At 39.5% G+C, this 230129-nt stretch overlaps 9 protein-coding genes across 19 annotated transcripts; 4 read left to right on the top strand and 5 right to left on the bottom strand.

Annotated features, from left to right (window-relative positions):
* Positions 1 to 1359: 1359 nt before the first annotated feature.
* LOC136686880 (striatin-like) lies at positions 1360 to 36448 on the bottom strand. 2 transcript variants are annotated; one of them, XM_066660939.1, is made up of 18 exons: positions 36098 to 36448; positions 20318 to 20421; positions 17505 to 17578; positions 15063 to 15135; positions 12282 to 12443; positions 11898 to 12033; positions 11050 to 11206; positions 9748 to 9843; positions 7175 to 7318; positions 6477 to 6616; positions 5687 to 5862; positions 5432 to 5479; positions 5151 to 5272; positions 4699 to 4866; positions 4062 to 4202; positions 3541 to 3642; positions 3186 to 3272; positions 1360 to 2871 (listed from the first exon to the last, which is right to left on the bottom strand). In XM_066660939.1, the coding sequence occupies exons 1-18, from the start codon at positions 36320 to 36322 to the stop codon at positions 2702 to 2704; spliced, it is 2325 nt and encodes a 774-aa protein (XP_066517036.1). In that variant the 5' UTR covers positions 36323 to 36448; the 3' UTR covers positions 1360 to 2701. The 2 variants fall into 2 exon arrangements, with proteins under 2 accessions (XP_066517036.1, XP_066517037.1); XM_066660940.1 differs by lacking the exon at positions 9748 to 9843.
* Positions 36449 to 36871: 423 nt separating this feature from the next.
* Positions 36872 to 60837, bottom strand: heatr5b (HEAT repeat containing 5B). Of its 2 annotated transcripts, none has more exons than XM_066660937.1 (36): positions 60757 to 60837; positions 59734 to 59907; positions 59228 to 59439; positions 58645 to 58753; positions 57982 to 58131; positions 57589 to 57760; positions 57315 to 57472; positions 56889 to 57186; positions 55906 to 56061; positions 55495 to 55745; positions 54683 to 54794; positions 54093 to 54245; positions 53305 to 53404; positions 52947 to 53060; positions 52029 to 52188; positions 51388 to 51563; positions 51153 to 51258; positions 50830 to 51020; positions 49823 to 49982; positions 49378 to 49567; positions 48627 to 48796; positions 48007 to 48154; positions 47315 to 47494; positions 46813 to 47067; positions 46177 to 46358; positions 45878 to 45946; positions 44949 to 45128; positions 44194 to 44434; positions 43365 to 43613; positions 42906 to 43033; positions 42516 to 42660; positions 41855 to 42127; positions 40928 to 41152; positions 39534 to 39685; positions 38770 to 38983; positions 36872 to 38636 (listed from the first exon to the last, which is right to left on the bottom strand). In XM_066660937.1, exons 2-36 carry the CDS (start codon positions 59857 to 59859, stop codon positions 38329 to 38331), a joined length of 6213 nt encoding a protein of 2070 aa, XP_066517034.1. In that variant the 5' UTR covers positions 59860 to 59907; positions 60757 to 60837; the 3' UTR covers positions 36872 to 38328. The 2 variants fall into 2 exon arrangements, with proteins under 2 accessions (XP_066517034.1, XP_066517035.1); XM_066660938.1 differs by having other exon boundaries at positions 56937 to 57186.
* A 2755-nt stretch (positions 60838 to 63592) lies between these two features.
* Positions 63593 to 113688, top strand: LOC136679203 (serine/threonine-protein kinase MARK1-like). Of its 3 annotated transcripts, none has more exons than XM_066657598.1 (18): positions 63676 to 64025; positions 75871 to 76074; positions 81861 to 81914; positions 95306 to 95354; positions 95726 to 95791; positions 96080 to 96150; positions 97805 to 97861; positions 98068 to 98304; positions 99063 to 99182; positions 99295 to 99394; positions 100035 to 100147; positions 103329 to 103506; positions 104764 to 104945; positions 105410 to 105498; positions 106471 to 106626; positions 107550 to 107801; positions 109341 to 109385; positions 110353 to 113688. In XM_066657598.1, the coding sequence occupies exons 1-18, from the start codon at positions 63975 to 63977 to the stop codon at positions 110693 to 110695; spliced, it is 2367 nt and encodes a 788-aa protein (XP_066513695.1). In that variant the 5' UTR covers positions 63676 to 63974; the 3' UTR covers positions 110696 to 113688. The 3 variants fall into 3 exon arrangements, 2 of the variants coding, with proteins under 2 accessions (XP_066513695.1, XP_066513705.1); XM_066657608.1 differs by having other exon boundaries at positions 63693 to 64025; positions 103329 to 103485; XR_010796534.1 differs by lacking the exons at positions 104764 to 104945; positions 105410 to 105498; positions 106471 to 106626; ... (1 more) ...; positions 109341 to 109385; positions 110353 to 113688 and adding an exon at positions 100725 to 100821 and having other exon boundaries at positions 63593 to 64025; positions 103329 to 103442.
* Positions 113689 to 116490: 2802 nt separating this feature from the next.
* lgi1a (leucine-rich, glioma inactivated 1a) lies at positions 116491 to 127038 on the bottom strand. Its single transcript, XM_066658997.1, has 8 exons — positions 126679 to 127038; positions 125895 to 125966; positions 124904 to 124975; positions 123826 to 123897; positions 120418 to 120489; positions 120157 to 120326; positions 119891 to 120055; positions 116491 to 118318 (listed from the first exon to the last, which is right to left on the bottom strand). The coding sequence occupies exons 1-8, from the start codon at positions 126870 to 126872 to the stop codon at positions 117501 to 117503; spliced, it is 1635 nt and encodes a 544-aa protein (XP_066515094.1). The 5' UTR covers positions 126873 to 127038; the 3' UTR covers positions 116491 to 117500.
* Positions 127039 to 132288: 5250 nt separating this feature from the next.
* On the bottom strand, positions 132289 to 139007 carry LOC136674323 (free fatty acid receptor 4-like). Its single transcript, XM_066650262.1, has 4 exons — positions 138408 to 139007; positions 137171 to 137302; positions 136413 to 136740; positions 132289 to 132293 (listed from the first exon to the last, which is right to left on the bottom strand). Exons 1-4 carry the CDS (start codon positions 139005 to 139007, stop codon positions 132289 to 132291), a joined length of 1065 nt encoding a protein of 354 aa, XP_066506359.1.
* Positions 139008 to 140023: 1016 nt separating this feature from the next.
* On the bottom strand, positions 140024 to 147352 carry LOC136687063 (centrosomal protein of 55 kDa-like). 6 transcript variants are annotated; one of them, XM_066661266.1, is made up of 9 exons: positions 147221 to 147352; positions 145929 to 146112; positions 145289 to 145549; positions 144062 to 144127; positions 143707 to 143857; positions 142799 to 143082; positions 142338 to 142409; positions 140516 to 140641; positions 140024 to 140430 (listed from the first exon to the last, which is right to left on the bottom strand). In XM_066661266.1, exons 2-9 carry the CDS (start codon positions 146097 to 146099, stop codon positions 140233 to 140235), a joined length of 1329 nt encoding a protein of 442 aa, XP_066517363.1. In that variant the 5' UTR covers positions 146100 to 146112; positions 147221 to 147352; the 3' UTR covers positions 140024 to 140232. The 6 variants fall into 6 exon arrangements, with proteins under 6 accessions (XP_066517363.1, XP_066517368.1, XP_066517367.1 ...); XM_066661271.1 differs by having other exon boundaries at positions 147292 to 147324; XM_066661270.1 differs by lacking the exon at positions 147221 to 147352 and adding an exon at positions 146991 to 147097.
* Positions 147353 to 147359: 7 nt separating this feature from the next.
* LOC136687062 (serine/threonine-protein kinase ICK-like) lies at positions 147360 to 159521 on the top strand. Its single transcript, XM_066661265.1, has 14 exons — positions 147360 to 147506; positions 148557 to 148774; positions 150185 to 150239; positions 152234 to 152355; positions 152462 to 152541; positions 153337 to 153469; positions 153667 to 153838; positions 154364 to 154531; positions 155126 to 155473; positions 156500 to 156705; positions 156786 to 156922; positions 157220 to 157336; positions 157600 to 157698; positions 158646 to 159521. Exons 2-14 carry the CDS (start codon positions 148674 to 148676, stop codon positions 158795 to 158797), a joined length of 1890 nt encoding a protein of 629 aa, XP_066517362.1. The 5' UTR covers positions 147360 to 147506; positions 148557 to 148673; the 3' UTR covers positions 158798 to 159521.
* Positions 159522 to 181826: 22305 nt separating this feature from the next.
* LOC136674316 (visual pigment-like receptor peropsin) lies at positions 181827 to 192003 on the top strand. The gene is made up of 6 exons (XM_066650249.1): positions 181827 to 181962; positions 182663 to 182868; positions 187626 to 187725; positions 189192 to 189296; positions 189698 to 189921; positions 191545 to 192003. Exons 1-6 carry the CDS (start codon positions 181827 to 181829, stop codon positions 192001 to 192003), a joined length of 1230 nt encoding a protein of 409 aa, XP_066506346.1.
* A 1517-nt stretch (positions 192004 to 193520) lies between these two features.
* vit (vitrin) lies at positions 193521 to 220879 on the top strand. 2 transcript variants are annotated; one of them, XM_066662226.1, is made up of 23 exons: positions 193521 to 193658; positions 203098 to 203195; positions 204321 to 204383; positions 204484 to 204640; positions 204947 to 205080; positions 205208 to 205285; positions 205754 to 205948; positions 206940 to 206987; positions 207871 to 207909; positions 207997 to 208050; positions 209150 to 209212; positions 210036 to 210098; positions 212851 to 212925; positions 213158 to 213223; positions 213672 to 213734; positions 214870 to 214932; positions 215510 to 215557; positions 215702 to 215767; positions 216041 to 216188; positions 216314 to 216417; positions 217937 to 218163; positions 218380 to 218893; positions 219674 to 220879. In XM_066662226.1, exons 2-23 carry the CDS (start codon positions 203162 to 203164, stop codon positions 219850 to 219852), a joined length of 2481 nt encoding a protein of 826 aa, XP_066518323.1. In that variant the 5' UTR covers positions 193521 to 193658; positions 203098 to 203161; the 3' UTR covers positions 219853 to 220879. The 2 variants fall into 2 exon arrangements, with proteins under 2 accessions (XP_066518323.1, XP_066518324.1); XM_066662227.1 differs by lacking the exon at positions 215510 to 215557.
* The last annotated feature ends 9250 nt before the right edge of the window (positions 220880 to 230129 follow it).

Below are 230129 nucleotides of genomic sequence, written 5' to 3'. Positions count from 1 at the left end.
CCACTTCTCGCCCCATTCATTATCTTTCAGTTACGTATTCCCCAAAAATATTTTTTAAGAGCAGCTCTGTGACCTTTGATGAAGACACTAACATTACCACAGATGAACTGGAGTGTAACTGTGATACTGTTAGACCTGGCAGTGTATGGTACAGTTCAAGTTAATGTTTAAAGCGATATTTCTCAGGAGATTAAATCTAGGATTGCTCAAAGTAGAAGAAAACCAAAGGAAAAAAGAATAAAGAATTCAGTGTATACTGAGAAGTAAAAAATGCAACCATTGTCTACAAATTCTTGCCTGTGAGGGACATATCCCTCCTAATTTCTTTGAAAAACACTTTTTAGAAGTGTTTCCTGACCGAAATAGAACTGTATTAAAGACAAACGACTGCCAAAGCTCCTGTTTAACTTCCTCCAAAACATCATTCTGCTTTATGGCAGATCAGTAAATGTTAGATCAAAAAAATGCTATGCTCTAAATGATAAATACATACAAATACATATCTATAAGTTTATTCATAATCAAACAGTGAAGCACTCACCTCCATCTCTGCTTCTCGTGTGTGCATCCGAAAGACATGAAGGTTTTTAAACTGAAGCTTCACGAGTCACTTGTTTGAAGCAAATGAATCTAACGAACACTGTCCCATATCTGCACCTCTGTCCTCACCCTGAATTAATGAAGGTTAATAGGCAGAGCACTGCAGTCTGGCTTTAAAAAGGCTTTAGGGCTTTGTGCTCACTGTAACGGAACCAGAGGTTAGAGTTGTTTTTTTTTTAAGAGTTTAACCAGTCAGCTGATTTGCAAGGTTCTCATAATTGTGTGGATTGTAATCTTCTTTAAGCACGACTAGTGTGGGGAGAATGACTACACTTCTCTGTGATTTTATTCCTTTACTATATAATCAGAAGTTTTACCTCTGTGGTACTTTCCTCTGCAGACCCCTGAGGTTTGGAACGGCAGTGCTGCAGTACCTTCAGAGTCTCTGCGGCTTTATTATGAAAAAGGGAATTAAGAAAAAATAAATCCATAAACTCAGATGCTTTAATTAAGAGAATTCCTGGTGGGAAGCCATCCAAGAGTAAAGCGATAGGATGAATAAATGTCATGGTCCATGCCTGCATCCATCACTGGATTAAAAGTAGAGGCCAAGAAGAAACAAAGAGCAAAGTTTAGAATTCTGCCTGAACATTGCATCTTCGTGGATGGATGGAGGAGCTAGATTCGTTTTGTACTTCAGGTTGTTATGTTTACGTTTAATCGTATGCAAATTTGTGATGCCTCTAGTCAAAAAACAATGTTATGAATCCACTGTTTGTACAAAAGCCTTCCAATTTATTTTTTTTACTCTAAATACTAACGCAATTATCAACCCAACTTATAACGTTTGCAAATTACTCCAATCCAAGTCATTTCAACGAAGGTCAGTTAAAAACTATTACTGCATTTTGTCCATTTTTCACATCCTTCATGTCTCTGGCTTCTTTACTATAACACAAGAAAACCATCCATCCATGAATAAACCCACAGTATCCCCTCAATATGTGCCAGGAAACACTACAAAAAACATTTATAGTTTACAACCCTTGGTTTATTTGGAGATATGAGATATTCTATGCTTTCATCTTTAACCTGTATCCAACAATTATGGACAACAAGAGAGGGTCACTTAGTAGGGTTTCTAAAACTGCCAGCATCGCAATTCACAGCATACCACACGCACGTCAACAAGTATCAAAAAAAGAGGACTCCAAATTCCCATTGAATGTTAAGATTTAAGAGTGAATATATATATTTATATATATATAATATATTTGTTTATTAATACGCATTTGTAATTATACATCCAATGTACTATATGGTTAAAATGGACAATATTGTCCTACCCAGCCCGAATTGTTTGCCTATCATCCTTTTCCCAACCTCTCACAAAAAAAAAAATGGAAGAAAGAGAGGAGAGAGAGAGAGAAAAAAAAAAACAAGAGAGAAAAGCTTGGTAAAAGAACATTTCAAGACCTTTCTGAAGCAAAGGCACATTTGTCAATAAACATTTAAAAAGGAAACAAAAGAAAAAGGAAGGCAGAAGGTCGTCTGTCTTGGAAGCAGCAAGTGGACGTAAGAATTCTCCACAATGGCCCCAAACTAGCCTTTCTTTCTGTGCCTTCCCAGAATTCCTCGGTCCCGAGCAGTAGAGGAAACTGAGGAGGAGTTGAGGATTAGCAAGTAGCTAACCAGCACTTGGAGGAGCTGGGGAGCACGCAGCACTTTGGGCTGAAAGTGTCAGGGAAGGAGGGAAGACTGGGAAAAACACAACTGATGCTAGCTCTACACAACATCCATAAATAGTCAAAACCATCGTGGCCCAAAATACGTTTGAGCCCCTGATATTAATCTTTTTGTATATATCCTATGGTTCCTGGTTGTGGAAGTGTCTATTGTCCACTCGATTTGACACCCAGGCCTGCCTGGATTGTTGTAGATGAACCGAATCTCTCTGGACAGCGCCCTCTTCTGTCCGACTGGCCCATGGTCCATCCAATCTCATCAGCCTCAATTAACATCTTAGCTTAACCATTCTAAAACAGGAGAGGAGTGGAGATTAAGGAGCTGGGCATTCACATGCCCCGGCCTCACGGCAGCTCTCTGAATTTTGTCAGTCCTTGCCTGTGGGTGGGGCCAGCGGGAGGCAGGCCGTTGAGGCTCATACAAATACTTTAGCAAGGGAATCGGCTCCAGCACTGGCAATGTAGCACTTGGACGGATGAAACGCCACATCGTGGATGGACTCATCGAACTTCTTGCGGTGAGCTGTGAACTCCTGGATGCACGTTTTATTCTCCAGGTTCCACAGCCTGATGGAGCAGTCATGACCTGAGAGAAAGGAAAAATCACAATTAATTAATTATTAGGATAATATTATTGGTTAGATCAATCATTTTTGTAATTGTATTATAACATGTCAAATACCAAAAGTTAAAATGCAGCAAAGACTATGAGGATACTAATGTAATTTTTGATAACATTCAGATTTTATTTCCTTCTTTTCAGGTGAAAAGAAAAGCCTAAAAAATATAAGCAGCAGCCATTTTGTTAGTCAGGCCTGGTAATGATGCACACAGTCAAATTCCCTCTTTCTATCCTGCTTAAAATTCCATAAATCCGAGGAGCTGTTTCCTGGCACTTACTTCCAGACATCAAATACAGTCCATTTGGATCCACAGCAAGGCTTGTAACAGCATCCAAATGGGCCACCATAGAGTGGATCAATTTTCCTGTTAATACAAGGAAAACAGAATCAAACATGTCCGCCCTTATTTAATATGATCCTCACCAGGAATGTGACTAAACCCAAAATATCTCTGTGTGTCACTTAGCTTCAATAAGAAGATAAATCAGTAAGAGCATGTGATATCACAAACATGACAAAGGAGTTTATTTACTGCTAGTTGCAGATGCATTTCTGAAAATCAATTTTGGGTACTAGCAATACAGCAGGTTTTGAATAATTGCTTTCCTTGGCTGACAGGAGAAAAGCTGTACCTGTGTTGTTATCATAGAATTTGATGTGGCGGTCCTCCTGAGCAGTGATTGTAATGGGAAGAGTAGGGTGACTAAGGACTTTATTAATCTGACAAGACGCACCTAGAGAGAGAATAAAAAGTTAAAAATGAGTTTACACACGGAACAACTTTTCTTCTTGAAGACACATTTTCATTACTGCAACCAACTTGATGTGTCTTATAATTATCTATTTTTTACTTTTGTTATTTCCAATCAAACCACATTCAGACAGATTACTATAGCCTTCAGTATGGTACTGGCAAACCAGAAATGCTGAAATGGAGTAGTTTGAAAGCTCCTTCTTGAAGGATGTGCTTTTTAAATCTATTATACTACATTTTTAGGGCAGAGTAGTTCCTGTTGTCTACTTTGATTAAAGTATTTTTTGTCATTGTGAACAGTGAAAGTACTTGACTGCATTACACCAAGTGATCTTGAGGATATTTAATGATATAAGAACATATAATATATTTGTAATATATTCATAAATAAGGTTTTACCAGGCTCAGTGGTGGACTCTAGATTGAGAACAAGCTGGCGTGTCTCCATGTTAAACAAGCCTATTCGTCCACTGCTGAAAGATGTCACCATGTGGGCGGGATCACTACACACCAGATCTACCGAAGATGGCAAGCCCAACTCTGGATACACATACAAACACAAACGGGTTCATTAAGTATGATAAGAATAACGTGCAGATACTTTGTAAAGCTCCACAAGCAAAAAACACTCAAAACTGCCTTCTAAAAGATGTTATATTCAACAAACGTGTCTTTCGTTGTTCTTTGCTTTGCCTAAACACAACAGAAGAAAAGGCATTGGATTTACATTATGTCTCTAGCAAAAAAAACTTCTTCATGGCCCAGCTCTGGCATACCTTTCTGATCTGTTAAATGGTCAACTGACTGCCAATCTCGTGTTTACAGATCCTCTCAGGTTTAGTGCAGATTCCCAGTACCACTTACACTAATTCAATTGGTGGAAGACAGTTTTCCCATTTAGCTATTAAACCGCAATAACTGGAACAACTGGGTTTTAGTGGTGACTGATTCCCTGTCAGTGTCATTAGCGTGTTCGGCTGAACTATATTTTCAAACACATTATATTAGTGAAATACTGCATTAACTGCTTGTTTACCCTTGTTCTCATTAAAGATGGCGAGGGCTGTCTGAGGGTTGGATGCGTTCCATAGCCGCACGGTGCCATCAGCGGAGCAGGACAGGAGTCGCTGGTGAGCGCTGCTATGAACCAGCCCCCACACTGCATCTGTGTGTCCACACAGTGCCCCTCGCAGGACCAAGGGCTCTAAAACACATAGGTTAAACAGTTACATTATGTAATAAGCAATATACTATATACATAAGTTTAATTTAACCTACAATAATAATTCTAACATCAATTAACTCAGAGTTAAACTAAATGTTTCTATTCTGTATTTTAGTAGGGCTTTTCAAAAGTACAAGACAAAGGGATTTCTTATTCCAGCTGCACTGAAATGTAACAGGCACAGAGCTCATAGACATAGACAGGACCTAAAAAGAGATGAATATTAAAGATTGAGATAAGAGGAAAAAAAAAACAAGAGTTACGGTAAGAGTCATAGGGGTCAATGTTGGGGCTGGGTGTGTTCCAGCACTGTATGGTGCCATCCACTCCACCGCTGTAGCATTGCTCTCCTGTGTTACTCATGACCACACACAGCACGGCTCCCCTACAACACACACACACAAGGAAACTTCCAGATCAACACGTCTCTGTTTGTTCTCCATGAAAATCCATTTTGCTTATTAAATTTACATTAAAATATTGTTATTGAAGAAAAATTTAATTTTGCTTTCTATGGCTGCTGTGGAAAATAAGAGTATCTTACCTATGAGCCCTGAATGTATAAATAGGTTCCACATCCAATGACGCATTCCTGTTCAGAGAAGAGCGAGTGAGGCTTTACATCACTTTAACATTTTAACAGACACATTTTCACATAAGCACATGATAGAAACCAAATGTTGTTCTGTTAATTATATTTAAAATTAAAATGATTTTTTGTCCAAATATCAGTGTTATGAATATTTTTATGATCTGTGTAAAACTAGATTTGGATCAAAAAGCTAAACAGTGCTTGTACTTTTTGGCAGGGGTTGTTTTCTGCAGGTTCCACATCTTTAGTGTGTGGTCTTCTGAGGCGGTGATGAGGACAGGTTCTGAAGGGTGGAAGGCCAGGCCACGGATGCTGTCAAAATGACTGCGCAACGTAAACTTTGGGTTCCAGGTCTTCCTCAGTGCGTCTTTGTTATTGGTTATCTGAAGGGAATAAATGTGGTGTTACACATGTGCGAGTGTTGTATGTTGGCTAGACCTCCATTGTTACATTTCCCAAAAAAAAAAAAAAAATCCAATCATCTCCAATAATTTCTGATCTTCATTTATCCACGTCAAAATAATCATGATAATACAGTATATACAGGGCATATTTTACCCCTTTAACACAGTTTTCTGGGGCCTCTGTTTACTCCAGAAGTGAGTAGAAGCAGAAGCAGAAACGCTGGTTATTAATTATTTTCACTGATACATTTTAAATTGAACATAATTTGCAGAGAGTTTTGGTTCAATGCCATTTGTTGTTTAATTCTTTGTTCTTAAAACATTAAGGACATTTTCCCTTCACCAAACATGACTTTATACACAAAGCCATATTCGAAAGCTGTCCAAGACAAGAGTGAAGATAAATTTCTGACAGAGCACTAAGCTGTTGAGAGCCATTACCGCTTTAATTAAAGTGATGATGCTATTAATTATATACAGTAATTGTTTTATGCTTAAGCTGCTAGGTCAGCCACCAACATCGTCCTCTGTGTTAACTTCACCCTCCACAGAAATCTTTCCTCCCTCCAACTTTATTCGACCCTTAAACTCACATCATATGCGAGGCTGTCGGCCTCGTTGGCAACCGTCAGTCCAGCCAGCTCGCCCAGACCTAGCTCCCCGGTCTCCATTACCTCATCTGTCCCCATGATAAAGGCTTTGCCTGAGGAAGGGGGGAAGGTGATGGCCTCCACTAAGACAAAAACACACATTTTATTACATACTTTATCCCCTTCTTTTCACATTTATCTTTGTCATTACCCTACAGTGGGTGATGTCAGTTCTGGAGATAAGTGAGTTTGAAAAACATTGAACCCACAGTTCAGGGTCCACATCATAAACTCGGATCCCTACTTATAAAGCAAAATTAGTTTTCTGGACAACAGCAACATGACTGCTATCATCGTCTTCCCCAATGTTAGCAAACACTAACCTCAGGTTTATGATACAGTAATTAAACATAAACTTGTACAGTAAATTAAATATATTTAAGGGTGGGTTTTTACGTGTTTAAGGGATTAAAATATACCTAATCTAGCCTCTTTTAAAATAACGAAGCATTACAATTGGAAGCAAGTCAAATACTACTAAATCAAAGTGCTCAGCCTTAAACACGTGATGATTGTTTTCAGCTATGACGGTTCTGCTTATGACATTTGATCATGTTTGCTACAACAACTCTTTTTAATTCCAATTTTAAATGTGGAATTACATTCTAAAATGTTTTGTTTATAAGCTGGAAGTAGAGTACCTTCATCAGTGTGGCTACTCTCGTGCTCAATGAAGCGATTGGCATTAGGTCGAGGTGGAGGAGTGATGGATGGCTGCAGAGATGGCGGCTCCTCGGTGTCCCGCAGATTAGCCAACATATCCTGCAATTTAGTACGATTCGGCCCTGAGACAGAGAGGCAGGGGAGAGAGAGACAGGAGTGATAGAGAGTGATGTGATAGATAAATAGATAGAGGCAAAGTAAGACATAGAGGAAAAAAGGACAGAGAGAAGTTGGTAAATTATTGAATGGGCAAACATCAAAGGAGTGATGTCTAAAATGAAGGCATAGACATATTGGAATAATATATGCGTGATATGTTTTATTTATTTGTTTTTTTAATCTTTCCTCTTGCTTATGTAAAAGGACAATTGCAAAATAAACTAAAGAGTGAAAGAAAGAAAAAAGATCTTGTGCCCAGAGGAGCAGGGAGAGCGTAGCTTACAACAGGCAGAACGTCACAATTATCCTTTTTTTTAAAACTACTACACAATCTGCAGGTAGCAGAAGCAAATCCTTTAATAGTAACACTTCAGAGAAGAGAAAGAGTGAGGTTAACAGAGGCTGAGTGCTAGTTATTATAGCCACTTGTTAGCTTCAAATAGCGATGCTAAAGCTAGTTCTCAATAAAGGCTAGCAAACTACAAAACACTGAAGAAAACCCAAATAAACATAGCAATACAATTGGGTATGAAATGGGAACTACATTTATGGAAGTCTGACTGGAGTTAAAAAGAGGAAAAATGGGCCAGTGTACATCTGTGGGGAGGTAAACAATGAACACTCCCCAAAAGAAACAATTTAAACTGTCTGGGGAAAAAAAAAAAAAAAAAAACATACTCTGGATCTTAAAGTCCTTCAGGGCAAAGATCTTTACTGTAAAGGATTTTCACATTTTATTGGTTGCAATTTGAATATGCGGAGCATAAATACAGAATCCAAAAGACAGACAAGTCTATAAAAGAGCTTTAAATATAAAACTGTAATTCAACTGCACTGCACAGTTTTATAGATTTCCTGATTAATAGACACTTCTGAGCTCAGAAACCCTGAACCAAACGACAATTTATTTAGACTCGTACAAAAAAGTAACAGAGGATGACTATGAATTTATGAATTGATGCTTGGCTCTTACACAAAGAAAAAAAAAAAAATATATATATATATATATATATATATATATATGATGTGGTGCCTCCTCTTAAACATTAACTGCATCACTGTGCACAAGTCTGTGGATTGGCCACTTTAACCACACCTACCTATCATCAAAAGAAAATGCTTGGTTAGTTCAGAATCTCTCCAAGACCCTATTTTACCTTAAGTTTGTCAAACAACAAAAAATAATGTGCAGGATTTCCTATTCATGTTGAATTTAAAGTTTCTTTTTACTTCTCTCTTATACTAATTTACCACATCATTTTTACTGAATGCTATACACGCTTCGGGTTCTTGAAACATGATCTATAAATAAATAATTCTTCTTCTTCTTATTATTACCATCATCATCATCCTATTTATGCTATACAGTACCTTCCAAAATATAAATACAAATTTTACAGGTATTAATGTAGGTGAGAAAAAGTACTGCTCAATTAAACAACTTAAATAAATACTAGTAAAGGAGCACGTGAATGTTAATGTCATGATTGACAGGATGAAAACTAAACTGACAAATACTTCGGCTATGTTTATATAAGTGGGGACATCATAAACTGTGCAATACAGGGGGATATTCAGACCTGCAGTTCTGGGGGAAAGTGGCATAGGTTCCAACATCACAATCAACTGAATTCACTAATAGACTCCTCTCGTTTCAAAAGAAGAAAAATCAGCTGCTGCAGAGAACATAGCTGTAGTCAGGGCAGCCGCTGAGAGGGAGACAGCAGTTTAAATATGAGCTTCAGCCTCAGTCAACCTCAGGGCAAAGTGAATGAGTGGAAACAGCAGTCAAGGTAAATGTCACAAGAGTCTGTATAAGCCATTTCATCTTAAAATAATCAGTAGAGAGGGAGAGAGAGAAAGTGAGAGAGACAAGCCCCAGCAGAAGGTAGGGAGAAAGAGAATTTTAAATTCACCAGTATTACAAGTAAATGAGGCTTTAAATAGTACCTTACAGCAAGAGCAAAATTGATTTATCAGGAAAGAGAACAATGTACAGAACAAGCAAAGGCAAGTGGCAATACACAAAGCTGATAAGAGAAAAGACAGGAATAAATAACATGGGGTAAAGAAAATGGCCGTTTGAGACCCATGTTTTGAGACGAACAGGGCACAAATAAAAATCATAGAAAAAAAGATGGATGAGGAAATAAACCTGGGTTTAAAGAGGCATGGACAGATAGAAACAGAGACAAAAGACAAACACACACTGATTTTCCTCACACATACAAAGCTAACTCAAGAAAAAGAAGCGTCAGCAAAGAAATCCAGGCGAAAGCAAGAAAGTGCTGAAAAAGATTTCGACTTCAAAGTAGCGCTCTCGTTGTTTTTCTCAGACTCAGAGAGAGAAAAGAAGAGAAAGGAGAGGACAGAGGTGGCCAGATCCACTTACTCTTCACCCCCTTTTTGCCTTTCCGCTCCTTTCTGTATTGCTCCTTAAGCTTGGTTATCAGGCCCTGGTCCACGTCCCAGGCCTGCCTGTCCTTCTCTACACGGGGAGGAGACACATCACAGCAGGCCATTCAGCCAATCACGGCTCACCGTGCACATACATCAGTAAACACAAGCCTCCAACAAAAAACAAAAAACAAAAAAAAAAACAAAAAAAAAACCCTCTGCTGTCCACACTTACACAGCGTGATGGGAACTTCAAATTAGGGCCGGGCGATAAGATCGAATTTCATATCGTAATTATGATATAAATGGAATGTATGCGGTTTGCTGTAACGGTATATTTACAAAAAAATTTTGCCGCTTTTATAAAAATGATACTTATTTCAGTCAGCCATTGGAACATTAGTCATCATTTTAAAAGCATTTTATGCATTTGTTCTATAACTTAATAAACATTTCCTAATATTCTGAAGAGTTTTCATTTTATCAAGTTCTACCCTTAATACACATTACAGATATTAAAAAAATATTTTATCAATAATTTTATCGCCCAGGTATGTTTCTGACTCCTGCTTTTACAGCTTTTTAAGCCCTGTTCAAAACTGAACAAAGAGAATGTGGCATAGTCCTGCAGTCCACTTTAGACCAGTTTAGACGAGTATTTCAGGCACTGTGCTCCACCTTTGACAGATTTACAATAAATATAAAGTAAATATTAACACACGAGTGTCAGTGGAAGGTGCACAGCTACCACAGAGACACAGGACAAGTCAATGAGAACAACCATGGACACAAATCAAACATGTAACACATAAAAAAAAAAATAAATAAATAAAAAAAAGACAGGTGATTGATACTTCAGTTTGAATGTCTGTACAATCTTGTGGATGATGGGTGGAGATAAGTCGAAAATTATATACACAATTATGAAGTATAGCTAGTATTGCAGTGGTTTCCTGGGCAATCTAGCTCATGAAGGACAATTTATATATGTCTAGAATGTTAGAGGAAGTACAGCAAAGCTAGAGCACAGTAGGTAACTAAGATTGCTGTACACATATACAGAGTGACTTCTTGAATCAGAAGTGATGAGCAACACTGATATTAAAGTCATTTTGTGTAGATAAATTGGGGGTATGAACTAGTGTAATATGCATTGTCCGTGTGTTTCAGAGCCTACTTTAAATGACAATACAGTTCATAAAATTAAAATCCATTTAATAAAAGCACATCCTTGTATGCAATTGCTGAGCCTATGCTTACGTCAAATCAGACAATAAGATGAAATATTATATCTCACCCCAGTCTGTGCCATCCCCTGCACTCCTGGACTCAGGAGATGTGTCCATGTCCTCAGTGCCGGACAGGAAGTCAAAGCCCTTCAGAGCTTCCTCTGTATCTGGGTCATCATTGGCTTGTGTGGGAGAAAAGTTTGATGAAGGCTTCTTCCTCACAATCTGCAAAAGAAACGGTATTTCACTCAATACACATACGTGGACCGACACACAGACACACTGTGATTCACAATGTAAAATATTGTTGGTATCTATTATAGATTTAAGCTTTAACCATGTAAAAACATCAAAGGTGTGTATGAAAGACTGAATAAGTGTGTGATGCCCTGCAATGAACTGGCGCCCTGTCATTGGTGTGTTCCCTGTCTTGCACAGTTGACACTTTAGCAAACTGCTGATGTGTTTTAGAGGCAAACTAAACAACCTGAATTACAAACGAGTTTCTGTGATAATTCAAACAGTGAATAAAAACTTGCAGAGAAGTTAAATGTCTGCACGATGTACAAACAACAGCTGTTTTTTTCCCTCCAAGACATACCATTCAACCTTAAAAGACACAGAGCTTCTGAACATATACAAACCAAAGGGAACAGTGTTTCCCCATTATCATAGATGTCCCCTTTACCTGTACTGTCACAGACTGGCTGCCATCCAGGTGGCAACTTCAGGTGTCTAAGAAATCACTATGCATGTGTATGTATGTAACAAAGTAAATATCATACACTGTGTTAAATATTTATGCTACACACAATGTGGTGCACAAGCAATATATCATATAGCAATTTAATGTCCCGACAACAAAACATCTTCTACAATCATGCATAAACCATCTATGCACCTGCAGTTTGCTCACCGTTCTAGAGTCTATGATGGTCTTGTCCTTCCCTTCACTGTCCTCTTCATCTTCCTCATCACTGAACTCTGCTGCAGCACTCTCGATGAACTTAAACACCTCTAGCACTGTGCTTGAGTCAGACAGGTCCACTTTCCTATACAAAACACACACAAACAAAACTCAATCCAATATATATTCAAACCTCTACTAGATTACAACTGTTGTTTACTATTGATCAAACGTATTTATTTTTTATTACAGTTATGCTTTGGTATTTATCCATCATTATAAAACTAGAACACTAAGTGCTATGGATGAATTTGCAGCTGTTGAATCTGCACCCTTCACACCTACACTGTCACAGTCTTTAAATTCAGTTGTAGCTGACTGCTCCTGACTCACCCTGCTGTGCTGGCTCCCTTGGGAGCAGTGTCTGTCCCGTTAAGCAGTGGTTCCTGACCGGACCGGTCCCCAGGTCCGTCACCTGCCAAGCCCAGCAGGGCTTTCACCCTCTGAGATTTCACATCCAGAATAGTGTCCGTGTAGCCCACCTCCTGCAGGTATCTAATCACACAGAAAGAGATTACTGTGAGGGAGAGCCATAGAGAGATTATGAAGAAAGATTCATCTTTGAACCAATTTTGAGAAAAACAAAAGAGAAACCTTGACCCTTATGCTTTAAGTCAGTAAATAAATGAAATCACCAATAATCAAAATACTGTGGAAAACTGTATTCTGAAATTTGGACTGGGAGCAAAAATTTCCCTGAGAATAATTACTGTAATCATTTCAACTATGCCTTACAATGCAACAGTACATTTTACACCACTAGCAGGGACATGGGACGATGTTTAAGGTATCAGTTCTGAATTTGAAGAAATGTTAATGCCTCAATGAAAGTACAATTACAAATATGAGCTCTGAAAAAAATAGCTATATATTTTTTCACAAATACAAAAGCTTACTAAAAAACAAAAAGAGAAATACACAAGTCATTATTTTACTTTTCACCTTATATATATATATGTTACAATGTTATACTCTGTCATGCATAATGTGGACAAAAAGAGAACCACAACCTTTTCACCCCATCCATGAATCTCAAGCAACATCTGTGACCCCTGTTATTAAGATATTAACTACAAACACTTATTTGCATGAATCCACCAAATCTTTAATTCCCAGACACCCTGTAAATATAAAGAGAACATTTTCCAGTTGTCCACACACACACATACACAGACACACACACACAGATCAATAAGCCTCCCACTGGCCGAGATTCCCACTCAGCTCATAACTGCAGTGCTGGACAAGAGCAAAGCCCTATGTGGCTGTAGGGAAAGGTAGAGTGGTCAGGGTTTCCACACACTTGTGAACGAGAGGTTAGGAGTGTGTTTTACAGACAAGAAGAGCAGAAGAAGAGTCAGTATCTTTTCACTTTCCTGTACACTGTGGTGTGTTTGTGTTTTTCAGGAACATGCAAGAAATGCTACCAGAAGAATGAACTGAATAATGAAAATGTCCAGAAGAGGGCACTGCTGAACTATCTACTCACATGACAGAAACAATTCTCAGAGAGAGATGTTTTTAAATGACAGCAAATATTAGTAATCTTGTGGTTAGCATAAAATAAAGGATGAAATAAGACTGTTAAAAATGTGAATTAGCGTTTTATTAACTTAACAGGTGTTTACTAACATTCAATAACATTAAAAATAATAAATGTGTTGGTTTCTTTTATTCCATTTGTAGGACTTGATTAAACATTTGCTAAAAAAACAGTCAAAAAAAAAACAAATGTACTGAATTGTAACATTCTAAAGTGTCACATGTTTCACTTTCACAATATCAAAGGATATAATAAAATGACAATTAAATTACTGGCATTAAAACAACTGACATTTTGTTGTACTGAAATATGTTCTAACCCTACCAAACTGTATTGAAACCTACTTGTTCAATACACCTCTGATCATCGGCATGAGGTGGGCTGGAACAGGACTATACAGTGCAGAGGCTATTTATTTCCGATGTTACGATTGCCAGACACGAACACTGCTGATTAACACTGGATAAAATTAGGCACTTACAATTTCTAAACAAGTAAACCTACCTTAGGAGTGCTGTAGGTAACACCGGTGTGTGTGGGTGTGGGGCGCAGGTATAACCTACCGTATGTGTATCAATGTGGGGGTGTTATTTTTGACGGTCATGTTTTACCTCCTCCTGTCTGGCCACCGCCTTCCTTTTACACAACAGTCAATGGCCAGGAAGCTGTTTCCTGTCAAGATGACCTAACCGTACTACAGACAAAGCAGCAACAGCAACGTGTGACTCCAGCTTACTGAAAAAAGGAGTGGACTCTGGTGAATTGTGTCAGACGGACCATTTGGACAGTCGTCAGAGCAAACGTAATTACTCAACATTTTATTGGAACTAAACGATGTTTTTGACTGGAAGACAGTGGGTTAACAGAAGGTTAGGGAGTAGGTCAATCATAAATCTTGACCTTTTTGAGCTGACCGTCATAATATTCCAGCCATTATATTTAACAATAATATGCTTCCTTAGAAACCAAGAGAATTGGACTCTAGCTTATTTACCTTTGCATCAGAGCCTCAAAACTAATCTAGCTAACAAGTCATACTGAACCAAATAGTATTAGGAAAAGAAGCATTTGGAGAAACAAATTTGTTTATATAGTTCCTTACACTGTGTCCTTATACTGATATCTGTACAAATGGATCAAAGTATGGGTGAAAGTTTTGACTTCTTCTGTTTTAAGATATGCTGCATCATGTCGGCTGTATCATTTCAGTGAGAAATTGTTTTTCTATCATAATTATCATTTACATTGATCAGTCACAATATTAAAACTACGCACAGGTGAACAACTACAAAATAACCTGTCAAGGATGGGGCTGGAGCAGGGTATATTAGGCACCAAATGAACAGTAAGTTCTTGAATGTGATGTGTTGGAAGCTCATGCTCCTGTAGCCCTTCAGTGGGATCGGACCAGAACCGATAGGCTTCACGCCCTTTGTGTAATAACAAGCCTTGGGCACACGACCACATCCCTGGTTCAAAGAAAAAGCTGAACTGCTAACTGCAATTGTCTGTATGACAACAGAGAGTAAATTCTCCACAAGTGCAAGGCCTGGTGGGACACTGGCACTCACTGTCTCAGCAGTAGACGACCTTGTTTCCAAGACAGCTGATTATTCAAGGAAGTCTCCTTCTCGTTCCCCTCATCTGGAAACAAGAGAAGGACAGGTGAGAGGCAGGGAAATTGTCAGCGTATTAACAAACTTCTGAGAACAGACAGGTATATTAAACGTATTTAGAAAATGTATATATAAAAAGTGTGATATTCTGTGGGTGAATGTGTTGGTTTAACTTTTTCCAAATCTCTCCCCGTGGCAGTCCGTATTATTTGATGTTATCATCCATTAAGTAGTTTTACTGGTTAATAAATAATGATTTTAAATAATGTTTGCTGTTAATTTAACAAATTTGTGCGATCAAGGAGAATCTGAACAAAACATTGTTCTTCAAACTTATTCACACCCACTACTTTATAGAAAAAAAATTTTTTGTATTTACTGTGATCATATATAACTTTATACAAGCACCACGCTGACTGAGAAGGCAATAGTTTAAACATATGTAATTATCTTAGGTGTCTAAGCCACACACAGTACTGTATACAATTTCTCAGAGAAGCTCATAAGCAAATCTAGGTCCCATGTTTGAAGTTTTATTCACTAACGCAAGACCATATTTCAGGAAGTATTTCTGAATACAGGTCAAGAGACAAAAGTCGCAGGACACCCTTTTATCCAAATACCCCAGCAAGTAATTGGTGAGAAGGCCTATCTTTTGGGCTATGTCGGAAACATGGCCGCCATCTTGAAAGTCACCATATTGGATCAAGGGCAAGTTTTTCCCAATGAGAATGTGGTCATGTAACATATCAAAGAAATAAAAGGGTGTCCTGCGAATTTTGAATCACCCTGTAGATTGGATTAAGATTTGCATATAATAATGGAAATGTCAAAGGCAAGTTTCTAAATCTGGTTTTAAAGAGACACAGAAGAATGAACTCCTAATAACCACATAAGAGCTGGGGTCGCAACTGAACTTTTCCCAGCATATACACAACACAAAGAGTTCATATTTAAGAGATGAAAGTCAAGCTCCATTGTCACTTCAGTTAATAAAGAAAAAAAAAATAAAGAAGAAGGAAAAATAAACCCTGTAAGTGCTTCTCCTTATATGTCACTCTGAGAAAAACAGTCAGTATGACAGGCCTGAGAGGAGGAGTAGGTGTTTTGACTGGAAATAACTTGGGTGGTCCTCATATTTCAGAACTGCATTCTCCAACCACTGAGGAGAAATATTGTTTTTACCTGCTGAGTTATGGTTGAGTTTTGTTTATATGTTGTGCTTTGACAATAACAAATCACATGAGCTGTAAATAACATAGACCACTGCTGTCAAACAGCTGAGGAAATATAGCCTTCTGTTCTCAACCTGTGCACTTGGAAAATATAAAATGATGAGAAATACCCCCTACCCCTGCATACACACACACACACTTCGGCTTTGATATCTCAATTAACGAGCTGAGCTCTGTGTGAGGCTGACGGTTCTCTAAAGGCCTCTGTTGTTTTATGGGGGGGGGGGGGAGCAGAGCTGTGGTGATCACTGATCACATGCAGATGTGATTTGTCAAGGAGTGTGTGTGTGTGTGTGTGTAAGCATTGACCCCATCGTGTCACAGTCCCACCCACATGGACACTCAATGCCGCCTGATTTAAGGAGGTAGAGTGAGGTGTGTCCTTCCCATTCACCTCCTCATCAACATTTCAACCGCTCTGACAACAATATCTCTGATGGCAAGTGGAAATCTGATAATATAACCTTCATTATAAAGGACATTTTAACCATAACATTATAAGTGGTTTGAGTAATCGATCATGTCTACGTTTTGTTTAATACAGTCCATTATTTCCTTTTTTAATTTGGGTATCTTGCAATCATGTCTACATTCATTTAACTAAACTCAGCTCTGCCTTAGCCTGATCACTAAGAATCTGTTGGCTTTATGCCTTTTAAAACTGGGTCCCCAAGCCCCAACCTCAGGAGCAGGTGAGTTCAATCCCTGCTTAAAGTCAACTGAGGTCAGAGGTCCTAGAAGGCACAACTGGACTCGCTCTCTGAATGATTAAGATGGCTCTTTCTTCTGTGCTTATTGTGCTAGCTAGCATGAGAAACTGTTCTTTTCCACTGATTGTTTGGCGATATTGATTAGCTGCATTTTCGAAAAAAGGCATGGGCTAGCCTCATCGAGAAAGCCCATGTCATCTGTGTGCATACACGTCAGTTTAAAACAATTAATGAAAAAGAGAAAGCTTCTAACCTACTTGGCGAATATCATTCATGGCGGACTGCTAAGAACAGGGTTTGTATTTAATTCGATGGAAGATGTTTATGGGTGAAAACAATACACAGAAAGCACAATAGAAGTCAGCCTATCTATCTAACCAGGACAACACGTTGTGCCACTTCATAAAGGCCTGGAAAACAACATCAAACAAATGCAACAAACTGAGACTTACCTGAGTCGTAACTCGGTGGCTTCATTTCACCTTGATTCAATTCTGTTCCATATTTTAACTTGTGGTATTTTGCCCTGGAATGGGAAAAAAACAGCACCAATGAATTAACCAAACACGCCACAGTTGAGGATCTATTTTGTTTATAAAATTACTTACTAAAAAAAGCAAAAAAGCCTAAGGGCTCCAGCATCAAATATTTATTTCACCCACTTTCTGTTACTGCAAAATTCAGGTCATGAGATGCACACTTTTAGCACGTTTTCCTAAAAAAATTCAGAGTAAGAGATCGGGCACAACTTCAGGAACCGATCCAGTGCCCTGCTGTCATTAAATGAGGATATATCACACATTCCAGAGCCAGGTTTTGAGTACTTTTCAAAGGTTTTCTGAAGAAAGAGCATGTTGCTAAGCAACCCGACAGCTCCCTCCTCATCTTTTGGGTCGGGTATTAACAAGGTCACAAATAAAAAAAAAACCCGAATGCCTGCCCCCCTCAGATAGCTGGCTCAATGAAAGAGGGGGAGGGGAAGAAGGGGAGAATGCCAGATATAGTCAGGTTCTCATTGTTATAATGAGAATTCACACTATTCTGAGGTGCCACACTGACGTCAGCAGCATCACTGCCCCTAGTGTTTTCAGTGTTTCTGAAGAGGATGCTCTCCTGAGGAAACATGACAGCTAAAAAAATAAAAAAGACCTGATTAAAGAACATATGGACATTTCTATAAAAGAGAGACCTGTTGATGTGTGTTTAGTAGAACAGGCAATGAATAAACAAGTCTTATCTACTGGAATTCATGAGTCTACACTCTCCCATATGTTTAATTTATATTTTAAAAGTATATAATTTGTTACTTAGTGTTAAATTATTTACTTATTTATTTATTATTATTTTTAAAATGAAAATGTAGTTATGCACACTATAGAAGGATGGCAACACTAGGAATTTGGACAGGTCTTGACTAGCCTAAAACCATCCAAATGTAGGATCGTACCACTGCCTTATCAGATGATGTTCAGAGTAAAGCTCAGACAGATACATGCCTCAAAACACAGATACTGGCCATTGTTTGCTGTCTCATGCAGTTAAAGAGAGGAAGCTGTAAAGTTTGCCTTTTTTGTAGATCTGACTCATGGCTAAGGATGAGGAATCTGATGTCACCAGACTCGGAGACACCATGTGTTTCCATGGCAATCAGTAGGATCAAGGTCATAACCGAACCCCTTTAAGACTGAGAATGGACTTGTATTGGAGACACACACAAAAAAATAAAAATAAAGAAAGGGGGCAGAATGTTGTGGATTCACTGCTGGGTTGTGAAACGTCATGCAGTATAACAGGCCTAGTCAAGTCAAAACATGCCACAAAAGTCTTGTTATGGAGAAATGGAAGCTTTTTTCACGAATGACAGATAAAGCCTTCAAGGTGACGTAACTATTGCTGTCCATGATCTCCATCTTTGGTGATGTTTAGTTTACTACATTATTTGAACACAATAGCTTAAGTTTAATATATAATACTTGTCGAAACAGTGGTCGTGAAAGGACTGTCTGAAGTGTTTAATGTGCTGAAAAGCTACAATACAGTAACACAGTCTAAAATTATTCTCTTTATTCTAGCAATTAGATATAAAATTGAATCATTACAGGGTCAAAGCTGCCTTCACTGAACTACACTCCGAAGCTCAGGCCTGTGCAAATCTGAGGTCAATCTCTGTCTATATACATTGTTAAAATATCTACGAAATTCCCATAAGCCATTTCCAGCAAGCAATGGGGTAACACCACGGAACAACAGTTTTACAGCCTTTAAATTACTTATAGCCAAGATAATATAACAAACAAAGCGTAATGTGGACAGGAAAGTGCTGGAAAACACACAAATACTACTTAGAACCACAGATTTTAAAAGCAATAATTAATCCACAAACATTGCCCAAAGCATGATTTCTTTTGGGGGGTGGGGGATTTGTCAGGATTTTGGTTTTAGTATAAAATGTAACAAATTTTAATTTTGTAATTTTAATTTTATATATATTTACTTAAAAGCTGCATTCATACACAACACTTCATATGTTTCTCACATTACAACAAGATTTACTGGACCACCATAGGCTGCAAAACATCTGCCACACGAGCTCTTGTCTAAACTGTTAACTCAGTCTTTCAGGCAAAAACTCTCCTCTAGGTGCCAAATCAGAACAAAATCCAGGATGTTATTGACTAACAATGAGAATATAAACTACACTTTTATAACGTGATCAGCACAAACAGCATATCAATGACTCAAATAACCCCCACAAAAAAAAAAAGAATCCAGACTGCCCAAGCACTATGATTATACCTTTAAATCCATCTTAACTTTTGCACCTGTGGCTTAAAAATCCCTGTCGATAATCCACTGGACAAAGGGGATTGTAAACGAATGAGACAGAGGAGCTATTCCAACCCTCCAAGCGCATGGAGAGATCACAGAGAGGTGTGACACTGCAAACAAACTTGCCTTTCCCACTCGTTCAGTCAGAAATACTGAATTACGTGGAAATTACAGCACATTAAGTACTGCATAGCATAAGCAGACAATTATTACGAGGTGTGCGAAAATGATTTTTTTATGACTCACACACACTTTTAAAAATGAACACTCCACATGTCCACGTTTCCAAGACTTTTCAAAGACCTAACTCGACTTTAAAACCTTTACAAAAGAAGAGTTTATTTTTAAGTGCAAGGTGAAAGTTTGTAGTGTTAGTTTTGTTTACATTTTGTGAATTTTGTAAAAGGGAGAAGAGGAAAAGAACTCAGGTTGATACCTCTCCTGCTTCAGAGCGTATTCCAGCATCTTTATCCTCCTGACCAGATCCTTCTTCAGGTTCTCTTGGCCCTTCCTCTCGCCATGCAGAAAAGCAACCTGAGCCTGTGGACACACAACAAACAACTGTGAACCTCCAGCATAGCAGTTTAAACCATTTTTCAAAACCATTTCTCAATATAAATCATTATAAAAGCATGTCGAGTATATGTTGGTTCTTATGATACATTCTCCATCTCTGCAGGTGGTGCTTCAACAACACCTGATTCATCTAATAAAAGTGTTAGTGATAAGCAAGTTCCAGGTGTGCAGCATAACTGATGATCATATTATAGCTCAGGATTATGGATTATAACTCGGCAACAACCCAGTTATTTTAATCACAGTACATCCTAAATATCTTCCACTGTGTGCTTCCTTCATTACTGTATGTCTTCTCCTCTGTCAGTGCTGTTCTCTCAGTGTGGAGAGGCTGAATGTGACGCACAGAGACTGAGTCACAAACTTCACACAAACCCACACACCCCACTCTGCTTTCACCAACAACATAATAGAGCCAAATCTCTGTCAGGAGAACATGAGTACAAATAGAGGAAAGCTCAGGGCTGCATTTTGGAGCAGGTAATCGTCCACTGCTTTCATTTCTTGAAGTCCAATACAGTGCTGATGGCACAGGCCTGGTAACTTCACCTTCTGCTGTTTATCGGTGATCTGTTCCAGTAATTACAAAGAGGTGAGGCTAGGACACAGTTTGAGAAAAATAAAAATACAACATTGGTGCTGAGAAAACAGAAGAGTAGCATTTGGCTGATATTCAGCATGTGTTTATGTTCATAGTTCAATTCCAAAGCTCCATTTTAATCCTGGTTTGTGTTGTGCTCACATTCAATGGTTTTACAGAGTGTATAATACAGCAACGTAAACAGATTATCGAAAGTCTTAAATTCAGAAGGTAGATTGTTATATATTTGTTAAAATACGTATTAAACCTCAATTACACACAGCTGCTGTGGGTGCTATTTTTTTTTTTTTTGGTGGTGGGGGGGGGGGCGGTGGCGGCCTTCATTTTCTTCATTAAAGCTTCTGTGTCCAAGATTTTTTTTTAATTAGTTTTTTTAATGCTAAAGCTCTCCCTAAAACTTTTATTCAGCAAATTAAGAGATTCAAATTCAAAAACCATCAAATCTACACGGAGTCTTCGTACTGGTACGAAACAATACATAACAGAGATTGTTTAGAAATGAACTGAGACCCACCTACTCAGGTGGTCTTGGTCCATTTGTTTGATGCACCAGGAATATCTGACAAGTATGAGCACACCCTTTTTTTCCAAGGTTTCATTGGTGTTCATGAATATCTCACTAAATTTAGTTTTTTTTTTTCTGCTAGAGAATAAAGTTGTTGTTTTTGTATTATCAAGTTTGAATTACTATTTGTTTTTCTTTTAATTGTATCGCCGTACATAACTGTAGGAAAAACAGAAACGTAAATTACACCAAGATCTCCCCTCTCCCCTTCACCCCTCGTTTGAAACCCCTGCACAAATATGTTCCCAAGTATGCAACATGACCAGCAAAACGAAGAAGACGGTGCAAACCAAAACAGCTTTTCCCTTAAGTTCACTTACAGCAATGAGGACATTCTACAGCAGAACAGTGACCTCAAAATGACTCACAACCTACCTTTAATGTCCTTCATTTAAATAACACAGGCTTTATTCCTCCCACTCTCCTCCCAGCTAACCCACCATCCTTTCTGCAGCCTAAACACGGACGTAGCCGCCACATGGGACATTGTGAACCATCTTCCACTCTTATAATCTCTACATCCCAAAGAACAAATGAATCAGTGGTGTACATCTGCCATGATCTTCCTCAGAGACCGCTCCTAAAATTAAGCTTTCATGTTTAAGCTTAACGCTCTTGAGGAATCTCAATCAAGCAGTAAAACTTTAGCTAATCAAATCCTATATTGTGCCACAGCCAAAATTGAAAGAGAATTAACAGCATGTCCATGGAGTAGCAGCTTCCAGAGGCCTGAGCTATTTGTTTAGTGAGCTGGTTGAGTTGTTGACAGGAGAATAAGCTCCTAATAAAGCTTCCAGCAAAGCTAAGCCTTTAATAATGTCCCACCAAAAGCCAACATCATGACACATGCAGTTTTCATATGCATTTTAGGCTAAAATATACTAGATACTACACATACTAGACCACTCAGGCATTTAAATATGATGCAATATGCAACACCTCTATTTGAGAAACAAGCCATTTGGAAAATTCTGATAATTCATTGTGCAGCAATGAGCTCAATAGCTGTTAAAGGTTCAGTAGTGCGTGCACTAAAGCTCTGGCTGTAAACAGAGCACTCTCAGTTATCTTCATCCGCTAACAGTCACGTATTAACCAGAGCAAAGAATGTCTCCACATGAGGCAAGGACAGGACATGTTCTATTCCAGGAAGACACTTACTGCATTATTGAAAGAGAGTGCATAAGGGACTCTCAGTCTCTCTCTCTCTCTCTCTTTCTCCACTTGGGAACTGACTGCCTATTAACAGCAAATTAGGCTGGCTCGGCTGCAGCCAAAAGTTCAGAGACACCGGCAGGGGGTGGAAGCACTCAGCTGAAAAGCTCTTCTGTGACCTGCATGTGTGACCTCAAAACCACACTCCCAGATATCATTCATCAGAAAGATTGTGGACACTGAGCTCTGAGGAAGAAAGATCCTGAACCTTTTCCCACTCCGGATGAACATGAACACAAAATCAACAAAATAAAAGCTCATGAATTCCAGATCATATCTGGCCACTAACGTAAGCTGTTTTCACATACAACCTCCTTAAAAGCTCCTGTCCTGTCCGGACAATCAGGTCATTACCAGCTCTATTTACACACGGGTTGGATAAAATCGGGACATTCACGATCACATACAGCTCCTCGGGGAAAAGTCTAGAAAATTCTGGGTTATCATGCATGTGTGAAAGGGGCTAGAGAGTCATCTGAAACTATATCTGAGGCTACATCAGTCTCACATTCAACAATTTTCAAGTTTCAATATAAATAGGCCATGATTATGTTGTTGTATTTCAAATTGTGAGCTGTAAATTGACAAGCAAAGGTACAATCAGAGCATACCTAAACTGTAAAGGTGCATTCCGTTCATGTTAACATTTATTTAAAAATATTTAACATTATTTAGGAGCTCACAATGGCAGAACATAAGATCAGAGGTGATAAACTGTAAAATGTGTGTGTGTGTGTGTGTGTGTGTATATATGAGAGAGAGAGAGAGAGAGAGAGAGAGAGAGAGAGAGAGAGAGAGAGAAGGGTCTACACTGTCAATCAGTAAGAGCTAAGTATAATCCCCTATAATGCGCTATTTACAATGCAAATGAGCTGCCTGTTCCACAAACAAGGCTAGGTCTCTTAGTTAGAGCAAACACACAAGAGGACAGATGACTGGCTTTGATAAGCAGCCAAGAGGATTCCAGGCATTCCAGTGTCCAGGCCGGTACGCGGAGTGTCGAGTGGGCGTGTGGAAAAGCCACAGATAGAGGATCTCTGAGTGTGGCCTCTTACCCATAAATAGGGAAAAGAAGAAAACACTCCCATGGAAACTGGAGTTTAACTCTCAGATTTTATGCTGATGATCACAACAGGATACTCCACTCTCCTTGAAGATAAACTGGGACTGCTAGTCTGTCTAAAGAACAGGGCTAAAAACAGAGGCAGAGCTGGATAATATATAGTTTGTTAATCATTGCCACAAAAGATAATTATCATGCAAATGCGTGGGCTTTGGTTGTCCTCACCATCTTTTTGCTTTCTAGAAAAAAAAGAAAAAGTCTCTCTGAATCACTCTCTTTATTAAATTCATTAGACAAACATTTGATGGAATGCTATGATAAAAAGAGAAACAAATGAAACATCTAGAACTGTTCTTGACGTACTTTCAGGTACTCACTTAACACTTTGCCACAGTGGCCAGAGGAGCTGTGAGAAATCAGCCTTAGGAGAGTGAAAAACTGAAGCTGAGAGGAATGAACAGACAGTTCTCCACATTCCACTTCCACACAAACTCCCCAAATAACCTCAGACACAACCCAAATTCCCACCAATAACCATGACAAAAAAATAATTCACCATAATTCACTGAGCAACCTCTGCATTCCAGAAGCTAAGAAGCATGCCTGCACAGTTCTGAAATACAGTGGGCTGAGAAAAGTTCAACAGTTATAAAATGCTTAGCATGCACACATCTACTGGACTCTGTATTCATCCATTCCATCCCACCAGTTTAATTGACTTTGTAAAGCTCTAAAACAGCTGGTGATGTGTCCTCTACAGAATGGTAAACTATAATTTAAATAGTGTCTGTCTGGACTTCTGGGGGGTGGTGTGAATGGTCACCAAACTAGTCATTTACAGCTGAGACTAAATGCGAGACTGTAACTTCCCAATGGATGTGGAACAAGAGTTTAAAAACACATTCAAATGGAAGCAGAAACTGACTGTTTGCATGCCAGCACCCACACAGACAAAAAAAAATCAGTGCAAAATGTTCACAACTGTTACCAAATGCTGAATCTACAGCCCACCTGCCTTCTCATTGTTTAGACAGATGTTCCCAAAGTAGTCCTTAAAAAGTCTGCAGTTCCACCTGCTAAGAGTTCTAGTAGGGAAATTGGGATCTAAACCATGGACTAAGTATTGTTTTGTCTGACTCCACATGAAGGCTACACAAATTTTTTTAATTATTATTATGATAAAATTAAAATGATATTTTGGTTAAACTGCTTCTTACACTATATGGACAAAAGCACTGTTACACTTCCTAACCAGTTCAGTCCCATTGCTACAGTTGAATAAAATCAAGAACCTAGCCCTGCATTTTGCTTTTACAATCATTTGTGAATGAACTGGTCATTTCTAAAGAGCTCACTAAACTCAAATGTGGTACTGTGTTAGGACACCACTAGTCAGTTTGTAAAATTTCTTCCCTCCTATATCATGATCAACTGTAAGTGGTGGGCTATTATGTCAATGTGGAAGCATTTTGCAACCACAGCAACTCAGCCACGTGGAAGACCATGCAATGTTAGAGTGTGATCGGCGAGATCTGTGCTGCACAATGTGTAAAAGTTGCTAACACTCTGCTGACTCAATAAATGCAGAGATAAAAACCTACTCTGGCATTAGTATCTGTGCAACAACTGTGTACCAAGAGCTACATGGCATGGGTTTCCAAGGGCAAGCAGTTGAATAGAAGCTTTTCATCACCAAGCACGATGCAGAGCGTTGGATGGAGTGGTGTAAAGCCCACCTCCACTGGACTCTGAAGATATGGAAACTTCTTCTGTGGAGTGAGAAATCAAATGCCACTTGTCGATCTGGCAATCTAACAGACAGGTCTTGGTTTGGCAAATGCCCGGTGACTGTAACCTGCCCAACTGCACTGTGCCAAATGTACAGTTCTCTGAATTTCGGGAAAAACATGACAGGAAATTTATTCTACATGCTGATTAATTGACAGCAAAGTGCATCAGCCAACTGATTCCTACAATCTTCACCTCATCTCTGACACATAATTAGGTATTGGACATGGGCATTACAAACAATTAGGGACAGTTTAATAGGGGAAAACACCCTGGATCGTATCCAGCAGTTTTCCCAAAAAGTTTGGCATGGGGAAAAAGCTGCCAGACAACAAGTCAGCCATCCTGGGTTGAGGACAAATCAATCTTCACGCCACAGCAGGAAAGCTTTCAGCATCCCACTGGGTTTCTAACCAGTTGACAGAAGAAAGGGGATAGGAGAGGGAGAGAGAGTCAGAGAGATCCAGACAAAAATGAGGGACAGTTCAGTTTACAGCCATTAAAATCAGTTACACTATGAAAAATTATTCAGGGCCATGTGTTGTTTTTCCTGTGCAAACTCATCACATAGTCATCACAGAACAGCCTGAGCAAACACCAAACACATGGGGTTTCCCAGCATTAGCACAGGGTAAAATTTTACATCCACCAGGAGACATCTGATACAAAGATGATGCATCTATTTTGTAAATGTTAAAATCCCTGTTATTCTATCAGAACTTGTGCGGTTGTTAGAAAACCAGTTTTCCCTATATTTATATTTTTAGCTTTCACCCCATTCTTATGCAAGTGAATTATTTAATCTGAACTACTGTTTAATTCCATAACTGTTCTTGAAAAATAATAGACAGTTCTGAATAATAGACAGTAAATTCCTAATGAATGGTTACAAATTTAAATTGTGAGATCAGCGATGTACATCCATGTTTGATGTATCTGTCGAACAGATAGTCAGTGCAGAAGTCAGTGGAGACCACCTGGCAGTATGCGCGACTGTATATCTTGGGAAAGGCAACTTTTCTGCTGAGCTCAGCCTACTAGAAATGTCCCAGCTGTCGTCCTCTGACCTAAAATTGACCGATGAGTAACCACACTGTCTCCTGGTAGACCATCATCTGAAGAACATGACTTGGTAGTGTGTTAGATTAACCTTGTTCAAACAAATACTGCAGTCTAAATCCAGCACATATCCGCCAAACACTCACTGATTTAAAATTATTCCACCACTCCACAACTTCCCAAAGGTCAAATCACTGGACAGTCTTAACTCTGGTCTCTTAACAGGTAGATGCTATGAACTCCACAATGAGGAGTCATTAGAGATTGGACTCTAGCCTGTTTCAATAAGCCATTATCTCCTAATTAAATGTAATACAATTAAAGAATACAAAGTAAAATATGAATACTGAAAACATAAAAGCACTTTTTTTAATTTAACTATTTCTTTTTTGCAGCATTTGGAAAAGAATGGCCCTTAAAAACACAAACTAAAAAGACTTTAAATCCAATGTAAATCTCCAATCCCCCTCTTTATGCCTAGCGGGTTCAGAGTGACCAGCGCAGGAAAGTCTGACTGTGTGGTCAGGGTTACGGCCAGTCAAACTGGGTAACCCACTTACTGACCAGTCACATCCACTTTATCATCCTGGCAGGGGGCTGCTTTATCTGGATCTTTAATGAAGCCTGGAGTTTAGAGTCCTACTATAACTGTCTGTCCATCTGGCAGAGGGGGAGAGTGAGAGAGGGGGCACAAAGAGTGACAGAGATAGAGAAAGGGAGAGCGTGAAAGAGCCAGAGTGTGTTCATGACAAATACTAGGGGCAGCAGGAACAATGCATTTGCGTCCAGTGTTCAACAGTAAATTAAACAGTTAGTACTGATAGCAGCTGATGCTCAAGGTTTTGGTGTCAGCATATAAAGTAATGATATACTTATAGTTATAACCCTAATAGTATAAAAGAATGCGATGTTCTGCTGTATTTATTACTTACACACTGCACTCTGCACTCAGCAACACAATGAACATGCCCTCAACATTCACATAATGACTCACTTCCCTTTTTTAGGCATCAATCTCCAATGTAAGAGCAGCCACGTCTCATGTCTCAAAGGTCCAGCATTTGATGACAAGCCAAACCGCTGGTCAGTCATGCTTAAGGAGGTCACTGGGGATTCATTTGTGGGTCCAGACAGTCAGACATATACAGGGTAATGACAAAATAATTGGTCTGCTTTGCAGTGTCTCATAAGTATGCTCAAATGTTGCTAAAAAAAATGAAGAATTATCTTAAATTTTACTGGTTAAAAAAAGAGAGAAAAAAAATTGTGAAAAAAAAAACAAAAACATTTGAACAAAAAAAAAATAATTGGGTGGGAGTTTTAACTGTATCTGAAAATGCTTGGGTCTCCTAGGATAATTTATAGCTCAGTTGGTGAATCATATTTGATGACTAGGCTCAATACGCAAATACTATCATCAAATCTGAGTTAGTTGGTAACAGCAATGTGTGAATTTAGACAAAGGCTTGTATATTGGTATCACAATCTGCCAAGACATTCCACATCAGTCACCAATTTACTTTGAAGACAGAAGATTAAAGGTGAACATAGAAGCTGAGCTGTACATGACAGAGCGCTAAAAATCACAGCCACACTGGCCGGGAAAGGAGATCCTCGCTAATTAGCCCTTGTTGGCCTTTGATAGCTGAAAGGTTCTGACTGTGTCTCATCTTTGACACTTTCCACAAGTCCGGCCTAGTTCACACTTCACCCACACTGCCTCTCACTACACTCATACGGCAGCAGTCCAAAGATAAAGCCCTGAATAATACAAGCAAATATAACACGATGCGAACATTATGTGAATTGTACAGAAATTCAGAAAGCACTTTGTTGAAACAAAAATGATTAGTAGGGCTTTATACACCTCAAGACAATGGTTGTGAATGAGCATGCTGAAGGTAAAGCCTAATCTAATTTTATTTCACACTTTTCTATGGAGATTATACAAGAAATCTGTGCACAGCTGAATGTCAGAGTTCACAATGGGTACAATATAAGGTAGGTGAGTTCACTAGTAATGTCTACACACATTGAGATACAGTGGAACCTCTACTAACGAACGCCTATACTAATGAACTTTCCAAGATACGAACCGGGCGTTTGAATATTTTTTGCCTCCACCAACGAACCATGACTCTAGAAATGAACCCGAGCCTCCGCCGAGCCGGCGGCTGGAAATGGCCACTGACCCCAATAGGCGAGTCTCCCAGCGCGCCCAGACTTGAGTGAGCATTTAAGATTAGCAAATTGTAGCTTTAGCAATTTAGCATTAGTGTAAATAGCAGACATCAAAACGCATTCATTGCTTTTCCATTATTTTAAAAGGGGTAATTTGACTCGAGAAATGAACTTTTCCACTTACGAACCGGGTCACGGAACAGATCAAGTTCATAGGTAGAGGTTCCACTGTATTATATTTTTTACAATGATCCTGATTACAACAGACTTGCTTAACCTGATGTTCTCAATGAATCTGAAATGATATGTCACAGTTTAGACAGTAAAAAATGTTTCCAATTATTAAATTAAAGTCCAATTTTCCAATTTTGACATGACATGTATCTTCAAATCTCTTTTAATGCTAAAAATATATATTATCCTTTATTAAAACCAGTTATTGATTACTTGATGAACTACTACAATACATTATTTGCTTACTACTATGATCGATAATTACAACACTACACATTTATATCAAGCTTATGGTATTCCGACTCGAGGAAGGAAGTCAGTTTTAAAATGTGAGAGTGATGCAGTGTGTGCGCATGTGTGTGAGTGTGTGTGTGTGTGAAAGCCTTTGATGAGCCTGTCACAGCCTTTGTTCACGTTTTGAGCGTTTCATAATAGGTCGGCGCGCTAACCGAGCTCATTTCCGGTACACTAAACTCTGCCTGTATACTCAGGGCACAATCACCACTCCTGTCTTACGTAACCACCTTGTTATTTTCGGCACCTGCTGCTACATGCACACAAGCCCACATTCCTCCGGCAGGTTGTACTCTGAGGATTTGACACCTCGGGAAGTTTAAACCTAGCTTCCTGAGTCTGGGGTTACGCGAGACTGGGGTGGGGTGGGACTGTATCGATCACATGACCTTCAGCCTTCTCTGCTTTCAGCTTGTGTGGCTAGTTTTGTGCTGTACAGTGGGGGGTTTAGAGCTAACTGGCAGAAGTAGTAGAGTTACAGTTACTTACAATGATTTATTTATTATTAATTTTTCAATATTTTCACTGTGATACGACAGCTTAAATGTTTTTTTTAATTTAGAACATTTTAAAACATACACGAACCTAAGACGACTAAGTTCAATACCAAGTGTTGGCTACAGAAATATAAACCTCCCCAACACTCAGTGTACAGTGGAACTGCATTCTCTGTTTCACCCAACACCTTTTTGTGATTTAAAACTCAGTCAATATCAGCCTCTGTCTCCCCAAAGCCCTCAAGGCTGAATGCAGGCAAATCCTCACAGCAATATCTCAGCAGCTATTTTAAACCACTGGCAGAAGATTAGAGGCTGTAACTGCAGCAAAAAAAAGTCTCCACATCTCCATTTCTAACACTTGATTTAAAGCTCTCCAAAAGGAGAGCTTTAGAGCTGTGATTATATCAATGGGCTTCTTAGGAAATCCCATATCTCAAAAAGCTGACCACTCAACCACTGTTTCCTTTGTTGCAGCCACTCCCGAACGAGTGACATCATCACCTCGGCAAGAATGGAGTGCGGGAAACACACCCGGCCCGTGACAGAGGAGGAGGAGGAGGAAGCAGGAAGTGTGTCACTTAAAGGGTCCTTCAGATGTTAAAGGGAAGGAGTGAGGGCCGGACAGGATGAGGAGAGCCAGACTGAGTTCAGGAAATCCAGAGCACTGGAGAGCTGGCTGAGCTCTACATTTAGATTAAATACAGACAAAAAAAAAAAAGTACATGATTGGTGGTGTATGATGTGTCGGGTGAGGTTTTAAACTTGATTAAAGATTCTCCAGGTCAACCGCACTTATATATACTTACATTACCACCTGAGATGCATTAGGGGCTTGTCATCAGCATCACATTTCAAGCGTGTAGTACAATTAAGGTGGACTGAAACCAAACACTGCGTGTGTGTGTATATGAAAGAGTGAGTTGAGTGTGTGTGTGTGTGTGTCAGAGAGAGAGAGAGACAGAGAGAGAAAGAGAGAGAGAAAATGAACAAGGAAAAAGAAAAAACACACCATACAAAAGCGGAGTGATAAAGACAACAAAGACATGAAGAAAGAATGAAAGAAAATGAGAAAAAAGAACACAGATTACAGAAATAAAAGATGGATAAAAGAGTACTAGAGAGACAAACAGACAAAGGGAAAGTGAGAAGCTTTCTCAGTGTTGTGGTTTACTATGAGAGGAAGTGTTCAAACGGAGTTGTGCTTAGTTTTGGCGCCACAAATTTATCAGCCAATCAGAAGTGAGCATTTAGTAATGGTATTTTTTTGTATTTTGGTTGAGGCAGATTCAGAACTGCAAATACACACCAGTGTTTCCTCTAGACATTTTGCTTTTCCTTTCTCCTCAGGTCAGCTGTTTGACCCTCTACAGGACCAATATCACCAAAATTCACTTTCCTATACACTCATTCACTTTCACACAAAAGTGCAACTGTCACATTTGTTACAGATTAATTTATATTAAAAACTGGTGTGATTTTAAAATGTTTTACATTTCATTTGCATGTATTTCAATAGAAATGTATGAGGCCAGTGATAATTGTTCATTAAATCTAACTACAATTTCTGTGCACTCTCAAGTCTATAACAATTCCAAACAGACTGTTTGTGAAGTAGCAAGCCTACTGTGATAAAACAGCAATGAAAACGCAAGTATAACCCAAAAAATACAACCCTAAATTAAATTTTAAGTGAGCAGCAGAACTATACATTACTTTAAAGATCCAAAAAAATAAAAAATAAGTAACTGAAACCTGCTTTGAGATGCCAGAAGACTAGAGATAGACACCGCACCTCCAGCACAAGCCAACTCAGATTTCATACTATGACCAGGTCTTTCCTGGCTTAGAATCTGAATATATACATCTAAAGATAGACTAAGAATTCTACACGAGCTAAAATAAATGATCGTGTATCACAAAAAGCTGAACACTAAGAAATAATGTTATCCTTTCACTCCCATCCTCTGATCTAAGCTGGGTGGCACGAGAGTAAGATAAGGGAAACACTGAAAACAGAGATACGGAGAAGTAGACTTATCAGACACACACACATACGTCTTTTAAAGTATTGCAGCACGGCTTAGAACATTGTTCAAATACTGTGCCAATATATTTTACCACCAGTTCAAACACAACAACTGCAAATCACTTAAGTGTAAATAAGCCAGAATGTCAGCATTATCTACACCGAATGCAATTAAAATCGTGGCAGCACAGTATTTTAATATGAGTGCATCCCTTCTGTAAGAGAGAAGTGGCTGAAAAATGCAATCGCTGATGCAACAGTGATTTGATGAAACATTTGGGCTGTACGTGCCGTCCTCTAAACACATCAACGGGCCTCGTTCACACACAACTGGACGTGACATCACTGAGTGAGATTCAAAATGCAGATGCTTATTTTTAAAATGCAAATACGTAGCTTCAACTAAATAGTTGCTACCAATGTTTGTAACTATGCTACAGACTTTTGCATATAGATAACATATAGATCAGCAGTGATAACATACAATGTCATAAACCACATAGGCAAATCTATGATACCTTAACAACACAACAAGGTTTGGAAAGTCTGCTATAAATTTGAGATGCAGCTTACCATGAGGCAAATGGGTGGGGTATACATTAACTACATTTGCCTCATAACTTCAGTGCAAAAAAAAAAAAAATGAAAATTATATACCACATCTTATGTCTTGCTGATTATCTTTGGTGTATCTTTAGTTAGTAGTTAATTTTTGGTATCAATCAATTTGGGACCTGCTTCAAAACGTCTGTGGAGCTCTGGCTGACTCTCTCCTGCTAAGACAAGACTAGTCAGCCACCATAGGTGTTCGTCCTTTTCTATTTTTTCTAGCTAACAACTCCCACTCGCAGGTATTTTTACCCTGTCTCAAAGGAAAGCAGCACTTTCATCCAGTTTTTCTGCCTCACAGAATTAGGGGACACACCAACGGAAAGGGATCCTGAGCTCCATTCTCTTAAAGGAGACACTTGGCAATGTTACTATCTAATGTGAGGTTAAGATTTGCAGAGTGGACACTTCTAAAATGTGCACATACAGCTTTTACACCACTGTTAGTCAAGGATGAAATTCAAGACAAAAATCAATACCCTGGGACAACACTGGATGTAGCAAATTTAAAAAGAAACATACCCATTAGAACCTAGACTAACATTATCTCTGATAGTGCGCCCCCCTAACTCTGATAGGCCCCCTCTAGCTAGAAGGCCAAAAGGCCTTGGTTAAACCATATGGCAAGCTCAGCAGAGAGGTGTCTCCCCCCTTCACAGTATGCTACAAGCTGGTACAAGTTGGTACAAGCTTCTTCTGAGACATGTGAAGCTTCAAACTGGCACTGATTTAATATCCCTAGTCAGCTCAACACGCTTGAAGGAGAACCCTGAGTCCGTTTTCATGAACTCAATGATCTAATAACTTCAGAAAATCAGATTTATGAGTAGTCTGATCGATGTTTACATTCACTTCCAAAAATCAGATAATAGGAAAACCGAGGAGTCAAACAATAATCTGATTTCTGCTTTGAAACAACTAATAACGTCACAGAAAGACATGAAAAACTCCCTGCTGTGGCTTTCTGTAAACATGGACCCACTTTCCTGGCAAATATGGTTCTTCATTTTATGATTTATCATATTATGCAATGCTTCCCTTCTCACAGCTTTCTCTACACTGCTGCTGAGACAGAGACAAGGTTTTTTAAATGAGCGTCTGTTCTTGGACGCAGCGCTTGTTCCTCCATTACAGATGGAGACCTGAACTGCTGGACGTGCATTCACTGTAATGACTAGGGGGTAGCGAGTGTTAGTGAATTTCTCAGATACAGAACAATGAGAGAACTTTGAAATGTGTCAGAGACCACTCATCTTTGGTAACATTCGCGCATACGCAATCAGGGTGTGTATACATGCACTGAGGATTCAGATTACTGAGCTAAAATCCAAAACTGATTTCTTAATCTGAACTCTAGACCTTACTCTGATTTCAGATGTCAGCGTACGCTGTTTACATGACCATTTGAATAATCGGAAAACTGCAGAAATCTGATTAAGAACAGATTATTAAATGCATGTAAAACACACTCACTAACTGCCAGTTCTGTTAAGCCATCTAAGAGATCCTTTTTTGGCTAATGCTGAGTGATCGCTGAGAAAGCACCATTCTAGAAACCAAGAGTAAAAAAAGAGAGAGCACAACTGGAACCTCTAGGATGGCTGTGGAATTAATCAAACACAAAATCCCTAAAATAAGGATTTCATTACAAAATGTGGACACAGCTGTACAAACTTCAGATGCTCCTGTATTAAAATACTGTGTAACACGGTTTAATCTAAATCTAATATGAAATTTCCTGGTGTGAGTCACAAACACAGGGAACAGAATTGAAACAAAAAAGCAGTACAGAGAAAGTCAGTGGAATTAGCTCAAAGGTTGAGATACATTCGACTACTGAACTGAACGGCCAATAGGAAACCTCGCAGAAATTAGAAAGTGAAAGAATCTAATCTGCTGACCGTTACTTTTTATAAGAATGCATGGCTCAGAGAAAAATGTGGAAAAAAATGCATCGCAAGCTAGACTTTGATCTGTTCATGCCTATAAAGCCTAATAACTAACCTTATAACAAATAACCAAACTCACAATAAAGCTTAAGATCATTTCTAACCAAATTCTGTGCTCATAATAATTTAGACTTTTTAGGCTACTTTCACACAGGACACAGAAATATACCACTGCGCATTTTCCCTGCACTGAGAAGTATTTGCAAATTTTGCATGCCACATTGCAGGCAAAGCTATGCACAGCCAATAGGAAAGCAGTGGGTGTGTCTTAGTTTCCTCCAACATGGAAGAAAGGCTAGTGTTATCGATTTCTGGCCCCAAGCCCACTTTTAAGGCTGACTGGCGAGCACGGGCAGTACCGCGAGTGGGGTACAGAGCAGCTTGGGCCACTGTGAGCAGTGCAATGTATGCAGTTTTATCATTGGTTTGACTCATTTCCTATGTGTCCAACAGTCAATTAATTTGAATATGTAATAGCTTATGCCCTCATATCAGTCATAAAATAAAACTACTTTTCAATTTCCTTTTTTAAGAAGCTCCACTGACCATAGTTCACATAGGAGTTCTAAATGTACACACTTTCACACTGTTTTTCATATAGTCAGGCCATCCACAGGACCACCACTGGGCAGACGCTTGACGTTGGTGTGTTAGTGTGTGTTGCGCAGAGCAGGGGAGTTTTTAAACACTGTCACTCACTGTCCACTTCATTAGACACACCTACCTTGTTGGTTCACCTTGTAGATGTAAAGTCAGAGACAGTAGCTCATCCGTTGGTCGTCCTTTAGTCCTTCATCAATGGAGAGTGCCCACAGGACACTGCTGGCTGGATATTTGTGATTTGTGGACTTGTGTACGTGCAGCAGTGACACAAAGGTGTTTAAAAACTTAAGGAGCACTGCTTAGTCTGATCCAGCTGTACCAGCACAACACACAGTAGAACACCACCCAAATCATACCTGCTATGTGGTGGTCCTGTGGGTCTCCTCACCACAGAAGAGCAGAGTGAAAGAGGGCTAGAAAGTTTGCAGAACAACAAACGGATTACTGTCTGTAATGGTTGAAGTACAACGTGCAACGTGGTAAGTGAAGAAAATGAACAGCGTGGAAATTAGGAGTGGCTTTAATATTATAGCTGATTGATTTGTCTGCTGTAGTTTTCTGTAAAACTCCTGTTCCTCAAATAACTGCAATTTATTTTAAAGTCAAAACTCTGCATTAATTTCTAAACAGCTCTTAAGTCTTTTTCTAACGAACCGTATCTACTTTTACCTCTACAGCTGAAATAAAGGAGCTGTTCGTTCGTGTACAGAAGTTTGAGTGTCCCTGGTTAATTTAACTTGTTTAAGGTGTTTTGTTGAGCGTCTGAGTGAAAATAGACTAACACACCCTCGACAGGGAGCAAACTGCCCATTTTCCAGGCAACACGAACCATTTACTGAGTTTAACGTTTAGCTTCACTGTCAACAGCCATCTCCACATTCGAGCACGTTTAAAATACATTATAAAATACAACTCAGAGGTTTATAAGCAGTATATTTCTCTTTATTCCTGACCTGTAACTCGGCTCTCTCTAGCTCCCACTGGGATCTTTGCGCCTCGAATCGGGCCCACTCGTGCTGGAGGAAGTGCAGGATCCCCGGGACGCAGTATTGCGCCCTGCCCGCCTCCGAAGCGCCGCGCTCGGCTACAGCTCCGCCGCCGCCCGCATGCAGCAGTGGGTTGCTGGTACTGTTGTTGTTATTGTTGAAAAACACGCCGGGCCCCGCATGTTCGTCCATGGCCGGGCTCGGTCACGGGACAAACAGATCGCTCTAGCCGCTGTAGCGCTCTCTTAGCCGCAGGTTCTCTCCGTTACAGGCCAGTTTGTTCGCTCCGGGAGAAGCGCTCATCCGACCGCGCTCAACAACAAACTCATTTTCTGACAGCCAGCTGTCACTCAGAGCCGCGCGGCCGCCGTAGCCACGCCCACCAACACAGGGGTATGATGGGAATTGTAGTTCAACATGATTTTTTACACGGTTGAATTAGTTTTTAATTAATTTCTTTATGAGTTAATTATATTGCTTGTAAATAAAAAAATATTCTGTCTAAATGTGTTACCATCGAAGCTGTACTTTGCTGTTTTCTTGTTTTGCATTGTTCGAAAACTCAATAGCGTAAACAGAACCTATGGGAACAAAACATTGATTTAAGGGCTCTAAATGATACATACATACAATTACATATATATAGACACGTGTGTACACATACAAACACACACACACACACACACACACACACACAAATAAAACAAATAAATCCTAAAAATAATTTTGTTAAAACATAATTTATTGTTGTGATGAAGGTATGATTGCATTTTTGTCACTTTTTATATATCGTGTGATACAACACTTAACATAAAACAATGAAGCAACAAAAGAGCACATTCCTTTAAGTGCAATCCAACCATTTATAATGTAACAGTTATCAGCTTAATGCATCATCCAGGTTATTTTAAAAGTGAAGTGAATAAATAATTAGACATAACAGTTTGTTATTCACATGAACTGTTTAAATAAGAATGAGATAAAGGGAGACATTACATAGGCCATATTAAGAGCTGTGAGTGCATACAATACATAATCAGAGAGTGACAAACATTTAAAATCTAGAACTGTTGTCAACTTGCATTTGTATGTATTCATATGTGAAATGAAACAAAGTTAACAGAGAAAAAAAATACTGCACATACATGATAAGTTTAGCATTTCATATCTACGTCTTATTACAGCGTGAATGATGAAATACAAAATGATTCCTTTTTCTTTAAATTGGGCTCTATGTCCAAATTAAAACTTAGATAACCTATCTAAGATAAATGGCAGGTCAAAGAGGTATTGGTGCCTATAACATAGAACATATATCTCAACCAAAAGGAATGCACAGAAGGAAATAAACACAGGGACAAAAAAAGTGATGCAACAAAGACTGCACAGTTTTGCATGTTTTGATCTTTACAGAACTAAGCAAAGACAAAGATATTGAAAAAAAATGTTTTGTAAATTACTGAAGCTACACTAATGCATTGTGGCTTTACAAAAAGTGCTTCTATGACAAATTTTTCTGATTAAGGTGCGTTTTACAAGCTTCAGAGGAAAATGATGGAAAAATATAATTACAGCAACAATCACGTCCCTTTACCAACACCTAAAGCTTCTTTAAAATGAGTTTAGCTCAGACCAGCACACATGATTGACACAATGATATGTAAACCCTGGAATCCATATTTACATAAGCACACCTTTACCTGGAACATCAAAGCCCTAAAAATCCAAAGTCTAAAGAAAACAAAACTGAGATAATTTGATAAATAGCAGTCAATGATAATACAAACAACAATAAATCAACTAAACATTCCACAATTCACCCACACTGTGTTACATTTGTAGAAACTTCTGTAAAGGAGGATTATATTTACAGAACACCAGCAAATATCACATTTAGCCAAATGAGAAACTATAGCAAACAAAATTTTTCTCAAAAAGTGTAAATTAGTTGCACTGGACTCCTGCAGCAATTGCTTTCAAGATGTAAAGTACCATGAGCTGGACCTAATGTAGCTAAATGTCATTTGAAAGTAAAACACATTTTATATATTTTGATAAGTTTACAGAAAAAAAAGCTTGCTTCTCAAAAGGCTGATTAGGATTTTTGCCCATATTCCATACAGTTTCTTTAGCCTATTAACAGTGGCTGCATAATGCATTTGTAATAGGAGAAGAGACATGTCAAATGAGGAATGATTTTAGAAAAAGCTTGTTTTGAGTTTGATGGTGGGTGTGGCTTGCACAGTGGGCGTGGCCTGTCTAGCCATGGTCTTGGCCTTGCTGCTCGCCTGATTGGCTCGGATGGCCGTCTCCAAACGCGTCTTCAGCTCTGGAGCTGCTCCGATCACGGTTTTGAAGGCGGTGGGGTACAGGGGACCAATGCGCATCAGATTCTGTAGAGCAAAGTCATGTAGACCCTTTGAGGGTGGAGGAGCAGTGGAGAAGGCATTGTCATCCAGCAGGTAAGAGATCAGTGTGGGTACCAGAAGAGCCAGCAACTGGACACCTGAACGGAGAGAGCAAGAGGCACACGTACAAAAAACTGAATTAAGAAAGAGATGAATATAGATTCCAGATCAATAAATAGCTCTAAATCACAAATAGGAGAGGTTGAGAGGACAACGGTCAGTGCCACTCACGATTCTGCTCTTCCCCAAGAGCCACAAGGCCCTCCAGCACTTTTATTCCTTCCTGCACAGCCTGCAGCTCTGCAGGGGTCCCAGGACGTGCACGCTCTGCCCCCTTGAGCTTCTCCACAAGCAGAGGGGCTAGAGCATGGATGTAGGGAGTGGAGAGAGCTCGGCTTGGGTGCTGGAACACAGAGAGGAGCAGCTGATAACACCGGGCCTGGACCTGCCACATAAACGCAAACACAGAAAACTGGTTATATCACAGGCTGGAACTCACACAGCTTTAATTCCTTATGACTAAATCTTCAAGCATTCCAACATGTCTCCAAAGCCTAGAAGGACACCTACATGCTTTGACTTTATTTGTTGTGTTTACTCCTCTGAGGCTCTGACAAACACTGAGTCAAGAAGCCCCTTTAGGTCCCAGAATTTGAGTAGTTTAAAACGGGAGGTTTGAGAAAGTTTAAGCTGATGCTATGATGAAAAATATTCATCATATTGATGACCTCGCTATGATACTGTCACCATTTAGAACACTGTGCTACTTTGAACACCTGTGTAATGAGATGGTAAACTCGAAAGACTGGTTTCTTAGAAAGTTAATGCATTTGACTGAAAACTCTGTAAACATGCAACAGTGTTTATAATAATACTAAGATAATGCAAAAATATTTAAAAATATGATGAATGTAAACAATCTGCAAATATTTTTTGCAAGTTCAAAATGTAAATATTTGTTTATAGGTTTTGAGAACGTGTGTGGTGTTACCTACCCCTGGGTCGCTGGAGTTGAGGGCATTACGGAAGCGCTCCATACAGCCTTTCTGTAAAGAAGTGACTCCTACCAGCTCGGAACTGGCTGACACCAGAAACAGAGTGATGGCTGTGAGCATGCTCACTTCATCCATATTGGGTCTGGACTCGTCTGGAGGAGAGATGGAAAACAGTGTGAGAGAGAGACAGAGATGCAGTGCTGAGGTAACACTGACTCAACGCTAAAACCAGTTGTGAAATTTTGAGTGTAACATATGCAATAATGAATGATACATTTTACTTGCGATCTACTAAATCATTGTATATTCCAATTTTTGTTGTTTGGTCAAGGCTATGTAAACATTGTATCTATTCTTAACTTTTTAGTATATTTTAGTGGTTAACTTAGGGTGACCAGATCTGAGATGCAGAAAACAAGGACACGTCTCGGGGGCTGGGGGTGATGAGCTCTCGCCCCTCGCTGCCGTTGTACGCTTAGCTGAACCTGTGTGCACTTTACAACTTTATTTGCTACACAAAACATGGGAATTTCTTTTTTAATTCATGCAAGAACTTACATTTACGTTTTGGCATAGCTGCTCGAGATGAGGGTAGGTACATGAGCTTTGACGTAAACAAGGACTACTGACGTGCAGACTGGCCAATTAAATGTTTACAGAGAAGGTTATCGACCAATAACGGTAGCGCTCCAGTCAGACCGTCCAATCAGAAGATTTTAGGCTACTTCACCACGCCCCCTTCTCACTCAAGCAAACCAATCGGAGTAGGGGAGGGCGGGACTAGTTTGTGAACGAAACGCTTCTCCAAATTCTATGTAAACTCTAGAAAAACAAAATCCCAGACGTTTGTGAAATTCCGCCCGGACATTTTTTTTAAGTCTAAAAAAGAGGACATGTCCGGGTAAAAGAGGACGTCTAGTCACCATAGATTAACTGCTAATAGTGTTCATATGGAAGCAAATCTGTCTCATCAGACTTGAAATATTACCACCTTTGAATTTGTAGCACTGAGGTTTTTGCACTGAAATTATGCATCTGAATTTTGTTGCTTTTGAATTTAAATCTTCAGATTTCCACCTCTGAATATTTTTCTTCGTAATTATGCATCTGAATATAATTGAACTCGTGAATTTTCAAGAGCACGTTTTCACTGTTATTCAGCAAAATTTTTTCTTTTTAATATATTTTTTATACATTTAATAATTACACCACAATGAAAACAACACACTTGAATACAACGACAATCATGGGTTACACCCAAGACAATAAATTAAATATTTTTTTGAATCCTTTTTATTAATAGTGAATTGACTCCCAGTATGGAGGTCAGACTGCTTCCTGTTTGTGTGCGTGTGTGTGTGTGTATGTGTGTGTGTATATATGTAATATCTCACCAGGCTGGGAGTACTCCAACACAGAGGCCAGGCTGCTCCTGACCAGGGTTGTCCACTGCTGTTGTGTTTTCTCCACTCTGCCAAGAGGGGACGTGATAATGGTCTTAATGCCTTGAAGGGCAGCAGACACAGGCAGAGGAACAGAACCATCAGACGTCTTCAGTGCAGTCTCCTTCAGCACCCCACACATCAAGTACAGCACTGTAGGCAGGATGGTCATACTCCCTGTATAAAATTATTCAGAACAGTTACAAAGGGGGACAAGTTTAAAGAAGAAACAAAATTACCTGGTAGCCAAAATGTCAATGTTTACTTCTCATGTAAACTACACATTCAGTAAAATTCAGTTTTATCGTTGTATGCTTTACTGTTATGAGAACCCCAAAAGCTTCTTCTTTTGATTTGTATGTTTCCTTTTCTCAGTAAGGGCTACTTCACAGCTATATATCCCTTTCAGACCCACAGCACTGAGTTGGTCAAAAGGAAGGACATAAGTATGAACATTTATATGACATGGACAATTCTTTTGCTCTACTAAGTTTGCACAATCAATAGGAAACCCATATTTTCTTTATCTGTCAATTTATTTTGAAAACATCTCCCATTTCCATTTAATATTTTTCCACTCTTTATGCAAGTGAAATGAAATGTGCAGTATCTAATCTCCTCATAAATAGCTTCTAAAAATGAATAACGTACTAAATGCCTTATGGCAGAAATTAAATACACGAAGGATGGCCTTAGAGTTATATACAGTACTGTAAGTAGAAGTGAAGCTTTCTAAGGATTGGTCTACTTCTCTGATTAACAGAGTGTGAATGAGCGTGAGTGTTCTGTGGGTGTGTGAATGAAGGATGTGACAGGCCTGAGTGGGAATGTGTGAATCAGTATGTGCTGAAATGTGAGTGTGATAGTGTGTTTGTGTACCTGCTGGAGAACACAGTGCAGGCAGTTCAGCCAGGATGCTGACTGTGGCAGCCACTAGCCGGTTGCTGTGTTCTGGCAGCTGCTGGGGCTTGCTGGGCAGGTGGCTAGGAGAATCGGTAGCCTTGCTGTTGACCTGAGGTAGGTGACGCACCAGCAGGAACACTAGCAGCTCCATGGCAGCAAAAACCAGAGACTTCCCCGGCTGCAACTCCCCAGAGTCCCCTCCTTCTCCCAGCACAGACACAGACTCCTTCTCTCCACCATCCTCCATACCTGAAACAGGGTGAGAATTAGGAGTCAAAACAGTCTGTGGGAGGCAATGGATCAAGGTAATTGAGTGTATATCATACATATACATAAATATATATTTATAAGAATATAAATATACAAGGATTAAAAGCAGATCACTCAAAGAACAGTACTACACGATTCTGCTAATTTGTGAACTATATTATTTGTTAGAAGACATTGTATCAAGAGAATTCAACTGGATTAAATATGTTAAAAAAATCAGTTGCAATATATATGCTGCCAAGATCTAAGATGATGTCACATGTCAAGATTTTTGTGACTAATGAGGCCACTGTGCTGTGCTGAGGCTTCAGGAATTTCTTATTTCTAAAGCGTAGAGAAGTCATCTGCTAGTGTAATGTTTTCTCACTACTGGAGCTCCTGAGCTGGTCCAGATGGTCATGGGCTGAGCGGATGGTCTCCTGAACTACAGCGGTCACTTGCAACTGGACGCTGGGAGGGTCTCGCGTTAACAGCAGTCTGTGGAGCACATTCAGCAACTCCACTGCAAGCAACTACAATATAAGAGAAATAGTTTTTTTTTTTAGTTCTGTGTAAGAGCTATCAGGCTAATGTAGCCTTAACTCATGTACACTGCGTACACTACCAGCATAAAATATCACACATTCCTTAAAACCAACTTGAGTTGTCTAATAACTTCAATCAGGTGTGACCCTGTGTGGAACAGCGTTGTCTATACATTGGAGTTTTAGCAAAATTATTACTTTTAAGTTACTGTTATCAGTTTTTTTCTGGTCACCTGATCTTCTGCAATGTGTCTTCGAGCCCGCAGACACTCAAGCAGTGTGCAAAGCGCCTGCAGACAGGACATCACTCGCTCAATGGGCTCCTCTGGTCGAGGAAAACACAGGAACTCAATACTGATGCCTGGAAGAAAGCAGAAGTCAGATATTTACAATACATTGCTTATGGAAACTTAACACTCATCCAATGGTATGATCAAATCCACCATCTTAGAGACCATCAAGCAGATCCGGACATTTTACATAGTTCATGTCTTGTCTGAAGCATCCTTATCCACAACATTCTCCATTTAATGTAAGCAGAAAGTTCTAATGTGCTCTTTCAGGCAAAATTAATAATACACAATTCACACTATTCTTTCATTTATTCCAACATACATGTCCTTTAATAAGATGTCAGATCAAGTAAACAAATATTAAGTTGAGTTTAGATATCCATAAATGTAGGGACGTACCTAACAGCAGGTGCATTCTGTCTTTGACCAGCTCATCGTGGCTTTTGTTTGGAACTGGAGGCCCCTGGGTATACACAGTTCCTACATTCCCTGTGGTGTTGGTGGCAGTCTGGGGCTCCTCAGAGCCTTCAGGAGACCCAAAGTCAGTATTACTGAGCCAGAGGGCCACGGCATGAAGAATGGGCGCCCAGGAGTTGCGATAATGTAGACGTGCAGTGTCTATCGTCTCTGGAGTGTAAAAGGCACCACCTGTACAAAGACGCATTGTATTTTTCCATGTTTTTTTCCAATGTCAGAAACCACGTGACCATTATGTAATACGTAAATAAATCGATAACTTAATATTACCATCATAAATCAATTTTTCACCAAAAAGTAGCAAAAGATATTTCTGAAACTGACTGTTTATGAGTCTTATATTGTTTTCCCTGTGAAATGAAATAATAGCCATAATGTGAAGACATACTCTGAAGACCTCAGATGGGGAGGTGGGCCAAACCAGAAGTACCTGCACTCTTTAAAAGACCCAGGACATAATGTGAATGACTCGTTTTATCCCATGTTTTCAGATTCCCAAATTAATTTGCTAATACATTCAAAAAGCCCCCCCCCCTCATATGTCCCCTTTAAATGTGAATATTGACAAATGCTCACTGATGACTCTTTTTGAACAAAATTAGTCAGTTAAATTTCAGGCTTCAGACATGTCTAGGCTGAATAAATATTAATAGATATAACAAAATACTGTGTATATTTAATTATTTTAAAAAATTATAATATTTTAAAACAATATAAGTATATTGCAGCATGAAGAAGAGTGCAGCTTTACCTTCAGGGGGCAGCTGGCTAGCAAACTCCGCTGGCAGAGTGAGCAGAGCATAGTCTCTGAGAGCAGCGAGCCACAGGCGACTAAGGGAGGGCAGCTCTGGCTGCACCAGCGTGATCAAACTGTCTGGAGGCAGGATGTCGCCTTCATCATTCATGTCCTCATCATCGTCCTCACTGCTTCGAACAGGACGTGCCGGCCTGGACTCTGCCTCCTTCTTTATTTTCATAGCCACGACATAGACCTGAGGAGGGAAAGAAGGACTTATATGAGGTGGTTATAAAACAGCTTAAAAGCCTTGGTTTTTACTGTACAAAGTGGCTGTTTTTTTATAGCGTTCCTATAGAGATTAATTAAATGTAATCAAATTTAATTTTCAGTGGCTCGTCACCCACAGTTTTTATTACCTAATTTTCTCTGCTATGTGGTAACAGGAGACTTGTGAAGTGTAAATGAGACTGCTATGTGGTTACTGAACACTTTTCAATGTTGATATTGTGTAATACATCTAATTGACACTGTGTTCCGCTGAAATATCTATTGTCCTGTGGGAGATAGTTGTCCCTTCAAAAACACATTTCAGACACTATGTTTAACAATCTTTAACAATGCCCTACAATGCAAATACGGATCCTTTTTGCGACTTCAAATATGTGCTTTTATGGGATTTAGGCAAGACTTTTGGGCATATACATTTTTGTAACAGTGAACAACAAACATCACTCAGAAGAACCCAAGGTCTTCCCAAGTATTCCTACCTCTGCCCATGCTTTGAGCACTGCTAGTTTCTCCATGGTGGTGGCACTTTCACTGTACAGCTGACTGGACGAGCCTTTGCCAGCTTGTACTTTGTCCAGAGAGGACACCAGCAGGTTGTGCACGCGACGCAGATCATTAAGGTCACTCACAACTCCACTGCCTATCCACGCACTGCACACCTGGACAACAGAGAAAATGTTTAAAAAAATAAAAATAAAATAAAATAAAAAATAAATACTTCAATAAATTAAAAAAAATCAACTGGTGCTTGTTATGCACATCATTAGACACAGATTTTAAATCTTTTTTTATAGAGCAAACCCTAGCATCTCTTTTTTGTCTGCATATGGAACACCTACAAGGCATCTGTCTGTATTTGTATATTTGTACACTATGACTTTATTTCATTTAAGTCTTTTATATATGCTTACAAATATTTCAAGCTCTTTGTTACGCAGGATCACGCAAGTCAAAGACTTTCACTGGGACAAAACAATAAATCTACCATGGTAAGGGCAAGTAGTGACAAAGGCAATTATCTACGGAGAAACCTTTTTATTTTGTATGCAGACATGTCCTCACTTAGTTAAAGAGAAAACATTCTCTGGCTGCTTTACATGATCAAAACATTCCTAAATGAGGAAAGATTTATGGCTGTATACATAACAAAGAGCTATGTTTTGCTTTCAAATATTTATTCATGTAATATGTACTGATTGTGAACATAAATCAAAGTCCTGTAAATCACACTAGTGTCGGCACAGTTTTGTTCTACAAGAGGGACTTGTTTCCTGAAAATAACGGGGTAGCTTTAGTGTTTGGCACACAATGAATGTGTTAAGAAACACATAAAGTAAACAGGACCTGTTTGGATGTGAGAGGAATGAAGTGTGGAATGTGGAGTATGATCTTCTGGGTTTGGCTTTACCTGGCAAGCTTTGGCTGTGATGTCAGATGGTGTATCAGGGGAGAAAGCTGGTCGCAGTGCAGCTCCAACCTGAAAAAAGACCAAAAAACAAAACTTAAGTAAAGCTACAAATTATAAATATTTTTTTAACACTGAAAAACTGTGTAAATCAGATTATTAAAAACATTTCCAGAACTTACTTCGTCTTAAAACATCTAAAAGTGTTTTTCAAAAAGTTAAAACCTTTAATCAATGTGTACTTAGTTAACTATCTTATAATTATAATTAAAAACCTCCAGAAATATGGGAACTAGATTTACATTGGCCTGGTACTGCTCCAGGATCACATGCCCAGGAAATTCAGGCTCTGGCACTGAGGCAAACTTCTTAATGATATCCTCTAGAGCCTGCAGGCCAGCCATGCGCAGCTGATTACTGTGGTCAGTTGCTGCCATGAAAGCCATACGAATCAGATCTGAGAGATGCAACACCAGCAGATCACCTAAAACAAGAATAAACAGTTATTAACTATGAACATTTTATCTAGTTCTTTCAAGTGCAACACTTCTTTTGTAGTAACATGTTGCAAATAAAGCAGTATGTATATACAGCACGCCAGAAATGGAGATTCGGCAGAACACAGATGACAAGGATTGGCTTTCATATTAAATAATGTTCCTGGACAAAGATAAGAAGTGTCCAAGCTGTGAATAATAAAACAGCAGTAGAGGAAAATACCAATGCTTTTGGATTTGGTGTTGGTGAGCACTTGGGTGAGAGCCTCTTGGATGGAAAGCAAAGCATCTAAATGGATCTTTGACCAATTCAAGCCTCAGGTTTCCACTCAAAGCCCAGTTTTCCAAGTAGAATCTTATTTTGTTCAAATTAGATCAAAAGACTCAGATCCATTATTTTAAAAAATCATGTGCCATGACATCATTAAGAGTTTGATATACCTTTGGGGTTTTTGGCTTTAGCAGTGCGAGCTGCTGCCAGATCAAAGTGGGCCTTGTCATCGTTTTCACACAGATGAATGATACGACAGAGACAGTCGGCCGCAAACACTCGTGTCACCCAGCGGGGGGCAACTGAGGGCTTAGACTTATCATCCTCGCCCAGGCCTGTGAACATGATGTCATCATCCATCTCATCCTTCTTCTCGGAGTCTTCTTCCTCTTTCTCCACTTCAAATGCCATGGCGCCTCCAACCTCTACAGGAAAATGTAACAAAAATCCAAAACTTCATTCCAAATATCTCCAGAATTAATTCGTTGAGAAGCAAAAAATGTCTCTGAGAATCATTACACGAAACATGCTTTCAGAAACAGAAGCTAGGTGTACAACGGATCCTTCACAAGGATTTTAATTAAATGTAAATAATTTTACATGACAGCAATCAGGAAGATTACGCAGTGAAAAAAAAACAACAGATATTAAGTCTTGATACACAGTCTATACCTATGCTGGCAGCCAGTACATCTTTGCACAGTTTGAGCCAGTGAGAGAGTTTTTCCACAGCCAGAGAGGAGAGCATGTGGCCTAGTGTGTCATGGATGTCGGAGCACAGCTTCCTGTCCGTCTCTCGGTCCAGCATGCCGAAGAGCACACCCTCCAAACCTGTTTCAGTAATGTTTAGATCTACAGCAAAAAAAAAAGAAACCATAATGTAGTACTTTCACACCAGCATATTAAAGTACTTTGATTAATGGTCATTCACAGCGGGAAATTAAAGAAACCGAAGGTCACCAAGTCCAAATTGCAATTCAGTTTATACAGTTTTAATAATATATAAATAAAGAAAATAAAATTGTACCTTTGAAGATATAAAACAATCAATAAATAAAAGATTTCCACACACTATCCTGAAAACAGCTCTTCATAATGGTCTTATGCCAAAATCAAGCAGCATATTTGTATCAATCTCAACTTATGAAGCAACAATTTGTTCTGGTGCCTGATTCCAAACACCACCACGTTTTCCTTACACTGGAGCATTTCACATAAAAGCACTTTGAATGAACATACAATCATGTGGAAAAACCTGTGGTTGGAATTCTTCGTCAAAATGTTAGAATAATGTATGATGAGAGCAATTATAAAATGGGTACAGTGGTGAACTCTGCAGGGAATGTATGCGGTATGATACATACTGATAGTTGTGCTGTCTTTGCTATCTCCAGCCCTTTTGGCAAGGCTCATGGCATATTCACACACCTCTGCCGCCTCCCTCTGAGCCAGCTGACGTAAACAAGCCACTGCTGCCCGCCGCAGGAGCAGATGAGAACTGCATAGGTGCACCTGGGTCATATAAAAAACACACACACACAAAAATATATGATCTGTTTATATTCAGAAAAACAAAGAAACATTTAATATAGTTGTCTCACAAGCTCTAATCCGGTGTATCTTCTGTGGTGAACTAAACTGGTATCTGCATCAGTGCTGTTTTGCTTGTATCTGACACTTAGACCTTGATATCCTTCAGTTGTAATAACTTGTAATATCAATAAGTTTCATTAACAGAATTTATTACTTAAAATCTGTGCTTGAACAAGATTACAGTATCACAGAAACATAACCACATATAGCAGGGAAGCTGGGCTTCAACCTGGAACTACCGATAATGTGGGGACAAAATAAAACCACTCACATATGTATGATTACTTCTCCTAATACCATATGCCATCTTTATAAACCTAGTTTAATTATGAAACGGCAAAGTCTCAACATCAGCTCTCAAACAGACTGATATCCTTAACAGCAGTCTTACACAGAGGCAGGGCACTAGGCTGGACAAGTTGACATGTCGAGGGGCAAACATGTGCAGCTGCTGAAGACAGGAGATAGCAGCCGCCTGCACCAGAGAGTCCGAGTGGTCCTGCATGATGGCACAGCCCACCAGACATGATGAGCGAATGGTGGAGATGGTGGCACTGTTGCCTAGAAACCAGTAAACACAAAACAGCATCTGCAACTGACTGTTATTTTGGATAGAGTTGTTAAGATATTTTTTTTGCGATCTCAAGCAAACGGTCAGAACTTCAGAATAAACAACCATGTGCTTTTGAAATATTTGTGTTTTTATTGTATGATGGCTTCAATTGGAGGGAGCTAGTTAAACAACCATAGCTGTGGTTTCGACCCTTACCTGATAAATACATTTGCAGGTTTTTAACTAGGTTTTAACTTTACACTGACACTGATTACACTTTAGTCTTCAAAGATTGTTATATAATCGCTACGTTAGGGAAATGGCCACGACCCTGAACTAGATAAGTGTTTACAGATAATGAATGAATGAATAATTAAATGATTAGGGAAATGCAATTTTTCTAATACTAGCATTTTCATGTGAAAAAATTAACTGTTAAAGTAGAAAATAGCAGAAAACTTTAATCCATCATGTCTGCTCCAGGTCTGGTCTATTACAGGTATTAGATGTTATAAGCTAAATAATAAACAGAACAGTCATATTGTACAGCACTTAGTTTAGCGGCAGAGGAATGTAAAGTGAGTGTTACCCTGTAGCTCTGGGCCCACGGTGGTGATGAGTGCTCCCAGGCAGCGGCCCAGGCACTGGTGCACCTCTGTGTGGGAGGGCGGCACAGTCAGAAGGAGGGTCAGCACCAGAGATAGAGTGGGCTCCACATAACCTCGGTACATCGGGCCACTGGAATCAACAATGAGTGCCAGAGAGTGCAGTGCCCATGTCTGTAATAGCACAACAGAAGCTTATGAGGCCATATTATCACAATGGTTTATAGACGAATAATAAGTGTGAGCCATCTGTTATGCAACAGAACACATATCTGAGAGTTATTAAGAGTATGTACTTTGAAAACACTGTACAGCTGAATGCATCAGTCATTTTTTTTCCTTTAATCCTCTCCATTTTTAATAAGATTTTTGTTTTCTTCTAGCTACAATGGACCTTTTCTGATCTTTTTCTGATCTCTGAGACTTTACCTGAACCTCGTGGGACGTGCCATCCTGAGCGAGGGCCAACAGAATGCTCACGCTGGTCTTGAGGTGCTGACCCGAACCGATGCCTCCTACGTAGCGGTGCAGACAACCCAGAGCCAGAGAGTGACCTGTTCTGGACACCACGTCCCGGGCTGACTTCAGCCTAAACATTACAGCACAAAAAAAGCCACTCCATAAATAACACAATACCAAAAGCCCCTCTTCATTTACTATCTAAAACTACAGGAGACAAGCAGTTCAGAGATATACTCCACATACTGCACTGAGAACAGTAATCTTATAAAGTGGTGGTGCTGCAGTGCCATCTGCTGTCTCTTATTTTTTGAAGTGATGGATTGACTAATATGCTTCCAAGCATTAGTAGTAAAGTATTTTCATACTCTGACATTCTTTTTTTTCACACACTAATTTAACAACATTGATTTATTACATTTTTATAACAATAAACCATCCACATTTGGCATCATGGAGGCTGAACTGGGATTTGTTCATATGAGCAGCCAACTGGTGAAGCTCTTAGTGTTATGTGATTCTTTATGTTTTAAATTATTTTGATAGCCAGTTAATAATACACAATAAAATGTCTGGGCAAATGATATTTGACCTGATTTCGTTTTATACATTTTGTATATATTTGTGTATTGACAAGTTTGTTTAGTGTGTTGGGGGGCAATCACTCCACAAATCTGGCAAGGAGAAAAATATTGATTAAAGTATAACTTGTTCGCCTTCATAAATGAGAACATGTATTAACTTGATGTGGTTTGAGTTGATTAAGTTGAATGATTAATGATGTGGGACTTCTCTTACATTTTAGCTTCTAATTTAGCTAATTAAGATTTAATGAATAGAGCTTCTGATAAATTAATTCTGGTGAATGAATGTATATATAAATGTACTCCATGCAGCACAGACAGACATTTGTCCAGTGCAAATACCACATGACTTCATTTTTCTGACATTTCATGATCAGCGATTGATGCTCTTACTTGTCAAAGCTGTGCTGGGCCATGCTGGCAATGAAAGTGGCTTCCCCTACAACTTGTGCCATACGGCCCAGGGCTTCTCCAGCAGCACAGCGTAAGATAGGATTGGGATTATCCAGAGCACCCATCACCAGAGCCAGAGCAGACTTCCGCACCTCCTCTGGGCCCAGCGTGCTCTTATTCTCAGCTAGACCCTGGACACAGAGAGTTAAAGAACAGAGGTATTGTGAGTAGTGCCCAATGTAACTTTCAAATTGTTCTGTTTTCTATAAATGTATAGACTATAGCTCAAGTGTAGGAGAACTATTCATCCTTAAAAGACTCACCTTAAGAGCACTGAGTACAGCAGTGAAGATGTTGAGCTGAACAGCCTGCTGTCTGACTCCTTTAGCCTGCTTAATGCACTCTGCAAAGTGGTCAAGCATTTGGAGCCTGAAAAGTACAAAAAACAAGCATCATATAACCAGCATTTTCTAAATCTCCTATGACCTTGGGCAGGAATTTGACAGGAATTGAGTGTATTAAACTTTGGAAATGTTTGAAAATGTGTGGTGTTCTCACCTATGCTTGAAAGAGACATGGGGGAATACCACGCCAAAAAGTGCTACAGAGGCATCGATGACTGACACTCCCAAAGGCAGTGGTCCGGGGATGGCCTCCCCAACTGGAACCCGGAGGTAGATGGAGGAAGGGTCATGCTCGAGGGCACCACTGCCCGATGCACTGTTGGGCTGCAACTGTTTGAACACACACATCCATTCAACAGATCTAAACAGCACGCCAAATGTAACCAAACGAGATCAAATAGTCAATGTTTTCACTCCATTTCAACTAAGAACTCATTTAATGAAAATAGTTACATATAATTTATTGAACAAAATTACAGGATTTAAACCCTGTCAAAGTTTCAAATAAATACTGTTCCCCAGTGAAATACATAAATAACTTCACCTAATTACACTGAGGTATAATAAGTGTTTCAATCTGGACTACTTTTTGAATGAGATGCAATATTTAGAACAGAACAGAAATAAACAACATTTGTCAGTCTTAAAGGCACAGTAACAAAAACATTCAAGAGAAGAAGTGTAGAACAGTTACACAGCATGAGTTATATAAATCCTCTGTTTATATCCCATGCAAATATCATAAAAGGATTTTAAGAGACAAATACATAGTTAATGTAACGCTAGAAAATGCACCTGATCTTCAATGGACTTGTGATCTGTTTCTTGCAGCCAGGAGCCCATGAGGACGCTGTCGTCATAGTGACAGAGTGAACGCAGTAAGGAGGTGGTTGTGTTTGCTGAGTTATCTGTCAATGTGAATTCAGCAACCAGCTCCCTCAGCAGAGCACTGAAACTTCCTGAAATGGAGAATTTATCAATAACATTAATATAGGGATGCACAGATTTTGAAAATTTTTGGGCTGATACGATAATCAGTAATTAGCACATTTGAGTACCTGATCCTGGTAACCAATAATTTTATGTTTTTGTAAATAAAGCATTGGATTAAATATTGGATTAAAGCAAAAAAATAAAAAATCTTGTTGTCATAGGACAAGCCTTTTCTTCAGTATTTGTACATTTCTGTATTTTTTTATTTTATTCTTTAAATTTATTAGGTGTAGATAATTTATAGTTTTATCAAAGATTTACTGCAGGTTCCGCATGGATGGTCTCTAGAGGGGCTCTAATTAGTGTAGCACCGGGTTTGTTTTGGAGTGTGAGGGAGAGAGCGACATAAACTGACTGAGTGAGCGAGGGAGAGCAAGTGTTTGTAATCGGTTATCATCGTGTTCCAATAATAAATTCAGATTCTTAATGACTATCTAAAGGCGGCACAGTGGTGCAGCAGGTAGTGCCGCAGTCACACAGCTCCAGGGGCCTGGAGGTTGTGGGTTCGATTCCTGCTCCGGGTGACTGTCTGTGAGGAGTTGGTGTGTTCTCCCTGTGTCTGTGTGTTTTTTTGACATCCAGATCCTCTTATTACTACTGCTGAAATCTAATCTAAAGTCTAAGTTCCACTATGATATATCATTTTGATTTATGTTCATCTCTATGACTGCATTTTCCAAAAGACAGTTTGGGATCATTCAATACTCAAATTATTTATACTTGCCTTCATATGTCTTTGGTGGAAGGAGAGCCAGGATGTCATAGAGTCTCAGACGCACCATGGCAGCACTGGCCTTCAGGTGAGCTCCATGAACCTTTATAACTGCAGGAATACTGCAAACACAGCAACAATCACCTCCACTAGCCACTGAACTCAAACTGAAATCAGTTAAACAGTCTACTGTTTTAATATGCAGTACTACAAGTGTGTTCTTTTGATCCCATCTAAGCTGTCAGTTTAGATATACAGAGGCCTAAAGTGTGAAAAAGTCAGGTCAAAGCTGCTTTAAATCTGACTTGACAGTGTTTTAACCTACTAAATAGTTAAGCTTATGAGGGTAAGAGAACTGCCACTTACTGAGACATCATAGTCATGGCACATTCAATAGGGGTCATCAGTCTGCGAATCACGTCCTCGGTTAGCAGCTCAGGACAGTGAGCCACAAAGCTCCGCATAGCTGCCAATAGACAGGCCCAGAGGGTCAGTTTTAATGGGGAAAAGTTCTCTCTCAAAATGCTCCTGCAGCTAAGATTAAATAATAAATCAATCATTTTACCTCCAAAATGTAGCAAACTATATTTATTAAAATTATTTCTTATTTTTACACCAGAAAATCAATAGTCAATAATCAATCTCTCTGTAGTCCCTGAAAGAACCAGTTTATACACCACATAATGGGCACACAACATTGTGATGGTAATGTATAAAAAATGTGCGTTCATTAATTAATATTATTATCATTTTTAATATATATTAATTTGAGATTTACTAAAAATCATACATTAGCAAGTTCTCACTTTATCAGTGTGGGTAATTTAGGGCAGACTGATGGATAAAAATGGCAATGGGTTTGAGTACAGAATCAGACACATTCCAGCCACTGTGTAATGGCTGTTTCAAAACATGTTGCTTTAAAAAAATGTTCCTTTAAATAAAAGCCATTGAGGAGCCGTTAACAGAATCAGTCAAACAATGTAATAGCTCTCACTGGCTTTTATCCTCTATTAGCCATAGATCTGTGTCTTTAAGCCTTTTTATTGAAAGTCTAGTCCATCTGCCAAGTCACAACTACTTTTATAGACAACAGCAAATCTGAGCTTGATATCACTAAATTAAGTGTAATGAGTTGGACAGAGCAGAATTACCACAGAGTGCCCCAGCTCGGCCCTCCAGGGTGACCTGCCAGGTAAAGGAGTCTCCTCTAGCTTTCTCAGCCTCCAGTTCTTTCTGTGAGCGAGGGAACACATTTCTCCACAACAGCAGCATCTTGGGCAGGTGGTAACGCACCAGAGATGAGCCTATTCAGAGACAAGAGTGTTCATGTTGAACAATATGGATGAAAAACTGCTATTATACTACTGCTCTGCAAATGCAAAAGCCTTGCATTACATTATGTGGGAATTATAAAGATTGGTCCAGGACAGACTGCATAAGTATACCATTTTATGTGAACACCAGGTAATAAAATCAGGGTACCTGAGAACTAACAGAACCACCTTTCCTCACTAGTCTCTAAAATCCTTTACAAATTTCTTTTTCTAAGTCCTTTCCTTCAACCAGTTTTATTTTATATTAAACTTTAATCATGCAGTGTTTTATTGATGGGCTTTATTTTACTTTTTATTTTTTAATCACAGCTTCATATTTATATTTATCCCTTGTGCATGGGTACATTATAAACTTAAATCAATGCCGTTTGAATTGAACTTAATAAAGGCTGGTTGATCTCACTCACCTAAAGTCATGAGTGCTCCAAGAAGCAGCCAGCCAGCCTGTGTGCGATGCAGAGACAGACGACTGTTCTGTGCTGCAGATCGCAGCAGATCTTCTGCAATACTCACGACCATCTACAGCACGAACACAGAACAATTTAAACGGGTCAAATACCTGATGAGATTAAACAGTCATTAAGGACATAAGGACAAGTTTGATTTAAACTGTAGGAAATTTGAGTTTTACAATTGTGTGAAAAGGGTGAGAACATCTTTTTTAACCCTTTGTTGTTAAGTAGTTTCATAAATTAAATCTACACAAAGTTTAAAAATCTAATTAATACAAATAATAAATAAATAAATAAATAAATAAATAAATAAAAAGCATCTTTTTGGCAACACATGCAGCCTTGCACTGATTTATATCCACTAATAAAAGGTTTGTGTGGGTGTCAGTGAAATTACTAAATCCCTCCTCTTTTGTCTTATGTAAAGCCTGACAAAAAGAATATCTCAAATAAAAGACTCAGTTCGCAGATAACCAAAACACTGCAAACATTACAAAGAGGAATTTTCACAATAAACAATACACATCCCCATGTATTCACACAGATAAAAGGCACTTACTGTCTCTCATTTAAAAAACATTAAACCTGACGGTTGCTCTCTCAGTTAAATATTATTTTTAAGTATGAAATATTGTTTTATCACAATTGCTGCTATTGTATTAAGCTCTGTATTTTGCACATTCTGGACTAGAGGAAGCCTGCAGAAATCAGATTGTACATCACTTTTAGTGACAAAGAGAAACTGTGGTCAGTGAAGGACAGCGGACCTTGCCCTTGGAGTGTGGGATTCCCAGTGGGCACTGATGCACTCCTCCAAGCAGAGCGGCCATGGCGAAGCTATAACCACTGACAGCCTCGGGTGAGCTCTTTAGGCTGTTTATTCGCTCAGCGCAGCGGTCCAGCAACGGGGTCAGTTGATAAGGTAGAGCCACAGCAACACAGCGTAGACACCAGGCTGCCGCCAAACGAGCTGCCATGCTGGGGTGCAGAAGCACGGACGTCACTGTCTCCAGCAGACCTGAGAACATTTACACCAGTGATTCCCCATATTCAATGCATAATACATCATTTTCCACTACAACCTCTTTATAAACAGAGAATAACTGCCACTGATAAATTATTTCCTTAAGCACATATATGCATTTTGCTATATCAGTTTGAAGTAATGTATAGAGTACCAATTGAAGGTTCCTGTATGAGTGGAGAGGCTGTGGCACTGAGGCTTTGGACCAGACTGCCCAGTTCTTTCAGAGCACAAACCATCACATGCTGACTGGCCGAAACGTCTGCTGCTCCGCCCTTATTCTCCCCACTGCTGTCGCTCACCACCGCCTCTGTAAACATGGCAATGCGACACAGCAATATCACAAAGGGATTAAGAAATACTTACTTCAGATGAAGGATTTAAAAACCATCATTTTGACATAAAATGAATAATTCAAATAAATTCATTCAAACTGAAGTCAGAATCATATTTACATTGAGATTCATTGAGATTATCCTGGCATTCACTGTCTTTGTGTTTCTATCAGATCAATTTGCACTGATTATAGAAAAATGTTAAATAATTCCAGAGCAATTTTTCAAATTAGAATGAAATACTACTGTAAATTACAAGCCAATTATTATTGAGAATATCTTTAAATACAATGTGCATCCAAATTGCAAAGACAGTGAAAATCTGAATAATACCAAATCCCACAGATAAGAGAAAAAAGTGATAATCAGTGGTAAACATTTTAGGGTCAAAGCAAATTACAGAGTAAGAGTTTTAAAAAAAAGAATGGAAAAATGATGTCCTGTCACTTGTCGTGATAGTCAAAAATGGCTTTATTAGATCATTCCTGTACTATTATGGTTTACTCTGGTTTCCATATATGACATACGGTACAAGACTATGATACACAGACAAGGAATGCAATTAAACAGTTTAATGTCAGTAAGACCTCTGCTATTATTCAATTACTAAATACTAAACTTGGGAAGGAAAGAGTATTAGTGACAGCACAACACAAGCCATAGTTAAAGAAGCCCAGATCAGTAAATTCAATAAAGCAAAACAAGAGCGTCACCACACCACTTCAGCCCAGCTTAAATCAGAAGATGTAATTACTAAAAGAGAAACACACAAAATGAAAAATTTAAATAAAAACCTACTTACTCTGTAATGCTCTGAAACCGGATATTTCCCCCCTATTTTCCTCCTTACCCACTGCCCTCATCTGCTTGCTGATGGCCTGGCATATCTCCTTGGCTGCAGCGATTTGTGCCTTTTCTCCAAGTAGTCCCCCGAGAGTGGCTCTCAGGGCAAAGGACACACAGCGACGGGAGTACACTGCCTCCACGTGGGTCTGCGTGGCCCGAGGGTGAGCCACTAGCTCCAGCACGTGACTCAAGAAAGTGGCAAAGTTCCTCTCGAGCCACTGACCACCAAGAGTGGTCACAAACACCACATATGCCTGCAGGAAAAGAAAGGAGAGGCTTGAGGAGTGGATCCTTTACCTTTCCTGTTATCCATAACAACAAGCATGTTATAACTGTATATGGATTTTTAAATAATCCCAAGAAGTGCACCCTGCAGTCTCACCTGAGTGACCCCAACTCGGACCTCCCTGCTGACCGAGCCTCCTCCCTTCAACATCTCTCCTCCGCTCTTCAGGAAGCCTGAGCCCCCTCGCAGGAAACCTGTGGCCATCAGCTCCAGCACTTCTTCCAGCGTGGCTCGCTTCACATTCTGACGCATCACTGAGGCACAGCAAACACAACAGCACACTTAATGTCCACTAATAACTGGCTTAAACAATTAAATTAATTCACATGTTAGTATCACTTAGGCTGCAAAAAACAAGTTGTGTAATTACCTGCAGCCTGTTTTGGCATGAGTGCAGTGGCCATTACTGTCCCCAGCAGCTTGGACACAGCTACTCGCACACCATATGTAGAGCCTTCCAGAGCTTTGAAACACAGAGTGGCAACATTCTCCAGCTCTGTTGTCCACATGAACACGGCTTCATTCTGCAGCTCCAGCAAACACTGCGAGAGATAACTATCGTTCAGACCTGACCAATTCCAATAATCATCACAATCATATGTACACCGATCAACCATATAATGAATACAGAGATTAACAGTCCCTCTATTACAAAGCTGAAGGCTATAGGCTATAGCTAACTGTTTGCACCAAGAAAACATACTGTAATTATTAAAACCAGGAGAGGGCTAATGCTAATGATCATAACAGAACTGTCACTGACCTTAGCCACAGCACAGCGTACAGCCATTGAGCGGTCAGTGAGTAGAGAGCGGGCGTTCTTGTAGATATCCCTGTGGCAGGATGCTGCAGCTCCACCCAGGCCACTAAGAACTTTCTGTAGGCTGAGCAATATCTCACCACGACCCTGAGACTAAAACAACAACACACACACACACACACATACACATACACACACACACACACACACACAAAACAACAATAAAATCAAATCAAGATGAAAAGACTTTATTTCATCTATTTAACCCTGGCAAACCCTTGCCATTATGATCAACAGTAGCAAAATACTTCTTTTAGACATGCACATTTAAACTTGTTCATGCAAAATGTTAATCAAATGAGGTAATTAAGTACATATTTCATTATGGATTTATGTAATAAGACATAAACCATGTATTACACAAATCAAATATATGACAACGTCACTATTATTGCTCACATTTTCAGTTTTAAACAAATTGTCCTCATGAGAAAAGATGTTCTAAATTTCACAGACTGAACACATGATTCATGCCTCCTTAACACAGCACGAGCACATTACCAGATGTACACAACAAACTGAAACTCATCATCATACACATAAATGACTACAAACACAGATGGATTATATGAGGCACTGATGAGAAATAACGGCAGCGTGATTTACCTCAGCATTCTTCAGGGCTTTCAAAAGGTTGTTTATGGTTTCTGGAAAAGAGCTGCCGAGCATCCGGCCCATTCGCTCATAGAAGGCCCCAACACAAGCCACTGCAGCACTACAAAATAAATCAGATAAAACTGAATATAAGAGTTTGTCAACTGCTGATTATGATAGTACTTTTATATTTAAGTAAAACTAGAAACTTAACACCAAATTTTTCCATTTCATTTTAAATTTGATACATTCTGTCAATTTAAAGTAGACCTGGTAATTATTTAGTGCTTAAACAAACTAAGCAGAATGCATCCCTATCAGGCTCGAAAGGACATTAAACTGTGAAGGCCAATTTTTGGAAAGTAAAAATTCCAATAACCTACAATTTCAGTCCAGAAATATCGGTAAGGCCCTAAACGCTACAAGATCCCGAACTGATTACCGAACAAACTCTTAAATACTGAATTATTAAATAACCAACCACATCAACTACATCCCTTGGTAACAGTGTTGTTGTGAAATTAAGAAACAGCAGTGACTGGAAATTGCAGACACATTCTCTTGTGGCAACAGGAAACATGACTTGAGAACTCACAGCTTGGTCGGCAGATAAGCCGGTGTGTCGTCTTTGTTCTTGATGATGTCATTGCACTTGTCCAGTGTCTGGAAGACAGTGAAGGTGTCTCCGATGCTGTAGAGGGTAGCCAAGTTTTTAGCTAGCAGCTTTCGTGTTGGGGGTCCTGGGTTACTGCTGATGAGCCCTGTGAGCTGCTCCACCAGCTTTTTCTGCTTTTCCTTCACATCAACCTGTTACAGAAGACTCTTCTCTGTCACCGACACATTGTTTCAGATGTATACTAATATCCTATACAGATTGACTCAAACAAACACCAATTTTAAAATCAAATTTTAAAACAATGATGGTGTAGGAGCTTGTACAATGTATAAATCTCTCTAATTTTAAAATGTCTATACTATATGACAAAAGTATAATTATCATTCATGCCAAACACTCAGAATACCGAAAGGAGCATTTCTTATTACTGCAGTGAAATTGTTATATACCCAGTGGACAACAACATCATGAATGCATTACCCTACCTTGTTGGCTGCTATAAGAACTTTGTTGAGGAACCGAAGCCACTCAAAAATAAAGACTGGCCTCTTAGCCTCTGTGATCTGGGCCAAAGCATCTTCATTCAGCAGCAGACTGTGTGCCAGCTCCATTGGCAGGCAAGGGTAAATACTTTTAAGGGCAGAATTCTTATATTCCAACTGAAAAACGTGACAAATGACAAGTATCACTGTAGTGATTTCAACAGAATTTAAAGATCATTCTGGTGTGTTAGCTGGTAGTATCACATTTTCAGGTGAGCGATGAGGCAAATAAGTATGATTACACTTTAAACACCCCCTTCAGTAAAAATCATTAACGCTTTTATCAGGACAACACAAGCTATAGTTTTATTATGATAAATGTACGATGTCGTCATATTGACAGACTCCAGTGTCACGTACAGAGAACATCATAATTATACACTGAACATTACATTATCGAATTATTATCAACATTAAACTTTTTCATTCATTCATTCATTTTCTTTAACCGCAGCACAAACAAAATATACGGTAGATTCTAAAGCGTTTAAGGAGGGAAATATTATTAAGACATATTTCTTGAAGTTCAAGTTAACTTATTCGCCAACATCTTACTCCAATTTTCGGTTCCACCTTAAAGGATGGCCGAATGTAATGTAACTGATACAAGTGTTTAAGGTGGAACGGTTCATTCGAATAATAAGCGAATATCAGCATCTTGGGAAATAAGTCGTTAGGTGTTTAGAATTATCTGAACTATAACATATTTAATATTTAATATTATACAAGAAAAGATTATCCTTTGGATACTGACACAAACAACTCGAATGTGAGTCTCTATGACAGAGCCTAAGCTAAGCTAACGTTAACTCTGCCTGCAACAAAACAACTTAAATTATAGCCCTTATATTCTGCTTGGCAGCGCGGTTAATCTGTCACAAATATAGGCTTCTAGCGTAAAACACCATAATATGTCCTGAATAGTGTCGTGCATGGCTGATAAAGTACAGAATAATTATGTTTTACCTGTTGTTTCCTTCTAGCCTCGGAGCTAACTCAGCTGCCCATGAATGAAGCATTTGTTTTTGAAAACACTTCAAAGTAAAGGTTTCCCTAACTGTAAAGACATTGGAGAACATTCCTATATAGGTTTATTATTATTATTTTTTTTTTAAATGTACATCAAGTGTACATCAGAGAAGATTTTTTTTTATTATATTGTTATTATATAGAGATGTATTTCTTAATTGTTTATTGCCTAATTGTTTTGTGCAGTGTTTTTTTTATTTGCTGAAAATCTGATTTTTTTTTCTGCAGAAGCCTTATTGTATGTTTTATATTTTTTAAAACATTTAATTTCAGTGACTAGATAGTAAAGAATAACTGCAGTAAAAAAAAAATATTAAAATATTGTGTGTTTAATGTTTTCTTTTTTAAAAAAATCTAAAGTATTAACAGAAAAGAAAAGAAATTTAAAGACAATGCAGACATTCAGGGTGACATGGATATGCTTTTCAAGTATTTGACCTTTAAATACTGTAATTGTTTTGTTTGCTTCCTAGAAGTTAGCTAAAAAAAAGGTACACTACAAAATACAATATTAAAAGAGAAAACCTCATTAGTACCACGTTGCACACAATATTCATTAAAGTTTTTTTAATCATTTTATTTTTTTTATTTGTTATTATTATTAATAATATTTCTTTACATTTCATCCACAGTGCAAATAATAATAATAATAATAATACATTTTTAAAATAATTTAAAAAATGAAATTTAACAAGACCAGTCACATTTATATATAATACAATTTATTATTAACTTGAACACACTATAAAAAGATACTTCCTGCAATGAACTTTATTAATAGACGTTAATGGAATATAACTTAAGTACTTTTGCTTTTTTATGGTAGAATTTTTCCTAAATACTATTTTTAGTGCCAAATTAAATACACTCCTTAAAGAAATTCAAACTAAAATTATTATAAAATTACATAACTTTAAATAAATTCTGATGTAGCTCAGGTAATGTATAGTCAGATAATTACACTATGTTTTTTATTATACATCTAACAAACATGTCATATTTGACATGCGCCAGCAGATGGAGACATTACTGTAGGCATAGTGACATACTCCACTCAGTTTTAATATTAAAATTACCTTCTTGTTTCTACACTCATTAGACATTTTATCATCTGCACTTACACTGTGTAGTTCTTCAGTAGCACAAAGTAGTCCATATGTTGCATTGTATATTGTGTTAGCCCCCTTTAGCCCTGTCCTTCAATGACCATAACCACAGCAGAGCAGTTGTGAGTGGTGGATGAAGGGGTTGCAGAAGAGGAACATCAAGCCAGCAATCCACACAGTAGACCTGGCATATGTTTTTATGCTGGAAGTTTTTCCTGATGCGTCTTTCCCAATTCATCTGGCTTTGGGCCTGGCACCAACAGAAGTGCACATCCCAGTTGGCGAACATAGGGAGGACAATCTCCACACAGACATTGACCTGTGGTGAGACTCGAACCCAGACACTCTAAGGATCCAAAGCTGGGTGGTAGTAACATTGCTGCTTAAACTTCCGTGCCATTGTAATCGAAAACAAATGCAGGGTGTGAAAATGGATGAAGGGGTTGAAGCTCAAGACTGGGTATTGTACATTGTATTAATCATGCTAAGGCTGGATATGGTCATAAAGTTAACAGTTCAGTCTGAAGGTGAAGTTGCTGAAATGAAGAAGTTGAGATGCTGGTGGCTGAGTTGAGAGTCCAGAGGTGACAGACCAGTAGACAGAGGTGTTAGTGGCTTTGTAAAGGACTCTGTCACATCCTTTGCTTCCTGAATTTTGATTTTGAGGCCTTTTGCTTCGATTTTTGTGGATAAGTAGGGGAGAGTTTGGCTGGGGAAGTATGTTATAAATGTTATTTGGAGTCCTGTGTGAGTGCTGGAAAGGTAGATACAAATGGGAGTCATGGAACTGAGCATGCATAAAATACCCTTACAATATTAATCACCACAGAGGAATGAGTGAATCTGCCATGAGATGATGTGGTAAAATCCATATGAAACGGTCTGCATTGAAAATCCATAATGGTGTGAGCAGGGCTGGGTATGGGTGTGGGTAAAATCTTTATTGAACCAGACACACTGTGTATTCATTAACGCTGCCAGTGGGGCTAGGTATGGCCTTAGTAATTTGGGTGGCTAATGTGGATTTATGCTAATTGTTGCCTTGTGACTGTGTAGTGTATAAAGTTCTTGATGTAGTATGTAAAGTCCACATTAAACTGCAAGCACTGACTAGTAGGTTCAGCTTTAGTCAACAGAGAGGCCAATATTGATTTACAGTTGGAAAGATGTTTTAGCTATAGCTGTGTGGAGTGATCTTGGGAGGTGCTGGCCTTGGAGGCCAAACCTCAAAGCTGAACATTCTGAAGAGGCTTTGGGATTAATTCAGCAACACACAGACAGAGAGAGGTGTCTTATGACCCTTCTGAATAGCTTGTGAAGTAGTGAGTGTGTAGGGATGTTAGAATACAGTTAAAGGGTTGGGCCCTATGTGTAACTACAGTATTTATGTGCATGATATACGTCATCTCATTCTAACAACGTCCGTTGTGATATACACCAGACGTTACGTGCAAAAAAACATATAATAAATAGAAAACGCATCACGTATATTGCAATGGAGGCAGGATTTTAATGATTACGTATAAATTATTTTTCAAGAAAACATGTAAGTTCCTTTAAATTGGGTTGTTTTTAAAATCTCCACCTGTTTTCTGACAGGTTACATCCACTACGCTAGGATTGGCTAACGAACTCACAATGACCGTACTAGGATTGGCTATTAGGAAACCTGCGTATTTAGACGTATGAACTGAAAGCCAATCATATCGCAGGTGGGCGGGTATTGTCGGAATATAGGTGGGAAACAAAGAAAGAGCGGTTGATTCATTCCACCTCACTGTCGTTCACAAAACTGGGAGGAGAAGCCGCTTCTGCGCGGCAGCGTCCTGTATTAATTTCAATTCACTGGCACCTCTTCTACATTCTTTTACAGTCAGCTGGAGCCGGGTGTTATTCTTAAGGCTCCGGTTTTGATAACCTCATGCGGCGATGAACGGCTCCGGTCAACAGCCGTGTCCGTTAAAAATGCCGTTAGAGATGTAATGGGCTTTGAGAAGAGGAGGAGAGAGCCGCCGTCGTATACACAGCCCTACAGTCCCCAAACCTAAAATGTCGACCAGGACGCCTTTACCCACTGTCAACGAACGCGACACAGAAAACGTAAGTGTATTTATGATAGGAATACATGTCATGGTTTGACTCGTTTTCTTCAGTGTCACCGCTGCAGCTGTGCCACCGTTGGAAAAACACGAGCACGCGCGCCGCCTCTGTGGCTCGCAGCTGCTCAAAAAACAACGGTCAACATCTCGCCGAATATTGAAATATTATGGGTTATAACTGAAGTCCTCTCTTGATAGGTAACACCAAAAAAGAAAAAAACATCTCCTTCCTTGATGTTTGTAACAGCAATGACGTTATGTTCAATTTTAACACAGTACCTCGAAATAATAAGTCGTTATTTCGACATTGCATTGAGATAACAGGTCATTGGCTTAACATACTCAGTCAAAAGGGTAACACTTTAAATTACAGCCCGTTAATTACGGAGTAAGTACCTTTTAAGAAAGCCGTAAGATAAAATAAGTACCCGGTATGTAAAGGGTATGATACTAGAAATATGTGGTTATTACTGGTATCTTACAAAGATTTTACAAATAAGAGCAGAAGAGAAACACCCATTCGTCATTAGTCAGCTACAGTATGTACATATAATCCCTCAATACATATAGGCTAAACTGTGTAAAATATCTCTGAAGTATGTTATGATGATTATTGTGGTAAATCACATGTCCTGAACCTAATGAGTACAAAGCACCGTGAAGCTCTGCTAATGCTAGTTATGAAAGTAGCCGACCATGTCCTTCTCTGTAGGTGCACTGTAGATCTTTTTAAAGGCTCTATAATTACATTCAGAAATACAGTCAGTTCAAAATCGAACTGCATTTCTTATTTATTAAAAAAATGACTAATAGTCACTTGCATAAACTCTCATGCTTTTAATTCAATTTTATAATCTACAAATATTCAGGGAAGTAAATTGGATTCGGAACTTGGTTACATGCCGTATTTGTAAGGCATTTGTAAGATACCCAGTAATAGCTACGTTTCTAGTATTATATGCTTCCCTTTTCTTACTTAGTACTTTTTATCTTACACGTTATTTAACAGGTACTTTCTCTGTACTTACAGCGTGCCTTATTTGTAAAATGTTTCTAAGATACAAGTAATTACCACATATTTCTAGTATCATACCCTTTACTTACTCAGTACTTATTTTAGCTTACAGCTTACTTTATAGGTACTTTGTACTTACCCAGTAATTAGCTGGCTGTTAGTGTTACTGTAAATAGAAAGAAAGAAAGAAAAAGAGCTAAACAAACCAGTCTTCACATAATATGACATTAGGCTACATATTGAGTAAATAAATAATTAGTTTGAGAGTTAATAATTTTACCTAAATAAGACATTTGTTTCAGATACTAAGAACATGAAATTCAGCCATTTCAAGGTCAGATGGAATTATCTGCTGGCAGGTGTTTTGTAAATGCAGGGATTTTTTTTATTCTACTTACAAACCATTAACTCGTTATCCACTCATGTTGAAGTTATAAGGAGTAATTTGCTTTTCAAACAGAGAAGCCCACCAGAACAGATGACTTTTGCATCTCAGACTTAAAGCCACAATAACAAAAACTGGGATTATTTTATTTCAGTGGGATAAAAGAGTTTGGAAAATCTTCAGGTATTTTTTTTTTCATATAATAAAACCATACAGAAGTGAAAATACAAGAAATGTGAACCCTAATAAGTTACAGTCATAATCCAACACTGTTTATCTTCTGAGTTCACATCCTAGTTAAGTAAAAATCTTTGGTTTATATAATTTAAAATACAAAATTCTTCCTCTTCGTGGTCTTTAATCAAAGTATAGTGGCATTTACTTCTGTAAAAAAGCCTTATGACCTCTGGTTACATAGCTGAATATCTGTGGGCTTGGAAAACTGATATTAACTGTTAATACAACTATTCTGAAACACTCACTTCATCATCCAATCAAATAATGATGGATGAAATCATGTTTAGCCCATATTTCTTGCCACCAAAATAACCTTCAACTAGAAAAAGCCAAATGTATTCAGAGTAGTATTTCAAGGTGATTTTATCAATGTCAGTATGGGCCAATACACATTGTTGTAGAAAAACATGGGACAGCTGTGTGTTAGTTAATAAGTAGTGACACAGAATTCAGAAAGAACGCCAGAAAGTTAAGTTTCTTTATTTCTTTGTTTAAATAATGACTGTTCTTAAATCATTTTGGTCCCAGAAATCACAGAGGCAGAATACTTTTCCCAGTGGCCACATCTAGGACTGAATTATGCTGCAGTCTGTGAAGCAAGGTTAGCTAAACACTACACCTTAGTCTTGAATTGCATCAGTTGTCCAGTCATAGCTGAAGGGTCCTCAGCAGTCAAACTATGTTTATGTAATGAATTTCACTGTCATTTCCTCAACATGGTAACACAGCACACACCCCACTTATGCCACAAGAACCAGGTATTTTTGTCACTGAATGAGTACTTGGTGAAATGGTCAATTCACCTGGTTCTGTGTCAAAACAAGAGCAGGGAAATGATATCCAGGCTTATTTATTTACCATAATTTGATCCCCAACACACCGGGCCTACTCCCCTGGGAATAACTGAGGAAACACTGAGCTCATTTACTTTTTAAACTTGGTGTTTTATCCTTGCTGCAAGGCACAAAGCATCAAGGGCTTACGTCAGTCTGAGTGAATAAAGGAATCCTACTGAGCCTATGAAGCTCTTGACTTGTGAAGTCCTGATCACAGAGCAAAAGAGATAAAAGTCAGAAGCGCTCCCTTTTCCTCACTGTTTTGCTGAATATAATTCACTTTTTGTTTTTATGAGAGTTCACTGACCTTTGGTGCAGGTTTTTCAGCTGTCAGGAAGAACTGTAGTAAAAATAGATTTCGTTCCAACAAAAGCTATGTAAAAGTGGTTGCTCTGTCCCATACCAGAGGCTCTTTTCCTGCTAAGAAACTGAGGTTAGTCATATGAGCCAATTAACTTAATCAGTCTTCACTGATTCAGACCCATGTAATTGCTGTTGGAAGGGAGCTTGCTATTCACTGACCTCTTTGTGCACCACAGACCTTAATAAAGGTAATCATGGTCATGACAAAGCTGTTGTTTTGACACTGCTCGTAAGTTTTAGGCCAACATTTTGCTGATAACAGTGAACCAAGTGTTCACACACAAATGTAGGCCTCTAATTTCATTCCAGATAATTTCATCATATTCTTACCTGCCAAGATCATATTAGTAACTATTGCATTGTACACTAAAAGTTTTTAAAATGATGATCTCCAAAATAATTGTTTAAAATATGTTTTTTGTGTTATGTTAGAAAGGTTTTTCAATATATAGGACTATAAAGGACTGTTGCAGGCAGGCTGCATGTTTCACATTGCTACATATTACTACAGTGGATGGCTGTGGCATTACCAGAAATTGAACACAGTAAAAGGACCTACTGTGAATATACTGAAGTTATAGAATTTTAAATATTTGACGTGTGCTGTAGTTGGTTAGAGTAGTGGTTGCAAGCACTGATTTCAAATCACCAGATATGGGTTAAATTCTCCACCTGTGGCAGTACAGCACCAGTGCTCCACCAATTAGATTCCTTGGGCAATACTCCTAACACTACAACTGCCTACCTCTGCAACATGATGCGAATTGTAAGTTGTGCTGTGATGAGGATTTCCAGAGTACTTTGGCCTGCAGTATCACACACTGCAGTTTTAATGCAAGGTGATTTGCAAAGGGGATATCTTTTTTCTTACAGCAGAAGTGCTGAGCATGTGTAATGTTTCCTTTTAGCATATGTCTGCTTAGCCAGTTGTAAAAAAGGCCAAAGTATGAGTACCAGCATTAGAATCAGCAGATACCGACTCAGAAATATTGATTATTGGCAAGGGCCCAGTTTCCATATTGGTGCATTCCTTGCAGTTAAAAGCTATGCAGCAGCTAATACATCAAAGATTAGGGCAGACTGATATTGATTGTCATGCTTCTGTAAAGGAGTCCAATACATTTTAATATTTATGAAGTTTTCTTGTCACTTGTATAGACATTAACTCTGCTTTTTGTGATGTGTATATTGCTATGATTTATTTGAGCTTTACACAGAAAATATACTAAAGGACCATCAAAAATATCATAAAATGAACAGTATTAATAGATCATTATTGTTATGTAGTGTCAGCTTTTTCCTGTTTTTTAAGATAGCTTTTTTAGTAATATTGATGGAACTTTGTTGTCAGGATATAATTGCATTCAGACACAAGTCAGGTCAGGTAGTGATATCAGATGGTTTGTAATGATTTTCAAATGCCAGTCCAACTCATTCCAGATTAATAGAGGCAGACAAGAATGATGGATGAAGGTGTGAATACACAGGCCACACGTAAAATGAAACTAAAGACTCAACAAGGAAACATGCAGGTGGCTATGAAAATCACAGAAAATATGTCAGGGTTAAAGATGAACTTACAGTGCATGGCCACACCAATATGTAGACGAATTGTTTAATACAAAGGCAGGGAACAAAAAGCCTCTGAGAAAATGTGGTAACCATAGCAACCAATCAGTATAAGGGTGGAGCCAAGGAGGAGCAAGGACCAAAACAAAAGCACATGGACAGGTTTGAAACAAAACAAGACAGGGGCAGACCATTATACTAGAGATTCTGAATGGAACTTCATCATTCCAGAGAAAGAAGTTCCAGGGCTTCACGCCCAATTCTTGAGGGGTCTGAATTGCATTGCTGTGTACTTGCTGCATGTTCATCAATGAGTAGTAGTGATGCCCAATGATATTGGAATTATATCGGCATCGATTATCAGCATTGGACTGATGCTTTGATTTTGCTGATATTTTAAACCAATAATTGCTGAGACATTTATTTTATGCCAGATAAAAACTATGTGACATTAAACTAATGAATGTGTAGGAAAATAATTGCCTCAGATTCCTCACCTTCTGACGGTGTGGAAAATCACAAAGGCAGTGCTGAATCTCTTATTTCTTTGTTACTGTTTTGTGGAACAGTTGCATGGCTATAAGCCTACTGGTATTTAATCAGAAAGTAATTTCGTAAAATAAATAACAATCCATGACACAAAAACTATTTTTTATATGGATTGTAAATTTTATGCCTCACACAGCATGTATATTCTCCATGGAAAAACATGGGCAATCAATGGGAAACCACAGGAACAGCCTTAAATGACCCTAAGGTGACCATGGTGAATGGCAAGCTTTAGAGCAGTAAAAATGCCATAGCATTGGACTGTGGAACAATGGAACTGCTTTCTGATTGCGTTCTGCATTCAAATTTAGTGCAACGTCAACTTTGAGAATATGTAAAGAATAAGATATCAAAAATAAGACCTTCTCTTCTTGTCATTGAAGGGTTAAACACTACTTGCTTAAGATGTGCAGTGGCTATTCAGATCTGCAGGCACACTCTCGAGGATTTCATCCACTAGGAACAGATCATGGGCATGTTTGTTCATGAGTCATCCTGCCTCACGTCCAGCTGGCTCTGCTCCAGAGCAGCTACATCACTGACTGGACACCTAGGTGATATTCTTCCCTGACCTTGCCTGGCTATGAAAAATAATTTACCCCACTATTCTTATACCGACATATAATGAAATTTAAGAAATGCATCATAGTAAGTTATTGTAACTATAACTGAAATGTAATATGGTTTTTTTTTAACATATTTACTTTTTCAGATATGTTAAACACTACCCTGTCTCAGTCTAAAAATAATTTAGCATGTTTTAAATTCTTGTCCATTTATTTTATGCAAACCACAAAAAGACATTTGTACTTTCAAACAAAAACATAACTAAAGTACTACATCGACATTACATTTGTTGTCCTGATAGTACTTTTTGACTTACAAACAAGTATGTGATTTTTTTTTATCTTCTATGAAATCCTTGCTGTTCTTGCAGTAATTAAGAAATATGTTGAGCTGGTTGAGCACACAGATATGTCTGTACAAAAAACCACTGATATGATTATAGATTTTAGGATATTCTCAGAACACTGCTTTAGGTTTCATTTCTCAGACAAAACAGCTTCAGGTTTCTGGAACCGCACATGAGTGAAATCGAGTCTTCATACAATAGGCAAATTAGCTTCAGAAAAGAAGGTGCTGTGCTGATAGTGTTTGAATGATGTTCACTTTTATTTTAGGTTTTTTCTTGTTTGATTGTAGATTAATTACTGTCAGACGCTTTCAGGCCACTGAGGGTTGCACTGAATTTTTTTCGACATTTGTGCTATAGCTAAGCCATAGCTAAACTTTTTATTTGTTTATTTATTTATTTTTAGATAACCAAAAAGCCAATGGGGCGGCACAGTGGCGCAGCAGGTAGTGTCGAAGTCACAGAGCTCCAGGAACCTGGAGGTTGTGGGTTTGATTCCCACACAGTCCCAGTGGGTGACTGTGAGGAGTTGGTGTGTTCTCCCCGTGTCCGCGGGGGGTTCCTCCAGGTGCTCCGGTTTCCTCCCACAGTCCAAAAACACATGTTGGTAGGGGGATTGGCGACTCAAAAGTGTCCATAGGTGTGAGTGTGTAAGTGAATGTGTGAGTGTGTGTGTTGCCCTGTGAAGGACTGGCGCCCACTCCAGGGTGTATTCCCGCCTTGTGCCCAGTGATTCAATGTAGGCTCTGGACCCACCGCGACCCTGAACTGGATAAGGGTTACAGATAATGAATGAATGAAAAAATTAAGCCAAGAAAATAAACATGAAACAGGACTGAAACCAAGTTTTAGCAAACATTCATTCATTTTTTTGGATCCGCTTTATTTTGTTCAGAGTCGCAGTGGGTCCAGATCCTACCCAGAATCAATGAGCGCAAATCAGGAACACACCGCAAACTAAGTGACATTCCAGCACAGGCATTAGACACTCACCCACTCACTCACACACCAAGAGAGGAAACCGTAGTACCTGGAGGAAACCCATGCAGACACAGGGAGAAAACACTAAACCCCTACAGAGAGTAACTTGAGGTGGGGCATGAACCGACAAGCCCAGGACCCTGGAGTTATCTGACAGTGTGTCAAAAAAAAAATTACATCATCTTTTTGCAAATCCCTACTCGCAAAGACCTTGTGATGTATGAGTGAGTGTGTGTGACTGAATATTTGTACCAGAGATGAGACGTAATTGTGAACAGATTGAAAGTATCAGTCAATCTTGATTGGTGCTTGTTTCTCTTCTTCAGCTATGTCTGGGCAATAAGTGTAAACAAATTGATGTGTTTTGCTTATGGCTACACTGAGTATTAAACCATATCTATGACAGTCCAACTGTTTTTGTTGCCTTACTATCTCATCCAGAAAATGCAATTTTAAAGTCCCCGGGCAATACTTATGCCTGGCCCAGTATCATTAAGATATGGGTTTAAGGCCTAGTACCTCTGTTTGCCTGTCTCAGAGTGATTTATGTTTCTTTAGTGGAGAATGTAACAGCTCTGAAGGTGCCTGGTGTTATGTGTTAATGTCACTGACTTGCTTAGGGCCATTAGTGTTGGGATATTAGCATTAAGAACTGACTGTGCTGATTTATACTGATGCAGGGACTTTCCTGCATTAAATCTGATCTCTCTCTCTCTCTCTCTCTCTCTCTCTCTCTCTCTCTCTCTCTCTCTCTCTCTCTCTCTCTCTCTCTCTCTCTCTCTCTCGCTCTCTCTCTCTCTCTCTCTTTCTCTCTGTCTCTTTCTCTATTGTCAGAGGCTATTAATCCTCCCAAAGGAAGCTGTGCATTCTCATGTTTCACTGTCATCGCAGACACACTATGTCTCTCTCCTTCTCTTTCAGTCTTTCTTTTCCTCTCATACTTACCAGCGCACTTATGCATCTTACAATAGAGGGACAGAAATACACCTACGTAACTAGACACATACAACCCATGCCCACATATACACTGTATATTCAGAAGACACCTTCTCTTCAGTGACTTCAACTATTGTAAGATGGAAACATTTTTGATTCAGTCATTAAGGATTTCGTATTCAATTTATATGGAAAAGAATTTGCTATTAGGATGGCATGCTCTGGGCCAGCTGAACATTAAATTGAAATTCATGCTTTATTGTGCAATGAAATGTGACTTCAGCATTGAAACGGCATTGGGCGACACGGTGGCTTCACACACACACACGGGTGATTAGGGTCAGTGAAGACACACCTGGGGCAGCTGGTAGCTACCCTTGGTGCCCATTGAGCAGGCATGCTCAAGGGCAACTCAGCTGTGGATTAAAGGAGGAGACACTCCCCCCACCCCCCAGTTTTCTGCCAGTCAAGAGGATTGAACTGGTGACCTTCTGGTCCCAAGTCCAGTTCACCAACCTTTAGGCCATGCAAGAGTCAGGGCAACATGTCCAAGCTAGACATTTTTAAAGCCCCCAGCACTAGACGGTGGAGCAATGAAACTGGGTACCATGGAGTGGTGGAGTAACAGTTAGAAAAGAAGCAGTAGCATGTCTCAGATGAAGCCCGAGTTTGCCCTCCTACGTTGATGGTGTTGTGTGTGATTTGAGTAGTATGTGCTCTCATGAATATGCAAAAATTTATAGTGACTGATGATTAAGGAAAAGTTGGGATGAAATGAAACAAAACAAAACCCTTGATTTGAGGGGAAATTTTGGGCAAGTGGTTTTACAGATTTTAACATATACTTGGATAGCCATTATAGCAGATGTCAGTAGTACCTCACTCTGCATATTGCATTGATACTGAAATGCAGATATTTACAGAAGGCTGCTACCTATATCCTTACCATGCAACAGGATTGTGATCATGGTGGCGTAATTTGACATGGGTTTTGTCATGAGGGTGTGGCAGCTGAATGCTGTATGGGCAGACAGATGGCAGCAGCTGCCCTGGCTGACCATCTTTGCCTTGCTGCCTGCTGACAACTGCTTTTTTTTTTTTTTTTTTTTTGCTTAAGTCTCACACTTCTACTGAATAAAAGGCTATGATGCTATTTGATAGAATTATGCCCATGTCCATGTAAACTAAAGACAAGAACCCAACCAAATCATGTCAAAGAATAAGAATCTTTTCAGATTTGATGATGTAAGTCTCCTCACACATCATCAAGTTATTTTTGAGCAGTGAAATTTTCATCTGGTTGGAATCATCCATTCAAGCTTGTGCATTGTTATTGAACACGCCTGTGCAGCATAACATTCCTCCTCTCCGTATTTCAGTTCCTTTCCCCCCTCGGGTTACAGCAGTGAGGGCAAAACCGCTGATGAGGCTGAAATCAGGTTACAGCAATTGCATCCCTCAGCTAGGGCTAAGTTTCCAACTCTGAAGACTTTTATACACTTTGATGACTTTTATACACTTTTTCTCTAGGCCTCAACTCCTGCTTCGTTTCTGCTCCCTCTGCTCAGATGTGGTTAACCCCTATCCCTGTCCCCTCCAAGTTTTGTTGTATTTTTTTTTTCTTTTTGTCTCCCTGTAGCATTTTACACTTGAGCTCTCAGGCTGCCATTATTGGAGACTGGAGTCCCAGAGCACTTAGAAGCTTCCACTGCAGTATAGCATCTTGTATTCTGCTTGCAGACCGTCTCTTAGTAATGCAGTTTACCTCATTTGTGCTATTGTATCAGATAACATCATGGCTTTTCAGCCAGATTTTCAAATTGTTATTGGATTTTCTGCCTTGCTCCTAGAGTTGTCAGGCACTAGCCACTTCTGTAATGCTTTTTCAGGAGCGGAATGGTCAATAAGCATTCATTTTTTATTGCTTTTATCTGAAAAGGTTCAGCCCAGCCTTTAGTTTGCCCTCTATTTCACTTCACACAGGAAGAGAATAATTTCTATAAGGTAGGTGAAAAAACTTGCTTGTTAACAGAGAGGCTGATGTAGTCTTAGTACAGCAGTTGTTGCATTATGTAGAATAGCTGTCATATAGAGGGGCCCTTTATCAGTTATTTTTCTGAATGTAGTGAAATGTAGTACTGTACTTGGATTAAAAGCGATCATGTCCTTAATTTTTGGAACAGGGATGGACTATCCCTGTAGCTAAATAACGTCATGTGCTTTGTACAAAAGCATCAGCTAAATTTCCCTGTTGTCCCAATTTAGGAACAGGAGGCCCACTAATAATTTTGTGTTTTTCCTGTTGCAGTGCACTTTTCAGCCCATCAAGGATTTGATCACAGTTAATGATAACAGAGGGCAGCACTGTGACTGCAGGTAGTGTCACTGCCACACAGCTCTAGGATCTTGGGGTCAAGGGTTCAGTCCCTGCCTGTGGTAACTGTCTGTGGGTATGTTGATTGGTTGTGTGAATTTATCAGCAGGTGTGAATGTGATGCCCTGTGATGGACTTGTATCCTCTCCAGTGTGTATTCCTTCCTTGCACCCAGTGATTCCAGGTAGACTCCGGACCCAGAAGCAACCCTGATCAGGACGAAGCAGTTACAGAAAATGAGTAAATGTATAAATATAGCAGAGAAGATATTACCAGTGGGTTGCCAGGTTTGGAGTTGTGATTAATTGTTTTTATGAATATTAAATGTGTTGATGTGAATATGGATGTTCTAAAAAGGGCCTAATTTTCCCACAAGCCATTCACGCACATGCTTTGTACATGGCTGTACCTCTCAGAGTATACACAGCTAGCACTCTGTTATAATCAGTATCTACTCTCTAAACTCTGTTATGTAATGAATCCTGTTATAGTGTTTGGTTTTCCCATTTGATGGTATTTGCCACATGTGTTAGGAGGAGTCAAAATACACTTGAAATATTCTGAACCGGCTCACAGCCAGGACACTTGCGCTGAGGTATATAAAGACTACTACAGTAATGTATGAATGTCTTTGTTTGTTTATTTGTATTTTGCCTAAGTTAGGTCTGTGTCTAAGGTATCATGTTGCGAAAGAGCCAAAGGAACTGAACACCATTGTCCCTTCACTACACAGTTCTGATTGGCAAAGAGGGTTTCAGGCTAAAACAGCACTCACTGGATCACATTTCCAAATCCAAAGCCTACCCAGTGTCCACATTCATGTTGGAAGGAAAATCCCAGCTGTGAATCACCACTCTTAGAGGAGGTTCACCCACTTTCTTTTAGTTCATAATTCAGACAAATTAAATTTAAAACAATGGCATGTTTTTTTCCAGACAAGCTGATGAAAGTATATGAAATCACTCAATGTTAAGGAAAAAATCATTATTATTTTGCTTTAATACAAATTAGTCCGCCATTTAAAGCCCCAACAAGAAAGATATCAATTCAAACAATGAAATATGAAACTTTAATGTAGTTCATTACAAAATTTCCACCTGCAAAACTCAGCTGTCAATCTCTAGAGTATTGTTCATGAGTGAAGTCAAAATTGAGTGGTTCAAACATTTTTTGTCTAATGTAATTTTAAAAAAATATTCTATATCGTCCCTGTCCAGTTAAAAACATGTACCTTCCAAAATAGTAATTTTACAGGAGAAGAAAAAACCTTAAAGTTAAATGGAAGTCTGTGTAAGCATTTTTGAAGCATTTCTATTGGTCTATTCACGTAGTGTGAATGACTTCTGCTGTGTTCAAATGATGTAGTAAAGAAAAAATGGACAAAAATGGAGATACATATTTCTGATTGGAAAGCGATGGTATATTCAAATAATTTAATTTGTTGGAGCTAGGTTTCACAAAACCAGAATGTTAATCCTTTGATCAAAAATATTTTGTGAATATTTGTGATTTGTTTATGTGCTACCGAGTAGAAAAGCTGAGTGAACATCCTGTATGAGTGGTGATTGCATTATTTTTGCCAGAAGTTGTAAGATCAGCTCATGTGAAACTGCGTCCGTCTGCAATACACCCATGACTAAGCAGTCTTTCTCCAGGTCCTAACCATGTTACTTCACTGTTCCTGCCAGCACACATCCCTCGATGGTTTTCCGGAAGCACCTGCACCACCCGCCAAATCCGCCAGCCGGCAAAGCCTCCCACGGTGCAGAAACTCACTGAGCTCCAGCGTGGACGAACACCCTCATGTCGGCAGCTACCGTCTGCTGAAGACCATTGGGAAGGGTAACTTCGCCAAAGTCAAGCTGGCGCGACATGTCCTCACAGGGCGAGAGGTGAGTTTTTTCCCATCCCTCATTCCCTCCTCATCCTCTGCCTTGAGGCAGAGCAGTCAAATTTGGTATGCTGAAGAAGATCTGTGTGGGTGGGGTAAATGAATGACATGCACTGATGCATTCTTGCATTGTAAAAAAGGTCAGTCTGGGATTGTCTCTATGAAATTCAGTGTTGTTATATTGCCTTTACTAGGGTTAGTAACCCTACCTTATAATGACAAGTGAAGAGGAGGTACCCACAGGTAAGTCAATGACCACGAGTTCTATGTAGAGGTGGTCCTACATCTCTAAACCCTCTCATCCTTACCCAAACTGGTTTTAATGGCTTCTAATGAGGTGGATTGTTTCTACAAAGCTGTGATTCAATATGCTGTTCATCACTCTTCAACAAATTATCATATAGGTAAATATATTTTTGTGATACATTTAAGTATAGTTAAGTCAGATAAACATCAGTACTGGCTTATATGACCTGACACTGTACCATGACCTTATCTTGCTCCTAATGTCAAAGAGGCTTCTGATTACAATATTGATCAGTTTTTGGATTGTTTTTTTACATGCAAATGTGGTGACCACATTAGCTTCAATGATTTTTCCTTTTGTTTACCGAAACCTTGTACAAAAACAAAGAATATATGCATGAGGTTCAAGTTTTACTTTAAATATTGTATTTTATTTTATTTTATTTTATAATATTGTCTCTTAATAATTCTGAGAACAAGATCATGGAAAAAATATAATTTGCATTTTATTATAAATCCAGCATCCCCCCCTTTCCTTCACAACAATGCACTTCTCACATGCAGCAGAGGTATCCTTCAAATCCATGAGGTGGTTCCTTTAATCAGGGATCGTAGTTCATACGTTCATTCGTACATTCTATTGCCATTCTGTGTTTTATTTGTACATTCTATTGCCATTCTGTGTTTTAAGCTGCATTAACTCCATCATATTCTGCATTGATCGTCTGGGTTGCATTCTATTGTTGTTACAGAAGCAGTGCTTACTTTTTACCAGCACCTTATTTGCATGTTCAGTTCCACGTTAAATGCGTAAACCCGTTGCACTGGCTGGTTAATGCAGCTAATGCAGCAAATAAGTTAAAGGTTTTTGCATGTTTGTACTCTCTTTTGGTTGAACCAAATTTTGGTCCTTAGGTCCAGACCATGGTCTGAGGTAGCTTTCAGACATGCTATTCTGGTACTGACAAGTAAAAAGGTTTGGACCAAACATGTTAGGTGTGAAAGCATCATGAAAAAACTGAGAACTACTTGTTTAGACTACTCTATTCACCTCTCATTCGGAGTGTGCTAATTCCTTGGTGACCTTCGTTTTTCTCCCCAGACTCTAGAGCACATCTAATAGCTCTGTGCAGATGATGTGCTTTCCTCTGTCTGTGAAGGGGTATCAGTATATGCGCCATGTGTTCCTGCATCCATGAATAATGCAGCACAACATGCACGTTGCCCTTCTGTCGCACGAAGGTTAAATTATTTAGTTTGAAATACATTAACTCTGATGCACGTAGATATACTGTATGGCTGGATCTGATAAAATAGCACTTATGTAATGGTCTAGTATCTGTGGTCGTAAGTGGGAGAGAGAGGCTTCACTGTTTTGTTTAGGCCTCTTTTTTCATCCCGTTCTTTTCCTTTGAGAGTTGATTCAAAAGCATAGTGAGCAGCATTTTGTGAGCAGTGGTCAGACTCAGATTGTGGACATGAAGGCTCTTTATCCCACTGCCCTCCCCACCCCCAGACTCTGCTCTTCTGCTCCTGCTTGTTATGAGCTCTGCTGCTGTAGGCTGGAGCCACAGAGAGGAAGCAAGCTCTGTTGTCTGTTCACCTGCCCACCTAAGAGGAGCTGAAAATAGCAGCCACCTGCGCACATCGTGCCTCTCATTCTCTTTCCCTCCCTCAATCACACACTCCCTCTCTCTCTCTTTCTCTCTCTCTCTCTCTCTCTCTCTCTCTCTATCCCTCTTTTTCTCTGCATTTCTCACACACTTTCTACTCATTTCTTAGTATTTCTCCTTAGCTTATCTCATCTGTTTCAAACAAAGTCTCTCTCTCTCTTTCTCTCAAATCAATCTGTCTCTTTAACTCAGTCTATCTCTTTCATAGACAGCCACTCTCTCTTGCTGTCTCGCCTATATGTACAGCCCCCTCACACCCACACACAAAACTCTGCCTACAAACAGCTCATCACCAGCCTGACATCAGCCCCCACATTCGAGGAAGGAGCCCGTCATATAACCACTTAGATCTTTCAGTCAAATAATCAGAACATTGAGGCTTGTCTTAAATATAGGCTGCAGTAAGGCTGGGTGATATTATAACATATTTATATATTGCTTCACAATAAGTGTTTTTTTTTTTTGAGGAATTTTTATTTTGTTGGTAATTTTTCTTTAAAAATGACAAAAATTGCAATTTCATTTTATGTAATTTATGAATTTTTTTATTGGCCTATTTACCATAGACAGTTGAGGTTAGACAGTCAAGCTGAGGTTAGTGAAGACCCTCAGCGTCCATGGCTGAAGTGCCCTCAAGGAAGGCACCTTACCCCCAAATGCTTTCTGTGTGCTGAGGTGGCTGCCGGCCCCTTATCGTGTTTGTGTTCACTACCATTTATCACTAATATGTCTGTGTTCACTGCCATGTATGGGAAAAATGTGGAGTCCAGATTTCTTGAGTTTGAATTTATTAAATTATAAATGAGAAGTGACATATTCAAATTATGTAAATAAAATTAAATAATGGGGATACAAGGTTCTGTTCCAGCAGGTATGTTTCTTGTGATTGCATCAACTTTCTAAGAAATTGTGAAATGTGAAATCCCATTTGTTTTGGAGTATTTTCTTATTACTGAGTACATCTCATTGAGCAAACAGTTCCCCTCAATCCAAATAACCTCCTCACATAGCCTTAATGTTTTTACCATTATACCAAGCTGCTATAAAATCATATCTGATAAACAAAGGAAAATAAAACAACAAAATAATGACACATCACAAATTTCTGTTAGTGACTCAGCAGAATCATTCTAGAGTGACTCAGTATACTATTTTACTAAATGGTGTAAAGGCATTCTGAGGTCTAATCAGTCCTTGCTAGATTATATTGGTCAAATAGCTAAGAAACAGGCTCCAAGTAATAAATGGGTTTAAAGCTTGTAGCATCCAAATGAGGTGTAATCTTACCTGAATATCTGTTACAATCTTCAAATATCTGCCTTCAGAATGATAAGATGGTATGAAATGCAAATATTGACAATATCTCAGCTTGTTGGCATCATTAAACTGACTGCATTTGACACTTAGCTTACATTTTCTGATTCTGAACACAGTATGGTCTGAAAATCATACCAATACACATCACAGCTTGTGAGAAGTGTGTCTCACATCACAGCTTGTGAGAAGTGTGTCTCACATCACATGTCCTTCAGTACTTCACTAGTGATATTACACATACATCTGAGACCTCCATTAAGGCTGAAATCTCCTTTCCTTCTTTTTTTTAGTTCTAACATTTGTGTTTCCTGCACTTTAGAGGTTGAGCTTGCATCACTTGTTCCTTGTGAATCACCTGCTTTAGGGGTTTATTCTTCAAGTGACCCTAAAGCAGTTTTCAGTTTATTTGTGCTGGCAGTGCATGCCTTCAGGTGCATGCCGAATAGGAAACTTCAGATTTTTTGATCTAGTTAAATGTGGTTGGGTGGACAATTTGTACCAAAATGGGACACTAATGTCTTGCTCTTAAATGACCCTTATGCAACATCTTACTTGTTTTTTATTTGTTCTCACTGAGATTCTCTTCTAACATCTCTTTGGGTTTATGTGCCAAAAACAGGTATTGATATTTGCACAACCGTTTTCTAACCTCTCTTTTTTCCTTATGAATTAAAAGGCCCAGATTTTTTACTGACACTTGTTAGTGACCTCTGGAATATATTGTTCTTTGTGCCAAACTCCAGGCAGAAACACACCTTGTCACTTAATTGTGTATATGTAGGGCTAAATTGCTGTAAATTGAATTGTGCTATATTTGCAGTGGTTTGTCTATACATTACAAAAGTAGTCGGGAAAATATCCTATTTTATGAATTCCATTCTCATTGATGTCTCAGCTATCTATGCCCAGAGATTTAAGATAATACAGTTGGCTCCTACTTCTCTGGATGTGTAGGTTGGCCCTCTTTCTCACCTCGAATAATCACCACAGTGCAGTATCTCATTTTGCAGAATTGGACTGTTAGTTCTGTCTTCCAAACATGATGAAATGTCATTAGTGACAATGCGAAAAGATTAATTTGTTGTTATCATGTCTTTGAACCAAGTATGTGCTGGCCTTCTCCATCACAGATTGGTAACATTGTATGATAGGGAAGCTCATTCTAATGGGTTGAACTGACAATGACTAAAATAAGTTTTTCCTCTTCTGTACGTGCCCTTTTTACTGATTCCCCACTTCATTTTGTGCCAACGACAACAGATCTGGACTGCAGGCAGTCCATTCATTCTTCCTATGAAGCCAAACATTTGTAGCATAATATAAAATGAGGCCCGGCATTGTCTTGCTGCAGTAAACATGGGCAAAATGTGGTACTTCATATTTCCATATAGTTTTCATATCTCTGTGCTTTAGGCATGGAATTCTGATTTTAACCCAATCAACTCTAACCCCGCATTTTGCGGGGTAGTAACACACCTTATATAACCAGCTTTGTAAGTCTTGAATGTCTGAATGCGTCTGTGAGCTCCATATACCGTTAGAAAGCGCAGATCCTACCGTTTCTAAAAATAGCGCTCTCATCGCGGTGCTGTGAAGCCTCTGGGAGTAATCCAGTGTGAAAAAACACCTAAAAACCAAGGTGCTCCTTCAAAATTTGTGTGTCATATTCGTCATGAAATGGTGTAATTATACTCGCTATAATCAAAAAAGAAGACGGCGTTTACTTTCAGTTTCGTTTTGACTCAAATGATGTCATCTCACGCTGTCTCTGGGCAGAAAACTATGAGTCATCAGCAAAAACATATTCCTATTATTGATTTATAGGTTTTCAAGGTTTTTTTTTTTGTTTCACATCAAATAATAATGCATTAGATTAACAAATATAAACTAAAAAGCTGAAATACATCTTCATTGTGTATTTTTATCTTTAATAGCTATATGCATAGGGTTCATTAAAAAGGCAAACAAGTTGAAGTGAATTAATTGAACCTGACTTCTTTGAAATTCATCAATTCATTACATTTTCTAGAGTATTAACAAATCACATATTCTTACAGTTAAAACACTGTCATCTATCCTATTCAAGTATACCATAAAATGATGTCATATTTTATAAATCAAGAATAACAAATTAAAACAAAAAACATAGATATGGGGAATTTGGGGTTACAGAATATTCATAAAATCCACTGAGGGTAATTTGCAGGATTTAATGGATTTCTGCCAGCTGTTTAAAGATACACTAGGTAAGACTTTTTTTTTGCTTCTGGGCTCCCCCTGGAGTTGCAGAGTGTAATTCACTTTTACAGCACTGCCCTGAAATTGAGGAGGGGGTGGGTTCCTACCCACCTCCAATTGTGCAGTTCCTGAAGTGGAGAGCCCAGAGCAATAACAACAGATGCTCTCTTCTCCGTATTACAAGTCAGAGAGCTATTAAAATTATTTTGAAGCTGTAATTTTAAGGCAAAAATTACAGTTGGGTTCATCGTTCCTTATTTAACATTAAGCATAAGACAGAAGACTATAACATTCATCTCTATTTTCCACACAGGTGGCTGTCAAGATAATAGACAAAACCCAGCTGAATCCTACTAGTCTACAAAAGGTAAGTCTTCCCTGTTGTTCAACTGTTTTGAAAAATGATTGTTTAATTTTGAGTTCTTATCCTGTCAGTCCCTACTATGAGTGACTAAGCTCAATTTAGGTTCTTAAAAATAATGTTTTTCTGCTCAGTCACAAATCACCATTAGTATTAAATGAGAAATTACAAAAATATTAAATCATTTAATGTCGAGACCATTAAGGTTGAACTGAAGTGTAGAATCGAAATATCAAGTGTTTTCCCTGCTGAGTATCTGAAATGTTGCAATTTGCTCCCCATGTCACAGAACAGCTGGATATCATGTTTCATTATCTCTAAGTGGATATTTTTTTTTGTTTGTGTTATGTTCAAGGGGACTGGCTGGTTTTTCCCTCTGGTGTCCCCTATTTCACAAATGTATCACAGTCCTTGCTGCTTTTAGTGTAAGAAAGTATACAAATAATTAAAGTAATACATTTTAATAAATAATTAGATTCAGTTATGATATATATTTCTGAATGAACCAGATTATAACTCATTCACTCAGGTGCAATATAAAGATTCTGTGCCAGAGAGCACTTGTAGCACTCAGGGTTATCTGGTCTCACTAAGTGAGAAAAAACTGGTGATACTGACATGAAATTCTCACCAGATGTCGGTAACAATCTGGCCTATTCTTCCAAACAAACACTCTTCAAATCCTGAAGTTTCCTTGATCTCCTTCTGTGAACTCTGAGATTTAGTTCTTTCCATAGATTTCACTTGGATTCAGATCAGGTGAATGGCTGGGCCATTTTAGCAGCTTTATTTTCTTTCTCTGAAACCAATTGAGAGTTTCCTTGTTTGTAGGTTTGGGATCATTGTCTTGCTGAAATTTCCACCCTTGTTTCATTTCCAACCTGGTAGATGGCAGCAGATTTTTATCTGAAGATTGTCTCAGTATATTTGTCCATTTATCCTTCTTTCAATTATATAAAGAGTGCCATGCTGAAAAGCAGCCCCACAGCCTGATGTGCCCACCTCCAAACTTCACTGTTGGTATGGGGTTTTTGGAGTGATATGCCGTGCCTTTTCACCTCCAAACATGGTGTGTATTGTGGCATCCAAAGAGTTCAGTTTTGATCTCATCTGATCAGACCATATTCTCTCAGTATTTCACAGGCTTGTCTACGTAAATGTTGTTGAGCAAACTTTAAACGCGCTTCAACATGTATTTTTCTTCAGTATTGGAGTCTTGTGTGGTGAGCGTGCATACAGGCCATGGCGGTTGAGTGCATTACGTAAAGTTTTCTTTGAAAGAGTTGTACCTGCTGTTTCCAGGTCTTTCTGTAGATATGGAAAAGTGGTTCTTGGCTCTTCTATAATTCTTTTCACTCCTCTGTCTGAAATCTTGCGGGGAGCACCTGGTCGTGGCCGGTTTATGGTGAAATAATTTTCTTTTCACTTCTGGATTATGGCCAATTTTTCTGTAACCAAAGCCATCAGTATATTTTGCAACAATAAAGTTGCAAAGGTCTTGAGAGGCCATCAGCTGAACCAGCTAAAATTAATTTGCACTAAGTGGCAGGATTGCTTTCTAATTACTGATAGATTTCAGCTGGTGTCTTTTTCTGCATTTTAAAACTTTTCCCAATTTTTCTGTAAATAGTGTTTGTATTATTAATACAGAAACACTACAAAAATGACCTCTCTGAAATAATGCCAACGTTTAGCATGCAAGTAGTTTTGGCTTTGATATTTTACTGCATTACTCATCCTTTAGAAGAAGACCAGGTTTTGTTGAGAATATCATGCAGCTTGTCATTTCTAGTGTTTCACTTCCAAGACTCTTGAGGTTGAGGCTGCTAAAAATAGCCAGGCCAGCCCATCAATTACTAAGCCATGAGAGAAAGCAACAAAGGGATAGATACACTGGGAGTTAGAAGATGATTGTTTTTTTCCTGATTAACTCTCCAAGAGCCTTGCTCATTAGTTTGAAATTTACTATGGCAAAAAGAAATATTCCATAATATATGACAAATTCTATTAATATTTCAAAAATAAAATTGTGCAGAAGACATCCAGCAAAAGATACTATTACCAGTTCCAGGAAAAAATAGTTGTCTGTCAATTCAAATGCAGCTTGTCATCAGTGGCATGTAGTTTCTAGCAGTCATTTTTTATATCAAAACTACCAAAAATGGCTGAATATTCAGTTTTAATTGTAACAATGTTGCCCTAGCAGCAAGAAATTGTACTTAATAACATGGAGCTTGCAAACTACCCATAGAGGAGTTTAGTTATTTCGGATTGGCCATATTCTGTAACACAGTGATTCTCAAACCTTTTCTATCATTCCCCACCTCAGATGAAAGGGAATTTCCACACCTCTCCTGTCCCATAACATCCCCCAAACAATGGTAATAATATACACATGCAGGTTTACAATTTTTCTAATTTAAGTAACATCAACTTCTATCTAGGCGGCACGGTGGCACAGCAGGTAGTGTCGCAGTCACACAGCTCCAGGGGCCTGGAGGTTGTGGGTTCGATTCCAGCTCCGAGTGACTGTCTGTGAGGAGTTGGTGTGTTCTCCCCGTGTCTGCGTGGGTTTCCTCCGGGTGCTCCGGTTTCCTCCCACAGTCCAAAAACACACGTTGGCAGGTGGATTGGCGACTCGAAAGTGTCCGTAGGTGTGAGTGTGTGTGTGTGTCTGTGTTGCCCTGTGAAGGACTGGCATCCCCTCCAGGGTGTCTTCCCGCCTTGTGCCTGATGATTCCAGGTAGGCTCTGGACCCCCGCGACCCTAAATTGGATAAGCAGTTACAGATAATGGATGGATGGATCAACTTCTATCTCTAAATTAGTAGGTTAACATTATAACACCAGATACAACATTAATGTCAATGCTCAAACATTTAAAAATACAGAAAGGTGGCCTACTAAGTAAACTGTGCTTCAGTTTCTCACTTTTCAATCTGTGCAAAAATGAGCAAAGGCAGGTGCAAGGGCATAGAAGAGAGTTTGATACTGGTGGGGGAAATCTTTGCTGGCTCAAAGCCCACCCCATACCCAAAATTAGATAGCTATAAGCTGATTCCTATGTATATAAGACAGTAAAATACTGCAATTATAATGATGTGGAACATCATTTGGTTAATGTTATAGAGTGAGGCTGTGTCCCAAACAGCACACTATGGAACTTTACATACTGCACTACAGAAACACTGCTAAGGGTGGTAGGTGTATTTTTTTCTCCATAATATTCAGTGCAGAAGTGTGCAGTTTGGGACACAGCCAGAGACTAAGGTTAACTTGCTGCATGTTTAGAGCGCTTTCTCATAACCTGAACACAGCTAATATTAAAGTTGACTAACTCTCAGATCCTCCTCTGTTGCCCTAATGGTTATATACAAGCCAGTTTTACAACTGTAATTATCCGTCATTGTTATCTGTTGTGCTCTTGTTACTGACCTCAAGCCCAGAGCTGGTAAAAACTAACTTTATAAACCAGACTCTGACGGTGAATCTGAGGCCAGTGAAGCTGATGATTGGAACAACTTTATATTTTAACAGGCGCCTTAACGAAGGCTGAAAGAAGACCCATCGTGTCTGACTCGCTGCCAGTGGCACATTTTCAAAACAAATATTTGCAAATAAAAGCATATTAAAAATAAAAGCACATATATTGGTTCCAGGCAAGCTATAGTTTTTCTGGTTTCCTATCTAATGTTCTTTTAGTATGTTTATGGGCTATTAATGAATCCATTGAGTGGGTGCTTTTTCTGAGTAAGCTTTATAGGCAAAACAGAAAGGCATTAATAAAGACAGGCTCATTAATAAAGAATTGCTTATTTTTTTAGATTCCTTGCGCCCCACCTGCAATACCTACACGCCCCACATTTTGAGAAACACTGCTGTAACATTACAGCAACAAATTACTGTCTGACAGTCACAATATATTCAGAGTACAAACTTCAAAGCAGAAAAATAGGACAGCCTGTTCTTCAAATAACAGACTTGAACCTCAGTATAAACTTACAGTTTTCAATAATTGCAATCATGTTTGTCAGAATATGAAAAATGTCCAGTACTTGGGACATGCTGATTCAATTAATAGTTTTCCTTGTTCTGGCTCCTGTAATAAATCAGTAGCTAATTACCAACCCCCTTGTGGTGGATCAGGTATGTAGAGCATGGAACTGTACAAGGTAGTCAACTGTGTAATAATATGTGTGACTATAAATCACACACATTCACATCACTGCCATGGATATGTTAATAGAATGCATTAGCTAAACCTTGGATCCCCTTCTTAGTCAAATAATGCCTTAATGATGGCATAATAACAACAATTATCTTTTCAAATGCCTGCCTTCCTCTACAGCTTGCTATTTTAATGAATGAGTCTGTGGAGCATTATAGAAGGCTTGCTGTAAGAAGGAAATAGAAAGCCAGCTGTGGCATGACTGGAGGATCATAGTGCACCAAAGGCAGGTTCAGTTCCGGAAAGAGAAAATGCTATTCAAAATAGAATTGAAGCCATGGACACTGTTGTACATGGTGTTGTACTTAAAGACTCCACAATTACTTTTATAAGCTGATTCATTTGCTGTGATTTATTAGTCCAGATATCATTTGTTTATTTATTCGTGCCTCATCCAAATATTCATCCATTTATTAATTTCTTTCCTTCTTCTCAGTTAAGTAGGTTGAACTGGGAAGTTTGAATGTATTATGTATTGTGGGAGTGAAGAGACAGCACTGTCCTCCTCCCTCAATCCATGGCTGAGGTGCCCTTGAGCACAGCACAGAACCCACAACTGCTCCCAGGGCGCCGGGGATGGCTGTTTGTTCACAGCGTCTAGTGCACTATTGTGTGTGTGTGTGTGTGTGTGTGTTTTCACTACCAAAGATGGGTTAAATGTGGAAGAAACATTTCACTGTACGTTGTACAATGACAAATAATTGCACATTTAATTGAATTTCGTTTTGAAATCTGATGTCTGCGGTTTGTTTCTAGCAGACTCTGGTGTAAGTATGGAAGCCGTATGGGGGGCTACATGATTGGTTCATTTTGTAACATAACTGTTTCTACTAATTACATTATTTTCTTTTTCCATGCCAAATAAAACCACACTTTCATAGGACTGAAGCGAGGTTACTGTAATAAGATCACCTTTGTGGATTTAGTGGGTGTATTGAAAGCATGGAGAAAATCATGCAAAAATCTGCACCCGGGGCTTGAAAAAACTCTAGTATGAAAATGCCCTAAATGTTGTTACTTATCAAACTATGATTTAAATAAGTCAGCAGGTCTGTAATGAGATAATATTATGACTATTGCATTTGCTGCTATCTTCAGATCTCACAATAAAGACCAGTAGCCGTTAGTGAATCAGGGACAAACAGGATCACAGCTATCTGATCTCAGCTGTCTGATCTCAACCCTGAGGATGTGAGTCAGAGTTTGGCAAGGGACCTCAGGTGAGGCCATTAATTCACAGGTCAGTCAAGAAGAAACAACTTTGCAAAAGCCTCCACCCCTCAGCAGATAGAGCAACAAGGCTGGGCTCATCATTCTGGACAAAAAAACACTATTGTGGCTAAATGTGAGTCATCGCTGTGCATTGTTCTCTCATCTCCTGGGCCCACACTCTTTGAACCTGTCTTACAGTTCTCTGAGTCATGAGAGGGATGATGACCTGGCAATTGGTTCTTAAGACCTACAAAGACAGACACAAAATTCCAGACTATTTCAGATATCAGAGATCACTATTGGTTGCATTTGTATGGATTTTTATGAAGAATAAATTAATTAATTTGGCTACATAACAACGAGAATGTTGCATTGATGTGGGAAGGAAACAGAAACACAAGAATGGTTCAGTGTGTGTTATTTAGCGTCACTTAGATTATGTAAATACAGGAAGTTAACAATTTATGTACTTTGCAAGCATCTTCCACAGTGTAATTGAAAGAAAATTCTGTTAATGTTTCTATATTTCCACATAGTTAAATCATTGAAAGTATTGATATGGAGTCTGTCACCTTAGGAGTTACAGCCTCTACTTTTCTAGAAAATCATCACAAATATTTTGATTACATTCGATTTGATTTACATTGTTGAGAAAGTGACTTCACGTTGAACAGACCTACAGACATGGTTTGGAATTAATTGAAAGCGATTTATGTATATGAACTCCCATTCAAGTTCAAAAGTTTTTCTTTTTTCTGTAAAGCTAACATTCTGGTGAGTCAAGATTTGATATGAACAGCAATAACTGAACTTGTAGTTTATTTTAACAATTACCTGTAGGGATCGACATATGAACAACTTACACAGCTATTTGTTTCAAGAAGGCCACTTGTGTTATAATAGCTAAAATGGAGACATCAAGATAGTAATGCCTTTTGCATCAGAGCCTCCCCCATTTGCCCTCGACTCACTTATTGATTTTCTATAGCTGAAAAGCCTGATCTCACTTGTGTGCTGCATACCAATCCCTGCATTTCCCCTCCAACTCTAGTGTGAAAGCATTGGCCACATCACAGAATATTAATCATGAGTGCCACAAATAGCCTGCTGTCCCAGAAATGTTAATCATGTTTTCTTTAAAAGCCTTGTATGAATGACTCTGGATGAATCCGGATGCATATCTGCTAGCAGTCGCTCATTGTCTCTAAGTTGACACAACTCAGAAGCTCAGCTTTTTTAGAAGACTGCTGGCTCATGGCTTCAGGTGAAGGTTAAAGTGAAGAGTAAATGATGGGGGGATGAGGGATATTGACCTTAGTGGTATTCATAAGGTTGTGAGAGGGCATAAAGAAGGTATGTAAAACTTGAGGTGATAGGAAATTGACTTCATGAGTTAAGGTAAGGTTAAGCATTCACTTACACTTTATTCATTTCATTTTACCTCATTGCAGAGAGGTGATTTTTGGTGCCGTAGTGAAATCCGACTGGATGCAGTTCAACGATCAATAGTTGATGCAGTTTTTTTCATGTCATTAAAGAAACACGTACATGGCATGCATTGAAATGGGATGAGTGCAACGGGACGCATACCATACTATTTATTTCTAGAAGTGGCATGTCGGTTTTCAGTAGTTAATGGCTTTTTTTCTAGCTAAAATTACCCCTTCTGGGTTGTTGAAGCTTTCTATCCTATTTTTACTTATGTTAAACAAATAACTGTGTGTGTGTGTGTGTGTGTGTGTGTGTGTGTGTCTGTGTCTGTATGTGTGTGTCTGTGTGTGTGTGTGTGTGTGTGTGTGTGTATGTGTGTTTGTAGTCACATAAAACCCTAGATCTACCATATGGCCCCTTTGGGCGATGTGCACATCACCTGGCAGAAGATCAGTTACTGCACTCAGAGCCCTAACACCACATTTCCAACCAGTGTTTGGTCCCCAGCAAAAAGCTTTCAATAAGCTTTAAATAAATGCAAATCAGACTTTTACACTCCTGTATAAAAGTTACACGGGCCAGTTTATTTAATACCTAAATAGCCTTTATACGAGATTTTTAGGAACTATTTTTTAAGACACAGTATATGTTTTATATTCAAAAGGTTCTAGACACATATTCCATCAACATTTCTTCTGAACTGAAATGTATTAATAGGCACCACTTTACTACAGGATCTGTCTTTTCTCTTCAGGGAAGTCTGTAGACCATAAGTTGGGAATATATTAAGAAGATTTGATGGCACTCAGCCGCATTACACTGGAGTGGTTAGATAATGATCCTTGATGGTTAGATGAGGACCCCCATATCCAACTCTTACCACAGGTACTGAATAGTGCACCATCACTCCACAGAAGGCAGTTCCACTACTCCACTGCCCAGTTAAGGGGCATTTTTACTTCTCTGGCTGACACTTGGCATTGGACGTTGAACAGAGATTTTTGGCTCATGATTCAGAACATCAAGTTTGATTTCATTTTCTTCTATGGGGATTATAAACACTGCATACGACTACAGCTGAACGTCTATGCCCACAGTGGTGTAACTTACAATAGCTGAATTCACTTATTATAGCTGTATTAATGAAGTTGATGTAAATGTAGAATAGGGTTTCCCACTGGTTTCTTAAAATATGCAGATCAGACATCTCATTCTTAGCCTGAAGAGATCATTTACCACCAGTGCAGGTATAAATAAATTTTTAAAGATCAGAGGTTCTTATTATTTGCTTTCTCTCCTGTGTTCAGAGCTCTGTATGTCTGAGTTAGAAAAAAGCAATATTTCCCCATTCTCATCCCCATGAGGTTTTGGAAATTCAGTGCTGGACTGCCACTTTGTTGTGCTCAAATCCCTCGCTGGGGCTTTAATTCTGTACGCAGCAGAGAATAATGATGAAATCCTGTCATAATATGCCCAGGTAGTGGAGGTCAGACAAGACCAGAATGAGAATGTGGAAAAAAACCTTGAGGAAGTGTGAGCATATGTGATCGTCTCTTGGTGTGTCCTATGTGCTATACACCTATTTTTCCTTTGCATTTTGTACATGTTGATTTTATACAATATAATATTTCATATAATAATATACTCACATGCATCATTGAATAGTAATAGGAATCTTAAAATAGACTTTTATCACTCAAGCGGAATGGCCTAGTCTTAAGGCCAGATGCATTCTTTTGTACCACATTACCATGGTGATTTAGCTTTTGCCTCAGATTCTGAATCTGAGGGACGAAGGTAGCCAGGAAACAGGCATCATAGCTGCAGCAGTGCTTGTCACTTGCTTGACCTGAGCAGAAGCAGTGAATTTCTTTCCTCTATATGAACCAGCATGCTTCTGAAGAAGAGCTCCAACATCTAGAGTCTCTACTTTAAAGGAATAATCACCGTCTAGCATGTTCACAGCCTTGTCTGAGGCGCACTGATGTTTTTAGGAATATTGTTCTAAAAATAGTCTCCTGTCTCCCACAGAGCTTCACACCACCAAAGGCCTGCCGCTTTCCAGTGCTCGCCTCCCACTGTGATGGTGCCTCCAAACACAATGCAAGCTTTTGCAAACTACAACATGTGTTTGAGAAAATGCTGGCCCAATGCTCCACAGGATCAATGCTGGGGGGCTTTGTGCCATAGCCGACAACTGGCATGGGGCATGCCTGATGTCACACTGCACTGGGCGTGTAGTGTGGTTAATCCAGAGCCATTCCTTCTGTTAAATCATAGTGGATCAGGTTGCATTTTCAAAACCATAAATAGTTGAAATTGAGAGAAAGACAAACTTTTCTGCCTGAAGTTAGAACCACGCCTGCTTTCAGTTTAAGTAAGTGGCTGAAAGCCACCCGAGGGGAGCATGCTCCTCTAATAGCTGCAGTTTTGCCCTTCTTGCGCCTGTCATTCTCTATTAGCCCATAAAAAGCCACAGGCACGGGCCTTTGGTGTTCTTATTAGAGTGGGATGTTGGCTCTGGGTAACAGTGTCTGTTAAACAATATAAATGGCTGTATAAGCACTTTCCCACTGTTTTCTTTATTGAGAAAAGCTGATGTTTATAAGACGAGGAAGCAACAGAGAAAGAATGGAACAGAGTAGAATTAATTATAACTAAGATCATCACATCTCTGCAGCATTGGTCTGCATCCTTGTCCATTCTCTCTCTCTCTCTCTCTCTCTCTCTCTCTCTCTCTCTCTCTCTCTCTCTCTCTGAATTGATCATATTCTTTCCTAAAATAGTGAAATGTAAATGCCGATTGAAGATTGAGAACTGAAGTTTGATCATGGATTGTGTCACTGTCCCATTGCATATGGACATATAGACAGTTTCTCTCTCTCTCTCTCTCTCTCTCTCTCTCTCTCTCTCTCTCTCTCCTTCCCTCCCTTCCTCTCTGCGTGTGTGTGTATTTATTATCATCATCAAAGCCCTGAATCTAACGAATGAACCTGCTGAGCCAGGTCAGAAATATCCTCTGAAGTTTGTTTGAAATGTTTAGTGACATTTCATTAATTAAGAGGAATTTGGATGGCTAGGTGCTCTTGGTTAGCTGTATGTAGGTCACTGGCACAGATTTGTGTGTGTGTGTGTGTGTGTGTGTGTGTGTGTGTGTTTGCATGTGTATAAGAGAGAGACAGTGAGATGTTTGTGCACACTATCTGTTTATCATGGTTGACCTCTTTTTATTTCCCACTCATTGTGTATGTTCATGAAGTGAATTGTACAAACGTTGTTTCTGTGACACATATAAAATAAAGGTCGAGTATGTTACTTGTGAATACATTCTAAAGTTTCTAGAGCGTGATGCTAAAGTTTTTATAGTATTTATGCAGCAGCCACAGAGTAGAAATGTATAGATAAACTTTGTTCTTATTAATCATAGCATTACTGGAATTGTAGTAATATTACAGTATTACACAGGAGTGGGCTAAACCTGAGCTGGTGAACTGGTGAACTGTGGTTGTAGGTAAAAGGCACATTTTGGAACTGGAGAAATAAAGTGCTTTGTTAGTCTTTGCTGAAATCCTATGACCGCTGATTGAATTTGAAGTCAGGTGTTGTTGTTTTTTGAAGTCACTAAAAACTGGTCTGGTATTTGCAGATTTGTGACTGAACCCTCGAAAGAAAGAAAATATATTTTTGTGATGGTGTGTATGTTGTAAGCAGGCTGACATTTACATGACTCATTGCACTATACATAGATTTGTATACTGTAGTCTTGTGTGTGTTTGTAGGTGTGCCTGTATGCATTCTATAGTTTGTCATCTCTTCGGTTATTTATTAAATTTACATTTTATTGCAAGGAACGCACCTATTCAGAAATTCTGTTCATGTTTATTGGATTCTAATTTATCTACCAACTCCAGGAATATCTGCTCATTTATTGTCTCAAGAAATACAGTGCTTTCCTATAATAAAGCCAATTCAATGTGATTAATCTACGTATACCCATCCCTATACCCATGTTAAACTATATGATCTTTTATACTAACATCTTGTTAAGTTATTAAAAATAATTTCTGTCATCGCATGAACCAAATATGTGCAGCAATACTGATTCTAACACCAGATGCTCCTGTTTTCTGCTGCTCCAGTCAGTTAGCTAACATGTTAATTCTTAGATATGAGTGCAGTTAAGAGTGTGCTTGTGGGCTAGATGTACCAACCAGTAGGAAACATATATCACCTGAACATTGCATTAGTACTGAATTTGCTGCCTCAGGAGAAAACTCTGAAATGTCTTAATATATTTGTCAATTTCTATTAACAAATTCTATTTGTTGCACTTGTTATTGTGACATGATGGAACTGGCCCTAAGACTTTATCTTAACCAAAGGGGCTTGAATGATATTCGTAGATAGGTTAGTAGAGAATAGATCATATTGCACAGTGATGTCATTGCCATGGCGTGTGTGCATATATAGATGCCTTTGTTTAGTATCAGTAATGGAGTCGGCAAGTCTATACAGACACTCCAGCTGCTTTTTTTTGTTTTGTTTTTTTTTTTCTGATGAAATTTCACTCCTTATCTGTGTACTGCAGGAATAAGAGCCTGCATCCCACAGGATTTTGTACCTCCTTTGAGCCATGATCCTTGCATGTTCTGCCACTAATCCTGTTTTGCTGAGGAGTTGAACCTCCAGTCTTGAGTCTCCACACTTCAGCTCACTTAATGCTGGCTTCTTTCCTAGTTTTAGGCCAAGCTTGTTTTGGGCCAAACTCTGAGTCAGCTGTCTGTATATTCTGTAGTGAAATCAGAGCTTTTGCATCTGTCTTAAGGACACAGATTGCATAAGCATGCAAAGCATGTGCTTACATTTTTTTCCCTATTTAAACCCAACTTTTTTTTGATTGTTTGTTGTTGTCAATTCCAGCCCTTAGCTAGGACTCCCCCAGACCTGCAGTGCTGCCAGGATGGAATGGAGAAGTCTACCACATGTTTCCACTGAGAGTTATAAAGCTCAAACCCCACTTTTTAAGAACTGAGATCAATGCAAGATCATTGGAAAGGTCAACGTTGAAATATAATTGATTGATTTATTACTTAACTTCACAGACAGCTACATTGTGTGATATTGGTTTTGAGAAGAGGACAGTCATCCTACCTGCCTTGAATAGCTAAGGATAAAAATGGGTGACTCAGACAGATGTGCTACACTAGAGCAAAATTAGTTAACAAAATTGTAATAAAATATTTCAGAATAGTATAGACATTAAATAACCCATGCTTTTATGAAACCACATTCTTCAACCCACAATTTTCATCAGATAGTAAGAAAGAAATCTAAAGCTAGTGAGTTTCCTGTCACACACAATGGCAGTGTATCTTAAAAGAGACATGCTGACATGTGAAAACAAGTGCTTTTGGTCATGTCAATCAAAAGGACTTGCTGACAAAGCAGGTGGTTCCAGGCTACATTAAATAATGAAACCCACCAGTGGTCAGAAGTAAATTGGTTAAGAAAAGCTCTAATTTGTGACAATATCAGACATAGTTGCTAGATGCAATTTCCAATCCGTGTCATGGATAGGATTCTAGTATGTTTTCCGTTGTGATTTTTAGGGGAAAGAACAAGTTTCTGACGGTAAACCCTTTCTCATATTTAATCTGAAATATGGTCACTTCTCCATGTGCAAACATGAACAGTACAAGAAATGTAACTGTTATGTGATTAGGACACTGTTTCCTTTGGACTACAGCACCTCTCATAATTTAGAAATATTAACAACACCAGCAGCCTCTGGAGTGTTGACAGATAGGATGAATGTATTTCTATGACTACATTTGTAATAGTTTTTTATGGTCTTTGTTTGGTTCAAGAAATGTTTACAGCAAAGATATTCTTCCCGCTCCGGGTGACTGTCTGTGAGGAGTTGGTGTGTTCTCCCCGTGTCCGCGTGGGTTTCCTCCGGGTGCTCCGGTTTCCGCCCACAGTCCAAAAACACACGTTGCAGGTGGATTGGCGACTCGAAAGTGTCCGTAGGTGTGAATGTGTGTGTGTCTGTGTTGCCCTGTGAAGGACTGGCGTCCCCTCCAGGGTGTATTCCCGCCTTGCGCCCAATGATTCCAGGTAGGCTCTGGACCCCCCGCGACCCTAAATTGGATAAGCGGTTACAGATAATGGATGGATGGATATTCTTACAGCTTTTCTTGTTCTTCAAATAATTGACATACTTGAATATCAAAATATTAGTGTATGTAAATGTATATTTGGGCATGTGTTTGTGCTATGGTCAGGATGTGAAATATATGTTTTGGGGAGGAGTTTCAGATTTTTTTTTCCAGTTAATAGATGACTCTCTTGTTTCCCTAACAAACGATACAGTTTGAATTGTCATATCATGAAGGATCTTGTATTTTATATTCAAAGTCCTAGAGGTAGTATTTATATGAAATATTCTTGCCAAATAGAATTATTTACACTGATTATTTGTCTGCTCAGAATTGGCAGCAGTAGTAATTTATTGTTTGCTTTAACAGCTTTTCAGAGAAGTCAGAATAATGAAGATCCTTAATCATCCCAATATAGGTATGTAACTGTGTATTAAAATGCAAGACTTTAAAATGCAAGTGCTTTGATTATTGTTTGCTAGTAACTGCCATTACTTCTCATTTTATGGATTCCATATTTTTTTACTCACATCTATTAAACCATATACGTATTCTACAGTTGGGTTGGCTTGGCCATCCAGAAACAATGCACAGACCTTTTCAAACATACTTTTATTTCTAAATAACCAAGTTTTGTGGGAAGTGCCACTTTCTTGCTGAGTATGTTCATTTTAATTATGTGTTGTCATGATGTATTTGTCTTTAAAGATATTATTGATCGGTTTTTAATGTATATTTACACCAAGTTCTCAGTGTCTATTTAATCTATGTTTCTCCCAATATTTGCAGTGAAGTTATTTGAAGTAATTGAAACGGAGAAGACACTTTATTTAATTATGGAATACGCCAGCGGGGGTGAGTACTTATACGTGTTTTCTTCATAAATAAGCTAGAAGTACACTGCAGAGACTCAGTAGACAGATTTAAAAATAATTAAGACTTTATTGCAAGTAATTATAGAATATCTCTGTTGGCATTGTCCTTCATGAAAGTTTCCGAGGATGCGAAGGGCATCTGCTGTTTTCAAATGATGTGGAAAATTAAAAAGATAAATGGAGATACATGTATTGTTTACAAATGAAAATATAGTTTCTCTTCTTGAAAATCAACACAAATTTCCTGGCTAACTGACTCTTTTCATAGGTGAGGTGTTTGACTACCTGGTGGCTCATGGCAGGATGAAAGAGAAGGAGGCCAGAGCAAAGTTTCGGCAGGTAAATTTACCCAATTAGTCCTTGGTTATATTTATACATTTTTCATTCATTGTCTACCTGCAAATTCCATAAAAATCACTACACACAGTTTATGATTAACAGCAGCATGGAACTGCTGTACTGCCTTATCGCTTTAGACTGACATCTTGTGGTGTTATAGCAAATGTGCACTTATTTAAAAAGGTCTAAGTGGTCATTTACATCTGTTATTCTTTATTTTATTACTGGTGTGTAGCATCCATGTTTATTTGTTAGCACCATATCAGCAGACTAGTGAAGCATAACTTTAGCCATTGCTACTGCTTCTTTTTGAGTTCTGGTGCTTGTGACTCAGAGGAAATGTGAGTCAGCGCGTGTGACTGGCATGTAGACAAGAGCTGTGTGTGAACCTGCTGCTGACAAGCAACGTCTTGGCCTGATTAGAGTTAATAAGGACAGTGAATCAGAGAGCTGGGCTAGTGTGTGTGTGTGGGTGTGTGTGTGTATGTGTGTGTGTGTGTGTCGGCGTGTGTGTATCCTCCACACATTGCCTCCCTCACACTCTGGTGCTGCACATCTGCTGCACTGCGTAGAGCAGCATCTGATATCTCTGACTCTCCCTGACTAACCTTATCAATGCAGTTTTCCCAGCTTTTGGTTTTGAATGCTAACAAGCTCTTACATTATCTCACACTTAAACATTTAATGTTTTTTTAGGTTTTAACTCAATCGTGGACATTTATTTGAAGAGTACAGTTAGTCCTCTACATACAAACAAGTTCTATCCCAAGAGCTTGTTCACAAGTTCAGTTAGTCCAACAGAGTTAGTTAGCCCAGACATCCATTATTGATTACAGTTAACCTTTGGCATATAGCATGGAGGGCAATATGTAACACCTAATGTTGATGCCACTGGCTCAAGTTCATGGTGAGATTCACCTTTATTCACACTCTTGAAGTGATTTCAGGGTAGTGGCTCTCTACGTCATAGATAAGCCAATAACCAAAACAAGAACAATTAAACAAGACTTTGTATAATTTACCTCACCTTGGGCCCTTGACTGTCACCATGTTAAAGGCAATTGTATTACTGTATTAGCTCAAGTGAAGTTTACTAGATGGAGGGACTGAGTGAACACAAGCACGAAATTCAGCAACAGATCCTGTCCAGAACTCATTCTGCCTTACCTCTTAAACTCCAAAAAAGGCAGACAAAGCGGTCTCTGTTTGATTTGTTGGGTATTGGGTTACAAAGTATGGCATGTGTTATATTGCTGATATAGCTTCATCATTTAACTCTTCTAGCTAGCTTAACAACACAATGACAAGCAGTATAACATGGCTCTGAACCAAAGTTTATTGCTAGACAAAGCAATTATTCCTTTTCTGTAAGTTATGTTCAAATATATTACATTGTGGACACAGCACATTTGCCTGGTTAGTTTCTCCTGTGGCTAGCCTAGGAAGAAAGAAGAAGAACTGGGGTCCTGTTAAGAACTTTGGAACATGATTATTTGAACATAGAAGTATTTGGTGTTATATATAAAAGCACCTAATGAAATGGAGCTTTAACTCATTCACACACTCACTTGTTCACCTACACATGTTTTACACAGTGCTCCACTAGGAATACTATTCTGTGCTTTGCATCACTGACCCTGTGTCCTTGTTTCAGATTGTATCTGCAGTGCAGTACTGCCATCAGAAGAAAATTGTACACAGGGATCTCAAGGTTAGTTTTTTGTTGATTTTTGATATATGTTACCAGTTATGTCATTCCAAACAGGTAGTTTTTTATTCTGTATATTTGAAGCTTGTAAAGTTACTTTTCTACAAGCACTAGCTAGTACTGCAATTTTTTCTTTAGTAGCTAGCTGTTTCAATTTGAGCCACAATGAAACACGTTTTTCTCTTCTTTAACAATCATTCCCAAACTAGGCTGAGAACTTGTTACTAGATGCTGATATGAACATCAAGATTGCTGACTTTGGCTTCAGCAATGAGTTCACAGAGGGCAATAAGCTGGACACATTCTGTGGCAGCCCTCCATATGCTGCCCCTGAGCTGTTCCAGGGCAAAAAGTATGACGGACCTGAGGTGGACGTGTGGAGTTTGGGGGTCATTCTCTACACACTTGTTAGCGGATCTCTGCCTTTTGATGGCCAGAACCTGAAGGTGACCTTCTGACTACACTGCCGTCACAGAGAAAGTATCTCAAAGCAGCCTGCCTCTTGTTTTTAGAATAATAATATGAGCAATATACAGTAGTAAAATAATATACTTGGAAGATTCTTTCTATATGTGTGTCATAATCATATGTGGTCAGAACAACAGCAAAATGGACCACTTGTGGACTAATGCTAAATGTTGAATTTAATCAGGTTTGTTTTTTTAAGTAAAAAAAAATCAGGTTTATTATGAATTATTATGCAACACTGCTCATTACTTGGGCAAGACTAACACTGCAACACTTTACTGTAAGTCAGTGTTTATAAGGAAATTTGACACCTACATAGGTCTTTCATGACTCTAAACAGACAATCAATAAAGGAATATTCCAACAAATGACAGTTATTGTAACACTCTCTAGGGTTAAACTGACTAAAGCAGCTTTCACAAAAGCTAATATTTATTGGAATTGGTCTTCATCAATATTAATGTAAGCTTATTTTTGTTGTGCATTATGAATGATGACATGAATCTCATGAATGATAAGCTACAGTAACATTGGATAAGACCATCTGCCATAAATGTAAATGTGTATTACAGCACAAATTGACTTTAGGTTTTCTACATCTGTTTTGAAATCATAACAGTATTAGTTACTATATTGACATTCCTAGTATAAATAAGAGTGTCTTTGGAAGCAGTCTTGTCTGTGGAACAAGTTTCTCATTCTCCTTTATTGCTCTGTATTGATCATACCCTTTTAGGAGCTGAGAGAAAGAGTGTTGAGAGGAAAGTACCGCATCCCCTTCTACATGTCCACAGACTGTGAGAACTTACTCAAGAGGCTTTTGGTGCTAAACCCTGTCAAACGTGGGAGTTTAGAGGTACATTCTGTTGGTTTTTTTCTGTTTAGAATATTTCCATACTCTATTAATGTTTGTCTTGATGCTGATTCCAGCCTGTGTTTCTGTATTTTTTGCTCATCTACTTTGTTAGCAAATCATGAAGGACAGATGGATGAACGTGGGTTATGAAGAGGAGGAACTGCAGCCTTATTCAGAACCAGAGGCTGATTTTAATGACAGCAAGAGGATTGGTCAGTGCTTACTTTATGTACACAATCATAAAGCAATCATATGCTAGAATGCTGTCTGTGTCCAAAGGAAAATATATTTCTCCATTTTTGTGGATTTTTAGTTTACTACATAATTTGAGCACAGCAGCTGTCTGTCACATTGTGAATCTCATGATTAATGGACCAATAGAAATGGTCCAAAATTACTTGGAATCAAATTTTTTAAATTGACTTTCAAAATAAGGGAAATTCTATACTAATTGCATGTCACACTCTTTTGAAGCATTACACTGTAAGCAGGTGAATGTAATCCAAAACTATCATGCAGTATCAGTAACTGACTGCACAAATATTCCTTCATTCATTCATTGTCTGAAACAGGGAACAGGGAGCTCCAGGTCCCTGGAGCTGTGTGACTGCGACCATGCCGCACTGCACAAATATTCTCATTGTTTTTTTTTTTTGTTTTTTTTTTAAAGATTTATCCTAAAACCTTGTAGTAAACAGCAAATAAAACCTTGTGGTAGGAACTTGACTTTATTTGCTTATTTCAAACTAGTTACCACTGAAAATAATTGTTTTTAGGGTTTGGGTAGAGGAAAAGGATTTAATAATTGGGTTTTAAATGGTAACATCCCTTTGCGTGTGGTGTGTTCCTCAGAGCTGATGGTGACGATGGGATTCCCAAAGGATGAGATCACGGAGGCCCTTGTGGGACAGAAATATGATGAGGTCATGGCTACATACCTCTTATTGGGCAGAAAACCTCCAGAGGTTAGTATGTGGGAGAGGAAGGAGCTGCGTATTACAATGTTGATGATGGTTTCACAGATCATTATAGCAAGATTCAATACTGTGTAAGTGCCAGAGTCTAAGCCATATAAAGCCATTTAATTTTTAGGCATAATGTCCGTTACGTATATTACGTTAGTTTTTCAGCATCAAGAAAAAGTAGAAGCCTGAGCAGCTAATTATGGTACTTTTCATTTTTTTAATGTGCACAAACACCCCATCACTCTGAGGACACCAGCAGTTTCTTGGTTAGATATTTTTTTTCCATTTCTTGTTTTGTGTAACAGCTTTTTTGAAGGCTATTTTGCTTAATTTTTTAAATATTTTGACTTTGTCCGATTTTCCAATTTATTCAACCTCATCAGAAATTTCTCCTTGGTTAAACCATACCTTTAAAAACTCCAAACAGCTTTTATAAACTGTGTCACAGCAGAGCAGATGAGTCTATACGGTTTTTCCATGGTATCTATACTCTTGCATGAGCTGATAATAGAGTCATGACGAAAGCAGTGTACTGAAGTATATTATTGATATTTACAGTCAAACCCTTTCTGTGCAGAGCCCAGTGATAGCGGCAAAGTGAGGCAGTTTGTCTTTAGAGTCATATGTGTTCTTCTATTGCATGAGTGCACAGGCAGATGGGGACAGATGAATAGGTTTGTTAGTGGATGTATGCTTGGATCAATTTATTGACAGATTGGTAAATTAGTACATGGATGTGTTTCTAATGGATATGTGGGTGGATGCATTTATTTATGGATGTAATGGTGGAGCAATCTATTGATTTGTTGATAGACAGATTAACAGATTTAACCATTGAATCATAGATGCATGCATGGATGATGTATTGACTCTCTCTAAGTCCATATAATAACTTCACAAAACTCATACTAGATCAACAAACTTGAATTTCCACCCTGTTCATAGACAAAATGCTTTTGAACAGTGAAATCGTAGCATATGGGGTTTTTATGATGGAATCTGTATAGAATTATTGAGAAAGTTATAGTGAACAATGTTAGGCCTATACCCAAAACCTATAATTGGCACATAGATAGAAGACATTTTTGATTAATACATAAGCGGATGGTTAGAGTTATGATGCATGGATGAATTGTTTTATTTACATGCAGCAGTATATATAAGACTGGCAGATAGCCCTCACACATCAACATATGTGTTGGTGCTGTAGAATACTGTAGTAATCAGGTGTTATTTATCAGATTTCATGCTGTTATAGCAAGTCTGTAGCAAGGCACTGATGCCTCTTATTTCATTTATTTAGTGCGTTTATCTGGATCTGTGCTGTTTGTACAACATGGATCATGAAGTGTTATAGTTCAAGCAACAAGAGACATACTCTACATTTTTGTAGACACCCCTTATGATCACTGATTTCTGCTGCTTCAAAGCGCACCCATTTGGACACAGACATTGAAGTCTACGTACAAACCGGATTCCAAAAAAGTTGGGACACTAAACAAATTGTGAATAAAAACTGAATGCCGTGATGTGGAGATGGCAAATGTCAATATTTTATTGGTAATAGAACATAGATGACAGATCAAATGTTTAATCTCAGTAAATGTAACATTTTAAAGGAAAAATATGCTGATTAAAAATTTCACAGTGTCAGCAAATCCCAAATAAGGAACAAGTAGCAATAAGTGGCTGGAAAAAGGAAATTGAGCATATAACGAACAGCTGGAAGACCAATTAACACTAATTAGGTCAATTGACAACATGATTTGGTATAAAAATAGCTTCACAGAGTGTCAGTGTCTCTCTGAAGCCAAGATGGTAAGAGGATCACCAATTCTACCATTGTTGTGCAGAAAGATAGTGCAGCAATACCAGAATGGTGTTACCCAGTGTAAAATAGCAAAGGCTTTTCAGTTATCATCACACCTGCATAACATCATCAAAAGATGTAGAGAATCTGGAACAATTGCTGTGTGTAAGGGTCAAGGGCATAAAACTCTACTGGATGCTCGTGATCTCTGGGCCCTTAAACGTCACTGCACCTCAAACAGGAATGGTACTGTCAAGGAAATAACAGAATGGGCTCAGGAATACTTCTAGAAAGCATTGTCAGTGAACACAATCCACCGTGCCATCTGCCGTTGCCAGCTGAAACTCTACAGTGCAAAGAGGAAGCCATTTCTAAGCAAGCTCCACAAGCTCAGACGTTTGCACTGGGCCAGGGGTCTTTTAAAATGGAGTGTGGCAAAATGGAAGACTGTTCTGTGGTCAGATCTTTATGAAGATCTTTTATGGAACACTGGGATGCCATGTCATCTGCACCAGAGAGGACAAGGATAACCCAAGTTATTATCAACGCTCTGTTCAGAAGCCTGCATCACTGATTGTATGGGGTTGCATGAGTGCTTGTGGCATGGGCAGCTTGCATGTCTGGAAAGGCACCATTAATGCAGAGAACTATGTTCAGGTTCTAGAACAACATATGCTCCCATCGAGACTTCATCTCTTTCAGGGAAGACCCTGCATTTTTCAACAAGATAATGCCAGACCACATTCTGCAGCAATCACAACATCATGGCTACGTAGGAGAAGGATCCGGGTACTGAAATGTCTAGCCTGCAGTTCTTTCACCTACAGAGAACATTTGGCGCATCATAAAGAGGAAGGTGCGACAAAGAAGGCCCAAGACGATTGAACAGTTAGAGGCCTGTATTAGACGTCAATGGGAGAGCATTCCTATTTCTAAACTTGAGAAACTGGTCTCCTCTGTCCCCAGACGTCTGAGTGTTGAAAGAAGAGGTTGAGGGGGGGTGCCACACAGTGGTAAAAAATGGCCTTGCCCATACTTTTTGGGGATTTGTTGATGCCATGAAATTTTGAAACAACGTTTTTCCCTTAAAATGATACATTCTCTCAGTTTAAACTTTTGATATGTGATTTGTGTTCTATTCTGAATATAATAGATGTTGGCACCTCCACATCATTGCGTTCAGTTTTTATTCACAATTTGTTTAGTGTCCCAACTTTTTTGGAATCCGGTTTGTAATCAAAATAGAAAACCATGACTAATACTACATTAGACTCAAGAAGAAATTTTGAATGAGCAGGTGTCATAAAATGTGCAGCTTGGTTATTCTTTAAAATTCTCTAATTGTGTATTTGTGTGTTTCCTTTATTTTAGTTTGAAGGCAGTGAGTCTCTGTCCAACAGCAATCTGTGTCCCAGGCCCCGCCCCACCAGTGACATCAACAATAGCACCAGCCAATCCCCTGCTCACTCCAAGGTTCAACGCAGCATATCAACCAATCAGAAGCAGCAGCGGCGGTTCAGTGATCATGGTGGGGATGACATAAAACCAAGTAAAGTAACAAAAGCCTGGTTCCCTCTCCAGCTCTGTGTGTAGTCAGTGTGCTTGGTGCCCCCTGCTGGCCAGCAGCCTGCAGCCCTTTCCAGAACATCAGCAAACTGGGCTTTGCAGCATGAGGAGGGAATGGCTTAACTATATCCCAGTTTGGCTTGGCTTTTATTTATTAACATTAGAGATGGCTGTGATAGCACTTTTTTTATTTTATGACTCAGATATTAAACACCTTTAGTCTTGATCAACACCAATATAATTTTTCATGTACTTTTCAAAAGTACTTAAAATACATTTAGTGGGCAGTTGTGGCATAGCCAGTGGCATTTTAGGAATATATGGAGTGTGACAAGGCCGTTCACAGCTAAAACCATATAGATCTCCTGATGGAATTATAGCACCTAGGTCACTTGATGAAGTTACAGTTATAATATAAACAATGCCCGGTCAACTCCTTAGTTTCTGATTCTGACATTGAAGAGCCTTGATGTCGTCTTTAAATTTACTAAGCTTCAAAAGTTATTTGTAATTGTCACTGAAAATAGTACACCTAATGGGGTCTGCGTAATGCTAAAATGGGGTTCTTAGAATCATAATAGCAATAGAACCCTTCATGGTTCTATGCAGATCATTTTAAAAATTAACCACTTACAACAGGTTTTCCATTATAGAGAGAACTGTTCTTTGAGTATTTATGGATTTTTACAGAACCAGTATTCCTGTAAGAACCCTTAAAGGACCATATTTCAGATCACACGCCACATGAAAGAATACACAGATAAAAACAATAAGAATCAAAATATTTTTCAGCAATATTGCAAAATGTTGTCATTTAAATACTCAAAAAAACAACAAATATAAAACATTAGAAATCAACAGAATATAAAAAAATGAAAATAAGAGTTAAAAACTCTCTAAAATCCTGCAATGAGTCTGTGCTATTTCAGGATAGATTTGTTACAGAATTGCTGATATCAGGACCTACAGTCTTTGATACTAATATGCCATCTCTAATTTTACTATTTGATGTAATGAACATGCCATTTAATGATCATTTTGAAGTTTGTTTGAGATATATGTATTTGGCTGATATTGAATGATACATTCGCATGCTGAAAGCATGACAGTTTTATCATTTTTATTTCTGTTGCTGAAAATTTAATTCTGCTTTTATCCATCAGTAAATTCATTGTTTTTACTTTTTTATTTTATATGACATTGGTTTGCATCTGCTTCTGTGCTTGTGTGGTTTCCTTAGTGGGTCCCTCTGTCCCACCAACTGTGTCCTACGCTAAGCGAGCTCCAGCCAGCTGTGCAGACAGTGAGCAGAAGGAAGAGTGGGACAGTTCTCGCAAACTATTGAGCTCCGGGTCCAAGGCAGACGTACCGGCGTCTCCTCTGGCTGCCCAAGAGAGGAAGAAAGCAACCACTGCAGCTGGTGTAAGTATCTCTGCATTGCAGATGGAGAACACTAACACAGAAGACACTGTATGTAAATGCTCTTTTATAGTGCAAACCATCCAGCTTTTCTCCCTTCCTCGCTCAGTCCTTCCCTCACTCCCTCTTTGCCTCTGTCTTTCCTTCCTTCTGATCTGTTTTACTATTTTTATTTACATTACATGGAGCAATTTATGCCTGCCTTCTATATGACGCCTTTCTCAGAGACATTCCTATTTGTTTCAGCAAAAATATGTCAAGCCCAAACCTGTCTCCCAATTAAAACATAACATTTATAAGAGTTAGCAAGGAAAGGGCAGTTTGATTTATATCTACTTTCATTCTCTCTGTGAACCTTAGGCAGTGAGAAACATAGACCCAGACACAGCATTAAAATGGTCAAAAAATCCCTTGAAGTCCTTGTAACAAATCACAGCTTTTGTTTTGCATTTCTTCTGTTTATGCAGACCAACGGAGGCATGGCTCGCAGAAACACGTATGTGTGTGAGCGTTCAGCTGACCGCTTCTCGGCTATACCCAATGGAAAAGACAGCAGGTTAGTTGTGTGAATGAACTTTGCACCAGGTTTCATCTTCAGCTAAAAGGGTTAGAAGTTGGAGCCAAATTTAAAACCTGTCAAAGTCAGGATAATGATAAAAATATAAATCAAAGCAAACTGCATTTGTTTTGTGCACATGTACTCATTCATTCATTATCTGTAACTGCTTATCCAGTTCAGGGTCACGGTGGGTCCAGAGCCTACCTGGAATCATTGGGCGCAAGGCAGGAATACACCCTGGAGGGGGCGCCAGTCCTTCACAGGGCAACACAGACACACATTCACTCACACCTACGGACACTTGAGTCGGCAATCCACCTACCAACGTGTGTTTTTGGACTGTGGGAGGAAACCGGAGCACCCGGAGGAAACCCACGCCGACACGGGGAGAACACACCAAACTCCACAGACAGTCAGCGGGAATCGAACCCACAACCTCCAGGCCCCTAGAGCTGTGTGACTGCGACACTACCTGCTGCGCTACCGTGCCACCCACATGTACATATGTACTTACCACATGTACTTACTCTTTAATGTGTATATGGGTCATCAACTTGTACCTTTACACCACTTTTATGTTTATGAACTAAGTACATTTTTTCAAGCATGTGCACGAGCTTAAGAATGAAATATAGCATTTCTATGCTGAAAGAAAATCACTGTATGACCATGGAGTAAGCAGGATAGGTAAGTGTATGGCTCACTCTGAACCCATAAGGACCAGGAGTAGGCTAATGGACATGTGCTCAGAGTGTGCATGAATATTGTAGGCCACCATGAGGTTAAATGTGTATAGCCCACTCTGAATCCCCACAAAATCTAACTGCGGACACCCAAAATGGCCCTGAAGGGGATTGTTTGCTGGACAGGCTTTCAGGCTCTCGCTCTCTCTAACTTGAGAGCTGGAGTTGGATCATGGATTGTGTCACTGTCCCATTGCATATGGACATAGTATCTCTCTCTCTCCAGTTTGACAGAGGTCTCTGGCAGTACTTCCTCTGCTTCTGGAACTGCATCAGCACTGGCATCCACAAGGCCACGGCACATCAAATCCATGTCCACCTCTGGAGCCTCATCAAAAACAGCCCTGCCTCCTATAGAAGACAATAGTGAATACAAACCAAGGTAAGAGCAGGCATGTCCAGCAAAGCTATAGTAAATGTTGTGTTTGTATATTCACACAAATATTTTGTCTAATATTATGGTAAGTGTTACCATAAATTATGCAATTCATGAATGACTCATGCTGATATCAAGAATTTTCTGCCTTATTCCACAAGATGGCACTGTTTCTGCTGCTCAGACCATCATTTCTATCAGGGGAATTTTTTTAGGACATGTCAGAACAGGTTTTAGACATGAATCTGAAATTAGTGAAACCCTTCAACCTAAAGATGATGATAAAGGCTTATTCTCTCCTAACCCAGGCCATCTCTACAAAAAATAAGCTCTCAAACTACAAAATGTTGCTTAAAAACAAGAAAAGCTGTTGAATATTAAATTGTTACATTTATATGCATGACTAGAAATGCTTCTCTAATTTTTAGTAGTTTTTGCATAGCAATCATGTAAAGTCATAAAGTATGAGAATACAAATTAATAGCCATTACACAAATTGCAGTTGCTCTGGTAGCCTCCCACTTTCCAAACACATGGCTGCGTATAGCAAGAAATATCCCCAGTTTTCCTATAAAAATATAACATAATTTAGTTTGAACTTAGTTTGCCTTGCATTGTGAGCAGCTGTTAGTGTTAGCTAAGGGGGATGAAGCATTCAGCTTTAACAGGGGGTTACTCTGGAAATACAAAAACAAAGCCACAAATGTAATACTTTGTCCTTTAAACTTGAGTGTCTGTGGAGCTTCAGATCACTTCAATCAAATTTGTGGTGTGGGAAGCCTATTAGCCTGCTAACGCCCCAGTAGACAGTTTGTATATGTAATACATAAATATGTGCGCTGTCTTTTATGAATATTGATAGTATCCATTTGCCCAAAAACTTCTGGGAACCCAAATAACTGGTACATTTATCCTTTGGCATTTTCCAGCTCAAGTCCCAGGCCTCCATCTACCTCGCCCTCTGCTCATAGCATCAGCACACCAGAGCGCACACGATTCCCAAGAGGAACCACCAGCAGGAGCACTTTTCACGGAGCACAGTTACGGGATCGCCGCAGCGCTACCTACAATGGACCACCCGCCTCACCCACACTCTCTCACGACACAGGGGCTTTGGCCCCGGCTCGCAGAGGCACATCCACAGGCATCATCAGCAAGATTACCTCCAAGTTTGTTCGCAGGTTAGTACACCAAGTATACCACAGCGTACTATTTATATTAATAATAGTGCTTTTATTGATATGATAGTAATAAGGATCATGCCTTTCATTCAATAATTATATCATGTGCCTCCATTGTCCCCATTCTGTCTCTTGCGCATAATTTACATTCTAGTATGCATTTTAAGTCTGCTCTCTAAGGTATGCAATGCTGTTACAGTGACTCTTAAAAAAAAAAAAAAAAGCTTTCCAGACAGCCTAGAGAGCTTTTTTCCCATAATTAGTCCCATACATTGTAAATCAATATGTAATTGTTTGATTTCACTCTCAGTTGTGATATCGTTGTTTGATTTTACTAAGTAATCTGACACGTCAGGGTCTTTAGTACACCTCTGTGGGAGATTTTGCTTTGCTTTGCCTAGATACCATAAACTCTAAGGAAAAAAGGTATGGTAGAGGTACTATATTGGTCACTAAAGGTACAGTGTAAATGTACATTTAAAGGTATAACCATGTTTAAAAGTCCATTTTTGTTCCTTAAAGGTATATTAAATTCTCTTCTCCAGAAGGAGTGATACTTGTCTGGAATCTTTCGGTATAGAACTGTCATAAGTTCTGGAGATGAAATGGGGCATATGAAATCAACACAATTTTTAAATCTACAATTAATTATTCCCTAATTAAAGGTACAGATATGTACCTTTGAGGGTACCACCACAGACAGCAAAAGGTACCACCACAGTGAGAAATGAGTAAGTGTAGAGGATGAAATAATCCTGATTAGAAAGAGCAGTTCTGCATTTCAAGTGTTTAAACAGTACGTTAATTATATTAAATAGACGTGAACTGAGCTTTAAAGCTATGTCTCAAACAATTAGGCTTTCTTTCTGAAGACACAAATGGCCTGTGGTGCTGCTTATGGTACATTATCTCCTTTTTTGCACACCTGAACATTTGCTATTACTATACAAAATATACAGTACAATTATGAAACTTAAGTACATATTCATATGTAGTAGGCAGTTTCAATGAGGTAGGTTCAGTCCCTCATGCAGTACCCCTTTTTTCTTCTGTTGTAGAACACTATCTTTCAGGTCTTCCAGGAGGTAGGCGATCAATACAGAATGATCCATGTCTGTTTGTACACATTCTGCCCAAGATTAAGTAGTTTGTCTTGTTTGTTTGTTTTAGCCCCTTTTAATCATGGCCCTCTCACTCCCTGTATGCCAAAATCCTTTTTCACAACCTAAACCTGACATTGCCCGGCATGTAGCCAAGACCCAGTCCAACCCGCACGGATACGATCTGACCAGCATATCCAACCAAGTGGATCTCCAGTGGGTGGCCCAGTCAAATGTGCTAGTTAACCACTTATTGTCACAGTAATGCTACCTTTTTGTTTTCAAGCCCAAGTAAGGCTGCTTTCAAATTATTTTGTAGCACATTACCATGTGTGACACGAGGCATTGTCCTAAATGTGCAACTCTACCAACTGTGTGTCTGTGTTCCCCAGTGAGGTCACATTGTGGTGCTAAATTGTGTGTTCTGTTTACTTTTGAGGGCTCCGAGTGAAGGGGAAGCCAGTGGCAAGACAGAGACTGCAAGGTGAGATTTGGAAAGTCTCATTTAAATGACAAAAGTACAAAGAAACAATTTCCAAAGTTTTCACAGACCAACTTGATTGTCTTTTTAACTATAAACAAATTTTGAACTGGATGCTTGCAAACACTCAAAGTTCTGAAATATAAGTATTAAAATATAAAAAGAATATAAAAATGAAAGTATAAATTAAGCATTCATCAAAGGTGTAGTTTTTGCCAGCAAAACTAACTTTATGAAAATGTCATAGTTCCAATAGAACATTTTCTATGTAAAATTGCAAAGAATGTTGGTCTTTTATCATGTACTGTACTTAACAGTGTGAAATGAATCAGGAAATCTGGAGAAATACCAGTCCACGTAGGTAAGCCTGGACAACAATGTTGAATGAGCATGGCCTTTGACCCTCATATGGCATTACATTAAAAATTGTCAATTAAAGTGTCATGCTACACTAATAAATATAGCCACATGGGCTTGAGAATTCTTTCAAACACTGGTGTCACAGAATCTGCCACTGCATCAGTACATACAAGTCCAGGATCATCTCAGATGGTCCAATAAACAGCAGAAAAATCAAGGTTTTTTTTTTTTTCATGAAAAATGAATGTTTTCTGTGCTAATGACGAAAGGGACTGTTATCAGTGACCACTGCATAGGTGACTTCCATTTATGGAAATTTTCCACTGATTTGGAGGCAACCTTTGGTTTTTCAGAGTCATATGCTGCCAACAAGATGGAAGTCTATGGCTATTTCATTAAGACAATTCTAGGATTCATTCTGTATGTGCTTAGACACAGAGCAGGTCTATGTTTATATTTACAACATACAACAAGTTGTTCCTTGAAAAACACTGAAATTCTTTTCTCTGTTTTCTCAGTTAAAGAAGTTACAATATGTCCATACTTTTCTGGAAATCATCCATGGAGTGCGTCGTCTATGTCCCACTGACACTCTCCTCTCTATGTATAGGAGCACATCAGGGGAGTCAAGGGAGGAGAATCGCGATTCCAAGCCACGATCGCTCCGTTTCACATGGAGCATGAAAACCACCTCGTCTATGGAGCCGGGCGACATGATGCGGGAGATCAGGAAAGTTCTGGATGCCAACAACTGTGACTACGAGCAGCGTGAGCGGTTCCTGCTCTTCTGCGTGCATGGAGACGCCCGGCAGGACAACCTTGTCCAGTGGGAGATGGAAGTGTGCAAACTTCCTCGACTCTCACTTAATGGCGTGCGCTTCAAGAGGATATCGGGCACATCCATTGCCTTTAAGAACATCGCGTGTAAGATCGCCAATGAGCTGAAGTTATGAGAACAGTAGAGGAATCTCAGAGGAAGCTCCACATGGCTCTGATGGCCTGGGGTGAGGCTTGCAGCGGTAAGTAAGCAGCCAGACCTGAGGTGCTGCCTTAAGAAAATTGCGCATTGGGAGGAAGAGAATGCGCAGTACTCATTCTGTATAACATTTTTTCCATTAACACTAGGTTCCACGAATAGCGTTAGGTTTATCATCTCAGAGTCTGGTTAAGATGGTCGACGTTAATGTCATTTTGAAACAGTTTGAAGTGGTTCATAATTACATGTGGTATAAGGGTGGCTCTCTCCCATGACATTTATGGTGGGTGGGTGTATGCATTTTATTAGCCACAAGGAAGAATTTAGTGGATACTACTTTCAATCTATAGGTATCAGTACAGTCAATACAATGGAGAACAACCTAAAGAACATCCAGTGAACCACAGCTCATGCTGAATAACATAATAACATATATAATGCAGTAGCTCAGTGAGCATGCCTGCAATAAAGTTTTTTTGCTTTTGTTGTTGTTGTTTTTTATCTGCCTTTTTGAAAGGAAGGATTTAGCCAAATATGCCAACGTTAAAATGATGGAGAATAGCCACCAGTTAACATTATGCAAATGTGATCATGCTAATTAGTAGCCATTTAGAACCAGAATTGACCTTGTTACAGGAATATATATGTCTGGGGACAACTTGCTAAAATTTACGAACTGAAATCAGATTCAAACAAGGGTATAGTCTGTAAAGCTCTCTAAATCCTCCAGATTGCTGTAAGTCATGGTCTTTCAATATATGGACTGGATTACAGTCAATGACACTAACCCCGCCCTTTTTTTAATAAAAGTGAAATTTTATTTTTGCCACTTGTAATGTGTTCTCTGAATATCCTGCAAATCACGTTTAACTGGAGTTGTATAAACTGAGGTGACAAAATTTCTCAAATTCTATATTGTGAAGATACATTTAAACATGAAATGGAGTACCTCCTAAGTTCCACATATACGAAGCAGAGGCAAATGTGGCATCTACAGACTGTACTGCAAATGTGCATTTTTGGTGATCGTGTCTGTATTTTGTGTGCGACATCATGAATTTGAATCCTGTTGCCCAATTGCTCAAACAAGGCTTGTTCAGACAGTTAATCTGGCATCTGTTCCCCTTACACTACACAAGAAATAAAGTTACCAGTGAAACTTGCTTCCACACACATTTCTCATGGCTGTCTCCAGACATACCTGTTACAATATTAAGACTGGCTCAGTAAGACCAACTACTTCTGGGCATCTTACTTTCATTCATAGCCAGACATATTAGCATTTTTGATCAAATTATTTACAGATATAGGCACATTGTTTTGTGTGGTTCACCCATCAGACACATTTTGTTCTTACAGAAAATCTGACAACATTGACCATCACTTGAGCTTTCCAGAGCTGTATTTAAACTGAATGCAAAACGCAGGGGTTATGACAAAATCAAACACTCACATGTGAAAATAAAGCTGGGATGAATATATCTTAACAACTACAGCACATTTATTACTTGAGGTAGCTTCATCCACGTCTTCTGAAAACTTCTGAGTAATAAACAGAGAACTGTTTATTATACCTTTAATACCTGCTTTACATGAGTTCTCATTCTTTTGGCTGAGCTACCAAAATGTTGTTTTTTGACATGTACAGTTTAATTATATACATGAAAGTGGCTGTTTCATCAAATGCTCTATGCGGTATTATATGAATATGCATATAACATCTGCAGGTATGCGTGTTTTCAGTTGTGTACAGGGAAAAAATAACTACATTCTTATGATTTTAGTTGTTTCTTATTGTTACTGCCATTGGTTAGTACCTTCATCTTTGCTGCGAAGTTTTTAAATTGCTCATAAATGACTTGGATCAAATGACAAATTACTTAGACCAAGTTTCTTGGACAGACGTCATGGGAGAGATGGATAATGCCAAAGGCATCAGAAACTAAATAGGATGTTTTGGATCATTTGTTTTCACTTCAGAACAAGAGTTTAATGCACTACGTATATTATTGATTCGTACAGCTTGACTTGTACAAGGCCTCTAGCACACTTGCACAACCTGTTGACGCAGGAAAATGTTTTGATCCACTCTGGTCTTGTGTGTTTTTTAAATCTTTTTTTTTTTTTTTTTTTGACCATAATGTGATTGTACAGTTAGGTTCCTTTTTATTTTTTTGCTTGTCTGTGCTGCTTATATTTAGCATTTCTTGTATTTATTCCACAACACTATGCCTGCAATGTGCTGCTTTGTATTACAGAGGCATTCACTGTGTTTGATATAAAAAAAAAGGAAGAAATTACATTTGATTTTATTTCATTTGTGGCTAGGTATGATTAAAGGTGTATTGTCACATGTGTTAGAATATTTTATGTTTGATGTTTTGTACTGAAATCACAAACACATTTTGCTGCAACACAGAATTGTTTGCATTTCTTCTTTATCGAGAGAGAGAGAGAGATTTGCCATAAAATATCTGATCGTAAGGTGTTAGCACTGCTGAAAGATGCTTCAAATGTAGTGAACAGTGCACTCTAATTCATCTGTGACCAGAAGAGCTGTTAGAGAACATATGGCTTGATCTGCAGTTTCCTGAAATACAGTGAAAAAAAAACAAAGACCCATTGTATGATGCTCTTGCAGTGATGCCCTACAACAATGACATGATCCAGTGCATTCTGTTATCCTTATATACACACAGCTGATGTTCAGGAACATCCTATTCCATATCTCTGGTGCACAATATTAAACTTACTTGAATGAAATGTAACATGGCAGTCTCTGTTCATGAAGGTTTTTTACATGACACAAATGATGTATGTATGTACGAACAGGTGCTGGCCACTGCTGTTGACTTCTGTTTGTTCCAGTAAAACTTCACAAAGTAAGCTTAAAGTCTTCTCAAAATGTGATTTCTCCTTATCTTTGTTTGTTTGTGAAATGTAAAATCCTGTATAGAACCAGCTGAAGTATTGTACTGTAAAAATATTAATCTGCTAAAAATGTGGAACCTCCATCTTAGCCTTGTTTCTTCATTGTGAGGTGAATACGATGCCAGGTGGCTCATCCCAGCAACTTAGAGACCCAGACCATTGACCAGGCTCAGCAGGTACTTTCATGTTTGAAACCCAAATGTAGGTTACACAAGTTACACGTTATAGAAATGTGATTACATTTTCCAGTAACAGTCATGTAACATCTTGTAATCACATTAAAGCAGATGACTCTGTTTGTGGGCTTCCTCCCATGGTCCAAAAACACACATTGGTAGGTGGATTGGCTACAAGTGTCTATAGGTGTGAGTGGGTGTGTGTCACCCGGTGAAGGAATGGCACCCCCTCCAGGGTGTGTTCCCACTTTGCGCCCAGTGATTCTGGGTGGGCTCCAGACCCACAGCAACCCTGAATTGGATAAGCACTTACAGAAAATGAATGAATATATAAAATATTTGCCCAGTATTTTCTCTGGAATAAGTGGTGTCAGTTGGGAGTTTTTCTCCTTAATGCAGTAGTAACAGTCTCTACTCTTCTAAGAAGGCTTTATACAAGAAACATTATCAGACAGATCAGACAGTGGAGGTCGCGATGCCCAGCGATCAACATGGAATACAGTATTAATAATCTCACCCAATATTAGCATTTAATGTAAAGACTAGAAACCAACAGGCCTTAGTTTATCATCTATTTAGACATTTTCACTAGGTTATCTGACACATTCAGACTTAGACAAAAAAAATAATTGTAAAGTGTTTACAACCTAAGTAATAACCACACAAATCAAGCAAAAGTTTGACAAAGATTCAAAAGAAACTGAGACTTGCGTTTATCAGTTTTATTCTTTGTCTATGTACTTGATACCCAGAAGATGAGAAGTGAGGCCTTTTTACTTCATAACAGAAGTAGGCCTTCCTCTGATAAGGAGCCAATCAGCCATACATCATCAACAACACTAGTACTACAGCTTAGGTCCTTCATGTGCACATTTTTTCCTGTTGATGAATGGGGCAACAAGGCCGTTATTGTCCGTGTATTAACACATGACTGCGCAAGGACCAGTGGGGAATGCTTGAGTGCCACAAAAAATGGAACTGTTTCAGGGAGGGTATGTGGGCCATGACCTGAACTGCTGAACCGCTGTGAAATAGCAGCAAACATCCTTCACAAAAAGCCCCAGCAGACCTTTCAGATCATAAAAGACATCTGTTCGAACAAGACAAAAAGTTTACATGAAGTTAGGAGTCTTGGCTGATATGTCATCATCTATAATCATAATCAAATGTGTTTTTCTCCCATTTTTGTCTTTTATTCGTTGCAGTAAAAACATCTACTCTCCTTAAGAGGCTTAAGAGTTGACATTGAAAGATTGTTATGAAGGCTGGATGACATTCAGGAAATTATCAAAGATTAGTTCTGGTGGATTCTGCACTTTCTCAGGTTTAGGCTAGACATTCAGCCCTAGTGAGGTCAGAGACCACCATTACCATCTGTAGTGTGTCATCTCCACTGGTGACTAATGGAGGACTACATCCAAATCAATCCCATAGGCCTTGCTTTTATAGAGGCTTGTGTTTCTAGATGCTGGACATGTCTGATATTAGTGTGTGTAAAAAGACTGATTGGATTACCTGTATATATAGATTATAGATGTATAGGATGTAACCTAACCTGGACAATGTTTGAAAGGCTATATTTGAAGACGTTCTGTAGTCCAGCAATGGAAACCTAGTCAAGGCCTGATTCTTTGGATGTAGCCCAGGAGCTAGACTGAGGTGTCTGTGACTAATTCTTGTTTATTTGTAATGGAGCTTCTTCTGTTGTCATTTGGGAGCAATCCATAGCTAGGAAGCTAAACAGAGACTCAGCTAATTTAGCTTCCTCAGCCTTTCAACCTTCTTTAATCGCTGCACACAGTGCACCTAAACGAGAATGAACAATGTACTTTCCCAAGTTCTTGAAACAGAAGTCACTTAGTGAATATGGTGACGGTATCTGGACTTTTGATCATTTTCATTCTGTTTATCCCTAAAACTGCAGCCATTTCAGCTCGTCTTCATCCTAGCTCCAAAAAGCTTACATACTATTTCTTAAAGGATTAGGGATTTCTAAATGTTTGAGCTGACGTCACCAGTCCACTGACTCATCATTCTAAAATGGGGTGTTCCAGATCTAAACCAGGGAATGGAGAAGTTTAATTAAGGCTTGTTGCTATGGCCTCTTTACTTGTGTTACTGGCCTTGTGTATGAGGGTCATGGAGGGACGGACGATCCAAAAATTCGTGTTGAGGGAATGAAAGTGCAGCTTCTCGAGTAATGGAGCATTTAAGCAGCAAGTGGTGCTCAGTGTCTGTGACTGCCTTTGGGAAAATGCATTTTACTATTTGTTCTGACAGCTGAATGACTGAGGAATATACATTTTACTTGGTTTGAACTTGGATTGTGGTTTCTTCATATATTTACATGTAGTAGTCTTGATATATTACAGTGGTGATACTGTCTGAGGGAAAGGCTGATTAATTTTTTTATGACTAAAGTTAACCAGTTTCCTGGGATAACTTCCCTCAATGACAATTAACTCATTCAATGTTCATTCATTCATTCATTCTTTGTAACCGCCTACCTGGAATCACTGGGCGTAAGGTGGGATCACACCCTGGAGGGGGCGCCAGTCCTTCACAGGGCGACACATTCACTCATACCTATGAAAACTTTTTTTTGTGTTTTTGGACCATGGGAGGAAACCGAAGCACCCGGAGGAAACCCACACGGAGACAGGGAGAACACACCAATCTCCTCAGAGTGAGTCACCCGGAGCAGGACTCAAACCGACAACCTCCAGGTCCTTGAAGCTGTGTGACTGCAACACTACCTGCATGCTACACATGTAGTTAGTGTGTTAATGTTAATTATTTAAATGTAACTGATATATTTGGTTAATATTTGTGGCATATTAACAAGCTACTTTACCTTTTAGCAGATTTGTTTCTTAAAGGGGACATATTATCCCTCTTCTCACCTGTGACTTGTATAGTCAAAATACCAGAAGGATAAAAACACAGCACCTTTTCTCTGATTTTTCATATGTCCCCTCTAAAAAAAATTAAACCTCAAAAACTGAAAAGCATAATATTTATTTAAGTTTTAATTCAAAGTTAAAACCATGGCTTCAGTCTTGACCTTTGGCTTCCAAATAATGCAAGCATGATGAAGTACATACATGTTTGGCAAATGTGTTGGTCCATTAGAACGATGTTTCTATAGCACTACCTATTAAAAAAAAACCTGTGAGTTAGAATCAGACTTTCACTGGATCTTGATAAGAAAAAACAGTGTCATTAGTTGTTCAAGGTTTACAGATCATACAAACCAACATCAATAAAAACGTGTATTTCAAAATGTTTATCATATCAAAGTCTTCCACTAGCACTGTGCTACTTCTTTACAAAAACGCATAATACATATTGGCTTCAGTTTACAAATGGAACGATGGAAAAAACTGTAAACACTAAATATTGGCAGATTTACTTGTTTCAAACAGATTAATAAATAGAATAAAATGTATATTTCCAGTAGCTATATTTACAATAATCACCAAAAATCTGCAGTTACAGAAACAGAACGTGAAATAAAGAGTACACTGAGTTAAGTGTTAGAGCATGGCTTAACAAGATGAACATTTCAAGCGATGGTGAACATCCTGATGGCTATACCTATTTAAAGGCATTGTCATGCATGTAGTCTGCTACCAAAGTCTTCAATTTTCAGGCTGTAAAGCTCCTGTCCCCCATTCAGTCACTTAAGTCAAGGATCAAGTGTTCATATATCCGAGTTTGCCCCTTAAAACTGGAAGCGAGGAGGAACTCCCGGTTGTCAATGGAAACCAGAGAGAATGCTCGGGGAGCCTGGATGTTCAGCTCTTGGAAGTGAATGAACTGGCCTTTCTTGGCGTCCCAGCGGTAGACTTGGGTGAAGGAGTAGTCGCTGCCCAGGATGGCATACTGCCAGCTGGCCACAGAAAATGGCTGGAAGACCATGGAGCCTCGCGACGGCATGGTCTGGATCTCGTTAAACATGTTGCCATCCCACTTCATCACCTTGGAGTCGCCAATGAAACGTGTCAGGCAGATGTACAACTCGCCTTTGACTTTGAAGTGCTTGACGGCATAAACATCCTCCATCTCTGGAATATCTGTACGCCGGTCAAACAGCTTGGTGGTCTTGTTCCATTGGTAGATGACTGGCCGCTGAGAGCTGCTGGACAAAATCAGGTGTGGTTTGCCAGAAATTTCCAGGTACTCCACGTCTGTGTCGCGGTACCACGGATGTAAAGACTGGTGGGAATAAAATCCATTGCCATTCCACTTATAGACTGTAGTGGAGCCAGCTTTAGAGCTGTCAGCAATAATGAAGAACGACTCTCTGTCCACGCGGAAAATCTCCACATCGTTGGGCTTTCTGATTTTCAGAATATCAATGTCTTGGATTTTGATGAATTTGTTGGCGGAGATATCCCTCTTGTAGATGTGTGAACCACCGAAGAGCTGTGCTACTATGATGAACAGTTGGTTGTCTATAACCAGTGGTTTGCAAATGACAGTCGAGATGCCTGTAAAAAAAGATGTACTTTTTACTTTTACTATTTTTTGGCAAATTGTCCCAAATACAGCATCAAAATATACTGTTTACATACAGTCAGAGACCATCATTCATTTTTTTTCCAGTCAAAAATGGCCAATATGTACAATCTATTCATTTTTAAGAGATATTTCTGAGATGATACATAAAATAATCCACTTCCTGAAAGAAGTGGCAATGAGAAAAACAGGAATTTCCAACACTACAGAAAATGGGACCCCTTAAAAACCAAGCAAGACCTTCTTGTCCATCCTACTATGAGAAGACGCCTCAACACTGTTTAAAAAAAAAAACAGTATTTGTCAAGAAGCCATTGCTGAGAAAAGCAAACTTGCAAATCAAACAAAGACGCTGCTGGTCTTCAGAACAATGGACTGGTCCCCACAGAGCCCAGATATTAACATCACTGGATGTGTTGGGGATTTCTTGAATCATGAGAGGCATAAACTGTCACAAATTATAAGACTGAATACTGAAAAATATCCCCGAGGAATCCTTTGAAAACATTTATTTTCACATAATCACAAATTTTAATACCTTTTGTTTGTTTGTTTTGACTGGAAATTAAATGAACAAATGTTATTTCTACGTCACTATTCCCTCAGACGTGGACACATTTATTGGTACCCTTGAAACAAAGATTCATTGCTTGTGAAATGTGATCAAATTAAAAACGCTCGTATACCTATATGCCTTTGGTGTGTCACGGAACAAAACAAAGTGTAACAGTGGGCTCCATAAAACGCCCAGGAGATCCAGAGTTCAAAAAACGCATGCTGACAAACCACAGTGCTTCTGGGAGAGGAGCTTTCTGGCAAGTCACATCAGCTCTTTGTTCACAGATGAAAAAATAAAACGTTCAAAGAAAAGAACACCAAACCTACTGTGAAACATGGAGGAGTCTCGGTTATATTTTGGGGCTGCTTTTGCTGCATCTGGCACAGGGAACCTTGAATCTGTGCAGGGCACAATTAAATGTCAAGACTATCAAAGCATTCTGGAGCAAAATGTACTGCCAAGTGTCAGAAAGCTCTGTCTCAGTTGCTGATCGTGGGTCCTCCAACAGGATAATGACCCAAAGCATACAGCTAAAGCGCTCAAGAAAGGCAAGGTAAAAATACATCCGAGTAGACGGAAACAGCTTTCTATAAGAACTGATCTGAATTCTGTCAAACGTTTATGAGAGCTAAAACATGCGCTCTGGTAAAGAAAACCTTCAAACCTGAGACAGCTGGAGCAGTCAGCTCAGGAAGAATGAGCCAAACTACCTGTTGGCAGGTGAAGAAGTCTGTGTGAGAGCTATAGAAATGGCTTTTTTGATGTGGTTGCTTTTAAAATTTATGCAACATATTAAATAAAGGGCCATATTTAAAATATTCAGTTGAATCAAAAATCAAAAGCTAAGTCTGACATTTATTTGTCAGTTTCAAGCTATTTCCAAGGCAATTATGGATTTGTTTTGTGGAAGGGTTTGAACAAATTTGCCTTCGTCTATTCGTTTAGTAGCAATGAGGAGTAAATGAATGACGTCACCGACACTTACTGGTCATGTTGTCAAAATTCCGAAATTCCATTTGAACATGGTCCCATTCCATGAAGCTACATCGTCCAATAAAAGGTTGGGCAAACACCACATACTGGTCACCACTAAAAGTGAAGGTTTCCACTGAAATGGACTGGAAGTCCAGAGACTTCAGCAACGAAAAATCTGCAAAATAATGTGCTTCGTTTAATTCTGTAATCAAACCCTTTGATCATTGGCGGTATACAAAGTATAGCTTAGTGTACGCCATAAAACAGTAAACTGACCTGTTGTTATGCAATCAAATGACTGTGGAGTGAGATCATTAATTTTCTTTCCTTGGTACGGAGGAGGGCCGTTGCAGTATATCTGGTCTACGGTTGCATTTGTGTGGTAAATCCAGTCCACAAGCCACTTTAGCTTACAATCACAGTTGAAAAGATTGCCACGCAAATCCCTAGAGAGCACAAAGTGGGGGGTCAGATTTTTATTATGAATCCATGGGTTCGTAAGTCGTAAACGTAGGTACATTTTAAAATTATACATACACTTTTGTCAATGCTTCCATTCCTTTAAAGAGATCTTTTGGCAGAGACTCCAAGTTGTTGTAGGCAAGGCTCCTGTGAAAAGATCAGGAATATTTTTTAAAATAACAATCATTAAACAAAACATAACTGCAGTATGTTTAAGCAGTTAATCATGACTTAATGTTGTATTTGGAAGATAACATTAGGATAATGTTGAAAACAACATTATCATCTACAGGCTTTAAAAAAGACACGTGTATTCAGTGAAGAGTTGAAGTCTGGAGATCTGCACAAGATTGTAACATTTTGGGATTACCAAGTCTCCACAACTACAATTAGATGCAATCTCCATGTGAAGAAAAAATACTATTTTAAAAGCATTCCAGAAGAAATTCCCTTCTTTAATCTAACCACACATATAAATGCATAAGTGCCAGATGGTTTTTGACAACAAATCTTCAAGATGAGGCCATCTTGCACGACCAGGCAACAGAAATACCTTCAGTCCCAATTATACACCATTTTTCATAAGGTTTTTTAAAAACATTGCTGCATCTGTCTGTTTATAACAAAGTCTGTCTCAGGCCTTTAATAGTCTGCTAAGTTAAACCTTCTGTAGCGTATACTGAGAATTTGAAGTCATGCTATAAAGAGAAAAGAGATGACGCAACAAGGCAAATATTTATTTAATATATATATAAAATCATATCATATGCTTCCTTCCATTGTATCAATATGGGCCACATCTGGATGCTGTATAGTCTTTTCATTCATTTATAAGTTCTGTTTATCCCCCTTTTTTGCCAGATTTTAAATGTTCTCCTCGGTAATTGGGTGTCCACACTTGTATTGAGTTGTGAACTTCTACTGAGGAACAGTTCAGATGTTCAGTGTGTTCACTGCTAACACAGTGATGGGAGCAGAGGACAATGTCCCACCAACTCAGAGAGTGGAGAGCATGGCCAGCTGTGCTCTCTAGGGCTCCCAGCCTTGAACAAGTGGGGTATCACCTGGATTTAAACCTGTGACCTGAGTAGGATTACACCTTCAGATCTCATTTCTCAAGTGTTTTTAGTTGCATTGTTGGCTTTGACACAAAAAAGTACATTGTGGTGTAAAGAACAGTCAAACATTTAAGCGTTCAACTTAAGCGCTGAATATCCCGTGTTATTACATGAAATGCACTAGACTTGCACATTCATTCATCCATTCATTATCTGTAAGCGCTTATCCAGTTCAGGGTCGCGGTGGGTCCAGAGCCTACCTGGAATCATTGGGCGCAAGGCAGGAATACACCCTGGAGGTGGCGCCAGTCCTTCACAGGGCAACACACACACATTCACTCACACCTATGGACACTTTTGAGTCACCAATCCACCTACCAATGTGTGTTTTTGGACTGTGGGAGGAAACTGGAGCACCCGCGGACACAGGGAGAACACAACACACTCCTCACAGACAGTCACCCGGAGCGGGAATCGAACCCACAACCTCCAGGTCCCTGGAGCTGTGTGACCGCGACACTAACCTGCTGCACCACCGTGCCGCCCTAGACTTGTACATGTACTCTTACCAGTACAACATAGACATACCCATCCCCGAAAATGTGATGTGGTTATTTACCATCAGCCTTTCACAGGTGCAGTATAATTGAAATGAATTAGTGATGGCTGATAATCAGAGGCAATCAGTCAAAATTATGATTAATTAAAGCAATTAAGTTGCATCAAAGACTATTAGGCTACTACTATATGGATGTTTGCAGACATAATTATGAAGCACTGAATGCATTGTTTACTTTTTAATTCTAAATGGATGAACACGTGTGGGTGACCTTCAAATAATTTTCTGAGTAAGAAATATATTTAAAGGATATGCTGAGTTTAACCTACAGAGAACAATAAAATGTGCACAGTGACATGTTAAAACGTCTGTGTTTTATTGTCCTCCAATGTGTTAAATTCAGTAAATGAACAACAATAGTGCAATAAAATACTCAGAAATGTGTTCTTTGTAGCGGCTGTGCATTCGTATTTACGTAGTCTATAAAAAAAAACATTAAATCTGACCATGGGCGGCAAAAGTTTTGTACTTGACTGTAAATATAGCAATTAAAACGTGGCTCAAAGTTCCTCTGAGGCATGTTTCCCTGTGCTCCAAAATCTCATTTGCCTCATGTTGAGCCTGATAATTAGCTAATGAGTGTTACATCTGGAAAAAAACATTTAATGCTGCAGTGCTTTAGTTCTCTATGACTGCAGTCTGAAAACAGCCCTAAAGGGGAATTCCACTGGTTCTGCAGACTTCCAAATACTGCAGTGCTCAAGTGTTAAGATGTAAACAGATTCATTCAGAGTGTGATGTGAAATACTCAAGTCTGGAGAAACCTATTGAATTAAATATTGTATAAATTACTGAGTTCAGCCATGACAAGTCATACATATTTTATGTATCCATGGTGACCAAGAAATTTCTGATGGATTGTATTTTCAATAAAACAAGATGTTTTGCCAAACAAAGTAATATTTAATGTGTGTGTTTGAAGTAATTATTGATATCTGTAGACGCCACTGTGATTGACCATTTAATTGGCCCTCTGGGTTTCTGATCCTAATAATGCTCTGACTGTATGAAAAATGGATGAAGTTCTATAATTATGAGAAACATTTGAGACATTTCCGGAACGTTCTATATCACAATTCAGGCTAATGCCCACTTTGATATTTAAAAAAATAAAGGAAAAAATACAAAAAACATCATAAATTTTGCAGGAATGGAGGGAGAAATCTGTATAGCAACAAATTCAGAGTCCAACCTGTGAAAAGGAAATTACCCTAAGACCCCAGGTATATTTAATCCTGTCCTAATCTTTATTCTACTTTGCTTTTGGGGTGAAGGTAGCACTATGGAACCTGGAACATGGCCCATAGGATTCCCCATTTGATGTCAATCAAGGATTCCACGTGGTTCACGTCTGATATTTACAGACATTGCGCTCAGAGATGTGTCACGCAGGAGCTGTTAATTTGACGAGTTTTCTTTGAAAGTTGTAATTGCGTGACGCCTTGTGCATTAGAGGAATCGTTAAAAAAAAGACATCATTAAACATCTGCTGAGGCTTTGTCTTGTTGCTAGGGCGTGAGAACAAAACCAGCCTGGGGAGGCTTCCAACACTCAGTACAGTTATGGGGAGTTTTGAAATGAGTTTTGCTAGGACACCAGTCCAAAAGAAAAATTGACTGCAGATTTCATGTCTTGCAAAAATGAGAAGATTATCCCAGAAACTTCCCTGGAAACTGAAATCCTATAAGAAAGAATTATGCTTGTTTTGATGCTTCTTTCTGGAGTGTGAACCTCAGAATTCTCAGAAAGGAACAAAAGAAGCCAAGCTCAGTACTTAACACGTATTGCACAATACCCAGTACTCACAAGTGGATAAGGGACTTGAGACCTCTGAAGGCGAAAGGCGATATGGATTGGATGTGATTATTCTCAATAAACCTGTGACATAAAAACAAATCATAATAAATACCTTCAGACATGATCTCTTAACAAGAATGCACATCTGGGAACAACTTGTTAATTTGGAAGCCTATTTCCATCCCCCCAAAAAAATCTAAATAATGACAATGTTTTAAATAATTATGATCTTCTATCACATAATAATTACATTCTCTTAACACTGTGATTTTATATATTTTCAGCTATAACTGGGATGCAAAGCCATTATTCTGAGCAAGTCAGTTACTACATCTTACTGGTTATTTTATTAATCGAGATAGAAATATGTTTATACTGTTCAGCTGAAAAAACACAGCCCCAAACTCTTCTGGGTCTTGGTCTTTTATCTAGAGATATGCACTGGTAGTTGAAAACTCAGGTGGCAATTTAAGGGGCCCATACTGTCGTACTGAAATCACTACTGGATCATTAATTACATCACAGAGAAATATATCAAACAACTCAGTGACATGTACTTACTATGCATATTTTATTATGATGTGCTACTGTATTATATTATATTATATTGTGATGTGGCACAAATACCTTAATGAGACACTAGGTTATATTTTTACCCTAACATTACTGCTTCAAAATTATTGATGTTCCTCTGACCTGTAATAGAGAGAATAGAACCTCTGTTGTTGCTACTCTGGGCTCAACACTGAAGAAACTGCACTGTGTAGCCTAAGTTTTGGAAGCGGCTGGAACATAAGCCCGCAGTGCTCCATTAAAATCAGTTGAATACCCTCTTTTTGCTGTAGGTTTGTCCTTAAACATTGTTTATTGATAATTAATAAAATATCAAAATTAGTCATCATCAGAAATCCACAATTACAGATTTTCCTGAAGTTTTCTCCTCACAAGACCTAGTCTGTCCTTACGAGAATTCCAAGGATCTTGTGTAATTGTTTTATTAAAGTGATTCCCACAAAGACATGATTACAGGCGTCAACTGCCATTGTACACAAAACTAAACACTTTAAAACATGAGAAGCAGACTTACAGGTATTCCAGATGTGGAAGACCAAGGAAGGCATCCTCATTTATAGAATCGAACATATTGGCTGTGAAAAGGCTAAGGACACAACGAACAGACAGTCGTTAATGATTTCAGAATTGTATTTACATGCAAAATTTGTGCTCACTCTTCTATGCAAATTTCTTTCCTTGGTACGGAAAGAATCAGGGGTGTTAAAGGGACTCTTCAGCCAAAAGGAAAGACGCTGCTCTCTCGATATGGGGTGGAAACGTGCCTACTTGCCTCCTACAGTGGTTCCACCATTATCTCAAAAGTGAGATCTTCAGATTTAGAAACTGGACAATCTGCCTTCTAATTGAAGGTGGGAAGTATTTCTGAAAAAAATGCAAGCACTGTAATGGCAGATGCAAGAGGCTGTTCCAACACACCAGAGAACAAACCCAATGCTCAGGGCTTCATACCCACAAAGCCAATACCTTAAAATCATGTACAGCAGCTCCTGGCCATTCCATACTTTTCAGAATGGTCTTTTATATAGAGCACTGTGATCACAAGTGAATGTAAGTGTCAAAAATGGGTGCGCCTTAGCTGGACACGTTTGGACATATAGTGCATCTCTCTGAGGTGAGAGGATACAGCATTCCGCTGCTTTTGCAAATATAGGCTATCTAATCCATTTGGCATTCGTGTGTCCTAGAGTAGTCATTAAAGGGCCAGTGACCTACAGTTTTCTTACACAATTACATACTGCATTAAAGCTCATTGGAGTGTGTGTGTCGCCCTGTGAAGGACTGGTGCCCCCAACAGTGTGTGTTCATGGCTTACACCCAGTGATTCTGGGTAGGCTAAGGACCCACAGCGACCCTGAATTGGATAATCAGTTACAGACAATGAAATAATTAATTAAACTTCATTTTCTGTGTGTTTTCCCTAATACACACAATTTAGGAATGACATATTTAAATGTTCTTAAGGGTTCTTATGTAAAAAAATAAATAAATAAAATAAATCTTACAGGAGATGCAGTGCCGGTAAATGACTGAAACTCTCCTTGGGGATTTCGCTGAAGCCAGACTTCACAAACGATCTGGAAAAGCAAGAGAGGAACACAAGCATTTGGTGTGAAATGTTAATAATACGAGACAGCATCCCTCACACAGCCATTACAACCACAGGAAGCTGTCGCTATTAGGTGTGTTATTTGTTGACAAATATATTGCCATCATGAACTGACAGTCTATTTCATTTCGGATGGATAGTGACCTTTTTATAATACCAGAATCAGCGGATTAAAATATTGTTTATTAAAATCTAGTCATCACCATGTCCATAAAACAGTCACACCTACTTTTCAAACTGCTGCTAACAATGACACTGGAGCTCAACACGCTTGGAGGGGAATCTTAACTGTCCAGATTCACTAGGTCAGCTAACAGAGGCTTACAATATAGCAACACTTCTGCAAAACTGAATATATCTGGATCATATCTGCCACTCAGACTCATCCCAAATGTACTGTTCCCTGCTCCAGAGTCCACTACAGGGGGTTCATACCCCTCTAGCTGATGTTTGGCATCGAGCATCAAACATCACTGATTTCAAGGGGGTAAGATATTATTTGGCCCACCTCTACTAGGTGGGCAAGACAGTAGAGACATACTACGAAACGCGTCTCGATATTTTGAACCGTACACAATGCACTAGCAGTGCCACGTCTGAAACCCCCAATCAACTATCACAATAACCATACAACATCGCTACAATGTGGTATCGCCCACCTCCACGGATCTTTCACTTACAGCGAGATAACGTCCGCGGGGAAGCTGCGGGGAATGGAGACCGTATTTGCGCACAGAGCGTTATCTTTGGTGCAAGTGCAGGAGGGGTTGCATCGGGGTTGTCGCCTGCGGCTGCCGACCACCACCAGCAGCAGCAGAGAGACGAGCCAGAGAAGAGTGAGGAAGCTTCCCGCGAGCCCCCTGCAGCGTCCCATCCTTCAGAGCGAGCCGAGAGGGTCCGAGCTCACTCAGCATCAAACACAGTGTCCGAGCAGCGCGACTCAGATCACGGACCCCGCTGGACGCTGCCGTCGTTCAATGCCGTTTTCTCCTGCAGCGTAGAGGCTCTCGGAGAAGCAGCACACGCTGCTGTATTTTATTCTTTTCTCTACCCGTTGTCAGGCAAAGACCCACCTCCTGTGCGCGGATTGGCCCCGAGTTGAGCGCGTCCTGCGCTGTGATTGGTTGAGAGCAAGCAGCGCGTGGTGGAGCTTTTAAGAACACGATTGGTCGAGACTACAGATATTATTATATTGTCTACAATGTCTAGTAACGGCACATCGTTTATTTATTAAAATGAAGTGAGAGCTGTGACAAAGCCAGTGTGTGGGGAATTATAAATTCTATGCTAGAAATATAAAACTCTTTAAAATAATAGAAATATATAACTATCTAAAATATTTAAATATAATATTTTGGCCCTTTCAGAAGATATATCCAGTGTATAGAGCCTTGCTCTTCCTGAGTGGCAGAAATGGCCCTCCTCCATCATTTAGCATTATGCTAGTTAATGCAGGAATGCTGTGAACTCCTCCAATCTCCTCCAAAAGTGTGTTGAGGTTTTCAATGGTAATGTGTTAGTGACCGTTTTTTTCCCCTTTGTCCTCCCAGCTTTGTACCGTTTGATTTGTTAAATCATGGAGCTGACAAAATAATAAATTGGGGGATTAACATTCGAAATAATTAAAAACAAGTGGGTTTGATATTAATTCGATGTTCCAAGAATCCAATAAATCATTGGGTATTACATATACAAAATTGAGAGCTTATGTTCCAGCCAATCCGAGTCCAAAGGGCGGGCTCTGTCGAAAAACAGGCGGAAAACAAAAAGATAGCGCAGAGGGAGCGACGCTGCGCTCCTTATGTCGAGGCTTCTGTTACAAAGCAGAAAACCCCCTTTCTCCAGCGAGACACAAACACTGACAGCTCATATTAGACCTGGGAGGAATATCCAGTCGGCTCGAGGTCTCTCCGCCTGAGCTAGAGACAGGTGGAAACGCCGCTGGAGATTAAAAACACAGCGGGGGTTTTCCTCAGGAACCACGCCTTGAGTTTAATATTAATTTCCCCCCTGAGGGCTGTGTGCTGTTAGCTACATGTGCTAACCGAGTACCTGTCAGAAAGGAGGCCTTACTAAAGTGAAAGGGACTTCTTCATTTGTTAATTAAAAAAATGTGTAAACGTCAAAGTTTTCCACTTCACTTTATTCCCGCTGGTCTGCTATTCTGTTTTAAAGAGGAATTCCATCTATTACAAAAATTACAGTCTACATTCAGGATACAAAATCATTCAGAGCGTTTAAAAGTTTTCATTGCTCTACATACCTTTTTTTTTACCCTTTTCTTCAGTTGTTCTTCAGGAACACCAGAGAATATACAGGGGTTGGACAATGAAACTGAAACACCTGGTTTTAGACCACAATAATTTATTAGTGTGGTGTAGGGCCTCCTTTTGCGGCCAATACAGCGTCAATTCGTCTTGGGAATGACATATACAAGTCCTGCACGATGGTCAGAGGGATTTGAAGCCATTCTTCTTGCAGGATAGTGGCCAGGTCACTACGTGATGCTGGTGGAGGAAAACGTTTCCTGACTCGCTCCTCCAAAACACCCCAAAGTGGCTCAATAATATTTAGATCTGGTGACTGTGCAGGCCATGGGAGATGTTCAACTTCACTTTCATGTTCATCAAACCAATCTTTCACCAGTCTTGCTGTGTGTATCGGTGCATTGTCGTCCTGATACACGGCACCGCCTTCAGGACACAATATTTGAACCATTGGATGCACATGGTCTTACTGGTACAATGTGCAATTAATGAAGATTGGCCACCAGTCTGCTCCAATTTAGCCATGAAACCTCCCACACTAAAATGACAGGTGTTTCAGTTTCATTGTCTAACCCCTGTGTATGATTTTGGTGGTAGATCATTCTCAGCTCAGTGGCGTGGTGGTGGTGCTGAGTGGATCAGAGAGAGCAGTGCTGCTGGAGTATTTTTCATGAGAATATTTCACATACTAAACGTAACATATAGTCTCAATTTCCGAGATAATAATGTTTTCAAATTTGACGGTCCTTACAGCTTGGTGTACTGCACATGTTTTTCAAGTTACTTGTTGAATTCTTCCTTACTCTCCAAGCAGCCGGATGTCTTCCGTGTTTTTTTGGAAGAGTGTAGATCCAGAATGTGGGAGGAAAGGTCATATTCACACTGATTCATCTTATTTACTTTGGCCCAGTGAACAATTCTCTTAACACATGCTTGTACTATTCTCCCACATACACAAAATATAGCACTGATTCTTTCAGAAACATCAGATATACCAGAAACCAAGCTGTGCTATTTATAACTGTTTTGCTGTTATCGTGACTGTTTGCTTATAAGGTTTCACCAGCTAAACACTGGATAAGTGGTGATACTATGGTGGTCCCTTTCCATGGGTTAGTGGAGTTGTGGTTTGATGATGGTTCCAATCAAACCCAGATCTGTCAGACTGCCAGATGGTGAAGTGTGATCACATAGAGAGGAAGTGTTTCTAAAGACTAGATAGAGCACTTTGGTCAATGCACATGATGAGAAGCTTGTGTGGGGTTATATTCTTAAATCTTTACTCCTATTAACAATGAATAACATTACAACAGATGTACCCACTAACTGAATTAGTGTCCACATACCTTTTTGCCCTGTAGTGTAGCAGGTGGCCTACCTTAATTTATTATATACCTCTGTGGTGATGGTATTGAAGAATAATCTGAGTCAGTTAAGAATAATCTTGACACTTTTTAATCTAGTGATTAAAAAATTGATAAAAATTTACTGAAGTGTGGTGTTGGTTTGAAGATATAAGCCTGAATATTTCCTCCTGTTTTCTTAAGGTAATGGACAGAGATGTTATCTTCACTATGTATCCACTAGAAGGCGAGCTTTCTTCAGTCTGACAATACACTGGCCTTCCAGAGGACTCTATGGGCAGTGACAGAGGATGAGCACATGCACCGGTATATGATAAGTGTTAATAATGAGTTTAATGAAGCAGAGTCTCTTATTCTTTCCTGAATATAATAACATTTCTCTGAACTTTGAACCAGTCTACGTCCTTTAAAAGCCACAGAATACAGACCTAAATAAAACCTATTCATTCATTTATCTTCATTTACAGTCATATAAGACATTGAAACATTTACAAAATAATAATTTATCATTTGTCCTAGCAGCAATTCCATTATAGCTCATTATGAAATAATAATTCACCACAATTCATTCTTTCATTATCTATAACCACTTCATCTTATTCAAGGTGGTGGATCTGGAGCAAAAATCAGGAACGCACACTGGACAGGGCAGCAGTCCATCATAGTCACCACAGTTCAGTTAGATTATTTCACCACAAATCATAGAACAAACAAACCAACAAAACCCAAAACGGAATATCCTCTTTGGTTGGCTGCAGAGCTCTACACAATATTAACATTTTCTAGAGACAAAGAAAATAAAAATGTTAATTTTAGTGCCTTTATTCACTCATCTAAATTAAGTGCTTTCATGTATTAAAACAGTGAGATGCATTAGACACCATATGCCCATTATCATATCAGATCAGAAGGAACCATGATAGAGAGGGAACCCTAATTACAAGCAATTTTATCACTTTAAAATTCACACCTGCCACTAAAATCAAGGACTATAAAAGCTACAGAACCTCTTTCCATCTAGAATCCATTTAGGGCCCATAAAATCAGTCACATTATGCTGGGTACTGGTCACGTACACTGCTCGGCAGCTGGAAAGAACACGTGCCTCTTTGTTTTTGGAAATCAGTTGACTTTAAATCTAATATTGTGTATTACAGTCGATCTGCTAATAAATAAATCTGTTGTTGCTTCTAGAAATGTCAAAAGGTATCATTAGTGTATCATGCAAAGCTGCTAGCCTGGGCATATTGTTAAAGGAAGGTATAGAAATTTAGGGCGTATTCCCCAACCCCCAACACCACGGCTTAAGGAAAAGCCTCCCCACCCCCCATGTGTCAAGCTGATGGGTCTAATAAGCGCACTATGTATTTTACTGGCCTGCCTGGGGGAGTAATGAAAGCGATGCTACAGAAAAGATTCAGTGATGTAACCCTCTTTGGAAATTGCTGTGCCTTCAGTCAGTTAAAATTGTGGTTCAGCTAATAAGCATATTTTCTGGGTCTTTCTATAGTTCTGAGTCAAAAACATTGGATTGACATCCAGTTTCTTCTGTGTTTCCTACAGAGCTTTCATCTTTGCCTCATGAACACTAGCCGAGGCCTTCCAGTCTGCTCTGTCGTTTGTCATCCCATTAAACCTGAGACGGATCTCTGAGTGGAAATTTCTAAACAGTTTGTTTGTGGAGGTACAGGTATGTGTCTCCAAAACATCCAGGATGGTATCACATCTGCTGTAACTTCAGTTAACGGAACACTAGATAAGATTTGTGGGGCGGCACGGTGGCAGCAGCAGGTAGTGTCGCAGTCACACAGCTCCAGGGGCCTGGAGGTTGTGGGTTCGATTCCCGCTCCAGGTGACTGTCTGTGAGGAGTTGGTGTGTTCTCCCTGTGTCTGCGTGGGTTTCCTCCGGGTGCTCCGGTTTCCTCCCACAGTCCAAAAACACACGTTGCAGGTGGATTGGCGACTCGAAAGTGTCCGTAGGTGTGAGTGAATGTGTGTGTGTCTGTGTTGCCCTGTGAAGGACTGGCGTTGTGGGTTCGATTCCCGCTCCGGGTGACTGTCTGTGAGGAGTTGGTGTGTTCTCCCCGTGGGTTTCCTCCCACAGTCCAAAAACACACGTTGGTAGGTGGATTGGTGACTCAAAAGTGTCCGTGGGTGTGGGTGTGAGTGTGTGTGTGTGTTGCCCTGTGAAGGACTGGTGCCCCCTCCAGGGTGTATTCCCACCTTGTGCCCAATGATTCCAGGTAGGCTCTGGACCCACCGCGACCCTGAACTGGATAAGGGTTACAGATAATAAATGTTTTTCCATTTGTGGTTTTTACCTTTTTTTTCTTTTTTAAAGAATTGTTTTATGAAAACCTTAAAAATATTTTATTTTGGAAAAGTGGTTTTATGTTGATTAGCACTCATCATCATTGCCCTGACCAAGAATGAGAAACCTTACCTAGAAACATGTCATTGATCATTGAACATGTTATATGACAACCTCCTTTCTAATGGGGTTGTTATAAATGTAGTTTATCTGATCTGCCATAAACACGGCTGTATCAATGATCTTCTGGAAGTGTGTTCTATTCCTGAATGATGGGGGAAAAATGTATTGTTTTGCAGCTGACATATTTTAACAGTTTTAAAACAAATACTGTGTGCTTTACAAGGTTCAACCTGTAAGGATAAAGAAGGGATAAAGAGCAGAGCTCTCACTAGAAGTATAGAACCAGGTCAGTGGCAAAAACAGCTACGTCAAACAGATGCTGCACATTCTCAAACTGTCACTTCAGCAGGTTCTGGAACATGTTGAGGCTCTAGGGAGAACACTCTAGATTAGATCACTGATACGGAATGATAGGTAAAAATACTGCACCATTCTCTGTAAAATGTCAAGTTGTCGCCTCATCTTCTAATAAGGTCTTGTTAAATTGAAGACAATGCCTCTCCATTATAGATGAACCATGAACCATTTTGCCAAATGCCAATGCCATTTTACCCTTTCCTATAATTAGAGAATCAAGACTTCCAATGAATACGCATGAATAATCACATTACAATAGAGATATTGATTTGAAAAGAGTTTACCATTAGCATGGAGAGTTTGATTAGATAATTATCCAGTTCAGGGTCGCGGTGGAATCACTGGGCACAAGGTGAGAACACACCCTGGAGGGGGCGCTAGTCCTTCACAGAGCAACACACACTCATACATTCATTTACACACTCACACCTATGGACACTTTTGAGTATCCAATTCACCTACCAGCTAGTGTTTTTGGACTGTAGGAGGAATCCAGAGCACCCGGAGGAAACCCATGCGGACACAGGGAGAACATGCCAAACTCCTCACAGTCACCCAGAGTGGGACTTGAACCCATAACCTCCAGGTTCCTGAATCTGTGTGACTGCGACACCACCTGCTGCGCCACAATGTATTCTAAATCCATTTAAAGTTCTTAATGACTGAAATACTAGAAGTGTTTTAAGACGTTTTATTCAATATTTCTTGTTTATGTTTCCAGAGGATGTCTGCACTCGGGTCTTACTTGGTTTTCTAAATGTAATGGCAAAAAGCAGTGGCATGACAAAGGATTCCATGTCTGAATAACATTTCTGCAGTTTCCCGTCTTCCAAAAAAGGAACAGAAATATAGTTCCTTATGTAATCTGGTTTGAAATATACACAGGGGTTAGACAATGAAACTGAAACACCTGTCATTGTAGTGTGGGAGGTTTCATGGCTAAATTGGAGCAGCCTGGTGGCCAATCTTCATTAATTGCACATTGCACCAGTAAGACCATGTGCATCCAATGGTTCAAACATTGTATTCCGAAGGCGGTGCCGTGTATCAGGACGACAACGCACCAATACACACAGCAAGACTGGTGAAAGATTGGTTTGATGAACATTAAAGTGAAGTTGAACATCTCCCATGGCCTGCACAGTCACCAGATCTAAATATTATTGAGCCACCTTGGGGTGTTTTGGAGGAGCGAGTCAGGAAACGTTTTCCTCCACCAGCATCACGTAGAGACCTGGCCACTATCCTGCAAGAAGAATGGCTTCAAATCCCTCTGACCACTGTGCAGGACTTATATATGTCATTCCCAAGACGAACTGACGCTGTGTTGGCCGCAAAAGGAGGCCCTGCACCATACTAATAAATTATTGTGGTCTAAAACCAGGTGTTTCACTTTCATTGTCCTACCCCTGTAGCTTTAACAGTCATAACTGATTCATTAGAAATATACAAGGCTGTGTTTTAAGTTGCAGCATTCAGCAAGTCAGGAACATCTAAGTAAGAGACTGAAAGGAAACCTTGGAAATTACCACCATTAAAGTCACAAACATGCTTTTAAACGTTTCCAACGATCACACGACAGCCGAGAGTTCCCAGTAAAAATAATGAACCGAATCATGCAAGCTGCAGTCCATACCACGCCTTACTATCCTGCACTGCACGACTGAGATACAAAAACAAAGAACATAGCTTCTCTTCTATTATTTAAGTATCATTAAATATTATCAGTGAACATCCTGTAATCAAACGTTTCTGGCAAACACAGCATGCATTACACCACTTCACAACACTTGGAAAAAAGTGCAGAGTGGTTTTAAGTTTGTGTGCTGATACCCATTACATCAATCTCCCAGTGCAGGGTTCTTGTGCTGATGTTGATTCCAGAGGCGTTTGGGAAGTCTGTTGAGAGTGATACAGTTTTTATGGATTGTGCACTTCTGCCCTCGGCAGTCCCGATCACTGAGTGGTTGGGTTGTTTTTGACAGGTATTTATTTCACAGTAATTTTGAAATTTCACTGACTGATTTGTTGGAAAAGTAGTACCCTCTGGCAGCTCGAAGCTGAAAGTCCTTAGCCTATGATGCTGTCAACATTTGTCTATGGAATTTGGATACCTGTCTTTAGCAATGGAAGTGCATGGAAACACCTAGAATTAAGAAGGGTGTCCCTTCAGTTTTGGTCCTACTTTGATTTTTTTTATATATTGATATTAATGGTTAAAGTATGTACATTTATGATTATATATCATCATAACATAAGCTTAGAGTTCCTTCTGACCACAGCTCTTAGGATTCTTATCAAACTTTTCTTTGGCATTCTGGAAACAACTGTGAATTTAGTTATTTTAAGGACAAGCACAAACGTTTCTGATGAGTAACAGCAAATATTAAAATGATATCATTATAGTGTTTTGTGTTACATATTTAATGCATTTACTCAGTGGTCTGTAAAAACATTTGGTGAAATAACAGTTCACAGATTTGTACTTCATTGCATTTTACAAAAATAAAAATCACAATGGTTCCAGAAACAGGGTTCATAAGGTGTCTTTAAAGCATTCCCTGATTTCTCAGGTTGTTTCTGCAACCTCATTAAGTTCTTTAGTTTAGAACATATCTGGAGCGTCCGTGACTTGGCAAAGCTTGTAAGTGCTATTTATACAGACATTGTTGAATATCCATGTCCTTCTCAACAAGATTATAAGCAAATCTGGGCCAGCGTGTGTTTCTCCTCTCAGATTCATTTTGCAGCTGAAGGCAAAATCCTGTGAAATTACCTTCATAATAATGAGCACTTGCAAATCTTTTGAAAACTCTGAAAAGCACTGCTGTGTCTGTTCCACTCACCGTCACCACCACCAGCAAAGCTGTATGTTCAGACTGTATTTTTATTTTTAACTGTCTTTGGCCTTCTTTGTTAGATTTTTAATAAGCACAGCTCAATTCCAAATAATTACAGGATGCAAATAACTCACAGATGACACAGTTTCTGTTACAGCTTATAGTTTTATCCAATTTATTGCCTTTAATAATTAAGGAGGAAATTGCATTAACAGTTGGTAAATATAGACACTGTGGGCAAATTACAGGGAGCAATCTATCCATATACAGGAGGTCCTCGCGTTACCTCAGTCCCGAGTTACGATGTTTCGTGGTTACGACACATCTCCTATTTACTGTATAAAGACTTGTTTCGACTTAAGTGTTCTTGCGTCGTAAACGTCGTAACGCGAACTTCGTGTTTGGTGTGCGCGGCGGAAGAATACACGGTTACGCGGCTCGGGGATATAGAGGATAGATGTTAGGATATGATAAGTGCTTACAGTATGTTATTTACGTACAGTATGTACGTATGTTCCGACTTACACCGAAAATCGGTTTACGATGCGACGTACGAACGGATCAACGTCGTAATCGAGGACCCCCTGTATATATAAGAAAATATAAAACGTCACACAGCAGAGCGTAAAGTTAAGGGCCGTCCTGACTATCTTTTGTTTTGTTTTTTCTGAGAAAGATTCAGGGCTATTTTTTTCCACATAGAAATTGGTGGAATGTTCTGCTAGTCACTCTGTAAGTGATACTCAAAACAGTCGGTTATGTTGAGGTCTGGGCTGCTTTGTGGTCAGTCTGTCTTCCAGAGAACTTTAGCTCCATCTTTGATGTGTACATTTTGTTCTATGTTAGTCACTATGTTTTTTGGTTTATTTTATTCTATTAGCATTGAGTGTCATCTCCCAGTGGAACACTGAATATTTCCAAATCTGAAGCAAAAGTGGAGCTTATTTTTTCCGCTTATATTACTTTGACTACTATTACTTTCAAAACAGGGTATATTCTGAAATGTATAACTAGTGCTTATGTGCTATAATTTAATTAAGCTGGAAATAAATGAAGGATGCTGTATACTACAGTCTACCACTGTGAAACAAAATGACGCCAGTATTTTCTAGCATTTATTTTTTTCTATTTGTGAAGCAGCAGCTCTTTGACCTGCTGCGACCTCCTTGGCACAGCAAAGCTTTTGCCAACTGTGCCTCAGCTGGTAAACGCTATAGAGGACAGGGTTAAGGGCTGAGTTAGTCATAGTGAAGGTCACTACCCAGAAGAACATGGTGGAGGTGATCTGAATGTTCACTTGTAAATTGCGTACGAGGACAAGAAAAGTAAAAATGAAGATAGGGCTCCACATGACAAAGAATGACAGCATGAGGATGAGAAGTGTACGGAACAATTTGTAGTCTTGCTTAGACACTGGACAAGCCTGGAAACCACTTTTTGTAGCGCTGCCGTGAAGCCTCTCTCTGGAGTGCTTCCTTATCTGCATTTAGAACAGGGAAAGCAACAATTCAGCACTTCACTAAAATGTGTTTCTAAAAGAAGATTAGGAAATTGTTTTCTTATTAATATTAGACCCCCCCCCCCCAAATATCAATTTCTCAGAATAGATGAAAGGCCATATATTTCACGAATTCTAACCTTTATAAACCTGAAAAAAAAAACAACACAAAATCCTGTCACTCTGCCTGGATAATAGCTGTGTCCGTCACTAAGACCAGAAGTGTGGATAGTCTGTTCGTTTGTTTGCTTGGCACAGTGATGATCTAAAATCCATCATTAAACAAAATAAATGGCCGTATCGTACAACTGCTCTGTAAGAGGGCAATTTAGATGTAATGGAAACAGATGTTTGATGTGGACACAATGAATCATATCAGCAGAAGGAAATGTACTATACAGTTCTTACTTACCTTAAGGATTTTGCTGTAACTGATCACAATGCTAATAGCAGGCAGAAGGAAGCCCAATGCCAAGAAGGCAATGTTCCAAATGACTTCCCCCCTCAGGTGTGGCCACATGAGGGTACATATCTGCATCTCCTTCTGTGAAAATTTAAAATATATATATACATAGAGGTATTGCTTAACTGACCATTGTTGACACCTGCATAAAATATAGAACAGCAATATTTTCACCTTTCATTACATTTCCTTTCAAAGCCTTAAAGTCATTTCTTTTCCAGGTACATTTAAGATCATCATAAGGAAGTGGACCCTTCAAGAAAAATAACTGAAAATAAAATCTAGACCAAAATTCATTCATTCATTTATTCATTCATTGTCTATAAACGCTTATCCGGTTCAGGGTCACGGTGGGTTCAACGCCTACCTGGAATCACTGTGCGCAAGGCAGGAACACACCCTGGAGGAGGCACCAGTCCCTTCACAATGTGACACGCACTCACACACACACACCTATGGATACTTGTCGTCAACCCACCTACCAACATGTGTTTTTGGACCGTGGGAGGAAACCAGAGCACATGGAGGAAACCCATGCTGACACAGGGAGAACACCAAACTCCTCACAGACAGTTACCCGGAGTGAGGTCACTGGAGCCAGCCTTACACCAAAATTGGAGATCATAATTATTTAAAATTTGCTGAGAAATGGGACTCCTAACAATGGTGTAAGACCTAGTAGAATACCATAGCTGTCACCACCATATAAACACTACAAGATTTTCCTTTTGGAGAGTATATTAAGCTTGAGTTGCTCATCAAATCTGAAAAAAGAAAAAATGTTTGTCCCTTCTTCCACTGTGAGAAGACATCTCAGAGATTATGAGCCTAAAAGGATGTGTATCTTTTGAAAAGCAAGAGACAACAATGAAGAAAATGCACAAAGCATTGAAACTGGTGCTGTCAGAAGCAGACTGCCAAACAGAGCCCCCACCTCAGCATCACTGAGTGTGTGAGATTACTTGGAAATTGAGAAGCAGAAAACGCAGACTTAAAGAGATGTGGACACCCTGTAGATTTCTGTGATAAAATATATCTCCTGAAAAGAATGGAAGCAGTATTGTAACAGTGAGCACAGTAAATACTAAAAAATACAGAGTTATATTCTGTTTAGTCATTGAGGCTTGTGCCTTAGAGTAAATAACGTATTAGTTATTATTAGTATGAAAAAACACAAAATATTAACCTGTTCGTGAGAGATGACGGTCACCACTCTGGAGAACAGAGACACAGGTAACATCGCAATGACGGTGAGGAGCCAGATAAGCAGCAACACTCCAGATGCCTTTTTGAGGTTCAGGCTAGGTGTAGTCTCCATCCTCAGTATGGCCAGCAGTCTCTCTACACTGATGGCAGCCAGCGTGATGATGGTCACACTGCCACTCATGCAGATAAAGTACATGGCAATTTGACAGGCAGTGGAGCCAAGTCTCCACTCCTTGGTCCACCTCACAGTGATGATCAAAGGAATGGTGCTGACAAAGAGTAGGTCTGCCAGGAAGAGGTTCAGGGTAAAGAGTTTGTTGTCGACAAGCCTCTGTTCATGGAGAACGAGTGTAAACGCACTGATGTTGCTGACCACCGAAACCAGAAAAATTGCTGTCTGAAACAAAGTCTCTACCATGGTCACTGACCAGTGAGTGTCCTGGAGTTCAGAGAAGAAAGAAAAGTGGGAGACGTTGTACACATGGGGAAGGATGGAACGGGGCCTCAGTTCTGTTGAGAGCAGTAGCATCCTTGGGAGTAGCATTTTGATGCTGGGATCTTTTGTGGAGTCAAACACCATCCTTATTAGTATAACTCCACCCTTTTTATCCTCAACTGCCATAATTTATCACGTTCTGTTTCCTTATTTTCAGCTCCGTATCCAGATGGCTAAGTTTACAGACAGGAATACAAATCTGTTTGTTTGATTCATTATCAATCTTTCTATCTCCTCGTTGTAATAAAGCAAGCCACTCCCTGGCAACAGAGACATGGCTTCTACTAGAGTTGGGTAAATACATTACTGTACCCCTTGAATATTTACAAGGTGTATTTGCACAAGATCCATTTATTATCGTACTGCTAACTGAGTTTTCATAGCCCTTAATGTCCTAGCTGTATTCAGAAATTTGAAACCCATCTTTTTAGTGAAATACATAAGGAATAAACCTTGTTATAAAACCTTTACATCACGTGAAGCCCCTTTAATACCTTTAAAAGGTTCAGGATCTCATGCCTCATTTACAAACATTCTTCGCTATGGCACCGTTGAAACAATATGCTTCGTAAGGTTCGTAAGGTGTTAACTAACATCTTTAGGTTTTAAATGACCAGAATCCTCTTCTGGCTCTCATTACTGATCTTAAATAATGTGGGACAAAGCCTTTCATTCAATCATTCATTATCTGTAACTGCTTATCCAGTTCAGGGTCGTGGTGGGTCCAGAGCCTACTTGGAATCATTAGGCGCAAGGTGGGAATACACCCTGGAGGGGGCGCCAGTCCTTCACAGGGCGACACACACTCACACCTATGGACACTTTTGAGTCGCCAATCCACCTACCAACGTGTGTTTTTGGACTGTGGGAGGAAACTGGGGCACCTGGAGGAAACCCACGTGGACACAGGGAGAACACACCAACTCCTCACAGACACCCGGAGCGGGAATCGAACCCACAACCTCCAGGTCCCTGAAGCTGTGTAACTGCGACACTACCTGCTGCTTAATAACTTTAAATGGCTCTTAATGGATATGAAGAAGGAACACAACTAAGTAATGAAATATTGTTTAATTTACTCTAAACTCAAATGATGATATAGAGCATAAAACTGCATTGAAAATTGACAAACACTGCACCAGATGTGTACAACTACACAACAGTAACTTTAAGTTTAGGGCATTAGTAAAAAACATGTTAACATCGATATGAAGAACAAATATTTTTCCAGTGTCCAACAGACAGATATATATTTGATATTAAATAGCATTTTAGCAGATAATCTGGTGTTTAAAATGCAATCAAATGTTTAAACAAAGCACTGGTCAATATGTACAAGAAGCTCTCTATGGCGACTAGTGGGATACTGAGTTCTGCAATTGGGACACTCCAGAAAGCTCTCATCCATCAGACTGTGTGCTCTTGTGGGTGAGGTGAAGATCTGTTCACTTTCCTTGGACGCTTTCTCCAGTTTAGGGCAGGATGAGGGAGTCTCTCTCTGTGATTTCTGCAGCTCACAAAGTACAGGACTCACTAGTTTACTCATACGTGTCTTGGTGAATTGGGTGGATGCAATTGTGTCCATTTCTTACCTCAGATTCTAGTCTTGCCACTTTGTCCTTGGCTTTTCGCAGCTCCTTCAGAATTTTGTGAAGCTGCCGTTGGAGATGCTGATTATCACGCTTCTCATCCTCCAGATCTTTGGCAGACATCTGAATCTGTGGGTGGGCAAATAAATAATTATTTTCTTGTTGTAGAAATAAAGGATAGAATGTAGCTCTAGCTTCAAATTTAGACTTAAAATAAGACTCATTTTTTTTGCATTTTTGAGACGTGGTCGGGGGACTCGTTATTAATGTGTGCTCAGTTTTTTTTTTACTTATTCTATTTTAACTGCTTGTTTTACTAAATCTTCCACTAGGAAAGCACTCTGACGTCAGCATGTGGTGACACAGTAAATGTTTTAGTCTTCAGTAGTAATTATAGCTTACTTTTAGGCTTTAATGGTTTAAATAAGTCTATTTTAAGCCAGTAGAGAGTGATGGTTAAAACACGCCCTTTTGAGGAGTTACAGGATTTAGACAATAAAACTGAAACACCTGTCATTTTAGTGTGGGAGGTTTCATGGCTAAATTGGAGCAGCCTGGTGGCCAATCTTCATTAATTGCACATTGCACCAGTAAGAGCAGAGTGTGAAGGGTTAATTAGCAGAGGGTAAGAGCACAGTTTTGCTCAAAATATTGCAATGCACACAACATTATGGGTGACATACCAGAGTTCAAGAGAGGACAAATTGCTGGTGCACGTCATCTGTGACCAAGACAGCAAGTCTTGGTGATGTATCAAGAGCCACGGTATCCAGGGTAATGTCAGCGTACCACCAAGAAGTACGAAACACATCCAACAGGATAAACTGTGGACGCAAGAGGAAGCTGTCTGAAAGGGATGTTCGGGTGCTAACCCGGATTGTGTCCAAAAAACATAAAACCACGGCAGCTCCACAGGGTCAATATACACGGCCGGGCTGCTATAGCCAAACCTTTGGTCACTCATGCTAATGCCAAACATCGGTTTCAATGGTGCAAGGAGCGCAAATCTTGGGCTGTGGACAATGTGAAACATGTATTGTTCTCTGATGAGTCCACCTTTACTGTTTTCCCCACATCCGGGAGAGTTACGGTGTGGAGAAGCCCCAGAGAAGTGTACCACCGGACTGTTGCATGCCCCGAGTGAAGCATGGGGGTGGATCAGTGATGGTTTGGGCTGCTGTATCATGGCATTCCCTTGGCCCATATACTGTTGTGCTAGATGGGCTGCCAAGGACTACCGAACCATTCTGGAGGACCATGTGCATCCAATGTTTCAAACATTGTATCCTGAAGGCGGTGCCGTGTATCAGGACGACAATGCACCAATATACACAGCAAGACTGGTGAAAGATTGGTTTGATGAACATTAAAGTGAAGTTGAACATCTCCCATGGCCTGCACAGTCACCAGATCTACATATTATTGAGCCACTTTGGGGTGTTTTGGAGGAGCGAGTCAGGAAATGTTTTCCTCCACCAGCATCACGTAGAGACCTGGCCACTATCCTGCAAGAAGAATGGCTTAAAATCCCTCTGACCACTGTGCAGGACTTGTATATGTCATTCCCAAGACGAACTGACGCTGTATTGGCCGCAAAATAAGGCCCTATACCATACTAATAAATGATTGTGCTCTAAAACCAGGTGTTTCAGTTTCATTGTCCAACCCCTGTAGTTTTAATCCAATGCAAGGTCAATGATTGAGATAGGTTAGTCATGTATTGGAAGGCATTGAAACTTGTTGTCTTTAAATTAAAATGTGGATTGGCTGACATTTAAAAAGTGTGAATTTACTTTGAGTTTTATTCATTAACTGAGAAAATTACCTGTCGCTCCAAAACAGACATTTGGTTCTTCTCCTCATGCTGATTCAGCAAAGATTTCTGAAGGAGGTTGACCTTGAAGACAATAATGTTAGGCCAATTCCAGACACATTCAAACAACAGAATAACTGTAGAGAATATGCTTCAAGTATGTGGCAAACAAAATATCAATAAACCTCAAAATAATAAGTCATAGCCTTGTGTCTACAAACCTGCTACACTGGAGCTAAAGGCTTGACTATGGGAACTTCAGTGTAGCCCCTTAATTATTTCTTTAAATTTCTTATGTTGTTGTTTTGTCAATTCTGTAATAAACAACAGGTCAATAAAAATCTATTTGGAAACTAGATCAGTGCTCTGTGCCCAATGATTGGTAGGCTCTTGGCCCACCGTGACACTGACCAGGATGAAGCATTAACAGAAAATGAATGCATGAAGTAAGATATTTCTTGACAGTCTGCTACCTGTTTCAGAAGCTCCGCAGACCTCAATCTCTCCTCTTCCAGCCTGGCACTGACAGCATCCAGCTCGGCACACAGACGTTCAATACGCCCGCTTGACTGCCTCCTCTCCTTCTGCAACTGCTGCCTCATCTCTGCTGCCTCTCGATGTCTCTCCTCATTCTGTTGCTGTATTTGACTCAGCTGCCTCCTGCCTTGGGCCACTCGCTCCCTTTCTGCCTCCAGTTCAGTACTGGTTGAGCGCAGAAGCTCTTCTAAGTGCTGCTGTTTCTCTATAGTTTGCTTTCCTGCAAAAGTGGGTATTAGGAGCTGTTTGAATTGTAAGTTGAGTGTAAAACTACAATATCTTTGCTTTTCTAAAAGTTCTGGGTTTTCAATGTGGTTTATCGGTAATGTACAACTTTAATACACTATATGATCAAATGTTTATGGACATATGCTAACACAACATTACATTTTTATAAAGGAAGGTATTAGTAGATAGAACTTCCTTATATTGCAGTATAAACAATGTCCATTCAGTCACAAGATCATTACTAAGGTCAAAACTGATGTTGAATAATTTTAGATCGCAAATATCACTCCAACTCATGGGCCTCCATTACTGCAGATAACAGTGTGGCCCACTATGGGTTTTTAACCCCTCTAGCTGATGCTTTGCATTGTTTATAATGACCATGGGCTCATGAGCAGCTGCTAGAGTGTGCCATTTCCCTCCTTTCTTTTTTTGTGCAAATTATACAACCAGTGGGGGCATGATTAAACATTTATATCTGCATCTTAAAATAGCTCATTTTACTTATTATAAAGGGTGGCTGCAAACGGCTGGACATATAGCGTAGATCTGCCCACAGTACTTAAAGCTTATTAACCAGGAGTGCATCTGACAATCAACAAGCCCTGCAATTGACCTTCTGCACTGGCCTCTTTGTTTTTCTGCTGGAGGGCCTCATTTGCCTGATTCAGCTGCTGCTCCAGCTGGTATATCCTTTCCAGTACTGCCTTCACATAGGCCTCTCTCTGCTGATCATAAGCAAGCCACTGCTGGTTCTTCTCTAAGGCCTTTTTCAAGAGCAAAAAAAGAAAAGCAAAGGCACAACTAAAAAAAGACCCTGTAAAACACTGTCTCCTCTCCAAAAGCTCATACAACAGGCATCATGCATTCCTGTCACACCATAACACGATGTTGTGATAATGTGATTATGTAAGAGATGGAAACTGTTGCCATGGTGAGGAGGCGCCTTGGAGATGTGACATCACACTCACATCTTTCAGGTGTTCCTGGATCACTGTGGCATCCCTGCTGGCGGTCCGACCATCTGTGATGCGGCTCTAAAAAAAAAATAAAAAGGAAGAATTAGTGGAATTCCCGAAAATTGGAATTACAAATCATTAATAGAGTATATCAACGTTTGTACACACAGAACATAAATACACTGTCATTGTGATAAATAAACTCTTTAAATGATATATTTACAAAAGAAGGAATTATTTGTACTAAGTTTAATTTGGGAACATTGAGTTTAGAACAGTATTAGATTACACAGACTGACTTCTGTGCTGTGAAACTGAAGCTAAGAATGCAAGTTTCTGGAATAGCTTCTTCGTATACACAGCACAAATGTACAACTACAAATAATGAACAAAACGTTCTAAGGCACCCAGTCAAGAATGTGACTGAAGTACTTGGTAATGATTTCCATTTTCCTTTTTGCTATCTTTCACCTCGCACAGAATTACCGCCACTCTTATTTAAGAGAGTTAAGACTGTGGTTTATAAGCTTCATCCAACACTGAAATTATTAGACATACCACCCTGCCACAGTAAATATTCAAAACAACAACACAGTAAAAAAAATCTAAATATTCATAATCAAAAATGAATAGAGCATGTCACTGATTATATTTGTCTTCAAGAAAGGTTTCAATAATTGTTATAATTATTTGGAATTCTGGTCCTGATTTGTGATATTTCACTGGAAGCTTTGTGTCTCTTTGTCTTTACAGTTGCATTGAATTGTGACATGAACATGAACAACGAATGCTCAGATTCTTCAAGGTCAAACTGCATCCATGTTTTGTCTCCTTTTAATTGAGTAAACCTTCAATGACAGCCTCCCTTATAAAAAGACAAGCAGGGTTTATCATATTAAAATGAACAAATACTGCCATCTTGTGGTCAATCTGTGAAACGAAGGGCAGCACTATAGCGCAGCAGGTACACAGCTCCAGGGACCTGTAGGTTGTGGGTAGGAGTCCTGCTCCTGGTGTCTGTCTGTGAGCTGTTTGATGCGTTCTCCCCGTGTCTGTGTGGGTTTCCTCCCACGGTCTAAAAAAACACACGTTGTTAGGTGGGTTGGTGACTCGAAAGTGTTCGTAGGTGTTCCCACCTTGTGCCCAGTGATTCCGGGTAGGCTCCGAACCCACCGCGACCCTGAATTGGAGAAGAGGTTACAGACAATGAATGAATGAATGTATCTGATAAATATCTACCTCTCTGCACTGTAATTCCTGGTATTTAGCCGACACGGCTGCTAACTTGTTCTTCACTTCTTCTGTCTCACGTTTAAGGCCCTGAAATAGTTTCTCTCTCACTTCTGATTCTAGTCTCCGCTGGTTCAACTGGGCCTGCAAGCTGGCCACAACATTGTCGCGGTCCGGTCGAAGCTGCTGCCTAAGAGACACAATTTCCTGATCTCTGGACAGGATCTGCTGAGAATTTTTCTCCCTCAGTGTTTCCAAAGTCAGGATTCGCTTTAAAGGTGGAGAAAAACAGAAAAGAAAGAAGATTAGGTCTGGATGACAATCAACTCTCCAGTTCACCTTACACATAATGGTGGAGATCCATCACCCTAGAGAACGCAGTTCCACTTATGTACAGCTCAATCCTGGGCACATTCTACCTTCTAACAATGCTCCACATTGGCCATAGTGACCATAAGCTCATGAGCATCTGCGCTTGAATATTCTATTTGTTTTCATGCTTTTCTGTGGAGAGTATTCAAGCTGTGTGTGTAACTGAACACCTACGTATATAAAACAAATGTGTCACGTTCTTAAAACATGTCACAATACTGGATTGGTACCATGTCCGTAAATTACATCTTACAGTGATTTAATCTCTGATATTTACCTCTAACAGGCCCTTGTTGTTTTCAAAGTCGGATGGCTCCCCCTTCTGGCGAGCAAGTTCATCAAGGGTCTCTTTTAAATACGCGTTTTCTTTTCGAAGTTTACTGACTTCATTCTCGAGTTGAGGACTGGATTTCACATCTGTCTTTCCTCGATAAAACTTAGAGGCCATGGTGGTTCAATGTCTATGAAACAATATTAGTTCAACGAGCATTGGTAGAAACACAGTGCTAGTACATTAACTAGAGTTATGAAAAATACCCCGTGTTACTCCGTGTTTAAAGGTTTCCTTCTCTGGGATTTTTGAATTTAAATAAAATACAAAGTTTATCACTTTGGCATAATATGACGTCTAATTAAATATAAATAAATATTTTAGTGACACTGCAACATCCTGGAATTGGCTGGGGAAACTAGCTAGCTAATTAGCCAGCTAGCTATGGCTAGCATAGCTAGGTATCTTCCTTGCTGTCAGAATTTTGTTATATGTGCCACAAGAAATATAAATAAAATTACTATAAAAGTCTAAAGCCATAAGTGATATTTTTTCAAAGCATTAGTTACAGCTGTATGAATTTAAACGAATAAAATAAGCATTGCTTTTTTTTTCTTTTTTTTTTTTACAGGTTAATTTCTAACATCACTTGTCAGGTTTAACCTCAAACCTTCGTCCTCTTTCGGATCATTCATCTGATTTTAAGCCGTTAAACCCGACGAGTAAGTTCAGATGGAGATGGGGGCAGTTGCCTTGCTGATCTACCACGATGCTGAGCTGCCCAGTTCAGAGCAAATACACGATTTAAAGAATCAATACATTCTAAGACCATTTTAATAGTGGATCTGCACTTGTTTATAATAGTAAATTTATAAAATATATATATACCTATCTATATGACTTGCTTAACATTTTGAAATAGTTCTCCAACTGTCAAAACAACATATTTATCACTATATATTCAAAATGGGAGAGAGGGAAGTGACCACAATAACAAAGGGAACGCATTAGGAAATAAATCATTTAAAGTGTTCCTCCCTTTCTTTTTGTAGTGTTTATATGACTCACACAGGTTAAGTCCCATTCACACACTGCCTGACTGTGCCCTACTCCCCATGCCATACTGTAATTCAGGGTAATGCAACATGGTTTCCAACTTCTGAATGGTTATTTCCCGGTTATTTCCAAAAAAACGTAATCACGAATGCCTTAAAGTTGTTTGGATTTAAATCTATACAACCGCTGTATATTAATTACAAACGAACTAATCCTTGAAGTTATTTTTTTGCACCCATTACCCCATAGCTGATCCAAAACCCAACTCCTCAAGTTGACTGGGTTGGTCATTTAGGTTTATGATATCACAAACTCTGTCTGCCTTAATCCGCCCGTTTGAGACCATCTTCGAGATCATAGCTTTTCAAAAGCCCTAGGTAGTCAGCGAGAGCGCCGTTTGGAGCGCGCCCCAGACTGTTGTTAGAGACTGTGGTCAGATTCACTACTGTTGTTAGCCGTGAGGTTCCCAGATGGGTTATTTATACTGATACTGGAGTGTCTGGAATGCCCACGTCTCAGAAAAGACAGGTAAACTAAACGTCTGAGCTGTGTTTATGACTAAAACATGCCAAACTGTAAAACACATTCAAGGAGAAACATCGATAAATCACAGGAAGCGACTCCGCTAACGGTTATGAACGCAGCGCTGTAGGACCGACATAAACGTGCTTTCCAGTTTAACCGCGTGTAAACGTACATCTCAGATCCTCAGAATGTATCAGTTATAACGTATCTGCATCTATAAACTTATCTTCTGTATTTCTTGTGCCTACGTTAGCTAGCTTTAGGTAAAGAAATGGTCATGCCGCTTTTCAGGCATTAAATCTGCCTCTGACTTTAAGGACCCTTATCATGGACAGTCAATTATTATTATTTTATCTTGTTAACATGTTGTGGTTTGTTAGAAAATGTGTCATGAGTGGAAAAAGTCTATGCCTCCGTGGGTCACCACTCTTATCCACAAAGGGTCGGCATGGCTGCAGGTTTCCAATCCATCCGTCCCTAAACAGTTAAACTGTGTGTGTTCCTATTTGGGTGGAATGAAAACCTGCAGACACACAGGCCCTTTGTAGATGAGATTAGTGGCCCCTGGGATTAATTGCATATGAATAGATCTGGATGTACAGAATAAAGTTGAAGATATATATCTAGAAAACGTTCGTGGTATTAGGGTTTATTTTATTGTACGTAATCTCTAAACATGTCATTCTGAAGAACAGATGTGGAAAAAGGTCTATAAACAAGAGTTTAATTTGTAAACACACATCCATACTAAAATATTTGTTGTTCATCACAGTATTGTCCTGTGATGTCACAGAGGGCTGCAGTATACAAACGAATCACAGATCTGTTTATTGAATTTTGTAAGTGATGTAAGCTCAAATTGGTTGCTATCATCAACTTGTAATTAGCCTATTATGTCAACTTTATAAGCATTTAAAAGTTAATAAATAATAAAAAAGTTCCTTCCTAGCTCTATAAACTGTGGAATATTTTTTACCCCTTTTAATATATATTTCCTAGGTCTGTTTTCATGTTTCCATTGCCATCTTAAAACTGTTGCTTTCTGCATCGTAGGTGGAGGTGAGCCCTTAGCACAATGAGGCCAGCGCCTCTCCTCCACTGCTGCCATCACCGCAAAACGTGGCTGCGCTCGGCCGGCTCTGCTCTGGCCGTGCCCAGCCAGGAAGTACAATGAACCGCTACACAGCTCTCAGACAACTGGGCGATGGCACCTACGGCTCTGTCATCCTCAGCCGCTGCCTGGAGTCCGGGGAGCTTGTCGCCATCAAGAAGTGAGTGAAGCTCTTGTTTTGTAGGGATGGTCTATAACTTGTTTTCTTTTTGATTCATTGTTCAAATAATGTCTAATATCTTCATGTCAGAATGATGTTTTTTATTCACTCTTAATATTCCAGTCCATAAAGATCATCTAAAATAAATTTAAATGAAATGAATACTAAACTACGCTGAATGTTCAGAGCATTTAAACAATAGCAATAAGGAAATATGCTACATATTGGAGCAGCACAGTTAACAATTTAATGCTTTTAGACTCAAGGTGTTGTACAGTGATTCTGGTGTAGCTGTCTTTGTTATATTTATTGTCACCCTTTGCAGTGTGTCACCAAATCCATACTTTTATGTCTAATCACAGACATGTACATGCCTTGTTCACAAATGCCTGATGTCTGATCTGTAGCACAGTAGTGTTTCACTGAGCAGTTACACAGGCTTAAAGCTGACAGCTGAGCTTACAGCTGGGGACCAATGAGAGAAAATCAAAGTCAAGCCCTACCATTCAACTGATTAAGAAGACATCTGTCAGGCTCCTGAAAGCCACCATCCCAAAGCCTGAAACAGTGCAGTCTATTTTTGGCTTACACAGGATGTGCTTATGGGAGAAAGCACAGAATTCATAAGTAATCAAAGCCATTAGGCCTGCTGTGTGCATACTGTTGACTTAAAGTGACTAATGAGCTTCTATTTTAAAGCATAGGCTGATGTGGCAAGGGAGTACGCAATCCAGTTTGAAGATGAACTAAGGTGGTGAAAAAATAATCGTGTTTTTTTCCTAACCAAGTCCTAATAATAAACTACAGGATATTAATCAGGATCAGGATTTTATAAGCAGTGCACAGTAGGGACTAGCTTTCAGAAATTCTGGTGTTTGACTGACACTTTTCAAACACAGCACCCACTGGGGAAAAAAAACTCAGTGGTATGAAAATATAAAATTGTAAAACATTTAGTTTATATTGTGCAGCCCAGAGGGCGGCACGGTGGCGCAGCAGGTAGTGTCGCAGTCACACAGCTCCAGGGACCTGGAGGTTGTGGGTTCGATTCCCACTCCGGGTGACTGTCTGTGAGGAGTTGGTGTGTTCTCCCCGTGTCTGCGTGGGTTTCCTACCGGTGCTCCGGTTTCCTCAGTCCACAGTCCAAAAACACACGTTGGTAGGTGACTTGGCGACTCAAAAGTGTCCGTAGGTGTGAGTGTATGAATGTGTGTGTGTGTGTGTTGCCCTGGTGCCCTCCAGGGTGTATTCCTGCCTTGCGCCCTATGATTCCAGGTAGGCTCTGGACCCACCTCAACCCTGAATTGGATAAACGCTTGCAGATAATGAATGAATGAATGTGCAGCCCAGTATATAAGTCATCAAGTTCTTGCATGGCCAATAAAAAAAACCCTTATTTCTCTTTTCCAGAATGAAAAGAAAATTTTATTCCTGGGAGGAGTGCATGAATCTTCGAGAGGTCAAGGTAAATTCTGCTGGGTTTTTTTTTCTGTTAACACAAAAAACATCATGTTCCAGCTTCTTATCTTCTTTGGTTCTGTATCCACCACACACACCATGACAATTGTGCTCATGACTGATTGCCATTTAATAATTGGCTTTCCCTGTGCTGCTGCACAATTTTACATATTAGAAAACGACTTAAAAAACACCATATATGTTTGGTCTACATTTTCAGGCCCATTTTATTTGTTACATGAGTCTAAATTACTCTCAAGGACACATATGAATGACTGCCTCTCCGTTACTGAAATAGTGGTGTGACAAATGTTGTCCAGCGAAACTAGGTTTGCCCGGTGTTGTTTAATATTACGAAACTGTTAAACGTAAAAGCTTCAGAAGTACAAAAGATAAAAGCTTTATTAAGTTAAACTTTTTTTTAAAGAAGTCTCATCAGTCTCATTCAATTAATTTGTTAATTTAAGAGATGTTTAGCATTTCCAGCTCATTAAGTAAACATATTGTTTTGATTAAAATGTAGTTAAAAATCCATAAATTTTTGTTTTGTTTGTTCATGGTCTGGGGCACTTCCTTTCTCTATAATAGCATTACATAATGTAATGATTCTGATTAATTGGCCTGCAACAAGCTAGGAGCTGCAGCACAGGAAAAAAGGGTTAGATAAATTCTCCACTTGAATCTTTTTTTCATTGGATTCAATTAATAGTTTCATAATGTTTCAATTTATTCTACAGCTATGTTTTCCCTACAGGGAGACAGTTTCTGGCAAATGGAACACATCTAATTATTAAATGCATGATTGTGAAAGCTCCGAACCAAAGAAAATAACTGTTGTCTTTCCAAATAAATGTTTGGGCCAAATAATAATTCAGACCTATCACAAATAAAACATTCTCATTTTTTTAATCATTTTTAAGCTGTCCTATTAAATGCTTCATCTCCATCCATCTTTAATTGTCATGTTTATTCTTTGTTCTGAATGTAATTACTCATCACGGCTCACTTTTAAAACCCAGCGTTTCTCATTTCTACAGCAGCACATTGGAAGTAGAAGGTGACTCTTGTGTGTTTTGAAATGGCTGTGTTTTAGGATCCTATGTTTCCCTTTTAAATCCTATCCTGCAGTTATAATCCAAGAAAAGTGTCCTGCCTATTAAACATCATTACATATAGGCTAGTTCATGCACTATATAGCCAAAGGTATGTGGGCAGCTGCTCATCCAATTTAAGAATTTTTTTTATGGCTATATCAATTTCTGCTCTTCTGGCAGTGCTTTAGACTATATGTGAGAACATGTATGTGAGAATGTAATGGTATTCTGCCATGTATAACGTTAGGGAGGTTAGGCATTGATGATGGATGATTTCATACTTTTGTGACTAGTGGAGTTTTGCAAATCCACTCAAAGGTATTGAACTCAGTTTCATCACTTTAAAGAACACAGTTCTGTTGAGCCACACTTCTAAGCTTAAGTGTTTTATACTTCAGTGTGGTGAGCCTAGGCTTGTGCAGCTGCTCCAGATCATAATATTTCATTTAATGTTGTTCCATGGAGGTTACACAACAGGAACATTGGTGTCCACAACAGGTGCACATATAAAGTAGCTGAATTCACCATTCATAAGCAGTGTCTACATATTTTTGGACATATAGTGCATCACTGTAGAAGCATGGCCAACTACTGAGAGCAAACTGAGGTTTGATCCATTCCCTGCTTTTTTTTATGAGATACGTGGAATCCTTGACTCTTTCCAGTGCATGAAAGCGCAGCCCTTAGAAATTATTATAATTTTATTCAATAACAAGTGACAACAGAAACTGGGACTCTTCATTCTGCATCATCATCATCATCATCATCATAATCATCAATATTCAGAATGATGACTTTTAAAGATACTTCTGTTTTATTTAAACTCTTCAGATTGCATGTGTTTACCAAGAGTATGAGAGATGGGCTGGTGACCGCTCATATCAATAATGATTTCTTTTGGTCTCAGTCCCTGAAGAAACTCAACCATGCCAATGTCATCAAACTAAAGGAGGTAATTCGGGAAAACGACCACCTCTACTTTGTGTTTGAGTACATGAAGGAAAACCTCTATCAGCTAATGAAAGAAAGGTAGTGGTTGTATTGCCTCTGTTCTGATTATTGTTAATTTTGTACATTAAAAAAAATGATGTCTTATTTTTATCATACTTTTGAGACTGTTTTACTACTGTTCCAGGACACGGCTGTTTCCTGAGTCTGCAGTGAGGAATATCATGTTTCAGATTCTACAGGGACTTGCCTTCATTCATAAACATGGTAGTATTACACTGGTGGCTTTTAAAAAATATAACTAAGTAATGCAAAATTAAACCTGAGCGGCACGGTGGCGCAGCAGGTAGTGTCGCAGTCACACGGCTCCAGGGAGGTTGTGGGTTCGATTCCCGCTCCGTGTGGAGCGTGGTGTGTTCTCCCTGTGTCCGCGTGGGTTTCCTCCGGGTGCTCCGGTTTCCTCCCACAGTCCAAAAACACACGTTGGTAGGTGGATTGGCGACTCAAAAGTGTCCGTAGGTGTGAGTGAATGTGTGTGTTGCCCTGTGAAGGACTGGCGCCCCCTCCAGGGCGTATTCCCGCCTTGCGCCCAATGATTCCAGGTAGGCTCTGGACCCACCGCGACCCTGAATTGGATAAGCGGTTACAGATAATGAATGAATGAATGAATGAAGTTTAAACCTTTTACATGTCTGGCCAATGTCATTCATTCAGACTTTGTACATTTCCTCTGCTGTTCATCCTCTGCCATCAGATTAAATTAATTTGTGTCTTATGTTTGATAAGTGCATAAAGTCTCTCTGGCTGCAAGTATATTTAGTTTTGTTATAAAACGTCATTTACATATGACAGTAAATTCAGCCTACAGAAGTTTAGCCCTTCATTCACATTTTTGTTACTGAGACAATCCCAAAATTACTGTGTAATTATAAGGGATTAATATATCTTGAAAATACCCAGCTTAAGATGCTTAGTTTATTACTAGCTTTGAAAAGCTAATGGTAAAAATGTTTATTTATGTTGCCCTTATTTGTTTTTGTTTTTTTTCTTCCTTGGCCTTAGGCTTTTTCCATAGGGATATGAAGCCGGAGAATCTTTTGTGCATGGGTCCTGAGCTGGTAAAAATCGCTGACTTCGGACTAGCTCGAGAGATTAGATCTCGTCCACCTTACACCGACTATGTGTCAACAAGATGGTAAGCTTACCCTCATCCTTTGTGGATTTGGGTAGAAATGCTTTTATAATTTGTAATAATTCTATATTTTTAACAACTTCATTGTGCCCATGTGTTAAAAGGGATGTCAATCTTGTGGTCAACTGTATGTTGCATAATATGTTTTTGAATCCCCATCTAATTAGAAGTCTGATTTCTGGTTTGCATCTGTGTTTTAGGTACAGAGCTCCAGAGGTTCTCCTCAGGTCCACAAGCTATAGCTCTCCTATAGACCAATGGGCTGTGGGCTGCATTATGGCTGAGCTCTACACCCTCAGACCTCTGTTCCCTGGGTCTAGTGAAGTGGACACCATCTTCAAAATCTGCCAGGTCTTGGGAACTCCAAAAAAGGTCAGGAAGCAGGGTTGAAATAGGAACGTCCCAGTCTGATCTAAAAGTCAATTGGAGCCAGTGAAGGTGTTCTAATGGATCTGTCAACTGTACTATATTACTTCCTTACTGAAAATAGCCAAATGACACCTGTGTGTACATATCTGCAGTTGCCAAATTGCGACTGCTGTTCAGCTAGCAGTATTTTGCCCAAAAAATATGCTTATGTGCAGCTAAGAATAATCACTGTTTTAAAGCTGAGAGAAAAGAGCAATCAAGGTTTAAAAATGTAGTGCAATAATTGAAAAACCAAGTGTTTTGAAAGTAATTGACAGTCTGGCGTATTGTGACCACAAATATAGTTGAATGTAAATGGATGTAAATATTGCAGGGATTTCTTACAGAAATTATTTGACAGATCTTTTTTTCACAGCTGCTGGTATTTACATATTCCCAGTTTGCATTCACCACCATTAGCTTCTATCCTAATATGTAAAAAGCTTATGCTGTGGACAAATGCTACATGTTTATTTGTGGGCTTCATAGAACGACTGGCCTGAAGGGTATCAGCTGGCAGCCACCATGAGTTTCCGCTGGCCACAGTGCGTCCCCACCAGTCTCAGGAGTCTGATACCCAATGCCAGCACTGAGGCCATTCAGCTGATGAGAGACCTATTGCAGTGGGATCCCAAGAAAAGACCAGCTGCCAACCAGGTGATACACCCTCAGGCTACAAACACGAGTCTGTTAGGGATTAGTCGGTTAAGGCATTAGGTTTAATATGGCATTGAATGATTAGCATTATTTACTTCATCTGCAAGTCTTGGAGCAAATCAAATGCAGAATAGACTCTGTTGACCAGTCAAATCTGTTTGTATTTTTCTCTGTGTCAAACATTTATTAGCCCAGTTGGTCTTCCATGTTTTATGTTCACAGAATTATGAATGAATTATTATGAATTATTTATTGTATGTTGCATTGGGTCAAGTCACAAGTGATATTGTAATATAGTGACCCAGTACATCCTCAGTCACACAGTGGAGCTTTGTAGCTTGATTAAAATGCAATTAATTTCAGTGGTATTTTTGCCCTGACCTAGATTTTGCCCCTGGATTAGGTTTATATTTGATTCTTTATTTAATGGTTTTTGGGCAAAGCAACTTACTGGAACCATCCTCAAAGAGTAGCCTCATGTACCTGTGTCCAGCACTGACATATGGGACCGAACCCTAAAACTACTTAACACCGCCTGTTTTTAAATTCCTGTAATGTTCTTAACCACTTCCTGATGTTGCTTTTCATTCCCAGGCCCTGCGCTATCCTTATTTCCAGGTGGGTCAGATTTTGGGAACACCGCAGCAGCTGCTGGAGCAGAGCCGACCGCTGCCTCAGGCTCCTCCACCACAGCCTCCAACCCAACCTCAGCTCAGGCCTATCCCTCCTCCTCAGCCACCACAACCTACTCAGCCTCATCTCTCACCAGCACGGCCGCTTCAGCAGATCCAGCCCCATCTAAATCTCACCTACCCCCAACAACAACAACAACAGCAGCACCTCTCAGACCTGCCCAAAAGACCTCCCAGACCAGAGGCGGACACAACCAGAGCCCTTCAGACCCGCTTTCCCTTAATATATGACAAAGGTCTGCAGAGCCAGGTGCGCAACAAAGCTGTGTCAGTGCCAGGTGGAAGCACGTTTTGCTCATAATATATGTTTCAGAAATATTTACTTAACATTTGCATCCTATTTTATTGTTCACTCGATGTCTGATGTTATATGAAGAGTAAAAGTTTGTAATCCATTTACGCAGATTTGGAGATTTTAGAATTCAATAAGCTGCACTTTTAAGCCCTGAAAACTAAAATATGTAAATGACATCTCTTGTGGTCTGTGGGCGTCAAGTATTGAGAAGCTGGCCTTGTTCATAAAGCAGTCTCGGAAAAATGTGTAATAACTATACATCACCTATAACTATACAGTTGGGCAAAGTGAATGGTCAGGCTAAACTGCTGTAGTGTCGATGGGAGGTCATAAGTAAATGCTTTGTTGGGTCACATTTATGATGAAGTCTGAACAGCTGGATTGTTTATTTTCCATGGGCTAAATGTTTTTAACCCGTACATCATTTTATTAGATTCAAAAATTGAGTTTAATCATTAGGAGATTGGTTTTGAGGTGAGTTGACGTATCTAATAGAGTACAACCATGGGTAGTATGGCCCTCCTCCTATCATCATAAGCACAATGCTATCTAGCGTAACAGATCTGGACAGGTAGTGTTCTTTATGGGTGTTGAGCTCGAGTGGAATTGTGAAAACAGCAGTTTTAGAAGAAGCGGTAGTGGGATGTACATGTCTCCGAGGAAGCATTTGCTTGCCCTGCCCCTCCCATCCTGGTGGCACTGTGTAAAGGAAGTCTTAGCTAATGTGTGGACAAAATAATTGATGAAGGAAAAAAAAAATATTTTGAAGGGTGCCCATACTAAATTTGTGGGGCTATTTTGTAACATAACATTATTTTGAAAATATATTAAAAATATTTTTAATTTCTGCATGGTACATTGTGTGTGTACTACATTTAAAGTAAGCCTCAATCATTTAAATGAACAATGGTAATGTACTTAAACTACACATTCAAGCAGTATATTTTTAATAAATGCAGAATTGTGTGTTCTCTGTAACAGTTAACTTCAGAACCTGAGAATTCCAATTTCTCCAGTCACCCACTGAAGCCCAAAGGAGGCCGCAGGAGATGGGGTCATGTCACAGGCGTCTTAAAGGGAGAAGAATGGGATGACTACGAGGATTTGGACAGCACAAAAACTGCCCTGAATAAATCAACCTCCATCAACAATGACAAACGGAGGCAGACAGACAACAGCCTCAACAGGTCATTTCATCACTTTTTAAATATTATTCACTACAACATTGTTCAACCTGTCATATTAGTGTTTTTTTTATGTTGTACAGGGTAGGAAATGTTTTGGATTTCAGCCCTTCCAGAAACGATGGCGTAGCCAATATGAATAACATGCTGCCCTTTCAAGAGCCATCAAGGACAGCCTCAGCCAAGCAGCATTATTTGAAACAATCAAGATATTTACCAGGTAAATACACATATCATATGTTTAATCACCAATGGCAGTTAGTATAATGGTTTAGTAGAGTTGATATGCTGATGATATAAAATGTCTGCATGATTTTATTGCATGACTGGTTATTAATTTGAGGGTAATATTGCATCTGTATTGGGTGAACAATAAATGAATGCACTCCTGGGGATGGGAGCTATGTGGTTCACCGTAACGTTTGTGGACCCCTGCTTATCCAACAGTTTTAATAAAACAACAGTTAAGATAATTGGAGTGTATTAGTAGTTATTAACTTGTGTTTCCATATGTAAGGGTTAAGCACTAAGAAGAATGTAGCAGTAAATGCGACAAAGGACCTGAGTGGTAACAACCTGTGGGGGAGCAACAGTGTTCCTGTCGGAGGGACGCTTCCTACCAGGGGCAGCCATGGTAAATCACAAATTCTGTTCATTTTAGGGTTGTGTTTAGTACTCATTAATGCCTTATACCTACTAGAATTTTTTATTAAGTTAATAATTTGGTGTTGCTTTCTACAGCATCATCCCACAGTAACAATGCTGCACTGTATTAGTACATACAGGGAATGATTAAATTATTTTAACTTTGATAAATGATCAAATGCTTGAAATCTTGGTAGAGTCAGACAACTGCATGAAGTTTTGTTTTTAAAGTAATTTGTAAATGTGTTTCAGGAACACGTCCAGGTGGATATGTGCCCTCGGTTTATAAGAAAGAGACTGGTTCAGCCGGCCAAAGAGTGCAGCTCGCGCCAATAGATTCAACACTGTCAAGTAAGTTACGGCCTTCAATGTGTTTTTTTTCTCTTCTTCTTTATGCTGAAGTTTTTGTCTAGGTCTACTATTGCCGTTTTTTATATAGTGACATATAGGGATTGGAGAATGAAACACCTGGTTATAGACCACAATAATTTATTAGTATGGTGTAGGGCCTCCTTTTGCGGCCAACACAGCGTCAATTCGTCTTGGGAATGACATATACAAGTCCTGCACAGTGCTCAGAGGGATTTGAAGCCATTCTTCTTGCAGGATAGTGGCCAGGTCTCTACGTGATGCTGGTGGAGGAAAACGTTTCCTGACTCGCTCCTCCAAAACACCCCAAAGTGGCTCAATAATATTTAGATCTGGTGACTGTGCAGGCCATGGGAGATGTTCAACTTCACTTTCATGTTCATCAAACCAATCTTTCACCAGTCTTGCTGTGTGTATTGGTGCATTGTCGTCCTGATACACGGCACCGCCTTCAGAATACAATGTTTGAACCATTGGATGCACATGGTCTTACTGGTGCAATGTGCAGTTAATGAAGATTGGCCACCAGACTGCTCCAATTTAGCCATGAAACCTCCCACACTACAATGACAGGTGTTTCAGTTTCATTGTGTAACCCCTGTGTATTTGTCTCTTATATATGATTTCCCTTAACAATAGATAATATTTTTTTCCCCAATGTTTGCTACTTTAGCATTAAAGCTACAAAAACCTCTACATCTGAACATTAATCAGATTTTCAGGTACTATAGTGGGAATTGCTAATCTAAATCCTCTCACTTTTGCCATTAAATTGTGTTTGGTTTTAAAGTAAAGTAGCATCTATACTGGGCAAAACTTTAAGCAAGCCTGTTTTGATTCAGGCATGCAGTTACTTGTTTGTTATATAAGCTTAGTAGCACCAGCACAAATCAAATACATTCATTAAATGCCTGTACTCAATGTCCTAGATTATGCAACATGGAAATCGAGCAGGTCTAGCAGTCAGGTGGGCGCATCTTACCTGTGCTCTCCCACCAAGAGCACACCAGGCCTGCGCCCTCGTCCCCCAGTCCAGCCCGTTCATGGACGCACCGACTGGTCAGCCAAGTACGGCAATTGATAGGGCATTCTCACAGGACACCCTCTGGACCTGCTCTTCAGTCTTGTGCGCTGTGATTTTATCTACTAAAGTTTTAAACCTGTACATCCACATTATACAGCAATAATCTCTTGTTTTCTATTCCTCTGTGTATATGGTTCATGTACAATTTTTTTTATTTGTTTTGCATAATATGCACAAGAAATCTCAGTGTTGGTGTCCGTGTATCTAATGCTGTGTCAGATTGATGTTTTTTGTTTTATTTTTCCTCTCAAATCTTTCCAAGCTCTTAAAATATATGCATTAATGTTTGAACATTTTGGCTGGTGGCATTACGTTTCTAATTTGCACGCCTGCTACTACAAACCCTTTCCTTCTAAATCCTTAATTTATGTGGAATATATTTAATTAGATTCTTTTATATAGTTTGGAATGTTATGTTTTTTTTATAGTAAATTTTACAAACACTCTTTGCCAATACATTTTGTACATCTGCCAAACAACTGAGGTTTTTTTTTTACGATTTTATTTGCACTTAAGTCCCCTCTAAAATGGTATGTATATTATGCTAATATGCAATGCACAGCTGATTTTAATTGGTTAATTGTTGATAAGCTTGTGTTCAACCCTTTGCCTGGGTGGTATTTTTTAATGTGTGAAGTTTTGGTAATATTGTCGTTTCTCAGCATACTGCTCCAGTTTTAGATTAAAGTATTAAACTTAATAAAAAAAATACTCTTATTTTACCAACTAACATTTTTGTCTCTGTTGACTTCTGAATTTAACGTTCTTAAAATACTACACCCTGGCCTTTTGTGCAGATGTTCACAATACAATTTCATGAGGAAAAACACTTATCGCACAGAATTACTTCACATGAATAACTAACAGATCCCAGGGATCTCAAAAACTCGTGTGGCCAGTGGTGGATTCTGGATGAGGGAAAAAAAGGCATGTTGTTTCTGAGGCCATAGAAAATGAGTGATCTATATTCACTGTTAAATTTGTACAGAGTTCAAAGGATTGATATAGCCTTACATGAAGGTCTGCTGTAATGTTTGGGAGGACATTGTGTCCAGTGGCACCCTCTCCTGACATTTCTTCTGCATTGCAAACCCATGTAATATCCCATTTTCCTCATATATTCAGGTCAGTGACAAGGCCCAGTGGCTCACTGGTTTTACCCTTATGTATGAGACCAGGGTCTGTGTTTAACCAGCAGCTTAAGAACAGCAATTGAACACGAAGTTACAAAAATTTCTGCTCAAAAGCAACTGTATTCAATGGTATTTTAAAAACAGCTCCAGGTCATGGCTAGGGAAAGTTTAGATGAGGGTAGAGACTAGCTGGTACGATTGTCTGCCAGTTCATCTGACAGATCTGGGCCATTTGAGTCCTCCTGGTGCATTAAGCTGTTTAGTGGTTTGCCTCTGCCCTTCCAAGGCTAGTGGCACTGTGCAATCGGGGGAGATTCACTGATGGGTAGCTAATAAATGAGAAAAAGGAGATGAAGGAGAATCCCTTGGTTGACACATGCTAAGGCGGAAGTTCCTTAGTTTCGTCTCTAAAGCTTGTCCAACCTAGCAACAGTTGCTAAGAAGGAAAACATTTGTGGGCAGAGTATAGAGAAGTGGACCACAGGTTTCCCTTTGCTTTTAGCTGTCCTGTAGTTTACAGCCTTACAAGTATTTGCATGCAAGATTTTATGTATGACAGCTTCATACTCTGTTAAAAGTAGAAAGGTCTATCAGTCAGTCGACTACAAGCCTCTTTAGCCCAGGGAGACACATTCCTCTAAGCTTTAATGCATGGTACGTCTTCTCTGCCACCATTTGTCATGTCTCTCTGAACTATTAAATGCTCCAAACCTCATAATTACACCAAGAAATATACACACTTTATAGGGGGGTAGGTGTAGTAAATTGGGGGTCAGTACCACAGCTGTCCACATACAGGTGATAGACATTGTTCATAACATCTCTGATGTCTTTTTTTATGGCCTAGTGAATACCAGAGGTACTGAGTTATTGGATGTAAACATTAGTAATCCATAATCATATTTTAGTGTAACAATGCCATGAGTGAGAAGGGCCTTTAAGCTTGAAATAATGGCAGTTATCAATGGTTTTATCAGTTTGTAATTCACTGAGATGTACAGTGTCCAGAGGGAATGTCTGATTTTTGTTCAGAACTGTATTTCCTAATCCAACCAAAGTCTTGATACGGCCTATCAGCTTATCCTCATCTGAATTTCATACGCAGTAGAACCTAACCTGATACCTCCAGAAAAGCAAAGCTTCAAATTTCCATCTTTTGAAGAGAATCAAAATATTGACGCAAACTTTTAATGAAAGCTAGGTCCCCTAGGAGCCAATCCTCCAGCAGAATTTTCATTTAATTAACATATTTAAATGAAATATTGGTCCTTGTTTAACTGTTAGATTAGATTAACAGGAACCTTTATTCCTCACGCTACACAAGTTCTCTGTTGAGCTGCTAGTGAGAAATTAGGATTTAAAGAGAGGGGTGCACAATAAAACACAAATTTTGACTCGTTTTCTTACCTATTAAGACAAAAATCCAGTTCTCTTACAGGTTTGTAAATCAGAGATGTCTACTTAAGTATAGATATTACAGAAGAACAAACTTGCATTATACAACTGTGACAAGCAAAACATAGAGAAACTGCACACATTGTTTGGCTACTGAAAACAATAACCGATACTTAGTCTATCGCAACAAGATTAGATCAGATCCATTCCTGATCTCCACTGGATTGGAACAACACTTGGACATTATTCCTACTATCACTGATTTGCAGTAATTCTTTTGAACAATCTAAGGGCAGAATTACACAAAGAAACGCACCAAAGACACATGGAAATGGCAGTGCTTCATTCTGTCATCCGCTTCCAAATCTCATTACTCACCCTCGGGTGCAGGAGAGAGCAACATGAATACACACTCATTCCCTGCAGGAAAACGTGTCTCATGCTACAGTGTTTTCATTTTTCTCAGGACACAACCCGCCATGTTTAAAGAGGCCTCTTTCAGGACTTAAGTATGCAGCATGCAGGGAGCTGTTAAAACTCTAGCTCACCATGTCCCTGCTGTGTTTACAGAAACTCCACCAAAGAACCTCAGATTTTCAGTCTGCTCCGTCGCCATAGTCTGCTTCTTGCTCAGTCTAGTTAGGACCATTTCTTGCCTCTTGTCATTTAAATTGAGCCTCTCATGGCTTTCAGGCAGCTCACTTGATCCTGCCCTCATTCTTGATCACACACTCAATAGGGGAAATTAAAGAAAGAAAAAACGGGGGGACATCCTTGGCCTAATGGTTAGAGGACTGGGCTTGGTACCAGAAGACCATCCATGGCTGAAGTGCCCTTGAGCAAGGCACTGAACCCCCAAATGCTCCCCGGAAGATGGGGATGGCTGTCTGCTGCTCTGGTTATGTGTGTGTGTGTTCACTGCCATTTCACTGTACAATGACAAATAATTGTACATTAAGTATTTGAAAGAGCAGACTGATGCTGTGCCTTTGTTAAAATGAAGTAATTTTGGACCAATTTGAGGACACAGTGCAAAGAGTTGACAGAATTTACAAATAATTAATATAAATAAATAAATAAAATACAATAAATTAGTTCTGACATTTTAGGTGTCAACAAACAGTTTATTCAGTAAATTTAAAGAACCCCTTCAGTGAACATCAGGTGTTTAACCTTGTAATCATGTCTGTCTGGTGTTGTTTACACACTACAACGTATCATGAGCAAAATAAGCAGCCATGGTTTTGCATTTAACCTGCAATAGATTTGCTTATACTGAACGAATACAAAAAGGAGTTACATCTGGACCACTTTCAAGGCTTTAGAGTATTCATTCATTCATTCATTATCTGTAACCCTTATCCAGTTCAGGGTCGCGGTGGGTCTAGAGCCTACCTGGAATCATTGGGCGCAAGGCGGGAATACACCCTGGAGGGGGCGCCAGTCCTTCACAGGGCAACACAGACACACACACTCATTCACACCTATGGACACTTTGGAGTCGCCAATCCACCTACCAACGTGTGTTTTCGGACTGTGGGAGGAAACTGGAGCACCCGGAGGAAACCCACGCAGACACAGGGAGAACACACCACACAGACAGTCACCCGGAGCAGGAATCGAACCCACAACCTCCAGGCCCCTGGAGCTGTGTGACTGCGACACTACCTGCTGCACCGCCGAGCCGCCCTCTTTAGAGTATTTCATATTAGAAAAAACTTCTAAATATTTTGATAAATATAGAATAATTTTTAGAGGTTTATTTAATCAGGAGGATTTCAAACACAAAAAGACTCACGTTATTAAATAAATGTTGATTTCTATTTTCTATTTTTTTTTACAGAAAACTTTTAAATGTCCTACCAAAAGAATAAAATAATTAATGATAGAGTTGCAGAATTTGTCATTGATTTTGTCCGCAGTAATGGATTTTTCTATAAGCCAGGCTCTGTGGGTTTAGGCAATGTTTGCTGTTATTCCATTGCCAGTGTGTCCAGGTATAACCGTTTGAGCAGCATTGCCTTACACACTTCAGGGCTGCATGAATTCAAACTGAACCCGATATCAACTCGTAATATGTCCAATATCCTCACTATTTATTTTGCTTTAAACATTATTTGCCCCTGGACTGCTTTCAAAGTTGACGTTTTCCTGGTTTGGCAGCACGTATCGGCTTCTGAGGCTGATCAGCTTTAATGAAAAGCATATTTTGTGGGGTGACGTGAGAGGGGTTGGAGAAGTGAGGAAAATCAAGTCAAAATAGCAGGGAAAGAAGCAGAACGGACACAGAACATGTCTCTATGCCTTAATTAGGCTGGTGAAAATAAATAGTTGGTGGTGGTCACTGGATTTCACACACTGGCCCATCTGGGAATTACAGACAGGAAATAATAGGAAATGCCACAAATTTTCCAGGGAGTCAATGTGTCTATAAATTCGCTCATTTCATTTCTCAGAGCAAAACCCTCATAGAGCTATGATGATGATGGACAGCTGTGTTCAACAGTCAGTAATTTTACTGCACACAGTTCATATAACATATTCCTATATATTCAATATATTTAACAGATGTTTGTAGTATCTTTTACAAATGGTATAATTAAATCACTGACCTACACTGTAACTGTCCAAAAGTGACCCTAGCTATAGTAAATGAATTCAACTATTTTAAGGTGCACTCACTGTAGACACAGATATTCATTTGTGCACATGCAACTTTCATTCATTCATTATCTGTAAGCGCTTATCCAGTTCAGGGTCGCGGTGGGTCCAGAGCCTACCTGGAATCATTGGGCGCAAGGCGGGAATACACCCCGGAGGGGGCGCCAGTCCTTCACAGGGCAACACAGACACACACATTCACTCACACCTACGGACACTTTTTGAGTCACCAATCCACCTACCAACGTGTGTTTTTGGACTCTGGGAGGAAACCGGAGCACACAGAGGAAACCCACGCAGACACAGGGAGAACACACCACACTCGGAGCAGGAATCGAACCCACAACCTCCAGGTCCCTGGAGCTGTGTGACTGCGATACTACCTGCTGCGCCACCACATACAACTTGTATAATCTATTTAGAAAGTTATTAAACAAAATGTGTTGCTCTGTAGCTGCAATGTGTAGGTTTAGGGTCACCACGCCCAACACCAAGCATGGCTTCATATGCACCAGGGAGCAAAGCAGCCCACTAGTATTGACACACATCCATAGTTTAGCTCTTTCATCAAACTTGCTTTCCTGGTAAACTGGCATTGTCTGGCGCCACACAGCTTCTTATCTAAATATGCATTTGCTTTATAAACTTCTCTATGTGGTTTTCAGCATCAAACACCGTAATTACAGTTAGTGGATTCCACAGACCAAATAGAAGGCTGCACGCCGTGAAAAAGTAAACTGATAACATGCTGTACCTGTGCATGACTCTTCATGAGGGAAAGTGGTTGGATGCTGTGGTTCTTTAATGGTAGGCCTCCCACCATCTGCTAATTAATGTCAACAATGAGGTTTCCCTAGCCTTCGGCATGCTTACAGAGAGCAGAAGATGATGATAACCCTGAGAAAGTAGACACAGTGGGTGACCTATATTTTAATTACTAATAATTTATGCTGTTTTATATCAATTTTTAAAATACTTTCTTTCATCATTTTTTTGGCAGTTGCAGTATATATACACGTTTTACCTGTGACTTTAATATGAATCTGGCAAATCTGGAACCAACATGCACAAAGAGAAAACAACAATATCTGGTTCTATCGTACACAGTCAGAACAGTCAGGTATGTATTTGTCCTTGGAAGGGAAAAATAGAGTAAATGTACCTTGAAGGGTACAGCAGGGGTTTTAAAAGTTGTGTACTTCCATCTTTAAAAAGTTAAATGTCTACAAATGCTATGTTATAGATTCCTTACCCTAGCTCCACAGTGTCAGGGAAAATATACCATCACAGTGACAATTTTTCCAAAACTGCAAAACATACAGGGTGGGCCATTTATATGGGTACACCTTAATAAAATGGGAATGGTTGGTGATATTAACTTCTTGTTTGTGGCACATTAGTATATTGGAGGGGGAACTTTTCAAGATGGGTGGTGACCTATCTTGAAACTACGGATACTGGAAACCTGTGCTAGCATTCCTCCTGTGATGTTGCTATCAGTGTTTGAAGAGTGGGAGAAGAGGGTTGCATTGACAATCCAACACAATGGACAGCACTTTGAACACTTTGAAGTGGTCAGAAACTTGTAAATAACTCATGAAAGAATAAAGTTACATTAAAACCAAGCACACCATTGTTTTTCTTGTGAAATTCCCAATACGTTTGATGTGTCACATGACCCTCTTCCCATTGAAAAAACAAAAGTTGGATCCAAAATGGCCGACTTCAAAATGGCCACCATGGTCACCACCAAAATTGAAAAGTTTCCCCCCTCCAATATACTAATGTGCCACAAACAGGAAATTAATATCACCAACCATTCCCATTTTATTAAGGTGTATCCATATAAATGGCCCACTCTGTAGAGATATAATAGTTATAAAAATAATAGTTTGAATATTGTGACTGCACTATATCTCTACATACCGCAACCCTGAAATGGATAAGTGGCGAAGAGGATGTTGATGATATATCTCTACATTCCTATGTTTATTTTTAAATCATGAAAAAATGACCCAATGCCCCCAGCAGTTGGCCACTTTGCATCTGACTGTATCAAAAAAGAATAAAATGTGGGCTTTAGGACTCTTAAAAATACTGAGCTATCATCAGAAATCAAGACCTGGTTATTCTGCCTGACCTAAAGTGGTTTTGCGAGGCCTCAGTCTCGCTCAGACCAAGAATCTTGAGGAGCTATAAACTGAGATGCAGTAACTCAGGATACTATCTATAGCTTACTATGGCATGCTGTTATCTATCTCACCAACAACACTGCTGTTTTTCCTAAAGTTAGGAGTCCTTTGCCTATGGGTACAGATTTAGTCGTAGGGATTTTAGGTTTATACAGATTATAGGTCTTTTCTTTTGGTTTTTGGTTTGTTGTGAGAGTTTGTGTGAGGCCACAAGGCTTCCTCCAGCAGTCTGCTACATCTACTGCTCAAGGCCGGCCAGTTTCATTGCCATCTCCACGGAATGTGATTTAAAGGGGTCATGGATTACATTCTTCTTGTCTTTCATCTTTCTCATGAAGTCCACTTAAAATTCAAAAAGTCTTAACTAAATTAAGCAGGTTTTTATTACTGTACATTTAAGACTGATGCACGTGTCTTGATCATTTGTAAGGATGCATTAATATATTTCCTTCTTGACAGCCTCAAAGAGCACAGTTTTAACTAGTTTTATTCCAGCTGTCCGCCTTAACACTCCGCATCATCATCATCATCTGAATGGGCAGGCTATGTGAGTGGGGATATATAATTAGGTTCAAAATTGTGATATTTCAAACATGTTAAATTAAAAAGGCCTGTTTTTAAATTGTATGTTTAAAAATATATTGCAATTATGTATGATACATTTTAGCTCTGGTTTGCTTAATGTCCACACTGAGATATTGGACATTTAAGACAAATACATAAAGAAATGTCAAATAGTTACTCTGAAAACAAGTCACAGTAATACATAACACTCTATGTGATGTATACAGTGATGTTAGAATAACAAGTGTATTTATTACCAATTACTTATTACCAGCATTATTACCAATGCCTCTGTTTCTAGACAGCATCTGAAATGCATCTTTTGCACATAGACTTGTAGAAAGGAAATGACAGTTCACTCTAAGTTTGATCTGTATTTCTTTAAAACTGCAAGCAACCTGGACTTGAACTTTGGCCAAGACCGAGTTTCAAATGCCTGCATTCTAACAAAAGACAACAGCAGAGTTGGCTTTACTCAAACCTGACAAATGTAAATGCTCCTCTTTCTGTTTCAATATCTGCAGAGTGGGGGCAAGGGTACATTTTTTAAAAATGCTAATATTGTTCAATTAATTCTTTTTTTTTTATCCAAAAAAGCAAGTCACATTCATTTTTCCGTCATATGGTCCCTTTCAACTCTAAAGGAGCTCCGTGGCTTGTGGGTATTTTTCCCCTGCTTTGGGATGTTTTGGGAGGTTTATTTGATGTCAGTGGACATGCAGCAGATTGCAGTTAATGAGGAGCTTGTCATGTGCAGGACATGTCGGGGCGTGGGGCAGGGTGTGGGACGCCACACACTGACAACCAGCTGCCCCTCGGCACATTCTTCAGACTGGGAGCAGCCAGGGCCCCTAACAGGGTGCTCTTATATGCACTGCAGGCCAAAAGTGTAGAAAAGAACACTAACGTTACTTTAGGTTTATTTCTATTTACTTGCAATTAACCAAACTTTAATGTATTCATTCATTTTCCTTTTCAGAGAAAATACATCTGCACATTTTAACTGCAAGTTCCATTTTCAAGTTATAACACAACTGTGGCACTGATTACATTTTTGAAGTTACACATTCAGCTGAATTTCTCGACTTGTTACTAGTGTGCATTATTTTACAGATAAAAATGCTATTTATGGAGGAGCTTCATTTTTACTTTTATTCAATTTACACTGACCAACATTTTGTTGCTTTCTAGTTCACAGAGGAGAGGGTCATCAGGGTCATCAGAGGTAAAGCAGAATCTTTAAAACAGATCTGTTCATTTTATCCAATTTCTGCAACTGAAAAACCCTCACAGTGGGGAATCGGATTTTTTTGGGAGCACTAATTAGCATATTTACCAATTCACACCCATGCACATTCTTTCACCAAGTCAACCAGAAATTCATCGTTTTAATGCTCCATCACGTTTGATTACATGCTCTGAGAAACCCCACAAGCAGCCATCTTATCAGTTAGCACGGAAGACAAGTAGCAGAAACCTTTGGAAAATACTGGATGACAATTATCAGGAGTTTCCTCCTGTCTCAGAGAGGAAGATATCAAAAGTGATTGACATCATAGCCCTCTAGCAGGGCTAGTAAAATTAGCTGGAATTTAATTCCAGACTAAACAGAAGTGAATTTAAACCCGAGGCACTATTAATCAGACTGGTCTTTTCTCACACAATGATCCGTTCCGTGACCCAGTTCGTAATTCGAAAAGTTCGTTTCTCGAGTCAATATTCCCCATATAAAATAATGGAAAAGCAATTCATGCGTTCCAGCCCTACCCCACCCCCCGAATGTCACTCATTTTGCACTTTACAAACACTCTCAAATTTGTAAAAAAAAAAAAAAAAAGACATGTAGCATTACTAAAAATAAAAGAGAAATACAGTGGTAACAGTAATAAAAAAGAAATAAAGTTTTAAGTGGTTACACATCGCTATCTTGAAGACGTGACGACTGGCTGGAGGAGTAACACAGGCACTGGCTGTATGACGGGAGGTGGGGGGTGGGTGGAATAACGGAGAGTAGGTGGTGAATGTGGGGAGACGAAGCGTAGATACGGCTTAACTTAGCACGAATTTCAGTGTCTGCTATTTACACTAATGCTAAATTGCTAAAGCTACAATTTGCTAATCTTAAAAGCTCACTCCAGTCTGGGCGCTGGGAGACTCGCCTATTGGGGTCAGTGGCCATTTCCAGCCGCCGGCTCGGCGGAGGCTCGGGTTCGTTTCTAGAGTCATGGTTCATTGGTGGAGGCAAAAAATATTCAAATGCCTGGTTCGTATCTTGGAAAGTTCATTAGTATAGGCGTTCATTAGTAGTGGTTCCACTGTATATGCTAGGAATATCCCCATCCCACAATGCAAACAAGTTGGAAAGGGTTACTGCTTCATGTTCAGTCAGCCAACACATTTTTATTAGTACCACTAATTCAAGGTCATTGGACAGTTCAACACACTTGGAGGAGAACACTAACTACCTGTATCTATTACATCTGCACTGGTTAGCATTGTGCTGATTGGTGGGAGGTGTTTTTTTTTAAATATTCATTGGAGATATATCAATTGATGTACTTCTAAAGGTGGATGAAGAGCAAGAAAATAATTAATTAGGTAGTAGTGATCATTTTTGTTACAGCTTTACAACTAAAAGGCACACAAGGTACATCACATTTGGCAAGGGGAGTTCCACTGCCTTACATGAGGTATTTCTACATGTCAGTGGGGGGAAATCAAGGCACTGTTTCTGCTCATAGATCTTCTAACTGCCACAAGCAAAAAGAGCTACTCTGCTGCTTTTTGACCCACATTTGTTTGAACTGCAGTAATGTCAAAGCTATGATGGTCTCCCTGATTTTTCAGTTCAGTTCAGAATCCTGTTGGTTCCAGAGCTTACCCAAAATCACTGGACACAAGGCAGGGACATAGCCTAGCTGGGGTACCAGTCCATTACAGGGCGTCACACACTGTCTCAGTCACTCACACACAATCAACTATGAACACCTTTGAATAGCCTATTCACCCAGCAACCTGTGTTTGTGGACCGTAGGAAGAACCCGAGAACCTGGAGGAAACCCACACAGACACAGGGAGAACTCGTTACTGATAGTCACATGATGTGGGACTCGAAATCACATCCCCAGGACCGTGGAGCTGTGTGATAGCCACCCAGCACACCCATACAATCTAGAAATTCAGCAGTTACAAATTGAATCCAACCTCACAGCATTACAGCATTAGTACCAATATGTAAAAATATTAATCACTTTCATAAATATTGATATGGCACGGTGGTGCAGCAGGTAGTGTCGCAGTCACACAGCTCCAGGGACCTGGAGGTTGTGGGTTCGATTCCCACTCCGGGTGACTGTCTGTGAGAAGTTAGTGTGTTCTCCCTGTGTCTGCGTGGGTTTTTTTATCCGGGTGCTCCGGTTTCCTCCCACAGTCTAAAAACACACGATGGTAGGTGGATTGGGGACTCAAAAGTGTCTGTAAGTGTGTGTGTGAGTGAATGTGTGTGTGTTGCCCTGTGAAGGGCTGGCGCCCCCTCCAGGGTGTATTCCCGCCTTGCGCCCAATGATTCCAGGTAGGCTCTGGACCCACCGCGACCCTGAACTGGATAAGCGCTTACAGAGAATGAAAATGATAATAATGTTACATTTGTGAAGGTAAACATTATTGGTTGCTCACCTCACTTTCACATGCACACCTCTAGTGTTTCAGCTCCAAGATCTTGGTGGTCTCAAAGTGTCAGGCTTTAAATAGAGAATGGAGCACATGCTGTGGTCCTTCAGTCTTCACAAACACTGATCCAGACAGAGCATCTATCACATGACCAGGCAAAACAGTGGACACCTTCTACATAGTGGAGCTACGGAAAGGTGAAGGGGTATGAAACAGGTCAAAGAGAGGGTGAAAGAGAAAGAGTGAAACCAAGAGAATGAGACCAGGTATAAAAGAGTGAGGGAAAGAGTGAAAGATGTGAAATAGAAAGAGTAAGAGAGAGAGAGAGAGAGAGGGAGAGAGAGAGAGAGAGAGAGAGAGAGAGAGAGAGAGAGAGAGAGAGAGAAATTACAATAAAAGGAAAAGCAAAGTGTGTTGTGTTTACAGCTCGTGTGTTATGGGGTTTATAAATACAGTCTGTTAAAAGACAAGTGCCAGTGAAACTTAAATAGATTTAACAGGACAATAAATAATTGTCAAAAACAACAGGAAATACACAAATACGAACATGAACACATGCAGCAGCCTATATCCAAGAGTTTGTAGACACTTCTTTTAAGTTATTGTTCATATTTTATGTACTAAATGCTGTATATACTAAATGTGCATTTATTATTAACTGAGCCATTCAACTGTTCAAACACAGTTTGGTTCAGCTCCATAATAATGAACTGCCAAAGAATGAAACATTCTGGAGCAGCTGCACATTGCCCAATGCCAAGTGTCACCTAGAGAGGTGTAAATGCCCCCAGGGCCTGGAACAGTGGAACCGTGTTCTCTGGAGTGTTTGAGTAACATCCAGTAGCTTATGATCCCGAGTGAATTATTCATCATCTGCACCTGATTTCACTAATATTTATGTGGCTGAATGCAATTAAATCCTCAAGTAAATGTTTCAGTAGTCAGTGTAACGTCTGAAGGGTAGAGACATTCAGATGTCTACAAGCTTTTGTCTTATTATATTTAAACTTACATTTACTTTTTGTTAAAAAAAATGATAAATTTCATCGTCATATTCACCGTAGATGTCTTACATGGCTTATTACACTTAAGTAACCTCATTTGAAATTTGCCTTAAGGAGACCCCATTACAATTCACCAGGTGTAATTATGCTTAAGTACGATCAGATGAAGCAGATACCTTTCTAGTGGCCTCCAGGCTGTACATTTACCTTCAGCTACATGGAAAAGGCTTCACGACCACAAAGAAGTTAAACAACATGCAGAACACATCACAGGCCAGAATACAGCAGCCTGCCATTTTCAGGCCATTTTAAAACCATTTTCTTTCCTGCAGTAGCTCGCAGGAATTTCCTCAGCACTTAGGATATTTTTTGCTTTTAGGAGAAAATCTTTGATTGTGGTCTTGTAAGAATGTGTGGCACATTCTTACCTGCTTTTCACCCTTCAACCCTGTAGACTTTATCTTATCGAAAATCCGTTTTAGCTTTTGTTCCACAGTTCCTTGATAACAGAAACGGCAGATACCAACAATATAACAGTTGACATCTCATTTGTTTTATGCCAGGTGCTGGAACACAGCTGTGAGTTTATGGATGCATTCAGAGAGCATTAGTGAAGTCAGTTACTGATAGAACTGAGAGTTACTGATAATTACTGATACTGATAGTTGGAGTGGAGTGGTAGAAATACCAGTCTAATTCATCCCAAATAAACTGAACGTAGATCCATCGATTGAGGAAACGAAGTTCAACTGCGTCATTGCCCAATGCTTGGAGCGTTTAATACTGATTAGCCTGACACTTTGAATAGAGGCATATGCAAGGCTGCTCCACAGTATCACATGGCCTTGATTTGTATACAAGCTATGGACGTTTGAAAACTCCTTAAAGAAATTTCTATTAAATTTACTTGACAAGTAAAAAAGGGGGTGGCACAGTGGCGCAGCAGGTGGTGTCGCAAACACAGAGCCCAAGGGGCCTGGAGGTTGTGGGTTCGATTCCCGCTCCGGGTGACTGTCTGTGAGGAGTTGGTGTGTTCTCCCCATGTCCGCGTGGGTTTCCTCCGAGTGCTCTGGTTTCCTCCCACAGTCCAAAAAAAAAAACACACGGTGGTAGGTGGATTGGCGACTCAAAAAGTGTCCGTATGTGTGAGTGAATGTGTGTGTCTGTGTTGCCCTGTGAAGAACTGGCTCCCCCTCCAGGGTGTGTTCCTGCCTTGCGCCCAATGATTCCAGGTAGGCTCTGGACCCACCGCGACCCTGAACTGGATAAGCGCTTACAGATAATGAATGAATGAATGAGTAAAAAAGGGCCACAGAAATAATTGTGTGAACTATTTACACAATTTTAAACAAAACGCTTGTGTTTCAAGCTTACAGTTTCCCCAGCAGGACTAGAGTCACTGATGTAGAGTCTGATATATTGATCTTTCAGACTGTCAAGGAATATTTACAATTCCAAAAATATCCATGCCTTCACAATACTGTACCTGGAAGGTGTTACATCAAGCTATCCATTTAAAAATGATGATGTCATGCATTCTTAGAAACCCTGCATATGGCTAGCGGCAGGAGGTGTGATTGACACCAAAGCACAGATTCGTGCCAAGAGGATCAACAAAAGAGATGTAAATTCTTCCAAGGTGCGGCCTCTTTATCGTACGCCTTATTTATGGTCTTCACACAAGAGCTGGGTTTTGAATTTATTGAGCATTATATTTGCTTGAAAAAAAAAACAGGTGTATTAATCCATCTGCTTGTAGTCATGTTATCAGTTTATTCTTGCTGTTCTTCTGTAAGTTTGAAAATGAAAAATTTGTACTGTAGCTGGTAAGTATGTGCCTAAGGGAATGGTACATGTGCACAGCAGCTGGACTCTGAAATGTGATTTGACCAAAGAATGCCTGGAGAAAACACAGGCGAGTGTAAAAATAGATAAATAAAAACATTGTAAATAATATGGCAACTTACTTATGCTATCAAAATGGAAAAGGTACAAAAAAAAATAAAATATACTCATAAGAAAAAAAAACATGTGGCACGGTGGCGCAGCAGGTTAGTGTCGCAGTCACACAGCTCCAGGGACCTGGAGGTTGTGGGTTAGAATCCCGCTCCGGGTGACTGTCTGTGAGGAGTTGGTGTGTTCTCCCTGTGTCCGAGTGGGTTTCCTCCGGGTGCTCCGGTTTCCTCCTACAGTCCAAAAACACATGTTGGTAGGTGGATTGGCGACTCAAAAGTGTCTGTGAGTGTGTGTGTTGCCCTGTAAAGGACTGGCGCCCCCTCCAGGGTGTATTCCTGCCGTGCACCCAATGATTCCAGGTAGGCTCTGGACCCACCGTGACCCTGAACTGGATAAGGGTTACAGATAATGAATGAATGGATTGAAATGATCAAAATCTCTACATCAACTTGCATTCTAACTTAAGATTATCTCTTCTACTCTTCCTGAACAGGTGCCACTTTGGAAACACATATTGTCCATATTTTACAGCCAGAACCAAAACCGTATCTGTTAGTATATGCAGTATCTTCTATACATTTTGAGGATATTACTTTAAAAATTGGGCTGTGAGGCAAACTCAGGTGAATGACCTGACCCTGGAGTTCACTCATTAGTGCAGATAAAGGGTCGAGGTGTTGTCTCTGCAAATCATGTGCAGCAATATCACCAACTGTTTTACAGAAGCATCAGACATTTAAGGTTAGGTCAGCAAGTCAATCCCTCTGATCCTCACTGCCTGGAAATGACCTGGAGATGGTGACCCATCAACAGAGGCTGAGGTCTAGGGCTCTAGAGCGAGGTCAGACCAAGGAAGCATGTCAACATCATCCACCAACAGCACGAAGTTTGGATCTTTTGAGCTCATTCTGAGTGACAGTGCGGAACAGCAGTAAACATAGTGCTGCCTTTACCCTTTAACAAAGCAATGTCTGTCAACAGGCTACCTGTAGACTAGGCATGTCATCGCAAAACAATTAAGACCACTGAGAGAGAGAGAGAGAGAGAGAGAGAGAGAGAGAGAGAGAGAGAGAGAGAGAGAGAGAGCTTTTCAACTAAGAAATAGATTTGTGAAGAAGGTTTTGAAAAGTAGAGCTTGGTAATGTTAATAAATTGTTGATGACATTAATGACATAAGTTAGAAAACGGAAATATGTTGAAATGCATTAACTTATAAACAAAAAGATCAGTGATGCCATAATGTTACATAAATTCAACTGAAGTAGCAGCAGTCTCTCAAAAATTTAATAGCACATTTAGCAAAGCTTGCTGACTTGTGTGATGTATTTTGGTGAGGTTGCCGAGACACATAGCATTTTGTTTCTTGTGGGTGTCTGCCTCTATAGGACACAAAACAGCAATCTGTGGTTTGCATGCCAGTCAAATGACCTTTCTTCAAAGTAGCCAGTTCTTGGCAATGGTAAGCTACAAAACTCACCAAACCCTGGCAACAGGCAGAAGTTTGGCCTGTAAGATTAAGAGTGCTATGATTTTCTTTTTTGTATAATGTTAAGAAGACTTTTTTTGTTGCACAGGCAAAATCTGGAATGATGTTAGCGTCGTGGCAGATGCAGCACCAAGAGAACATTAAGAAAATTAATACTCAAAATGGAGTACTCAGATAAACAACCTTACAGAATGCATCAGTGGAGACTGCTTTGGTGGATAATGAGGAAATAAAATAAAATTTAAAGAAACTAAAAACTGATTAGCTACCTGTCTACACAGAAGTTAATGCTTTGGTAATCAGCTACTAATATGTTGAAGCTCTGTGACTATGTGATAAAATGTAACTTCATAGCCTTGGGTTAATTAAAGGGAGCAAAACATGCAGTCAGAGTACACTGGAGGTTCAGACAGGCCCTGAGGCAACTTCTCACAGCTGCAGGTTTGGCAGTGGTAGGAGGTGTCTCATATCAGTCCCCTGTGTTCTAGTGTCTAGGTGGGGGTCAGATGGAGGCCCAAAAGCTCTTTCAGACAAAGCCTCCCAAAAGGTTATGGCTTATTGGATTAGCCATTCATGCCAGGCTGTACCGGGTCTACCCTGCTACTGCTCCTGTTTATGCAGGACCCAACACACACACACACACACACACACACACACACACACACACACACGCACACCACTGTGGCCCAAAGTCTTTCCTGAAACATGACCTTAAGTGTTTACTAAAGCAAACAAGTGCAGCATTTAGACTGAAGACTAGACACATTGTGAAGACTCTTTCACATTGTGTATAAACCTCTGAATTTCATTTCCTAAGTTACCCACAGTTACCACATTCTGCATCAGTTTATTTTGTACAACATACATACATTACATTTAGTGTGACTATGTCCTCTATTTTTATAATACTTTATTTAATCTGGGTGTCTTAATGTCCTTGTTTGCCTCTCTGATTAGTTCACATTCTATTTGTACTGGTGTCTTTGTACATAAATGTTACAGCTACAGGATGCTGTGTAATTATTTCTCTCTATATTATTTGTGTATTTAAAGTGTTCCTCAGAGAAATGGGGCAAAAATTACTCTCCCTTGTTCAAATGTGAACAAACACACACAAAAAAAGAGTCCATCTTCTTCTTTGTGGAACTGCTGCCGCCACCATGACTTCACGGCCTGGACCTGGATAAATCTAATTTGAATCAATAAGCCTTCGAAAAGCATACACTCCCTTGTTCTATCATTCAGTTTTACTTTCATTTACACATTAGTTTTCTTTGGGGAATTTGATATACTTTTCCCTTAATGTACTTTCAGCCCAGCAGCTGGGACAGAGCTTGAGAAAAAGCCTTCTAAATGGCAACTACTTACATAAGCTACCTGTTTAAATACATACATGGCCAGCAGATGAAATTGCCATCTAAACAGGGCTGCCTACACAAATATTTACATGTGGTTTTGGAGCTAAAACTTTGGGGCAACTGAGTTAATCTGTGCTGCCCTCAAACCCTGAACAGGATGTAGGTATAATGAGGTTTCACAGAGTTTCCATCCTTAAACAGAACTTTGAATAAAACGTGTGAGCTTTACTGAAACTGATTCACGGGAAGGGCGGCACAGTACTGTGCATATTGTCAGAGTACAACCACTTTGTTTTGTCTTGTAAAACATCTACAGTTTACTATAGAAGTAAATGTTGACGTGCTGATTTGGGCTGTATAATTTTCACTAGCAGTCATTGGCTATTAAGCCAACTAATAGGAAAGCTAGGTAGCTAGAGCAGAGTGTAAATATTTTATTGCAATTGTGTAACTTTTTAAACTTCAGGAACTCTGACTGATTGAAGCATTTACATTCAACAATCCTGTCTTGTACCACCATGTACAACTCCCACAGCCTTTAAAAACAAGCCCTGTCAATTTGAAATCATTTGTCATGTCCCAGTAAATTCAGTCAAACTTTGCCATAAATGGTCCATTCTGTACTCTGTACTTTCACACAAATGGCTCCTGTTTTCCAGTAGCTAGCACCTTTTATAGGGAGCAAATGCATTTCACCCATTTTCAGCTCCTGAAAAGTACTTTGTGTGGGCCTTAACCAACATAGTCTATGTTTTCCAATGAAGGGAATCATTGTAAAGCATATATCCCCAGAAACCTTCATAAAACAGCTCTCTGAACTGTCACCCTAAGCCTTTGAATGGAGAGTATGTTTTGACATAACAATAATCTGGCTGTATGTTTTAGCCATCGTAGGAGTTCATATGCCACCACCAACAATGGCAAGAACATTTTGATTCCTGCTGTACTGTAAGGTCAATTATCCATATTAGATGATGAAAGAAAAAGGAGGTAGGGGTGGTATCCTTCTGAATATAAAATCTTCAGAATGCTCTTTTGGCTGAATACAATCAAATCCCCACAGCAATGTTCCTACTTCTAGTCTAAACTCTCATGGCAGGAGGTGAATCTATTTATGAATTATTAATACATTTAATTTTTAAAACATGTTGGAGGAGCAGGTGGCCATGTATCTGTTTCTCAATCAGTACTGACCTTTGCTTTTTTCTGATTGGTTAAAATCAACTGAGTGCATAATTAAACCAATCACATTGTTTTGGGAAGCCATGACAAACTGATAATGTAAATAAATTATTGCATTGATTCTAAAATCCAAGGCCCAGACAGTAATAGTTCTGGTCCTGCTATAAAAGATTTTGAAGGAAATTATCCACCTCTCAGTTTGAAAGCGTAACTTGCCAAACACAAATATCTCCACATCACGTGAAGATCTCAGGAATATGTACAGATTTTTCACATTGTATTTCCGAAACACCTCGACATAACCTGAATACTGACCCCTCCACGGTAGTCTCAGGCATTACATATCTAGAGTTATTACTGTCATTTTTCTGTACATTAAATTCACTATGCATAACTATTTTTACTGTACTTAAACATCAACATTCATCAATAAAACTTAATTACATGATCATGGAATGTAATGCACTCACATTTTATATACTCTGTATTAGTAGATGCATGTCTAAACATTGGCCTTAAAATTTGCTGTATGTTCAAATGTTTTTTTTTTATTTTAATCATTATAGACATAGATGTTCAGTTGGGCACCCACAGTTGTATAATCTCCATAGAAAAGTATGAAACAAAGTGGAACATTGGAGCAGCTACATATAAGCTAAGGGCTAACATGCTAACTGAGTCAACAATGGTATAAAGTGGATCTGTGTTTTCTAGAGTCAAAACATTTGGGATGAGTTGTGATCCAAACTAGTCATCCAACATGAGCTACTGGCCTCATCAAAGTTTTCAAAGCTGAACACAATCAAATCCTCACAAAAATGTCTAAAGCCTTCCAAGACTATTAAAAGCTGTTACTGCAGCAATTCGGCACAAACTCCCTATTTACACCCTTGACTTCAGAAGAAATGTTGGATGGGCAGTGGTCCATGAATGTTTTGCTCAAGTGTATCTCAATATAATGCTTTTTCTTTGTAACAAAACTACAGTGTGATGAGTTGCTCTCATCTGTAAGTCAGTTCTCAGGGTGCCAAATCCTGCAGCTCTGGAAGATCATAATCCCTCCCGCATGCTTAGTGACTTTAGGAGCCAGCTGTCTCCAGAAGGAATCTTTAATCTCTCTCTCATGCCTTGGCAAGCAGTCTTGACTGGCAGTTCTAGTTTTCAAAAGCCATGTCAATGATCATGAAAGCCACAGAAAGTTTAATTCACTCATTATAATCCCTGCCTAGCTCGCTAGTGTGACATTATTAGCAGACTGATAAGATGTAATATTGATCTGCTTTAATCATGAATAGATTTGAATGGAGTAGTTATTATATTCTCTCTCGTTACAAACGCCAGAGGCCAGCCTTAATGACTGAGAGTGAATTAACACTTTGTAGACTAGAATACAAAACAGGTTTGAGCATAGCTTACACAGCTATGCTGTATACAGTTGCTGCTTGACATTAGCAAGCTATTTTCACAAGAAGCTAAAGTAAGTAAAATTTAAAAAGCTATATACATGCACTCACTGATTAAACACAACAATTTTGCATACAATTTAAAATATGGTTGCAATTGGCTTAATTTAACCCACTATAATGCTAACTAGTTAGCATTAAGAATGAATTGCGTTGCTTGTAACAAATATTGTGCATACAAAATGGACACTTCTAGATTTACTGCTTCAACAGTATGTTATAAATGATAGTCTCAATTGGCAGTAAAACTAATATCTAAACCAAAAGGTCACTTTAATACAGCTGCAATTAACCAAATTGTGAATCATGCAGCAACAGCGACATGCATAAAATAGCACAATGAAAAGAGGCATGGAGCAAATCTAACAGATATTTTTCACTCTTTAAAGAGGTTTCAAACATACATAGGCACCCTGAGTCGGATGAGTTACAATGAATTCCATTCTTGTCAATCAAAAACAGGAATCCAATGCTGTATGAGGTCCATGCTAACCAAAGTTTGACAACTGTCATTTGGATAAAAATGCCTTGGTCTGATTTATTTGGCAATTAATCTTTGCATATTTGTATCTGTCTAATATAAATATGTATTTAGTCAAATTAAACATGATTATTACCCAGTTAAATTTCTAATAATGTGGCACAGTTCTGTACTGTCCTTTAGACTCTTGGTCGTCATACTACAACCAAAGAGTCAAAGAATCTGTAAATGCCACTGCATGTAATGCCTCAGCAAACAAATTCTAGCACAACTGAAGGACAGCAGGAATCAGTGTGAGTTTGCAAACACTGTTTTCAGTGCTCTCATGAGGCCCCTTCAAGAGTGCAAAGTGGGCTTAATGTCCACATGGTCTGGGATTTCATTCCCACCTCAGAGTTCTGGCTCTCTTTCTCTCAATGGAGCTCAGAAAACGGGTTGATAACGAGGCCCGGAAACAGCAAGGAGGCTTGCCTGCTGCATCCGGAGAGCCAGCGGAGCTGGGCCTAAAGCCTCAAAGAAACAAGGTACACACTGTGAGTCCCAAACCTTCTAGTGGACTCGGGTTACCCCAATGGGGAGGATGGGAGGGGTTGAAGCTTCACAGAGTAATACAGTTTTAAGCACTGAGGGAAGGCAAGGCATAGCAAAAGGGGGAAGACTAATGCAGACCAGGTTGAGAGGGTGCCTCTGAGATGAGCCAACAGATTAACTCCATCTGCCAAGTTTCAAAACTTGTGAACTGTCCCAAAATCCCTCTTAATAAGGTTGTCTTAACACTGATTTGTTTGATAAAAGAATAGGGTCTGTACTGAAAGACACCTAAGCTTATTTCTGAGTCCTTACTCTTGCATTTACCTTATCATATGCCTGAAGCTTAAAAATCAATACACCAATATAATTTTTTGCCATAGAAGAACCACTTTCTGTTAAGCTGCTACAGAAATGTGATTTGCCATGGTTCTGCCCAAGACTAAGAGGAAGTAATTAAGGAAAATAAAGGCTGGTCTCAGGAGACAAATTTTTCATCTCACTGTTTTTCAAGACTTAACTGATTCAGTAGAGGAATGGCGGAAATTGCTTTTTTGTCGCACTGTTTTTCCTTAATGGTCCCACACAAATTGTTACCAATCCAAATAGGATCTAGTTGTTTGAGAAAACACTAGGCACATTATTCATTCACTGGTGAGGGTCCAACTAACACTGTTGAAGTATCTTAGCACTGGCTGAATAGCTTCTGACAAAGTTTGACTATGCACTGCCAATAGACTTCTGGGGTTATGTTGTCATTTTGTTCAACATAGAAAGGCATTTCGAAAGCCTGAATACTGATATATCACTAAAATCATTGTAGAACAGGATAAACTGGGGCTAAGGAGCTATGCAGAGCAACAAATAGACTACAGTCTTTAATTGTAGAAATGCAACGGTTTCTGTGTTGCTAAGTGTATGGTAAGTGCAGCTGATAAAAATGGAGAAGGAGTGTAGAAACCAGGAGGTGATTTAAACATTTCAGCTGATCAGTGTACACATTTCATATGCAATTGCTCTAGAACATCCCATAATAATGGCAATGCTTTCCTATAGAGATCATGCAAACTGTGTGAACACAATTAAACATCTGTGTCAGCAATGTGTGCACCTCAAGTTAGAAGTGGTGTCTACAAATGCACAGACAAACTGTGCTCTTAAAACCCAATGTGTCAAAGAAGCTTTTTCTACATTTCAGGAGATGGTTTTTAAAATGTATCTCACTCATTTACTCACATACAAACTCACTCTGTTATGAACTGCACCACACGAGGTGATATTTCTCACATACTCACACATTTAGCAACTGCTCCACAAGGAGCTTGTGGTTTGCATCTGTGACACTTTATATCCTGGTTGGCAAATGAGATCATTTACAGGTCCCCATAATGTAAAGGTCCTATACCACCTAAACCTTTTTCCGACATCCATATATAGCATGAAGGTCCACGTAGCATTCTTTATTTTTAAGAGTGTTTTTGTTTGATTTTGGCCTCAGGGTTAATAAGGTTCTCGTTTAAGGTTCTTTTTCATTATGGTCAGTTGTATTTCTGTTCTTTTTATGCGTAGCCACATCTCAATATCTTTTCATTCTTTGTTTCAGCACCTTGGACAGTCCTAAAGCATCAAGCAAATTTGCCCATTGACCTAAAAATCACATTATTGACCTCCCCTGGCCTATAGATTAACAACCTAAGTACATAAAGTAGCCTTAATTAATTGTTTCACACAGGTCTCTCATTAGAACTGTGCAGTAGATCCATCTGTTCTGTTGGTAAGACATAAATTGGATTAGGAACGTGCACATTGCCATTGGATGCAGAGTGCTTTGGCACCAAAGTTTCAAAGAAAGAGGTGATTTGCTTGAGATGCTGTGGTAACTCAACAAGGCTAAGGTTTTGGATATTAAGTGGGACCATAAAAGGATTTAAAGTCTAGCTGCTTAATGGAGACAATGGACATACGCCTGACTCTGAAACACCCAGTGAAGATCATACCATGGCGGAATAACAATTTTAGTCTTGTGGAAAAGGAAGCACCACTTTCTGAGCAAGCAGAGGTCTTTGTTGGTGTCTATCTGCTGGCATTAGGTAGGTATAGTTTTGAATTGCAAAGATATTTACACTAGGGCAAAGTTTGAGATATTACTCACATACAAAGCCAAAAATATCTACAGATAACTGCAACATTTAGAAACTAAACTGAGGAAGGGTTTTTAAATTGATCTGTATTTTTTAATAATTCAATATATATTTAAAATCTTATAAAGTTGTCACCACTATGTCCATGTTGTCCACTATGTGAGTCATGATTGTAAGACTAATTTTAAACTGAGAAAATCTATAGCTGTTGTTAAAAAAAATGGATTTCAAATGTCATGGTTTTTCTATTGTCAATATGTTAGGAAATCAACAGAATCTTTTAAAAACTGGGATATTTAGAGGAATATACTACACCAGGGGATACATTTGAAATTACTGGTTTAGACTGGTTTAGACTTCATTTTAAAATGAAGCTTAAAACATACCCATGCAATAGTTACTCCACGTTACATTTTATGTTGATATCTATGTGCCATATTTGATTTGTTCCCCATAGAGTTTGTGGCTGCAGTCACTTTACATTTACATTAACATTTACATTGAGAATAATTTTCCAATTTAGGGATATTTGTTGGTGTTGGTTTATGGACTACAATGATATATAGTGCAAAACATTGTGTACACTATTTTGCATTTGGTTAATGAGTTCCAATAATTCAATGTTAAATTTGTATGTCTTTTGTTGCAGGTTTGCTGTCATGGCTTGGCAACAGCATTGTGGTATTGGTCCTTTACAGACAGAGACTTGTCCTTCAGCCAACAGATTTACTAACATTAAACCTCGCCATCTCTGATATAGGGATTGCGATGTTTGGATACTCCAGGGGGATCGTGGAAATATTCAATATATTTAGAGATGATGGATATGTCATTAAATGGATCTGGACTTGTCAGGTATGAGATATTTTATCATTACATATAAATACTTTATCAATAAAAGGCAATCAGCGTTCAGTTTCTGTAAATTATATTGTCGATATCATGCTTGAATATATCAAAAACAAACAAAAAGAACATAATATTATATTATTGTGTCAATAAGTGGGATGTTATATAAAATAAACATAGTATAAATTGGTAGAAAATAATATAAGAATATCAAATGTGAAAATGTGAAAGCAAGCAAATTAATACAATTTCAGTAAGTGGCTGGAGTTCAGCTAAATCAGCTAATTAGATGAATACAGGTCTATCCATCTGGGGTGGAGGTTAATCTGTAATCAGCTTATAGCATTACTACTGTATTCTCTATTGTAGGCCTCACATCACTGCTAGTGTATACAAACACAGTTTGTCCAATACTTTTAAAGTAGTAAGCTCTATATCCATACAGACAAAGCTTTAGCATGTCTGGCTTGGTGTGTGTACCAACATATACAGTAAAGCAACATTACAACCACTCACTTAACCCATGTTGAAGTCTTGCATGAATTACACAGTGAACGAACAGTTGGTTTTCATAGTTGTAGTGTTGGACAAAATGAGTAAGCATGAAGAGTTAAGCAACTTTTACAAGGTCTGACTCATTAAGACTTGATGCTTTGGCCCTAAAAACCAAGGTCTGAGGACCCTGCTTGAACCACTTGGACCTACTCACAGTGGACCAAGGAGGGTGAACCCAGGAGTTGGGCACCTAAAGTTTATCAATGCATGAGGGCAACAAAAGCTAGTAGGTCTGCTTAACCAATGACTGATCAGAGACTTGACCACTATGTCGCATCAAAACTGGATGTTGAAGCACTGTTGAAGCAAGAATGTCACTGGATAAGAGGATGAATTTTGGAACGAAATCAAGCTGTTGGAGGGGGTGTGATGCTTGGGATGATGTTCTCTTAGGAAACCCTGGATGAGGATATTCATGTGGAGGCCTATTTGACACATGGCATCTAAGCAGAAAACATATTAGGCAGGTGTTCTTAATGTTATGCTTCATTGGGGCATATATAATATACTGTTATTATGTTTGCCAAATGTTAATAGGGAGCATTTCAAGTGGGTGCTTTGAGTAAGAAATGTTAGTTTTGGACAAGTGGGCAGACTGCTTGGCAGGAAAATAACACTGACCTTCTCACTGGCATTCATTAAAAAAAATGTTTTTTGATTTTAATTGGGTCAGGTTGAGGGCTCAGTGTTTGCATTCCAAGCAAAGTCAAATCAAACATTATATTTCCTTAAAGAGTGAAAGCATAGGTCAAAGGTACAAGCTGACCTTTATATGCGTAAGATGGCATTCTGGAGCACTTCTTCATAAATGCAAGCCTGCTCAGTCTCACTTCCACACATGCGATGTTTCTCAGATAAAGAACATTCTATGCTCAGCCACTTTGTGAGAAAATCACATCAAATTTGAGACCATAAAGTGTCTTCAGGTTAGAACCCAGCCTTTCCTCTTGCTACACACATCAATTCAATACTGTGCACACATCAGAAATCCTCATATATTCATTTATAACTAATCAAAACAGCACAAGACATATTTCCCAAGGTGTTTGCAAATCCTAAGCTCAATGAATTATTAAAATGCTGATAGAGTGCTGGTAGACTATCAAAATCTATTGCGGCCAGAAGACATGCTCCAGCTCTGAAAAAAATAGCAGAAGATAAAGAAAAAGCATAGTATGGAAGCACACATCCATATTCAGATAAACACCTACGCTTCAACCAGAAATTAGCATGTCTTTATGACAACCATCTTAAGCAAGCCTTATTATGAGATAGTTTACATTGTTTTAATGCTTGTCTTGGAATTTGCATTACTTATTTTTGAAAGCTCCAGGCTAGGAGTCTGAGCTGGCCCCTGCATGAGAGGTCCACATATGGAGACTTAGAAAAACACACTTGGGAAACAATAACAAGCCAACACCCTGCATTTTTCAGATGTTGGGAGATAAGTAAACCTAAAGAGGTTCTATATTTCTCTGGCTCGGTGAACACATCTTTGTTCCAGACAGTGCACATGACATGAGATCATCAATCAAGCCTTCTTACATCCTGGAGCAGAAGGGAAATTGAGGAGTCACAACTGAACCTCATTTCACAAAAGAAGCCCAGAGGGAGTATCTAGTAAGGCAGGAGTGTCCAGATCTTGTTTACCTTGGTCCTGCATGGTGAGGTGATTTCCCTGGTCAAATGCAACTACCAAACCTGGTTAAGATAAAATACCATTGTTCTATGTTGTTTTTTCGGTGCTCTAGTCAAACAGTCAGTGAATTTATGCCTGGAATTTCATGTTTTGAAGCATATTCATTGCTCTATTTCAGTTTAAACTATATAAAAGGGATAGTTTGTGGACGTAGTTTTAAGCATAGGGGCATGGCCAAACTGATCCAAGGACCGTCCAGTCCTTCCTGGCTTTTCCATGTTTATTTCCACGGTTGCGATATAGAGCTGGAGCCGCCACTAAATGTATAGCATTTCTCTGAATTCATAATTAGATTTTAAAATAATACTCTTATAAATAAACACCATACTGTTCAGATTATTGTCAGTGACTAAAGTTTGATATTGAGGCTTTCAGAGAGTCCAATGCCTACAGTGTGGGACAGGGGAAATGCAGTTTAAGAACACAATTTGTGGGAAATTGTGATTGACTGTGTTTTTCTTGTGGTCTTGTCCACTGTGTTTTGGCACATTTGATAAAATGGGACACACTTAGACACTAATCAGAAACGTCACACACACACACACATACAGTAAATCATAAGAGTGAAACACAGAACAGGCCAATAGCAAGTGATACATCAGAAAACAGGGTGAGTCGGTGTTAGCAAAAGCGAGAAAAAGAGGGCGAGAGTGAGTCAGGCATGTGAGCAGCATTAAGAGATTACAGCATGATGGGACTTGAACAGGTAAATGTAGCTCTGACTTCACTGCTTTTACATTCCTCCTGAATCTCCATGCACTCCAGTGGGACGGGACAAGAAGGAGGGGGTTGTGTTTCTTTACTGGAAGCACTTCAGTGTTTAATCAATTGGTTAAAAAGGCAGTTGGGGATTCCACATTTCTCTGGAAATATTTCTTCAAATCACAGCAGGCCGTTGTCAAGAGAAGCTGAAATCCTGCTGCATTTTCAGTGTAACACAATTTTATTGCATTGTGTAGCGAAGTCACTATATTAAGTCTGGAAGGATTGTGTATTAATCAGTTTAGTGCTGCATAACCTTTTCAGAGTTACAAGCCCAATGTCACCTGTTCTATTGCCAAGCATCACACAGAGGGGTAGATATCCCTCCAGTATTGGGATGTGGGGCAGGGAAAGTCTGAAGTAATGGAGCTCCATCTAAAAAATTTTAACTTATCATACGATATTGATACAAGACCTCACCGAAGCCCTTGTTGCTGAATGCTAACAAATCCTTTCTGCATTTCCAAAGAGCAGTTTTAACTGTTAGACTAAAACAGGGATAAATAATACACTTAATATCAGAAGAAATGTGGTACCGAGTAGGTGCACATTAATTTAGATCATATGGTGTGGGCCGAAATGTGTGAACTATGATGCACTGGCACTTCTAGGAATTGACTGTTGTGAAATAGTCAGCAAGTCAGTAATACTGGCTGAGGTCCAGTAAGAAGATTAACCTTTAAAGAAGCTCTGGAAGTAGCAGGACTAGTGACACATGCTGTGGTGTGAAGCTGCCTTTCAACAAAGAGACACGCACTCACTCCTTTAACCTGGTGTATACCTGAGATGCCCTGAGGCCAGATTTTTGGGTTACTGACTGATGCAGACAAAACCGAAGCTATATGAATGATAGTGCTCTGATCTGGGAGAGAGAAAGTTGTTGTGACAACATTTTTTCAAAACAGACAAAAACAGAAAGCTGTGGTTAGTACATTTGGTTTCCTGTACTGCAAGAAAGAGTATAAAAATATAACATTTGACATGAATGTCCCTGAAAAAGACATTGTCTTGAAGGCAACATCATGGTTAGGAAAATAAATAAGTCCTTGCTCACTGGGAACACTGTTCCAATATTGTTTGATACCCAGGCATGAGCTTGTCACTTATCTATGAGCGAAAATTTCAAAAATATTCCAGGTATTAAGATGCCCACATTTGAAAAAGTATTGCAGGCAACAATTTCAGCACGAACATACATTTACAAAAAACTGTGAAGTAGGATAAACAAGGTAGTGTATCTGTGTACTGTTTTGTGATTTTATTGGAATTCTTTATTCGGTAAATTTGTCCTATTATGGATATCCAACTATTTTGGAACTGAGGTTTATATGTCACTTGAAAATGGAACATTTTATGACAAATGGATAAATAGAAAGTGTTCTCCCCGTGTCCACGTGGGTTTCCTCCGGGTGCTCTGGTTTCCTCCCACAGTCCAAAAACACTCGCTGGTAGGTGGATTGGCGACTCAAAAAGTGTCCGTAGGTGTGAGTGTGTGAGTGAATGTGTGAGTGTGTGTGTTGCCCTGTGAAGGACTGGCGCCCCCTCCAGGGTGTATTCCTGCCTTACGCCCAATGATTCCAGGTAGGCTCTGGACCCACCGCGACCCTGAACTGGATAAGGGTTACAGATAATGAATGAATGAATGGATCAATAGAAACGGTAAAGAAAACCCCTGATATTTAGACATTATGATGATGAAGATGATGATGATGATGATGATGATAACTTTTTCTCATACCTCATTTAGGTGAATGGCTTTCTAACTCTACTGTTTGGTTTGGCCAGTATGAACACCCTTACTGTCATTGGTGTAACCAGATACATCAAAGGATGTCACTCCAATAAAGGTAAGAAAAAACCATTAACACTGGGGAGTAAAACATTACACAATATTGACAAGTCTTTGTGAATGAAATAATGAAATCTATGAACTACATTAAGAAGCAAGTTAAATGCCCTTTCTGTTTTATTAAAAAAAACTTAAAAGTTCTCTTTTTCTCATGTTCTCATCATTTTGCTTCAATTTTACAAAGTTTAGAAAATTGAATTAGCATGTAATTTGAGGTTTAAAGTTATATAAGTTAATTGCTAGCTTGGCCTCTGAAATTGGAATGATAATTTTGTTCAAATTTACAACCACCTAATTTAATTAACATGACATTTAAGGCTGTGTTGCCTCAGCTGCCAGGAGTCCAAGAGGGAAATACTGATTTCCCTCTGTGAATGAGTGCCCACTTTTCCCCCCTCATCACACACGCAGAGTACTAGCAAGAGTGGACGTGACAAATCTGGGCAGTTAGCCATCTCCTCTGGCACATTTAACCCATCACTGGCATCACATCATTAGCTGTTCGTAAAGAGAGGTTGGCTGGCTTTACGTGTCTTGGAGGAGTGCACATGCTAACTTTCACCCTCCCTTGGTGGCTTTTTTGTGGTATACGTTTGAACAACTGTGGTATAAAAATGAATAACCATTCAAGAAAGATTTAACTAAAACTTATTGAATAGTTACTGACACACATTCCATTATTCATTCATTATCTGTAACCCTTATCCAGTTCAGGGTCGCCTACCTGGAATCATTGGGCACAAGGCGGGAATACACCCTGGAGGGGGCGCCAGTCCTTCACAGGGCAACACACACTCACACATTCACTTACACACTCACACCTATGGACACTTTTGAGTCGCCAATCCACTTACCAACGTGTGTTTTTGGGCCGTGGGAAGAAACCGGAGCACCCGGAGGAAACCCACGCAGACACAGGGAGAACACACCAAACTCCTCACAGACGGTCACCCAGAGCTGTGTGACTGCGACACAACCTGCTGCCCCAAACAGACAAACAATTGACAGAAAATAATGTCAATATATTTTTTCCTCTCCTTAGACACAAAGCAATACTGCTGTCTCTAAAGTCCTTCTTCCCACTGGGAAAAGTTTGCACAAGTGGTAATTCTGAGAAAAGGGCTTTTTGTTCCAAAAGGCCACAGAGTGACATTCATAACTGAGCAAGAATGCTGTAGTTTAAACTGTTTCTTTGACCATTTATTTTGAAAATGATGGCGTTGGTGATTTCACCCTCAGGCATCCATAGTAAATAGATCAATCTGTCAAAGGAAAAGGACCACCTTCCGACCACTGCTGACCAGATGTTTAGGTGGAAGACATTATCCAGCACAGCAGTGAATCAAATAGATAGTGGCATTTGAGTATGTTTAGTTCTGGTTCAAGTATATTAAAGCACAGCATTGCTATATGTCTCTTATCTGATGTTCATTTGAGTAAACTGACGTACCTCCTTGTCCACAGTATATTGTATAACCAAGAACACAATCTCTATATCCATCATCTGTATTTGGACCGGAGCACTCTTCTGGTCTATGGTCCCTCTGCTCGGCTGGGCAAGTTACAGAGGTACCCTGACCCCAAATGTAGTCAATCAGCCAAGACATATTTATTGTTGATATTTTTGTTTTCAGACTGGTGATAAAACATTAATGTCACTAATAACTGCTGGAATCTTAAATTTTTGCTGGAATCTTACATTTAATGTGTTTTTCATTTTAATAATACTTTTTAATAACAATAAATAGGCCTTGATTTTATTGAAGCTAATGTAGTAAACTTGAGTTATTCCATATTTAACTAGAAATGTAGTTATAAATCTGGTGATTATGATCAGATTAAAGTGTCCACAGCCACAAATCTATAATGATAAGGTTGTAGGATATGTGGATTACTCATTGAAACACAATGTGAATACAATAGGAATAGAACAGTCTCTTTATGGTGTTCCCTTGGATCCTTGTGAACAGATCGTGGCTATGGCACATGTGAGGTGGACTGGTCCAAAGCCAACTACTCCACCATCTACAAATCCTTCATTTTCTCAGTCCTCACCTCCTGCTACGTCATTCCTGTACTGGTCATGCTCTTCTCCTTTGGCTCTATCATAAACACACTTAAGAGCAGGAACACCATGTCAGCAGACAGCTACTTCTCTGAAAGACAAAGAAAAGTAGACAGAGACGTGACAAAGGTATGTTTGCAACCGTGTCCTATAACTTTATATGTAAACGTTTTACCGCTCATGGTCAATTATTATTATTATTTTTTATATGAATGCATTAATAAAAAAATCATCTACAGGATTAGACACAGGAACATTGCTGTGAGCATCTTAATGCATTTAGCTACATAAACATTGCTCCAGTTCAACACAATGGTTTTGTTTGGTGCTCCATCACCCCAGAAAAAAACAGCTGAATACCCCACTGGCAGTGGGTATGATGACTTTAAGCTCATGTGTAGCTACTCCATAGTGTCCCATTCTATTAGTGAGTGCTGTGCAGTGCACACAATTAAATACCTGTGTCTGCAATGGCTGAATCTTAAAGTTGCTGAGTTCACTCATAAGACGTGGTGCCCACAAACACAAAATTGCTCACCTGCATACAATGCTAACTCACATCTATCTGCTTTAAAGTGGTCTGCACTATTGGGTGTAAACCACACATTTTATTGTTGCTCTCAGAGCATCATTCGCAAGTAATCAACTCCCTTCATCAAAGCTGGGTGGTACTTCAGTCAAGGCTATCATTTCCTGGAGCCAAACTTCAACCGAGTCATTCACAAGTGTCTTAAATATAGTTCGGAAAACACAAGCACTCGCCAACCAAAGCCTCATCACAAGCCCTAGCATCAAAGTATACAAAGAAAGATGTTGTAAAACAAAAGAGCCTTTTCCAGCCCAAACTGAATTTAAAGTTGGTGGACAACCCGCAGATTGGACGTCAAGTGGTGAGAGCACAACAATTCACGATTGCTCTATTGGTCAATGGAGGCAGTGTGAACAACCCCCATATGGCAGCTGCTTGTATTCAGATGAAACCTTTAGCTGACGCTATCTTAAGCCAGTTGTTATGGTAAAGGGAACAAAGTTACAACAAACGGCCACCTTAGTTTTTGCAAAGTCTGGATTTGGTACAATTTTATTGGGTAATTGAAGTTAAATTCATTCAAACACAACCTAATGAAGCCTATTCCCAACTCAAGTGTGTTTTTCTCTGTAATTAACTGCTATAATATAAATTGCTACCAAATTACTGACCATGCCTACCACTACTGAATTAAATGAGTTTGTCCTTTATGTAGTTACCGGTAAAACTAACCACTTTGATATTAATAGAATTTAAGCAGTTTGATCTTTACAAAACAAAACACATTTAAAAAAAACCTGTTTACAAAAACAGGCTACAAAAAGTGTATCTATGGGAGATATGTCATGGCTTTGTGTGTTTAAAATTTAGCAATTCAAGAGGAACTTGACCAAATCTTTATGAAAAACATGCTGATATAGGTACCACATTTGCCACAGGTCAATGAAATGTACCCAACCAGATCAATATCCTGGTCAATTATAAGTGTTGATATTGTGAAGTGAGAGTGTCTAGGAGCAGTGTCTTAGCCAAGAACGTTGTAGACAAAGTGAGTGAGGCAACTGATGAAGCTTTAAAATAGCAACCACTTGCTAAGTAGGCGATGTGTTATGACTTCCCATGGTTTTGGAATGGGAAATTTAATTTTGAACATAGTGTAGACATAGAGTTATGGCTGCTGACTAAATATCCCTAATTTTTATTATTCTCACATTTAACTCTAGGTCTCTATAGCAATCAGCACAGCCTTCACATTGGCCTGGTCTCCCTATGTGGTAGTCTCCATGCGGTCTGCCTGGGGCATGCCTGTTCCTAGCATGACCAGCATCTTCGCCCGTCTTTTGGCCAAGTCTGCCTGCTTCTACAACCCCTTCATATACATTGTCCTGAGCTCCAAGTTCCGCAAGGATGCTGCCAACTTGTTGCCTTGCTCACATGATACCAGGGAAGTGGTCCGTCTCCAACAGTTCAAACACCTTAAATACAAGGCTGAGTCTGTGCCTTCTTGCCCCCAGCAAGGAGATGTTAACATAACCAAGCTGGAGGTCCAGGTGGATGACAAAGACTCCGGGGTCATCAGCCCACTTCATACACCGCCTCCCATCAGCAAGGTCTTCCACGTCTCACTTCAAAACCAGAACAAATCTTCTGGTTTGCCAGAGTTTGAAAATGATAAACTTTAAAAGGCTTTCTCCTGTTCTATTCCAGTTGTGGTTTAGTTGTTTTGTAAAAAACATTACTTTAATCTACCCTTCTTACTTGAATCCTTGGTTGTCTTTTGAGGTTCACAACTGCACTTATTACTGTTGTTTTTGTGTTTGATAATCTCAATAAAATGCTGTTGCTCTCAGTTCTGTGCACTCCAGGAAAATGTTTGCATGAAACTTGCATTTCAGGTTAAATCTAGGCATAAAAACGTAATTAGTAATTCTATGGTATTAATTTCCATGCCTCTAAATCCGTTATTATATTCTGTTTGAAATAATGCCCTCCTGTCCACTGTTGGCCAAGCACAATGCTTTTATTCTTAATGCTTTTAATTCAAAGAAAACCTTACCTAGTTAATTGTGTAAATAATTTAAATCAAATCGAGGCTTGTTTTGTGGCTTATTGCACTGTAATGGCTTCAATGTTTAGAATTAGAATTGTTCCCCCTTTTTTTTTTTGCAGATAACATTCAGATATCCTGATCATTCAGATTTATCTTAACCACTTAAACCAATCCTGTTCCAATTACACTCCTTTATGCACAGGTATGCCCCAAAAGGAGCATTTGTGCTGTTGTTTTGGCTAAAGCAAAGCTTAGAGCAACAACTCTATTGTTACTTGTGTCACAGTGCATTAGAATCAAAAGGTCCAGGCTCTAATATATGGAGCATGAGAAGAAATTACAGTAACTTTGAGGTACATTATACTAAACGTTCCCTTGAGGCTCATTCCTGCCTTCTACTGTAACCAATGTGTTATAGACAATTACCTCTTATGAATATTTACCTACCTTGGTTTATTTCTGGGTTCCCTTGCAGTGTGCTATGGTTATAATCACCTACACAATGAACCCTTTTACTAAAGCTCTTAAGACCATTAAATCAAAATGGCATGCAGTCCTCACACTCTTGAAGGAACTCCTGTCACTCTTTAAGAACCCTCTTTTGTCCCAGCCTGCAGAAAGCTCCCAGGGAAGGCCCCAGTCTGGGGGTTTAGGAGTAGAGAGGTAGGGTGTTGACCACGGCCTTACCATCCTCAGGCTGTGGTGAGGGAAACAGGACAGCTTTTGGGTTCACTCACTGCTGTGTCTCTTTGACATAGAGTTGTTGGAGAAGGAGAGAAGCTCAAACAATGGGTAGCTTTCTGGTGATTTGCAAACACCTACATGGCAGTCTTTGAAGGGAGTATTTGTGATGTTCTCTCTGTTCACCACTAAAGGCAATTATATAAATTAGCTGAGCAGTTATATGCCTGAAATGCTTCAAGGATACAGTTCTGTATTGTGATAGATAGATAGATAGATAGATAGATAGATAGATAGATAGATAGATAGATAGATAGACTCAAATTTGATAATACTACTCCTTGCTATCAGCTCCTGGTAACTGCAGCTGTTCAGAGCTGTGTCTCTGTGCTGAGGGTGGGACATGGGAGGGAGTAAACTTTCTCTTTAATGAGCTCTCCTCCTCCTCCACCTCCAACATACCATTCACTCAGTCTCGGTGCTGAACATGAACTCAGCAGTGCTCACTCTCCAGTCATGCCTCTAGGAGCCTTTTACCTGTGAGAGATCTATTTTCCTCCCTGACACGCCTGAGTCTTTCCAGAGGATTCCCACTGCCTTCAAAAGGTAGGTTTACCTTACTTTTTAAATTGTATTTATTTTTCACTGCAACTCTTTGACTTAGCCTCTTTGTTTCAATAGTGTTACATCTCCAGCCTTCCCTCATTCTAAGCTAACTGGACATTTGTTTACGTTACGTCACAATACAGACTTCTCTATTTATATTCTCAGGCTTTTTGCTTTAATTAATGTGCGAATAAATGTAGATATTTGACAGTTAAATGCATTTTAAACATGTTTTTGTTTTTACCTGTTGGCTTCGGAACACTTCTCTTAAGCTGACAGAGACAGTGAATGGATTTATGAGCACTGTACTCTCATAGCGTTATTATTTCTCACCTGTTTTCAGTCATACTACCCCCCTGCTCGCGGGGATTGGCTTGGTGTTTCAAATTCAACCCGCGGATTGTGAGTGGTCAGCCAATCGTAGAGCAGGAAGGCGGGGCTTGTGACGGAATACGGGTGTAGGAAGAAATAAACGCCTGTTATTGGGCTGCTAGTATGGACTTGAAGCAATTGCCCAAAGCTAAATCTGTTTTTTGAAGCCCCAGTCTGCTCTTACAATGACTCTGACCGCTTACATCTGTTATAGGTGTTCTTTAACGTTTACAGAGTAAATAGTATTGTAACGACTTTAATAGTAATAATGACATATTTAATAACATTTTAATTTAAAACAAATATTGGTCAGACAAGTGATCTTTCGTATGACATGTTTCGTATCGCTAGCTTTCTGCAAATAACATTTATTGAACTTAAATATGGTTTATTATTTGCTGAATTTCAAATTATGGAAATGAACCATACACAAAAATACAGTTTGTGCACTCCTGCTTATGGAACATTACTTCAGAATTGGGTATTAATAGGTGGCTAGATTTCGGAACATTGCTCTGGGGTTTTGATTGAATTGAGCCATGAAAGCAGAGATAAGCTTGGGTACTGGTGTTGGATGATTAGTTTTGGATCTGGGAAACACCACTGTGTAAACAATAGAGTAGTAACTTCAGCTAAATTTAGCTGAGGCCAAAATATTTTATTTTCTTAAATATGTCTAATTCAGCATTTGTACATAAAAAAAAAATATGCTGACAAACTTTATTCATTTTCAAAGTGAAATAAGAGTGTGTCCAAACTGTTGGCTGTTTTGCTTTTAGAGCACACTGAGAATGTGATGAATTTGCCCATGGCTCACACCATCAGTCAGCTGTGGCTGAAGGTGAACCTGATGGGACTTGAATTGCCTGTCATTGCCAAGAGTTAAACTAGCGCAAGTGTGTGAAGTGTCCTGTAATGCTCCACATGCAAAAAGGAGGGCCCTGCAGAGACATGTCCTTTTTCCTTTTCTTTTCCTTCTGTAATTTGCAGCTCTTGCTGTCCTCTGTTGTTTGCCATTGTTTATCAGTTTGGGATGCTGTTTACCACATGGAAACTAGGCGTGGGAGCTTTTCCTAACTTTAGACTCCTAGGTGTCTAATCTTGTTTGACAGATAGTCTCTGTTCCTTTTTTTGAAAGCTTAAGAATTGAAGGGTTTTGTTCCAGAACACATTACAGACCACTTTCAAGAACGGAGTTCTCTCAGTGTTAGACGTACCGTTGTTTACAAAAGTTCAATGATTTTTTTTTTTTAAGTGAAGATACATTATTAGTCCAAACACTTGTAGACACCCCCTATAATAAGTGATTTCAGCTATTTTAAGCTGCATACACATTGCGCATACATCCCTTGTATAATCTCTATAGAAAAGCATGAAATAAAATGAGATACAGGTGCCAGTGCCCAATGGCAAGTGTCAAATAGCGGAATACAACCCCACCCCCACAGCACTGGGCTGCAGTTAGAGGTGGGACTGTGTTTTCTTGAAAGATGAAGCTCCATTCAGAATCTTTATGATGAACTGGATTGATGTTTGTGGCTCAGAACAAGTCATTAATGATCAGTAGTAGACCTCATTAACTTCTGTGTGTCCGAATGCTAACAAATGTAAAAGTAAAAGCTCTTACTGCAACAAAATGGAACAGATATCCTACTGACATGCCGTGGACCGAAACAGAATACAATTTACAACACTTTCCAAGCACATATTTGAACATGCACACCGTATTTTTCAACTTTTATTTTTTTTTGCTTGGTGAGTCTGGACAAAACCATTGTTTAAAAGATTTTGAGTAATGATAATGCCACAAGAAAGCAATTGTAGTATGTGTGTGTGTATCTCATGCACAGTAATCTAAGAGGTCAGCCTATTTCAACTGTACTGCTGCTTTGGCAATTATTGGTTGGGACTTTAATTACATAGAATTTTCAGTTTTAGTTTGTGGGCCTGATTGAACTGTTTATAATTAAGGATTTTATATTTTTGCAGTCAAGGTTGTCCAGCTTTTCCATTTCACTGGGTAGTTTTTAGCTTTTGGAATACTTGCTAATGTATTGGCACACTGTGCTACACATTGTGAGTCAGACCAACATTAACTAATATTATTTCCTCTCTAAATGGTAATAAAGATAATTCACAGATACTTACAAAATGGGACTCAAGCAATCATGGAAGACCTAGTTATCAAAAAATCTATCAGCTAACACTTAAAGCGATATTATTTGAGAGTTAGAAGAAATCCATGTAGATCCATGCTGACTTTAGATCTGAAAAATCCACAAGTGTCAGTGTCCACCATTCAATGTTAAATTTTACTTAGAACTTGACAAGGTTCATGCAGACCATACAGATCTATAAAGCTGTCAAAAGCCAAAAGAAAAAAGAACATTTGAAAAGCAAACCAAGATACTGCTAGTGTTTCTAGTTTAAATGAATAACAATATACTGGTGACCCCCAGATCTCAGGCCGCAGCATCATTGAACATGGAGGGTAGGTGAATTGGCTTCTCTAATAACTGTCCTGGTGTGTGAATGAATGTCTGTATGTGTGAGCCCAGATATGGATTGGCGCTCTGTCCTGGGTTAAACCCTAGTGCCCGATGCAGTCCTCCAGGTGGACGGTCGTTTCTGGTTGAGAGTACGCTGTGCGCGTTTGGCTGCCGCTTCTCGCCAGTGTGTGTGTGTGTGTGAATTGAGCGTTCTGAGCAGTGTAAATTGTAAAGCGTCCTTGGGTGTCTAGAAAGGCGCTATATAAGTGTAACGATAATAATAATAATAATAACATGTTTGGAATTACTTGGAATGCAAGAAGCATGAAATGTGATCAACTTCTAATACTTTTAAATGAAATGATGTGTGGTTGGTTGCTCTTCATAACAGCAAAGTGTTAAGGCAATCATAGATAATAGGGATGTCCTCTTTCACTATGTTCTTTGATTGTCTAGACCTCCACAGGTCCATCACAGAGCAGTTATTATATGAGTGGTGGACATGAATGGTGTTGTGTTAGTGTGTGTTGTGTTGGTACGAGTGGATCAGACACAGTTATTCACTTTATAATTTATGTCGGTTGCACCTTCACTAATAGTAATGGGATGGATGTTAGGATGGCATCAGGGACTCTTCCTAGGAGATGTGACAAGGGGAAGTTTGCAGGGCACGTTGAAAGCTATCAACAGACAGTTTTAAACACAGCTTATATAGTATTCGCTGAACATTCTTCATAGTGCAGGCTGTAATCAAAACTATGAATAAGATAGACAGGGCAATGAGCCATAATTGAAGGGACTAGCTGGTCAGATGCTGCACAAGTCTTATGCAGAAACAAGACACGACTGACAAGATTTCACAAACTGCAGAGAGAGTATATATAGTGGTGCTGATGAGAACGCAGTGTGTGGGAAATGATAACCAGGTGCTGGTGGTTAGTACCCGGCTAAGCCCATAGGCCCATGTGGAAAAGGGCGTAGGCGTAACAGTTACACTGGTTTTAGAAATCTGGTCAAAGGCTTTATTTAATTAAATGTTATTTTTGTGCACACATATAAACTTGATGTCACAAATCCATAAAATAAATGACTTAGACTGTAGTGCTATAGCTTATCTGGCTTCACAACTGTTGTGAGAAACTATGATCTACATGTGACGACTGGCATTTCTTTCATGAACCCACTGTGGACAAATTTAGCTTGTAAGATGTGCACAGAGGGCATGAAACGAAACAAGATGCTCAGGAACAGCACTATATGAACTGAAAGTCACCATTCTCAAGGTCATGCATTGGCTAGAAGGGTTTAAACCATACCAGTAGGAAAGAGGGACAATTTTGTTTTATTATTTTGGTTCATACTAACCTATAATTTTGAAGCTTTTCAGAATATGAGTGTCAGTTTTTGTCTGTCCAAATAGCTGTACATATAAATACACTAAGAAAAGTACTCACCCTAGCCATTTTACTCTAGGAAATGTGACACTCTTGGGCCCCGTCTCACATCTTAAGTGCTGTTTGTCTAACAACATTCAGCTCATGTCAATTCAAAGCATCAATGCAATGTGTTTGTTGTCTTAAATTAGGTGAGGAATGAACCACATTGTTTGAAAGTATTGAGTGGGAATGCTTCAACGGATTATTAACATAATCACAACTGCATTTCACCTCAGAAGTATTGCAGCTCAGTGACCTGAGAACATTGGCAGATGACCCCTGAAGTGTTCTGAGATTAGTGAATGAAATTTCAAACTAAAGTCAGCTAGCTGCGTTTCTCATGGAATGACTCTCCTTATATACAGTGGACAGCAGGGCACATTTAGTTTTTTTGTAAATGGCTGTAGAAATATTAGACCAAATAAACTTTTTATTAAAATTGTCATAGTCTTCAATGCTAAATGTCAGTTGAAATACTATAATGCTTAGCATTGAACTGTAAGGCAGTGTAATTCTTCTCTGGGGTCTAATATCTTTTGGATGGGTCTGCAATATCTGTCAGGATTACATACAGTGTTATCTTTCTTAACTAAGTCATTGTGATCCAGACTCAACCACCCAGCACCTGACCTCATTAATATTCTTGTGGCTGATCACCATGAAATACACTAGCGTCTAATAATAAACCATCCCAGAAGAGTAGTATGATGCTGCAGAAAAGATGCAAAACATCTGTAAATGATCTGTTTATACATTTATACAAAATTGGGTGTTCCTCTGATCTTAAAATATCATGTAATATTGATAAAAGGATCACAAGATGCCTAATGACATGTTTGATTTGAACAAGCTAAGTGCTACACTGTGTTAGCTGTATCCTCTTCCTGCCTACTCTTAAAATTGTTCTCAGAGAAGAACTGCTTTTTTTTTTAATGAACCACACTTTCAAAGATCATCCAGTGGCTCTCTGAAGCATCACCCAGAACACTTTTAGCATTTTTATTTTTAATATCCCTAAAACATTGAATGACCTTTGACTCATCAACTGCGGTTTGTGGTTCAGTCTTATTTTGATTGAATTAAAGTATAGTATGAATTCATTCATTCACTCGGTTTCTGTAACCGCTTATTCAGTTCAGGGTCGCGGTGAGTCCAGAGCCTACCTGACATCATTGGGTGCAAGGCAGGAACACACCCTGGAGGGGGCGCCAGTCCTTCACAAGGCAACACACACACACACTCACACCTGCGAACACTTTTGAGTCACCAATCCACCTACCAATGTGTTTTTTGGACCTTGGGAGGAAACCCACGCAGACACGGGGAGAACACACCAAACTCCTCACTGATAGTCACCTGGAGCGGGACTTGAACCCACAACCTCCAGGACCCTGGAGCTGTGTGACTGCGACACTACCTGCTGCACCACCGTGCTGCCCACATAGTATAAATAGATACATCTAAATAGAACTACTGCAGGCATATTTAAAAAGTTGAATGCTCAAACTTTTTTTTTTAACTTTTTTTATTTTATATAAATGACCTTTATTTTCATTGTCTTCTTCTTCCTTCGGCTGCTCCCATCAGGTGTCGCCACAGCAGATCCGCATTATCAATCTGGAACAGTTTTACAGAGTACGTGACCTCACTAAGGCTTATGTGGCTGAATCAAAATTTCACAGAAATGTGCCTAGAAAAATAGAGGCAGGTGCTGCAGCAGTTGAGGACAAACTACCTGTTTATACCCTTGAATGTAAATGAAGCATTGAGTGAGCTAGAGTCTGCAGATTTTCCATATTGTGTAGCTTTACTGTGCAAATTCAAGTCAAATCTAGACACTATATATGTCTTAAGCAGGAGAACTTTAGCTAATCTTATCAGATATTATTGTTTTTATAGTACCTTCCTGTCTGGCTCACGAACAAAGAGCACACCTGGCACTAGAATTTATTATTTAAGCCTCTGTCTACCTCTATTGTTTATACCGGCTCACCTGTATGACTTTCAAAAGCTAAATTGAGTGAGGAATGAAAGGTTCCCAGGTGCAATCATAGATTTTCACACCTACTGTAAAGAAGAAGAAAATAAAAGCATGCTCTTTGTGACAAGTCGGGGCAACATCCTGTTCCCCTTTACACAAATCCTTATCTTATCAATAGATATGTCTTTAGACTCAGTTAACAAATTTTCTGTCCTACAGGCACGTCCAGACACTTTGAGGCAGATGAAGTAACACTTAAAAATGAAGGTGTGGAAACATGGTCATTTAATATGATGCCATAAAATAATGACTTTGTGGCCTACAGAATCCTTCGGTGTGTGGTTTTTAAGAAAATGTAGAGTGTAACTGATCTACAGAGAAACACAGCAGTGGTTCTAAAAGGCAACTACAGAGTATCAATGTTTTGTAACGGCTTTAATACCCAAATTTCGCTATTGCTAATATGACTCATGATAAATCTCAGCCATCCACAGGATGCACCAAACTGGGAGGCTAAGGGCTAACACATTTTCTCTAAGGTGTGATGCCAGCTACTGCTTTGTTGTGAGCTGCTGTTAACAAAATATCACTGAACATCTCAACATGCTAATTTGCTGGTTAATAGACCATAACACTGAGGTATCTCCTCAGGGCAGATGCTTAGACAGTTGCACAACGGAGGAGCTCCCGACAACTCAAATGCTCCTGTTATAAAAAATGATAAGTAAGTCTCAACACTGGTCAAAAAAAGTTATTTTCCCAGAATCATTCAGACCTATTTCTATTATTGCTGGACGGCCTACCATGCCAGACTAGAAGAGGCATTTTCTCTTACTGACTGACTGACTCCTAATGTTGAATGTAGTTACGTTATTTCACCTTCTGTTGTTAGTTCAGCCATATTTCACAAGGTGGCACTAGTACATCATCTGTTGTTAGTTCAGTCAAATTTCACATAGTGCGAGGAAACTGAACGGTTCCAGTTCGTGAACCAAATTTGGAACCGTTCAGCATGTTTCCACTGACTAACTGGCTTTTGAAACAAAAAAATTTGTTCCCAGCTGAAAACAAAGAACAGTATCAGGGTATAAGGATATCAACAGTATAAGGATCTTAGGCACAAACTGTGGCTTCGTCCGTGGGCGTTTCGAGGTTCAGTAACTCAATAAAGAGCTCAGAGCCTCAAATACAGTTATCACCCATTGGAGCTGGATGGGGTCATTTACAATGTTTCATATAAATAAATAATAGAAAATAAAACAGGAACACACTGTGTTTGTGTGTGTTTCTGGGGCTGTGTTTGGCTCTGTGTTAGTTACGTTACTCAGCAAAATTTACACACGTATCATATCTCACAGAGAGAGGAGGACTGCTGAATATATCTTATTTCACATGATTATGCTCCTTTTTTTCTTTTCTGCATTCATTAGTCCTGCCCTCCATATTTTCTGTACAACACAATCACATAATAAAAACCTCATGTAAACAAAGATATGATATGAAACACTAAAGCTCCTCCAGACCTTCCAATGACAAGGCTATGTATTTGGACTTTCCTGTTTTTGAAATGCCAGAAACACCTCTGTGACAATGGCTATATGGCTAATGGCTGTCCGGCTAAACTAGGCATGCCTAGTTGTCTTTTTTCTTGTTTTTAAGTGCTCAGATGAACAAGAAAGTTTTGTGCTTCGTGTTCTGTGCTAATTTTGCAAAGAGCAAGTTTACAAAGGGGAAAATCCAGCTAACAATTTGTGTGTGATTATGAAATTGGTGCATTTTTAAAAGACTACAAGAGATTACTTGTTTAAAGCTTGTGTTCAAGGTACTGGCTACCACAGCACAGCAGTGAGAGGGCTCAATGTCTGATGAACTAGAGAGAGTTCATTGTGTTTCCAAATGCAAATTAGCTCAAGGGTACTGCAAGAATTCTACTGCTCATAGAGGTTTGACAGTGGTTATTGTTGTGGTTTTAGGGTGATTCTGACTTTGATTGGGTGATGTTGTATCTTGTTTCAAAGGTAACAAGATGGAGATGGAGAGTTTCTGTAAGTCATACTTTGGATACAATACATTGTCAATCAGGAATGGTAACAACTTGATTAAAATTTATCAAAGGAAGCGCTCATTTTAAAGTTTTATTTGAATGAGAGGACTACAGTCATAGCAACAGTCGCAAGCAGCCCTCTGCATTAAAATGGGACTGGTATATATTATAATTTTTTTTATTACATAATTAAATGTATTTATATTATGTTGTTATAGTTTTTATTGCAATTGCTTTCTACATTTATGTGACCAAAAACAGCACTTACATTTTCAATTAAACTTTCCACCCCATGAAAACATACAGGTCTCCGAAGCCTCACGTTTGCCTTTTCGTTGCCCTTTTGGCTACTGTCCCACACACCAAAACAAGCCACTTAACCTTATTAGGTTTCCTTTTGGGTTCCCCCAGCCACAACCTTTTGTTTTGGTCCCATTCTCCAACACAGACCTCTGCCCTCTGCCAGCTGTAATGGGAGGAAACTCCCAGATGTCAGACTCCACTTGGCTTTGGTTACAGGTCTTGAGGGGTTGGAGGAGGACCTAATGTAGGTGAACACATGGTAGGATTTGAAGCTGATGTAATGACAGCTGTTTGGCAAATGAGATATAGTTTCCTTTTCCAGAGTCTAGTAGTCTTACTCACTGCTAATATGCGGCAGTTCTGGCTTCACTAGGGCAAAGCATGTGTCTCAGCATGTTCTCTCTCCTCCTCTCTCTCTAGCTCTTCTACTCGCAGTCTCTTCATTACAATCACAAGGGTACAGTCAGTCTCTAGCAATTCACATCTACTCGGGATCAGTTGTAGGCCACGCAGTCACCCTAATCACGCTTGACCATCGAATGACCAGACTGAGATGGAGATGCTGACTTGGCCAGTGCAGAAGGTTCCTTGGCATACCTTTCATAACAAAGATAAGAGGAGATGAATCTGAAGGCCTTTATCCCACAGTGCAATTATTCCATGCTGTCCCTAGTGCTTGTGAACCGAAGACAATTTATGAGTTTAATGAAATATTTGAAGTTTACTAAGAAAATATGACATGACATTGCTGAAACAAGCTAAAAATAGACTTGCTGCTGTTGACCCTTTCATTTTTCCCCCTCTGTCTTATTAGGCGTAAGCTGGGCAGAGAAAACAGCTAATAAAAATCCCTCATCCCTTCTGTTCCTTCATCCAAGATGTTCAGAGCACCTCTTCTCACCGTCTGTGTTGGTAGGGCCTTTTATTTTTGTGTCTGTATGTGTGTACACTGTCAGAAACTTTGTCACTGTGGTGGTACCCTCAAGGGTACATATTTGTGCCTTTAATTGGGTACAATTTATTCTTTAATACATGTAGATTTTAAAATTGTGTTGATGTCATACGCCCATTTTCCTCTCCAGGACTTTTAATTATGGTTTAATATATGACACAGTTCTATACTGAATGATTACAAACATGTATCTCTCCTTCTGGAGAAGAGAATGCAGTGTACCTTTAAGCAACAAAACTGGACTTTTAAACACTGTTGTACCTTTAAAGGTACATTTACACAGTTTGTACCTTTAGTGACCAATAATGTACCTCTACCTGGCCTTTTTTCCTGAGAGCGTACACTGTGAGTCGAAGATATTCAGAGCATTTTCAGATAAGAATCTGAAATCTGCAAGATGCTCTCCTACCTCTCTTACAATGTGAAAAGAGAAATTTTCCAGAGGTTGACTTCATGTGTGTTTGAGGTTTGAATCGAAACTAAATTTTACTATTTATAATTCAATCCAAAGTATTTAGTCTCACAGGATAAAGCCAGATAACTGCTTGTTACTACACAAACACCCTTTTAAAGTTCTTCTGAATAGACAATGCTTTTTTACATTGCATGTTTATTAAGTAAGCAGCAGATATTCTCAAAGTACGGCTAATTATGTCCCAGTAAACAAGGAACGTCCCTGGACGTTCAAAATAGGTCTAAAAGTAGTCTGTCCGTCAAGGACATATTTTAAACGTCAATGGACGTCCAAAATCCATCTTAATAAGTTAGTTAAGTGGTGACCAATCGATAACATCAGCGGACGTCCAAAACGCGTTTTATGCAAGTCATTTATTTCGGGACCAATTAATAACGTTAATGGACGTCCAAAATACGTCTAATAGTCGTCTTTTCAATGTCTGTGTTTGGACGTCTTTTCAACTTTCATTTTCAACCTTAAGAGAACGTTGATTAGACGGCAGTCATTACGTTATTTCAACGTTGAATCAACGGCTAATTGTTTACTGGGGTCGTTCTCAACATTAAGGCACACAAACCTTTTCCTGCAGCTTGTCATTAATAACAAGGTCCATTCTCCTCCCCCATAGTGTTCCTCCTGATCTGTATTAGTGAGTCTAAGCCAAATGGAAAGAACAAGAAGGCGAAGCAAGGTACATGCATACAGCAGTAATTTTGTCACTCCTTAACGTGGTTTGTGTTTGTGAATACTGTACAGTGAGTTATACAGGCCTGTCGTCTCCATTTCCAAAGTTGTGCCAGATATAGAGTGTGATGTGCGGGCAGGGAAGGTCAGCTACCCTGAGTTTATCGTAAGATGTCCAGGTAGTTGCCGGGAGAGCAAGCAGAAAGTCTATGGGTCGGGGATCTTTGCCTCCATTTCCAGCATCTGCAATGCTGCCATCCACAGGTAGGTTTTTATACTTTCATGAAAAACAAAATGCATTAGCTGTCCACGCAAGCTACACAACTAGCCTAGAAAAATCTTGATAGCAAGCTATTTTAGCAAGTAACCAGATATTTTTGGTTTTGTTACACTGATATATATACAAATACATCTGCAGATGGTGCCGTACAATCATGGCCAATAGAATGTATATAATCAGCTCAAATAAAAAAACAACATAAAAAAACCCTTTTTTCTCCAATCTAAACTATTACAGCTCTTGCGTGTGTAGTGAGGTTTTCTGTGGTTTTTATGATTGTTTTTCTGCAGTGGGGTCATTACTAATGCAGGAGGAAAGGTGATAGTGAAGAAGATGGCAGGTCAGTCAGAGTATAAAGGAAGTTTTGCTAATGGCGTGAGGTCCTTGTCCCTCCCCACCTGGAGAGAGTCTTTTACTGTTGAAGGTAATGATGTTTTCTTTCTTAAGTTGGAAATTTCAAGTCTCTGAGCTGTTAAATTTAGATATAAAAGTTTTAGAAACTTTAACGTCTTGTTTAAGTGGATGTTTTCAATCTCTTGACTGCATTTCAGTGGGCAAGCCAAAGAAAGGTGTGATCTACCCCTCTACACTGGACTTTGCACTTTCTAAACCCGCCACAGTGAAAACAGGTACAGGGGCTTTCTGGTCATCGTAAACAAGGGTTATACAAAGTATTCATTTTTAATATGCTCTAGGATTTCATTCTAAATTTGTTCTCTCAATAAATTCCTATAGCTCACTGCTGCTAATTTTCCTGTTTCAGAAACCACTCTGAATGTGTTCTTATTTCAGATCCTTGTACGATCACATCGGCGCATAGGAGTGTTTCATAAAATGAGGCCCCTATTTGTTTATTTTAGAATGCTATAAGCCAGAAGGTCCTGTTGTCAAGTCTTATACCTCTAATCCAAGCCAACAACTGAAAGATTGACAAAATAAGCTTGTGAGAAATCCCAGACTGCTGGATAAAAAGTAGGCTGATGAATCTCTGCCTCAGGCTGTCTTAGTCGAACAGCAGCGGAATGCAGTTAAACACTGCTCTTACTGTAAAAGTTGTTTTTTCCTCCCCCACCCCTCGCCCATCTGTCTCCCTGAAGGTCAGAAGGAAGCCAAAGCCTTGCCAGTCTCCACAGCATTTCCAGTAACAACTGTCCCTGAGCCAGTCCCAACAACCACACCAGAGCCAACCACCACCACCACAACAACCACGTCATCTCCCACGACTCCTGTGACCACACCCACCACCACTGCAGCCAAGCCACGGGCAGCTGTCCATAAAGTCAGAGATGCCGGTGAGGTCACTCCACCTTCCATTCTTCAAAGAGTAAAAGTACACATCTTTCACAGAGAGCACAGTTCTGCACGGTTTAATACCAATAACATGTTGGAAAAAACAACTTATGAATATGTCAAGTTTCTATGGCAATTTTTAAAATATTTAAAAATGTACGTGGGTGGCACGGTGGTGTAGCAGGTATTGTCGCAGTCACACAGCTCCAGGGGCCTGGAGGTTGTGGGTTCGATTCCCGCTCCGGGTGACTGTCTGTGAGGAGTGTGGTGTGTTCTCCCTGTGTCCGCGTGGGTTTTCTCCGGGTGCTCCGGTTTCCTCCCACAGTCCAAAAACACACGTTGGTAGGTGGATTGGTGACTCAAAAGTGTCTGTAGGTGTGAGTGTGTCTGTGTTGCCCTGTGAAGGACTGGCACCCCCTCCAGGGTGTATTCCCATCTTGCGCCCAATGATTCCAGGTAGGCTCTGGACTCACCGCGACCCTGAACTGGATAAGCGCTTACAGAGAATGAATGAAAAATATGTATGTATTGATGTGTACTTTTCACCCAAAATAATTTGACCAAGGGCATTCAAACCTTTACACATGAATATATAGACACACACTTGCACACACAATACAGCCTCTTGAATTCCCTCTGTAAAATAGATCATAGTTTTTGTGATGGATTGTACATCAATCACTTATATTAAAATTCTCATGTGGTCTCTGCCAGTTATAACCATCTCTGTCCCATTTTAAGTAAGGTACAGTATTCTAAATATTTACCTTTGTAAATGATCATTCAGTTGAAAGGCTTTCTTATGTTTGTATGAGAAATGCATTTGCTGCCAGGGATCCCTTTTATCTGTCATGCAAACAATAGAGAAACTTTTCTAACGATCATTTTTAAGGAATGGCAGCAGCACGCATTTTTAAATGTTGTGACCAGGTCCGACTCTCCCACTTTCTCTCTAATCTCCATTCCTAAAGTATACCCCTCTCTCTGATTCAGGGAGCAGTCACCCATATTTTGCGTCTGTGGCTGCAGCAGCCAGTGCACGTAAGTACAGTAGGAATTATGTTGTGGGTTTCTACACTATTCTCTACCCTTCACCCTCTGGGCATTCTGGTGTTCTTTATTATCCTGTTTATGATGAGCCGTACCTGTTTGATTTGACCTGAGAAGTTTTCTAACAAACAATATATGACTTTCTGTGAAGTTCTGTAGTGTTCTTTTGGCAGTGGTTTATATTAACAGCATGAAGATGAGTCTTTAACACTGGGATGGTTATGCTGTTAGCAACTTTAGAAGTAGTAGAAAATATTAAAGAATATTACCAATGTCTATCATACTTTTAATGGACAATTTCTATCCAAAATAAACATGTAAATCCAAGAACAGATTTAATAAGGGGGAGTATGTGTACAGTATAAACACTACATGGCTGAAAGTTTGCACTCTTGCTCCTCCAGTAAATTTCAAGTGCACCTATTGCTGACAGAGACATTGGTTTGCACCCATAGTTTGTGTGATCTTCATTAAAAGGGTCTATGGATACCCTGGAGCTGTACACGAGCCTAAAATCTCCACGGCCAATGCCAGGAGTGGTCAGAAGGTGCATAAAAGGAGCCCCAGTAGTGCAGCTCCATTGTATGGAGTGATGGAGGTCAGAGTGGCATTTGTGATCCAGAAAGATTAATCATCCATCATGAGTAACAGACTAATGGCTGAATGCAATTACATTCTCGTAGAAATGCTCCAACATCTACAGTAAAACCTTCATAGGAGATTAGAGAATAAATAAGAAATGATGGCACATGTCCACAAGCCTTTGACTCTATAATGTATATAAATTATAGTGTGATGTTATTGCTTCTATCCAATGTTGCCTGAATGCCCATGTTAAACCACATGAACCATTCTGTCTCAACATTGGCTATAGGGCAGTCACAGAATGGCCAAGGAAAGGGTCTTCCTCAAGGTACGTCCTTCTTGGTAATTTTCTTTGGCACAGAACAATTCTCCTGGTAGAGAACTCTCATCCTAAGCTCTGAACGTTTCTCCAAAGCATTCAGGGGTGGACCAGCCTATGCCAGTAGATTTTCACCCCGTGTCAATCCAGGTAAACCCCTTTATCATTCTCTCATTACAGTTCTAAATTTTAAAGAGTGCATCACCCTAAATATGGCGTCTTATATAGGATAAAGGTAAGATAAGTAATGACACACGCTCCTTGACTACTGTCTTCACAAAAATCAAACAATTTTGCTTGATGTGTCTTTGCCACTGCTCTCTATATTGGGAACATCTGATGTGTAGCTTGGTACAGCTAGCTGTAGCTAGCTAGCCAGGTTTGTTTTGAGTAGCCTGTGTAACATAGGCCTTGAGGTGTACATCGACATCTGTTTACTGGGTAACTGGCTAATCTGAATACAGTGGCGATTCTGAATGTGTATATTCTGACTGTCCTCTGTAAGTCCTCTTCAACAAAGGGTGTAGCTTAGTCATAATAAATAGTACATTTCATAGAGTGTCAAGGAGCTGAGCCATAAAGCAAAGCTATCCTTTATCAGTACATTGATGTTTCCACGTTCGCCTATGTCATGAGCTTAGGGTAAAGACAGAAAGAATGAGATTGTGGCTAAAATGAGTTGTATCTGGCGGGTTGATGGGCATAATCTCCATAATCAAGTGAGGACCTCAAAACAGCACCACTAGAGGTTTGGACACTTCCCACTGGAGGTATCCCAAGTCTATGGAAGACGCAGGTCCCACTGGAAGGGTTATATCTCCCACATAGCCTGGGAATGCCTGGGGATCCCCCAGGAACCACTAGTGGAGAATAGGACAGAGACACCAAGACTTGTAAACACATGTGGACAACACACAAAATGGATGCCCACAAACATGGCCCCAAAATGGATCCACCAGTGAATGCAGTTTACTTAATGTATTTGCTTCTAACAAAAAAGAAGAGAAGCCATTAAATATAATTTAACTAAAAATAAACTAAGTGGATATTTTTGCTCATCTATTTTTCCTACAATTTTAATAGTATTTGTTATTGTTTTATTGTTCTATTCCTTTGCTGTTGGTTCTGTACATTGTCTGCGACTGAAGTTGTCACAGTCGTTCACAAGATATTCAAGTATTTTATTGGTGTCAGAGTTAATCATACATAGTTATGGTGTCCCAAAACCTGTCTGTGTCCTTGACTATAGGTGTACGAAGGCCAGATGCAGGCCCCACAGTTAGAAGACAGCCATCAGCCCCTTCAACTTCAGGTTAGCAATGGTTACTTCCATTGTGTCTATTACCTGCTAACATAGAGGTCCCCTGCACTATAGAGATTTAGAGGCATTTTCCAATTACAGCTGCAAAATCATTGTGATGCTTAACTGATATGTAAGAGGAAAAAAATAAAAACAGAGCCTTTGTTGCTATTCCGGGCTCAGCTCTGCAGAAACTTCACTTTTGTAACTTTGGTGTAGGGTAGTAAACCAATCCTCATCACTCCCTTTGATTTCAGGACAGTGCTGTCAAAATTAATTGCATTCTGCAACTGCAGGGGGAGCCCAAGAGCAAGAATACCAAATCTAACCTAGTGTTTCTTTAATATTGATATATAGCAACACTTCTTAATGCTTCTGCTTGTCCATTTTGAATGCATTTTATCCCACTTATTATTGATAACTAGTTGAGGGTAGTCTGACTCTTATTTCCATTTTCACACTATATTTAACACCTTATAATCTGATCTCATTAGTAAGCTCTCTTAGCCATTATGGATACTTGTCATTTGGAGAATCAGGTAACAAGACTGGCACAAACATTCAGGCCTTTGTTGAATCCCAAGTGTTTACCCTGTGATACTAATACAGTGGCCTCGAATGCCTCACCAGTGTCCTCTTTTTCACTCTGCCTCTTAAAGGAATTTTCAGAGCCTTGGTCAGAGCATCTGTCCACATGTCTGCTACTGAGACCCTGCTGGGCCTTCAGCGCCCTAGCCCTCAAATCAAACAGCTGCTGCTCAGTCATGAATCTCTTATCCTTTTCTTCCCTGCATCTCTCTTTACTTTTCTCCGTCTGCTTTGCATTGTCCCACAGCTTTCAATCGAGTTCAGCTGGCCCAGCCTGAGAGGAACCAGCACACGGTCCACTCTAATCCTAGTAAGTATTGTCAGGCCCTGTGTGTGTGTGTACGTGTTTGCATGCTCACAACTGTACATCAAACAGCACACATGGCAGCTTCCATGGGTATCTGCAACCAAACAGCTGAAACATTTCAACACAGACTGCAAGCACCGGGTTATAAAATCTCCCTTTGAAACATTTTACAGTGGCGTTTGAACTGAAGGTTCCCCTGGATGAGGTTCCTGGTTGTCCAGCTGCCTGTCCTTGGCAAGTGCTGCTTAAAAGGAACATGTCACCTAAAATAACTACGAGTGTTTGAATTAAAATAATGTCAGGAGCCATTTAGTGTTATATAAACAAGACTGCCACTTTTCTTTCTCTTGCTTTCCTTTACAATTTGCTTTCATATATAATGTTTGAGAGATACAGACGTTTATCAAATGCAACAACAGCTATAGGAATATGTGGATTTGATAACAATGCAAAAATCATGATAAATTGTGGGCTTGTATTATACATTACTATTAAAGCCATAGTTAAATATGTCCATTATTTTTGATCGTATGAATTTGCATTTTCAATTGGTATTATACACAGATCAGCCAAAACATTAAAACAACATTGTTTCTACACTCCATTTTATCAGTTACATTTATCATATAGATTCCCTTTGACGTACTGGAATTACAGACTGTATTCCATGTTTAGCTCTGCATACTTTATCCATCACAGGACCCCCAAGGGACCACCAGAGATCGGGTATTTTGGTGGAGGCTTGTCTCAGCACTGCAGTGACACTGCTGAGGTGGTGGTGGTGGCATGTTGTGCTTGTTGCTCACAAACAAGTGGATTACACACAGCAGTGCTCTCTGAGTTTAAGCACCTCAGTGTCACTGCTCAACCAAGAGCAAAAAAGTAAACATGACGTTAACGACATGATGTTGAAATTCTGTTGCATCAGAAAAAAAAATGTGGTATGAGTTTTGACCCTTGAGGCCAGTACTGGAATCAGTGCACTTACTTACACAGGAAACTGGATACAGAACTGATGCTCAGCAGCCTGCAGAGCCCATTTTAGCTTAGTGGTTTAAACAAGTGGACAGTGGAGGGAGGAAAAACCACAACCAGCTGGTTCTCCAGATTCTTACTTTCACAAAATAGCTTTGAGCATGAGCAGAAAAAAATATTAAATAATTAATTAATTAATTTAAAATAATAATAATAATAATAATAATAGGTGGCGCAGCAGGTAGTGTCGCAGTCACACAGCTCCAGGGGCCTGGAGGTTGTGGGTTTGATTCCCGCTCCGGGTGACTGTCTGTGAGGAGTTGGTGTGTTCACCCCGTGTCTGCGTGGGTTTCCTCCGGGTGCTCCTGTTTCCTCCCACAGTCCAAAAACACATGTTGGTAGGTGGATTGGCGACTCAAAAGTGTCCGTAGGTGTGAGTGAATGTGTGTGTGTGTGTGTTGCCCTGTGAAGGACTGGCGCCCCCTCCAGGGTGTATTACCGCCTTGCGCTCAATGATTCCAGGTAGGCTCTGGACCCACCGCGACCCTGAATTGGATAAGCGCACAAATGATGAATGAATGTGTCCCTGTTGTGGACACAGGTGTTCAGTTCTGCATTCACAGCTTGCAGAATCTTCACATAGAATAAAAACATGGAATAAATTGGGACACATGAGCTGCACATCAGCATAGCTCACTATTAATAATGTGACGTATTGGCTAGAGGGGTGTAAGTCACCCATTTTTAGAATCTGGAAAAGTGGAACTGTGTTCTGTGGAGGGATGGAACACTGCTCAAAATCTTTGAGATGTGCAGAAGACCTTTAACAAATCCTCCACTATCAATCTCACTAATGCTCTCGTGGCTGAATGGTATTTAACTGCAACTGAACTATTACAATTTTAGAAGAGATGTTGGTCAAGCAGGAGTCCACAAAAATATATAAATATATAGCAACATAATGTAGCATAAACTTTGTGTCCATAGTTCCAGTTTCAGTGATGTTTTCCCAAACCCTGTATCTTTTAGCCTCATTTTGACAAATCTCCCTAAATCCTCTCTCATGCACTGCGCTCCGATTCAGAGCAGTGATCTGTTAACTGTAGCATTAGGCTGGGGGCCTAGGCTTTCAGATGGCGCCAAAAGGAAGCTCAGTAGCCTTCCAGTACGCAGCTTTGACTGTGTTGCTGTAGAATCCCTCAGTACAACAATACTCCCACGCTTGGCTTACTGATGTCTGATCTGGGGGGCTTGAGTATTCAACACAAGCCTGATTTGCTGTTCCGCCATTGGATGACTTCCAGCTTGTTTTTGTTGTAGGGCCATCATTCCACTGGTCCACTTTTCTGATCCTAGAGAGGGTATAGCAGGGTTAGTTTGGGTTTCACTAGCTGTGTTCTTAAATGGCCCGACAATGTTTTGGGGCTTAGTTGCTAAACAGAGCTTAGGCATAGGTTGGCTACTTAAGTGCTGGTTTGTAGCTGAGGAATTTGTCAGGTCATAATTTCAGGTTTATCAGATTACAAACAGCTGATTAGCTGGAGACTGTGACCTGCATACAGAATCAGTTGCCTCCAGTCATGCCATTGGAAATGTTCCCTGCACTGAGCCATGGGTGTCTAGGTTTTTTTTTTTTTAAGGAAGGCCTCTCAGATATTCTCCTTTAAAGACCAGCATCCTACTATATGTTCCTTATTTAACTGCATAGATTAACTAAAATCTCATGAATTTATCTATGAGCTAATGCATTTGTCAAGACCTCTTCAATCTCCTCACTCAGACTTGGCTAGGAGGGAATGGCCACACCCTTCATACACTCGACCCGATTGGTTCTCTGGACCCAGGAGAACATCAGGTATCTCACACAGTGCAGGATTTATGCAGTCAGGCAATGACTGGCATTCATAAATATATTAAAATACATAAAACAAACATAAACCTATAAATAAAGCTATTCCCTGATGCTAAATCATAAACACAGTTATAAACACTACTAATATGTTTAAGCTTAAAACTGCATGCTTTGAATTCAATACCACAGAGACTCTCTGCACCTATACATCATGCCGTTCCTTCTCTGTATTCAGATATTAGTAGCTCTGAGCCAGACACGGGCTACACATGGACTGGGGTGGACGCTGGTGTTTCTGCAGGTAAGCCCTCCATATGCTGCCTTTCAGATGAACTTCACGTGGGAAGAGAAAATAAGGGGTACTAAGAAACCTATACATCTGCATGTTGTTGTAACAGTATGCAAAGCATATGTCGGTTTCATCATGCTTGGCTCATACTGATGTACAGATACTACAGGATCTGTTGCTTGTTTGCACTCAAGTGTTCCATTCCATCAAGTCAGAAGGATACGGCATGTCAACAGCTGTCAGGGGGTTTTAATCAGGACAAATCAGTGTGTTGCACATAAGATTTTCATGTACATATGGTATGTACGCTGCTATAGCTTTAGTCAAACAGGCTTTTTAAGAGGAGGAGGTAAGAATGTTGGTTTCCTCTCTGACAATCTCATGCCGTTGTGTGCATTTGTCCTCGCAATGCACCAGGCTCCCACTAACACTTCTAAAATACTGGGCTCTTTCTTTACAGCTCCAGATGCAAGGCCAGATATTTCTGAGTATGAGCGCTGGTATTATAACTTTGGACAGTACCGTAAGTGATTTCTTTCCTCAACCAAATAGGTATTGAAAGCTTTTTGAAATACTGCAGGACGATGTGTATGGTTATAAATTAATGTTGGAACACTTGTGATGACTGTGCATGAATGTTAGTGTTGGTTTGCATTCACTTTGCATGATGCCATGCTGTGTGTTTCAGTGGTGACTGTACATCTGGGATCCTATTAGCCAGAAAGAGACCTTATAATATTTTATCACAAGGTTTGCACTTAGATCCTCACTGGTCAGTTCAGTCAGAGTACATCAGAATAATTCAATTCAACTTATAAGTAGATAGGCGGCACGGTGGCGCAGCAGGTTAGTGTCGCAGTCACACAGCTCCAGGGACCTGGAGGTTGTGGGTTTGATTCCTGCTCCGGGTGACTGTCTGTGAGGAGTTGGTGTGTTCTCCCTGTGTCCGTGTGGGTTTCCTCCGGGTGCTCCGGTTTCCTCCCACAGTCCAAAAACACATGTTGGTAGGTGGATTGGCGACTCAAAAGTGTGTGAGTGAATGTGTGTTGCCCTGTGAAGGACTGGCGCCCCCTCCAGGGAGTATTCCCACCTTGCGCCCAATGATTCCAGGTAGGCTCTGGACCACCGCAACCCTGAACTGGATAAGCGCTTACAGATAATGAATGAATGAATTATAAGTAGATAAATATCTGGTATAGTTTACAAAATAATAAAAAAGTCAAAATTAAGAATAGTTTTCCCTGACTGAAACAATACATTTATTATTAGTTTCCTATTTTAGCTTGAATGTTTTCAGCATAGCATGCATAACTCTAAACAAACAAGCTATAAATCAAAACAGGCCTAGACATAACTACAGATAGACCCAGGAGAAGGTGAATAGCATTTATAAGGTTCCTCAGTTTTTAGGTTTCTCAAAATTACAGGGCAGAGAGCATGGCCTCCGCGACACTGCTGAGGCATCTAAACTGCCTGGATCTGGTTTTGGAGAGTTGGCACAGTTATCATGCACACACCCCTACAAATAAAACCCTCCATCTGTGCAGAGGGAAAGCCATCTGAATGAGGAATCAGTGTTTTGTATCCCAAAAAAAAACAAAAAAAAAACACTGGACTCCTGGTTGACAATTAACGCATGCCTGCATTTCTATTCTCAGCTCCTCGGCCAGCAGAGGGAGACACTGGCCGCAAACTCCTCCCTGAAACTGGCCCCAGCAGAGGTATGTCATGATCTCACTGGCACTCTCTTACAGGGGTTTAGCACCAAATTACCTAGTATTGCCGGTCACCCTCCGGATCAGGGTCAAATAACCACAGTCCTGACTGGCAAGCAACAGTGTGCATGCTTTTGTGGTGAATTGACAAGCTTGACAAGTCCATTTTTGCATTGCAAACACTGTCAGACATGTCTGCATATATTAACCATTAAGACATGAACATTTTTACAAACTTTCTGTGTAAATAATAATAATAATACATTCCGAAATTGAGAGCTGCAGTATTTTTACAAAATATCCTCATACTCCACATACGTCTTGGATCTTCAATAGCAGGTAAATGTCAAAAGGCTCTTGCCAAAATGCATTTTTGTTTTGTGCTCTGTGCGTATATTAATCCAATCCAGTACTCTTTTAAGCACTTTATCCATGCATAAAATCATACACACATCTCTGTGTGTTACGGTACAGTACTCTTTGATGCGTGTTTGCAATGAGATTTTTAAATGCTGCCTGCTATTGCTATTGCTTGGACGTTTGGTGCAGTGATGTAGTGACCTGTGTGATGTTACTGTCATAGTGGAGCCGCAGGAGGTGTGGAAGCCAGAAGCAAACCCTTTCGACTCAGGTGAGATGGCTTTGCTCCAGCTTGCTCTCTCTCATTCTGCAAAGAGAGAAGGTTACAGGGATGCACACTGAGGTGGTGTTCAGATGGTTTTGTTGGACTCCATATGTATGGCATGACTTGGGCCAACACTTTCTTTCTTCACAGGGTTCAACATCCGTGAGCAGGACCCTGTACCCAGAGCCCCAGAATCCCCATCGCAAGGCGACCCAAGTAGGTTCACTCTTGTTTTCTCAAGATCTTTAAGACCTTGACTGTTTCTCTGTTTTAACATTTACAGTCTAGCATGCTCCGGATGCACTTATCAGTTGAAAAGTGTTTGTAGGTAGGATGTTAGTGAGAAGTGAGACCTAACACTCTGATTCATTGAACTATTTAGAACCTGCTAATTCTGACTAAACCTGTATAAAAATGGCAGGTCACCCATAAGACTGCAACTGCAACATCCCAAACCCTATAAGGACAAGCTTACACCTCTCATTGCAGATTGTAAAGTCGATATTGCCTTCCTCATGGATGGCAGCTGGAGTATTGGGAAGAGACGTTTTAAGATCCAGAAAGACTTCCTGGCAGAGGTTTCCCAGGTCATTAATGTTGGTGTGGCTGGACCTATGATGGGCATCATCCAATATGGGTAACCAGTTTGTCTACTATACAAATATAGTTGTAGATAATACAACTTTAATTGAGATTGATTAAGAAGCTAGAAAAATCCTTCAGTGTTCAGGCAGCATTCATTTTTCCTTTCTGGTTTACAAGGGACGACCCAGTCACTGAGTTCAGTCTGCACCAGTTCTCTAGCTCCAAAGAAGTAAAGCCTGCCATTGACAAGATTGTCCAGAAAGGAGGCATGTCAAATGTGGGTGAGTGAACTCCAGGTCTAACCATAAAGAATTACTATAAAGTTACTCTGGTCTTCACACCAGCCTGTTTCTCTCACATCCAACACACCAACTCTGACAATTGACTCCTCACTTATTGTCTAATATATCCCAGACTGTGACATGTTGAGGGCAGTATGGTGGTGCAACACCTAGTGTCGCTGTCACACAGCTCCAGGGATCTGTGGTTGGGGGTTCAAGTCCCGCTCCGGGTGACTGTCTGTGAGGAGTTTGCTGTGTTCTCCCGGTGTCCGCGTGGGTTTCCTCCCACGGTCCAAAAACACACGTTGGTAGGTGGATTGGTGACTCAAAAGTGTCCGTAGGTGAGAGTGTGAGTGAATGTGTAAGTGTGTGTTGCTCTGAAGGACTGGCGCCCCCTCCAGGGTGTGTTCCTGCCTTGCGCCCAATGATTCTGGGTTGGTTCTGGACCCACTGTGTCCCTAAACTGGATAAGCGGTTACAGACAATGAATGAATGGGACGTGTTGTACATAATGTGTTCATTTTTGAATGGTAAAATTCTAATGATTTGCTTTGAGCAGTTATATAGCTAAAGGCGGCACGGTGGTGCAGCAGGTATTGTCGCAGTCACACAGCTCCAGGGACCTGGAGGTTGTGGGTTCGATTCCCGCTCCGGGTGACTGTCTGTGAGGAGTGTGGTGTGTTCTCCCCGTGTCTGCGTGGTTTTCCTCCAGATGCTCCTGTTTCCTCCCACAGTCCAAAAACACATGTTGGCAGGTGGATTGGTGACTCAAAAGTGTCCGTAGGTGTGTGTGTTGCCCTGCGAAGGACTGGCGCCCCCTCCAGGGTGTATTCCCTGCCTTGCGCCCAATGATTCCCGGTAGGCTCTGGACACACCGCGACCCTGAACTGAATAATGAATGAATGAATGAATGAATGAATGAACGAATTATATAGCTTCAGTAGTGTGTATTTGACAATAAGTACATGACAAGGCCAATAGCACCGCTTAAAAAATAACCAATTTTAAGAAAATTAAGCACTGAAATTAATGAACTCTCTACACCAATAGGAGAACAAGACGTGTCCTATTTCTTTATTTAAAGTCAGTTCTCAGTTAAGCTGTTCTGCCTTCATGACACCCTTAGTGATAAAAGAGGACTGTTATTATCACATGGTTTTTATGGACTTTCTCCTAACTTACATGAAAGGCTGAAATTAAATCTCTAAAGTGGGAACTATTGAGTTGATGTTGCACACTGGTAATTCTGTTAATTCCCTGAGGATTTGGCCCTAGAATGTAGACACATCTTTAAAAAGGGGTTTAATATGTAGATATAATGAATAATATTTTGTTTGCTTTCAGCCTCTAAATCGTTAATCATTTCCCAGTTGTTACTGGAAACTTAAGGGGCAATGACTTGTAAACAAAGCACAGTAGCACAGTGCCACGTCTGAAACAGGTTTGTGTGTTTTGAGGCTGAGAGCGAGAGAGAGAGAGATTTCTACTCAGTCTTTGCTGCCCCTTTGTGGCTGTTTAGGGAAGGCCCTCTCTTATATCAACAAGCACTACTTCAGTGATGCCAATGGGAACCGAGGAGGGGCACCCAATGTGGCAGTGGTCTTGGTGGACGGTTGGCCCACTGACAAAGTGGAGGAAGCATCAAGGCTGGCGAGAGAGTCGGGTATCAACATCTTCTTTGTTACCATCGAGGGCCCTGATGACAACGAGAAACCCAATGTAGTGGAGGCCAACTTTGTTGAAAAGGTAATGTACAAATGGGAATGTACAAATCTGCTGAGAGCTTTTCTTGACAGATTCCCCACCACAATAACAAGAAAACAAAAATGCTAAAAACACAAGCTGTTAGGGAGCACAGATTACTTAATTTTAATGATTGATTCACAAGTGGTGAAGTGGAAATAGCTGGAATTTCTGGAGCATGTGTTGCTTCTTTGAAACTTCCTATTTTCTCTCTCCCAGGCTGTTTGCAGGACCAATGGTTTCTTCTCTCTGCCCGTGGCCAGCTGGTTCGCTCTGCGCAAGGCTGTGCAGCCACTGGTCAAACGTGTGTGTGACACTGACCGGCTGGTGTGCAGCAAAACGTGCCTGAATGCCAACGACATCGCCTTTGTCATTGACGGCTCCAGCAGCGTGGGGACGGGTAACTTCCGTACAGTGCTGCAGTTTGTGGCCAACGTCACGCGGGAATTTGAGATCTCAGACACAGACACGCGGGTGGGAGCCGTGCAGTACACCTACGAGCAGCGACTGGAGTTTGCCTTTGGCCAGCACAACACCAAGGCAGATGTGCTGAATGCCATAAAGCGTATCAACTACTGGAGCGGTGGCACAAGCACCGGCGCTGCCATCACGTACGCAGCTGAACAACTCTTCAGCAAATCCAAACCCAACAAACGCAAGATCATGATCGTCATAACAGATGGGCGCTCTTATGACGATGTCCGGGCCCCTGCTCTAGCGGTGCATCGCTCAGGTAAGGGGTAAAGTCATAAAATTAATCTTGGGAATCCAAGAACAAACCGTTCATCTGAGTTGATCACATTGTGTATCAAGATGAAATTAAACTAAATTAAAAAGGCTGTGTATCTTTCGACACATTGAAAACTACCATTTTATTGTCTCTCACTGACGAATGATTTGTCTAGAATCAACTCTGACAATTGACTCCTTTTCATTTTAATCAGAAATTTGTGCAAACGATTCTTCTATCAAAAACAAGCCATACGGGGTCCATTTTGAGTTAAATGTCAGTGTTTTCTCTGTGTGTGCACACTCGCTCGTAAAAATTGTACTTGTAGCAGGGTAAATCTGCAATGCGACTTGTTTCTAAGTGAAGAATTTCATTCATTTATAATTTTCAGTCACTTATTTAATGTGGTTTGCAGTTTATTTAACAAAATGTACGTAGATGTCATGATTTAACTATTGTGCGAACATTAGCTACTACATTGCTTTAAAAAGACTACTTGAATGCTAAAATGTTGCCCCTTCTAAAGAATGTTCCACCTGCTAAACATGAGTGAGTAAGTTATGACCAGATCTATGTGGTGCTTTGATACCCAAACACTTGTCATATTTCAGATCTAGGTAAAGTACTGGGGCTAACAACAAAAACACCTGTAATTCTGTGTCATGAATTAAAATAATGGCTTTGCAGTGCTATATTTAACGAGGACTAAAATCCTGAATTTATTAGCTGGTTCCTCATACCTGTAAAATGTGCTAACTCTAAGTGTTTCATCTTTTTAACCAGGTGTCATCGCCTACTCTATCGGCATTGCCTGGGCTGCCCAGGATGAGCTGGAGTACATAGCCACTGATCCAGACAGAGATCACTCCTTCTTTGTGGACGAGTTTGATAACCTCTACAAGTATGTGCCAAAGATCATTCACAACATCTGCCAGGAGTTCAACTCTCAGCCACGGAACTAAGCCAGTTTAGGCCTGGGACGCCTGTTTAGAGGGAGGGATGTGATTTGGTCACCCAGTGCCACCAAAGAAAGTGCATGGGATGGATTTTTTACATGGTAATCACAATAACATTTACCTTTAGTGTGTGTGGCCTTTATTTTTGGTTCAGTGACCCATCAGAGCAGAAAGATTTGGGATACATCAAGAGTCATTTATTCAGAGCCTTTCTTTCTAGCTAAGAAATTTGGCAGGGATTTGAAAAGCAAGCTTTAAAAGAAGCTTTGCAGCACGAATGGCTCCACTGAGTGCATGCTGAGTAGGTGACTGAGAGGCTGGGTGTGAGAGCTTGGCTGTTGTATACTGTACAACATTTGATGTATTTAAATAGTTAGCACAATGCTATAACACCTATTACACCTCCCAGATACAGACATATGGCAAAACTTTTGCTAGCTTTATATAATGTTACATAGAGAAAAGGGTGCTATTTCATTTGTTGTCGTCGATGTCATTGTTGTTTATATCAAACAACATGCCTGAGAAATGCCAGTGTCTTCTAATAGAAGCTTTTTCCGTGTCGACACATAGAAGCCACGGCATCAACAGCTACAACTTTTTCACGCTATTTGTAAAGACTTTTCAGAAGTTATTTTTGTATTATGTGGCCCTCCTACATGCCAAAACGTATGATTCCCACTCATGCGTATGAGATTATAATATTTCATGCATGTTAAAAAATATAATGCAAGCTTGCACCCAAAAAAAAGCTTTTTTTTGATTGATTGAATATAAGTAATGATTAAAAGTTGGTGACAAATTTCCAACATACGTAAAATGTTAAATTAGAACTACACTATTGTGCTATTCTCAGAACTCTCTTTTAAACATGAGACATTGTTGTCTTTTGTTTTTTAAACAAAGGTCAAATATTTAAATGCACCTTTTTTGTAATTTGTTTCCTACTTGTACATATGCACATTAAAATGAAAAACTTTTTGCTTTTGTATGTTGCAGAAATAACTGATACCTGTTTTAATGCAATTTTTAATAAAAGACAGTATTAAAAACCTGCAAAATGTCTGCGTGACTCGTCTATGTTTAAGCTGCGAGTGGCCTTCTGTATATTAAGGAAACTCAATTATAAATTCAGGGCGGCACGGTGGTGCAGCAGGTAGTGGTGCAGTCACACAGCTCCAAGGACCTGGAGGATGTGGGTTCGATTCCCGTTCCAGGTGACTGTCTGTGAGAAGTTGGTGTGTTCTCCCCGTGTCCGCGTGAGTTTCCTCCCAGAGTCCAAAAACACACGTTCATAGGTGGATTGGCGACTCAAAAGTGTCCAAAGGTGTAAGTGAATGTGTGTGTTGCCCTGTGAAGGACTGGCGCCCCCTCCAGGGTGTATTCCCGCCTTGCGCCCAATGATTCCAGGTAGGCTCTGGACCCACCGCGACCCTGAACTGGATAAGTGCTTACAGATAATGAATGAATGAATTTTGAATTCAAGTAGTTGACCTCTGAATTCCCTCTGATGTTTTAGTTACTTACTGACATTTAATTCTCTTGCTGTAAAAGCTGTAGAATTCAGGTGCTTCATCCTCCAGGGATAACGATGGTTCTACCCGGTACTTTTAAGAAGATGGTTCTATATAGAACCTTGAACACATTAAAACATTTTACACGATTAAAATGGTTCTTTGCATCATGAAGGTGTTTTTCCATTGGAGCTGGGTGTTTCTGTATAGCACCTTTTTAGAGAAGGGTTCTATATGGCACCAAAAGAGTTCCCCTATTATTATTTTTTGATGCAAAAAAAACCTTTTTAATCATGCAAATGGTTCTTTGTGTTCAAGGTTCTATATAGACCCATTTTATTTATTTAAAAAAAACTACAACCTCCTCTGTTTTAGTGTAAATACACAGTACTGTGAAAGTATGTGCAACATTGAGATGTGAAACACGTCCTGGATCTGGCTTCTAACTTATTTCCTCACATCCACGCTCACTGATGCACAACAAGCCTCAAATTCTCCATAGAATAGTGCTTCAAGTTCAGGAGCTCCAGCTCAAGAGGGGTGTAGGGTCAAAGACACACTGTTCTTGAATATCAAAACCAAAGACGGGACATGTACTACGGAGGAACATTATTTAATAGACCCCTTTGGTGTGCTCATATCCTTTAATTACAATTTCCATTCTTCTTTAATGGTTCAAAGAAACCTCAGATTTTGCTACATCTCCAGACCTCAGTTTTGTGTTCCGTCCTATTAACATTTCTCAATAACACACCTTTAGATGTAATAACAAGTTTAAAAAGGGGGTTAATTATAGACAGAGATTAAAGAAAAGTAACTGGCAGTTTCTTTAAACTTGTCTTAATCACCAGCGTTACACAGTCCTGGTTAAGGTGTGTATGCTTTAAGACCACTGCATTTAACCCATTAGTGGCATTGAAAACACACACAAACAGCAGTGGGCTGCTCTCTTTGGCGCCTGGGAAGCGTTTAGGTACAAGCCCAGGACTCTAACCATTAGGCCACAGCTGCCATCTCAGTGATCCATTCTGCTGTAGCTCACTTAATTCAAGTTTTAAAAAACTGAAGCACTAACGTTACAACATTACAACCTGCAGCATGGATGTTATCAACAGTATTCTTGTGTTTGAGTACCAGTGTACTGTTGTACAGTGTTCTATAACAGAACCCAAGAGATATGTGAGAAGTAAAAGGATGTTAATAAAGGGGTGAGAATGATTTCCTCTGCAGCTGCATTCAGCCTTTTGGGCAGTGTAAGAGAAGAGGTCCCAGGAAATTTGAGGAATGTTATTTACGGGGTAACAACAAGGGCTCTATTATGGAGTTCACAGCAGGAGTCATACTGGAGTCACGGACAGTGGCCAAAGAATGGAGGGGGGAGTGTTCTTACTCAACAAGAGTGAAAATTTGCCTAAATACAGTTTTTAGAATCGTGTTAAAGTACCAATATACAGACAGTACACATTAATATAACGATTCACAAAATGACCAAAGACATTCCTCAATCACTTCTCTATTGTACATCCTACAGATGTTTCCTAAAGTTGATGAATTTTGACCTGAATATATAGCGACATCTGTATCGCGTTAACCAGACATTGTTGCCTTTGTGGCTGCAAAGGGTTGTTTACATTCTCCCATTCCTCTGCCGCTCATTTACAGAAGTCTAAAAACACTGCGCAGTGATTGGTTCAACTCAGACGTTTTGTACAAAAGCAATGGGTGTCAATACTTGGTGACTTTTTCAAAAATTCCGTTCTTCAAGAGCACAATTTATTGGTGTGATACAACTGATGGGGAAATGACTGACACTGGGCCCTTTAAGGAACCAGGGGGGCTCTGGCCGCTGGAAGCTGGGTCTCTGCGGCTCGGTTTGGCTTCCTGGAGTCTTCAGTGAACTTTTGGAACCGAACACAAACATGGAGCCTGTGTCCAGTCCGTCCTCCTCTCCCCTACCCCCTCCCACCTTCGCTGTTCTGAAATACTGAGAAGTCTGCGCAGTTCGTCACGAAATTAACGGTTTATCCCCACACACGTCCAAAGGTACGGTACACCGCTTTCTGAATGTAACGGTGTTAAAGCCGTGTTTGGGCTAGTTATATTTTCTTTTTTGTTTGGTTTTTGGGGGCAGTGAAGAGGATTAGGTCAGACCTGTGTTAAACTGGAGAAGGTTGGAGACACTTAGCTAGCAATTCGTCTACATTTTAGTTAGAAATTTTAAACGAGAATGTGTTGTAGCCTGAGCGGCGGGTTGATGAGACTCGCGCGCAGAAGTCGTTAACTTAAATTAGACTGTTTTGATTTGAGCGTGAACAAATGAACCGCAAACTGTACATTGACCAGATACATGTCTTTTCTGTTATTTACGGGGTATATTTCGCTATGTCTGAAATATTTGGCTCAGATTTACTCTCTAAAATGTGTGTGTTAGTAGCAGAAATGACAATACAGGCTGAGTGGTTGGCATTAACGGAATTGTCTAAATCCCCCAGCCCCCACTGAACCTGAAGCAGAGATGGCTACAAGTGTTGGGAAAGAGACCAATATTCCAGCAGAGGGCGCTATAACACAGACGACCACTGGCGGCACTAAACCACTGCACCGTTTCCTCAGAGCAGAGCCCAAGGTTGTCGGGGTGAGTGCACTTTTGTCGTTTCATCTGAAACACAGTAAAAGTAAAATGTGTAAATAAATAAATTAAAGTAAATAAATATATACAAAAAAAACACTTTACATTTACAGAATCTGGCAATTCATTCTGCCAAGGTAAGTTAATGCAGAGTTGGGAGTCTTGCCCAAGAACTCTTATGTGGGGATACTGAATTCGGCCATTGAAACCTGTGTGGAAGCCGGCAGTATTACCCACCACATCACCTACAAATCCAAACGAAGAAAAGTAACCCAAAAGCCAAATAATTTTTACAGACATCTTAAAAAAATCATATTTCAGGTCAAATTACAGACATTTGGATAAATCTATACATGGAAAACTAGACAAGAGGAGGAATTAAGAAATACAGTAAGAACTTTTCCACTCTAGTTTTATAAACATTATAACAGCACATCCCTCTCGATACAGATAACCGACCAAAATCAAAGTATAGCTTGAACAAATAGTAAATCTGAAGTTGCAGTCTTTCAGGTTTTCTGTTCCACCATTTAAAAATTGTGCTGCTGATACACTCGTGCTTTGCTACCACCACTACCACGTTTCTATAACTGGTTTTATCCATATGGCATATGTTGTGGTAGACACTTTTTCCTTCGGCTCTAGTATATTATAAACTGTTGGAAGATGCGTGTGTGTACAACCTTGTCTAATTCTCAGTTTCTTCTCTATAAGGTCGTGATGATGCTTATGGGTAAATGCCTGATAATTTTTGGAATCCCTCTGAGACTGTCTTCTGGTGAAAGCTCTGCTGACATATACAGCTCCTTTTGGCTGGGCTTCTTGGTATGTTCATCTTTGTCTGTTTTGTCTGAAGTTACAATGACCTTCTTAATTCTTTAGACACTATGAATTTGGACTTAATTCTTTTCTGTGAGTAAAATTGTTTTTTTTTTCAGCACTAAAATAACGAGTTAGTCGAGTTAATACATACTAAAACATAATTAACCTGGAGCAGTATTATTATATGTTTCACATGCACATGTGCACACAGGAACACATCTTTACAAAGTGAGTGACCCATGTTTTTTTTTTTTTTTTTTAACTGTGGGAAACCCACATAGACAAACAGCAAACACACAACTCCTCACTGATGACACACCGTCACACTGATAGTGACCTGAGGCAATGATAGAATTCAAGACTAAGAGTCCAGAGCTGTGTGGACCTGACACTATTTCTTTCACCATAATGCTCTCTGATATATGTGTCCATATGATAAAATGGGAGTAACCTTGCACCCCACCCAGATTTGGGATCAAACCCAGATCTCTAAAGTCAAGTTGGACCACTTTACAACACAGAAACTGCAGCTTGAGAGTGAGAGAGACATAAGAGAAGAGGCTCGAGAGACAGCTCTAGAGCCTTTACCCTAAATTACCATCTAAGACTTTTACCAGAAATTTGAAACAAAGACTCAGCACCTTCGGTATTGTACACAACTCTTAAGTAGGGAGGTGAACAGGAGCGGACGGTTTACCTAATTCATTTGCAATAGACCTTTGCCTCCTTCTAGTGGCCAAAGAGAACCTAGCAGTCAGCCCAGACCCCGGGTGAGCCTTATGATTCTTGACCCAAGGAGAATTGTTTATTCTGTTAATGGGCAGTTTGACTCTCTTCAGCGAGTCACATTCATTGGTTTAACTCACCAAAAGTGCCAACACGTCCAGCTCTCTATTTAACAGCACTGGCTACATGTTGCCTATATACAGCCACTGTGCCATCATTTCTGTAGCAACTACTAATAGCACAGTCCATGAATACTAGATGTATGGAGTCTGTTGTCAGTCACTCAGTAGAAATGATGACACAAGAGACATAATTGACTGCATCCTTTTTATCATAAGGGCAAGGAAATACCTGTATGTACATATCATCACAGCTCCAAAATAGTAATTTTGCAAGAGAAGATAAAACACCTTCTTATCTTTCAATTTTTATTCATCATGGAACTTTCATACAATGTGAAGAAGAGCTGTTGTGTTCAAATGAGACACATGTTTTTATTTAGAAGGTGACATTTAAAGTTTGGCATAGCTCAAAGAGTTTTACTCCAGACTAGTTGTACTTTACAGTAAAACATACATTCATTCATTCATTATCTGTAACCGCGTATCCAATTCAGGGTCGCGGTGGGTCCAGACCCTACCTGGAATCATTGGGCGCAAGGTGGGAATACACCCTGGAGTGGGCGCCAGTCCTTCACAGGGCAACACACACACACACACACACACACACCTACGGACACTTTTTGAGTGGCCAATCCACCTGCAATGTGTGTTTTTGGACTGTGGGAGGAAACAGGATTCCCGCTCCGGGTGACTGTCTGTGAGGAGTTGGTGTGTTCTCCCTGTGTCTGCGTGGTTTTCCTCCTGATGCTCCTGTTTCCTCCCACAGTCCAAAAACACACGTTGCAGGTGGATTGGCGACTAAAAAGTATCCGTATCTGTATGTGTGTGTGTGTGTGTGTGTGTTGCCCTGTGAAGGACTGGCGCCCCCTCCAGGGTGTATTCCTGCCTTGTGCCCAATGATTCCAGGTAGGCTCTGGACCCACCGTGACCCTGAACTGGATAAGCGCTTACAGATAATGAATGAATGAATGAATGAATAAACTGATAGTTCTTTTGGTGATGACCAAACAATGTTACTTGATATAAACTACGAGTTACACAAATTGATTAAAAAAATTTGAAATTAGCATTAGCAAGATTTGTCATCAAATGTGCCTTTATTATTATTAAATTTAGTAAACCACATGCTAATTTTCTTCCTAAAATGTGTTTCCTGTGTTGTACAGTACTTCTCTTGTGGTATTTTCTATGTACTGGCAGAGCGCTCACCCACCAAAAAGATTGTGAGTTCTGGAAATGTATTTAAATTCTGTTGTTTTAAAATATTAAAGTAGGGCTGGCAGGCCACAACACTGTAGAATTTAACATTATAAATTTGTATATAACATTGTAAGGCCTTCATCAGCTTAATTATCATTCATTTTTTAAATCTAATTTACCTGAAAATGTTTTAAACACAACTACTGTTTTTTTGCTAAATTTAAGGGTAGACAAAAGATTATTTAAATTGTGCTCTAGAATAATTAAGTTTATTCTACTGTATCTAGATGTGTTAACTTATATTCAAAATCACCAGATGATCCAGATGTAGGTTGACATGAGTTAATATAGTTCTTAATGCTTTTTCTTACAGGAAAATGATGTATTTCAAATGTATTTCCGTGCACTGAATTCTTTAATCATTTTAAATTATATCTTTGCAGGTCACAGTTACTCTTGCACTTAGTATCATCTCAATACTGGGGACTGTGGTCGCTGGAATTATTTTCATCAGATATATGATCTTTCACACAGGAAATCGATTGTACTATATGTTCAATACAAATAATTCAGATCTGGATAATCATCTGCTTCAACATCATGTGAGTTTCCTTAAAACCTGATTAAACTGAGAACAGCGTAAAAAACACATTTGATGTTTTATCTTAAGGGTTGTGGCGTTTTTGTAGGTTAAAGGAGCAATCTGTAATATATTCACTGTAATCCGTCATTACAGTTCAGGGTGTGTGTCTAAGGTGAAGCACTGGCATCCCTGAGAGCCAGGTTGCCAGTACTTGGCTTGGTATCCTTGACCAGAGACAGATAAGAGGAATAATAAGAGGAAATACTGGCCTCAATGTGTTTGAAAGATGGAAGCAGCATGTTTACAAGGCAGATCCAGTGTTGGCTAATTTTCTCTTGAACAGGTAAAATACCATAGTTTATTTGTTTTAAAGAAATGGATTAATGTGTGCTTTTCTGTGGTATGTGTGTTTTAAACAGTTTAAAAAGATAAAATGGGAAATAATAATTGCTTATAAAACCTGGCAATCTGTAGATTTCCATAACCGTCTATTTAAGGAGGAACGGAGTATTTAAGTAAGTGGCTGACTTGGATACGGACCCATTTAAGGTAGAACTAAATGTTTGAATCAAAAGACTGTGAATAAGCAGCAAGTATCTGACTCATAAAATGGCGTTTGTGGTGGAAGGGAAAATCAATAAGTTACACCAGCTTTGCATGGTCAAAATATTGAAGATGAATTTAGAAAGTAAAAGCTTGTACATGCGGGGAAAATGATGGCCGCTCTTACATTCTTTTTTCTAGTGTATGTGGATGTTTTAATTAAATGATGAACAATTTTCTGTGTAAGTTTTGATGGTGGCACATGCTTTTTTTCTATTACAGTCCAAATCTAAATATCTAAAACTGCTTGTTCGTGTTTGTTCATTTTCCCCTAAAACTGGCAACCTGGCAAGTCTAGGGAAGAGGTAGTGGAGGCAGACAGCTCCCTCCACTGAATCTGTATTGTAGTTCCTATTTTGAACGTTTGGTGTCAGTATTAAAGATTGCTCTTTTAAGGGCTAAGCACCACTTAATGGACCTCCATGAATATTTCACATTATTTTAGTTACTGACATATATAAGTATGAATTAAAATGAAAATAGCAGCTTAATTTGCTTTAAAACTGACAATTTTATTAAATTGACGGAAAATCCCGAGCTTGCTACGGAAACTCTTGAACACAACCGTGACGTCACTGGTGGACAACAGTTGAACAACGCCGCGGTAAAACACCGTTATGACTGACTGTTATGACAGTATCTAGCTAAATAACCAACATTATTCATGACAATAGCCTAGCAATAAGCTAAACTCAAATGTAGAGGTACCGTTATTCTTGTAAATGTGATCGAAGTCGAATTCATCCGACACTATAAACCTCCGTAATGCAGCTACGTAGCCGAGTATAATCTGAGCCACCAAGTTTAGCGAGTCAAGCTAACGTTAACTAACACCAACTAAAACAGGCGAAGTGAGTGTCCTTACCCTGTTTACCTCCATGTTACAGAGGCTGTTGAACACCTTTCGTTGGTGTCCTTACATGCCCATATTGTTGGAAAAGCGCCAGTGAAATGAGCTACAGATAACGGAGTGAGCGGATGGTCCTTTCCAAAGTGCCCGTTTAAAGTTGACAAATTTAGTCCATTTTCTAGATATTTTGGGATCTTTGGGCCATTTGTGCACAGATGTCCCACTGTACATTGAATGATTGCAGCCAAAAACAACACACCTTTTCGTCATTTTGCATTAAATTAAGTGCAGCTTCTAGAGTTGTTGTCCACCATCTACGTCACAGACAAGACGCCTATTACAGTTTCCGAACACCGTTGTGGGGGGGGGACCAACGGTCTTTTAAACCTTATTCCTTGAATTAGTAAGAAATAACATGTTTTCTGACTATCAATAAACACAAGTTGGGACCTCAAATTCCACTGTATTTATTTGTTTGACACTTTCGTATAGCTGGTGCTTAGCCTTTAATACTTGCCCATACCAACTTTGGTGAATGCAACCCATTCCAAAAACATTTGGACTAGATGTTAATCTTTCTTTTGTTTTACAACCTTCCTTGTCATATTTTACACTTCATTATGCAGTATATTTTAACTGGGCATACAGTCTATAATTTTTCAATTATGCCGCCAGTGTTGAATTCACCATGGTGTTACTTTATTGAAATAAGCACGGGTGTCTCTTAAAAAGACATCATCTGAACAGCTGCTTTGTTTCACAAATATTATCCAGGCCGTGGGTTCTAATACAGCCCCATATGAAAGATTCTGGATTGTGAACTTTAGCACTCTGGAAAATATTAGCCATTATTTTCATAAACCAGCTTGATGTTTGACCACAGTGAGACCACTGAGCACTGTCAAAAGCTGTTAATTATATGTAGGAATAGTCTCATGATTAATTCTCCAAATTAAGCTACAGGAGAATCTGTATCTGTGCCCTGACACAAAATCATCTGAAGTCATTATAAAACTTGCCAAGTCCGTTGTTACGTAATTACATAAGTCATGCTTTTAATGAAATTGATCATTTAAATCGTTGATAAAAACCAGTGACACTGCTTTGTGTTTCTCAGACGTCGCTCCACAACCTGGAAGCTGTGTTTCTGTTCCACAGCTGTATAGGAATTGTAATCCTCATCGTCATGACTGTTTTTGCAAGGATGTCACTACGCTCCACACAAGCACAGGTT

Source organism: Hoplias malabaricus, chromosome 2, assembly GCF_029633855.1.
Source record: "Hoplias malabaricus isolate fHopMal1 chromosome 2, fHopMal1.hap1, whole genome shotgun sequence".
NCBI classification, from domain to species: Eukaryota; Metazoa; Chordata; class Actinopteri; order Characiformes; family Erythrinidae; genus Hoplias; species Hoplias malabaricus.
This window is presented reverse-complemented; position numbering and strand designations above follow the sequence as displayed.

Excerpts from the sequence above, each read along its gene's own strand:
- vit (XM_066662226.1), top strand. The coding sequence starts at position 203,162 with ATGTTCAGAGCACCTCTTCTCACCGTCTGTGTTG. Across the intron at positions 205,081-205,207 it reads AGAGTCTTTTACTGTTGAAG|TGGGCAAGCCAAAGAAAGGT; the intron begins GTAATGATGTTT and ends ACTGCATTTCAG. Across the intron at positions 216,418-217,936 it reads AGGAGGCATGTCAAATGTGG|GGAAGGCCCTCTCTTATATC; the intron begins GTGAGTGAACTC and ends GTGGCTGTTTAG.
- LOC136686880 (XM_066660939.1), bottom strand. The coding sequence starts at position 36,322 with ATGGACGAACATGCGGGGCCCGGCGTGTTTTTCAACAATAACAACAAC. Across the intron at positions 9,844-11,049 it reads AGGGGATGGCACAGACTGGG|AGAAGGACAGGCAGGCCTGG; the intron begins GTGAGATATAAT and ends CTCCCCGTGTAG. Across the intron at positions 3,643-4,061 it reads AGAGTCCACCACTGAGCCTG|GTGCGTCTTGTCAGATTAAT; the intron begins GTAAAACCTTAT and ends TTCTCTCTCTAG.
- LOC136674316 (XM_066650249.1), top strand. The coding sequence starts at position 181,827 with ATGGACATACGCCTGACTCTGAAACACCCAGTGAAGATCATACCATGG. Across the intron at positions 182,869-187,625 it reads AATGGATCTGGACTTGTCAG|GTGAATGGCTTTCTAACTCT; the intron begins GTATGAGATATT and ends TACCTCATTTAG. Across the intron at positions 189,297-189,697 it reads CGGCTGGGCAAGTTACAGAG|ATCGTGGCTATGGCACATGT; the intron begins GTACCCTGACCC and ends CCTTGTGAACAG.
- lgi1a (XM_066658997.1), bottom strand. The coding sequence starts at position 126,872 with ATGGGACGCTGCAGGGGGCTCGCGGGAAGCTTCCTCACTCTTCTCTGG. Across the intron at positions 123,898-124,903 it reads CTTCCACATCTGGAATACCT|GTTTATTGAGAATAATCACA; the intron begins GTAAGTCTGCTT and ends TTTATGTCACAG. Across the intron at positions 120,327-120,417 it reads ATGGAAGCATTGACAAAAGT|GGATTTGCGTGGCAATCTTT; the intron begins GTATGTATAATT and ends TGTGCTCTCTAG.
- LOC136679203 (XM_066657598.1), top strand. The coding sequence starts at position 63,975 with ATGTCGACCAGGACGCCTTTACCCACTGTCAACGAACGCGACACAGAA. Across the intron at positions 76,075-81,860 it reads ATGTCCTCACAGGGCGAGAG|GTGGCTGTCAAGATAATAGA; the intron begins GTGAGTTTTTTC and ends TTTTCCACACAG. Across the intron at positions 81,915-95,305 it reads ATCCTACTAGTCTACAAAAG|CTTTTCAGAGAAGTCAGAAT; the intron begins GTAAGTCTTCCC and ends TTGCTTTAACAG.
- heatr5b (XM_066660937.1), bottom strand. The coding sequence starts at position 59,859 with ATGGAGCTGGCACACAGTCTGCTGCTGAATGAAGATGCTTTGGCCCAG. Across the intron at positions 59,440-59,733 it reads TTCTTATAGCAGCCAACAAG|GTTGATGTGAAGGAAAAGCA; the intron begins GTAGGGTAATGC and ends CTTCTGTAACAG. Across the intron at positions 53,061-53,304 it reads GCCATGACTATGATGTCTCA|TATTCCTGCAGTTATAAAGG; the intron begins GTAAGTGGCAGT and ends CTGTGTTTGCAG.
- LOC136687062 (XM_066661265.1), top strand. The coding sequence starts at position 148,674 with ATGAACCGCTACACAGCTCTCAGACAACTGGGCGATGGCACCTACGGC. Across the intron at positions 150,240-152,233 it reads TGAATCTTCGAGAGGTCAAG|TCCCTGAAGAAACTCAACCA; the intron begins GTAAATTCTGCT and ends TTTTGGTCTCAG. Across the intron at positions 152,356-152,461 it reads TATCAGCTAATGAAAGAAAG|GACACGGCTGTTTCCTGAGT; the intron begins GTAGTGGTTGTA and ends CTACTGTTCCAG.
- LOC136687063 (XM_066661266.1), bottom strand. The coding sequence starts at position 146,099 with ATGGCCTCTAAGTTTTATCGAGGAAAGACAGATGTGAAATCCAGTCCT. Across the intron at positions 144,128-145,288 it reads AGGAATTACAGTGCAGAGAG|AGCCGCATCACAGATGGTCG; the intron begins GTAGATATTTAT and ends TTTTTTTTTTAG. Across the intron at positions 143,858-144,061 it reads TCCAGGAACACCTGAAAGAT|GCCTTAGAGAAGAACCAGCA; the intron begins GTGAGTGTGATG and ends CTCTTGAAAAAG.
- LOC136674323 (XM_066650262.1), bottom strand. The coding sequence starts at position 139,007 with ATGGTGTTTGACTCCACAAAAGATCCCAGCATCAAAATGCTACTCCCA. Across the intron at positions 137,303-138,407 it reads CCGTCATCTCTCACGAACAG|AAGGAGATGCAGATATGTAC; the intron begins GTTAATATTTTG and ends AAATTTTCACAG. Across the intron at positions 136,741-137,170 it reads GTTACAGCAAAATCCTTAAG|ATAAGGAAGCACTCCAGAGA; the intron begins GTAAGTAAGAAC and ends TTCTAAATGCAG.